This window comes from Labrus mixtus, chromosome 7, assembly GCF_963584025.1.
Source record: "Labrus mixtus chromosome 7, fLabMix1.1, whole genome shotgun sequence".
NCBI classification, from domain to species: domain Eukaryota; kingdom Metazoa; phylum Chordata; class Actinopteri; order Labriformes; family Labridae; genus Labrus; species Labrus mixtus.
In genome coordinates this window covers 22370928-22629163 of record NC_083618.1, presented here as the reverse complement: position 1 = coordinate 22629163, position 258236 = coordinate 22370928, and the positions used below count along the sequence as shown (strand labels likewise).

At 42.4% G+C, this 258236-nt stretch overlaps 11 protein-coding genes across 25 annotated transcripts; 5 read left to right on the top strand and 6 right to left on the bottom strand.

The window, feature by feature from the left end:
• Positions 1-12114: 12114 nt before the first annotated feature.
• On the bottom strand, positions 12115-24241 carry osgn1 (oxidative stress induced growth inhibitor 1). The gene is given in 9 exon segments (XM_061041328.1): positions 12115-12799; positions 12801-13300; positions 13742-14085; positions 14179-14378; positions 15270-15361; positions 15755-15946; positions 16524-16660; positions 17098-17160; positions 24038-24241. Coding segments are annotated over 8 exon segments (1629 nt in total). The 5' UTR covers positions 17156-17160; positions 24038-24241; the 3' UTR covers positions 12115-12693.
• A 37177-nt stretch (positions 24242-61418) lies between these two features.
• On the bottom strand, positions 61419-65278 carry ccdc51 (coiled-coil domain containing 51). 2 transcript variants are annotated; one of them, XM_061041326.1, is made up of 7 exons: positions 65148-65278; positions 64356-64450; positions 64077-64275; positions 63771-63908; positions 63437-63601; positions 63123-63329; positions 61419-62385 (listed from the first exon to the last, which is right to left on the bottom strand). In XM_061041326.1, the coding sequence occupies exons 2-7, from the start codon at positions 64358-64360 to the stop codon at positions 61795-61797; spliced, it is 1305 nt and encodes a 434-aa protein (XP_060897309.1). In that variant the 5' UTR covers positions 64361-64450; positions 65148-65278; the 3' UTR covers positions 61419-61794. The 2 variants fall into 2 exon arrangements, with proteins under 2 accessions (XP_060897309.1, XP_060897310.1); XM_061041327.1 differs by having other exon boundaries at positions 64971-65261.
• A 372-nt stretch (positions 65279-65650) lies between these two features.
• On the top strand, positions 65651-69549 carry tma7 (translation machinery associated 7 homolog). Its single transcript, XM_061041841.1, has 4 exons — positions 65651-65790; positions 66236-66291; positions 67747-67834; positions 69082-69549. Exons 1-4 carry the CDS (start codon positions 65775-65777, stop codon positions 69114-69116), a joined length of 195 nt encoding a protein of 64 aa, XP_060897824.1. The 5' UTR covers positions 65651-65774; the 3' UTR covers positions 69117-69549.
• Positions 69550-70428: 879 nt separating this feature from the next.
• On the bottom strand, positions 70429-122645 carry dnase1l4.1 (deoxyribonuclease 1 like 4, tandem duplicate 1). Of its 3 annotated transcripts, none has more exons than XM_061041816.1 (10): positions 122639-122645; positions 75785-75877; positions 75072-75160; positions 74894-74980; positions 73853-73965; positions 73518-73630; positions 73275-73432; positions 72970-73066; positions 72379-72454; positions 70429-71156 (listed from the first exon to the last, which is right to left on the bottom strand). In XM_061041816.1, the coding sequence occupies exons 2-10, from the start codon at positions 75863-75865 to the stop codon at positions 70996-70998; spliced, it is 975 nt and encodes a 324-aa protein (XP_060897799.1). In that variant the 5' UTR covers positions 75866-75877; positions 122639-122645; the 3' UTR covers positions 70429-70995. The 3 variants fall into 3 exon arrangements, with proteins under 3 accessions (XP_060897799.1, XP_060897801.1, XP_060897800.1); XM_061041818.1 differs by having other exon boundaries at positions 70429-71153; XM_061041817.1 differs by lacking the exon at positions 122639-122645 and adding an exon at positions 81659-81819 and having other exon boundaries at positions 75785-75870.
• Positions 85040-87188, top strand: LOC132977278 (nuclear factor 7, ovary-like). Its single transcript, XM_061041800.1, has one exon. The coding sequence runs from the start codon at positions 85330-85332 to the stop codon at positions 86722-86724; it is 1395 nt and encodes a 464-aa protein (XP_060897783.1). The 5' UTR covers positions 85040-85329; the 3' UTR covers positions 86725-87188.
• LOC132977294 (complement C1q subcomponent subunit C-like) lies at positions 88199-92760 on the top strand. The gene is made up of 7 exons (XM_061041831.1): positions 88199-88317; positions 89712-89889; positions 89966-90142; positions 90436-90512; positions 91334-91450; positions 91656-91736; positions 92372-92760. Exons 2-7 carry the CDS (start codon positions 89727-89729, stop codon positions 92522-92524), a joined length of 768 nt encoding a protein of 255 aa, XP_060897814.1. The 5' UTR covers positions 88199-88317; positions 89712-89726; the 3' UTR covers positions 92525-92760.
• LOC132977296 (complement C1q subcomponent subunit C-like) lies at positions 95009-98747 on the top strand. The gene is made up of 7 exons (XM_061041834.1): positions 95009-95147; positions 95818-95933; positions 96010-96072; positions 96454-96607; positions 96894-97034; positions 97958-98084; positions 98386-98747. The coding sequence occupies exons 2-7, from the start codon at positions 95828-95830 to the stop codon at positions 98518-98520; spliced, it is 726 nt and encodes a 241-aa protein (XP_060897817.1). The 5' UTR covers positions 95009-95147; positions 95818-95827; the 3' UTR covers positions 98521-98747.
• c1qb (complement component 1, q subcomponent, B chain) lies at positions 100891-104216 on the top strand. Its single transcript, XM_061041835.1, has 5 exons — positions 100891-101047; positions 101761-101923; positions 102775-103006; positions 103133-103250; positions 103920-104216. The coding sequence occupies exons 1-5, from the start codon at positions 101045-101047 to the stop codon at positions 104124-104126; spliced, it is 723 nt and encodes a 240-aa protein (XP_060897818.1). The 5' UTR covers positions 100891-101044; the 3' UTR covers positions 104127-104216.
• On the bottom strand, positions 105811-108307 carry LOC132977303 (protein SPMIP1). The gene is made up of 5 exons (XM_061041842.1): positions 108146-108307; positions 107600-107775; positions 106918-107077; positions 106535-106637; positions 105811-106110 (listed from the first exon to the last, which is right to left on the bottom strand). Exons 2-5 carry the CDS (start codon positions 107773-107775, stop codon positions 105992-105994), a joined length of 558 nt encoding a protein of 185 aa, XP_060897825.1. The 5' UTR covers positions 108146-108307; the 3' UTR covers positions 105811-105991.
• flnbl (filamin B, like) lies at positions 113384-187241 on the bottom strand. 2 transcript variants are annotated; one of them, XM_061041734.1, is made up of 49 exons: positions 186828-187241; positions 156426-156535; positions 156126-156261; positions 155620-155717; positions 154193-154340; positions 153299-153417; positions 153108-153182; positions 152480-152642; positions 150592-150792; positions 150367-150504; positions 149788-149914; positions 148386-148522; positions 148031-148224; positions 145948-146061; positions 145673-145816; positions 140176-140299; positions 138096-138256; positions 137869-137959; positions 137582-137736; positions 136684-136801; positions 136408-136487; positions 135980-136165; positions 135336-135650; positions 134953-135070; positions 134036-134236; positions 133746-133919; positions 133457-133619; positions 133178-133338; positions 131470-131761; positions 131027-131180; positions 130718-130907; positions 130369-130616; positions 129643-129726; positions 129008-129104; positions 128592-128732; positions 127536-127664; positions 126555-126728; positions 126049-126207; positions 125743-125946; positions 124003-124155; positions 123264-123386; positions 121846-122112; positions 120732-120869; positions 120534-120649; positions 117239-117371; positions 116926-117102; positions 116424-116642; positions 116112-116321; positions 113384-115101 (listed from the first exon to the last, which is right to left on the bottom strand). In XM_061041734.1, exons 1-49 carry the CDS (start codon positions 187117-187119, stop codon positions 114914-114916), a joined length of 7839 nt encoding a protein of 2612 aa, XP_060897717.1. In that variant the 5' UTR covers positions 187120-187241; the 3' UTR covers positions 113384-114913. The 2 variants fall into 2 exon arrangements, with proteins under 2 accessions (XP_060897717.1, XP_060897718.1); XM_061041735.1 differs by lacking the exon at positions 129643-129726.
• Positions 187242-189413: 2172 nt separating this feature from the next.
• slmapa (sarcolemma associated protein a) lies at positions 189414-255987 on the bottom strand. 11 transcript variants are annotated; one of them, XM_061041784.1, is made up of 26 exons: positions 254312-255986; positions 230933-231080; positions 228614-228686; positions 219147-219183; positions 215447-215509; positions 214236-214331; positions 214052-214123; positions 213766-213906; positions 213517-213654; positions 212955-213123; positions 212649-212699; positions 210601-210747; positions 208433-208498; positions 204590-204649; positions 204404-204490; positions 203746-203826; positions 203093-203152; positions 202759-202884; positions 202159-202233; positions 201664-201764; positions 201037-201232; positions 200788-200905; positions 199558-199729; positions 199246-199380; positions 196987-197074; positions 189414-192550 (listed from the first exon to the last, which is right to left on the bottom strand). In XM_061041784.1, exons 1-25 carry the CDS (start codon positions 254507-254509, stop codon positions 196991-196993), a joined length of 2694 nt encoding a protein of 897 aa, XP_060897767.1. In that variant the 5' UTR covers positions 254510-255986; the 3' UTR covers positions 189414-192550; positions 196987-196990. The 11 variants fall into 11 exon arrangements, with proteins under 11 accessions (XP_060897767.1, XP_060897765.1, XP_060897764.1 ...); XM_061041782.1 differs by lacking the exon at positions 196987-197074 and having other exon boundaries at positions 254312-254738; positions 255630-255986; XM_061041781.1 differs by lacking the exon at positions 196987-197074.
• Between the last annotated feature and the right edge of the window lie 2249 nt (positions 255988-258236).

Sequence of the window (258236 nt, the reverse complement as noted above, 5' to 3'; positions counted from 1 at the left end):
ACAGACAGGAGGAAAAGGTCCTGAGACCAAAGACTACAAGTCCCTGTATTCCTCTGACTGCTGAGGTCAGACAGGATGAATGTGTTGCCGTGGTATCGACTCAGGTATTAATATTGATTAGTTTTCACTGTTTGTATTAAAATGTAAATTTGTGTCATGACAATCACATTTTATACATTTTCCTTTAAGTCTTGTGTTAAAAATGTGATGAAATTAATCGGTTATAATAACCTTATTTCATCTTTTTTTTGTTGCTTGTCCTTTTTTATTTGATGTATTAAGCATTTTTATTATGTTTGAATTCCCTTTTTATTTAATGTGCCTTCTGAATAAACTCACGCTGCAGTTGCTGCCTCTGTTGTTTAAATGGAAATAGAGCAAGAAGCTATAATAAACTATTTGGGATCAGACTTCCTGACTTTTGTTTAAATTTCTCTTTCTGCTATTCTAAATAATGAAATATTAAAGATGTATAATGTATTTATTTAAAACACAATTACATTTGACTGAACTCAGCCATGTAGGCTACACATCAGGCTGCATTGTTTGTGGGAATGCAGAAAAACACAGCTGTTTTGAAAGGCTGTATGCACAAGTGTTAACACAGCAACAGGTCAGCTTGGTGCCAGGAAACCCACTTCTTTGTCTGCTTGGAAAGGTCACTGTATCTCTGAATAAAAACACGAGGATGAGATCCACTTTAGTGCTAGCAAGGAAAGGCATAATGATGAAGTGGATATAAGGGCCCTCCTTCTATGTATGTGTTGAAATCTCAGAGGTTGAGACTCTGGATAAACTCAGAAACTATGTCAATGGAAGGACTTGGCTTTTCCAACACAAAAGGAGGAAGCCACTGGAACCTTCTGGAGTTCACAACGATTATAATCTGGATTTAAATAGATGATATGATGGACAATTGTGACACTTTTGGATTGGGAGCAATGGGCCTAATATCATACTTACTTATGTTATATCATTCCCTAACACGTGTTACTAAGTGAAGTCCCTTCAACACAATCCAAGCACATCTCACCCATACCCACGTACACATTCATATCCGTAAACATGGTCTCCACTCGGAGGGGGGGAGGCGACCTCCAATAACTTCATGATTTGAATTAGGTTACGTGATTTTACTTAACAAACTCAAAGTAGTTCACACGGAAACAACACACTTTATGACGTCACCATATTTTCTAAATATGAGCATTCTAAGTTTAACATTGGGAGAGAAATCGCTAAACATTGTGGAATATTATTCTTTACAAGCTGTAAATTAAGGCAAAAAGATATTAAACAGTCCACAAATAAATCACATCATAGATCAATGTTATATGAAAACATAGAAAGATAATATGCTTATGTTACCCTTTATATATGATAACATGCAATATGATTATAGTCTAAATATATCTTTAAAAGTCTTATGTGTCTAAGACGATAAACTGGTTTTACTTAACTTTAGTTCTGAGCGTATGAAAACATAAATTAAATCAAACTGTCACTTTTAACCTCACGAACATATATATGTAAAAGAGAAATTGAATGGACTTTAATTTAATGCACAAAATGAGATCTTTCAATTTGAGAAAACCATAAAGTCTCTTGTCAGTTTTATGATGCTTGGACGATCCTCAGACCTCAGCACGAGGCTCCTTCCCAGGATGCGAGTTATCTGTGGAAGTGTTCGTTGCTTATTCGGAGACGAAATGTCTGAGAAGTCAATCATAATTCACAGTCTAACGTAAACACAAGAGTCAAAGGAGATGTCCTGGCTCCTGGTCAGTGTTAACCTACAGGATGTTGTTGAGCTCTTAGCAGTTCTTTGATCCAGGGGTTAACTAAAAAAGGGGGAGTTACAAAATGTTTATGCTGAATGTGACCAAATGGTGAGACTTTAATGTGTTATACTTGATCACAATCTCTTAAAGGGGACATATTATGAAAAATCCACTTGTACAGTGTTTTTGAACATATATTTGGGTAACCTGAGTGTCTACCGAACCCCAAATTGTGGAATAAACCCATCCAGTCCTTTGTTTGTGGTCTGCATAAGTCTTACAACACAGAGAAAAATGCTCCGTTTCAAATGTGCTCTAAAATAAATATCCTCCCCTCCCCTGGTATCTCCACCCATGGACTCCACCCCCAGCCTAGAGCAAAACTTTTGCGCAGGTCCACCATTTTTATTCTTGCTACAGAGGAGTGATGTCTACGGGTAAAACTCAGGGGGGGCTCATTACATTTAAAGAGACACACACACCAAAACGGAGCGTTCTGAGAGAGCTGGTTTATACAGGGTCACAAACCTCCTCTGGTGCTTGATTCATGTTATATTTTGACCAAAGCACAGCACAGATGTTTCATTTAGACCACAGGAGACTGTTTGAAAAGGTGGAGAAGGGGGATAATATGTCCTCTTTAAAATCAACATTTGTGTGATATTGAAGTTTTACATGAACTAAGTTTAATCATGAAAATGTTTTATGTGTGACCTGATATTAACGATATCACAGCTGTCACATCCTCAAAGTACCTCAGAGGACGGATATTGATGCTGGATGAGTGTGTAGATTCACTGAGTGGTGACAGTGAGGGGTAGTCGTGTAGAAACTGGTTGTGATCTTCTGTGTGTGACAGCTTTTTCATCTCAGCGTCTTTGCATTTCTGCATTTTTCCCAACTCAGAGCAGAACTTAAATATTCACACATAATAACAGTTTAACACGTTATCCTGGATTAAAAAACAATGCATCAACGAGAGACTGGTGGCTCATGGTTACCGTGGAGACGGCTGAGGTTCCCGGACATCATAGCTGTCACCACCCTCAGGCCTGACGTGGTCCATATCAGGTGAGTCTAAGCAAGTAGTATGATATCAGGACCCTCTCCTTTGGAATCATCCACCAGTCAGGGTCAGGGTCAGACACATTCAGAATCAGAATCACTTTACTAATCCCAGGGGGAAATATTGTTGGTATACAGTCGCTCTTAAAGGCAGCGGTCAGAGTGGGGCAGGCTGTATTTGAGAGCAGAAAGAAGAGGGAGGGGTTATCAAGCTCTGCTTCGTTCCAGGAAGAGGAGCTGTTTGAGAGAGAGAGACTAGTTTACAACAGAGAACATTTCTCTTTTAAAAAACACTCATTTCAGATTTTAGAAGATGAACTCTTCTTTGAACTGGAGGGTTTGGAGAAGGCTTTCTTGTTTCTGAAATAAGTTCTTCTGCAGTCCTTAAAGTTCAGTCTGGTTAAATTAGGATCATTTTAATACAGTCTAATAAGTCTTTTTGAACATCATTTAGAGTAACAACTCTTCAACAAATTCAACATGAGTGCATTGTCACAGCTCTGAATCCCCACAGGACTTGAATGCACCAGATGATCAGGCTCTGCAGCTAACTTATAGACTGTGATGAAGGAATGAATCTGTAAAAAAAGGACAACTTAATACATGCTCATTTAGTTTAGTCACAATCATCCTACTTTAAAACTCACATTATGCATTAATCTCATGCTGTTTGGTTCCCTCCTCCAAGAATCGCCACCTTAACGTGATGGAGGAGTTTGCGTTACTCACAAGCCCCCGGTTGAGCGCCGGGCAAAAAAACGCTCAGGAAAGTAACGGCCACCGTTGAAAACAGTGTAGAACTACAGCACAGGCTTTTAATTTAACATCTTCTATAAACGACACATGTTTACATCACCTGACAACCGTAGCAAAACAAAGATATTAAGATAAACTTTAAGTTTGGGGCACTTGCGATACTTTAACAACATACGGGAAACTATTTATCGCTAGAAACAGCAAAGTCTGTTACAGTGTTACGGCTAAAAGAGTTACCATGTTAACTGGTGACTGTCAGCTGATTTCATTAAAACATATCTCATAAGTAATTTTGACATTACTTATGAGGAACAAAGAGACATTTGTTAGGACGCTTTCAGTCGCGTTTGTCTGAAAGTCATAAGTTAACATGGTCATTCTTTTAACCGTAACACCAGAACGTCACTTCAGTGATTTTGCTGATATTAAGAGGATAATCCCTCTCCTTACTCCACTGTATGGATGAAAGTCTACAAACATACAGGCAGCTTTATGTATTATTGATTGGTCTGGGTCGATAATGCTGCTGTTTGAGAGGTGAAGGGCAAGAAATTCCTCATCATTCAGGCATCAGTGAGTGCTAATTAGCTAAAATGAGCTAGTTAGCGTTAGCTGGCGATAGTATCAGGATAGTATCTGCACCTTTCAGACATTTGAAGCATTATTTTACTTATTAACTTATAGTTAATGTTCTAAAGGCTTTTATTGTCCAAAGTGATCTTATTGGTTAGCTTATTGAATCAAAAATCGTCATTTTGCATCACTGGAAGCTGTTGCGGTTAGCAGGGTGAAACTACAACGCTGGTTCCTCATATTTTCGACCACTGAAGCTACAGACCAATAACAGATCAGTGGATGGGAACTCACTCCCATAATCGAAACTTAACGTCCGCCATATTGCTTGGAAGCTATGCTAACAGGCTCTATGGAGAAAGCTGATAATGGCGAAAAAATATAAATATAGCGGCGAGACAGCTGCTGCCGACAGGCCGGTCTTGTGTTTTGGCTGCTGCGGCCACTGGCCACCGGGGCTATATTGCTATATTGCTGGCCGCCTCTGCATCAGTTGAGGAAATGGCCTCATGTGTTGAAGTAAATATGTCTGTAAATGTTTTTATTACTATATTTCTTCTGCTATATTGTATATTTTGGAGAAACTGTAACAATCGAATTTCCCTCTGGGATTAATAAAGTATTTCTGATTCTGAACTAGAGGACCTTAGTGGGAGTGGCCTGCGGTGCTGTGCATTCTGGGATTTGGTGTCTTTCATCCACATGAGCCAAAAAGACACTTTCTGCCTTTTCTCGGCCAAGAAGGCACCAACTTCAAAATTTATACTACTACTATCTACTACATATATGACCCAATGTCAATACAGATTCATGTTTCAACCGTTGAAGTATCCCTTTAAAAGACTAAAAGAAACTAAAGCCTGCTCCCATGCTCCCAGAGTGATAGAAAAAAGTGTCCTTTCTATTGTATTTTCAACCAATTTTCCTCCTTTTTCCTCTCCTTTTTTCCCCTCCATTTTTTAAACTCTTACGCAGGGGTGCCCAACCTTTTTTGAACCAAGATCTACTTTTAAAGTTGCCAGTCTGCCGAGATCTACCAGTCCACATAGTGAGCCTTTCCCGACAGCCTACAAACGCATTTAATACGCACACAACAAACAGAAAATAATTTCAGATATAATAAATGACAGTTCTGTGAGTTGTAAAAAAAAATACAATATCGACATACTTTTTTTTAAGCTCTTATTTTAGGGTACATTTTAATATTACGTTTGTATTTATATCACATGTTTTTAACCTTAATTTAGTTTACAACAAACAGCTTTAATCTGTGTGGAGATGTTCACAGACTACAGCAGGCTGCTGTGAGATGATGTTGCTTTTCGCTCTCTCTCTCTCCCCCGCTCTCTCGCTCGCTCTCTCATGCACGCAGCAATTTCATGAATAAATGAAAAATTAAATACAAACAGGTCGGAAGTATACTTGGGCTCCCCACACAGGTATCGTCTACGTGTGGGAAACACTGCAATGAGATGAAATTGAAATCACGTTTCTATTTTACAATTGTATTTTATATTGACTAAACATCTACTGAGAATCAGTCAGCGATCTACCTGTCGATCGCGATCGACTGTTTGGGCACCCCGTACGTATCAAATAACAATGCAATAGATAAGTTTACTAAAGTGGTCTATCACGGCTCCACCTCTCTGCTGACTCACATGAGCCATAAATCCGGAAGTGAGAAATACAGTTAGTCAGTTTAAAGACAGAAACAGGAAGCAGACGATGAGATTCAGAGCCATCTAATCTCAAACTTCTACTAAAGGAGGACAGAGAGCCTTCAACCTGCTACTCCTCGACACACCGAATTTGAGCTGTGTTTTTATTTTTTCAAAATCAAAATGACTCAAAAGTGAAAGTAAAATTCAGTCAGTTTTCTCTGCAAGAGGAAGGGACTCTGTGACTGATTAACTTTTGTGCTTTTTCATCACGTTGTATTTATTGTTTCACCGGGACAGAAAATGGCGTCCCTGTTCGAGGAGGATCTCTGCTGCTCGATCTGCCAGGACATCTTCAGAGATCCTGTCGTTGTCTCGTGCAGCCACAGCTTCTGTAAAGACTGCCTGAAGAACTGGTGGGAGACAAAACAGGTACAAGAGTGTCCGATCTGTAAGAAACGGTCCCCAAAGAAGATAAAACCACAGGTTAGTTTGGTGTTGAAGAACCTGTGTGAGGCCTTCTTACTAGAGAGAAATCAGAGAGCTTCAGCGGAGTCTGAGGACGTCTGTCTGAACTCTGAGAAGCTCTTCTGTCTGGACCATCAGCTGCCTGTGTGTGTCGTCAGCAGGGACAAAAACATACAAGACAACAAGAGGTTTATCCCCATCGACGAAGCTGCCAAGCATCGCAGAGAGGAGCTGCAGAAGTATCTGAAGCCTCTACTGGAGAAGCTGAAGGTCTTTGAGCGAGTTCAAATACACTGTGATCAAACAGCAGAACACTTAAAAGTCCAGGCCAGAAACACAGAGAGGCAGATCAAGGAGCAGTTTAAGAAGCTTCACCAGTTCCTACAAGAAGAAGAGGAATTCAGGATCTTTTCTCTGAAGGCAGAGGAGGGGTTGAAGAGACAGCGAGTTAAGGAGACGATTGAGTCTCTGAAAGGAGAGATAGCAGCTCTGTCAGACACAATCAGAGTCACGGAGGACGAGCTGAGAGCTGATGACGTCTCATTCCTGCAGAACTACAAGGCTGCAGTGAAAAGAGTCCAGGACCGCCCCCTGCTGGAGGATCCACAGCAGGTCTCAGGAGCTCTGATAGACGAGGCCAAACACCTGGGCAACCTGACCCACAACATCTGGAACAAGATGAAGGAGATGGTCCGCTACACTCCTGTGGTCCTGGATCCAAACTCGGCTCATCCAGAACTCCTCCTGTCTAAAGATCTGACCAGAGTGAGACACGGAGACAGACAGGAGCTTCCAGATAATCCAGAGAGGTTTGACTGTTATCGCATCGTCCTCGGCTCTGAGGGGTTTGACTCAGGATGTCACAGCTGGGACGTTGAAGTTGGAGATAATACTCACTGGGTCCTGGGTGTGGCAGCAGAGTCCATTCAAAGGAAGGGGGACTCAGACTCACTCTGTGGAGTGTTGGGAATGAGGCTCTTTAAAGGTGAATACACAGCCTGCTCTCTGCCCGGCCCGCACACCCACCTGTCCGTGAGGAAGCTCCAGAGGGTCAGAGTTCATCTGGACTTTGACAGAGGAAAGCTGTCGTTCTCTGATCCTAACACCAACACACACTTACACACCTTCTCACACACTTTCACTAAGAAGCTGTATCCACTCATATGCACTGGGAACACACTCCCACTGGAGATATTTCCAGTGCTCTGTGATGGAAATCAAGACGATCAAGTTGTTTTTCTGGATAATGGAAGTTACATTGTTGATAATGTTTACACTTATCAGCCTTTCATAAATACTCAGTGGTATTAGAGGGAGCCCTAAATAATCAGTAATAAACAACAAACTTCAAATACAGTCCAGTCGGTCGTCTCTCAACCAGAAGGTCAGGGGTTCGATCCCCAGCTCCTGCAGCCACATGTCAGATGTTTCCTTCATCTGTCTCTACCATCAGTGTGTGAATGTGTAGGTGTGACCTGAGGTGTAAAAGTGCTTTGAGTAGAAGACTAGAAAAGAAATATACAAGCTCAAGTCTATTTACCTAGACGAGTGGTTCTCAGCCTTGTTAGACTGTAAGAGCCACAATCAAAAAACCTCTTTCTTTCCTAAAATATGTGGGAAACACAGTGACATGACTAGCGAAGAATAAATTCTGCTGACAAGGTTTCCCTTTTTTAAATAATTACTTTGGATTTTCTTTTTCCAAGCAGGACCTAAAAGAGCCACAACTAGTCCCAAATGTGGCTCGAGAGCCGCGGGTTGAGAATCACTGACCTAGACCGTATATTTAAACCTAAAGGAAGATGTCATAACTTACCAAATGTATGATTTGAAGAAAAAGTGGTTCCTTTGATGCCTTTTATGATGAAATCATTTGATCAGATAAAACATGAAGAATTGGGAGAACCTTTTTCTTAAGGGTTTATTTTTAGGGCTTTTTATTCCTTTTATTGTGGAGATAGGATAGAGTCAGAAATAGGGGTCTACAGCCTCCGTACATGGGGTGCGTTCACTAACCACTAGGCTACAGGCGCCCAAGGGAGAATGTTTTATAGTCATATGAAATGGCAGCACAAGCATACATATAATAAACACAGGGTGCATGTATAAAAACTAATGATAATGATCAATACAGTGCAAATCCTGAAAATCTCTAATAGGAAAATATAAATTTTTTAAAGATTAGACTTTTGAAAGGATTCATGAAGATACTTATGTACAGGTAAAGACATGTTATACAGATATAACGCAGGCTTTCACAACCTTGGGGTCCCATGGAATTCAAATGGGGTCGCCTGAAATTTCTATTTATGGATCAATAAAAAATACATTGTACATTAAAATATATTGATCACAGGCTGCTGCGGGCCGTAGCCAATGCCCAAACAAGAAACGTAGGAGCCAAAATGCTTGTTTTATTGACCCTTGCAAGAAACCCAACACACCACTGCAAATTTGTATTTGAGTGTAATTCCGACACTGAACACTAGGTGGAGTCTTGACTCATGCTGTACATAAAGCCAAGGCTCCAGGTAACCGGATTCAGGTGCGTGTTTGGAAGCATATACAGAAAGGCCATCGCAGCCTCTCCTCCTCTGTCCACAATAATAAACACCAAAACGACTAAATTCATTTTACTGTACAGGATGTGTGGGGTCGGCAGAGTTTTGTGAAGTCAAAGTGAGAACAACATGACGAGAAGTGTTCGCTGGAAAATCGTCTTTTAATAGAAACCCATGAAGAAACGTGGAAAAACAGAGATTTGACAGTAAATACAGATGGAACAGATGTTCATATATATAATTCAAACCCGGTGATACAAAGATAGTGAGGTTCAAACAAAGAGTGCACATGATTGTTTTTACAGAATAAGAAGACATTGAAACGTTTCCTGTCTGCAGTGAACAAATACAAAATGAACACGTCCATGAGTGAAGAGATTAAAGGCACCGCTGGCTCTCTTTATGTCACAGCTTTTTTTTAATTACATGCATTCAGGCCAATTGTGATGTTTTTAAAATCAGATGAAAAATAAAGGCTTAATAAAGGTTTTTTTTTTTAAAGTGTGTGATGTTGGTTTTTATTTATTTCTTGACTTGAAAGCCAAAACAGATTTTGGTCGAATGAAAGCAGAATATTTCACAGCTTGTCACATCTCACCGCAGGTTCATGGTCATATAAAGTGTTGTAGTACTCCAGACCGGTCTCGATACCACTTTTTAAAGGTCTCAGTCTTTTCAAGGAGTCTAAAGCACTCTTTATCTCGGTCTCAGACTAGGTGGACTCCAGATATTTTTCCAAGTCATAACTTTGGTTAGAAGGAAAACTTTCTAAAAGAACCAATAATTTCAATTTGTAGTTTCCTCCAGTTACACCCCCCCCCCCCCCCCCCCTCCTATTTATGGTTTTGGTCTTGACTTGGTCCCTAAATGTCTCGGTCTTGCCTTGCCTTGGTCTAGGAGGACTCTGGTCTCAGGTAAGTCTTGGTCTTGGTCTCTTGCCCTGCCTTGGTCTTGGTCTTGTCTTGGACTTTGAGCACTCTGGTCTCAGGTAACTCTTGGTCTTGACTCTTTCTAGATTATAAATGTCTTGGTCTTGTCTCAGCCTTAGAGGACTCTGGTCTCAGGCATGTCTTGGTCTCAGTCTCCATCCCTACATGTCTCGGCCTCTGAGCACTCTGATCTCGGGTAACTCTTGGTCTTGACTCTTTCTAGATTATAAATGTCTTGGTCTTGTCTCAGCCTTAGAGGACTCTGGTCTCAGGCATGTCTTGGTCTCAGTCTCCATCCCTACATGTCTCGGCCTCTGAGCACTCTGATCTCGGGTAACTCTTGGTCTTGACTCTTTCTAGATCCCTAAATGTCTCAGTCTTGACTCAGTCTTGGAGAACTCTGGTCTCGGGTAACTCTTGGTCTTGACTCGGTCTCGATCCCTAAATGTCTCAGTCTTGACTCAGTCTTGGAGGTCTCGGGTAACTCTTGGTCTTGACTACTTCTAGATCCCTACATGACTTGGTCTTGACTCGGCCTTGGAGGACTCTGGTCTCAGTCATGTCTCGGTCTCTGTTTGTCTGGTCTCGACTACAACACTTTATAATCATGCATGGAGATTAAATGGAGACAAACTGTAAAATTTAACTGAATTTAACTGCAGAATAAATCTTGTGTGACTTCTCATCATAAACCAAAGTAAAAGAGATATTTCCTTGTTCTCCTGACTCATTAACAGAAGAGGAGATCACCGCCACTGGTTCATTGAGATGCAAGCAAAGGTTCATGTTGCCAACTTCATACATTACAAAGCCTTCTAATCCAACACGTTTAATCAGAGGAATTATAGAAAAAATATATGTCTCTCTGCTTCTTTCCTGTCAAGTATAAAACCATCATGTTGTGATCAAACATTTACAGATTGAAGGTAGGTACAGTTGCCAGTTACATGACTAAAAAAAAAAAAAATCATCTCTACATTAAAAGATAAAGCACCTTAGATTCACACAGAAGCAAACCACGGTATATACAAACGCAAACAGAGAACACAGGGACAAGAATCCCCTTGAAACACGAGCAGGAAGTGAGTAGTGTTGCAGTTTCACTGAGACAGTAGAATCAAGTTCGATCTACAGAAACCTGATCATGAAGTCCATCGTGTATCGAGTGAGACTGAGGCAATGTGTGACCTTTTGGCAGATTATTAAGAGCTAAAAGCAGGAAGTTATTGCCGTAACCTCGGCGCTCTGAGGGATAGAAAAACCGAACCAGAAGTACTCGCTTTACCAGGATCCATTTCTCATCCTTTACTTTCTCTTTACCTCCTTTTTAGTCCCACCTTCCTGTGTTTCTCTGCCTTCTCTTTAACGCTTCGTCCCACCCTTTTCAGATTCCTTTTCCTCTTATGCTGATTATGTTGTTCCTCATCCATAATAAATAGTTATGTAATCAGGTCATATTTATTTACAGCTTATTATTGTTTACTTTAGGATGTAAATAATACAAAGCGAGCTTCAGTTCAGCTGGTTGATTGTGTATGTGTGTGATACATTTTAAAATACTCTTGATACAGTATTTTTTAAATAAATCTTTTACTTGCTAGCCGTCCATCCTAATCTTAGGACAAACCAGTATCATCAGTAAATATTAGTGTAACAATGGCATCATAGACTGTATATACGAGAAGTAGAAGCGTCTTCATAATCTGCAAAGGGAAGCCAATGAAGGAGTTCTGAAAAGCTGCATTCTTTCAAATGGCCAGTAGGGGGAGTCTGGGTGAAAAATCAGTCCATGGTAAAATATCGACATATCGGATTAATTACCACGGTAAATGTTTTTGTAACGAGTTTATGGTTTGTGATAATTTTACCATTTAGAGTAAAACAGATGAGACTCTTGGGTAGGATCAAGAGCGTGGTTACCCTGTGACTGACTAGGCGCAACCATAGCAACCCAAAAATGTCTTTTCAAAAGTTTTTTTGGTGAGTGCATTTAGCAAGCCACATCTAGCAAGCCACATCTAGCATCCCTGATAATATCACAGCTAACTTGAATTACAAAATCGCTTAGCTTACCAAGCTAATACTAGCAAACGCTAAGAACGCGACGTTTGCTAACTACTTTCTCCCACCAAGCTCCAACCTTTCGTCCAAATATGGTAATTTCTGGCTCCAAGAAACCAGCACAGTAACGGCGAAAATGAACATTTGATGATGAACATTTGTATCACTAATGAGCGATTGCTTTGCAGAATGACAAATATGTTTACGGTCATAGTGAAAGATTATTGTCATTGCATTGTTTGACCACCAGAGGGCACTGTTTTTTTTGGGTTTTTTTTTTTACTGCATTTGTTCTCTTCAGTAAATGTTACGTGAATAGTTATTTAAGAGACTGGCATTGAAAGTTCTACATTACATGTTCAAGTTCAACACATATTCTGACCAATTTATCGATAGTTTCAAGTTCTGAAATAACTGATGTGGATATCGGTATCATTCAATGTCGACACTTAACTTTGATGTGGCCGGCCCAAACACACTAAATTGTTTCTCCATAGTGTCTTTAACTTCAGTGTATTGAAATCCCTCAAATGTACATTTATTTGAAGGACCTGTAAGTCTTTAGGATTTGAGCAGCACGACGGCCGGTCTACAGCAGCTCTTGCAAGTTATCAGATCCTTCCAAACCAGTGCAAGTCCAGTCGTCGTTTGTTGCCTGTTTCACTCATGAAACAACTTAGCAGCGCATTTTATTTTCCTACTCTGGGATTTCTGGAAACATGACCCGGGTCTCTTTTGTTTGCATCAGTTCCTGTTCTGTCTCGACCCGTTAGCTTGGATCCGATCAGTAAGGTCGCGTTGCTTCAGTCCATTCAACACTCATATTTCAGACGACCTGCTATGAGTCCAGAACACAAACCTCCGACTCTGTATGTGTGGTGACTCGTCTGTCCAACCATCTGTCTATCAACCTCTCTGTGGTCAAATCCCGGTCCTCTCTCTCGTCTCTCCCTTTGTCTCTTGGTGAGGTCGCTAGCGATAGCCAGCGCCCCTCCTTTCAGGAACCTGACAAAGTTCTCGCCAACCAATGGCCCCATTGCGTACATGCCCGGTCCGTCTGCTGCCACCACGCTGTTTGTGAACGGGTCAACCTCAATTGGGTTTCTCCGGCATGTGATCGTTTCCTCTGGGTAAATACCAAGAGGACGCCCATTGTCACCCAGAAAGGAAAGGTTGGGGTGGGCGCCAATCAGAACCAACGCCTTGGAGACTTGGACCACGGTTCGATGGCCAGAATCTGACTCCAGAACACACTTCTTATCAGGTCGGAACGCTACGACTTTGTAGCGCGGGAAGCTCAAATAACCCGGGTAAGAGGAAGGGGATGAGGACGAGGCGGGGGAGGTTGGAGGTGAGGAAGGGGTTGATGAGTTATGAAGGTTCTGGGCGTGGTTCTGAGGTGGCGTGCTCGGCTGGTACTGCTGCTGAGTCATCATCTGGTGAACCTGGAGGCCGAAGAACAGAAAGGGAGGTTAGTTTGAGTGTTCTACTTTTTCCACATCTGCACTCCTGAAAATATCTAGATCATTTCAGGAGGACTGCTCCGGATATTCTCCTGACCTGGCTGTTCACATATGCTCCTCACAGTGGGAGACTATCCCTGTCAGATTGGAGGGGGGGGGTGGGGGTGTGTCTCCTGAGGTGAGACGTGACGTAAAAAAAAAAACGTTCAAGTGGCGGGCGAAGCAACAGAGTCCGCTATACAACGCTATAATGGCAATATTTGCCTTTTTATCAATGCTATGTGTAGTTCAATTGAACAACGATATCAAGAAGAAGAAGAACATTTGTGAGATTTGTCTGATATTCTTTGAACATTTTAACTCAATGAAGCTCCAAACGACGGGGACCTGGTCTTCTATCAGGTCATCAAACGCCTCTCTCACCTTGTGGTACTCTGGGTAGAGGAGTTTTGGGAGCTGGTTGAAGATGAGGCCGGGGTCGTTGACCGAGCGTCTGAAGGCGTGGTAGACGGGCGTGTTGAGATGGTGTGCTGCCAAGACTGCATCAGCTGCTGTTAGCCCCGCCCCCACAACTAGCACCGGGTCTGAGGATTGGTCGAGCTCCCCGCGAGAGATGGTCGCCTCCAGCTCCCAGAACGAGTGGCAGACGTAGGGCAGGGACTCGCCCTCGACGCCGAGCCTGGCCGGGATGTCGTGGGTCCCCGTCGCCAACACCACATTGTGGGCCAACAGCGAGAAAGGCACTTCCTCTGACACGGAGGAGCCGTCTAACGGGAGGTGAAGAGAATGCAGATTTAAGTCACTTCCGCATTGGCAAAGAGGCCATATCATGTTATCAGGAGTGTATGTGTTAACCCTACCTCCCAGCTCTTCCCCCTCTCTGCGCTGAAGGCCTGTCACCCTCCAGCAGGGCGGCGACCCGTCATGGCTGCCCGGCTGCCTGGTTACCGAGGTGACCGTGGTTCCACAGGCAAAGCTCTGCTCCAGGGACATCTGGGAAACGTAGTGTTGGTAGTAGGAGGCGATCTCTGCTGGTGTGGCACGGTCATTACGTACATTTCTGTAATTAAAATAAACAGCAAATTAACTTTTAATACAAAATACATAAAAAGACATGATGACATTGAAGGATATATTAGAGACATTATCAGGGCTAACAAATCATTGAACAGATTTTGTACAGTAAACATGGTATTGTTTTTGTACATTTCAATATTTTGAAGAAGTCCTGAATAGGAAGTATTAAAGGCGTGTTAAACAATCTGAGAGGAGAGTAAAGCATGATCGCACATCCTCCTCTGCGTCTCCTTTTTCTTTATGTAGTAATTAAAGGAAGATGTGTAACTTTTAGATCCAGTAGATGTCGCCCTTGATCACCAGCATGAAACCAAAACAAACTTCTGTTTGGCCACACCTCCTCCATACTGAAGCCTCCCGCTCTCCTCCACAGACACACCTCCAACCCCTCTCCACTCGCATTTGCACAAAAGGAGTTTAGCGCAAAGGGTGGATAATATCGACCTAGGCTCGAGCTGCAATCACCTGTGTCCTGCATTGTTGCTAGCATGCTAATGTTAGCGCTCTTTAGTTAGCTTGTAGCTTCAGATTACTTTTAAATTGACACAGAATGAGAGTGATCTAAAAACTCTTACTAACATCCAAATAATCAGTGAGTATGTTCTTCTCTCTAGTCCTTGACTAAAACAGCTTTTATACACAAGGGGAGGAGCCGGCCGTCCCGTCCATGTAAACACGGCTCTGACAACAACACAGCCAGTGGGACTCAAGCTTCTCCCTCATTGTAGACAGTCAGGACTCAGAGAGACATTAAACAGGATAGACTGGATTTCTGATTTAGTTATGTGGAAAATGTTGCACACTTTTCCTTTAAATAACTCCTACTGTGTCAAATATAACATCTACTCAGTTTTCATGTGTTTCAATAACAAACCTGCGTTTCTCTCTCATCCAGTCCTTCAGTCCGAGTCCAGGAAGCTCCATCCAGTTAGCCAGGCTCAGAGTTAGCATCGAGCCCTCCATAGCCTGAGAACAACAACATACACAAATCACTCAGCTGTATTTATCAGTCATGTGCATTTATCTTCTACAGAGAGCAACGTTTCAGAGTTTTCCCATGGATTAATCTCTTCTGTTTATTCAAATATTGAGCTGCGGTCACGTCCGCCTCGTCGAGTCATGTGCACATCACATTGTCCTCGTGTGCAAACAAGCAGGTGACGAGGAGACACAAAGCCTGTTTGCACACATTATCAAAACGTCTGCATATTCAAGGTCCAAAACAAACGCTCTGTTGTTTGTGAGGTTTAAGCGTGTCAGGAGGCTTTATTATGCAAACACACCAAGCTGCGACTTCCCTGTACCGTTACACGCCTGCATCTCAACAATCAAAGTATCATTCATTGGCTGGTTTCTTACATGCCAGGCTCCTCCGGGTGGACCCTTCCCCAGCACCAGGTGAGGGATGGCTCGCTGCGGCTCGTATCGCCAGTCCAGCGGAGACGTGTGGTCCAATCCGAAGTCGCTGTCGGGAAGCAGCAGCGAGTCAAAAAGCACCGCCACGGGATTGGACGACCTGCCCTCTAATCCCTCGCACAGGTACTCCAGATCCTTCAAGGAGAGAGAGCAGACACTTCTAGACACTGACTTGAAAACACAGAAACATCCTGTGTGTGTGTGTGTGTATTTAAGTGTGTGTGTGTGTGTATTTAAGTGTGTGTGTGTGTGTGTATTTAAGTGTGTGTGTGTGTGTATTTAAGTGTGTGTGTGTCTGCGTGTTTGTTTGTGTTTGAGTGTGTGTGTGTGTATGTGTGTGTGTGTGTCTGTGTGCATGTGTGTTTGTGTGTGTGCGTTTGTGTTTGAGTGTGTGTTTGTGTGTGTGTGTGTGTGTGTGTATTTAAGTGTGTGTGTGTCTGCGTGTTTGTTTGTGTTTGTGTGTGTGTGTGTGTGTGTGTGCATGCGTGTTTGTGTGTGTGTGTGTGCGTTTGTGTTTGAGTGTGTGTGTGTGTGTGTGTGTGTATTTAAGTGTGTGTGTGTCTGCGTGTTTGTTTGTGTTTGAGTGTGTGTGTGTGTGTGTGTGTGCATGTGTGTTTGTGTGTGTGTGTGTGTGTGCATGTGTGTTTGTGTGTGTGTGTGTGTCTGCGTTTGTGTTTGAGTGTGTGTGTGTGTGTGTGTGTGTCTGTGTTACCTGCTCCAGCAGTGACAGGTGAGGCTGCTCTCCCAGCTTGCTGTTCAGCAGGGGGTTGGGATGTGTTGCCTCAGGTGACAGGTAGGGGGTGTAGCCCGACAACAGGTACGACAGACAGATCCCTGAAGGGCCGTTACCTTGGAAACAGGGGGGGGGGAGAGAGAGGGGGGAGGTGAGTGATCTCATCGCCTTGTTTGAGCCCACATCAAGTGGTTGCTATGGTTACATCTGCACAAAAAGGGGGTGACTTAAAATAAGGAATTAAGGAATAGGTAAGAAAGAGAACGCGATGAGCATGCATTACAAATATACATCAGCACATGAAGGATTTATAAAATCAATGGGACTGCAGCATGACTCAGCAGGTTTAAGGGCCTCCCAATGACTCGGCACACCTTCAGAGGCCGTGTGAGGAGCAGTCAAAGTGTTTTAGTCTGATCACGGTGACTCATGGAAATCACACGTTCTCTTTTTAGGAAACCAGCCGAGAGTTGAACGGCAAAAATAATAACTTCATTGATGAAAACGATTTATAATCATCATGACAATGCATGTGTGTGTGTTTGTGTCTTACCGATGATGACCACAGGTAGAGTCTCTCCAGGGAGAATTTCTTTATTGTGAAGATCCATTTTAACTGAGGAGAAAAACAAAATACCGGAACAATTATTATTAAAACTTTTATCAATAATTCTGCCACCTCACTGCTGTCGATGTTTTCACCACCGTGCTGTCAGAAGAGAAAGTGGAGTGAGGGTGAATCAGATCTGCACAGTCACTTTATAAGCACCAATTAAAGTCATTACAATTAAAGAGTAAGCTACACATAAACCTAGAAGACGGTGACTCATCAAAAAACAAATACACAGACGCCACATGAAGGGAGATTTATTGTTTTTATAGTGTGTTGTTGTGTCATTAATGTTATCATCATTATGTAGAGGAGAGGAAAGTAGAGGAAGGGGGAGTCAGTTAATCATTTAAACCGTCATGAGTCAGTACATTTCCACTGACCTCTGACACACACACACACACACACACACACACACACACATACACAGACACACAAAAGACACGAACACACTTCCCCTGTCTGTCTGACCTCATGGTAACCTCATTTAACATAGCAACATGACCGCGAGCAAACAAAGACACAAAGAGACCAAGATATGACGGTTAATACAAGGCACAAAGTGAATGTGTGTGTGTGTGTGTGTGTGTGTGTGTGTGTGTTTTGTGACCACAGGGGAGTAAATCCAAGCCAGCAGAGATGAAAGAAGGAGATCTGATGTGCTTTAAAATATCAGAAAACAAAAAAAAAAATCAATGAGTCTATAAATCTGGATAATTAACGACGTAAGTGTTTGGATTATCAACCCCCTATACGATGTATATATCACAAAACGATCTTTTAACGATTCTTTTGTTTTTTTTAAAAAGACGTGAAATTGAAGATAATTTATTCATAATTATGATTATTTAATTTCCATTCTTTGACAATGATTTTGTATAACATCCATTTTCTTTATAACAATAAGTACTACTCTTTGAATACAAGGTTGTAAAGGTGCTAAAGACGTCAAACAAGTGAGGACAAAAAGCAGAGCGCTCCCTCTGTTGGTCAAAAAGAGTATTGCAAATATATATTTTTTTCAAATCAATTTAAATTGTCCATATTTGTGAGGCATTGTTACATCTGTACTGAAAATCACTTTTAAAACGTCTAATAAATCACTTAAAATGTAGAAATGCGTCCAATAGAAACCATTAGAGGCGCCATGTAGAAAGGTCCTTGAGCGAGACACTTCACTGAAAGTTGGTCCTGCTGCTTTGGGATCGAACCGACTCTACCACTGAACCACAGCCGCCCCAATCCAAACAACTAGATCTCAAAACTGGGTCACTTTACCAATACCAATGGTCAGGGGCGCCCATGTACAGAGGCAATAGTACTCGTCGCAGAGGTCTTGGGTTCGAATCCCAAAGACCCAACCTCCTGTAATAAAATCTGTTAATGGTGGGTTTGAGATTGCATTGAAAAATAATTAACCTTAAGTTGATTCACAGCAATTAAGAAAGCAATGTAGTGCTTTGATAACGATTGATAAGTATGGGGCGGCTGTGGCTCAGTGGTAGAATCAGTTGTCTTTCAACTGGAAACCTTTTAATAAGACAGTTTTTTCTTACCACTGTAACTTTTGCTGCTTTGCTAAAGTGCTCATGATGGATAGGCCGGATCTTTGTAACATAACAATAAGTAAGGTCTTTTAAAGGTATTTTACCTGCTTTTTGTAAAGTGTCTCGAGATAACACTTGTTATGAGTTGACGCTATACAAATAAAAATTGATTGATTGATTGACATCAGGAGGATTTTCAAACGAGTTTTGTTGCCGCAATATTTCTTCGACATGCCATGAAAGCCAAAAAAAGAATCAAGTTTAGATTCTCGGTTTAGTCTAAATTTGTAAAGACTTCTTATGAAAAGCCCTTTTAACCCACACAGAATAAATTCGAGTAATAAATCATGTATGTGTCACATGATAACAGGCATAAACTCGGCCAAACAACACGACACGTTCAGTGAGCCGATCATATGATGCACAAAGCCTGAGGAGTCGGCCTGCAGCGTTCAGGTCGTGTTCCATCACAAGGTGCTCAAACAAACGGACAGACGGACGGACGGACCGGAGCGGAGCGCCTCCTCTCCTAAAGGTAAATCTGAATACAACACAAAAGGTGTCAGGGCTTTAAAAAAAACATGAGAGAGCCGCCTGAGAAACAGGATCCTGTGTAAACATTTAATCTGACCCTCTAAAGGTGACGCCAACGTCTGGATCAAGTTTCATGAAAAAACACAAAACACTGTCTGGATAAATTCATAAACTGTCACAAAGATTTTACAAGAACGCAGTCTTCAGTTCTGCTTTAAACTAGATTATTTCTTGTTACTGTGTGTGTGTGTGTGTGTGTGTGTGTGTGTGTGTGTGAGCATGTAAACAGTCCTGAATGCAACACGGTATAAGAGGCGTCTGGCGTTGGCAGGAGGACATGAAACGGTGAAACATAATACAGACCATGATGTCAGTTCTGATCTAGGGGGGGGGGGGGGGGGGAGTGGCTGCAGAGCGAGACGGCGGTTAAACAAACTGCAGAGTCATGCTTACACAGGCAGATGGAGAGACAGAGTTACAGCGAAGAGCGAAAAGAGAGGTGGACAGCGATAAAGAAAATGAGATGGAGAGAGATAGAGAGAGAGAGGGGGGGGAGGAAGAGAAAAAAAATGCAGAAAGAGGAAGGAATGAAGCCACGAAATTCTTGTCGGGAAGATAAAGGAGGTTACATAAGGGCAGTGCAGAGGTTGGCGCGGCGCCCAGATAAGGGTCTGCTTCACTGCCAAAGGGTTTACTGTAGAGCGCACACACACTGTACACACACACACACACACACTGTACACACACACAGACTGTACATGACTTCGTGCAGCCCCACTAGCCCAGTTTCCTTCAGGGCTCGGCTTGACAGGATCATTTGGTTTTACTTCATTCTTTGGCAGAAAACGTCGAGTTTGTCTGCCAGGAGTTGACCAACGCCTGACTTACAGTAAAAAGCCTCAAAGCCCGACAGCCAATGAAAGTCTTTGTCTTCTCCCTTCATTCGTTTAGTCTTATTTAGACACACCTGTTTTATTTCAAGTGTATTTTTATACCTTTGGCTCTTTTGCATCTGATTTGTTTATTTGCCGTTCTCTCGTGGAAAGGTGTGGAAGATGAATTTCTTCTGCAGCTTCAATGCTATTTCTATTTCTACGCACACGTCAATCCAACTCATGTAAAGTCAGCCTTTAGGGGTGGGATGGGGTTGCCAGCAAATTCCCTGCAATTTTCAACCCAAAATTGGGTGGGTGGGTGACAGTGATAAACTCGAGAGAGAGAGAGAGAGAGAGAGAGAGAGAGAGAGAGAGAGAGAGAGAGAGAGAGAGACATTCACCAGCTTCAAACCCCGGGCCGCCCACTTCAAGGACCACAGTCTTTGTACATGGAGCGCTCACTCCTGCACACTGCCTGCCCAACTCGTGACTGAAAACCAGCATGGAAACTGGACGAGGTGTTTTGATTATTATCTTTCTCCACCCGAGATGAACTCTAAGGTCGTTCAGATCACGTTTTTTAAGTCGCTCACAGACCGACCGTCTTCTCAGCAGGCGGCCAATCACAGCATGACAACAAATGAATGAGACATTTTACAGGAAACCCCAAACTTGATTTTTTTTCTTCTGACTTTGCCCTGGGAACGTTTACATTTTTAAAACTTTATTCTTTCATTTTTGAGTCTGTCTGTGAGTCTTCACAATAAAGAATGAATAACATGTTAACACCAGTTTGAATGAGACTTTTGAAAATAAAGGAAATCCATCGATATCGTCCAAAACGTGGTGAAAAATATCGGATATTGGAAGAATAATGGTGATAAAACGTGCACATTCAGCTGAGCTTTTCCTGCAACAGAAGTTTGTCAGGAGGCTGGACTCTTCAAAATGTGTCTAGATTGATCCAAAGTTGGAGACATTGTTTCCAACATGGCAATCGCCATCGTTGAGCTTCAAAAACCAATGGGTGACATCACTGAGATGAGGTTGATGTTATAAACAGTCTGGTTTGTCTGGTATGTGAACGCTGCTCCCAATCAGCGGCCCATCGAGGGATTCAGAAAACAGTCTGAATTAAATTGAATGTTAAGTGGAGGATGACTCGTTTGTTTTTTAAGAATTATTTTTGGGGCTTGTTTACGTCTTTATTTGAGATGACGGTGGACGGAGAATGATATCTGAGACATGAACGCCATCTCAGCTGATCAAAAAGGAGTTCAAACATTCATTCACCTGATCAACCTTTATAACAGCGCCTCCAGCGATGACACAGCACGCCCTTGGCACGTGTGCATGCATGACTGCCAACGCGTTTCTGTGTGTGGCGGCGTTCACAATCATTCTTTGTGATGCACACCTCAACCATTACAAACAATAGTTCACTTCCTCCTCCGATGATGATGTTGATGATGATGATGCAAGGTGTGTTTTTAAATCCGCCACTCGCTCTCACAAATCATCACACGAGCTGCACGTTACCTCAAAGCCAGGTTCACAAAGTAAAGCACGACTTTAAACGCACAAAAGCTGTTCACAGTCGCCCCTTTTTTTAAAAATCAAAATGAACCCTCGCTGCCTTCTTCGACATCTCTACTGATGAATTTCACCACTTTCAACTTCTCTTTTTTTTTTCTCTGTAAAAACAAAAAGCAGGTTGCTCCAGCTGGTCGTCTTTCCCATTACATAACGCCGCTCTGACTCTGCCTGTAACCCACACCCACACCCACACCCACACCCACCCACCCACACACACTCTCTCTCTCTCTCTCTCTGAGACGCTCCATATGTCACCTGCACAGACGTCGTCCTGAAATCATCCTCGGGCAGGCCGCCCCACCCATCTGCCAAGACCAGACGGCTAATGAGATTTTAATCACTGGCACGCTGGACTCTGCTGGACTCTGCGGAGGCCACCGAGAGGTCCAGAGAGGACGCCTGATTGTTCCTAATAAACATAAGGAACCGCTTTTTCTACGAAGGTTACACGTTCACAAGCGAGGATTTGCCGTTTTTTTTCCTCTGATTGTAAACTGAACTGTTTGAGGTTTTGAACTCTCACTCTCCATTTTTCACCTTACTTTTTACACCTTAACATTTTCTAATTTAATATCGTAGACTTTTCAGATCTTCATGTCTGTTAGAATATCTCTAAATAAAGCGACTAGAGGAGGGAAACGACCCCGCTCCGCTCACTCATGTCACAAGGTACGATGAGAGTGTTTTGTGCGAGTGCCCCATGTATGGAGGCTATGGTCCTCAAAGCGGGCGGCCCAGGTTCAAGTCCAGCCTGTGGCTCCTTTCCCTCTCTCTCCACTGTCCTATCTCTCAAAAATAAATCTTTAAAAAAAAAAAAAAAAAAAGAGTTCCTGCTTCCTTATTCCAGTTTAACGGAGGTGAACCATTCAAATAAAAGCTCCTTCTCTTGTTTCATCCTCTAAAGGCGGCTGACGTACCTGACTCTACACGTCTAAAGGGATGTAAATCACGTGCATAAACACACAGCAGGAGCCAAGAAAATGACCATTAAATTCAGCTGAACAAAGTTAGGTTTTATTCCCGATAAGGCTGTCAAACTGTTAGATTTTTTTATCAAGTGTCATCGCTAGATTTCCATAATTAATCTCCATTAATTGCATCTTTGAAACTCCATTATTTGAGGCAGCAATGTCGTTCTTTTCCATCACTGCGTCTACAGGGAGACACTGAGGAGGCGGACCTGCGGTGCACCCAAAGGGACAAAATGCATTTATTTTAGCCCCTCATTAATCACCATTAACTAGTTTATGCTTGCAGCCCTAATTCTTGAATTCGCGCACGGGAGATAGATTTAACTTCCCCGTCTTTCATAAAGTCTTTGTAGCGCGAGGTTGTCAAAATGTTTTCGATAACATGTGTTTAAAATGATTTAATATCGGTCGTTTTTAATAGACGAGAGTACAAAATACAGAACCTCAGTCTTATTTCTAATTCCAGAGAAAACGTCTAAAATTAACTCGATATCACAGGAACAGCACTGTTATCTTGAGATAAGAAAGTCGACATCAAGTGAAGTCAAATGTGTCCGTGCATGTCCTCTTCAGGCCTCTGTAGAAACATATAAAGTTTTAAAAAAAAGACATTGTTTATTCATGCAGACACATCATCTGCATCCCTCTTTCACAGTCCCTGCATCAGTAAAGATATGGAACCGATTTAAGAACAAGAATAATGAATAATTTGCCGGTAATCTGTTTAAGAAAATGTTAACAAACTCTTATGTAACAGCATCGTATCGTTCTTCCAGATATTCACACCATGACATTCAAACCATGCCAAGGGTGCAAACAAAGTGTCAACTGAGCTCCAGATTTAAAGTGATAAACACACTAATGCATGGATTGGTTTGAATGCATAATGACTGTTTAACTGTGTTGGATCTACTTTAAGTGTATTTTTAGTGCAGGGCTTTCACCTGTAATAAACGATCTTTGAACCATTTCTATACGTTTAGAGACATATGGGACTCTTTTTTTTTTTTTTTTTCGAGTTTTAGAATAAACAAGGATTGTCTGAATATGTAACTTGTGTGTGTGTGCAGCCTGGACCCTCCCACCGGCCGTGAACTGAATGACTCACATCGCGTCAGTTTGAGCAGAGACCTGCACGCACTGAGCTTCACACACACACACACACACACACACACACACACACACACACACACACACACACACACACACACACACACACACACACACACACACACACACACACACACACACACACACACACACACACACACACACACACACACACACACACACACACACTCCATTTCCCGCATGCGCACGCACCTTTTCATTATATGAACCCAAGATGAAGGTTACTCACTTTAATTCCTGGCGATGAGGCTTTCTGTGTCCTCTTCCAGCTACCAGAACCTTCTAGCAGAATACAGATTAACCAGTGTGTGTCTTCTTTCCTTCCCCTGCAGCCTCTCACTCCCTCATTCCGCAGACTTGCTCGCGCTTTTTGTCCGCTTTCTTCGGTACATGTGCTACGCAAACCTCCATCTGCGGCTCAGAGCTGCACATTCAGGATTATATACCGCTACAGCAGCCGGGCCATCCGACCAATCACAAACCACCTCGCAGCCGGTGCCCTCCTCGACACCCCCGCTAAGCCCCGCCCACACCCGGCGCATGCGAAGATCGTCTGTGAGCGCGAGATGCTGGAGCAACGAGAATGACGAGGGTGACGTAATAGTGAATGTTACAGTTTGGTAACAGGGAGAGGGGACCAATCAGAGCCTGTAAAGAGCTAAAATTATTATTATGCCAACAAAGATCAGTGAATGCTATTAATAGTTTGACTTGACTAATGAAAGGCCTACTTTTCAACTATATTTACATTTTTCTTCATTACATCACAGAGGAAAACTACTCCTTTTCAGCTGTTTTTCATCCCTCTCTGTTAACGAAGAACAATTTATCAACAAATCTGTTGATTATAAAGATGTCTGATATACTAAATACTTCAAACTTTTCTCTAATCATAAATTAAATTAAATCTATTGAGTGTATAAACTTGGAACATTAATGTTTAAAAATGTGGTTTATTCATGAAAATGTGGTTTTTGTGTTTCACCATTTCATTTTGTTATTTTAAAAGTGACTGTATCTGTTTACCCCTGTGACCCGAACGGGATGAGTGGGATAAATAATGGATGGATGGATTTATTTTACCACTTCATTTTTTTTATAATTTATGTCAAATATCGATCTATTGAAAATGATTTCAAAGCCATGATAGATTGATAAATTGTACATAGGTTATTTATTTGTATTCCTGCACAGGTTATGTACATTTTCTTTCTTTAAATCTTCGTTTGGGTTAAAATGGGATGGGGGACAGCGGGTATTGTTTAGATGTAAGAAATGTTTCAAGTCAGAATTTCCCTCAGGATCAATAAAGTATCCATCTATCTATTTAGAAAAGACTGATACGAACCAATTAGTATCAAATATAAGATAAAGTCTTCACAGAATATCAGAGAATACTCGTTTAAAAACGTATACCATGCATGATATAAAATACAATCATACTGAACATCTAAACGGTTTAGCTTCTACACAGATGGAAAAGTTTGGGGTGAAGTTCAGCCACACATGACTCAGCAGAAACAGACACACCTCTCATGAGAGTGATCATATTGTAATCCTGTCTGGACATTTAAAGTAACCTTTATGACCCGATAACGAATACTCACATGATGTGCATGCACGGGTCAAACATATCTGAACATTGGGTGTGCTCAGATAAGGTCTTGGGTCATCAGGAAGGTTCAGTTTAGTGACTCTATGAGACATTCAAGCAGATTCATTCTTTAAACATGGCGACCTGAGGTGTTACATAATATGACAATTAATACATAACTCAATAACCGTCAGTTTTTATTTATGGATGTGAAGCAACACTTTCATATTTTATAAAGTTGTTGTTAACATGTGTAAGTAAAGTTGTTTTTACCAGTTTTAAAAATATTTTCCTTTACTTTTACTTTATATATCTTTTTTTGGGAGGGCAGGGGGTTTCTGGAAATATGAAAAGAGTGGGTGCTCTTCTTTTTTTTCCCCTCTCAGATGGTCAGATTGTGTCTCAGGCAGAGCCTTGTATAATCAGGGTTTGGTCAATCTTTCCAACATCCTCTTTACGTAACCTCGGTTGACTAATATTCCGGTTTTAGTTTGAGAGTTTTCTGTGTTTTTCTGTTGCTTAGGGATAAACTATAAGCTCAAAGATCCACTTTTTGATCATTTTTCTGCAGGAACCAAGCGGCAACCTTCTGGGGTTGAAAAGTGAAGCAAGTGCAAAGTAACTTCAGTTCTTTGAGTGTCCACTTGAGGCTGGCTACAGGAGCCCGGAAGTCACATACACACCCCATTCAAAAAAGCAACTTTGTACAGTATAAATAAACATGTTTACAGCATGGTACAAAAAAAACAAATAGGTCTGATTAGTTATTGTCGTCATGGGCACACACTGTACAGAGAGTGAATTTTTTTACAACTCGTCCTTTTTAGTTTTATGAACTATACGTGTTATCCATAATTAGGCGCCATGCTGACTTGATGAGTTTATAGTGTGAGTTTGTTGTTGGTCGTTGTTAGCAGTAAAATAGTCAATTTTTTTTTTACATGTATTATGATAAGTTTAGAGTGTACTTACCGCTGAATGAGACATGAGACGACGTAGTTTCTACACAATGCTGGTGATGAGCTGAGGTCCACTTCTGGAGCAACGGCGCTCATGCATGTAAGTGAGGGCTGTGAGGGCTTTAGAGGGAGCGCAGAGGGGAGGGGTCGGATGTAGACAAAGCACTGAGGGAATGCTAATTTCAAAATCATGTTATTTTTTGAAAATGACACAACCCTGCCTTTAACAGTTTTTTATTTATTTATTTATTTATTCATTTATTTTTTTATTTTTTTATCTTTTTATTTATTTTTATTTTATTTTACAGGGACATTGCATATTAATAAACATTTCAGTAAATATGCCAGAGTTAGCCAAAAGGCTAATTTTCATCTGTTGTCCCTGGCCAGATTTGATAAAAGGCTCCCTAAAAAAACAAAACAAATTCAAACATTGCTAAAAGCTACAAAAACAAGTATTAGTAAAAGCACGTATCCAATAACCTACTAAAGTAACTGTAACATGCACACAACAAGACAACATGTAACACTATATACAATGAACACGTACAAATTACAAATTACACAAGGCCACATAAAAAACATTGAGTGAGCTATACCTGAAGCTCACCTCAACAGACAATTAACACGCAGGCCACATTCATTTAAAAAACAGGACACATTCATCAACAACCAGACACAAGGGGGCAGCAGCGAGCGGAACAGGTTTAGTGCTAGCAGATGTGGTTATCAATTAGCCACTGTTTCAGATTTGAACCAAATTAACGATATGTGTTGCTCTCTCTGATAACTGTTGGGATGTTGTTCCATTCCTCTTCAGACACTCCTTGTGAAGTGATGTGTGTTTGTTCGTATGCTTACAAACTCTCTGAGTGGGGGAGGGGCCAAACCATATGTGATTTTATAAAGGAGGCATGCATTTTTGTGTTTAATCATGTTCTCCCAGCTCAGGAGGTTGTATTTTTTGAGGATTGAACAGTGGTGGAATTGCTTTGGTTTTTTGTCTAAAACTTTTATTGTCTGTTTATACAAAGACTGTAGTGGTTTTAATGTGGTGTGACTTGCCTAAGACCAGCTTGTCAAACAGTAGGTCATATATGAGAAAATCATTGAATGCATGTACATCTTGGCTGCTTCAGTGGACATGGAGTTTCTGATAAATCTGAAGTTGGTGCTTAAAACCGCCTACCTTCTCTGGTTCATACTCATACAGAGCATTCAGGACCAGAATCTAAAGTTAGAAGGAGGACATACTGGCTGCTGCATTGTTGTCAGAGAAGCCAGCACTTCAACATAGCATGTTTCCTTAATGTCTGATCATATAGTAAGCTCACTTTATCATTTCACTCACTACACATCTTAATGATTGGACCTTTAACTGAAAACAAGCAGAGCACCTTAAAATAAGCAGCAGTTCAGCTTCAAGCCCCTTCTGACATGTCTTTGTCATGCAAAGAATGATGCAGATTTTTGAAATAGTTTCTCTGCAGATGATTACTGATTAGAAAAAAAAATGTGAGAAATGTAAACTGAAGGGAGAACAACTTCTTCCAGACGCCTTCTTTGAGCATGATTTTTTTTTTTTTAGTGGCCCAAAAGGAAGTTACCACAACCCAAAGGAAGATAAGCATGACCAAGCTGGTTTTGGGACCCAGATCCAGAAAAAAGAGGGACCGCTGTTTTGCATTAGAAGGAGTCAGTTAAGGTGAAATCTTGCATTGGTGACTCATGTTTTTGGCAGGAAAAAGTGATGGAAAGACTGAGCCTTTATGTAAATGTTCTCATCATGAAGTATTCACAAAAGTGTAGACCGCAAGATGAACCGTTACAAGATCTTAAGCCATCCTCTGAGGCAGGGGCGTGTCCAGACTTTTTGGACCGGATTGGCCCAACTGGTGCACTGACCTGTGCAGGGGTGGCTTGAACTTTGTGTGCACACATATGAATGAAGGGCATTTATTTACCCCTTCTGTCTGCACTAATCACATTAAGTAACACATGATAATGGTCACATACTGTATACATCTACAATCGTAATTCTTCAAGGATTTAAAGAATATTTAAATTTACAAAAAAACATCTGCACACTGAAAAGACAGAGCCCGAATGGTGGATTTCAACTTAAGTACCGCCTCTGGCAAGGCAAATAGCCAACAAGGATTTTTGGCACATGGGGTGGCCAACAAGATTTCAAGGGGGGCCCATGCCACCCCTCCTGACACACCCCTGCTCTGAGCTCCATAAATATCTGCTTTTATGGTAATCCATCAAACAATAATGGGATGATTCATTCTGGACACAAGTTTCGATCTCTATGACCGGCGTTGTCATCCATGTGTGGCCGAAATACGACAGTGGGTGTAGAGTGAAATAATGGAACCATTATGAGAAGCGTCGGCAGTGTCTATCGGCCTCCGAGGGAAATGAAGACAAAAAAAATGCATCTACAGCAGAACATATGATATGCAGATGTGTTTTGGCATGCAGCAGGGCTGTACAGTAACAGACGCTGCATATTATATTTAAATGTACAGAATGTGCCGTTCTGCGGTCCTCAGGCACAGTCTGTCCTCTTTTTAGGCAGAAAAAAACAGCTCTGCAGGCTGACTGTCACTGAGTCCTGATTCATATTTAATTGTTTGATATTTGCTCTCTTCACTTTAAACACACTTTACATTTCATCTTTGAAGCATCACCGACATTTTTTAAATCTCTCCTCGAGATGTTTGTTCTCAAACTCAACTTCATTCTAGGCCTATTGCCAACATGTTTCAGCGTGTTTTTCAGAAGTGTATTTTGTGTATTTTTGTATTTTTTATCACAGAGACAAGTCAATGGATGGAGTCAGAAATCAGAGAGAGAGAGAGTGAGGAATGACATGAGAGAGGGAGCCCCAGGTCGGATTCAAACCTGGGAGTACGCATGGACGCAATGCAGCTACATTCAAACTGGGCCCCTCCTCCTGGGCTTATCGCCCCCATAAGCGCACACTCACTGCAGAACGTATAGTGTGTACGTTTACTGCTGGTACCAACACTGTAAGCTACCGCACCCTAGCACAACTCTGCATCTGTTGGTAAAAGCCAACACAAGGTTCACCCTCGCTTTAGAACGAGCTTTATCCGCTCAGCGTTTTGCCTCACAGTGAATATATTTTCTATTCTTTGCCATTAAGTCCACATACGTCATATTTGCCGGTTTGAATCGCTTCCAATCACGGAATTGTATCCTCTCCTGAAATCACCTGCTGTGCTGTCATTGGCTGGAGGAAACAGACCAGCTTCCCACACAGAAACGCATCGAGTCAACCAGAACAAACCAGAACAGTAAAATCCAGTCAGAGGACAGAGTCTCTGCAGACACAGTCACCACCACACATGTATGGAGGCCCAGAAGGGATGATTAATTGATATCAGTTTGTAAAAGTCTGAGTTTGAACTCCTAGTTCTTCTTAGTTTATGGTGGTATAATGGAGGTTCAATATACTGAAATACTTTCTGGGTGAGGCTGCAGGTCTATAGACTCTTTGTACATGTCAGCTCTTCTTCTATGGATACCCTCAGGTGAGAAACGCCATCAGTCAATCAAGTTGACATGAAAATATTCCAAATGACCTCATTTACTCTGCCTTTGGCAAGTTCTCCAAAAACTCTAACTAGTGAAGCTGAGAATGTCTGCAAGTCTGTGTGTCTGTGTGTCTGTTTTGTAATTAACCATAACAACAAAAATCAATAATCAATTCTAATTCAGGTGTTCAAAGGTTCATCAGTATTTACAGACATTTAAAAAAATAAATAAAGCTGCAGGAGTTTTGCAGCAGCTCTTTTACAAATAAGCGTTTGTTAACTTTTGAGATTTAGTCAACATGAGGGTTTGAGAAATGTTTTTACAAAGAAGTTTAAGGCCATCAGAGATTATTTAATGAGAAAAAGCTTTCACTTACTGATCCCTTGTGTGATAAACATCCAATTTGCAATTCCAAGCTAGTATCTGTTTACAGACGATGACTCAATGCAAAATGTACACAACAGATTCCTGTTATTATTGATGCAAATTAATCTTCAAACCTTTAAAGGAACATTTAAAATGGGTAGTCCAAATTCAAAACATTGTAGAGAGCTGTCTCCCCCCGCCCCCTCCTCTCTAGAGTCGATGCTCATGCAGGTTGCCATGTGGTGGACACTGAAGCTTCAGTGTTTAGCCAGCTCTGCATCGGTCTGTAAACCTTTCTGTGTTCTAACCTCTCTCCATTTTTCAAAAGCATCTCCAATATTGATCCTAGTTTGAGAAGGTTTCTGCTCGTGGAGCTTATTAGAAACATGCAGAGGCTTTGGAACTGATCGTAAATGTTGAGCTTTTGTAGATTTAAAAACACACTAAAGACCTAATTTACAGTTTCTCAACTCTGCAAGTGTGATGAAATGCAGAGCTGGGCATTCATTTGGAAAACAATTATCCAAACCTTTAACTTCCAGCAAACCAGCTAACAAACCAACCAACAAAACAGCAATCTAAATGAAACTTAAATATACCACAAAATAGATTGGAGTTCTTAAGAGGCCATGCTGACTTAGAAAAGTCAAACTTCACATGTGTCTGTTTTGTCTGAAAAGCTACAAATAATACAAACTTTTTTGATATATCACCTCTGTCTTCACTCTAGCAGCACTGAAGTGAAGTACCATCATGGTGGTCAAGCAGCATTTCACAATTAAAGCACCTCGGGCAAAGACAGGTATTTTGTCTCTTTATTCAATAAGCTTTCTAAAATACAGTAGGTGCAATGCTCTTGCTCAGGTGGTCCATGATCTATCTTACCATGTAAGAGCGGGATTTTGAGATTAACATTGTTGGTTAGCTGGTTGCTTGGTTGGTCGTTGGTTGCTTGGTTGGTTGGTTGGTTAGCTGGTTTGTTGGTCTGTAGGTAAGTTGGTTGATTAGCTGGTTGGTTGGTTGGTTGCTCGATAGGTAAGTTGGTTGGTTAGCTGGTTTCTTGGTTTGTTAGATGTTTGGTTGGTTGGTTGGTTAGATGGTTGGTTGGTTGGTTGGTTGGTTGTTTGGTTGGTTGGTTGGTTGCTCGATAGGTAAGTTGCTTGGTTAGCTGGTTGGTTGGTTTGTTGGTTGATTAGATGGTTAGTTGGTTGGTCATCTGGTTGGTTGGTTGGTTGATTGGTTAGATGGTTGGTTAGATGGTTAGATGTTTGGTTGGTTAGATGTTTGGTTGGTTGGTTGGTTGGTTGGTTGGTTAGACGGTTGTTTGGTTGATTAGATGGTTGGTTGGTTGGTTTGTTGGTTAGTTGGTTGCTCGATAGGTAAGTTGGTTGGTTACCTGGTTTGTTGTTCCTGCTTCCTGCTTTCTTACAGTGCAGACACTTTTCTTCTTGCTCTCTGCTTTGCTTACATTCTTTTGTTGATATCTTCTTTTTTCTAAACGTAATTTAATCGACAGCTGGTCCTGGACATTTCGAATCCTCAGGACTGTATTTTTTGATAGATACAGGAGGTCTTTAGCCATATGTTTAACATTTTTTGACCTCTGCATCGCTACACGACTGTGGCCTGACAAGAGCACAAGCCTGTGCCGTAGTACTTTGAAACGCTGTACACAGCTAAAGCTAATCAGCAACAAGATGCCTCCCTTCTCCAAGGACGATTACCACAAACTTCTTCAGAAAATTGCAGTGCTGGAGACAAAGATGAATCGTCTAGAAGTGAATGTGGAAGTAAACGGACTGTGCGGGAATGACACCACATTACCACTAACTCAGAATAGTGGACAAGAGCAAGCTAACACACGGCTAAGGAGCACAGAGACCTCTACAAAGACAAAGGTGGGCTCTGTATTGTCTAATAAGTCTACGAATGGTAGTCCTCCTTGGAACTGTCTTGGTGTTAAGCCAAAGAAGAAATAATTTATCTGGGAAATGGGAGGACGGATAACAGGCAGAGCACAGGGAGCTGAGAAATGTGATGAGACCGGCTGGCCTGCACTACCTCCCCTGCAAAGTGCCTCCTCAACCCGTATCTAGAGTGACACAGCTGCGGACAGCTGCGAAAGGGAGGGTTAGGAACAAACCTCCCCCACAAACGAATGTGGAACTACAGAACAGATATTACCCTCTGTTGCAGAGCCCTGGATCTTCATCTGGTTCTCCATCCTCAGACACCAGGGTAAGGACTGAAAGCATATCAAAAAGTAAAAGGCTACAGGGAAAGCTAAAGCCTGGGCTTGAAATTTTGATTGTGGGTGACTGCTGTTAAAGATGTACAAAGGATGTGCGGTAAAAACACAGAAGTACTGTGTTTTCCCAGAGATATGGTCTCTGATTTAGCATAAAGGATCCTGCATATTGTGGCTGAACACCCGACTGTGAAGCATGTCATACTGCACATTGGGTCAAATGATGTCAACAAAACAACAATCAGAAGACTTGAAGCAGGACTTCACTGGTCTGCTGAAGATGGTCAGCCCCTTGGATGTGGATGTGTTTATCAGCGGCCCAATACCACCAGTTAGAAGAGCAGAGGAGAGATTCAGCAGGTTGTTGGTACTGAATAACTGGCTTACAACTGCATGTAATGCCCATTCAGTGAATTTTATTAACAATTTTAACATTTTCTGGGAACGCACACATCTTTTTAAGGCAGATGGATTTTGCCTGAACATGTCAGGGGTGAAACTGTTCACCTCTAACCTATTTTACTCCCTGCCTCAACCATCAGTTCTCTCTGCCAAGGACATGAGACAAAAGAAAACAGCTTTCAAGAAAGACAAAACACAGCGGGATGAAAACCTTCGTCAAGAATCACGTCTGCCAGTATCTGAGGAGAGACCTAAAGAGGCGAGACATCGGAACCAAGAGGAGGGGTCTCCACCCACCTTCAACCCCCTCACCAACACCAACACCTGTGAAGTCTCACCGCCCTTGCCCCCTCAAACCCCGATCAGATCATCATCTTCCTCCCTAATCACCCTATCTCCCTCCTCCCCCCACCTGGAGTTCACTGACCAGATGGGACTAAAGAACTGATTCACACTCTTGATAGCTTTGGGCTGACTCAGCACGTGACAGAGCCCACACACAACAGAGGGCACACTCTGGACTTAATCATCTCCAAGGGCTTGGACATCTCCAAGGTTGTTGTTTCAGATGTTGCCCTCTCTTATCACTCCTGTTTTATTTGAGAGTATTATGTCAGTGTACAAAAGTATTCAAACAAAAGTGATCCCAAACCGGGCATCACTGAAAACACCAGTGAAATATTTAACCAGGTTTTCTCATCCACAGTTGCCCTGTCCTGGGGCTCAGTCAGTGAGATGGTAGATAACTTCAATTCTAAAAAAACATTGAAATTCAATTCAATGTTATTGATTCCATTGCTCCCACTAAGGTAAAGGTTGTCTCTGGTAAGAAAAAATCTCCATGGAGAAATTTGACACTGGTAAGAAACGGAAAAAGAGATTGTCGAAAAACTGAACGCAGGTGGCGTAAAACTAATCTTCAGATTCATTATGACATCTACAAAGAGAGACTTCACATTTATAATTCACAACTGAGGAATGCAAGGAAAGATTTCTTCTCTGACATCATCACCAGAACCAATAATAATGCTTGTGCCCTGTTTGCTACTGTCGACAGGCTAACAAACCCTCCTGTGTCAATAGCATCTGAATTTCATTCTACCAGGGCCTGTAATACAATTTCCACCTTCTTTACTGAAAAAATCCAGGTAATTAGACAAACTGTCAGTAACTCATCATCAGGATCAGGATATTTGCTGTGTCCATTTAAAACCAACTTAAGCACCATGACACAATTGAATCAAATCAACCTTAAAAACCTGGAGGACATTATATAACAATCAAATTCTTCCTCCTGCTGTCTTGATATTCTGCAAACAGGTTTTTTCAAAAAAAAAGTTTCCCAAGTCATGGCTCCAGATCTGTTACAAATAACAGTAAAACTGTAAACCTGTCTCTTCTCTCAGGTGTCTTCCCACAGGCCCTGAAAACAGCAGTCATCAAGCCACTATTAAGAAAAAAGAAAATCTAGACAAGTCAATAATGAACAATTATAGACCTATATCAAATCTTCCTTTTTTAAGTAAAATAATCGAAAAAGCTGTTTTTCAACAGTTAAATAACTTCTTGACATTGAGCGACTGTTTCGATGTCTTCCAGTCAGGTTTTAGACAAAATCACAGCACTGAGACAGCTCTTGTTAAAGTGTTTAATGACATCCATTTAAACACAGACAGTGGCAGAACCTCAGTCTTAGTTTTACTTGATCTCAGTGCTGCGTTCGACACAGTTGACCACAATATATTACTCGACCGACTGGAAAACTTGGTGGGAGTTTCTGGCACAGCACTAAACTGGTTTGAATCCTACTTAAAGGACAGGGACTTCTTCGTGTCTATAGGTAACTTCAAATCTGAGCAAACAAAAATGACTTTTGGAGTTCCCCAAGGTTCCATCCTGGGGCCTCTTCTGTTTAACGTCTACATGCTCCCACTAGCTCAGATTATAAAAAACAATAAAATAAGTTATTATAACTACGCAGACGACACACAAATATATGTTACAATGTCGCCAGGCAACCATGGTCCCATAAAAGCACTGGGTAAATGCATAGAGCAAATCAATGAGTGGATGTGCAAAAATTTTCTCCAGCTAAATAAAGACAAAACTGAGATTGTTGTTTTTGGAGTAAAGGAAGAGCGACTAAGAGTCAGCAATCAGCTTTAGTCAGTAAGACTGAAAACCACAGACCAGGCAAGAAATCTGGGCGTAGTGATGGACTCAGACCTCAATTTTAAAAGCCACATTAAGACAATTACAAAATCAGCCTACTATCACCTGAAGAACATATCAAGAATTAGAGGACTTATGTCCCATTAGGACCTGGAAAAACCTGTCCATGCTTTTAACTTCAGTCGTCTTGATTACTGTAACAGTGTCTCTACAGGTCTGCCTAAAAAATCAGTCAGACAACTGCAGCTAATCCAGAACGCTGCTGCTAGAGTCCTCACCAAAACCAAGAAAATGGATCACATCAGTCCAGTTCTGAGGTCTTTACACTGGCTCTCAGTCTGTCAGAGAATAGACTTTAAAATCCTGCTGCTGGTTTATAAAGCGCTTAAAGGTTTAGGGCCAAAATACATTAGTGACCTCCTGATTAATTACGAACCATCCAGACCGCTCAGGTTGTCTGGGACAGGTCTGCTCTCTGTCCCCAGAGTCAGAACCAAACATGGAGAAGCGACGTTCAGTTTCTATGCTCCTTATATCTGGAACAAACTCCCAGAAAACTGCAGGTCTGCTGAAGCTCTTAAATCGAGGTTGAAGACACACCTGTTTACAGCTGCCTTTCATTAAACAATCTTTTAATTTTAACTCTGCACTGTAACTTTTAACTCTTTTTATATTTTTACTTTATTTATTTTAATTAATTTCATTTGAATTATTTTTATTTGAACATATTTTCAGATTTAATAATTTCAGTGATTTTAAAATTTTCTATTTTAATGTTTCTTTTCTTTCCTCTGTCATGATGCTTTTGATGTCTTGTGTGAATAACTTTGAATTGCCTTGTTGTTGAAATGTGCTTTATAAATAAACTTGCCTTGCCTTGCCTTTGTTCTTATTTCATATTTGAGCTTCACTGTCTCCACACATTTTTAAGGTTATTGACCTGGCGGTAGAATTTTTTTTATTTTATTTTTTTAAAGTTTGAGCTCATGAACAACATGACCTATTCCTGGAGTCTCGTCATGGGGGACCAAAACATTCTCCCGTCAACTTATCAAATATGGCTGTTTGGTCAGGAGGCATAAGTTTCAACCCTCTTGTGTTATTTTTGCACGTGTAGGGCTTCACAGTAAGTACATCCTGTCAGACATTCAAAGTAAATATTTGCTGGTATTCATTTCAGTTTTGTTTTGGACGTGCAGGACAATCAGGCACCCTTCTTAGTTAGGCTGACCTTTGTCATTGTCTTAACAATAATAAACAAAATATAAATCATGTTTTGGTTTAAAACTGGTATGATAAGAAAGAAGCAACTCTACAGAGGCCCTCTCTATCTTTTATCCTCTTTTTACTCCATGAACTGGCTTCAATGGCACATCAACACTATAGAAGTGCTCACATATCTACAATGACTTCATTTGAAACCATAGCACTGCAACATTTTTAACAACTTGGAAGTGGGAATAGTTGTGAAGGAAAGCTGGAAATACAAGGACATCAAATAAAGAATAAATGCATTTTAAAGCTGGGAATCATCTAGTAGTCCAATAGATGTAGCCCAATAACATGGATGCTTCTGGACAACAGTTAAGTCAAAAGTTGGCTCAACATTGGTTGCACATTCCTGCTTGTCATGACCAAGAAAATCACAACACATCAACACTATGACTTTCACCAGAGGGGAACTCTGACAGTGTTGGAAGCCAATAGTCTAGACTTCTTTGATATGTTAGGGTCAGTCAGATCTGCAATTATTTAGGAAATGATGCCACAGCTTATCAAAGGGATACTTCACCCATTTGCATTAAGCTTTGTATCATTAGAAACCTGGTAGTATTTTTGAATGGTCGTGCATCCCGCCCTCATTTTCCCCTGAGATGGGAAATCTTTGTATTTCTAAGTCTGAAAAGGAGCTTCCAGTGACACAAAATAACGATTTTTGCGTCACTGGAAGGACGAGGAGCCGGGGCCGGCTCGAGTTGGGGCGGACTGGTAGTGTTGGTGTTCTCACTGTTTGCCTATGGACGCAGACATAGAGTCTGTTTTCTGCCAGGAATTTCCAAGATCAATTCTGGAAGAAATTTCGGAATCAGTTGAGGAAATGGCCTCATGTGTTGAAGTAAATATGTCTGTAAATGTTTTTATTACTATATTTCTACTGCTGTATTGTATATTTTGGAGAAACTGTAACGATCGAATTTCCCTCTGGGATTAATAAAGTATTTCTGATTCTGAACTAGAGGACCTTAGTGGGAGTGGTCTGCTGTGCTGTGTATTCTGGGATTTGGTGTCTTTCATCCACATGAGCCAAAAAGACACTTTCTGCCTTTTCTCGGCCAAGAAGCCACCAACATCAAAATTTATTTCACATTTCTACTACATATATGACCCAATGTCAATACAGATTCATGTTTCAACCGGTGAAGTATCCCTTTAAATATTGTGGCTTGTTTGTGAGCTGGATCAGCTTAAAAATTGAAAGGTATTTTCATTGGCTCATGCAACAACCTTGCACCAAATTTAATTAAATTTAGTCCTGGCATTTTAGTCAAACTACCCTGAAAACATGTCTTCCTTGACACATTTGGGCTGGCCTGCGTGTCCTTCAAATGGAGGACGGTTGAACATCAAATGTTGAGCTGATATGAACTTCAAAAGGGAAACTGTAACCTCTACCATGACTGGTAACTTTGGAATCTTTAGGTTTTATCTTCCTGACTTGTAATAGAGCCATAATGGGCAAGCTAGGAAGGAGCCTCAACATGTTGCCAAGGATGGGAACAATGCAAGTTATTCATTGGGGCTTTACGACCCACAGTAGACGAAGAAGATCAAGCAGGCTATTCAAATAAGTACCACAAACGTTGTTGTTGCAGACACAATACAAAAAACACATAAATCATACTTCTGTTGCTAGGAGGGGAATAAGGAAGTTGTTAAGTATAAATGTTTTTCAGACCCTTAGTACAACTTCATGGTTAGTTACTACTTCAGTTGGTCACATCCTCTGTCTTTGCTAATACCACAAGGCTGCGTTAAGGTTTTGTGTAAGTTAAACACCAAAAAATAAAAATGTTTTTTCCAAAAAATATATATATAAATAGACTAATACAAAAGTAATGCTGCTTGATAATCACTTCTGAGCCTCCATACCTGTGTGGTGATGTCTGTGTTAGCAGAGACCCTGTCCTCTGACTGGATTTTGACATTATATCTTGTATTGGTTGACTTGTGAGAATATGACAGACGCAGACATTTCAGCAAAGAATAGAAAATACATTCATAGTGAGGTGAAATGCCAAGCAGATAAAGCTGGTTCCAACATGAGGATGAACCTTGAGTTGGTTTTCGCCTGCGGACGAGATCCACCCAGGAGGCTGTGACTTCACACACTTAACACACATGGGCCACTGGTCTGATTGATAAGCCCCACCCACTACCTGCCAGCCAAACTAAGAAAAGCAAGACATGCTTACTAAGAGACTGTAGAACATCTTTTGTACAGTCAGGTGCCATCTTTTGGAAGTTCGCTTGTGCTAGCATGACGTAGCTTGCAGTGTAGGCACAAGCAGCAGACATACAAACTACGTCCTGCAGTGAGTGTGCGCTTCAATCCCTGACCTGCTTCATGGAAATGTTTGCTGAAAAAGGCCTCCATTGTCTTAAAACATGATGAAACTTTAAGGAACGGTTTTAGGTTTCAAACAAACTGCTCCGACAGCTTTTGGTGTGAAAGCAGAGTCTAAAGATGCCTTTGGGAAACTCAACGCCGGTCTGTGAGTCACTGTGTAATCCGGTCCAGGAAGCTTTCTTTTGTCTATGTGTTAGCGCTCGAGTGCCGACGTCACAGGGATCTGCTTTTACCAGCAGAGATCACAGGCAGAGGATGAACAGATCAGAGCCAAACAAAAGGGCCTGTGAAGGGTTAAAAGAACACAAAGCATTCCTCCTCTGGCTTTTTTTCCAGGAACAGAGAGCAAATTTGAACAGGACAGAGACACAGTGAGGTACAGTGGTGGTCAGACATAGGGCTTCACACAGCCCAAAGAAAACATCAGCCACGAGATGTGCCATGTAAGACATTTTACGTGGATGAGGCTCTCCAACTTCTCATGAGAAGGACACGCACAGAGTAAGACATCAGAACGAGTTCGCCAAGAAATATGAAATGTTAGAATTGGTTTTATCCATTACAAAGTTCAGAAGTTAAGCACAAAAGTTGCAGAGATGCAGATTGATTTATGTGTCAGAGCAGAGAAGTTCCAGGGGACTCATTTATCAACGGTGCGTAAAAAGTGTTCTAAAGTCTGTCTTACGAATGAAATTTAGATTGTTTCTAAGTACAAAAAAATCTGTATTTATCGAACATGCGGACAGCGATCGTACGCACATTGGTAGGTAATCAGTGTTGATAAATCCCACATGTTCTTAACCATCAGGCTCGTGCATGTTCGGGGACATTTGCATTCAGAAATGCCTCCACCAAACCATTTATGGTAACAGCACACCTCTTTAAAAACCACGTGAACATATTTACCTCGGCGGAATAATACGAGAACAAAGAAAAGAAGCTTTATAACAGAAATGGAAGTGGATGAGGTTGAATAAAAAACGGTAATAAATAAATAGATAAATTAATAAAATAAGGTTAGTAACTCTCACGCTGTGATCCAATTAAATTATTGGTCCTTTCACTTAGTCGAAGTTACTAACAAAAGAACAAATGATGCATGAGAGAAGGTGACAGGTCAGAGGAGAAAAGACTGAGATGAAGTTTGATCATGGAGCTCAGTGCAAAAAATAAAACGCATCGTGGCACAAAAGCGAGAGGTGCACCTGGAGCATAACAGAATAATGCACAATTTCACCCAAGAACGGTGCATTTACAGCGTCATCGGGGGCACAGCTCTCTCTGGGAATAAAAATCAAACAGTGACACTCTCACAAGAGGACAAGCTGGACCAAACGGATCAGTGCGCTCTTTTGAAAAGCCCTTACTGCGGAGCGCACCGTTCGCCAAATCATCTAATAAGGCAAAACGAGCCATAATGTTACATTTCAAATGCCTGTCACGTCAGTCTTTTTAATGTTTTGGAAAATACTGGCAACACGTCTGTTTCAAACTAGACAAATCACTTATTTGGGGTTTTTAATTAAAGAAAACTCGGAACATGCATCGACATTGAGATTGATTCTGGCGTGCTGTGACACTCGTAGTGCTTTTTAATTGTAGTTTCAATGTTCTACCGCTAGATTCTGTGCATAAGCACGGTCAGAGCTGTGCTTATATTTACACACATTTCTAAGTAAAAGTACAAGTTGATAAATCCCACTATTTGCGTGGGAATGTTTTTACGCACACATTACGCACAGAACCGTGCTTATGCACTGTTGATAAATGAGCCCCCAGAACTTTTGTCAAAGTAGACAAGAACAGGACAAAACCAAAGTAGACTGTATTTAGAGTTTCCATGTTAGCATTCCACTTTTATTCTGCCACATTTTCTTAAACTTCCAGCCTGGCGATAGTATCAGCAGGCTATGTGAGCAGGTCATTTCTAGGAGGAACTACTCTGGACAAACTGAGATGATCCTAGGCCAAGTGAGAAATTAGAAATACTTGCAGGGGGAAATTTGGTAATCCTTTTTGTCCCTAGCCAATGTATGGGGGTTCTCATGCAGACACTAAAGAGCCAATGGACACCTTTTCTCCCCCAACTTTGCCCAGAAATTTTCCATGGGTTGAGACGATGTGTGAACACAGCAGGTTATAGTCAGGAAAATTCTCCAAAAGCGAGCAGGAGGGGGTTAAGAACTTTATATCACCAGACCAGTGCGATCTTCATGCACACACTGAAACTTCAATATGCTAGCCATGATGGCTAAACCTGTGTAAGTCCTTGTTACTTGAGACTGTGAATAGGAAGAACTGCATGTAGAATTGATAAAAAGCCAAAACTTTCATTACACCACTTCCACATGGCTCTTTTTTATGTCATGTCCTTTACCTCCTAAGACCCCCCCAGGGCCCGTCTGACAGGGAGGTGACAAAGCAAACATGCATATCAGGAAGATCAGGGCAGCATGCCACTAAATGTACAGCCCTGAATGTGAGATAATGTCTTTAGTGAGTTTCAGAGGAGATGGTAGGTGTTTTTTCACTTTGGCGAGAGCCAGGCTAGCTGTTTCCCTGCTTTTAATCTTTATTGGCTCTGTATCACAAACCCTTACATTAAAGTTATATTAATGTTCATATCTCACACTCGCAAATAAAGGTGTTTCTTGATATGTCAAACTGTCCCCTTAAGATTCCTTTAACCCAGTTTAACTTCAGTTATCCGTGATGTTTTGTTTTGCTTTCCTAGTTTACACATTCCCCTTCCTCCCTCTCTCTCTAAAGTTGAGTCCCCTCCTTCCTATGGACTGTGCAGATTGTTGACAGCTGGATTAAAACATTACATAAATCAGATTATGTAACACTGTCTCTTTGTGCAGGGAGGCTGACTGATTGGTGGTGATGCAACATCTTTCTTTCAAGGCTGACAGCTGGAATTATCGGACACACCCCAATAATGCCTTGCTCATCAGAACTCCAAACACTAAAGATGACTCAGGCACCGGGGATTTCTAAAGCCCAAACCTACAGAAGGTGAACGGTGGAAATTATAACAGCAGGGAAAAGTTAGTTTGTATGGATTGCAGTAGCATATTGAGTCAAGTAAACATTTTTTTCCTGTTTTATAGAGGTACAGATGATCAAAGCATACAAATTAAGCCAAAAGTGGGGAATGACATGCAGGAAAGAGGCAGAGGATTGGTGTCGAACCCAGGACACCATGGCTTCGAGGACGCCTCTGCACATGGGGTGTGAAACCTTAGGCCCCTTGTCCACCTAGCGTTTTTTTCTGGCTGCCTGGAGAAAAAACTCAGCGCCCAGCTCTGCATTCTTTGTGCGGCCGACTCAACTTGAAAATCTTTCAACTTTTCAGAAAGGAGCTGTTGACGTCACCGACGCTCTTTTCCACATGTATGATAGTCGCACAGCCAGCGCTTTTCTGCCCGGAAAAGAGACAGATATTAAGCTTATATATCAAATCATTTTCATTGAGATTTTAAACAAATGTTTCTGTCCTATTGCTGAGTAATATAAAGAGGTCATTTCTTTAAACATAGGGCAAAGAGATCCTATAATGTGTCGATGAGGTCTGAATCGGCGGCCACATCTCTGATTTTGTCAAGCAGACGGGCTGGAACGAGGTGAAACCAGAAACAGTCTGATAATAAAGATACTTATGGTATGACTAAAAAGGGTTTGTTAACTCTGGACAAACTGTAACTTCCCTATTGTGGATTTTGTCGTGTTGATCTGTGATTTTTTTGTGCCAGTTTTACAGTTTTGCCCGTTATAGGACATCAAGTGTTTTTTTTTTATTGCAGCTCTAAGACGAAAAGAAGGATTTTCAACAAAAAAATTGACACAAAGAAAAAAAGGTACGTTCAAGTAGTGTTGTAGTCGAGACCAAGAGTGCTCCAGGACCGAGACGAGACCAAGACATTTAGGGATCAAGACCGAGTCAAGATAGCCTGGATATGCACGGCATATTTCTTTGAGCTGTTTTTCTGATAAAACAAGCTTCAACAACACCGAGTGCAGATAGGAACGTAGCAAGTGGCCTGCATTTTCACATGGAGGAATGTTAAACCTCTCAGAGGTCGCGGCTGTTTGTCGCGGCTGTAAACCTTCAAGCACCACTTAACTTCTGAACACCATTTTGTTGAAGACAATCTTCATCGTAGTCAAACAAAGAGAGAGAGAGGTGAAAAGATGGACATTCATCTCAACAATCTCAGCCTGTTGTATCATGTTTGTTTCTGGTTTATTTAATCTGTACTCAAACAGAGATGCAGGCAGGTGTTAAGTAACTCTTTAGACGTTGCGTGCAGATTTCTCGTCTTCAAACTGACAAAGGTAATCACGCTACAGCTTCAAGACAAACGGCGATTCAAAGATATTGTTCTCCTTTTTTCGGCTGGATTGTTCTTTCAAACAGATTCAACAAGCTGTCAGTTCAAAATCCTTCATTGTATTATTTTTCTTCACACTGACTTTGTGCAGCTGTCTTGTCGTCACATTGAGGTTGCCAGGTTTGGTATCTATAATAGAGAACAAAATTGTGCTGGCAACCCTCCACCTGCTAAATCTTTATACTAAGCTAGGCTACCAACGTATTGAAACCTTTGACTAAATGTATTTATTGTGAGTTAGCAGATTAATTTGGTGCGACTCTACCAAAACATTGGGCTGTGATGTCTTCTGAAAAAATATTAGTTGTATATGTACTTAAGGAGATCTAATCTGCTGATCCATAAATATATAAGAGATATAGAGAGGTTTATAGGCATGATGATATTTAAACTTGTTGAAAAAAAGTATAGTATGTGAACTTTAAAGTGTTTGCAGTCCTCCTCCACAGGTCTGTATCTGTCATGTGTCGGAGACAGAAGAAGGTTGTCGTCTTTTCTTTCACCTCCCAATAAAGTTTAACTGACAGACTCCAAAACAAACACACCTGACGTCAATGTTTGTGTGTGTGTGTGTGTGTGTGTGTGTGTGTGTGTCTAAATCACCAATCATGCTTGTCATGCTTTGTTTGTCATGCTTCACTTGCCAGTTAAAGTTTGTTTTTACTTAAGATGCACAGTCGCAATCAACACACCTGGAATTAATTAAAAAAGTAATTCACAAAACCTGTAAGTCAAGTTAAATCCCCGCCTGATAATTGTTCAAGGATTACAGGAAACATCAAACAGAAAACGATCAGTGACTCTTCAACTAGAACCAATAGAGGTGACTGAGAGGTTCCCCTCGGACGAACAGTGTTTGGTGTAACTGTTTTGTCGTTCAAAGGGGGCACGTTAGAGAACAGCTTACCGCTCTCAGTCAGCGAAGGCTCCAGCTTCCAGGGTCGTCTGAAGCCGCGGCTCAGAACAAACCAGGCTGTAGAGTCCACGTCCCCAGGGGCCCAGTATCTCATATACATCTATGATACTCCAGCACTTGTGACTTTACATCCCGTAGCAGCCTGTTAGACACTGTAACTCGGAAGGTCACTTTATCCTGTTTTGTTTTGAACGTTCTCTCATGTATAAATGTGTCTCTGTCAAATAACTTACAGTTCATGTTGTTTGGTTTTTGCTCGTCATTGTGGTTTTATGTACATTTTGTCTACAAGTGAACCTCTGACCTGCCGAGGGACTACAGATGGAAATTAGCCATTTACTAGATTCTGACATGTTTACTTTTTTTTATTTTCATTAATGTTCAATGTCCCTGCAATTAATATCAAATAAACCAAAACCTGCAGATATTGTGTTGAACGCTCAGGTTCGTTTTTCTCGTCCTGCATATCCACTGGTTTTTTTACTGAACATAAAAACGTGCTGCGTTGTAGAAAAGAGAATATTTACTTATCTGACCCATTTGTCTTTTACTAACGTATTTTGTAGCAGCTTAACCTCATCTTTAACCTGTCCCATTTCTTCTTATCTTTACAGTAAATTCACCCGTCCTAAAGTCTAAAGTTCACTCTTTACAATCCTTTCTATGTGGTTCAGCATGGACCCTGAAGGGTTCAGTAAAAAAGGCAGAGCTTAATAAACTAACAGGTCGTTACACCAGGGGCTTGTACTACGAAGCAGGGTTTGGGGTTAGAGAGGTAACTTCAGGGTTAACCCTGGGTCTTCAGTCCTATGAAGGTCGTTCACTTGTTATCTGGGTATATCGCCACGGTACCCAGAGATACCCTGGGTATGTTGAACTCACTTCGTACTACAGCCCCTGGTCAGTCATCAGTTTTGAAACACAACACACAGGGGTTAAATCCACAGACACTCAGTGGATAAAAAGAGACAGGTGAGTACAATCAGGACGGGAAATATGAGTCTTCCTCTTATAATGTTTCCCACAATTCAAAGCACCAGGTCAGAGATCGCGATGACGGACGTCAGCGCAAATATTCTCAATAACAAAAGTTACCCAAAATGTTGCTTCAATCAAAACACTTCTTGCACTGAAAAATATTGATTTGTCTTGTACTGATACATGATACCATGTATCGCCTTTTTTCCACAGTTACCCCTAACATCCATTTCTGTACGGGCTTTTCCTTGCATACATGTTTTTATTTATGTATCTTTGCAGAATTTCAGCTTGCAGGTTGAAACTCAGAAGTTGCAGTCATCGGTCCCTCAATCCACCACATGGATTCAGGTGATTTCAAAAAGCAGGAAATCTGCTCTCCAGTAAAACAAGCAGGAGAAGGAGATATGTGTGCAGGAAGCCATCGCTCTCATTGTGCTCTTAATTTAGAGAATTTTGACCTTTACCAAACACAAACGTCTAGGTTAGGACTGAATCTGAATCAAAAATAAAATGAATAACGACCGAGAACAGACAATAATTCCATGTTTTTTTTGTTCTCTTTAAACCGTCTGTCTGAAGAACATTTTGTCCTGCGTCTCATAATGTCATAATGAGAAAAGCAAACATACACCAGACAGAAGCAGGTGGAGTGACTTCTTTTTTCTTCCTCAGGTGACGGATGAAGGCAGATTAAGAAGGTGAATGTATGTATCCTCATCTAAACATGATGTACATCTGTCAGTGCGCATATATATTTCAGCCCCGTCTGGTTACCTGTCAGTCTGCTCCTTTGTCTCCTCTTTGTCAGACCTTTGCTCTTAATCCAGGAAAAAATGTCACAACAGGGGCTGTTAGTGTTGCTAAGGGACAGATAAACACTGCTGTGGTTTGTGCTCAGAGGAAAACTAACCTGACTATAAGTGCATGTCGATATGCGCAACTTATACTTGCAGAAATCTCCTGAAAAACTCGGAGGAGCTGTATGTGTGAACGCAAACAGCCGAATCTTTCGCTCGGACTTCACCGGGAGTTTCTCCTGCCAGACTCCTAGTAATTTTTTTTGCAGCAAGTCCAAGTGAGCTGATGTGAGAACATAGCAGGATATTCTCTGGAGAATTCACCTCGAGCCAATAGGAGGGGGGAGTGACGTTTCTATACAGTGACTGCTGCATGGTGCATAGAGTCTGCATGCGATTGCAAATATTCTCATAATGGCATGGGATAGCAGACTGTGTTGCTTCGTCCACTACTTCTGCGTTGTTTTTTTACATCACCTCTTACCTCAGGAAACCCCCCCCGCCCCCTCTCGTCTGACAGGGATACTCTCCCGCTGTGAGGAGCATATGTGAACAGCCAAGTCAGGAGAATATCCGGAGCAGTCCTGCTGAAATTATCTAGATATTATCCGGAGTTAAATAGCTTCAACTATTTCCAGGGACAGTGGGGGTCTCTGGTCTCTGGACACACCCTTATTTTAGGCGTTGCAGGCTAGAAAGTTTGTGAACCCTTAGCCTAGTCCACAGACAGGATTCAATAAAGCAGAAAACGTCTTTATCTTTAAAAAATTAGCTGAGATCAAAAGTAAAAGTACAGCATTCATGTTACGGAGAAATCTGAAATCTGACAGAAGTGCGCACATACACACACACAATGCCCTGTCTAGACACACTCACTGCCATGTTTGACCTCTTGACCCTGTCTCAATGAGCAGACCCCAGAGAACACACACACGCACACACACACACACACACCAATCCTCTAATCCCTCAGATCGCTGAACTTGCTGACCCCATTGCTCCAGCAGAGCTTGAATTTAAAACTCTTTCTTTCTTTTTCTTTAATTTAATTGTGTAAAAATGTGTGATGACACTACAAAACATTGTCTTGGATGACAGACTGGATGCAGTAATCACTGTTAAAAATTAATGTAAAACGGGCACCAGTAGAGTAATGATTAGAGCGAGCAACTCATGTATGGAGTGTGTAGGTCTCCAAGTGGGCGGTCCAGCGTGTCATTCCCCACTCTCTCTCTCTCTCTCTCTCTCTCTCTCTCTCTCTGATTTCCGACTCTATCCACTGTCCTATCTCTGCGACAAAGGAACAAAAACGCCCCCAAATAATAAACCTTAAATAATGCAAAACAATCAGGATGGAGTGGTGCTGCAGAATCCTCAGCACCACTCCATCGTCCTTGTTCGTCCGCCATCCTGGATATGTTGTTAACATTACACTTTGACTTCAGCTGTGCCCTTTAACGTCCTCCCATCCTCCTGATGTCTGTGCCGTCATGAGTGAGAAGAAGAAAGAGGAATTCAAACTGACTTGAATAGAATCGAGAAATGTAGATTTATCATTACCTGTTTTTATTCCTGGCTTGTTGTCGTCTTTAATTTACTTTCCCTGATCTTCAGCTGCTTCTTTTCTTTTCATGGATTCTTTTTGGTATCAAGTTGGTATCAAGCTGGAAGGTTAGACTGTCTGCAGCGGGACGATTCATGAACAAAATCGTACATACATGTACTTTGACAGAAAACTTCTTCTGAGGTTTAACTTTCTTCCCTCGTCATGTAGGTCAGTTTGCCTCGATATAATCCTCTTTGCAGCAGTCACAGATTTACACCCTAATGAGAAAAGTTCCTGCAGAAATAGTTTGTTTGTTTGTCTCTGCTCTGAATTATGTCAGGAGCAGCAGACACAACAACACAAATCTGAACAGAATTAGTGGTCTGTCATGCGTTTTAAATGTGCAATATGCAGAATTTTTACACAAAAAAAAACTAAACCAAACCTATGTTGTGTTTCTGCTGTTGAGTACTTACATTACCTCATCAAAACCAGAGAAATCCTTCATTTTATAGTTGTAACGGGACGGGTCTTACGTGGCAACTGTCATGACAGAGCTGCCATGTGTATTGTTACCATGGAAACACAGTATGTTACGTTAAAGTCCGCTGCATCAGTAAGCGTGAGCTGCTACTGAAAGCTGCCGTACTGTTGCTGTATGTGCTGCTGTGATAAAAACCTCATGTAAATTATACTCGGAGACATTAGCTCATCTGTAAACATATTCTCTTCCTCGGGTCCGTTTTGCCCGGTCGTCATGACTACGGTCAGCTCGAAGTTTTCATCAGGGTTGTGGGGTGGAGTAGCATAGAGAATCATTCCCATGATTCCCCGCTAGGCTCAACGTCATCTTTTGTTATTGTTTTGACTGAGAGCCCCCTGGTGGAGAAATTAACATACTGTGCCTTTAATCAGCTTTTTTTTTTTACTCAGATGTGTACAAACTAAATGAGCTGACGAAACATTTTGTGTTCTTTTCTTTAAGTTCTGACCCTTATCCTACCTTAACAATGACTGCACATTTCTCATTTAAAACTTGTGAATAAAAGTGTTACGTATATAGTCAGAACTGAGAATTAGTCCCAGAAATAATGGCAGGGTTTGTCTTTATTGTCAATGCAACACTCTGTTACAGAGTGTCACTTTTGTTTTTAAGATATTTTGGAGGCATTGCCTTTATTAGGGCAGCTGAAGACAGACAGGAAACGGCCAGATTTCAACCCAACAATGGCTTCTCCACACTGCTGGGCTACCCAGCGCCCATGTGCTGTTTTAGCTGCAGTGAGCACCAGGAGGAAGGTTTATCTGCTTTCACTTCACTCTTTGTAATAACACAACAGCAATAAAATAATTCAGCTACCAGAGGATGAGACTGTCTTCGATAAATGAGTCATCTCTTGATCGAGTCTCACAAGACCTTTCAACGAGTTTACAGCTAGGAGGCTACGACTGACACGCTGCTACTGTGTAGTAAAGATATCAACAACAACAACAACAACAACAACAACAACAACAACAACAACAGGACCTGCTACAACAACTACAGTTTACTACTACGAATACTGGAGTTCAGTTTCATGAAGACTAATTTTACCTCTTCAAGTTTTCTTTGTGTTCATTTGATCACTGTAAATTCACCAACTGCCCAGAAAAAATATATTTTAATTTCAGGGTGTCCCACTTTCTTTACTTGCAAATTGAAAGTGGAATAGAGGAGGGTAGGATCCTCACATTGAGCAACATGCTTGCAACAGGAGGATATGGAGCGAGAAAGCCCGAGCCATCCAGGCCCTTCCAGAGAGGGGGCGTGGTCAGACACCGCTCATTTACATATTTAAAGGTACAGACACAGAAACAGCCTGTTCTGAGCAGGGCTGAAATAGAGGGGTTTATAGGCATGATCAAATACAGGATCAGAGTGGATTTAAAACAAGAAACTTCAGGCATGTTTTGAGGAGCTCTGAGACTTATTTAAACTGGATGAAGAGGAGGATATGTGACCTTTAAATGCATGGGTAAAATGCAAATTCAATCACAGTTTGTTTTATTCTTTTTCAAGAAAACTGCCACCAACTCCGATCTTATCAGAGCTATGACACTGCTGAAATTTGCCTGGGAGACCTGAGTTTGTGTTGGCTATGATTGAAAGGAAAACTTCATTCAATAAAGGCTTTTAAACTGTGAGTCTCAAACTCTGAGCAGCTCCTTTGAAAATGTACCCGCTCGTTATAAACTCTGCAGCTTGCTTCGGCATGACTGAGTCTTATCTTGTAGTAAAGCTGGAGTGTGTGTGTAAATAATGTGGTTGCGTAACACAGTTGTGAGTCAGGTCCATTTATTGTCATCTGAAAGTCACTACACATCACATGGGAAGACGACACGGACACATCGTGGGTCAAAGTTGTAGTCATCAATCATTTGAGCATGTGTTGGATCATTTTCGAGGATGTGAATCTGTGAAATACGGTTGTTGCGGCAGCCTTGAAATCAAAATGTCAGCAGGTCAAACCTCCAAACAAACATTTATTTTTTTTAATTGGGACGAGTTCCTAATGAACAAGATCTGATTTAGATTTACAGCCTGAGGTTCTTAAAAGTTTCCACAGTGAGTTATCACGAGTTCTTTTCATCGACAGAGGCAAAGGGTCAAAGGTCAAACGTTTCTCAATCAATGGCTGTAAAACTTTTCCACTATGGTCATGTGGATGTAATAAAAACACATTCAACAAACAACATTTTACAACCCCTGATAAAATTTAGGAAGTTAGTGTTGTTGTTTATGTTTTCGCTGAGTCATGTCATTGTCAAGTGAAAATGACCAATGGAGACTTTCTGGATTCGTCGCTCAGCTGCAGAAATCATTTGAAAAGTTAATATAAAACCTTTCATGTTGTTGACCCAATTCCATTCAAATCCCCCTTTACACATTGACAGATTTTGCCGCATGTTCCTGTTAATCATGTGAGGGCTTGAGGACCGTCCAACTGTCAGATCAGCAGGTGACTCGGAGCTCGGCTGTTCACCTTTCGGCACACTTTCTGCAACTTTGCAACTCAGCGCACTTTGCCTAACGACACAAATATTTCCCAAAGTGTTGACCCGTTTCAGAGACTCACTTTTAAAGTCTATGATTGCACTCTGGCTCTCACATACTGAGGATCTGGTTTTGCATAATCAGAAATAGTTTTTGCAATGTGTTTTTCTTTTCCAACCTGAGATGAAATAGGCTGTAAGAGTTGTTTCAATCACATTTAACGGCAGGGTGACATTCAGAGTCATACAGAGGAGGGAGTTTCACTTTTGTCCAAGATAATGGTGCACAGTGTCTCCTGGAGGACTTTCATTGGGTTCACTGGGTTGTTCACATGAAAAGAAATGAAAAGTGTGTGAACATTTTCCCCGTGATAAGTCGTGCTGGAAGACTGCACTGAAGCTGCTTTGATCTGCTTTGTGTCAAGAAGGAGCAACATGAAGGGAACAATGTGCTTTTCTGTGCATTTATTTTTGGGCTTTTTGTGCCTTTAATGGAGAGACAGGACAATGGATAGAGCTGGAGATCAGGGAGAGAGAGAGTGCGGAATGACTTGCAGGAGAGGAGCCACAGGCCGGATTCGAGCCTGGGCCGCCCGCTTGGAGGACTACAGCCTCCATACATGGGGCGCGCGCACTAACCACTGCACCAGCAGCGCCCCCTGTGCATTTCATATTTTTAATGTGTGATAAGAAAATGTGTTTTACTTTTGATTAATGTACATTTTCTGGATTGAGTATTATTTTTCAGCACAATTTAACAATCGATTCCTGCTCCACAGTCCATCGCTTGCATACAGACTGCCATTTAACTTGAGTTCCTGTACGTGTGGCTTGTATCGAACGGTTGCACAATGTTGGGATGAAGTCAGTCCACCCTGATCCACCATTCAAGATAGTGACAAAGGCGTAATGGGGGGAATGAGCTGGTGATATGTAATGGCGGAACAGCATTGTGTGTGTGTGTGTGTGCGCGTGTGTGTGCATGACTGAGTGTGTGTGTATGTGAAGCTCCTGCTGTGTGCTCACACACCGGGACATGTTACCCAAGAGCAAAGGCATAATAATGGCAGAACTTTGTAATGGCACTGTTGTGGAACCACAGCCTGTAAGAGGCTTTTGAGAGTGTGTGTGTGTGTGTGTGTGTGTGTGTGTGTGTGTGTGTGTGTGTGTGTGTGTGTGTGTGTGTGTGTGTGTGTGTGTGTGTGTCAGTCATTCATTAAGTCAGTTCACTTAACTTACCTCAATGGAAATTTTATGGGCCGTGGTGCCAATTATTTTATAGGCCCTAATCAGCTTTGGACAGTTGTACACACTCACCACAAACACTCACGCACACACACACACGCGCACACACACACACACACACACACACACACACACACACACACACACACACACACACACACACACACACACACTCTCTACATAGCACAGTGCAGTGAAGAGGGGTGACCTGGATACCGCTGTCATGTGAGGAGAAGTGTTAATGACTCTTTCTTCCTCTCGCTCTTTGTCCTGTCTCCTCACATGTCTGTCTCTCTCCTTTCCTCTTTCTGTTCCTCTCCTCCGCCTGATGCTCCTTTCTGCCTCCTTTCACTTTTATTTCCTTTTTTTTTGGTCAACTCTCATCTTAATCTTCCAGGAGTTTTTCAGGAGTTTTCTGCAAGTGTGAAAGCCCTATAAGAGTCGGCTGCACTGACTGTATGTAAAGATGGACAAGACATCGCCACCTCTAGTTGCACAAAGGTGAAGGCAAAATGCTGTGCCATCTTGAGCTGGTGACGTCATTTGGAGCCCGACCAGTTTTGTTGCATTTGACAAATGGACAGACAAGGAAGAAAAATTAGGAAGGTCACCATTTAATGTGAGATTTACAGCATGTTCAGATCATATTTTGACATTTTTAATAGGATATTTTGACATGAACTAAATATTGAGACTGGTAGGGTTCCGTTTGTTGACGAGTTTTATCAACAGTTAGCATTTCAGTTAGCTTTAGCTTTATGCAGGAAAACGGTCCATGTGGAAAAATACATCAGCAGAAATCCTCGGCGGTGATGCAACCTGGAACCCGTCCGGCGAGATACAGTGTATCTGCAGGCATGTGCTACTAAAAAACATCCGGCATTGCTTCTCACATCCTCTCTTCTCAATTAGCTCGTCGTAAACTATGGGACCACACAGGAAGTTTTATTCTTCAACAATAATTGCTGGCTTTACTGGAAGCCCCTAAAATTAGCCGTCGCTCTCAGTGGATGAATCACCATGAGGCAACAGCTGATGTGTTTGACTGGATGTCGGTATAAGCCTGCAAAAGGTCTGACTTTAAATAGTGACTGGTATTGTGAGCTGGTCTCCTGCATGGTCAAACCTCGGCACTGATACTGTTTGTGATTTTCATTTATAAAGGGCTCAAGATGCAGCCAGAGGGAGGTTTCAAGATTAGTTTTTTGACTTTTGCCCGAGAGTTCAGACCCGGGCCGCCCACTTGGAGGACTATAGTCTCTGTATATGAGCCAGGGCTTAACCACTATAAGCCATTAGCGCCAACTCATTAAAGGCGTTTTCAGACTGAGACCTGCAGCAGGCACTCGAGCGGTTTGCATCCTAGTGTGAAGCGGTCTGGATGAGGCTTAGCTCCTCCCTGTCTGAGGCCATGGTTCTCTGCTGGAAAACGTTGATGTCTTTGCCCCAAGTGTAGGAGTTTAAGTATCTTGAGGTTCATGCTCATGTTTGAGGGTAAGATGGATCGTGTGATTTATAGACTGATTGGTGCAGCATTAGCAGTAATGCGGGCGTTGTATGGGACCGTCATGGCAAAGAGGGAGCTGAGTCTGACCCGTTAGATCTTCGTTCCAACCCTCACCTACTGAATGGTCATAAGCTTTACTGTAGTGATCTAAACAATAAGGTCTTGAATACAAGTGTCCAAAATGAGTTTCCTCCAGAGGGTGTCTGGATTCCTTAGAGAGAGGGTGAGGATCTCGGACCTCCGGAGGGAGCTTCGAGTACAACCGCTAAACTTTCATATCGATCTTGTGCTTTGCCTCTTGTCACTTCCTGTCAGCACATGTGTGTCCAGTCGGACTCAAAGCTGACCCTTTGCACTTACTGACATTGTTTCCTCTATTCTAGATCCTCGCTTGTGTTGTTCTTACTCTCTGGTGTATGTCGCTCTGGCTAAATAGTGTCTGCTAATTGTAGAATTGTAGAATTGTAGCAAAGAGCCAGCTGAGGTGGTTCAGCATCTGATTAGGATGCCTCCTGGTCACCTGCCTTTGGAGGTTTACGGGCATGGCCAACTGGGAAGAGACCCTTGGGATCGCCTTGAATCCCTGGTGAGAAGGATGTCTGAGGGGACTTGCTTAGCCTGCTGCTACTGAACCACGACCCAACCTCGGATAAGCAGAAGAAAATGGATGGATGGAAGTACTGAGCGATTTTCATACCAGCCAAAGTAATTTGATAAGTTGTGACGTGAACCAGTGGTGTTCACAGACACTTCAGGGAGTCTGTGGTTCAAGCCTAAATAAAGGGGCCCTCATCCCATCAACAAATTCTTTAACCCCTTTGCCAAACCATCACCTATAATGGCAAAATATTTAAAACAAGCCTGAAAGGAGTCATCTAGATGGTTTCTTGAAATATATACATTAGCTGTTAAACTGCCTTAGGTAACAGGTTTCTTACAGGAAGGAAAGTTAGTATTGTCACCAATTAATATAATCAAAACAGATTCATGTGCATATAATATTTATATATAATATTATATATCCCATTCTTAATGGAATATATACTTCTTTTGTTTTTGTCCAGAGTCTTTCCGTGAATCAGGCGAGCAGTGTAACGGTCGGGAAGGTGTCAGTGTGTGCCTGTTGTTTGTTTTGTTTAAGAGAGTCCTATGCCAACATCAAATGCCCATGAACTGCTGCTGGCAAAAGGGAGAGTAAAGGCCGGGGCACTGCCAAAACTATAAAACAATATGACGCCTGCAGCTGAGACACACCTGACACCTGTAAGTTCTGTTTAAACTGCACAAATCTAAAACCAGCAGGATGCCCCGAAGCTTCATATAAAACAAGCGTCAAAATCCACAGGACTGTAATCACTCGTGGTTTCAAACGTGATGCGTAGTTCTACCTGTTTTGTCTTCTGATGGTCCAGAAAAGAAGTTGATGCATTCCGTCAGTAAACATTTTCCTGATTATTTTTTGGTTTCAACCAATTTGGAGAAGACGACACAGTTACATCACAGCAGTTTCGGCACATTGAGGTGGCAGAACAATGACATCAAGTGGAGAGAAACAAAGGAGAAGACTGCTTAAAGTGATAAACATTGGTCAAAAATTAAATAATTCATAAAAAAAGAAAATCAAGGATGGGGGTGCTGTAAGTGTAGTAGTTAGTGTGCACACCCTATGTGTGGAGGCTGTAGTCCTCCAAGCGGGCGGTAGGGTACACCAGTTCAAGGATTAATTGAAACTCAATGGTTTATCCCTAAGGACAAAGAAGCACAGATATGTAGTTCCAGTCCAAACTTTCATTTTCTATATGAAGTCTCAACGGGTTTAGTTCAAACACTCAGTTCAAACTAATGAAGAGATGAGGCACCCACATGCTGCAGCCAGCTTCATTGTTCAGTTCAGTACATCACACATTTTCTGGGGCCCCAATCAGCTGCCAGCCTTGTCTGTTGACTAGCAGCGTCTCCGATGGTACAAAGAAACTGAACACATTCACTATCACACTTGCAAAGGTTTATTTAAACAGACCGTTACAGATCTATATGACTGGAACTGGATTCTTCTGAGTATTCAAGTCTTTATTATCGACACATATATGTAAGCCCTGTGATTGGACCGCTGGATATTTGTATTTCTGGCATTTGCAACATTTCCAGTATCGCTGCCTTTTTCTAAATTCTGCTGAAGGAAGAACGCTACACGCCCGGTATAATCAACTGCTGCTCAATATTTATCAGCTCTAACTGCAACATGATACGCTTGGTTTTAGTCGCCGTGGTCTCCTGTGCATTGATAAACCAAATCAGAAAATGGAAGGGCCCAACTTTTCCTTTGGGCGGGCCTGGCTCCACCTTGTTTCCCTCTCTGCTGCCATGTGCACAGCTCTGACTGATGTGAACTGATTTCTGAACGCTCCTGATTAAAATACCTAAAACGCATGTTGTTTTGGAGCGTCGTATGCTGAGTGCAGCCGTCAAGAGATGCCAGAACAAATTAAAAATACAAGCCAACATCAAATTCCCATGAACTGCTGCTGGCAAAAGGAGGAGTAAAGACCGGAGCGCTGCCAAAACTACGTGATAAAACACCTGCAACTGAGACACACCTGACACCGGTAAGTTTCACCTTGTGATTAAAGTTTTGATGGAGAACCTTTCAAGACAGGACAGCATTTCTTTTGTTGCCCTAAGTTGCACTAATAAAACTTGACAGAAGTATTTGTTTGAAGAGTAAAAATAAAGGTGGGCTGAAGCATCCTGCTGTCATACTGCCACACCTGAGAAAACACTGTGTGGAGCGTTTATTAAAGCGGACTGCAGGATTCAGGCTGCAAATGAGCGTTCTGCTAGAAAACAACAGTGGGAGTCTGAATTCCCATTCAAGTGAAGAATCTGCTAATACTGAAGCCCTCTTAGAGACAGAACCTAATTTCTCATATTTTTTTATATTAGCTAAACCAGGATGTTGAGCACATTTGGGTCAGACACTTTGTTCTTTCAAAACCCCTGGAATGACTTTCATGACGGCTGCAGACAACAAGAGACACAAACAGAAGAAAGCATTCCTTCTCATAAAACTTGGCATCTCGTCAGCTTACCCTAATAACTGTACACAAAGGTAACCTGCTTGTTAAAGTTGACAAGTGCACACCATAAATATATGAAATACTTGTTCAACCCACATCAGCTTTGTCCAAATGGGCAAGAAATGGGTCCCAGATTGCCAAGAATTTTTTTATCGAACTTGTCCTCAGGAACCTGAGTTTTTCCATTCGTATGGCTGACATCATTTCAGAGATCCATTTTTGAAAAGAAGGTGGGGAAGACGACTTCCAGTCTGTCAGAATGAGTCTCTTAGCGATAATCATCCCCAGTGCTAGGGAGCATTGCAGGCGTGTGGGAAGACTTTCAGTTAACTGTGAGCAGCCAAAGATTGCAACTTCAGCATCTGGATAAAAGAGTTTGTTATAGGCCTTAGAGTACCAGTCAAATATTTTGGACCAAAATCCAGTGAGCAAAGGACAGGACCAGAAGGCATGAGTCAATGTGTCCTCTGAAACTTTGCACCTGTCACACAACGGGGAAACAGAAGAATAGAATCGATGCAACCTGTGTTTAGAATAGTGAAGTCGGTGGACCACCTTAAATTGAATCAGCTGGTGTCTACTGTTCACAGAGCAAGAATGTATCATAGACAGACTCTTATCCCACAAAACATCTGACAGAGCAATGCCCAATTCCTCTGTCCAAGCCTCCCGGATCTTTACAGTATGGGCTGAGATACAACTGTCAAACAAACACACAAACTTAGAGATGAGATGTCTGGAGTTAGGAGGGTTTTTCAGGACACCAAAAAATGTGTTTTCTGCTGGGAGGGTCTCAAAATCATGAATTTTGGATCGAACATAGTGTCTCATTTGCAGATAGCGAAAAAAGTGTGACTGGGGCAGATTACATTTCTCTCTCAGGTGATTGAATGAAGCAAAATGTCCGTCTATGTAGAGGTCTGCGACGTTTACCAAACCCCTCTCCCTCCAGACATGATAGGTTTTATCTAACTGTGGAGGCAAAAAAGAGTGGTTAAAACAGATTGGTGTCTGCACAGAGGTCTCCGGTAGATTTAAAAAGCTCCTGATCTGGTTTAAGATTCTGATAGAGTGCTTAATAACAAAGCTTAGAGCCTTTAAGGACTCTGGCTTCTCTAGCTTGGAAAATAGCATGGCTGGTAAGGAAGAGCCGCCAACCAAGGCAGCCTCCATGTCAAGCCACAAGGGGGCATCGGTGGCCAAACCGCCCGGCTTACTGTGCCAAAACATCAAGGCTTTGGCATTAGCAGCCCAGTAGTAGTGCCTGAATACCGGTAGGCCCAGCCCGCCCACAGACCTGGGTTTTTGCAGGTGCGCCTTTGAGATTCTGTGATTTTTGTAGTTCCAAGTGTAAGACAAAATTACAGAGTCTAACTCTTTAAAAAAAAAGCTGATGTGAGAAAAATTGGGAGGTTCTGGCAAAGGTAAAGGAATCTGGGAAGGGAAATCATTTTAATTGCATTTCTACGCCCCAACATAGATAATAGTAAGGTTTTCCATTTTTCAATGTTTTTTTTAAGTTTAGAGACAAATTCAGAATAGTTTAGTTTAAAAATTAATTTGGGGTTTTTAGGTATTATCAAGCCGAGATATGAGAGGTGAACGGGACATTTTCAAGGAACCCAGGGGAGTACACATCTGAGAGAGGCATAAAATCACTTTTTGTTTAGTTGATTGTGTAACCGGAAAGCCTGCCAAAGGAAGTGATCACGTCCAAAAGTAAGGGAACAGATTTTTCAGAGTGTTGCAAGCACAATATTACGTCATCAGCATACAGGCTGATGAGGGATTCTACACCTCCCACCTCCAGTCCCTCAATGCCTGGGTGACCTCTTAATATTTAGAGCAAGAGGCTCCAACGCGACGGCAAAGAGAGCCTGGCGAAAGGGGGCAGCCTTGCTGAACAGATCGATGTAAAGGGAAAGTGACAGACTTATCTCCATTAGTTAAAATGGAGCACGTTGGACTGGCATAAATCAACTTTACCCAAGATATAAACGTTTCACCAAACCCAAACCTAGACAATGATTCAAACATGTAAGGCCACTCGACCTGGTCAAAGCCCTTGTGCGCGTCAAGGGACAGGATGGCCGCTCCACCAACCCCGCTGTGGTCAGCGTACATGGTATTAAGGAGGCGCCTGACATTAGAGAAGGAGAACCTGCCTGGGGTGAATCCTGTTTGATCAGGATGGATGATGGAGGACAGGTGCTTGTTTAGGCCGGTTTGCTAGCATTTTGGTGATTACCTTCCTGTCGAAGTTCTGAAGTGCGATATATATGAAATACTTTTAGATGCATGAGCCTCTTCATCCAAATAATCAGTGAGTATGTTCTTCTTCTTCTCTCTAGTCCTTGACTAAAACAGCTTTTATACACAAGGGGAGGAGCCAGCCGTCCCGTCCATGTAAACACGGCTCTGACAACAACACAGCCAGCTGGACTCGAGCTTCTCACTCATTGTAGACAGTCATGACTCAGAGACACATTTACACAGGAAAGGCTTGATTTATGATTTATTTATGTGTAGCATGTTGCACATGCTTCCTTTACGGTAATGACTGTCATTAGTAAAGGAGAACTCTGGGATATGTGAGGGTTATAAAGTAATCAGATAAGATAAGATAGTAGTAATCCTTTTCTGCTCATCGTGGTTATTCAAAGGAGTTTTTTATTTCCAGATCAGCATCACACTCAGCTGATAGTTCAGAATGTGGAGCATGCGTGTGTGTGTATGTGTGTGTCTGTGTGTGTGTTACACTGTCTGTGTGCACGTATTTGTTGTGGTTTCCTCGCCGTCATTGTGCTAAGTAAAGACCGAACACCTGCTGCCCAGGATTTACCAAAAGGCTACAGAGACGAGATACTGTTCATACACTCTATGGCCGAAAGTGTGTGGACACTAGTGTTGTAGTCAAGACCACAGTAACCGAGACCAATACATAGACCAGAGTGCTCAGAGATGGAGTCAAGACCAAGACCATAAATATCACTGAAAAATCATCATCTTATGTGCAGTGGTTGTCTTGATCAGTCTTGATTTTAAAATCCGGAGTCCGCCCAGTCTGAGACCGAGACAAGACCGAGTAAAAATGCTTTTCGATTCCGAGACGAGACCTGCAAAAAGTGGTCTTGAGACTAAGTGTCAAATACTACAACACTAGTGGACATCTGAACAGAAAAAAACTAAAGAACAAGGGTTTGAAAACGTCATAATCTTTAATCTATTCTCTGACTAAACCTTCACACTTCTGGTTTGAGGTTTTCCACAGAGTGGTGTTTTATTTTTGGATTTTTTTGGTGCCATTATTGTAGAGATAGGACAGTGGATAGAGTCCAAAGGTTGGATTTGAACCCTGGCCGCCGGCTTGGAGGACTCTGCACTCTGCGGCATGTGGACTCTCATCCAGCCTACCGGGATCCCGACTTACAGTATGATGTGTTTTATGCAGATTGTTTGCAATATGGGTTAATGTGCATGTTGTGTTTTATTGGTATGTGCCTTAGTGTTTTCATGTGGATTTTGTTTGTTTCTATTTATAGATTCTGCTGTAGAGACGGTCTGCAGCACTTTGAGTCCAAGACAAATCTCCTCAAGCGGACATTAAAGTGTAACATGTTGTATAGTATATCAGTAAAAGATACAGAGATACAAAGTCTTGTCCGGACCTCTGCTGAAACAGACGGTCACAAATAAAAATGCAGCAGAGTGATGACGACTGTGAAGTTGTGAGAAAATGAAGACAGGTTTCACCTTGTATTGCATATTGAGCTGCTGCCCCCTGCTGGTGACTGGTAGAACTCACAATCTGTTCTTAAACTTTCAAGACAGATTAAAGGTATACCTTTAATTAATACCTTTAATACCTTTAATAATAACCAATTAATCCACTAAGCCATAAATTAAATAATCATCAGCAACATCAGAGGACACTTGCACTGAGAAGGGGATACAGTAAAAGCTGGCCACACATGAGGATGATGATTTTATAAACGTGGGAGATCAGAGCATAGACATAAGGACAGACACAAGATCTCACAGAAATCAGAAGAAAATCAAATAAGGACAATAGATATTGTCAGCTGTTCTCCTGCTGCGTGTTGTGAAGCGAAAAACAGAAAATGAGAATATGGATGAAATCCCCGACTGAGACGACGGGTTATGTGCAGTTTTATTTAATTTGCAGCCCGAGCTGATGGTTAGTTTTCAGACGCTTGGTTGATGTCTCCTTGCTCTCAATGGCTGCTTCGGGTATTCCGTTGGAGGCGATCCGACCAGGAATATTTATGATTGGAGATCGGGGAGGCTCTGACACGATGGGGAGCAGTAAAATAATCGTAGTGACACCAGACACTTGAGGATTCTTTGGAGGGGGCAAATCTGGCATTAAATCGTCTAGTGTGTTTAACAAAGAAACAACCTTACAGTCTATGGATACAACACTTCATAGGCTACAACAATACAATTACTCAATTACTGAATAATTGTTAAAGACAATCCACTTCTACAGTGTTTTTGAACATATATTTGGGTAACCTGAGTGTCTACTGACCCACAAAATGTGAAATAAATCCATCCAGTCCTTTGTTTGTGGTCTGCTTATGTCATACAACACAGAGAAAAATGCTCCGTTTTTAATGTGTTCTCCTTGTGACATCACAGTGGGATTCTGGTAAAAAAAAAAAAAAAAAAACTCCCCTCCCCTGGTATCTCCACCCATGGACTCCACCTCCAGACTAGAACAAAACTTTTGAGCAGGTCTAACATTTCTATTCTCGCCACAGAGGAGTGATGTCTACGGGGAAAACTCAGGGGGGCTCATTGCATTTAAAGAGACACACACACCAAAACGGAGCGTTCTGAGAGAGCTGGTTTATACAGGGTCACAAACCTCCTCTGGTGCTTGATTCATGTTATATTTTGACCAAAGCACAGCACAGATGTTTCATTTAGACCACAGGGGACTGTTTGAAAAGGTGGAGAAGGGGGGATCATATGTCCTCTTAAGAGTTTGACATTTATTTTTTATTTATTTTCCACCTGGCTTATGCTGCTTTCAAATTACACAAACTCTGCTCCTTGCTCACCTTACCCTAGGGGGTCGATCAAAACTCCGCCTGCGGCACAGGTATGCGCCATGAAAACTCTAGAAAAACATACAATTTCTTCCAGACAACAACAGTTTGCAATCACAGCCGTATTTAATAAAAGCAGCAGGAATATTTCCTAACAGCACCCGACAATAAATCAACATAAGTACCCAAACTGTAGTCCAGTGTTTCATTGTGGAATTAATTAGACAACAAATCTTATCATGTTTGCTTCAAGTTCATTCTAAAAACTGCTCAGACTGCTCGTGGTTAAAATAAAATGCAGCACGGTTGGAATACGAACCAAAGTCCTTCTAACAGTTCCGATGAGCTCAAATCAACACAAGTAACCAGTTAATTACAGAAACTGAGTCACTCTGATCTAATGTATTTACATTATTATTATTATTAGTTGCTGACAGTGAATCAGTGCATGTGAACATATTCATAATAGAGGTCTCGGTCTAACCGGCTCCTCTGAGCAGCACGTAAACAGCACTGATGGTGATGGCGGTGGCCGTGTATGTAAACACGGCGCTATAAAGCGTGTTGGTCCTGATCCGTTCTCCCAGCGTCCTCTCGGTCTCCCCCAGACTCCTGATCACCGCCTCGGACTCCAGCTGGTCCCGTCTCTCTGCGGTCTGTGGTGCTGCTACCTGCAGCTGAACAGCCTTCGGTTCATCCTGTATTTCAGACTTTGTTTCAGCCTGTGGTTTGGTCTCCAGCAGCCTCCTCACCAACGATATATCGGTCTCCACTCTCCCCAGTCCCTGCTCCAGTTGTCCCAGTTGTGGCGACAGGGACTCCAGGAGGGACTCTGTCTTCTTGCTGTTTGTGTGGAGGTCTTTGAAGGCAGAAAGTGGCACGGCGGGCGCTTCCGAGGTCTGACCTCCGATGTCTCTCTGTGTGTAGGCGTCGTTCAGAGCGACCCTCAGACTGTCGATGAGTCCGCCGAGCTCGTCCTGCTGGGAGCGATGGTTTCCAGCCTGGACTTTGAGGGCTTCCTGTAGACTCTCCGGACCTTTCTGGGCCTCCAGCAGCAAAGTCTTCAGCTCCTACAGATGAACAACGTGTCCAGGTTATGTAGCGAAACAGAAGCATCTTCAAAATGTCAGCCCTGTGATTGACAGGTGAACAGTCCAGGGTGTGACCCCGCCGCCTCTCGCCCAATGACAGCTGGGATCGGCTCCAGCCCCCCCCCCCCCCCCCCCCCCCCCCCCCCCCACGACCCGGAATTGAAAAAAGCGGTATAGATAATGGATGGATGTAAGTGTGGACTTCTGGCTTACTGTTGTGGTCATTTATTGCACGCTTTTGGAGTTTTACTTTACATTTGTTCACACATCGATTGTCTGGCATTATACTTTTCTAAATAGATTTGCCCGTTTCCAGGAGATGTGATGTCACAGTGGTATGTCCTATTCCTCCTTTTTATTCCATTTCAAGCCCTCATTACCACACACACACACTCAACCAGAGGCCACCTGATGTCAGTTAAGTTCATGAGGCACTATGACAAAGACCAAGATGAGGTTTGATTACGTGAAGCTAATGATTAACTATTCGTTTTTTATAGCATGCCAGCATTTCCCTTTAAGCTTTTACTCAAGGTTCAGCTGAGGCTGACAGGAATGAGTTTGTGGTCTGGCCACTACGGAGAAACAAACCTAAGTATTTGACGACCAAACATGTTAAAGTGATAACCATTCAGACTGTGGGAAACAGCGAGAAGCAGATGGACCGATGAGCACGCAATAATCTGGCAGCTCTCATCACGCCCCCCCCCCCTCACCTGAAGGCGGACCCGGTTGATGTATGTTGATCCCATGACTCCGATCAGAGCTCCGAGCACCGAGCCGATGATGGACCAGTTCTTGGTGCGTTCTGCCCTCGTCCTCTCCTTCTCGTGGCTCTCTCTGACGCCCGCTGAGAACAACGCGAACTTCTCCCTCTCCGCGCCCTCTGCGTTCTCGTAGGCTGTCCGCAGACGGCGCTCCTCCTGCGGGACGGACGGAGCACCAGGTGTGTCGCATTACAGATCACGCCTGATCTCAGACAAGGTTAATATCTACGTAACAGAGTTGAGAGACGGTAGCCTCAGCTAACCTGCAGCAGTTTGTGCTCCTGTGTGGCCAGCTCCAGGTAGTGAGCCTCCTCCCTGGAGACTCGGTCCAGTCGGTCTCTGACCTCCTTCAGCCTGACCTGCAGGGCCTCCAGACTGATGTGAGCCTCACGTACCATCCCTCTGGCCACCATGAACGCCGCTTCAGCCTGCAAGAAACAACACGACTGAAATTCAGGCGCTTTTGTCCTCCGTGACTTCTTCTTGTCATGTACAAGAGGAAGAATGGGAAGCTCGGAGTTTTCAGTCTACTGGCTTTATTTTCCACTGACTATCCACATGCATTCAAAGCATCCCGGATCTCCACTATCTGCTGACCTCTGTGACCTTGGTCTGGGCCACACGGACCTCGTTGAGCCCGACAAACTCCTCATATCTCTCCCACCAGTAGTTGACTGTAACGGTGGCCGTCTCAGCCGACTTTTGACCCCACTGCCGTCCAGCCTCGCCTGCATACTGAAGGGAAACGAGAGGGGAAGAAAGAGGGCAGTTTTTTTTTGTTTTTTTTTAAAACACTTTGTTCTTTTTGTAGAATCAGACAATAATTGTGTTTTATCACAACAGTATTGATACGATAACATGTTGGAAGTGATGTCTATAAGTCTGAACGAGGGATTGTTGTACCTGTAAAGCAGCCAGAGCACGCTCCTTCACCACTTCAGATCCGCCCTTCCCGTCGGGGGGGTTAGAGTCAGCTGGCCGAGGGGGGCCCGGCTGATGGTGAGCACTGTAGGTTCGGACCAGAATGACTCTGCCAGACCAGGTGTGTCGAGACGCACAGCACGAACCACGAGCCCAGAGACAGATCCGTGCTCCTCTGTACCTGACACAAGATACTGTTAATCATCTGCTTCAACGCGTCAAGACGAAAAAAGGCTCGGGGACAGGAGGAGACAGGCTTACCTCATTTTGAGGTCAGACGTCTGAAGTGCAGCTTTTTAAAAACCGTCAGAGATTCACTTCCACAGTAGCTACCGATCCGACGCTGGAGCAGACATCTGTGACAACAGCAAGCAATCCTTTCACTGCTATTTTTAAACAAAAGTGGACATCTGTGGAAACTTAAATTATACCGTTTCGAGAGATTCTCAGCAAAACGAGTAATGCATTTCAAAGGATTGTTTTGTACTGTATTGCAACTTCTTGAAATATTTCGTACACAGTTTCAGCAGTCCAACAGGAATACATTTTGAAACACGTTCGTTTAATTCAAAAAAGTAAAAATGATAAAGACATTTATGCTCCATACACTGCCTTACAAAGACAACTTTCAATAAAATTAAAAACATGTTCCTGCATTTGTTCCAAAATTCACAAAAAATAAATGTATACCACTGATGTCTCGGCAAAGAAATGTAAATAAAAAGGTTACACACAGATAACTAATATGCACTTTGTACACACACCGTGGTGAAGGATTACCTAAAGCCACATGGTGTCATAAGGAAACAACTAACAAACCCTGATCATTTAAACATCACATAACCAGTTCAACTCGATGACGTCATTATAACTTACCTGTCAATTTCCTACAAGGTTAACCAGCTAACTGTTGTGTCCTTATAACAGCTTCATTCACTAATATCTCCACAATGCTAAGAGTAACCAGTTCACTTCCTTTTCAACAGGAACACATGTTTTGTCATATCGTTTGACTCTTTCAATCATAAAATACAACATCAAAACTAAATATACCCGTTTTCTTCAGTGATGTCGGTGCACACTTGTCACACATTTCCTTTGGCTAAAGTGTTAGCATCCTAATGTCAAATGAAACAGCCACAAGAGTTTGATTTAATTCCGTTCAGGCGCATCGCGGTAGTACTATAACCGGTGTTATGTCGAGAACTGCATCCCTGCCAAAAAAATAAAAATTGCATGCACACCGGGGAAGTGTTAAGAAAACGATATAAATCTTATTTGTGGGGGCATATCTTTAATGACAAAGTATTCGAAGTTTACACTTGATAAATGTTGTGTCCTTATTATTCTGTAGACTAGATAGAAGACTAATTTCCAATAGCATGCGTAAATACGACCTGCAAACAGTATTTCACTCAGAAGTGTGTCTAGAGTAAATTTAAGGGTTGATGCAAATTACGGGAGCATAGTATTTTAAGGATGGCAGTGTGGAAATGTGTGTTTTTGCATAATCCTGCGATGCGCATGCATTTCTCGACAGGCATGCATTTCTCTGCATAACACCGGTGCGGACGTTTTTGGGGGTCCTTCCAGCGCGGATCAAGAAAGCTCACCGGCAGCCATCGCATCATAAACACGTTTTATTTCTCTCTTTAGAGCTTCTTGTGACGAGTTTTAAACATGTCTGGAAGAGAAGGTGAGACCCGCTTTCGTGTCACGTTCATCTGAAAGTCCAGCTCGGCGTTAAAATACGAGCTGACAGAAATATAACTCGTGAAGTTTCTGCTGCGTGGAGAAGCTAGCTCACGGCTGCTTCAGGGAGCAAACTTCATCATAAATCTCTCATATTTAGTCTTATTTGTTTTGTATGCATAGAAAAAGACACATTTTCCGCGTCATTTCGTATCACTGTGATGATATTTTATCTTCCATCAGTAGATATTTTAAACATAAATCAGTGATTTAATGTGATTCACTGGATTCTGGTTTAATTAAGGCCATGTTGTTCCAGTCTGATGAAATACAAAAACATGTTTATAGATTTATTAAATGTAGGAAAGGGTGGTGTTGTTCTGCTTACGCTGAAATACAAACATTTCCGGGGGCACTGATCTAACACATGATGTATTTATTGTCCTCAGGAGGCAAAAAGAAACCACTGAAGGCCCCGAAGAAAGCGTCAAAGGAAATGGATGACGTGAGTGTTCCCTTTAGTCCTTTAAAACTATTATATGACTGATTAGTTCATGTAACCAGGGCTGTCTACGTTTCAAAAATGAGACAATATTCAGCTTTCTTCCTGTCACAGATACGCTGTGTCATGCAAATCATACAATATCAACATGACACACTGGGCATCAAGTTCAAAGTGTTGCTGAGCTTCTAGTTAGACCAAAAAACTAGGACAATCTTACCAAGCTTTTCTCCTCGTGATATAAAAAAAAAGACATGGGGGTTCCCCTGCAGTTTGGTCACGTTATCAAGTATTAATAATAATCATAGGCAAATGGTTGTCCTTTTCTTTTGAAAGCAATCTCATGTGGCTGTTCATGGCCTATCAGCGCTGTAGGCACCATGAATTTACTGCACACCTTTGCGAATGAACTTAATCATCTACAACATTTACAAGTGTAAAACAGTGGGTGAAACATGTTGTGGCAGATAACAGCAAAAACAAAAAACAACAGCAGACCTACAACTTGTTTTCAGAGTCTCTTTACTCTCGCGGTTCGCTTCAAAAAAATGAAGTGTTCTATTTTCTAGAATGACATCAGCAGCGGTGCGAGCTCTTGCGGAAATGAGAGCGGTAAAAAAATTGTTTTGATGTGATTCCTTTATTTTGGTTTGAACCGATGTCGTACAGATGCTGCAGCTAGTCGTGGCTGGCTGAATTAAGACCTCAAAATAATATTTTACAAAGCTCTCGAAATGCCTTTAAAAAAAACACACAAAACGAATAAGAAAACGTTTCTTAAAGTTTAAGGACATAAACACTTAAAACATACATACCTGAAAAGGAGGAAATCGACGTCTCTCTGCCACCTCAGTCGAGAAAGTTGTGACTCTGTTGTGACAATGTAACAGCGGTCTCTGGTTCTGGTTCCGACGGCGCGAGATCCGAGCTCCACCCCCTCGCTGGCTTTGAAAGCTTAACTTATCGATCCCGGGTGGCGTTTGTCACTCTAAGCCAAAGATCACTGCTACTGCTCCTCCTTGCTCCCTCTACGCTCTGAGTCCGTCAGCTACGCTCTGTTGAGCCCACACTGTTAGACCCCACGTGGGCCAAGTCTGCTCTGATTGGTCTGCTGATCCGCTCTGTCGTTATTGGTCAGTTGCTCAGCACGTGTCTCTGAAATTTCAACATGAGCTGCAGGGCTTGCCACAACGACCCAACGGGCTTAGATCAGTGATCTCACACTGACAATGACGCCGCACTGACAAATTTTTATCAAGGGGGGCTAGAACCGAGCGTTACATGCGGCTAATGCTACAGCTAACAGGAGGACGTAGGAGAAGCCGCGTTTCTGCAGACTTTGAATTTTTGCACATAGATGTGCCTAAACATGCACAGGACACATGGAAAACACACTAAAGAGCATATAAAACCAGAAAAAGCATAATATGGGACCGTAAAATGTCTGTGTGCCTGCAGGATGAAGTCGCCTTCAAGCAGAAACAGAAGGAAGACCAGAAAGCGTTGGAGGCGTTGAAGACCAAAGCTTCTGGAAAAGGACCTCTAGGTATGACCAGAACTTTTATATCGTCCTGTGTGGAAAGATCTTCTTGATGCATTAATGATGTTCTTTCTTGTGCCATTAATGATGTGGAAAGTGTCAAACAGGGTTCATTCTTATTGTTGATACAAGGTGTAAGTACTGCTGTAGATATGAGGATTCACAACCCTCGGACCACCACTTCAAACAAGCTTTGGATGTAAGGGGGGGCCCGACCGATATGGAATTTTTCTAGGCCGATACATATCCATATATCTTATCCGATATCTTTCTTAGATCTATGAAATCTGTAGAGATAGATATACACATTTGTTGCGGTGATCTCTCTAATTCAGTTATCAAACACTTGAGGAAAAGATTTATAATGAAGACAAGATGGTCACTCAACTGGGAGGAAACTGCGCATGTACGTGCATTAGTGCTGTCACTTTTTGGAGAGAAAAAAATCAACTTCTAACAAATGTAGAATATGACGTGTAACGTTCAAACCCCGCCAGCCACCGCATGCTGCTCAGACACAAAACATTTCACTTAATTTTAATTTTACCGTTGCAATAATGAGCCTTTAAAGCAACAGCCTGTTTCTTTCTAATATTTGCCAAAAAAACACAGATTGGGATCGAGTCCAGCTCTCTCTATATTCACAATATTACCTTCTGGCGAGATCTGATTTTTAGAGCGTACAGAGGTTTGGGTACACACAAATATGTGTGGGTTTGTAGCGAGCCTGTGTCTCTTCACCAAAGCAGTGTGCTGCTGTCTGCAGAGAGTCTCCCTCATGTAAGTTTGCATCTCCTGAAGAGCGCCCCGGCCCGTTGCCTTTTGCCACAACATTACTGTCTTCTTTTACCAATGGTCAAGTTACTCTGTGGGCGCTCTCTGCTTGACACTCTGGAGAGTAATGATGTTTGTTGTAATCCTTACAGCGCCCTCTGCTGGTGAAATAACTTCTAGTGTAATACAATCATACTGAAATTAAATGATTTTTGATTGGTCAATAAATCTAGAAATATCGGTGCATATCTGCGATAAAACAGCCGATACCTGGATGTGCTAACATCGGCTGATATTATGGGCTGGCAGATTAATGGTAGGGCTCTAGATGTAGAGCCCTATGAAGGATTTATTCAAATGTTCTGTGTGAAATTTGATCTGATAACAAATACTGTGTCCCCTTAAATTTCTCTGACAAATTGTGGTTTTCTTAACTCACTTAAATTAAACCGTTTCTTGTCTTTTCCCTTTTCCTCTAGCGAGCGGCGGCATCAAGAAATCAGGCAAAAAGTAAATTCTGAATCCAGAAACGGTTGTGTATTTGCTCCCCGGTTTTGTTTTCTTTGTCTGTGATGTGTGTATGCGCACTGAGGAGACTCCAGTTTGTTTTGTTAAAAAATGAAACCCCATGCAAACTGTAAAACCAGCCCTGGTGTCTTCACTGTTGGAAAAAGAACGGGAAATGAATTTAAGGACGTTACACACATCTAAACTCATGACATGTCATCAGAGGTTATATTTTGTTTTTCTTTTCTTCTGTTCTTTCTGTTATTGAGACCGACTGTGTCACTCAGAGATACATCTACAAATCCCGCTCAGAAATGTTCTGCACATTTAGAAATGTAAACTGTGGATATCCACATTTTCTTCTGTGTCCTAAACACAAAACTAATTTTTAATTTTGTTGTATTGTAAACAGGGAGATACTAATAAAGTTTTTGTAATGACTGCTTGTTATTGTCATGCTTTGTAAGTCAAGAGTTTCATCCACCATCAAACTGTTGAAAGTCACGATGACGTTCTGATTCAAATCATCAAGCTATGAACGGCCCTTATCTGCCTTTTTTCGGCCAATTCTACATGTTGAATCGGCGGTCAGTGAGAGGAATCTCTCTGATTGGCTGTTTGGAGGTTTAATTTCTCTCCAGCTCACTCAGGTTCAGTAAAGCCCCTTGAGCATGCCGCTGTAGTATCCATGCTTTCACCCATTAGTGAGGTTTCTCCTTATTTGTCTCCTCCGCCTCTTCTTTTCTTTTTCCACTAAAAGACAACGCCAGCGCCATTTTCAACTTTTTATCAGACATTATTCTCCATTAGTAGACTACCTATAATACGAGTGGTGAGCGACAGCCGTGTGAAAATGGTCTTCTCTATCATAACAACGGACTACCGCCCCCTGCTGGCATGGAGAGTTATTTCCTCTCACACGAGCAGAACGTACGTGGTGGTTGGCCGTCGGCTGTAGTCTTTGCGGTGTGTTCTAGTGCAACTTTTAGGCCAAGACAAAAGGCTACAGGGCCTTTATGTAGCCCCGCCCACTTTACCCACTTCTGCTCTTATCTCAATTGAGTGATCACAACCTTTGGACGAGAGAGTCTATATTTAGTGTTCAAATGTTGCCCCACTTGTTAATAACTTCAAAGCAAAACTGCTGTTTTCAACCTTTTATTGTGAGCATGTTTAGCTCTCTGAACAATAAGTGTTAAAGCTCGCTGAGAGCAGAGACACATGAAAAAAAAGTGCAAAAAATATGCAACATATTGATTTCAGCCTCTGAAGAGAAATGATTACAGAAATATGACAGGTTTGATAGCTCTGAATCTGTGTTTAAAAAAAAAAAAGATGCTGAAATAAAATCAAACCCAAACCTGTCTGTTCACATTTTGTTTGTGTTTAGAATCAAATCAGTATTTCATTAGTTCTCAACAAGAGCCAAGACAGACAGGTTATAAGATAATTCAGTCAAAACGCAAACTTTAAGTTCATATCAGGGAGGGTGAGATGCAGTCATTCAGGAAATAAAACTATGTACGCAGGGCGGGTTGGTGAAGCTCACGTTCCAGGTACATAGACTGTTGGTCTCACTGCAGTGACCCCAGGTTTGACCCCAACCCCACGGGCCCTTTCACCCCTCTTTCCTTCCAATGTTTTCTGTCTATCTTTAGTTGTCTTATCACATTTAAGGCAAGATGGTCTAAACAATTAAATATGGCGTCCCAGTTGTCGCCTAAGGTAAAGTTGTATCAGTCCAGAAGCTGCTGTGTCTGCGGTAATATGTCAGGTTCAAGGTGTGAAAAAATATAGCTGTCAAGTTGACCATTTGTGGTTCTGTGCATCATGATGTCAGTTTAATGTCCTTTTGGAAGTTCACTACAGATCTGAACTGGTCCAGTTTAATATTCGTGGTTGTGGTCCATCTTCGCCATCTTCGCCCGGAGGATCTGGATCTCCAGGCCGAGCTTTTCTCTCTCCAGCATCAGGTTTCCTCTCTTCAGCTCCAGCAGATCTTTGTCAACGACCCCAAGCCAAGGCTGAAGCGGTGGCACAGGATCTGCTGAGGAAAAGAAGCATAATCCACTGAGACCTGCAGCTACATCAACACAGTTATGGAAGGCTAGTCTTTTAAAGAGGACATATTATCTCCCTCTTCCACCTTTTCAAACAGCCCCCTGTGGTCTAAATGAAACATCTGTGCTGTGCTTTGGTCAAAATATAACATGAATCAAGCACCAGAGGAGGTTTGTGACCCTGTATACACCAGCTCTCTCTGAACACTCCATTTTGGTGTGTGTGTCTCTTTAAATGCAATGAGCCCCCCCTGAGTTTTCCCCGTAGACATCACTCCTTCACTAGCAAGAATAAAAAAGGCAGACCTGTGCAAAAGTTTTGTTCTAGGCTGGGGGTGGAGTCAGGGGATATCAGGGGAGGGGAGGGGAGGTTTTTTGGGGGGGTTTTTTTAACCAGAATCCCACTGTGACATCACAAGGAGAACAAATTTGAAACTGAGCATTTTTCTGTGTGTTGTAAGACTTATGCAGACCACAAACAAAGGACTGGATGGGTTTATTTCACATTTTGTGGGTCAGTAGACACTCAGGTTACCCAAATATATGTTCAAAAACACTGACAAGTGGATTTTTTATAATATGTCCCCTTTAGAGGTTAGCCTAGCCTAGCATATACCGGTACTCTGGACACATGGGAAAAGCGTGCCTCAGTCCAGTGGGAACAAAATCCACCTTTTGACACCTTTTAGCTGGAGGAGGATCTGAAGTTTAAGGGGTTTGTGTGAGTGACTGTTTATCGACCTGGAACAGTTACAGCAACTCTGTCTGATAAAAAATAAACTGAATGTAGCCTGAGTGATGTCATCTGTCTGCTCCTGCAGGGGGCTTTGGAGGAACTCCTTGCTGGAAATGCTGTCTCACCCTAACTTTCAGTTGACCTAATGACAGGCTGAGAGCTGGAGCTGAGGCGGGTTTTAAATTTCCTAACAAACAGTAACACCGCGCCCGCCTGTCAATCAGGTCAGCGACACGCCTAAAATCAAAACAGATGAGTTATCAAAAAATTCACACAGCGTTTGTTCAGTCTTTATTTATTCACAGTCTTTAAATCAGTCTTCCGCAGACACCTGAACATTTCAGTGAAACGAAGAAGATGCCTCAAGATTGTCAGCTAACCTCTCACTCTTCAAAAATTTAACAATATTTTCAGGATTATTAAGAACAGCAGTCCTGGTAGAAGTAATTTTAAGAATGAGATGAGCTGTTTACCATCCTCTTCAGGTGCCGTCTTTGTCACAGACTTCATCTCCACCTCCACGGGGTAATGGTCGCTCACATCCAGAGCCTAGAAAATTCAAAATCATGAATTCATGACAAGCTGTTTGTAACTGATCTTTAATGTAAGTCTGAAATTTTGTATCAGATCACAAATTATGACGCCAATAACGGTTGGCTTCATGACTGAATACGCCAGTTAGGTTTCAACAGGTGTGCAAATTTCCCTACGTATGCAGAAATATTCCAAACAAAGTCGAACGGCTGTAACTTTAGTTTTGCTGCAACATCGACGGAAGGTTTCCATGGCTCTGAATGGGACAGTCAAACTTGGTTAAACTTCAAACAAAGAGATTGTAGCGCTTAAAGGCAGGGTTGGTCATTTTCAAAAAACTAGCATGGTTTTTGAAAGTAGCATTCCCTCAGTGCTCCGTCTGCACCCACCCCCTCCCCTCTGTGCTCCCTCAAAAGCCACGCCCCCTCACTTACAACGAAAAAGTGGATCTGGAGAAAATTACCAACCCTGCCTTTAACTCTTTAAATTCCATCCCTGTGAATAATGATAGCATGGACTCAATAACACACCTGCTCCTGGCTCAGTTTATATGCTTGCTGGAAGTTGAAGGGTTTTGCAGAGTTTGGCACCACAGCCTGAAGCATGTCGTCTCCATAAACAACTATCCTGAAAACACAAAGGTTTAGTTTATATTTTACTTTTTGAACCACAGTCGTCACTACAAGTACTCTCTCTTTGAAGAGAAACTAGCCATCAACTTAAAAACCAATAAATAATATCTCTGTTCCTCTTAGGGCTGTCAGCATTAACCAGTTAAATGCGATTAATTAAGGTCTGCACGCTATTTTGTTTATAACAGTTTAATGTGTTCTACCTGTCGTATGTGTGGTTGTTTTTGTTGCTGGCTGTGGTGTCGACATCGTCTGCGATCAGCCAGTGGAAGTTTTTGTCACTGCGGATACGGATGTCTTTCATCTCCTTCTTGGAGACGTACAGACCGTCTGCATTGAAGTCGCCCAGAATCATCACGTTCTGGAGGTGGAAGAGCATCAACACAACGTGTGAGAACAGGGTCCAAAGTGTATTTGTCTGTGTTCTGATGATGTCATGTCCTTACATCAGTCCTCCACTTCCGCTTGACGTGCTGGAAGAGGTCGTAGAGCTCGTCCAGCTCCTTCTCCGAGTCCTCTGGTTTAGTGTGAACGGGGATCAACACCAGGTCCTTCAGGACTGTGGTGAGAACACACACACACACACACACACACACACACACACACACACACACACACACACACCGATACCTTATTATTCAGACAGCTGCAGCAGAAAACAAGCCCACTGCCGTTGGTGCCATGTTTCTTCATTAATTACACCCAACCTTAACTAAAGTAGTAAGACCCTGTTTTTGCAGATCATACTATAAAGCCCCTCTTTATTGAACACGTCTCTCACCTGTGTTGAGGCATCTGAATCGCAGGATGTAGGGATCTCTGGCGAAAACGTCTCCTCCCTCAGTCGCGATGTCATCAAACTGATACGAGCCGACCAAGTCAACCAGGTCATCCCTAGGTTTGCAGAAACATTAACATATAATGCGTCAAAGTGAAAACTTCTAAAATAATTTGGCTCATAACATTATACTCATAAAGTGAAAAACGAGATGTTTTGCACAAAAGAAACACTACAGTCCACTATACGATCCTTCAATGGGAATATTTGTCTTTATATCAATGCTACGTGTAGTTCAACAGAGTCCCTATCTGAACAAAAGAGCGGAGAAGAACATACTGGAGTACAGAAAACATTACGCAGCAGTTTAATTATGTGCCGTGACGATTCTGGACTCTGTTGGGGCCCAAGGTAGAGACTCACACGGGGCCCCACTAAACAGCGATTATTCCCATTATGTTATAAATAATCACCAACAAAAATATTTAGCAGAAGTTATGGTATTAAAATGTCTCCCATCCATATTTAGGACTAGACAAGCATCATTCAGTCATTCACTATTATTTGAGTGAGTGCTGTCAGATGGGGACCCCTTAGGGATGTTTCCTACTGTCATTGCAAACTTTGCACATTTTGAGCCACTGGTTTAAAGTTTGTCATCCCTTGGGGGCCCCCTACTGGCCTAAGGTTCAAAGCAGTTGCCTGCCTTGCCTGTTGACAAGCAACGCCTCTGATTATGTGCACAGAGATGGTAGCGGTCATGTGCAACACCACCCCACTCCCCCTCACTCGAGATGAATTCTCCTGATTAAATGCTGCCGCGTTCTCAAATCAGCTCATGCAGACTTTTCGCAGAAAAACTCTGGTTCAAGTCAGGGTGACAAATGTGTCTGTTTGCATGCATGTGAACGTAAAAAAGCAATAATATGTATAAATCCTCTCCCTAATCGAGCCAAATCAGTCATCCATCAATAAAGAACAAACATTTCTTCACTGACAAGTTTTACAGACAAACTGCTGCGTCTGCTGCAGGTGAACTCTCACCTGTACAGGAACATGAACTGCTCCTTGTAGCGCGTTCGGCCCAGACGACTGCTGATCTTCAGAGTGTAGTGATGTTCCCTGTTGGATCTGGACAGACAGAAAAACAGACAGACATATACAAATTACATTTTAATTAATTTGATCTTTCATGACAGAGAATTTATATTACAAAACTCACGTGTTGAGTGTGTCCATGAGGGTTTTTATAGACTCTCCACTGGCGTCCACAACCTCCAGAATCACAATGATGTCATACCGAGAAATTATCTGAGGGAAAGACATTAAATTAAATCAGTGTACCATATTTGGCCCGCCCTTTTTTCCGTCTCTGGTTGTCTTTTGTCAAAACTTCTAGATGTATTCAGTAAAATGGAAAACACTTTTCAGTCCTTAGTGGTTCAATGAACTTTACATTTCTTCAGTTGACTGACATGTCCAGTTTTATGAGGAGGGCTTATTGAATGACTCAACAAAGGACATCAGATTTAAAACCTCTCAGGTTGTAGATGAAGTTTGTGTCTGACTCCTGACGCTTTATGTAACAGAGATCCAGGTTAATAATGAGTTTACATTATTTTAATTCTTTCTATTCTTTCCTTACTTACTTCCTATTAAATCACTAAACTTGATCATTTTCACTTTGTTGATTTAAAACATTGATTAAAAATTGGACTGTGTTTATTGTAATAGTGTAACCAAAAAAACAGACTCCATTGTAGCTTTGTGTAGTGGATCAAGAAATGACTTTAAATTATCATCTGCTGCACGACTGAAGCCCAACTGAACATCTACAGTATGTTCACTGGGTAAAGTTTACGCGTGTTTCTGTGATTGTGTGTGTGTGTGTGTGTGCGTGTGTGTGTGTGTGTGTGTGTGTGTGTTTGTTGTTACCTTAACCAGGATGTTGAGCACCTTTGGGTCGGACACTTTGTTCCTTCCAAACTTTTGGATGTTAAAAGCAGCGACTTTCATGATGGCTGTAGAGTAAACAAAAACACAGACGGCAGGAAGCTTTAAAATATTATGAGGATTTTACAGAGCATGTGTGCGTGTTTGTGTGTGTGCAGACCGGTATGGAAGGCCAGACTGTTCAAATAGACGTGACTTTCATCACGTTGACAACAAGTTAACAACACATTGTCTACACATTAAAATGTGACGCGTCAACAACACGTACTGCACTGTACATTGTTATCTCTCACCTTCACACCTACGGGCCATTTTAAAGTCACCAGTGAACCTAACGAGCATGTCTTTGGACTGTGGGAGGAAGCCGGAGTACCCAGAGAGAACCCACACATGCACGGGGAGAACATTCAAACTCCACACAGAGAGGCTCCTGTCAGACGGGGATTCAAACCAGGAACCTCCTCGCTGTGAGGAAACAGCGCCCCCATACATAAATAATCTATTTTCTAACTTCCTCCTGAACTACTTAGTGAAAAAAACATGTAGGACTCGTTCAAACAGGTTTAATCTGTGTTATTATGTCGCCCCTTCCTGAATCCCCTCTCTGTCCCCCTGCAGCTGTCTGCCTCACATCATCACAGGACACTGTACATATAATCCACTGTAAATGTAGCTCCAAGCACACATCTGTCAGTTCACCCTAAAGACAGAAGCCCCCGGACATTTACCCGTCGCCTCTTATAGACACGTCTTTGTTGGAGAAAAATGCAAAGAGATTTCCAGGTAATCGGTCTGAACACGTCATTTACGTTTCAGGACTGTAAAAGACTGAAAAAACTAAATACTGTATATCTCCTACTGGCTCGAGGTGAATTCTCCTGATTATATCCTGCTGCATTCTCCATCGGACTTGTTTCAGAAAAAATACTAGGGGCGCGGTCACACTGGCCATCTGTACCGTGCTGTAACCAATCACGATTGCCCCCCCGCTGCGCCATTCCCACACTGGCCGGCACGGCCCGCGGTCACACTGGCCAGGACTAACCGCGCTTAAGCACGATTACCTCTTGTACATAACGTGGTAATACAACACATGCACGCTTTATGTTATTATGAAGCGTGCTCAGTTTACAAACAGGCGGACGAGAGAGAGAGAGAAAAAGAGACGCACAGTCGAATCCACGTCTGCACATCAGAGAAAAACACAGAGAGCATGACAGCTGAATTTGCAGCTTATTTTAAGCCATTTTAATCAGACACAGCAATAAATAGATTAAAAAATAAAATAGACGTGGAGAACAACACAGAGCATGACAGCTACTTTGTGTCTTATATTGTGTCATTTTAGTCAAATACAGACATGAAACTCTGGATTTCTCCAGAATGAAGGCTGATATATCCATTATCTGTATAAGTTTTCTTTTGCATCATAAGTGAAGCATCAACATGTGCTGAAATGCATCTTTTATGTTCAGCAACGAGCGGCCTCAGGACAAAGTGTGAGTCACTGTAGTTTAACATCTCGCCACAGGAATGTTATTGACATGTAATCGCTTCTGTCATTCAGGAACAGGCTTCTTTTTATGTCTTCAGATCACACACACACACAGCTGGAGGCGTGCAAACAGCTGTATCTGCTATGTCTGTGGCGTTTATTTTTACTGCTACGTGTGTTGCATGAACATGTCATTAAAACAGTCTTTTAGCTATAGATGTTTGGTATTAAAACACTTTAATGACTTTGTATGAATCTGGTGCCAACACAGAATATTAAGTGGTTCACACTGGTGTTTAAACTAAGAGCAGACACAAGACGAAGAGGAGAGAGGGATCAACAAAGAGGCTTTACAGATCGCTGTCCTCTAACTTAAGTGAGTTATCCTGATGTCAATTCACAGATAAGATCCATTATATTTATTTATTCAGGATGTACTTCAGAGCATTTACTGCCTTGGTGTTATTTTGTAGAGATTAACATCGAAGCCCATTTTGTTTCTTCACTGTGCTGCTGCAGTTTTGGTTGTACTTTGTTTCTGTGAAAAAGGGAGAAGTACGGTGGCTGGGAATTGCAAAACAAAATTACAAAGTGTGAAACACTTTTACAAAACTTGAGACACATTTACATTTTGAAAAAGATTTTTACATTTTATAAAACAAAATCACAAAACCCAAAACACTTTTACCAGTCCCCAAACAAATTTACAAACGTCAGAATCTTGACGGGACGTGAACGTACCAAATGCCAGAAGTATAGTCCTAGAAGTGGGTGGCCCGGGTTCAAATCCGACCTGTGGCTCCTTTCCTGCATGTCATTCCCCACTCTCTCTCTCTCCCTGATTTCCGATTCTATACACTGTCCTATCTCTTCATAAAAAGCCCAAAAATAAATCTTAAAAAGATGTGGAGACGTACAAGCAGAGATCTCTTATCTCTTTCTGGTCCAGTTCATACACCTGGATCAGCCTACAGTGAACTTCCCTCTTATGTTAATTATTAATAATAAGAAGCCCACAGCAGATAGCTCAGGTAGCAATCAGCCAATAAGCATATTATATCACAAGCCAGTTGTTTTACACTCTGACTTAAGAGGAAGTAACTCACAATGTCTGTCATAAACAAAACACTAAACCGACCTGTGTAAGAGGGCGACAGCTCCAACGTGCTCTTATCTCTGGCTGCTCTGCTTCTCTTTTTGGCTCTTTGCGGCTCCTTTCCTGCACATGCATGTCTATTTCTTAACCGTCTTACTCACTGTGAAATGTCCAGGAAAAATATAAACACATGCCGTGAATGTCTTTGTCATAAACTTGCCTTCAGACAGCGATGACAGGCGTTAAAGATCAGAATAAAGAAAGCCGATTATCTCACTGATGGTCTGGTTTGCCTTAAGTCAGTGGTTCTCAACTGGTGGGTCGGGACCCAAAAGTCGTTCGCAGAGCTGATTTCAGTGGGTCGCGAATTTGGGAAAAAAAATTGTCGATAAGTGTATGAAGTGCTTTGTGTTCCATTTCTTTGTTCTGTCTTTTGTGAATCGTCGGAGGCCGATACTACACAATTTTTTATTGAATTAATCTGATTGGTTGACAAATATTAGAAGATTTGGGTCGCGATTTTCAAGGAAGGAGTTGGTGGTGGGTGCTGAAGCTAGACCAGTTGAGAACCAATGCTTTAAGTCACATGGGAGATTCAGAATGAATTAAAAAGTAAGGTATGGGGGGTTGTAGTATAATACTCTGGGTATTCATTGCACCCCAACATATTAGTCGAGCTCACCCCTCAGCACCGGGAGAAAAAAAATCCTGGCGCCGTCCCTGCTTGGCCCCTTTACTTCCTGTCTTCCCCCGACTCCCGACTCTCTATATTTCCTGTCTCTCTTCAGCTTTCCTATCCAATAAAGGCCCCAATATATATATGTTTTTAAGGTATAGGGAGTTACTGTACTTTAGGTCAATGCACAAAATAAGTGATGATTAACTAAACCGTTACAGGGCAGGATTAACATTATAACCGTTCATAAAACAATAAAACCCTTTGTGTGTGTCTGTGTGTTTGCATGAAGCTGTCCAGCTAGTTTGTAAATGTGTCAGCAGCAAAAAGACAGTTAAACGTATCAGTTTGTGTACAAAGATCACGTTTAAGATCCCGCCTCCTCCCAAAAATTACTTCAGGTTTCAGCCAGGACCTGTTGACGTGAAGTTAGCAGCCTAAGTCAGGTATAAGCCTCCAGACTCGCGTTAGCATTCTTTCAGACGGTAAACAAAGACTGGTTGGATCAGTATTAACATGATGCACAGAGAAGGAGGTGAAGTTTCAGTGAATTTCTTTCTTCACTTCTGAGCATCGTCATTTTTTCTTCACTTTGGACCTGTTAGTGACCATGATGGGCCAGTTGAAACAGGGTTTGGGTTTTTGAAGGTGCTGTGTTTTCTAATCATAACATTTTGCATGCTGCCAGTGTGACCTGAGCTCTGGAGAGTCTCTGACTACTGTTGTATTTAAGACCACACTAACCAAAACAAAGACACACCCGAGACCAGAGTGCTCCGAGACTGAGACAAGACCAAGACATTTAGGGATTGAGACCGAGTTAAGACCAAGGCCTCAAATATCACTGAGAAATCATCATCTTGTAGGGGCCAGTCACTCATTCAGAAAGTAACAATTGGACCTGGGGTTAAAAATCAAACTACAAACCAAATGAAGTCATTTGTTATTTTAGAAAGAATCCCTTTCTTTCTAATCACAGTAATGACAAGGACAAATAACCTCTCAGTAGTAGTCTCGACCGGTCTTTATTTAAAATCCGGAGTCCGCCCAGTCTGAGAATGTGTCACCTGTCTGGACGTGTGGCTATTTAGCCTCAGTGTTCTTTTACGTCTCTGGCATTTCATTTGTTTTTCCACCTGTAGGTCAGTTGGATTTTTGTCTGGACTCTGAAAAAGTATGCTCTTGCTTTTGCCTTTTTGTTAAAAAAAACCCTTCCTTTAGTTCTCTTTTTGGATCCTCCTTGTTGTTTTCTACATCCACGTCGGGGACAGGCTGTCATGAAGTATTCTAAGACAATTTGCAAACTTTTCACATTTTAACTGAAGCTGACTTATCAGACCTGAGATGTTCTAATATGACCACGAGACACTTTGGGAAGGTGGTTATTATTTGGTCTCTAATCCAAAGTCGACTTGTTGACACATTAGTGCAGAAGAGTTTTAAAAGTGGACATGTTGCCCCTCACTTTATAATCCTTCCAGTAGTTTCCCATTCTGACATTCTGACGCTTTGGGACAGTTAACTTCATCCCGTCGTCAGCAGTGGAACAAAGAGTGTGAAGTACAGTAAGTGAAATGCTGTACACGTCCAGGTGAGGCTTCAGGTTTCACTGTAATTTTAACTCTTTGTTCATCTGAAGAATTTACAGCTCAGAGTGAGGGGGCTGCACACAGTGAGTGCTCCCGAGCTGCTGGAGGGGGGGGGGGGGGGTTTGGTGCCTTGCCTAAGGGCACCTCAGCAGGGATCAGGAAGTGAACTGGCACCTCTCCAGCTACCAGGGCAATTTCTAGATGTGGTCCCCCACTGGGACTAAAACCAGCGACCCTCCAGTTCCAAACCCAAGTCCATGCAGACTGAGTTTCTGCCACTATATGTCATCATGTGCTCCTTGCAAATACAATACAGATGTTACAGAATCACTAATTGACCTATGATGCAGTTCATAATAACACTTTAGCCAGAGCTCTGGGATTAAAATATGTGTTTCTAAGATTTCTGAGGAGCTGAATCGAAGTGTTTGAAGTTGTAGCATCCTTAATATGCCTCAGCTGTTATTCTCAACGATAAATTGTGAATTCTGTGTAGGACGTGTTGTATCGGGGGGTTGTGGGAAATACCCAGCCCTTACTGCTGCCCCCCTTACACTGAACATTAAAAAAAAACAATGACAGATGTTGTTTGATGCCATTTTAAAAAATCCTCAAATGTCCAAAAAAAATCACAAATTAAATTTATTTTTCAATCAATCTGCAGCCAGAAGAAAAATCCAAAAATATTTTAAATGTTGAAACCAATTTCTCCAACGCAGCGGCACATAAAACATCCACTTCAATAATTAATCTTCCAAAGATGACCTTTGTCTTATTGCATGTTAAGACGGTTTAATTTTCACTCTGCTTCTTTGTTGAGCGTAAAATGAAGGATTCAGATGACTGAGATCTGCATTTAAACGACTTGTCTGTTTTACTCTGAGTGGTTTAATCCTACACATGGAAGAAGGCTCGTTTCATTGTTAAGAAATATGCAAGGCCTCTCAGGTATTTAGCTCAGCTTGATGAAAAACAGACCTACAGTCGAGTTATTTCTCACCTGCAGGAGGAGGAGAAGGAGAATCCGCTGCTGCTGACGGGACCTTAGATCAGGTTTGAATAATCCCAATAGTGAAAAGATTCAGTGAAGACAGAGAAGAACTTAAAACCTTGTCAGTGAGCTCTTAAGTCTGCACTGTGACTGCCGAGGGGAAAGCATTCTGTAGTGTTTGACCACATGCAAGGTGATTGGTCCAGAGCCAACCAATGGCAGGAGAGAGAAGGGGAGAAAAAAACTCAACATATAACTCCCACCCTTCTTAGTGTTTCCCTGATGCATGTTAGAGAAAGTATCTGAAGAACACAAACTGAGGCTGACTTGTGGTCAAAACATGCAGTTGGCAGACACATTGTCTGTCATTGTTTCTTCATTTGCTCAAAAAAAAAAAAATATCTCAAGAAGAAGCAATAAAGAAAATGTGTGCGTGGGAAAGAGGATGTTTGTGGGCTTTGAGTTTCACAGCAGCAGAGATCGGAAACATATGACCTCATGATGAGGCGGAGTCACAGGAAGCACCCACAGGAGATAACCTAAAATATAGAAATACATGATCTTGTTTCTGACTGATAGCTGTGACATAAACCTGCAGACTAACAGTTTAAAACAAACTCTCCACAGTCCTGCAGCCGTGCAGAGTTTTAGAGGGTGATAATGTGTAAATGACTGTTTAAAATAATTTTGTTGTACAATTGTATAATGACAATAAAGACGTTCTATTATATTCTATTATAAGGTAGCTGCTCTTAAATGGATAATTATGTCCCAGTTGGGTGTTTAGTGAGCAGACTCAAAGTATGCTCATGCTCATTTAAAGGGGGCGGCATGTCCAGAAACAGCGGCACAAATTGTCTTGACCTCTGCTGTGCCGCCTCCTCATGTCGAGTGTTTCTGTAGCCCCTTTCTGAAAAGCCGCAGTTCAGTATGTGGTGCAGACTTTTCAGTAGACTGAGCCCTCGTGGACTCTGATAACCCTGTAGAGCACTGGTTCTCAACTGGTCTAGCCTTAGGACCCACCACCAACTCCTCCATGGCCAATTGGGACCCAAAATTCTGATATTTCTTATTTTATTTATAAAAAAAAAATCAGATTTATTTAGTTAAAATTGTGCAGTTTGGAGGGTACAAAACATGTGACATAGGCGAGAAACTGGGAAAAATAACAAACAACATTTTTTTAAAACACATACTGTAGAGAGACCAACTGAAAACAGCGACCCACTTTTGGGTCCCGACAAACCACTTGAGAACCACTGCTGTAGAGGTTGTACTCCTTCTGTGAAGGAGGGTTTTTTCCTGAAGGACTTGGTGCTCATTGTTTATCTTTATTGTTAGGCTTCTCTTTAGTTGTGTTTTCTAAAAGAAACTTGTTTTCCTTGTTAAGTTTTTCTGATTTTGTAAATAATTTATTTTTAAAAGTGCTCATACGTAGTTCCTCCTTCTTTTCCCTGGGGGTTTTATTTTATTAGGTGTTTTTGGACTGAACAGTTCTGGGGACTTTTTGAAAAAGAAACTATCCACTTGGGAGTTCCCTGAGAGCTACACACCATGGGGAGTTTTTCTGTACCTACTGTGAAGCAGGAGCTAAAAAAGGTTCCTCTAAACTGGGTTCACAGTTCCTGCGGTGCGGAATCAATAAAAAACAGGGAGGGTACCAACAGTTCTTAGAACTATAAAAAAGTTCCTGCTATCCGAAAAACACATATTGTCCCTCCCCTCATCCCCTAAAGCCATCTCGGGGAACGTAACAAGTGACAGGAAACTGATCAATCCTCGAGTTTAAAAAGACAAAGACAGCTGAAGTGATCAGTTCAGTGGGCGATGAAGGAATCAACATTCATGAATTCAATATTTGATCAAAGGAGCGTTACAGACGGCCTTTAATCAGTCAGAACAGGAAATGAGAAAGTAAAAGGTGATTAGTTGAGGTTCAGGGTCTTTATCAGTTTGTTGTTTCATTTGCATCATCAAAGTCTTTTTCTCTATTAGAATTTATTAGGGCCCGAGCCCGAACCGTGCGGGGACCCTCTTGAAACCCGAATGATTATTTCACTTTGTTTTCAGTGAGAATATCAGGACGCATTCTTACTTCCCCCCCTCGTTTTTATTTGGAAATATCCTCAGATTTTAGTGCAGTGGTTCCCAATCTTTTCTCCTTGGAGCCCCCCCACCCTTCTTGTATCTGTAGCTCAGAAAGAGTTCGACAGGGACCCCAGACCCAGACTCTCAAACACCTTCTGAGGCTTTGTGACCGCTCAGAAACCCTGTGTCACTGTGTAAACACAACCACATGTGTTTTAAAAACCGTCACAGGGAATTCTAACGAAATGATCTCCCTCAATTTTTCCTGTTGTGACCTGTTTCTCAATGTGATGTGAAGCGAAAAGTCTCTTTTTTTTTGCGGAGGACAAGACTGAACTCATCGTGTTTCTCTTGGCATTCCTCCAATGAGAGGTTTGTATTCATGTCTGGTAGAGCTCGGCTTAAAGGCCCAGTGTACCTAATCTCCTGTAGAGTCTGAGTGAATCACCGGTGGCCTTTGAAGGTTTTTAGAAACGATGGATTTTAATGTTGACCCAGATCCAGCATGATAGAAGCCCGGGAGGCCTTGCCCCCCAACAGCAGAGGCCGCAGACTCTCGAGTAGACGGAGCTCCCCCAACCTCCAGCGGGTACTACCTGACGTCCCAGACGCCCAGCCATCACCACCGGACTGTGTCGTCCCCTCAAACACCGCCGTCCTCGTTCATGGATGACCTGCTCTGACCTCCACCTCAGCGGCGAGGAAGTGTGGACAACGGGAACAAGACGAATACAAAGGAGAAATCCTTCCTGTATCTTATCCCACCAAGACTGTGAAACTTCTCTCCCCTTCCTGCAGCACCATCTTCATTTAATCAATCAATCAATCTTTATTTGTATAGCGTCAAGTCATGACAAGTGTTATCTCCAGACACTTTACAAAAAGCAGGTAAAAGACCTTACTTGTTGCTATATTACAAAGTTAATACATCATGAGCACTTTAGTAAACATTTAACAAAAGTTAAAGTGGCAAGAAAAAACTTCCTTTTAAGAGGAAGAAATCTTGGGAAATCCAGCCTCATGACAAATCTACGATCTACTGGAACTGTTGCGGGTTTGAAAACGGGATAAGATGCAGGAAGAGGGATAGGGAACGGGGGTGGGTGGGGGTGGGGGGTTGGGTGTTCAGTCAGACCGTCCTCTAAAGATCCAGAGAAACCTAAGAGAGCTCAGGAGCTAGTAGTGACATGTATCACAGATAGTGACATTCAGGAATATGATGTGAATGCACAGAGAGAGAGAGAGCGAGAGAGAGAGAGAGAGAGAGAGAGAGAGAGAGCGAGAGAGAGAACATGCAGGTTAAATGTTTGACTCTGACTGTCTGTCAAAGCTCCACCTACAACTCATCAGACACCAACCAGAAAACACACGGTCGCTCCTCCTCTAGGAAGTGAAACACACTGAGAGAGGGAAAACTTAGAACAAAACTTCTCCTGAGGGAGGAAAGCGACAGCAGGACATATAACTGCAACTTTAACCTGGCTGCTGGTGCGTTCAAGGACCAGGAAGTACGGAGAGGCACTAACAGGAGGAGCTGAGACTTCCTGGTTAGCATTCTGCCCGGGCTGTTTTTAGCCTCACTCTGAGACAAAATGTCTTTCAGATCCGAGGAGGATCTCACCTGTCCGGTCTGTCAGGACGTCTTCAGAGATCCCGTCGTTGTGTCCTGCAGTCACAGCTTCTGTAAAGACTGTCTGCAGAACTGGTGGAGAGAGAAACTGACACAGGAATGTCCAGTTTGTAAGAGAAGGTCATCGAGGACTGAACCGCCCTGTAATCTGGCGTTGAAAAACCTGTGCGAGTGCTTTTTACTGGAGAGAGAACAAAGAGCTTCAGAGGGGTCAGAGGCCCTGTGCAGTCTGCACTCTGAGAAACTCAAACTCTTCTGTCTGGACCACCAGCAGCCCGTGTGTCTGATCTGTCGAGATTCAAAAACACACACGGACCACAGATTTAGACCAATACATGAACTGGCTTTAGATCACAAAAAAGAGATGCAGAAATCTTTAAAACCTTTACAGGATGAACTGAAAATCTTTGAAAAAGTTAAAGGAAACTGTGACCAAACAGCAGATCATATTAAAGTCCAGGCCAGAAACACAGAGAGGCGGATCAAGGAGCAGTTTAAGAAGCTTCACCAGTTTCTAAAAGAAGAAGAGGAGGTCAGGATCTCTGCTCTGAGGGAGGAAGAGAAACAGAAGAGTCAGAGGATGAAGGAGAAGATCGAGGCTCTGAACAGAGAGATAGCAGCTCTGTCAGACACAATCAGAGCCACAGAGGACGAGCTCAGAGCTGATGACGTCTCATTCCTGAAAAACTACAAGGCTGCAGTGAACAGAGTCCAGCAGCGCCCCCTGCCGGATGATCCACAGCAGGTCTCAGGAGCTTTAATAGACGAGGCCAAACACCTGGGCAACCTGAGCTTCAACATCTGGAACAAGATGAAGGAGATGGTCTCTTACAGTTCTGTGATTCTGGATCCAAACACAGCAAACCCAGAGTTCATCCTGTCTGAAGATCTGACCAGCGTGAGTCACGGAGAGAGACAGAAGCTTCCAGATAATCCAGAGAGGAATGATTACCATCGCTCCGTCTGGGGCTCTGAGGGCTTCACCTCGGGGACTCACAGCTGGGACTTTGAGGTTGGAGATAGTGCAGCGTGGTTCGTTGGTTTGGCAGCGGAGTCTGTCCAATACAAGGGACGATTAAAATCGGGATTCTGGCAAATAGAGTTCTTCGGCGGTAAATACAGCGCGCGCTCGCTCGGAGCTCCGACCACCGTACTCAGAGTGAAGAAGAAACTGCAGAAAATCAGAGTTCACCTGGACTGGAACAGAGGCAAAGTGATTTTCTTTGATCCTGATGCAAACACACTCATACACACGTTCACACAAACCTTCACTGACAGACTGTTTCCGTGCATCGGCACCTTAGACGAGCTCCCGTTAAAGATATCACAACGCAGGATCTCCATAACAGCAGAATAGCTCCGATATATGATGATTATGAGGATACTGCAGGGGTGTGTTCTCTCTGTGGTTTAAAGCATTTAAAGATGTCAGCTTGCAATATTTTCTACTGAGCATTATATTTGTGTCGTCAGCTATTTGGTGCTAAACTGTATTGTATTGTTTTTAAAGCACTTCAACATTACATTTCAATCAGTAGAGACTTAATTAAGAGTGAACAATTATTTATTTAACCTCAACAATAGCCTCTTAAAGTGCAGAACTTGAGTCTTTAACAGATTGCACAGAATGTCAGTCAGTTGTTGCTGCACCATTTGACCACATGGTGGCGCAACAAGCCGCCTTGTGTCATTCCTAAAAGCCTTCAACGTTGACACCTCAGGGATCATCAAGATGCACTGTATCATCTTGCAGAGTGTATCATAGTAATCTTTTGTGTTTTTTGTGACTTTATGACGTTATAAACAGAATTTTACTTTGTCCTTTTTGCCTACATTTCTTGCTTTGTTTCTTTTTTCATGCAAAATAATGAAATACAAATATCTTCAACATGACACACAGTGAGTATTTTTTTAAATTAACTTTTAGCCTTTATTTTGATAGGACAGCGGGTTGAGTAGGAAATCGAGGAGAGTGAGAGAGTGGGGAATAACATGCGGGAAAAGAGTTGAAGACTTGAACCCAGAACGGAGGACTATAGCCTCCTAACCTCCTAACCTAATCTTCAGTGTTGAAAAATGAAAGTGCAAAATTCTGAAGTTCTTTGAGTGTCCACTAGAGGCTCGTTTTTACAGCATAAATTAACATGTTTACAGCCTGGTACAAAAAACTAAAGAGCTCTGATTAGTTATTGTCATCACTGGCACACACTGTACGGGGGGGGTGAGACAGCATTTCCAACATGGTGGCTATGAGCCTCCGGACCCCCCTGCAGGAACAGATGGCTGACGTCACCCAGGCTTCGTGCTTTAATATTTACAGCCTATGCTCCTAACATGGGGCGCCCTAACCACTAGGCCATCTACGCCCCGTAGTGTTTTTATCCTGATGTGAAAATATACAATACTAACGAGTACTTTATTTATTAATTTACTCAAACTCATTATCTAATTCTTAAAAATAATATCATTTTTGCATGCTGTCGAGTTGTTACACTGCGTTGTGTCTTTGCTGCAGACATACAGACTGCTTAAGTTAATGTTTCCATATCTGCAGGTATGGTGCAGTTAATGTTTACTTTTCTGCATCCAGTCCTAATAATAAAAACCTTCTGTTTACCTAATGAACCAACTTCTATACTCTCATGATAGCAGTGGATAAAAACATGCAGAAGTCTGATTTTGACAATTGTCAAAAATGATTGTTGGTAAAAAACATTACGACCCGAAACCTGAACCAGATCTGACAAATCTACCATTTTCTGCCTGATCACAAGTTTCATTTCCTTCTGATTAAGTACACTGTATGTTTGTGTGTGTGTGTGTGTGTGTGTGTGTGTGTGTGTGTGTGTGTGTGTGTGTGTGTGTGTGTGTGTCAGAGGAAAAAAAGAGGAATACTCGTCCTTCCTATTACAGCTCGAGATCTCGTCAGTTGAGACAGAAAACTTGAACGGTAAGTGAAAGATTTTGTCTGATATCATAAATAAGTTATTTTGGAGGATTTTTGTTTATTTGTATAAATGCTGTGTGTCTATATTGGATGTTTTTTTTATTTTGCAAACGAGCTCACACAAGAACTGCTTTAAGGAACAAATAGTAAAATAAATCAGTTCTGAAACAATTCTCAGTGTTTGCCTGAGTCTTCCCCCTGCTGATAAAAATGTATTTCTGATTATTTATATGTGAATACAACCTGCAGAGATTTAGATCTTGCTGCTTAACGACTTTGAACTCTCTCAGTTTAGATACATCCTTATTTATCTTTAAATTAAGTATTGGGGGACTTGTGTTTCACTGCCCTGCATTTAAAAACTGAAAACTGAAATTCAGCATCGACCCTCAGAATCCTTTTCATGTGCACATTTTTGAAAGACTTCATCACGTGTGAATCAAAGACATGGCCAGCATCTGGTTGAAAGTAATTCACTTTTCACATGGTTGCATGGGACGGGCACCGAGATGTCAAACGTCAAGGGAAACTGACAAGAGTAGCGAAACCCCAGAGGTCAAGACATTTACTGCACACTAAAAAGAAAGCACCCGACATCACAAGCTGAATCATCCATTGCACTGTCAAGACTGCCACAGATCACAAAAGATTTATAAAAATGTATTTGTCCTTATCGTTTATCCATCAGAAGTAACTCATCTATTCATACACATTCACACACTGATGGTAGAGGCTGCTGAGTAAAGAGTCCATCAGAAGTAACTCATCTATTCATACCCCGACGAAGCAGCGGGAGCAATTCGGGGGTTAAGTGTTGCACAAAGACACATCGGATAAGTGGCTGCAGGAGCTGGGAATCAAACCCCTGACCTTCTGGTTAAGAAACAACTGACTCTACCACTGAGCCACAGCAGAGCCAAGTGTGATGATGTCAAGGACTCAAAGTGCTCTTCTGCTCTCTTGCTGAACTGCAATGTGTCTTGTTTGTCATCACATTTTGGACAAATAAAGTTCTATTTTGTTTAATACATTAAAAGCCAATATGGCCTCCAACTTTCTAAAACTGACACCCAAGCTAATAATTTTTTTCTTTTCTTTCTTGTTGCCTGTTTAGTCGTCAGTGAACTTTTCGACCTAAAATTAAGATCTGAAAGATATTTAAGTGCCATTTTCACATTGCCAGGAATTTAAAATCTATAAAGAGAAATACCATTGGCCTAAAATAACTCGCTCTTTAAGGTCGGCATCAACCTGGGAAATAAAATAATTTTGACTTTTTTGTTTTAAACTGGTGACTTAAAGCCCCAAATTGACAGAACAAATAATCATGTGCTTAGTCTCAATACTTTTCTCTTTTTGTGTTTTGACTTTTATCATCTGTTTCTCCTCTAAATCAGTGATTGTTTCCAACCATGGGAGGTTATTATGGGATGTTGGTTCTGGTGGGTGTGACCTTGAGTCTGAAATCCATCCAATGTGACGTGAGCTGTGGAGGAACTAACGGACAACCAGGAGTTAACGGAGACCCGGGTAGAGATGGATTACCTGGAGTGAAGGGAGAGAAAGGAGAGCCAGGTATAAACGTATATTTTGTTGTTTGCGATGCCCCCTAGTGGCCAGAAATATTAATGTTTAATGTTTTTCCTTCCAGCTTTGATGGCGGCCGGTCCGGTGGATGCAGACGTCCTCCTGAGGCTGAGGGGGGAGGTTGGGAGTCGCGGTTCTCAAGGGGATATGGGTCCTAAAGGTTACAGTGGAAATCTGGGAGCTGCTGGTTACCCTGGAACCGCTGGTCGCCCCGGGCCCAACGGAAGGAGCGTCGGCCAAGGTAATGGCTCGTCCTCCAGCCTTACAGTCTAGAGTTTATATCATGTAAAAGTCACATGACATCGAAATAAAGTGAATAAAACTGTGTGCTTTAGCTCCATAAGACAGGTGTTAGCTTAGCATTTTCAGGATCAAAGTTATCACAACCCTATTTAAAGGTTTACAGATGTTTCATTAAGACCAAAGAGTACTGTTTGAAAAGGTGGAAAAGGGGGACAATATGTCCTCTTTAACGTTAAAATTGCATTAAAAAAATTAAAATTGTTATTATATGTGTGTGTTTCCCGTCTATAGGACAACACTCCCATCAGCAGACCCAGTCAGCGTTTTCAGTGATGAGGACTGAAACCAGCTACCCTGCATACAACCAGGTTCAGTCTGTCGTTCACCTCTCTCTCGCTCTCTCTCTCTCTCTCTCTCTCTCTCTACTAGTTTCTAAAATGTCTTCAGAGGTGTTACACCATTCAGATGTTTTTACTTTCTCTGCAAGGATTTGTGATTTCTGTCCCTCATTTGAAGTCAGTTTCTCGGCCTTCAGTTTGCATAAAGCCAGTAGGGCGTGTCCAGACCTGGGGCACTGACTTATGGAGGGGTGGCATGAAGCATTTGGATTTTTAATTTTTTTTTTTTTTTTTACCCCTTTTATCCCCAGTAACAATATATAACACAATTTGGCAACATATAAATCTTCTTATCTTAATACTACAGGGACTCAAAAACAAAGATGTCTGTGCAAAGTCACAACTTAATGTCACAAAGAAAAGTGCATGCAAACTTTTGTATGCTGTCTAACTTGCACAAAAAAACAATTGGCAAGTAAGTCCATCAGATGTTTGACATTGTGTGTTTGACAGAAAAATTAAAACATAACATTGTTTGAAAGAGTATGTAAAGAATTTATTCACAACTAAAAGTGCCAACAAAAAAGTGAATATATTTACACGTAAATAAAACTACCAGCAGAGTAGACTGTTGAAAACATCCTGAATAGTTGAGTTTAACTTAAGTCCCGCCTCTGATAAGGCAAATGGCCAATCATAGATTCCGATTTTTGGGGTGGCCAATCAGATGTTCAAGCGGGGGGCCATGCCACCCCTGACCAACCCTCTGAATCTTAAACCTCCTTTCTTTAATTGCACCAACTTATAACTCTTATTGACCCTCTCTTCATTTGCTTACGTGTGTGTTTTAGATAGTAACCTATCAGATGACTGTGGTCAACAATCCAGGTCACTTTAACCCAGCCATGGGTGTGTTCACCTGCAGGATAGCTGGAGTTTACTACTTCAACTTCCACTCTGCTGCAAAGGTAACACACAGCTATCTGTTAATGCTGCTGCACTCCTTTGTGTGATCATAAATGGTGATAATTATATGGGATGTGTTTTACTTCAGATATGTCCTATTTGAGATATATGTTACTTTTATTGTGATTTGGAGTTTTACAAATGAATACTGATTGACTGATTGATGTCCGAGGGTAATGGTGTTCTTGTCTTTTGTGCGTTTTTCAGGTCAGCATCTGTCTGAATATCGCCAGTGACGCTCTGACAAACAAGCTCGGTTTCTGTGATTACAACAAGAACTACGATCAGGTCAGTGCTGCTGAGTATGACGGAGCTCGAGACATCAGATTCATTCACTCAAATAGTCACACACTATACTCCCTAGAAAAATTAGATGTGAAAGCGAGCTCTCCAAATGGATTGTGCAGCTTGTGCAGCTGTTAAACCTGCACGGTTGAATAGCCTAGAGGCCTATTCAACCGGCGGCCCAGGGGCCAACTCCGGCCGGCGGATGACATCAGACTGGCCAGTGGATCAGTTCTATTTACAATTAATAAATAAATAAATCATAAACGGGGGGAAACTTGTGAATGACTGTCATTGTTGCAACAGTAAAGTGTTAAAGACAGCTGAGCACTCCCGTTTAATAGAACATCTTTGGTCCTGTGCTCGCAGCCTATCACAAGCTTGGGTTTTTGATGGAAAAAAACGGCTTTCGCGCAGTCTACTGCTGTGGTGGGCTTACATCCGGCCCCCAGTTCCTTAGCTTTCTGAAAATGGTGTTCCTCTCTCGCTCTTTGTTCACAGTCTTTATGTTCCCTAAACCAATCGTGTCGTTGGGTCACATTTTTTGTATTTATCAGATTAACTGAAGCCAAATGAGAGTTCTTTGTGACGGACTGTTTTCTCTCCTCACGTCTTTGATCGTCCGCTTCGTGTTTCAGGTTCTGTCGGGCGGTGTGGTCTTGGAGCTGACGGTCGGTCAGAAGGTTTGGCTCGAGTCGTTCAGGGACCAGCAGACTGCTACCGACTCGCAAGATAACCGAGAAAAACAGATCATCTTCAACGGCTTCCTGCTCTTCTCAAACACAGAATAAAGTTCAGATGTACCCTCTGTAATGTCACTGAGTCGGAGCTGAAACCTGAGACTTTATCTGTTCATGATTTCTGTTTTAGAGACGTATTTTCATCACAACGCACCATCACAGTAAAATCATATTTTAGAATCATTGCTTCTAACTCTGTTTTTTTTCACCTGCTTCCTTTTTATTGACTAGTGGAAATTTGTTTTACTTTATCTGTGAAGGCCTTTAAATAAAAAAAATAGTACTTATAGGTGTGTTTGTGTTGTTTTAAAGGTCACATATTATGCAAAATACGCTAATATGTGTCCCTAGTCTGTCTACAAACCCCCAATGATGAGAAAAGTCCATCCTCTCCGTCTTTTGCCTGCTCCACTTTTCAGAAAATGTGTGCTCAAACAGGCCGTTTGGAGATTTTCCCTTCATGACATCACAAAGGGCAGTAGCCCCTCCCCCAGGTGGGTGACACTCCCACAGCTAGGTGATTGTTCTGCCCTCTGAGTCTGCCTTCTCACCGTAAACAATAGGACATGGAGCGAAAAAGCCCGAGACACCCAAGCCCTTCCAGAGAGGGGGCGTGGTCAAACACAGCTGATTTACATATTTAAAGGTACAGACACAGAAACAGCCTGTTCTGAAATAGAGGGGTTTATAGACATGATCAAATACAGGATCAGAGTGGATTTAGAACAAGAGACTTCACACACATGTTTTATTGAGCTCTGAGACTTATTTAAACTGGTTGAAGAGGAGGACAATATGTGACCTTTAAATCCTCATTCCTAACATTTCATGTCATGCTGATTTTTTGGGACAATCATTAATTTGTTATAGCTCCCTAAATACCAATTGTCTTCCGCCTGCTTCTCTGTTCAAGTTCAAACTGTTGAAACATCATAATTTTCCCATATGGAATGAGGATGAAATTTGGGAACATATGATCCAGGATGGAAGTCACACATTCAGTTACAACTTGCACTGAAACTTTAGATACTATTTTTCTATTTTGGATTTTCTGTTTCCTGGTGAAGTCAGCATCCAACAACAAAAATACATATTAAAGCCAATGCCGGATGTCATGTGTTTTATCAGTTTGAATTTGCTGAAGTTTTCAGACCAACAGACCGGTTTTACAACAATGCTAAGCTAGCAGTTTCCCTCTGCTTCCAGTCTCTGTGCTAAGCTAGGCTAACTCCTGGTCCTATTTCTGTACTATATGAAAAAAGCACATACATTAATTAACTCATCTGATTTGAACATCATGAAAACATGTTCATGACCTCCTCTCACCTCACAAATGTAGAGAGTACACAGTTAATGTTTCTATAATAAACGTTAAAGTCCTGCATAAAGATTCGGTAAATATTGAGTTCATATAATGATTCTGTATTTTCACATAAAATGTCGTTTGACCCGTCGATAGTTATGGAAGTGAAACTTATTGTTTTTTTTGCACTTCTTCTTTCTGGTAAACTTTTGCTTCTTTCTTCACATCCTCAGCTGAACTCTTCGCTCTGTTTTTCTGGATCTTTTTGTGTGAAGAAGCTTTTATTGTTTGTGTTTAAATTGGGAAATCTCGCCCAAAAAGAACACACACTACGAGGAGTCAGAAGTTGAAAGGGTCAGAGCACAGGGGGGACGTTTCCAAGGCAGAAAGTGCTCGGCTGCTAAAATCCCTGTTTCCTTATTTGTCTTCCCTCCTTGTCTTGCCTCCTTTTCAGTTCCTGTTTCATCTCTTTTCTCCCCATCTTCTTGACCCTTACCTTTTCCTCTTCTTTCCCAAACTTCATGATCGTGATGATAATGTGTTGTCTGACGGCATGAAGCCCAGCGTAGACTAAACGATTGTGTATAAGTCGTTGTGGAATACTGTACGACTGAATTTTTTATAATGCATGTACTAAGAGGTCATGCTGCTCGAGTTAAATCAGGACGGAGCACAAGCAATTGCCAATAGAAAAACTCCCAAAGATGGAGGTTGAAGTTGTTTATAAATGCACACACTGCCTCTCTCTCTCTCACTCTCAATCTGCATCACACACAAAAAAATTAAAAATCTACAAGCAGCTAAATCATAGCTATATAAGTCCCTATATCAGGGAATCAGCTCGTCCATAGCGGCAGGCCGTCCTCACCAACACTACAGAGGAACCTACAAGACTGTACATTTCAGTATTTTGTTTTGCATAAATAAAAAAAACAATGAAATAAAAAAGCAACCTCTTGTCACATGCAGTTGTGTAAAAAACAATGTAATTATTTAAAAAGGATTGTAATGAACTTTCTCTCTTTTTATCACAATTATGATTCAACAAGCTTTTTTGTCGTGAATAAAGCGAGGACAATATTGCCAAAGCATAGGGTTAGGAATGCGCAAATAAAAACTATATTAAATAAAAACCAACAGAAAAAAGGTGTAACTCGTTCTCTCTCTCTCTCTCTCTCTCTCTCTCTCTTGTTCTCTCTCTCTCTCTCTTTCGGCTCGAGCTCCAAAAAAAAAAAAAAAAAACTTGAATCCTTGACTGAAGCTGCTGAATCTCTGGTTTTGTGTCGACTTCCTCGTCTGTGTCAGCCGCTGCACGACTCACTTCAGGCTGCACTTCAGTTTGATTCGAGTTTAACTCCAGGTTCCTTTCAGGTGAGTTTTATACATTTGATTTTTATCTTTAACATGTATGACATATTTTATATTATTCATTTTTTTAAAGCCAATGAATTTGAATTATATGTTCTGCATTTGTCAACAATTGTATCTCTGTCTCTTTACATTTTAAGAGCTTTTGATTAAGGTCACATTTTCCACCATTAAATAGTTGCTTATTAGCAGCATACTGGCTGTTTATTAGTCATTACTAAGCGCTTATTAGTACTGTATTCTACATGACCACAGACCATAGGCCAATAACTAAGAGTTTGCCCTCCTAATAACTTCTTATTGATGGTAAGTTAGGAGGTTGTTGAACATGAATTATGATCTTAATATGCCTTATTAGCAGCCAGTATGCTATTAATTAGCATGCTAATTAGTAACTAGTTAATGGTGATTATTGTGAGTCTTACCCTGAAGGATAATTACAACTTTTTTACAAGCTCAACATCTTGCTGACTGTTAATTGACTTCATAATATTGTTGCTCAACTTAACCAGCAAACTGCTGAAGCAGTCACCTCCTCTCAGCCTTGTCTCCTTGTCTCCTCATTTCCTGCTCTCTCTCTCCCTTTCATCCTATTCTTCTTTTCTGTTCCCTTCTCTCCTTCTCATCACTTCGTCCCTCTTGATCTTTCATCGTCTCCTCTTCTCCCTGTCAGGTCATCCATCATGCTACGTCCTTGTTGTCTCCTTATCTGTGCCCTCCTCTCCCTGGCCCTACCTATGCTGGTTGCCATAGAGACCTGCCCAGCAACAGGTATTCCAGGGATGCCAGGTATGTGTATTTATATTTGTATGTGTGTTTACTTTATATCATATACATATTTATTTACCTGTCTGTAAATCCTCAGGTATTCCAGGGACGCCAGGCAGAGACGGTCGAGACGGAGAGAACGGACAGAAAGGACAGCATGGTATTACACGCACACAAACACACACACACACACACACACACACACACACACACACACACACGCACATAGAACAGTCTGATGCCCAGAGCTAGATTAATAAAGTCAGAAACATCAAATGAGGTGTGCAGGTAGGACACCGTTTCCTCAAAGCTGCTCAGCAGAATTTTTGTTTTGTGGCCATTTTGGCGTCCGGGCAGCCCCATATACAGAGGACTACAGCCTCTGCACGGACTAACCGCTAGGCCACCGCTGCCCCCTCCCCATCCTTTTAATAAAACAGGCTAGCTGGGCTTATGTCGCAGCATCAGCTCCATACTCAACGCACACACATCAAGGGAAGAAAATTAAACTGACATTGACTGTTGTTGTTGGTTTTTGTAGGGGCGGCCTGGCATGGCGGTCTCAGTCCACAGAAAGGAGAGAAGGGAGAGCCGGGGCTGACGGGATTTCCTGGTAAACGCGGTCAGAGCGGGGAACCAGGGTTAGCGGGGATCCCAGGTATACCCGGACCTCCAGGAGAACCGGGAGAAGCAGGGTAACTTCATTGACCCTGAATTCAATATGGCCACTGTTCACTTAATAAGACCTTAAAATCTAATAACCTTGAAAAATCCTGGTGGATGGTTCATATTCAAAGTCCCAGAGAGGACAACCAATTACCCGGAAAGGGGGCTGTGTGTTCAAACAAGTCACAATACCTTTAAAATCACATTTGATATCATGCCTACATGAATACAGAGAAATGACTGCCCCTCTGTTCCTGTCAGCGTGTGAATCCAGGTGTGAGAGAATCACTTTGTGTTGTGTGTTTGTGGCTGCAGGATTCTTGGAGTCCAGCAGAAAGCGGCCTTCAGCGTGGCCAGAGCGACCAACGATTACCCCGACAGAGCGAGCGTCATTCGCTTCAAATCCGTCATCACCAACATCAACGATGATTACAACACCGAGACAGGAACCTTCAGGTGAGAAGTTTGATTTTAATAGGCGTCAGGAACCATCAAGCTTTTAACAACTTAAAATCACACTCATCTTCATCCAATCTCGAATCCCATTGGCCTTCATCATCCCATCAACGATACATGCATCTGGGAACGGATGTCATTATCTCAGTCACTCTGGCCAACGCTTAGCGTTAAACAAACTTTCATGCATCGGCATTTGTATTAAAGACATAACTCTATCTTCACATTTTCCATAACATCTGCCAGAGCAGCGCCTGTTCATCTATTTCTCGTGTGTCTCAATTTTACTGTAAATACTAAGTTAGACAAAGGAAAAAAAACAACCAAATTATTTTGCCACCTTAGGACTGCTAGCTTGCACAACAACAAATTAAATAATTTACAGATTGTTCTGCAAGACTTTAGGAAGTCCAGATTAAGTTAAAGGCAGTGTTGGTAATTTCTTCCAGATACATTTTTTAAGATTGTGGTTGAAATTGTCTTTAAGTCCTGACAGAAATTAATAACTCATGTGTTCTGAAAAAGGAACAAAGAAAATCCGTCATCTGTATCAGTTGTAAGACTGTAAAAACTTCGACCAATGTCTGCCACGAGGTACCAATCTGATGAACCAATCAGGCGCCTCCCTGTCTCCCTGCTCGTTCTCTACCTCATGTGCACTAGCCCACACTCAAAGCATGAGCTGAGGTCCGCTTCTGGACCAATGGCGCTGGCTTTTGGAAAGCACAGAGGGGAGGGGGTTGGTGTAGACGGAGAACAGAGGGAATGCTACTTTCAAAATCATGCTAGTTTTCCAGAATTACCATCCCTGCCTTTAACATAGAAATAGAGACAAAAAAAAAGGATGTGGTACAAATGTCGACTGTGATCAAGTTGCACAACCAGATAAAGATAAGAGATTAAATGTTGGTTTGATTTTCTAGATGTCGGGTCCCGGGGATATATTACTTTGTGTTCCACGCCTCTTTAGACGACCGGCTGTGTGTGGTGATGAAAGTGGACAACACACAGCTGACGGCGTTCTGCGATCATCGCCGCAACAGGAGACAGGTATGGACATTTAACACCACCTCAAGTTCAAGGGATTCATGGGATAGAAAACGATAGTTTACGATATGTACTTTTATGTCTAGGACTCAAGTGGCTGCACACCATTTACTACCTTCATATCATCACCAATGAATAAAAACAATTGTAAACAATCCACATTTAGAAATAGGCCCGATCCCATATCTCCTGGATGATCAGTGCTTTCACGTCACCAAGTTTGCAATGAACTCTGGGTAAGTCCCACAGGAAAGTCAGCTGACTTACTGATAGTGTGTAATTTGCCTTCCGGTCCTGATTTCAGGTGACCTCAGGGGGCATGGCGGTCTACCTGTCCAGGGATCAGGAGGTTTGGCTGGAAACCCGAGACTACAGAGGAATGAGAGGAAAACCGAGTGGTTACAGCATCTTCTCCGGCTTCCTGCTGCAACCTCACTGACCATAAAACGTCACCTTTTACTTCACATACTCACAGTTACATGCCAAGGCTATAAAACAAATTAAAAAAAATATTGTGCTCCCCTTCCTTAAAAACATTCTTTAAAAATGTTTTAAGACTACATGCATATCACTTTCATGTATTTGCAGGTAACGTCTGAATGTGATCAGTTTGTGTAATCTCTGTAAAATGAAGATAAAACAATAAAATAAGATAAATTTGACAAAGTGCTGTGTTTCATTTTCTGTCACCAACTCATGATACATCACTTATATTCACACAAACTGTTTACTTAAAGCAGAAACCTGCAGTGTTGAAAAGTGAAGCCAATGTGGAAGTTCATAAAACTGTAATTCCTTAAAGCTGTCTCCAAAAACCTGTCCCATTGCAGCAGGAATAAACATGTTTACATCGCTGGTCAAACATGGTTTTGGTCATTTCTTTTATGGTCGAAACAATAAAATTTCTACTTAACTTATCTGTTTAGATTGAATTAAGCCTAAGAGTTATTAAAACATTTAATAACTCTTGTAGTTCTCATTTGATCTTGTAGTTCTCCTGTGATGTGTGAACAGCTAATCATGGCTGCGCTCACGTTCCAGAAATGGACCAAGTAGGGCAGGGTGTGCGCCGTACAACGGAGCAAAATCGTGGCACTGATGGACCGCGGCGCGCATACTAGTGTATCTGGGAATTGGGGGTTAAGGCCGTTCCAGCTCTACCTCTTTGGATTTTGGATTTGGAAAATCTTTATTGTCCCCGAGGGGCAATTTGGTTTGCAACAGGCAACACATCCATAAAAAAAACAGCACAATTACATAAATACATGAAACATAACTCTCATGGAAATCCTGGGCTCCATAATGCCTGTTAAGAAACCAATGGGTGATGTCACTGAGGCTACATTTATGTTCTATACAGTCTGTGGTTTTCCAAGTGAACAACACATACATGGACTCCAAACAGAAAGCTGAACACTTAAAGAAATATATAAACCCTGTCACCTGACTATTGATTCTGTGATTCTTTTTATTTAGTTATTTGGTGTTAAAAAGTCCAGCTTACTTTACAAAAACAATGTGCATTTTATGTCATGATCACATATTTATAATTTACATGAACTGTACATGAACAGGCTGAATCTCAAAGATACACAAAACGAGGATAAAATGCAAACACTGAAAGAGGATCTGACAAACACAGAAACCAACAGACTGACATATTTCACAGGACATTGTATTAAAATAATACTTCAGCTCTTTACAGTTGGATGAATTAAATATTTTGTGGAACAGATACTGAAATGTAACCTCGGTTTGGAGCCACAGAAACACCCTGTCAGGAAACCAGCCTGGCGATGTAGAGGAAGTTCAGAGAAAAACAGAACAAAATGTTAATTTAAAAGAAAAAATCTGATACATTTAATGATGCTTCATCATCAGTTTTTCTTCAGGTGGAATTTTTCTTGACTTCTTGTTTAAATGTTTCACTTCCTCCAATGAGGGATTCGCTGTGTCAGATACATTTTATATAATTATTATTACAGGGAAAAGACATCAACGCAGCGGTCTTTGACATAACATCCACAGCAACGATAAACATGTTCATGTTTTTGTCTTGGCGGCTCTATCATGGCGGCCGCCGAGAAAAGACATGTCCTGTTACAAATGTAAAATGATTGAATGATGATATTTGAGGTAATGTAAGTAATCAACAAAAAAACAACATAGGTGAAGTCAATTTTAATTAATTTAGACATTTTAATGTAAATATTGTCATAAAAATCTACATATTGTACATTTAAGGTATGTAGCACCTCTATTTTTCTACTTCACAATATTTTATTTTTATACTTTATAACAGTTGCTCCATTTACAGTATGTGATTATTTCCAACGAAAATGTTTTCAACACAAAATTGGGAATGAAAAGAATAAGAAAACTACCAACAAAGCAGCATCAACATTAAAAACAACGAGGCGCCGAGAAAAAAACGCTATTGCCAATTCAAAGTGGAGGTTTCCACATTTCTAAATTAGATTAATCTTCATATTTTACATTTGTAAGTATTCATTCACAAACGTCATATCGCAATATTTCTTATAAAATGTGTTACTGGCTCAACTGAACAGATGTTTTCCCCAATAAATAAAACTGTAAAAAATAACACAAAATCAAGATGAATGTATTTCTCTGAAAAAAATACATTTGCCTTGACTAATATGGAAAGGAATAAGTATAAAAAAAACATGAAATTCATTTGCTGTTGTATCTCAAAGTTGCCCTTTAAACTCTGAGTATCTTTATAAACTTTGGAACTTCCTGCAGCCATTCTTCTGAGTCCATCTGTATCCTACTTGATTTCTATGAGCACCAATAGAGGAGCGATCGTAATCTCTTGAAGCATGGCACTTCCTGTTTTTTGTTTTTTTACACGACTGAGCTGCTGTTGTCGCTGAGGAGCAGAACGTCTCTTCATCGGCTTATCATTTTCACCACAGCACGAGTGACTGCTTTACCTGCAAATGGTGAGACTTTTAAGTGCTACTAAACTGAAACTTGAGTGGGAGAGAGAATAAGTGTGTGTTTAGACAGAAGAATTGTTGCTACAGAAGTGAGTGGTCTTACAAGAAAATCTTGCCATATGTGTCTCAATTTTTTTTAAGTCTTGATTTCTTTGGTTTTGTGTTTCACCTTCAAACTTAGGAAAATATTATTTGTCAGACTAGAAAATTTTGAGCTGTATTCGGGCTTTGTCCTCTGCATGTTATTAAAAAGCTAAAAATTTAAATTTACATGCAAAAAAGAACGAGTACTTAGTAATCAAATTGTGTTAAGTGTGAATTATTATATCTTTATTTCATTTGTTTTATTTAATGGCGGCTGGGATCAGCTCCATCCCCGCAACCCAGAACGGGGAAAAGCAGTATAGCTAATGAATGGATGGATAATCAGATGTCTTTCTTTAATTTGTGTTTTAGTGCTCGATTTTCTACTCATGGCAAATAAAAGAAGAATAAGCAAATGTACACTCCATGCTATTAAGTCAGCTATGGAAAACCTTACATTTAGGACAAAGAAAAGACCAGGTCCCGATAAAGCAAAACATTACATTCAAAGAGGCAGACTTGATTTAAAATTATAGTCATGGTAAAGATTTTATTGTCCTGGTTAAAGTTGAAGGTAGGTCTGGTTAAAGTTGAAGTAGTGCATGTCCTTCTATCACTGTGTGTTGACTCAGGCCCCCTGGTGGCTGACCTGCAGTACTGCAGCTTGCCTGCTCCTGGTTCACGTTGGCCCAGTCGTCACTCAGTCCTGCGGTGGTTTTCCAGGGATTCCTGGGATACCGGGCACCCATGGCCCCAACGGCTTAGACGGCACCAAGGGAGAGAAGGGAGACCCCGGTGAGCTCAAACATGGAGACGGACATCTTTGTGTTTTTATAGTATTTTTTAAAACGTTAATCACATATGGATGTAATTTGTATTTCCTACTGAGTAGCTGTTAAACTTAACATGTTGAGTTTAGTGTTTATTAAATCAAAACATTTTGTGGGGATGTTGCTCTTGTGTACAGTAAGTATTTGTTTTGTTTTTTTACTCTACAAACTCGACCAATCACTCGATGGATCACTTGTCTGTGGACTGTCGTATTGAAGCTCTACATTGAGAATCAACCACTTTGATGTATTTGATCCAGTGTACGGACAAGAGGGTGGAAACAATTAGCTCTGACCTTATCTGAACATAAGGTCATTTTTTTCCTCATAAACTAAAAAAAAAAGAAAAGAAATAGGCTCAACAATTTACTTCTTTTGCAATCAGTGGAATCGCCCCCTGCTGGGCATTTTGAAAAAAAATATTTTCACTCTTGCAGAAGAAATCTACCACTATTTAAACTGAAAAATCTTGCACGTATATATCCTATGTCTCTCTGTAATTAATGATCCCTCAGAGCCAAAGACACGACATCTCAAATAAACACGAAATAAGTAGGCAAATAAGTGGAAGTGTATTATTTTAATAAAAGCGTGGTCCTTTCTATATTTGCAGCAAGTTTTGTTTAACTATATGTGTGGTGTCAAACTGTAAGTGAATAAAGTTGTTAAGTAATATTCATGATGGTTTTTCTTTTTTTCTCTCATAGTAGTACAGAGTTACCTTTACTTTTTGAAGATAAAACGTATTTTTCATTTCAGTTTCAGTTGACATAAACAACCCTGTGACATGTAATAACTGTGTGACTGTCTGCGCAGGTGAGGCAGGTCAGCCTGTCAGGGGACAGAAAGGGTCACCAGGTATGCGGGGCCCACCTGGACGGCCTGGGCTGAAGGGGGACTTGGGTCTCCCAGGACCTCCAGGTAATTTAGGCCATCAAGGCGCTAAAGGAAGACCCTTCAACTCGGCCAGCGAGCAGAAATCCTTCTTCTCCTACAAACGGGTTTCAACAGATCCACCAGAGACCGACATAGCCATGGACTTCAACAAGTCAGTGCTTTGAGCTACTGATGAACTTAAAACTATGAGTGTTTTGATGATAGAGAGGAAAACCAACAACCATGTAATGGTGATTCAAAAACTGTTTCATGTTTAATGTGTTTAACTTTCCTACAGAGTGATTTTGCCAGATCTGGGTCCACAGTTTCAAGGAGAATCCTTGACAAATGGGACGTACACCAGCATCATCAAAGGCATTTATTTCTTCAGTTACCACGTTTCAGCTAAAAGCAGAGTGAGTCCGAAGAGTGAAACTGGTCTGAGTATCTGATTCTTTACTTTAGACTTTCTGTCTCCTTTACCTTTTCACCAAACTCTCAATTTACTTTAAAGTCCTGAAGGCCGATTTAGTTTTATGTTAGATATAAATCTGCCCAAGGACATTTTAGAGACAGATGTTTTAATTACTACGACAGCAGTAACTTTAACTAACTAAAGGTGGAGTCTCTATTTCTTTATATTTTTAGGGTCTAAAATTTAGACTTTGCTTTTGGGACCAATTGTTCATTTAGACTCAAAATGAACAATTGGTCCCAAAAGCTTTTGAACTGATGTAGTGCAACAGTATAATGACTGAAACAGAAGACATGAGGTCAAATGAGCTCCATAGAAATGTACAAACTAAAAATACAGTTTTTTGCCACAGACAGCTTTGTGCAAAATCAATGTTCACAAATGGATGATGCTTGTTTTTGCTGCAGACAGTGCTGACAGAAAAGATCCCTACAGAGAGGTCCTTTTATTTAGAGTGAAGTACTTTTTAGAAACCTAAAATGTCTGCTTTGCTGTTTTCAAAAAACCAGACTCCATTAACAAAAATGTTGATTTTACCTCACAATGCGCAGGATTAAACGGTCATGTCACAGCACGACTTTATGACTGCTATATGTGTGATCTCATCCAGGTGTGTCTGAAGCTGATGAAGGGCAGTGATGTTCACACGACGCTGTGCGACGCGGCCGATGGGTTTCTGGTCACCTCCGGCTCGGCGATGCTGGAGCTTGAGGTCGGAGACACGGTGTCTCTGGAGTCCACCAGGTACAACAACATCGTGACGAGCCCGAGCACCAGCCACACCTTCACCGGCTTCCTCATCTTCCCAACCGCCTAGACCCCCACCCTGAAAACGTTTTAATTAACATCACAGACTTTGTGACATCACAGCACCTGAATCAATAAAGACTGGCATTGAAGTACAACATTTTACTTGTTAATTTCATTTTCAAACTCACAAACTTGTTTTTCCGATGTGTCCGACACCAAATGAATGCAGGGTAACTCCACACAATCAAACACAGGCGAGGCTGAAGCCCTGAATAAACTTGTTTTTAATTACGCCTGTGTAAACCCAGGACATCTGCCTCGGTACCCTGCGGTGGTTTGGAGCGTTGATTGTGCACGTCCTCAGAAATTAACGCTACACGTCCGCGAGATGCAGTATGCACATTACCGCTAGGAGCAGTGTAGGGTTGTAACATCCGAGACGCCAGAGGGCCGCTACAACAAGGGCGGAAAGTTTTAAAGAAATGTTAATAGATCATGTCCCGCATTATGATGTGTCATTGTCGTTGCATAGCAACAAACATGCGTGCCAAAATAGCTGGTGACAGATCCTCTCTTTTTCGGTGTTTTACGCAGTCTGATTTGAGTGGCGCTCCCTCTTGAGGAATCCTCCAGTAACACACGTTGTACATAGTCAAGTATGTGAACAATGGCGTTAACGAAGCAGCAGGTCATCTACACGTAAACGTGGTTCAAAAGTAAGTATATTTGAGTCTTAAAGGAAGAATATGCGACTTTATGATGCAGTAGATGTCGCCCTTGAGCACCAGCATGAAACCAGAACAACTCGCGCTGCATAGTTGTGTTAGCATGCTAATGCTAGCGATCTTTATAATGCTCGTAGCTTCACACTGCATGTAAATTTACACAAAATGACCGTGATCCGAAAACGCTTACGTGACATTCAAATAAGAAGTGAGTAGGCCTACAGTATGTTATTCTTCTTTTCTCTAGTCCCTCAATTAAACAGCTTTTATATGCCAGGGGAGGAGCCGGCCAGCCGTCCCGTCCATGTAAACACGCTGTAGATACGGCTCAGACAACATCACAGACAGTGGGACTCGGGTGTCACACTCATTGTAGACAGTCATGACTCACAGAGTTATTTTCAGAGGATGTATTGGATTTCTGCTGTACTTCTGTGTAAAATGTCGCACATTCAGCCTTTAACAAGACACAGGTGAGGACAATGAGTGCAATCAGAAAGGGAGGGAAACGCATAGAGGGAGGATGTAACCATAGACCAGAAACACTGGCGGCAAAAACTACAAAATGAAACAGGAAACACTAAAGCTTAAACTCAGGAACATGAGCAACATACAAGCAACATGAGGGAACAATTCACAATAAAACAGGAAATGAATTCTAAACACTGAAATGAACAAAATATAACACTTAACAAGAACCAATCATGACAATAAGTAATGATTAATAAATATATGGATGTTCAACATGAACACAGGATATTTTAAGAGAAAGCATAATGGAATTGTGAAATTAGACATTTAATAATTAACATTGTGGTGTGTAACATTTCCTGCACTAGCTGACTCTATAAAAACACAGAGGTGTCAGGTGTACAACTCTCTGAATGACACCAAACCAGAAGTTCATTAAAAATGAATCCAACAGTATCGGGTTGTCCAACACTTAACCTTACACCTGTGTGTGTGTGTGTGTGCTTGTGTGTGTTGTGGATGGACAGTTAAACAGGAAGTATAGGATTCATACTGAGGCCACTTTTTTCGTGTAGGAGGAAGATGGCGTCAAAATCATTCAAACATGAAATGATGAAAGGAAATGAGAATAATCTAAACTACCAACATTGTGCACATACAGTTTTCATAAAATCACCTAAATCCCCAAACGTGAACTGCTCGGACATCTTGGTAATTCATGTCTGAAGTATGAACTTCAGCCGAGGGTGTCGGTGGCTGACTTGTTGTTGAACACACCGTTCCTGGCGTAAAAGGTGTTCTTCACCACTGACGACTTGGCCCGGGACGGAGTTGTGTAATCCAGAGTGTAGTCACCTGAGGAAGCAGGCAGAACATGTTAACCTGGAGGGGAATAAGTAGAGCATAGATCTGTCACCAGCACTGATGATAGTCAAGGACGGAAACAACGCTTTTAATCACCTTATTGCACTGTGAGGATGTCTTTAGTTGGACAGACAGGTGCCAAATTAGCTTGTGCTAGCTTGCTCAATTATTGACTTTTCTTATGTAATATTCTCAGGTAGCTTGCAGCGTCGGTGCAAGCAGTTAACATACACGCTTATCACTTTGGGCCCAGGAGGAGGGGCCAAAATGTTATGCTGCAACAAACATGGCTACTGACTCTACTTTAAAAGAGACTATTCATGCATTTATCTCAGCATGTGGACTTTTTTTGTGGCATAGTAAGAAGGTAAACATGGTAACCCGTTTGATAAAGGTTTCGTAGTCAGTGTCCTACCGAGCCTCCAGCCGTACTCCCAGGACGAGAGCACGGGAAAGTCAAACCTCTCCTCAGGTCTGATCCGCCCACGTCTCTGCAGGTACAGACTGCGCCCTTTCCCCTGTAGAGGACATTTAGTTTAGGGTCAACATCATGCAGAAATATTGGAATACTGACCGATAGCTGTATGCATGTGGAGGTGTATTAGTCCGAGTTTTTCTGTTTTATGCATAATCTTCTGTATGGTGATTTAGGTTCTAAGGAGACAATCTGAAATATTTAGAGCACTCTCCTGCAAACAACCTTAGATTGATGCTTCTACTGGAGCGTTTGTCTTGTAAAAAACTAAAATAAATATGATGTTTAAGGGAACGAAAATAAAGTGTTGCAGTGAGCCGTACATGATGAGAGGATTCCTGATAGAGAGCGCTTCTTGTCTGTGGAGAAACAGGTCTCATGAGGGGGGCGACACTGAGCCGCCGCTCCTCGTCCAAAGAGACCACAGGAGGAGGAGGAGGAGGGGGAGGTTTTGGTTTCATAGTTACAGTAGGAAGAACAGTCCTGTTGGGTGGGACAGTAATACAGGATTACTAAATATTTGTAATTATTAAAGAAATACATTTACACAAAACAGTCAAAAGCTAAAACTTTAGGAAGAATTACAGAAACAGTTCAATCAATCGATCAATTATGTGCCGATGGAGACATGAGCTAATCAGAACCAGGCTGTACACATGTTCATCTCTGCTGACAAAACCTTTTTTGAATGTGGTGTGTATGTGACTTCGGGCGCTTCTGCAGCCAGCCTCTAGTGGACACTCGATGAACTGCAGGATTTTGCACTTCCACATCGGCTTCATTTTTCAACACCAGAGGTTGCCGCTTGGTAAAACATGGTGTTTGCTACAGGACTCTCGTTTGTTGCGTTTAAGAATCGACTTTTATATAGCTCGGAGACAAAAACAATTAGAAACAGCTAACACCTGATCAAGCTGCGTGGGTCACACTTTAGTATTCAGACATGGCTGCTATCAGAGCTGAAGATTTACAGGAAAGTCCATTACAGTATATAAATCAGCTCACCTGTGGTCTGCAGGTAGATGGGGCAGCTGTGTGGTTTCTGCGCTAGTGTTTCCAGGATTATAGCAGGAAGGGTAATGCTCGGCATAGCGTCTCTTCCACGCCAAACGGGTCATCATCTCCTTCTGGATCTGCTCTCTGTAGCAGTTCTGGCTCTGAGTCGTCAGCAGGTAACGCATCTCCAAAAATTAAAATAAAACTAGATTATCTCTCCAGTCACATTTATTGTCTTTGTACCTTAGATGGACACTGAACGGTCCATCACAAAAAAGATTATGAAATAAAGGATCTTTCAACCGGACAGTCAACCCTTTAATGCCAAGTTGCAGAAGTACTTGAACTCCCTCAAAGTTGAATTCATAACAACAAGGTATAAAACAAGAAAAAACTTTAAATACAATTGTATAAAAGCACTGAAGCCGTTCTATATGTTAAGCTAAAAAGTCAGCTCTCTTTTCAAGCTGCATGCCTTTATGTACAGATAAAACTCCTGCAACGATGAAGACGCATTAATTAAATGAAAATATATATAATAATATCTTAATTTACCTTGGTGTGCTGGTTGCAGAGCTGTGCAGGATCAGCTTCTCTGTGGAAATGGGATGTGGATCAGATAACGCTCTGCAACACACAGAAACATGAGACACACACACACACACACACACACACACACACACACACTTTTCTTTTCTCACACACCGGAAACCCTCCTACATGAACCTAAACATGATCTTTTGTTTAACATATCCCCACAGAGATAGAAATGTGGCCATCGATAATGACCCCACAGGACGGAGGGGTCGTTGGGTGCTGGAGCTGGACCCTTTCAACTGGACCATTATGCACAAGTACGGCCCTAGCCCTAAAAATGCGGACGCTCTTTCCCACAGGCCCGTTTCCCCTGGCTCTGTTGGGGCGACAACAGACCACGTTGTGGGCTCAGTGGACTGCTCTGCGGTCTCACCAGGAACACGATCTGACCTACAGACTGCTTATTCTCTCTGCTGCACTAACTCCAAACTGCAGGTCGCACAGCACAAAGACCTTGACATTAGTGTGGTGCTGGCCTGCCTAGAGCATAACGCAGCACGACCACCTTGCAGGCGCCTGGGGGGGAGCCTCAGGTTGCCTTAAAAGGCTTTGGACTGAATTTGGCCGCTTGTCGGTCATTGATGGACTGTTGTGTAGGACTGTACTCTCATCATCCACTGGAAGTTCAGGTTGTAATCCCCACATCTGTGGTGCCCGAACTGCTTCAGTGTCTGCATGGGGGGCCAGCCGCTGCGCACTTTTCAGCAGACCGTGTGTGGGAGAAGGCCAGACAATCCTGCTACTGGCCTTTCATGCTGAGAGACATTAGGGTGTGGTGTGAGCAGTGCAAAGCCTGTCAGACTTGCAAGTCCCCGGTCCCCAAGCAGAAGGCTCCCATGGGGGGATCTCTGGTTGACCGCCCTCTGCAACGGGTGGCCGCAGATATTCTGGAACTGCCTGTGACATCTCGGGGGAATAGGTACGTGTTGGTTGTGGAGGATTATTTTTACTAAGTTTGTTAATGTGTACGCCCTTCCAAACCAGACTGCTCACACGGTTGCTCGCTGTCTTTTTGAGGATTATGTTCTGAGGTCCTGCACACCGACCAGGGCCGCCAGTTTGAGGCGGACGTGATTCAGGGTCTCTGTCAGATGTTGGGGATCAAGAAAACGTGCACCACGGCATACAATCTGAAGTCGGACGGAATGGTGAAACGTCATAATCGTACTCTGATTGACCAGCGTGCTAAGATGTTGCTCTCTCATGGGGGGCGAATGGGACAGTTATGTCAAACAGGTCGCTTTTGCATACAACACCTCTAGACACGTCAGCACCTGGTTCACCCCCTTTTACCTCATGCATGGTCGGGAGGCGCGTGTCCCTGCTGATGTGCTTGTGCCTGGTGTTGTTTCAGACTCTCGGGGGGGGGCTGGATCTCTGCCATGGTATGTGTCATCCATGGTGGATGGACTGGAGGCTGCTTTTTTCAGCCGCCAGGCTCAATGCTGCAGAGGCTCATGAGAGACAAAAACTGTATTATGACGCTGATGTTTGCCACCGTGCCTATGAGGCGGGAGAGATGGTGTGGTTGAATAATTCCACTGAGAGCCACACGAAGGTGGCGCCACATTGGAAGGGCCCATACCGGGTCATGGAGGCGTTGGCGTCTGGAGGTGAGGCTGCACTGACTTACCGCATAACTCTCTGGACTCTCTGGAGAGGATCACCATGACAGACTGAAACGTTATACTTTGCCAGTGCCGTCAGGGACTGTTGGTGGCTCCCCTCCTACCCTTCAAGTATCTCCTCTTTTGGGGGTTTCGCCACTCCCGTTGTCACCGCAAATGGTTGAGCAACAACTGACTGGGGGTGTGGACATGAGTCTGTATGGGGAGTTTTCGAGGCCGAACTAGTGCAGTCACGAAGGGGGCGTGTCCTGAGACCACCTTCACGTCTTCGGGATTTTGTGAGGTTCAGAGTTTGATGCTTTGTGTTTGTTTCCCTCTTTCTGGGATGTTTTTTCATGTGTTTTTGCTGTTCATGTTAAGCACATTTGGGTGACAACAGTGATACACAGGTTTTCTTTTCATGCTCAGGTTAAATTCTGCTAGGGGACTGTTTTGAGAGGTCTCCTGTTGTCTCATGGGTGCCTGTGCCAATGTTTTATGTGAAACGGGGACGTTTCAAGTTGAGGGGGGGGGGACGTATGTAACAGATTGTTGTGTTTGTTATATGTATTGTATATCTCATTCGCTTTTAGAGTGAGGTGTCCCTAGAGAGTTACCGTAGCTGCCGTAAAGCAGTTGTTGTTGTTATCCTGTTCGCGGTACACAGGTGTGTGTGTAATAAAGTGGAAGCCGTGGATAAAGAAGCTCCCCGCCTATGTGCCGTTTATTGTTTTCTTAGTAAGTGTATCCGGTCCGACAAACCCAGAAATCTTGGTTACAGTATGATTTGATGCTACCCAGTGTTGCAGTGCAGGGTATACGAAATATCCTCTGATTGACATCATTAGTTGATTGACCATATTCAGTTGGATGCTACAATTCCTAGGATGGTGAAGGGGTGACCCTCACTAATCTGTCTCTAATTCACTAGCAGGACCGCTAACTAAATATGCAAGAGGAGTCTTATGTCAGTGTTAGTAACAGAAACCGTTTATCCTCCGCTGGACGGGACACTTAAAAAAATAATTTGGGAAAAATTAAGAGTATACCCACTCTTTTAGGCACCACTACACCACTGTTCTTACCCAAAAGGGACGCCCTTTCTATGGAGTATTCAAACAAGCAATGTGCAATTTTGCTAAATTCAATTCTCATATAACCCGTTCCTCAGAACAGTGCCTGACGGGAGGGTGGTGAACAGGATGGGATGCGTCCCTCATGATGTTTGAGGCTCGGCACGGTCAAAATAAAGTAAACAGAACTTTGTATCATTTTTTCTGTTTGTGTCATGATTTGGTTTTGTGTTTGAGTTTCCCTGTTTTATCCCAGTGTTGGTTGTTTCCCTTGTGTGTTAATGTTTCCTAGTGTTCATGGTTTCCTAGTTTTGTCTTCAGTGTTTTCTGTTTTATTTTATCATTTATTATCCTCGTGTGTCTCTGTGTTTTGTTAGACTCTTGAGTTCTGTGTGTCTTTAGTGTTTCAAGATTTATTTTGTTTTGTCCTCAGTGTTTCTGGTCTTGTGTTTCTCCCTGCCTTGATTGCCCTGATTGTCTTCACCTGTGTCATTAGTCTCACCTGTGTCTGATTACCCCATGTCTATTTAGTCTCTGTGTTTCTTTGCGTTTCTTTGTCAGTTCATTGTATGTGTTTGTCGGTTGTCATATGTCAGTATACCTGTGGCTCCTTGTTTTCTCCTGTTTGGATTTTTGGCAGTAAGTATTTGTTTGCCTTTTTGTTTAATTAAATATTTTTGTTAATTCTGCATTTGGGTCCTCCTTGGTTTTCTCGATCCGTGACAGTTTGTGTGTTTTCCCTCTTTTTAAACACTCAATAATTCATACAGAGATGTTCGTTGAACACAAACTGGAGTTCATGTTTTTTTGAAGTGGCCGTTTTTAAAACCGTTCTGACGTTTCAGAACTTGATTTTTGGCTCTAATTGCCTTCCCCACATTTACATACTGCTGCTGCTTTTCTTTTTTACAGACTTTTTATTAACTGACCACTAACATAACGGTGTGCTTCAGTTTCATCCTCACAGAGCGAACAGTACTTTAGTTTCACTTCTTTTTTTTTTTTACGTTATGGCTTCTTTTCAGACTCAAAGATTGTAGAGAGTTTCCCATCAATCATATCCACTCCGACGCTGTCAAACTTCCGACTCTAAATGATTGGATCTACCCCCTGTGACTGTTTTTTACACTTCTCAGGGTGAGATTCAGAGACTCTCTAACAGCTCGCAGTGGTCAGAAAAGAGTGGGAGGCAAGCAAGGGGGAGATGAACGACTTCCAACCCTCGTCCTCGACTTAAAAACTGAAAACTGGCGTTCAGGTGGAGGGTTATAAAGGACGAGAATCATTACTATAAAAAAGTGGATTAAAGCACCAGCAGGAAAACAAAGTCGGGGTTTAGTTTAGGAGACACAAACGGGGATCAAGATCCGTGGGAACATGATGCAACCTGTCACGATTTTTTCGCCCTTAAAAGAAGCTTCTGATTGGCTCCTGATTGTTTGGCACGTTTCTGCTCGTGGAGCTTATTAGAAACATGCAGAGGCTTTTTAGGTCGGGTACAATCACTTCTATCTGAACCAGTTCTCTTGCCCGCTTCCATCGCTGCAACACCTGTTGGTTTGACCTGATAACTGCTCTCATATCTGGAAAACTGAGGGGCGTCCAAAACGGCCGCGTGGGGGTCGCCTTAAAAGCGCCTACCTTCTCTGGTCCAAACAAATCCAGAGCATTCAGGACCAGAATCTAAAGTTAGAAGGAGGACATACTGGCTGCTGCATTGTTGTCAGAGAAGCTAGCACTTCAACATAGCATGTTTCCTTAAAGAGGTCATATTATGCTCTTTTGGGGGTTCATATATTTAATCTATGTATCTACTGAAGTATGTTCACAATAGCTAAAGTTTTCATGTACTGCCGCTCCATGCACCGGCTCACTTCTGACTCTCTAAGGCTCTGAAGTTCCCACCAAGTCTGATCTGATTGGTCGGCCTGTCGGCTCTGCCGTAATTGGTCAGTCGCTCAGCACAGTTCTCGGAAATGTCCCGCCCCTTTTACCATATTGGGAATGCAGCCACTGGCTCCGTCCGAGGGGAGCAAAAACATTAGCACCTTAGCACTACTGTGCTACCGCAGGCTGCGGCATATCGTGGGCGTGCTACAGAAGTTAACGGGCGTGCAACATGAGCTGCTGGGCTTAGATCAGTGATATCACACTGACAAGACGTCACACTGGCGAACAATTTTCGAGGGGGGCTAGAACCGAGCGTTACATGCAGCTAATACTACAGCTAACAGGAGGACGTAGAAGCTGCGTTTCCGCAGACTTTGAATTTTTGCTCATAGATGTGCCTTATTTTTACAGTCTATGGCCTAAACATGGACAGGACACTTGGAAAACACACTGAAGAAGCATAATATGACCCCTTTAATATCTGATCATATGGTAAGCTCACTTTATCATTTCAGTCAGTTTAATTACAGATTGGACCTTTAACTCATCCCTGAATGAAACTGGATGTAAAAAAAAAAAAAAAAGTTGCTTGAGGAAAAATTAAACAAATAAGTCTAAGACGGATCTTCATTCCAGTTGTTTTTAATTATCAAATGTACATCAGCTCATGTTTTAGTTTCACATTAAAACACCCATTCCCACATACAAAATGAGACGTTTATTCATTATCCCCCGTACAAAAATCCTCTCATCCCTTAAGTATCAAAAGGAGCAGTGATTAGGAAACAACTTGGGACAAACAGATTAATCCAGATTTGCACACAAACCAGTAATCTGACCTCTTCTCAGCTCAGATCTGATACTTATTGGTATTTTTCATGGTGTTATGCAGTGGTAGACGGGGCTTGTGTTTGTTGGTACTTTCAGGTGAATGTTCTCAGACAAATCAAGAAATAATGGATGATAGACTTTGGTCGCATTGATGATTTTATCCCACCAGAGGACGGGATTTCTACTCTATTTAGGCCGATGTGACACAGTTCAGAAATGAGCCACAGAGTTCAAAGTCAGATCTGTTTGTGTGTGAACATACAGCTGGAGGGACAACAGAGAACAACATGGAACCCACGACTCTACTTTGTAATGGAGTAGCGTCTCGAACAGTGCTGGATTCAGTAGTGAGAAGGCAGCTTTAACAGTCATCGACTTGTTTTGGCAACATTACAAACTCTAACAGGATTCTGGGAGTCAAGGTTGAAGAGCATAAAAAACAAAAACATCAGTAGTCGTGTGCAGTTAGGCGTTTTCCTGTCTGAGCGGTCACTGCTCTGAAGAAACATCTTACATACCATCAGATCACAAAGACTTCCAGTTTGACCAGATGTTTCTTTCACAGCACTTTGAAATTTTTAAGCGAAAAGTTCTGCACATATTGTCTTTTATTTTGGCGGGGAACTCAGCTGGTTGTTTGGCCCTCTAGTCCACAATCATGCAGCTTACACATCTCAAAGAAGTCCAAGAGAAACGTGTCCCTGATTTAAAGTCTGCTCCTCAAAGTGCTGTGTAATTCCAGTTATTTACTTTAATGTGAGCACTTTAAAGTTCAGATCCACTCGGCCCAAACCTTTTCTTAATCTTGTTAAATATTTTGGAGAAAGTTACAAATCAGGACGTTTTCATCCACTAACTCCTCGTGTTAAACCAGCATTCTTTAATATACCAATCGCCTTTTAAAATGAGCCAAAACCAGTGCAAAATTTGTCAATGTAGAATAGCGGTTCAGTCAGAATCTATTGCATCCAATCAGGTAATTTCTTTTTTAGAACAAGTCGTTTTCAGCACCGCTCTGTAAGATTTCGCCTTCCAGATTCACTGCACAAATTGTCCAGCTCATGTTATACATTCACAGCTGTGTTTAGTTTATCTTTTCTTTTTTTTCCAAGGACAGCTCGACAGGCTAAGAAACGTTACCACGTGTTAATTATTGGGGCAGAAAGTCAGAACATGTGATTTGAACTGAAGACAACATTAGTACATAAAGCATTATAAAGCAGCAGTTAATTGGACAGTCATTCGCAGTGCCACTAAGTTGTCCACTCAAACAGGGATGCAAAAAATGGCACATGAGGAGTGTCGGCAGGTCTTATTGTGGTGCATCATGGGACAGTGACTTGGAAAGGGGAGCCTGGGATGTGGTCCTCGCCCCACTTAACCACCAGGATGTAGTTTCCCCGCTCCTTCAGCACGTAGCTCACGTTGTACTGCAGGTTACCCATGTGTTTGACCAGAACCTCCTCACAGGGGACCTGAGGACCGTGCACGCCCACCAGGAGCATGTTCTTACCTGGGGAGATAAGTGGGAGAAAATCAGGATCAGAATCCAAACACTGATGTTCTTAAAGTTTGAGGAAGTCCATCTGGTTCTCAAACGTAGATTCCCGAAGTCAAAACAGATTTACAAGAACTTTGAATGAATTAAATGATCCAAAACTTAATTTTGTAATAATAGAAATCGGAAAAGAAAAACAGAAGATTAAAACTGTGACAACAATTTGAATTCTAACTTGGAGTATGTGATAGTTTATGACAAATGAGATTTGTAGTCTGAAGGCCTGTGTTCATGGGGGGCGTGCACTAACCACTAAGCTTCTTCTTCTTCTAAGTGAATCTTAAATTCAACATCTTCAGGGACCGACCTCAGCTTTGTTTGTGCTGGCAGCATAAATTTTCAATAAAAAAAAACTATGTAGATCAGGGTCAGCATCAGTTGTTTTTTGTCGCTATGCTCAGCGCTCAGAGTTGAAAAATGTTCAAGTTTTTGTAACAGCACTACACTCGTCATATTTCACTTCTCCCTAATCGACCAATCAAAATCAAGGAGGGGCGGGACTTCTGATATCAGTTTCGTAGAAAACAATGGCAGAGAAGAAACTAATCTGAGTTTCCAGGTGCAGAGCTGCTGCTGCTAATGGCAGGACAGGATTCCCTTCACATTACTTCCATGTGGAGGTTTTCGAGGGAAGTGGAGGTTAGCTTGCGTAACCTAGCAACAATGAGCATTGGTGAGAAGTGCTCTGAAACTGGGGTCACATTTGCTGCCAGGACCCCTTATGCAGGTCTACAGTTACACTCAGTGAGGCTGTTAATGTTGAATGAAAAAAAACTGGATGGTGGATAAAAATGGATAAATTCAAAATTCAAAATTCATTCGTTGCAACATGATGATCACCTGCCCTTCATGAATTCATGTATTTGTAAACTTCAGCGTGAATAAAGTATGAAATAAGTCGTTAATAATCTAAAATCTCAGGCTGCATGAGATAGAGATCATGCAGAGTCTGGAGTCTTCCTTACCGGCCTTGCTGCAGTCGACAGAGAAGCTGCTCCTCTGGCCCATAAAGGCCTTACTGAGACCGGACCCTCGGCTCAGAACCTTGCTGGCGTCTGACTCGCCCGGCCGAGGCATGGCGCTATAGGTGAAGCTGCTGCTGGACCCCCTTATTGCCGGATCCACCATCAGTGACGAAGTCTCGCTGGCGTTGGTCACATTTACCAGACGAGGTCCTGAGATAGGTAACAAAAAATGTTGAAATGCTTCACTTTTTTTGGGGAAGTCTACAGAGTCACAGTACAGTGAGTTCAGCAGAGTGACCTTCACCACTTTACCTGTGACTGAGGCCTTAAAGGGGCTGCCACTGATGTGGTTCGGCCCTCCATATTTGACGCTGATCAGGTAGTTTCCAGGTGCCATGGGGGTGTACTGCACCTTGTAACCCTCTGGGACTTCCTGACAGTCCATCTTGACTTTGGAGGGACCTTCGATGGTTACGCCCAGGGCCCCGGGGCCCGCCTTAGTGTTGTTAATGATGAACTCGGACTGAGTCCCTGTGAGATTCAAACACTTTGCTTTATAACAGGAAGTGGTTAAAATGTTGGGCTCCTTTTTAATAAATGTACAGAAACGTTCATGAAACTTTATGGAAGGGTTCAGTGTCTGATGTTAGTCGGGTGCCTTTAAGATCAAGGTGCCTAATTTACGATTTGGACGTTTTTACCCCCGGTGTAAAGCACACTGAGCGAACCTGTAATCAAATCTGCTTTATGAAAAATGCTATTGGCCGAAGTCCTGAGAGAGTTCAGGAGACAGGTGAACAGAGAGATAACATACCTGTTGTGCCTCTCTCCAGCCCAGCACCGTAGGCCGAAACAAGACCAGGCTCTCCTGTCTGTCCCGGTTCCCCGACTCTGACTTGGAAAGGACTTCCTGGTATATGGGAACCGTTGAACTTGACGTCGATGGTGTGGATACCGTTCTCCCTGGGGATGAACCGCACTGCGTACTTATCTGGAGGACAGCACAGAAGGATGTGATAACCAGTGGTACCAGTGCATGAGGATCAGCAGGACCACGAGCAGCCACTCTGGCTTCTTGGGATCTTTAGAATTCAAACACGCGTCGCATCAAAAACACACACACAAACCTTTTTCGAGCTCGGTGACGACACACTCCTCCAGGGCTCCAGAGGGACTGTGCACTTTGGCCGTCATCTTTCCCTGTGCTCCGTTCAGACGCACTGCAAAGGATGCTGGGTGATTCACCTTGAGACCAGACTCCTACCGAGGTCAGACACACAGTTAAGTGTATGTGGGGAATAAAAAATTAGCCAACCACAGCTGGATCCATTATTCAACGAGTTGTTGATTGGTTAGAGCATGTCTTCAAGAAAAGTATTTTCTGGTTCATCTATTTGAGAATGTGTTGTTGAAAATGAAGCACAGGGATTGGACGGATTTGTCAAACTACTCTAAGGACGGGATTATCTTGTGATTGATTACTTTATTAAAATGACAAGAACTTTCATTTGGGCTTTTGAAAACACTGATTAACATTTTCATTATTTTATAGACAATTCCTCAAATCTAATCACAGGGAAACTGATATATTGACTAAATAATGAGTAATAACCAGGGGCGTGTCCAGAGGGGTGGCCAAGGATGGCATTTTCCCCCCCTTGAAATCTGATTGGCCACCCAAACTATCACCTCAAAATCCAAATCTATGATTGAATATTTAACTTACCAGAGGTGGGACTTAAATTGAAAACTATTCTGTTTTTTTTCCTAGTCTGCTGATTTTTCAATTTCAGACTTCTCACAAGAGTTTGCATGTAGCCTACTTTTCTAAGTACTTTCAATTGTGACTTTGCACATAAATCTGTTTTGGAGTCCTTAAAGAATCCATCTAAAAAGATGAATATGTTGCTAAATTGTGTTACTTACAACTCCATATTGGAAGTGGGGAAAGAAAGGGTAAATTTGGCCACAAACTTCAGGCCCCCCCTACATAAGTCAGTGCCTCAGGTGGGCCACCCCAGTCCAAAAAGCCTGGACACGCCCCTGGTAATAACTGCTAATTATTAATGAAAATAATTGTTAGGTAACATTTAAAAAAACAGTCTTATTAAAAGCCTACTCACCTCTGTGAAGGAGAATAATGTGCTAAAACAAAAAAAAAACTCTGGTCCTGTGTACAGCATCTAATCTCTCTATGATTTCTATGATTTGTCTCCATAGTTTTGTACCGACTTGTCTTCTACTCTTACCTGCGCTCCTGTCGGTGCAGCTGCAGCAGACAGAGGCAGACGGCCACAGTGTTAGAAAGCAGAGTTAGACACGTTGATGCACTAAAGAGTTTTAAAGTACAGTCTTTGTGTGAGACATTTTTAAGTGCAAAAATTAACTCAGTTCGACAAACTATGTTACCATAAAGCTATAATTAAAATCCCAGGCTTTTATGTACTACACTATATGAAATTAGGAGGCGATCTTTATGGGACCTTTCAGTTATTTGGGTATTATTGGTGTGCTACCTGTTTAGCAGCCTCACTCTGACATCTCTCCTTTAATGCATGTCCATAGGATCCTGTTTGTGTATGTGTGTGCATTTCAGCATCTTCTGTGTGTAGCATGTTCTTGGATTTCCCCTCATGGGATTAATTAAGTATAGTATCTTATAGTATTGTATAGTAAGTATATTTTATTATTTTAAAGAGAGCAGCACTTCACCTGTCGACTGTACTGTAAGACTCTGCTTCACCAAACGCTGAACAGAGAAAAAGTTTTGGCCTATAGCTACAGACGATTAAAAAAAACTACAGTCTCTAAAAGACAGCGGGAGGTCAGCTGTGCCCCCGCCTGCATCTGCTGTAGCTAGGCAACCAGGAGCTGACGATTCCTGCTGCTGACGATGATGAAGATGAGGAAGATGAAGGTTCTGTTAAAAGCCTTTAAATGAAACACAAGAGAAACACCAGCAGTTCCACACCACACAGAAGAGGGATGACCAGAGCCAGGCAAAAACAGTGAAAAACTCTAGTAACCATGGTAACCAGAGGATGGACCTTGTTAGGGGTCCCCTCTTTAGCTTCCCTGGAGTACAGCCATCATTACTAATTTAATTAAAAGTCTTCTTGAAGCTGTGCATTTTCAGGAAGGGTCAAAAAAAGATGACGGTTTTTGTTGTCGTTGTTTTTTCCTGAGGCTAATGAACGAGTCATCGAGGCTCCAAAATGGAAAGTTTAGAGTCAAACAATTAGCTGATTTATCAGCATAACAGGATGAAAGATGAATCATTTCCAGCTTAGACTCCCGATGACGTTTCCTTTAGCCCCTCCTCCTGGCCAAAATGTAAACTGCACTCACTCACCAACATGTTTGCCTGGCTGTGGTCACATCCAAGAGGCCAGTTGCATAAAAAGAAGGTTCAAAAACTGTAACCTGAATTTAAGTACAACAGAGAGGGTTCGACTGAAACGGGATGTTTGAGCCTGTTGGGACGCCTGATGGTTACATTTGTAACAAGTCAAAGCGGTTTCTGTCTCTGAGTCCACCTGGCCAATTTCTTAGTGCAGAAGAGTGCTGGCTGTGCGCTCGGGAGCACTTGGATTTAGCTCTTAAAAATGAAAATAAAACATGCGTCTTGTCTCCATGGCAACAGTCTCTTTACAACGGCCACTGAATGAACAACACTACTCCGATGGTATACTGTATGTTTTGTATTTTAAAAAAAAAATTTGGCTTCAATATCAGCGTCAAACGGAGGATGCTTGCACTCCTACTTTGATGGTGAGATTAAAAACAATGACGGCCCCTCTATCACAGCTCCGATCAGATGAAGAGCGAGGAGGATGAGGGTAAACGACTCAATCCGTAGGAGACAAAAATACGAGGAACATCAAATATTTTGAAAAGAGCACCAGAGATGTCAATAACACCCTTCTGAAAAGTTGATTTGAAAGGACGCTGGGCGCTCTGGAAAACTCTGGAACAGATTGTATACCAGATCATTAATGTACAAAATTAACTTCTTCTCAGCTAAATGAAATATCGTGTTGAAGGCTGTTGAGTTTTTAGATTTTACAAGCTCTAGTTTGGGCTCTAAAACGAGCTCAATGGATCTTTGAAGTGGACTTCAGTGCTGTTTTTCTTTCTAACATAAAGTTTGTTCGTGCTACAAAGATTGCTCAACGTATATTTGACCTCAGAGTTAAAAACAAAGATCCCAAACAAACAGAATCTTAACTGAATCCTGACATTTAACTGAATATCTGTACTTGAGTTAAAACCCAGATCCAGTCGAACCCTCTCGCTCAGTTCTTCCTCTCCGAACAGGATTTTATCTTTTCTCCTGACGTCATCAATTTTATGCAACTGTGCCCCGGAGCCCTTTAGCAAGGCAGGGCGGGCTGGGTGTGGAAGTGTCTCCTCATGCCTCACCTGAAGGCCGGCAACAGTGAGACGGCGGGCATCGTTCGCCGGAGCGACCACGGGAACCAGGTAGGGGCTGTCAGGGATGTGCTGGTCGTTGAACTTCACCGCAATCTCGTAGTCACCTGGAGAGACGAGGTGGAGAACGTGTAAGAGAGATGTTTTAACGGATAAATCCTCATGGTTAAACGTGTGTGTTTCCTCTACCAGGCTCCTGCGCGATGTAAGAGACCCCACAGGATCCGTCTTTGCGGTCGTCGAAGGAGATTTCCGCCCTGCTGGGTCCTTCTACAGCGATGGCCAAACCGCCGGCACCCGCCTCCCTCGTCCAGATACTGAACTCAGCTGGAACAGAGAAACATAAGAAATGTTTGAATGTTGAATCATGTCAGAGAGCAAATGGGGACAGTTTCAACGTTTTTTTTTAACATGATAATCCACCACCTCACACACTACATGATTCAGTCAGACCTGCTGTTTGTAGTAACAAAGTGGTGATTCTACAGACCCAAGATCTCACAGAGACCCCCGTGATCAAACATGACTTTACAAGACAAAAAATATGGAGAATATTCAACGTCAGCTGGCTGTCTTGGTGTACAAAAAAATGAGGAAAAAGAATAAGGTGAAATCCTGGCTGAGAAGACGGTATAAGCGCGGCTTGGACACTTTGCAGTGCGGGGCTCAGTTGTGTTTATGTTCCCCGTGATGTTTGTGAGTTGTAAAGGTAAGCTGCGTCCCGTGGGTGAAGCTTCCCGGTTTGCTCGCCCTCATCCATCGGAGGCAGCCCCAACATCACGTTTGATATTTATGATACGAGATCAGGGAACGCCCCGACTTGATACCACACACTTTAGGATTCTTTGGACAAATAATTGGTTGTGTCAAGCCGCCAACGATCAGGCCACGCCCCCCTGATCGTTGGGGGAGGGGGGTAAAACAGGCCCAACATCTGGCCTTAAATTGTCTAGCGTGTTTCCAGCTTAAGACAAAAATAGCTAAAATAATAAGACTTTATTTATAATCATTTTTGCCAAAGAAGAAAAAACTTTGTCTGTAATTCTTTGTATGAATAAAAGACAACTTAGCATTAGAGTACATGGATAAAAAAGGGGAATGTTACAAATTAAAGTATCTATTGCAGCATCAAAAACAAAAGTTCATTCAAAAACAAAAGATGATCGAGTGAAGCAAAAAGAAGCATGTCACTAAAAGAAATGAAGCACAGGTCTGTATTCTATTCAGCTCAGCATGGTCCCCTCAGGCAGGAATGATTGTTGTAAAGTTTCTGTACGGAATATGTGCATTTCTGTGTGTTTACCTGGCTCTCCAGCCAGTGCTCCCTCCAGTCCCGGTCCTCCGGCTCTCACCTTGGCGGCCCCGCCCTCTCCCAGCGGCCCCACGGTGAACTGGAAGGGGCTGCCGGGCACGTGCACGCCCCTGTACCTCACACTCACACTGTGCACGCCCATCTCCGTGGGCACAAAGCGCACGCAGTAGGTGTCGTTACCCGCGGAGACCAGCTCGGCAGGCTGTCTGGCTCCAGAGGGCGATGTGACCTCTGCGGTGACGTCGTGCATGTCGATCGCTGCAAAGAGAGTTTTATTAGGTGTGTTTGTGGACTTCACTGGATAATCTCCATGGTAACCTGTCGTTTCTCTTATTTTTGTCACTTAACTGTGTGTGCAGATTTGAATTAATGTGATGTAATAGTTTCATATATTTGAGATTAAACCCATCCCTAAAAACACTTGAAATCGATTGTTTCATGTTGTCCAACATACACAAACTCAAGTTGCCAATTAACAAAAGTTAATTGGCATGTTATGTTTGCAAACCTACAACGCACCCTCCACCCTGGCCCCGCCCACAGAGCAGCGGGCATCAACGACCCAAATGCCCTTCGCTGCTCTTTCCCTGCCTGCCAACACCAGACCAGAGAGGCCGGAGATGAGGCGCACACGGCCAGGAGAGAGGCTCTGATCCCGGGCAACATCAGAGGAATGTGTCCCCCGACCTTTGGATCTTCTAGACCACCAGAGGGAGCAATAGGAGCGAGAGGGAGAGAGGAGCTGACGAGACAAGACCAGGAGGAACCAGCTCACTGGAGGAAGAGGAGGAGGAAAAGTGGGAGGATGACACAGGGAAGGAAGGAGGATGAGGAAGAAGTGGAAGGACAAAAGGTGGAGAAGGAAAGAAAGGGAAAGCTATAAAGGAAAAGAGGAAAAGAAAACGACAAAGACAGAACAAGGGAAGGAAAAATATTACAGAAGGAAATTGAGAAAAAGCAGAACACAACACAAGAGAAGCAAAAGAAGAAAAGGACAAAGATGTGTAAAAAGATGAAGGAGAAGGAGGCAGGTCGGGACCAAGAGAATAGAAGAGAGAAAGACAGAAAAAAAAGAGATTAAGACACAAGGACAAAAGATCGATCCAGCACACGGAGCAAAGTATGAAACAACAGAACCAGAGAGATGTCAGAGGTTCAGGTAGAAACCAGTTTAAGAAAAGGAGGAGAAGAAGGTCAGATGCAGGATCATTCTTAAGTCCAGAATTAAGCCGAGTCAAATCCATGACTTGCTCATCAAGTTTTTCTTTAAAAGTCGAAAAAACAAAACCTCACTTCTCATGCAGGTGTGTGTGGACACTGAACGCCACTGCAGACCTACAGTCAGAAACCATGAGGCTAGAAAGGCTTGTTGTGTGTGTGTGTGTGTGTGTGTGTGTGTGTGTGTGTACCTGGTATCTTCAGACTGAGGTCACACACACTCCCCACACTGGCCACAGAAGCGGCCTTTTGTCGTCGGGTAATGCTCTCTCGAATGCGACCCTCTCCCGTCACCCGCACGGTGAACGGACTCCCTGTTGACATTAAACACATCACAAATTAAACTGTGTAACTACATGCTTCATTATGGTTCATAAAAGCTTCCAACTTGTAAAAACACACAATACATGAATATGCAAGTGACCCACAGTCAAGGTTTCTTTGCTGGATGTAAGAGCGTTTCATCCTTCACTGACGGTCTGTTCGATTTGTCCTTTTAGTTTTAGTCACAGTCAAAGGGGTCGGTTTGAAAATGAATTCATGTACAGATGATACGACTGATTCTGATGAGTTTATATAACTTCTTCTTCACCACACAGAGCAGAAATATAAGTTGCTCTTTTAAAGATTTATTTTGGGGCTTTTTATGCCTTTATTTAGAGAGGACAAAGGACAGAAATTCAGGGAAAGAGAGAGAGGGGAACGACATGCAGGAAGAGGAGCCACAGGTGGGATTTGAACCCGGGCGGCCGGCTAGGAGGACTGCATCCTCCGCGCATGGGGTGCATCAACAACCACTAGGCTACCGGCACCTTGAAATATCAATTTTTTAAACAGTAACTATTGTTTTCTGGAGAGAAAAAACCCTGCATTTAAAATAAATAGTTGACATTTCCGACATTAACAGTCGATAATTAACTTGGTTCGTACCCGGGACGTGTTCCTCTGCAAAGCGGATCGAGACGATGTAGTTTCCCGGTTCAGTCGGGCAGTATGTGACTCCACACGTCCCGTCCTCTATGTCCTCAGTCTGGATGTCCACCTTACTGGGACCTTCGATGGACAGAGCCAGGCCGCCATAACCTGCAAACAGATTTTTTTACATTAAAATGAAGCAGAACACAGATGGCTGTTTGACCTCTGAGTCTGGTTGTGTTCACTATTCTCTGTAGGACAGAGTAAAGGCTGCAAACTTTGATTTAAGTTGACATCAAACAAAAGTCATGACATATCAGTTACGTCTGTGACAGATTTCACAACTTTTTAAGATTTAAACATTTCATTCTTAAAGGGGCTGCATGTAACTTTCAAAAATACTGCGTTTGTAGCGATACCGCGTGGCTGTTAGGCGAAGTGCACCAGTAACCTGTTGTTCGCTCTCCCTCGCGTTCTCGTACGTACACAAACGAGCCTCATCATCGTGAAACACTGGATATTTACTGGCATGTTTACAGAGGAGGTAAGTGGTCATACACATGTGAAAGTCTGTGAAGGAGTCTGTGTGTCTGTATTCAGTCTCTGCAGGCTGAGAGCGCGAGTGTGTGATGAGTTTGTACTGTTGATCTCTGTAAGCGGAGCGGAGTGAGGAGGACGTTGAGAACGTGCATAAAATGTCACTTCCTGGAGCTTTCGAGGAAAATACGATCCGGGAAACGTTTTATACAGGCAACACAGATAGACAGTGAACATCTACTTTTTCACATCAGTTAATTGTCCGCTTATTAAGGGGCGATAAAAAACTTGTAAAAAGTTACATATAGAACCTTTAACAATGAGAGAAAACCTCTTGATGGTGTTACAAGACAATCTCTCAGAATTAAAAAGAGAGTCGGGATTAAAGTTTATTATATTCACATCAACCAATCAGAAAACTGTTGATTTACTTCAGTCTGGACTAAGGTTGTCGAAATGTTCAATACTCTACTGAAATGTTTTGAGAGGGTCTGACCGATATTGGAGTTTTGGGGCCGATAGTGATATTAGGAGAGAGAGAATCTGATGCTTGTTGAAATCCATACAGCACCCTCTGCTGGTGTTATCGGATGGTTCTACTTTTTGACACCGTGTGTCTCAAAACAATACAAACTTTAAAAAGTTCAATAGTAGTTCAGTCATTTTTTTTGGGTACAAAAGTGGGTTATTAAATTCAAGAAAGTACCCAATTTTTGTTGCCTAGGAATTATATATTTGTTGCCGTGGTAACGATATGGGTGGCAGTAGCTCAGTCTGTAGGGACTTGGGTTGGGAATCGGAAGGTCGCCGGTTCAAGTCCCGGCACGGACCAAGTCTGGAAATTGGTCTGGTAGCTGGAGAGGTGCCAGTCCACTTCCTGAGCACTGCCGAGGTGCCCTTGAGCAAGGCACCCAACCCTCCCCCCCCCCCCCCCAGCTCAGGAGCGCCCACTGTGGGCAGCCCCCTCACTCTGAGACCTCTCCATTAGTGCATGTCCATAGGATCTTGTTTGTGCATGTTTGTGTAGCATGTTAACTAGACAGAGTGTAAAAACGAATTTCCCCGTGCAGGATCAATAAATTATTATAATTATATAGTTTTAATTTTAATAGCATCACATTAAAGTAAAAAATTCTTTAGCCTTTAAAAAAAAAAAAAGACCTTTAAACCGTTAAATAATCAAAACAGCGACGACGAGTAGGAGTTATTCATACTGACCGGCATCCCGCGTGTCGACCACGAAGCTGGCGTCGGTGAAGGTTGTTCCCTGGACGAGGCCGTCTCCGTGGGCTCTGACCTGGCTGGCGTCTCCGATCTCGGACTGGACGACCATGATGGTGATGGGACTGTTGGGGACGTGACGGCCGTTTTTCATGATGCTGACCTTGTGTTCTCCCACCTCGCGGGGGATGAAGGAGATACCTGAGAGGAAGAGGCGGAGAGATGGACAAAATAAATTAACTTTAAAAGAGTGTGCACCGTCTTATAAATGTGTGTGTTTGTGTGTACGGGTTTGTGTGTTACCGATGTGGTTGTTCGCCATCCTCTTCAGCAGACAGGGCTCGTCGCGGCCGGACGGCGCCTTGATGGTGGCGCTCAGCAGGCTCAGGTCGGTCTCGTTGATGTCCAGAGAGAAATCTGCAGCCGAGCCCAGTTTGACCTGAGAGCGCCGCTGGTTGTCCTCTGAAACACAAACACACCAGGCGTGGACTTAGGGGAAGACTCATTTTATAATTTAATTTAATTAAATTGTTAAATTGTCACACCTGATCTGTTATTAAATATGGAGTTCTGGTAGTTTAGTTTTTTCTGTATGGATCTTGGAATTTGGATTTCTCCGGTTTTAAAATGATGTCATAAATCATACCGTATTTCAACGTACAACATAAGAAATAAAGTTTTATTCAAATATCTGCTTATGTAGTGGCGTGTTGGTGTGTGTGTGTTTGTGTGTTTGTGTGTATTGGCATGTGTTTGTGTTGTGTGTGTGTTTGTGTGTGTGTGTGTGTGTGTGTGTGTGTGTGTCTCACGTGTGATCCTGGCGGTGAACGGGCTGCCTGCGATGTGTTCGTCGTTGTATTTGACCAGGATGTTGTAGTCTCCGGGCAGAGTGGGCAGGTAGCTGACGCTGCACGTCCCGTCTTTGTTGTCCACACAGCTGATGTCCGCTTTGGACGGACCCTCGATCGCCAAGTCCAGACCGCCTGGACAGACGGACGTTCAGACAGACAGACACACTGAATGGATTTCATACTCCAAACATAACATGGTCACACTGGAACAATTATCAATATCAGTAATGAGAGTAATACTTCTGCTGCTGCTGCTAAACATACTGACAGCTCAAGTTTCCAATCTATGCTGTGCTAAAGACCCCCATATAGCATCAACCTCTGGTGTGGACCCCTCTTGCAAAAGCTCCTAAATTCCTTGGACGTTGCGATTTGAATATATAAAAAATTAAAGGTCCAATCAGTGAGATGTGTAGTAAGTGAAATGATAAAGTGACCTTACTATATGATCAGACATTAAGGAAACATGCTATGTTGAAGTGCTGGCTTCTCTGACAACAATGCAGCAGCCAGTATGTCCTCCTTCTAACTTTAGATTCTGGTCCTGAATGCTCTGGATTTGTTTGGACCAGAGAAGGTAGGCGGTTTTAAGGCGACCCCCCACACGGCCGTTTTGGACGCCCCTTCCTTCATTCGCATAAATTCATACACTGCAGATGAAGCTGCAGGAGTAACTTGGGGTTAAGTGTCCTGTCCAAGGTCACATCGGACATGTGGCTGCAGGAGCTGGGAATCCAACCCCCGACCTTCAGGTTGAGAGAGACGACCCACTCTACCCCCCACACTGATGAAGAGGTTCCATCCTTACTTATGTTAAGATTTCATATTTTTTCTTGGTCACTTTAGGCTGCAGGAGTTTGTTTCTTTGTAATAAATTGTACAAACACACAGCCTGAAGCTCGTACAGCGGTCACATGTCGTTATTCACAGCTAACCCACCTTCAGAGGCGTCGTCTGTGAAGACGGTGAACGAGGCCGTCTTCATGGCGACGCCGTAGCTCAGGCCAGGACCGTAGGCGGTGACATTGGCACTACTGGAGTGATTGACGTAGAACTGGAGGGGAGACTCTGCAACAAGCACACAGAAACACAACATCAGCACTGGAAAAAAAAAAGTACAAGAAACGAGAGGTAGGGCCGTTTTTATTCAGAAGGCCATATTCTTTGGGGTGTTTCTTCTTAGGGTCGTAGAATTGTTTAACTTGGATATGTCACCAATAAAATCAAACAATATCAGAGCCTGTGTAAATACTGCAGGAACAGAAATAGAAGTCCTAGACTCACAATATTCGGTTAGAAAAAATGCACAAATAGAAGGCTTGAACAGTATTTGTGCAATTTAACCCGTGCTCTCTGGCGGTTTTCTCGCTGCAGTTTTGGTTAAAAATATGTCTGAAAATATGCAGCTTGTTTAAAGCTCTAGTACTTTACGACACCATTGATTATTAAAATAGCAGACTGCATGATTTTAAGACATGTTAATAAAAAGTATGGATCATTTTGACATCCATCCTCTCGAGGGTTTTTAATCTCCTAGTTTGGTGTGCATTGACTCATGTGAAGGGTGATCTTAATGCTGCTGTAAACAATGATGCTCTTAACAACGCTGTTCTCCAGCTTTGCTTCAACAGTTTGAAGAAGGTCAAATGACAGGGCCTCCAGATATAAAGTCAGGTGTCTAATGAAGTCGTTATTCCGAGTTTAGATTTGAAACGAGTAAAATCCTGCAACCAGGGTCCAAGAGTGGAGGATGTTGTAGCTATAGATCGATATAAATAATAAATAATAAGTAACTTTTTAAAACAACGTGCTTTGCCCAATCGTGTTCCAATAAATGGACAAACATCCAGTGAAGAACCCCCCCGTCCAAACCAAACCCCCATGCCCCCACTGATAAGTTACATGACCTAACACACGGCTTCTAGCTGCCACTGTAACTCCTTTGACGCGAGCACAGGTTTCTGTGTGTGGGTTTATCTGTGCGTGTGTTCTGACCTGGGATGTGTGTGCCGTTGTATTTGATGTGCATCTCGTGCAGGCCGGCCTCAGTGGGCGAGTACTGCACTGTGACCGTCCCGTCCAGGTTGTCTGAGATCACCGGCTGAGCGGATTTACCCGAAGGCATCAGCACCTCACCTGAGAGATAGAGAGAGAGAGAGAGAGAGAACGAGGGAGGGAGAGAGAGAGAGGGAGAGAGAGAGAACGAGGGAGAGAGAGCGAGCGAGCGAGAGAGAGAATGAGAGGGAGAGAGAGAGAGAGAGAGAGAGGGAGAGAGTAAAGCAAAGTTTATTATTAATCGTTATGAACTGTAACACCTCTCATGAATTTAAAGGAACAGAGACTACTCATCACTTTGTGAAAGTTATTACTGTTATAACAGGTTAAACAGGGTTCATTCATCCTTCTCTCACCTGTGATTTCTCCCTTCCTGAAGGAGAAAGGTATCACCATGTCGAATGGTCTGAAGCCGCTTCCATTAACGCTGCTCCCGATTGGCTCTGATGTCACCTGGACGAGACACACAACGACCGATTTCAGCGCATTTCTCCATCACTTTAAAACAACTTCCTGTCCGCCTCTCAGCCACCTGCGTTAGAAACATGCTGCTGATGCTGCTGCAAAAAAAATAAGCCCCGCCAGCCCGGCACAGGGGCATCCTGGGAAATGAAGTGCGTTGAAACAGGGGAGAGTAGAGGAGATATAACGTCATGTTCTCTGTGATGCAGCCAGAGCGATGAAGAGTGCAAAGAGGAAGAGGAGAGAAAGAGACAAGAGAGGAGGACCACTGCAGCAAATACTCGCACACCCGTTACCATAGCAACTTCTTTTCCAAAGTTGTTAGACGTTTTTTTCTGCGATCCCCATTGGCTGAGAGGAAAAGGAGAAGGGATGACATGAAGGGGGCAAAGCGGTCGAGCAAGGACACTTTATAATGCAGAGGCGGGGAGAGAGAGATGGGTCGAGTTTGATTCAGCAGCCATTCACCTGCAAGAGAGAGGAGCAGTGCGTGTGTGTGTGTGTGTGTGTGTGTGTGTGTTGGAGGTACCCAGGGCTGGAAGCCAGCTCCGGGTGGGCCGGCCTTTTGTTGTAGAGATGTCTGCTCTTGAATAATGGGTACCTCATCAGTCGCCTGAGGACACGACAGGTAGGGTTAACATCTGACCTCACACACATGAACACACACACACATACATGAACACACACACACACACACACACACGTACACACTTACCTTACTAGGAGGGGACTATGTGTCTATACTGCAAAAGTGTGGCCTTGACTGTCTGGTTCATTTTAAAAATATAAAAAAGTAATACCACATTTACTTGTGATGTCATTAACCATAATATTACTTCAAATGAGGTTTCCAAGTGTGGACTTGTAGGCTTGAGAGATGTCTAAATACATAAGAGGGGCCGTTCATTAACTGTGGGTGGGGGGGGGGGGGGAGCTTTCAACTCATGAATGCTTGTTAACTGCAAATCCTTTTTCATTTTTTCTAGATAATGGATGAAACACACAAACGCACAAACACACACAGAGACCCCGATCCTTCCTTCTTTGTCTGCTTGGAGGTTTTTGGGATGTATGGTACCACACCACATTTTAAACACTAGGTGTCAGAGTTACATATTGCTCCTTTAAAAATCTGAACTGCTTTCAGATTTTAAGTCGTCCAGATGCGATGCATGACGTTTCAGCTCCCGTTTTGCATCCCTAAAAAGAGAGAAATGAACCCACGCGTAAACGGCATCGGGCCTCCCTCTCTCACCATGACTTTGAAGGGACTGCGTGGGATGTTTTCCCCTCCGAAGCGCACGTAGATGACGTAGTTTCCAGGCGCCAGCGCGGTGTAGAAGATGTCGAAGGTGCCGTCCTCGTTCTCCAGCACCTCGGCCTCCACCTCGCTGCCATCGGGCTGAACGACCACGCAGCTCACCTTCCCTTTCCCAGCACCCTTAGTGTTCACCACCAGGCCCACCTCCTCGCCGATGGCAACCGTGGGACCAACTCCTGGACCTGAGGGAAGGGGGCGGAGGATTTTTTTTTTAAAGATACTTTCTCCCTAAACGATTCCGATGTTGTGTGTTTCTGTCTGAATGTAAGCGGTGTTCTCGTACCGGTGACGGTGCACTTGCTGGCGTCTCCGGAAGCCGTGGCGCGGACTCTGTAGGGCGATGCAGGGATGTCATCACCGCCGTACTTTATTACAATGGTGTATCTGCCTGTGCGGTCGGGGATGTAAGACACCCGATATGTACCGTCTCCGTTGTCATGGATACTGGCCTGCTTCAGTTTACCGTCTGGATCCTGCAGAAGAAAAAAGAGAACGAGAAAAAAAAAGAAGAGAGGACAGACAGTTTACGTTCGATTTCTGCTTTTGTTGTTAGTTTTTTTAAATGTATGAATTGGGGGGGTGTTTTACTGACGGTGATTAGCACGCTCAGTTGGCCCTGGCCGGCGTCCTTAGCGTCGATGTTGAACTCGACGGGGAAGCTGGCGGGGACGCCGGTTGTTAGGCCAGGACCGCTTGCTCGCACTTTGCTGGCATCGTGAGTCGGCAGAACCCGAAACTTGAAGGGACTGAAGAATAAACAGACACACTGAGGGCTCATCCAAGACGGCAAATATCATAAGACAAAAGATTTAGAGCTCCCCCTGGCGTCTGGCTGCAGTATAGGCCTTAAGCCCCGCCTCCTACATGCTAACAAATGGGACATGGGTCAAACTATAATATCATAATACTCATCAAATACCAGTGCCAGTCCACCAATCGACCTCTGAACAGACTCCAAATTACATACATCTGTCACAGGGGCTTCACTTTCATACAGCAGGAGAAGGTTGTCATAGCGACAGTACTTCTCTGTACCTGCGGGGGACGTCCTCCTCTGCGTACTTGACGGCCACAGAGTACGGCCCCTCCACAGACGGCGTGTAGGACACAGAGTGGGTCCCGTCCCCGTTGTCCTTCACCTCAGCGGGCTCTGCGAGGCCTTTAGGAGCGGTGACGGCGACGGCAAGCGGAGCCACGCCCGCCTTCCTGCAGTCCACAGTAAAGGATTGTGGGATATTAGCCCTGACACCTGAACCCACTCCTGGACCGGACACCTTGACCTTACTGGGGTCAACCACGTCTGTCACTGGGACCTTGAATGGACTTCCTGAAGAGGAAACAGGAAGAGGGAAACACAGACATTAAAATTAAAGACGTTTACGACGGCCTGTCACAAGTACCGAGTCTGAAGTCCTCCCAGGGGGGTTAGGGTTAAAGGTTTAAGTCCGACCTGGGGATCCTTTCCTGCATTCCTCCCCCCTGATTTAAGCATCTCAATAAAGTTTTCTTTAAATTTTATAGTTAGACAACGAAAGGAGCCAGTTGGGGAAGATCGGGCATTGGATCAGGTTGCCTCCTGGTCGCCTCCCCTTGGAGGTTTTCCAGGCACCCCCAACTTTGAGGAGATCCCGGGGTAGACCCAGAGCTCGCTGGAGGGATGACATATCTCATCCGGCCTGGGAATGCTTCAGGTTTCCCTAGGAGGAGCTGAAAAACATTGTGGGGGAGAGGGACGTCTGGGGCAACTAGTTTCACTGACGGCTTATTTTAAAGTGTGAAAGGGTTTATGGGTAATGTGTTTTTTTTGTACCTCCAGCCGACCAATAAACAAACATCTGTGTGTTTTAAAGGTGTTAAACACGACGAGTGTTTCCTGAACCAAGTCAATAAAACAAAGCTGCGGCTTTTAAAAGCTGAACCACATCTTTAAAAACAATCACACTGACACACTCTGCACGCCTTAAATCGACCAATAACTCCAACATCTTTTAAGCTCTGACTTGTAAACATCCTCCTAGTCTTTTTGCATCAGTGGTGGTGTAACAAGAGCACAAGATGTTAAAAGGATATCAACGTTAAAGAACGGAAATGAAAAACTGTTGAATGGGTGCAGGGAACAAATGTCCCCTCACTTCAACAAAACAAAGACAGTTTGAGTTTGAGAGTTAAAATTATACCATCCCATAATTGAAACGGACAACTTTAATGTTTCAAGGTTCCCACTCTTTTCTAGAGTTCATATTCCAGGACATTTTCAGTGACTATTTAGACGATATGACTGTAAATATTATTGGACGAGGCCTGAGTGATGTCACCCGTCTGTTCCTGCAGGGGGGCTTTGGAGGCTCATCGATGGCGGTCTCCATGCTGGAAATGCTGCCTCAGACTAACTTCTAAAGTTTTCACCACTACAGTTGTAACGTTACTTTAATGTAACCCAGCCTTACATTTCTGCATATTAAATAAATCTGCGAGGAGTGATGAGTTCGGAGCCTGGATGCCGAACTTTGTTCTGCTGCTGAAAAAAACTGAACATTTCGACATGTGTGTGGATCAAAATTTAGAAAAAAGGAGGCTGACTCTGAACTGATTGGTGGTTAAAAACAATGTTTCAACACATCATGAGAATAATGCGAGGGAGGTCTCAGTATGGAAACACTGTTCTTAAAGTCACAATAAAAAAAAAAGTCAGCTGGAAATCTTTGTTCTTAAAGTGAATGAAAGTTAAAAAAAAGAATCTCACCGGGGATGTGCTCTCCTCCGTAAGTGATGTTGACGTCATAAAGGCCAGGTGTGAAGGGGACGTACTCCACACTGCAGCTGCCATCTTTGTTGTCTTTGCAGGACATCTTCGACTCTGACGGACCCTCCACGGTGATGCCCAGACCCCCGATACCTGCCCCTCTGGTGAAGGGCGACGAGAACACAAGTATCAGCTAAAGTTTGTCCTCAGGCTCAACTCTGTCAAAATAGGACTCAAAACGTGGCTTCACAGTCTGAGTTCCTTTTTGTTCAGCGGTACCTGGTGATGATGTTGAATTTGTTTGGTTTATCAGTCAGGGCTTGTTGGAGTCCCGGGCCGGTAGCCACCACCCTGCTGGGGTCGCACCCCTCGGTCACGGACACCCTGAACGGGCTCTTTGGAACCGGAGTGTCGTCATACAGAACCTGGACGCTGTGGGCTCCTGAAATAAACACCAAGAGAGGCAGCGGGCGGATTTAAGCCGACATCACAGCAGCGGACTTTAGTAGTGAGTGCAGATTTGTGAGTAACAGTTTGAGTCCATGCTTAGGTGCAGCAGGTGTGGTACCGTTCTCAAAAGGCGTATACTCGACGCCGTAGGTCCCATCGCCGTTGTCAGCGACCTCACAGTCTGTCAGAGATCCAGACGGGTTCTTGACCTCCGCCCTCACATGGTCTCCTCCTCGCTTGGACAGAGGACGGGCGTCCACTGTGAACGCTGTGGTGGCTTCTCTGAAAATGGCTGGAGGAGAGAAAACACAAAGGAATGTTTAAGGACTTCCCGTTGACGAAGAAGCTTCATGAAGTCTGTGAAAATAACCTGGATGACCTTCTTGTAAAGTTGAGTCATACTTCTACCTTTTCCCTCCACGCCGGGTCCAAACACTTTGACCTTGGAGGTGTCCACGGCGGGATCAGCCGTGACTTTAGCGGGGAAACCAGGAACTGCCTTTCCTCCATACTTGAGCAGCAGCGTGTACATGCCCGAGGTCAGGGGGACGTAGGTCACAGTGTAGGTCCCGTCTTTGTTGTCCACCACCTCTGTCTTCGCTTTAACACCTGGAAGAAACAGACCCAGGTTAACATTTCCTCAGAGGTGAAGTCTGAATATCTCAAACACAGGAGTTCTTTTCTGCACGTTCAAACAAGTGACACCTGTAAAAGTTACATTTACCCATCAGACAGTTAAAGGACTATGCTCGTGATGTTTCTCCTTTATCACAACCGTTTGTTTCCATAAGTAAAATCAGATAATATCAACAACTAAAAGGACAATCTTTTGATATTTTGTTGTCGTTAAGAAGTACAATGCAGAGTATATTCTGTTCATGTTGGCCTTTACAAAGGACGAAAAGGTGCAGGATGAAGAAAACTTATAAAGCTGTCCTTTGTACAAGGAAAAAATAAATAAAGAAGATTTTTTATTTTTTTTTACAATAAAGTCATGCACTGTGGCCACTCTGTACTTTGTAGTTATCCTTCAAATGTTTCAAATAAAAAGCCTCGAAAAGAACTCAAACACTCCAAGGCTTCTCTTGATTTGATTAGTTTTGATCTTAATTTGAATGGAATATGTGCTTTGGGTTTATATCAACATGATGAAGTAACTTTAAGAGAGCTAACAGGAGAGGAGCAGAGAAAGACGAGGCTCCGAAGTGACCCATAATACTTTACATTAACATCTGATACTTCCTGCCGTCAGTTGGCATACGTTCAATTCAGTATATGATGAAATACTGATCAGAAAACTGGATCTGGGAGGATGCTCATGTTACCTGAGCGTGGTGCAGAACCAGTGGGACTGCTCGGGGGCGTGTCTAGTGCCGCCTCCAGGCTGAGTTCTCCTGGTCCGGCCTGGGAGCAGTCCACATTCACCACACTGGTCTCTCCAACCTGCAGAAACAACACAAGGTGGATCAGACAGGGAATGGAATAGGTCTTCATTGATCCCTTTTTTTTTTAAATAAAATCTGAGAACTGGAGGGAGCATGAAGTAGTTTCTTTATTTCAGAGTTTTCTTTTGATGTTTTCCTCGATGTTCTTCAACAAACAAATAAATAAAATAAAACAAAAACCAGAACTTTCTGCAACTTCATTCGACTCATTTCCACCACTGAATTTTTTATCAGGTGCTATATTGTCCTCCCCTGAGCCTCACCTTCGCTCTCTTCAGGCCCGACCCTGATGCCACCACCTTAGAGGGATCAAACGGCATCTGGATGTCAGATTTGAACGGAGAGCCCGGGATGTGGACCTCCTCAAACAGGATGTTAACCAGGTAGTCTCCGGGCTCGGTGGGCAGGTAGGAGACAGAGCACGTCCCGTCTCCGTTGTCAGAACACTCGATCTTTGCCTCGGTCGGACCCTCCACCGTTAGACCCAGACCTCCGGTGCCAGCACCCTTTGTGTCGATGGTGAACTCTGCAGGGTTTCCCACAAGACCTCCCTTCAGACCGGGACCAAAAGCCTTTACCTGGAGAGAGACGGACAGGAAGATGAAGAAGCCGTGAAGAAACTTTGAATGCATTTTTAGAAGTTACACAAAAAGTTTTATTTGATAGTTTTCCGTAAGTGCTCAGGTATAATTTAACGACACCCTCGTTTCCTATAATTTTTTTTTTTTTTTTAAAGCTGTAAGAATTTCTAAACTCACAACAATCAAATTGAGAAAAATATCTGAGCTACGTTGTCCCAGTCTTTTTTCTACATTTTATAGAGTTAGGGTTTGTATATTTTCCAGGTCGGTCTCCTCTTGATGACAGAGAACGCAGAATAAACTGGAAATGTTGGTTTTGATTTTACCTTGCTCGGGTCTGGAGGCAGCTGGGCCTCCACAGGGAAGGGGCTCCCTGGGATGGGGTGTCCGTCATAGGACACGTTGACAGCGTGGACCCCCTCCTCTGTGGGTGTGTACTGGACCCGACTGACTCCGGCTTTACCGGGTTGAGGCTCCGTCTTACAGGGGACGGCCTTCTGGCTGGGACTCAGCTGGTTACACACACAGGAACACACAACAACACAACAACACAGTGAGAAATGTCAGTTTCTTATATTTGACTCAATCATTCATTCATTTTAACTTTTATGCCGGCCTTCCACATCTACAATGATCTCTAAACACATCAAAAACAGAATTAAAACAATTCTAAACTGATGGCTGATCCAGAGTAAAATCAAATCAAAATCCTAGTGACATATTGGACATAAATTTTGCATTCAGCGTCACTCACCACTGCCACCTCCAGCTGACCTTGACCTCCTGCAGCCTTTGTGTCCACCATGAACTGCTGCTCCTGATTCACCTCCACTCCTGAAAGACATTCATCAGTTTATCATTAAAGTGCTAATTCATCTTCTCCAGGTTGTCAAGAAGCTTTAATCACTAAAAACTTGTTTTGCAGAGAGTGTAAAGAATGTGACTTCCTCTGGTGCGTCGTTGCTGTTCTGGACATTTTAAAAAGTTTTATTTTTACATTTAAATGTGAAGAGAATAGATGATGTCTTACTTCCTTCCATGTTGTCCACGGTGACCTTGTTCAGATCCAGCGGGGCAGCGATGTCGACCTTGAAGGGACTCTTTGCTATGGGATCTCCTCCAAACTTCACCAAGATCGTCATCTCTCCCTGAGGACAAAATGTTTCATGACTTAAGGTGAGCGATTTTGCTCCCCTTCAGTTTTGCTCCTTGGCTTGAGACGCCCTTTAGAGTGACTCCTGACAGGTGAACGCATGACGCCTCTGCATGTATTCACTGAGGCTAACGTACCTGTTGTGCAGGTGTGTGTGTGTGTGTTCCAAACATCATGTACCTGTTGTGCAGGTGTGTGTGTGTGTGTTCCAAACATCATGTACCTGTTGTGCAGGTGTGTGTGTGTTCCAAACATCATGTACCTGTTGTGCAGGTGTGTGTGTGTTGCAAACATCATGTACCTGTTGTGCAGGTGTGTGTGTGTTCCAAACATCATGTACCTGTTGTGCAGGTGTGTGTGTGTTCCAAACATCATGTACCTGTTGTGCAGGTGTGTGTGTGTTGCAAACATCATGTACCTGTTGTGCAGGTGTGTGTGTGTGTGTTGCAAACATCATGTACCTGTTGTGCAGGTGTGTGTGTGTTGCAAACATCATGTACCTGTTGTGCAGGTGTGTGTGTGTTGCAAACATCATGTACCTGTTGTGCAGGTGTGTGTGTGTTGCAAACATCATGTACCTGTTGTGCAGGTGTGTGTGTGTGTTGCAAACATCATGTACCTGTTGTGCAGGTGTGTATTTGTTGCAAACATCATGTACCTGTTGTGCAGGTGTGTGTGTGTTGCAAACATCATGTACCTGTTGTGCAGGTGTGTATTTGTTGCAAACATCATGTACCTGTTGTGCAGGTGTGTATTTGTTGCAAACATCATGTACCTGTTGTGCAGGTGTGTATTTGACGGTCTGGGAGTAGTCGTAGTTGTCGATGATGTCGAAGTCTTTGACCGGTGAGGAGAAGGAAACATCCAGTGGGGCTTTTCCTGCTCCTTTAGTCAGCACTGTGAAATGAGTCGGCTTACCGCTCTCTATACCTGCACAGGTGGAGAACGAGAAACCACACAGACACATCAGGAATTAGAAAAACATCAAACTGAATAAAGTTGCACGTGTGTGTGCGTGTGTGTGTGTGTGTGTGTGTGTGTGTGTGTGTGTGTGTGTCTCACCGGTGCGAGCCAGTCCAGGACCCTCTGCTTTGACTTTTGATGCATCGTGAGACGGCTCGACTTTGACGCTAAAGGGGCTCTGTGGGACTTCCTGTGTGGAGAAATTCATCAGAACAAACCGCCAACATCTTCACAAATTCATCCAAAGATTAAAGAAAGAGCTGTGTGTGTGTGTGTGTGTGTGTGTGTGTGTGTGTGTGTGTGTGTGTGTGTGTGTGTGTGTGTACCTTGTCAGTGAACAGGACTTTAACTGTGAGTCTTCCAGCTGCAGGAGGAATGTATTTGACCGTGAATGTGTCGTTCGCGTTCGGGATGATGTCAAACTCCACGTCAGCCTCTTGGTCACTGACCATGTTGGCCTCACACTTAATGCCCACGCTGACATCACCTGAATAAACACACACACAGACACACATTATATAAACTGAAAGGACAACATTAGGAGGATGCACAGTAGTTCTCCCCGTGCATGTGCGGGTTCTCTAGGCTCCTCCCACAGTCCCACGAGTCATACTAGTTACTCAGTTAATTAGCGACTCTAAAATTGCCCTTAGGTGTGAATGTAAGTGTGCCTTTCCTAATCCCTGATGTGCAGCTTCTTTCTTTCAGACACAGCGTCCACAAGGAGGTGCAAGAGCATCTTCGTCTTCTTCTGGTCATTCCTTTTATAATTCATGTCAGAAAACTTTGTGCAACAGTGATGCTTTTCTGTCTAGTGTAAACATCGAGCTGTAAGTCGTCAATCACAGCAGAGGAATTCAAAACATGAGAGAGATGAAGCGAGAAAAGGTGTCACCCAACAGAAACAGGTCAAATTCTTCAACCGCCTTCCCTCTGTACACTCCTCTCTCTCCTTACTTTATCTACAGACTCCCTTTGTTTCCTCAGAACGCAACACACACGAGTGTGGAAAAAACGGAAATCTAGGTTGTTAAAACTTCAGTCATTACTTTGACCTCGCAAACATTAAAAACATGTTAGCATGTTCCTTCTTAAGTTCTACTCACATTATATTTTCTCTTTATCTGTGTTACATACATTAAAATGTATAGCATACTTAATATGGAATTCAGCCTGTTTTACAGAATGATGAACAAAAATAAATCAAACACAGATTTAAAATTACAAAGAGTAGGACTGGACTGACACTATGCCGAGTTAGGTCGAGCAACAACAGAGCTCTTGATAGTCTAATGTGAAAATCCCTCCAAAAATCTTGAAATGTAAATGTCACATATTCAGCAAAATCCACTTCACCATCTTTTGGAACACAAATATGTGTCTCTTCTGTCTACAAACCCCCCAATGATGAGAAAAGTCCATCCTCTCCGTCTTTTGCCTGCTCCACTTTTCAGAAAATGTGTGCTCAAACAGGCCGTATGGCGAGTTTCCCTTCATGACATCACAAAGGGTAGTAACCCCTCCCCAAGGTGGGTGACACTCCCACAGCTAGGTGTTTCTTTTGCCCTCCAAGTCTGCCCTCTCCCCATAAACATTAGGACATGGTGAAAGAAAACCCAAACCACTCAAGACCTAAATATGAACGCATATTATAAACGTTTTGATATCAAAGCATTGCAAACAAATGTTTTAAATTACAGTTTGCACTGCAGGAGAGGGCTAGAAGTTTTTGATGTTTCAACACCAAGACATTGGGTGTCTTTAGAATTGAAACAGGTGTTTCTATATCATCTGATATTTATTAGATGTGTACTTAAGTTAAAAATTCTGGTATTGTGATAACCCTTGAAAGCTCTATTTAAAAATGAAGCTTGGACTTAAAGGTAGTCAGAGTCTGGGCTCGTGTTACATCACCTGGGAGATAATTTCCAGGTCTGTGCTGCATTATAACAAATATATACATAGCTAAATATTTGTGCAGGATTTTATGCGTTACTTTAACATGATGGTGGAAAGTTTGAAAAGTTGCAATAGTATCTGTTTGTGTTCGTCATCGGTGCAGGTGGATGAAAAGTACGATCAGTCGTGTGTGCTTCTCTGCTCTGGAAGGTCAGAGTGATGAATTTCCTGTCAGGATGTTTCTGGCTTGAGATCATCACCAGGACATACCAGGCAATGGAATGTGTGTGTGTGTGTAAACATCTTCCAAAGGCAGTTTAAAAAGAGTTTGCTGGTACATTGCAGAGTGTGTAAACTTTTAAGTGTGAGGCTCCTTTTGTGTGGTGTTTGCACACAAATGGAAACAGCTTTCACACCCAATAAAACTGTCTGCGGTGATTTCCTGTCTTAACTATTGCCGTGTGTTAGCGTGCACGTGTTTGTGTGTGTGTGTGGTGTGTGTGTTACCGTCTCCAGCTCCAGAACAGTCCACGGTGAAGTGTGTGGGCTCGTTGGCCTTCAGTCCCGTTTTCTCCACTCCAGGACCAGACACCTTCACCTTGTTGGGGTGGCTGCCTTTACCCACATTCACCTGAAAGAGCCAACAAGAAATGACATCACTAAATTTGATTTAGAAAAGGCTATTAAATACAATTTTCCCTTTTAGATCCTGAAATGTTTAAAATGAACCTTTGACACAGCATTTTAGTTTTTGGAACTCTTGCAATTAAGAATAATTAAATTGGAGTTCCACAGGGCTCCATCCTGGATCCCCTACTATTTTTTAGACTTTTTAAACTCACTCCACACATTATGTTACATGCTGTCATATGGTTTAGTTTTACTTAAATTAATGAATTATAAATTGACAAATCTTTTAAGTTTACACTTTAATTAAATTGAATCCAAAAACAACAGCTGAACAATTATAACACCCAAATGTTCACATCGGCCTTGAACCATGTATGTACTTTTTTATATGAATAATTCAGGGAGGATATATTTACATTTCAGTATAAAACTGCAACAATTTGAAAGATTACATCACTAGGAGTCCCATAAAGTAGTACCAAGTTTGTGTAATTTTTAGTTTTTAACCATGTAGGTGTCAGAAACAAAATTGTGAAGTTAGATAATGAGAGTTTTGACAACGGTTTAGAGGAATAGGAGTCTCTTCTTTTATCTGTTACTAATTTCTCTTTCGTGTCAACTCCAGCAAGGATAATGTTGTTAACTGCTACTCACGGGTTTTAAAAACAGTTCAGTAGTCAATATATCGAGGCAGATAAAACCTTCAATCTACAATCTACCACATATATGGACTAATGGACGTGAACTTGTACTGTATAGCACTTTCTAGGCTTCCAACTTCTCAAAAAGCTTTTTACACCGCACGTCACATCTACACATTCACACACTGATGGTAGAGTCTGCTATGTAAAGTGGCCATCAGTATAAACTAATCCCATTCATACGCTGACGAGCGGGAGCAATTTGGGGTTAAGTGTCTTGCCCAAGGACATATCGGACATGTGGCTGCAGAAGCTGGGGATCAAACCTGGGCCGTCCGCACTCGAGGATGTTAAGCCTCAATGCACTAACCACTTAAAAGCTAGAAAATGTTTATTTACACATTGCGTACAACCCTGTGGGGTTTTTATCTGTGTTTAAGGGAAACAAAGTCGCTGGTTTCCAATTATGCCGCCTTCTGCATTTTAATCGTTGCTAAATTTAAATTGTCTATTTTTAAAACAACAGGTTTATTATCATAAATTATATTTTCAAGTTCAATGAAATGCGTCTTTCTTGTCGTTCCTGTGTCCTTAAATAAAATGAGAAAGGGTCCCGCACACCGTCTCAACAGATCATCTGTCAAAATGTTCTATGATCAAATAAATGCCAGCGTAAAACGAGTCAGTCTGCGGGGCTCTTTAAATTCGACCTCCTCCGATGCACCGTCAAACATTCAGGTGTGCAGAGACTTTTTTCATCCCATGAGGCTGAAATCTAAAGCATGCTGAATCAATCAGCACAATCAGCGTCGAAATGATAAATGATAACACTTAAAGAAAGCTTCTAAAGAAATGAAACATGGAGGAAATGAATCTCAGAACACAGAAAAATATTTAAATGAAATGTCAGAATTTATTTGGAAACCAACCCATGAATAGATCGGAGACTGAAGTGAAAATAAATGACCTTGAAGGTGAGTACAGTTGATGATGAAGGTTAGTGTCAGTCAACATTTGTGTTACACATTCACTCTCATTAGACAAAGAAATCATACACAAATGAGCTCAGCGGGTTTCTCTCGTACATCAGGAGAAGAAGTCGTTCTGGGTCGTGCACAGAAAAGCTTGAAGCATCCTTCTTTACATTTAACTTTGTTTATCAGCCGTCTTCCATGTTTGTTTTTAGAGCTTTAAAGTGAAGGCTCCCAGCACTGAAAGTTTCATTTTTCAACGACTTATTCCAACAAAAAAACCTCAAACAAAAACTGCAGAGATTTAAATCGTCCGTGCACAAATCAGGGAGGATTTGGATTTCACATCACTTTGGGCTTACAGGCAGCGTCGATTCTAGAGTCTGTTGGGGCCTTAGGCAAAAATTAATTGGGGGGCCCTTTAACCTACGTTCATTAACATCCTGTCTGCCAGTGTCCCCACGCTTACTCCTCTTCCTTTTTTCTCTTTCTCGTTTCTAATTTTTCTTTGTTTACTTTCAATGCCAAACTTTGGGAACCGAGAGTGAGCGCTGTCAGATGAGGTTTCCTACTGTCATTGCAAAATTTGTACACGTCCTCTACAAGCTGACGAAAGTCAAGCTTTAGTTTTTGGTAGTAGGGGTCAGAACCCTCAGCACTGCAGCTCACATCAGGAAACTATCTCGGCCGGACGGAAGGGGGGGCGGGGTCAAAGCGTGCCAGGGCCGAGGAAGTGTACCATGCTTAAGACTTGTGGTGGTGAAGCATGCTTAGGAACAGTACAGAGACTTGCTTCAGGGATATAAGTATAACCCCTCGGTTAGCTCTAGATGTTCATCAAACATAGAACTTACATCCAATCAGAAGAGAATGTAAACACACACGTGTAACAGCCGTGGATGTTAGCAGCAAGGTCACATCAGGTAACATTTCTGTCAGCCATTATCTCTCCTCCATGCTGCATACCTCCCTACTTGTAATGAAAAGGAGTCACTGCTGTGTTTTTTTTTTTTTTTAGACGCTCTGAGAGCAGGGTGTGACTGTTTACTCTTCATCCATCACCTGGATCAACATAAAAGCTGCAGAAAGGTTCAGTGTGTGCCAGGCGACCTGCAGGCTGCTGCAGCTCACAACAAGCCTGCTGATTCATCACAGTGACATCAGCTTAGAAAGCTGAAATCAGACCTCTACAGACAAGTGTAGACACACCTGTGGAGGTCGAAATGATTTGTGGACCATAAAAAAAAAATCTATCATCCATCAGAGACACGAGAAGGAACGATACCCTGATCAATTTGTTCAAATGTACTCGTCATGACACGTAAAACTCTGCACTTAGCCGCTTTGTTCTCCTATCTTGTAAACTTCAGACTTTGTACCTGTGTCTCAACACAAAGGCAACATTGTCTCTGCCCAGCTTTTTGAAGCCTGTTGGCATTGTCATAAATTCCTGAAGCGAACACAAACGCAGATCCAGACGTATCTGAGGCCCGTTGGAATTGTCTCATAAACGTATTCGCCCTGCGGGTGAGTCCATGAAACATGAGCAGACGGCTGATAAACAACGTTAAGAGTGATACAGACAGATCTCTGAAAATGTGATTGAAAGACTAAATGAAAGGTGCAAAGAAGACAAGATGGTGCATACTTCATCTGTGGAGTGAAAACCTTTTCACTGAGTCGGCTTTATGGTCATTTTATCGCCTACATCTCATTACTGACCAATTTGTTCGGATGAAAATGTTTATCTTTAGTTCATGTTTGACGTTGATGCTTTTAATGGTTTTAAAGGCGTACTGTGTGACTTTTCAGAGCAGATTTTCAGATCAAAACAAATTGAGCTCCCGCCTCCCCTCCCGACGCCAGACTTCCCCCATGCCTCCCGTCCTTCTCCACCAGCAGGGTCAGGGATTCTGCGATCCATTTCAAGTAACAATATGAATCTCAAGGATGATTCTGTTGTAGCATTTGTCTTTTTTAGGCTGTAGAAAGTTTTTTCTTGTGTTCTGAAAGTCTGTTGGCTCTTCTTCAGATGTACTCTTGCGACGACACTCCCGTTTTAAAGCACCTTGTCACGGCTTCCCTGAGTGGGCGGGGCCGCCGCTCTTCCCCCCCACGTGGTGGCAGGGCTAACGGTTGGACAGGGAGGGGTTCACTGCAACATGTTTCAAACATGTTTGTTTTTTTCTGTAAGTGAAACGTCTATGTGAACACAGACGAGATCAGCAAATCCAGAGGGAGTTTGACTACACTCTTCTCGCTCTCTTTAAGAACCTTTCACGCCACGATTTGTTTACAGAGAGCGTATTTGATTTTCACAATATTAGTATTCAGAATGTCGCACATTATGCCTTTAAAAGATGCTGCTTTAAAGTAAAGTTATAAAAAATGAAAAGGTTTTCATTCAACAGGAACAAATTAGACTTCATAACAGATAAGAATCACATGCAGTAAAGACGACAGCACTCTTCACTTATCTGAACCTCTCAGGATCCAAATATTTTGTGTTCACACAATCCTTCTAACCAGCGTTACTTTTTCCAAAACACTTCACAGATCACTCTCGTGTCACAGGCATACATTGAGGACCCACTGAAAACAGCTCTGCGACCCGCTTTTGGTTCCCGACCCACCAGGTAAATGGTAAATGGACTTGAGCTTGTATGTTTCTTTTCTGGTCTTCTGACTTCTCAAAAGAGCTTTTACACCGCAGGTCACACCTACACATTCACACACTGATGGTAGAGGCTGCTGAGTAAAGTAACTAATCACATTCATACACAATCACACACGCTGCCAACGAAGCAGCAGGAGCAACTTGGGGTTAAGTGTCTTGCCCAAGGACACATCCTCATAAGGCTGCAGGAGATGAGGATTGAAGCCCCGACCCTCCAGTTGAGAGACGACAGACTCTACCAATTGAGCCACAGCCGCCCCCAGTTGAGAACCAATGGTTTTAGTTATGAATTATTTTTATTCATATTTCATGTTTGTTGCATGGACAGCGTGCTTGTAGCCTCTCTACTCTGTATCACAGATTTAAAGCACCAGATCTGAGCCCCAAAAAGTGCAATCGGTCAAAGTAGAATCAGTCCCTCCTCAGATGTTTTTTTATTACTTGATAAGTTTCAAATCTTTGGATCAGAGAGGGTCAGATAAGTGAAGCTCAAACAACAAAAAGTGTCACAAATTACAAAAAAGGAAAAGTGAGTTACAGTGCAGATCAGACTGGTTAGTGCACAAGGTAATTTTTAAAATGACATTAAAACAACATCAGCTCCAAATAAAAAGAAAGAAAGTGAGTGAGTGAGTGAGTGAGTGAGTGAGTGAGTGAGTGAGTGCTGATCTCAAACACAAAGGGAGGTGGTTACAGAGCACAGACGGGTTACAGAGTGATGAGGAAGGTTGATAAATGAACACTGTGAAATGTGAAATTTGATTTCCTTCTTTAACGCCGTCTTTAAAGCGTGTGCTCTGATTGGTCTGCGTGCAGCCAATCTAAGAGCCATACCTCTCCTCGGTATACGTAGTGATGATAATCAGAGGTTTCTTACTTTTACTGCTCGCACCTTTACGTTTGGACTGCACCGCCTCTAAACGTCCCTCCAGAACACTTTGCTCTGATTGGACGACGCTGATGCTCTCTGCCTTAACTAAAGATTCTGATTGGACGATCTTAACGCTCTCTGCCTCGAAAGCGTCCTTGGATTTGAGCAGGATATCGCTTCTTGTGGCGACAGGGCGCTGTGATTGGCTGCTTACCCTGAAGGGGCTGTTCAGGATGCCGACTCCTCCCCAGGCGACGGACACGGTGTGTTTGAGCGAGGAGGCCGGCGTGTAGGAGCAGGAGTACAGCCCGTCACCTTTGCTCCTCACCTTGACCTCCACAGGGAGACCCTCGGCGTCCTGCCAGAGAGACAAAAGAGGTCAAAGCTTCCGGAAAAACAAACTGAAGTCTTAACATGTAGCTTAAAAAAAAAAACAGAAAGGTGTGCATGTCTGTACTCACTGAGAGAGAAAAGGTTTCAGTGTCTCACCTGAGCTGAGATCTTCAGAGGTCCCTTCCCAGCATCCTTAGCGCTGACAGTGAACTCAGCAGGTTGGTTGACCAAGCAGCCGGTTTTCTCGAGCCCCGGACCGTAAGCTTTGACCTGCAAATCAGAAAACCAGCACGTGTTAAGAGGACCAGAATTCATTCAGAGGTTTCCAACAACTTGCAAGGCCAAAATCATGCCGATCGACACATCACCCTTTCTTCTCATTTTTCAAAGTCAACCTGCAGGAGTTGCAGCGCTGCGGTTTGTAACTTATCTGTGACAAGAAGATTTTCTTCCCCGCAGCTAGAGCGAGTACAAACAGCAGCTGACCCAGGAGTAAAGACACAGGACTCATACACAAAGTCACACCTAAAATTTGGCTGAATTTTTCACGCCCAACTTTTTCAGGACTTTTTTTTCCCCTGTCAGCCTCCTGAACTTCAGAACTGAAGTGTGAGCACAGGTAAATTCACAGTGAGCAGGCGGGCATGGAGGCTAACATTTACATCCTGTGACCACTGCAGGAGAGGAGTTTTAAATCCGATCTCAAGAAATGGCTGTTAAAATAATTTGTAGATCTATACATTGTTTTGTTTTTTATATATTTTTCATTTATTTTTATGTGTAAGTCTGATGTCACTCTTGCCTGAAAACAGGCGTAGTCGCAGACTGTAAGTGAAGTGTTTTTATTTTCTGCCGGCCTCCCAAAGTGCAGTGATAGCTATTTACAAACATGAAAAAATGCAAAAACAGAAAACCAAACAAAAAACAAACAAACGGTACTTCCAAAAAAAAATGAACTCTCGCTGTAACATGTTACCTTCCCTGTAACCATCCTCGACTGCCTGAAAGCAGTAAGCAGCCATCTTTTAAAAGCAAGAAGCCCCTCCCACTGGGCGTTATGAATTGCATAACATTTTACACAAAACACACTTTCTCATGAATGAGCAATTTATAACCGGTTAAATTCATATGGTCTACTCATCACTAAATTACCCATTTTCATCCATATTTTATTAACACCTCGCTAATGTATCTGTGGCGATACATTGCAAACAAACATTTAATTACCCAATCAATCACGTGATTACCAATGTGCGCCCCATCCGCCTATTTAGAATGCGGAACTGGGCCCACTCTGTTTGGCACCCAAACGGGACACAGCGGCGCGCATGAAACGCACCAACGGTAATACCGCTATGACTATATATATATATATATATGTATGAAACCAAAAATAGAGCTCTCAAGTGTGCACCCTTAAACGCGCTATGAAACTGAGAGGGAAAGGAGGATGATGGTGTGATTTACTGTATGATTATAGGCGCACTGGCAGAGGGAAAAGTTTGGCGGATGTGTGTGTGTCAGCGTGTGTCAGCGTGTGTCAGTGTGTGTCAGCGTGTGTGCGCTGACTGCAGTCAGTGACGGAGCCGCTCCGTCACACACCTTATTATTCAGTTGTTCATGACATAAATATTGACATTTCAAATGCTGTGGAGGTATGATCAGTGAAAGAAAATGAGTACTGTAATGTTCTGCTCATCATCATTGTTCAGTGATCATGCTTCAAACTCTTTGTAATACAAAAAGATATGTGTAAAAGAAAAGATCAAGCAGAGCAAAACAGGCATTTTCATGAACTTATTATTACCCGCCATCTTGTACTTTGATAGAGGACCACAATGGAAAAATAAGACCTCTGGCTTTTTTGTGTATTTTAATCCTCGACGATTTATTTTTGGATGTGTAATTTTGTCTAATAAATCCGTATCTACAAAACCGCTGCAATCTTCACGCTCGTAATGAAAGCAGTTTTTTTCTGCTTGATGGACAAACTGCCATCATAGCGTCAGACTTTGTTGCTTCAGCTGAGCATCGAGGATATGTTGTCAATGTTAAACTGTGTTACTCTTCTACATCGTGTCCTGCCTCTGAGACCGCCTCAGTTCAACAGGGAAAACTTCACACTGGGAGCAACATGTGGGAAATACGACGGCAACTACGGAAGATCTATGTGGGAACCTGTCCTGATAGTTCCTAGACTTTTTTTGAGGAGTGCGTGTCTGAAAGGGGATTTCCTGACCTTGTCCGGGTCGCTGGCGTTGTTGTCGGGGACGATGTGAGCCATGAAGGGGCTGTGCTCGATGTCCTCCTCGTCACAGGTTACGTGGATAGCATATTCTCCGGCCTCTGTCGGCCAATAACGGACATCGCAGGAGCCGTCGTTCTGGTCCTCGCACTCGATTTTCGCCTGAGACGGTCCCTCAATGGCAAAACCTGCAGACCCAGCGGCTCGGGTTAGACTGAATGTGAAGTAGGTTTGAGGTTTGGCTGAACACTCAGATTGGATCTGAATCCTTTTCGGGCATCTTATCAAATTAAAAAAAAAAGTTACAAAGCACAAAATCAAGCTGCTGTGAAAGAAGAGGAAATCTCACCCAGCACGCCGACATCAGTGCCGGTGGACTCGACAACAAAGGCTGCGGGTTTACCCACGATGCCTCCCTCCAGACCCGGACCCCAGGCCCTGATCTGCTGAGGCCCCGCCTCCCGACCCACTGTCACTTCAAAGGGACTGAAAAACAGAAAAAAGAGGGAAAGACAAAAGTCTTAAAAAAATGTTTTAAACACATTTCTTCATATCACCTTAGACACCAACATAAGAGAAGCCAACTCGTCTGCTCTTTACCTTCACTAGACCTCTCTTCACACTCCTGAAAACTTGAACAACATTTTGGGGAATCTGCCCCTGAATTCTTCCTGAGTTGCCCCTGTACATGGCATGCCTCTGTACAGTGGATGCAACCTTACAACTAGACCATCTGCACCCCAATCTTTTACAGCTTCTGTCCTTTTGAATACTTTCAATCAATTAAAAAAAACAGAGATTCGATCATCTTAAGACGTGGTATTAAAAATAATCAAAGTATCCTATATATTGACTTAAAACTTCAAACAACAGTTGCTCAAACGCTCGTTTTCAGCCCGGTGTTTTTCTCTCTCTCTTCTTCCGTATCCAGCAGAACAAAGCCGGGAGACGTTACATTAGCCAGGTGAGCTAACAGTCACTTCTGGATGAAATAAAACAGAAGCCCTGAGAAGATTTAAAGACGTCTTCTTCACTGTGGGAACTCTCTGACCCGTTATGACCCGAGGGTATGCCTGCTCAGGATTCTGTTCTGGATTATAAGAGAAACTCGAAAACAGGCACGAAGGAGTGTGAAGTTATCACACACACCTTGTTCCTTCATGAAGTGTATGATATTTACATTTACAGCCTCAGATCCTCGTCTTTAAATCTGATATTAATGTTCATACTAAAACTTAAAGTCAACGACAAAACTCACAATTAACTCAACAAAGAGACAAAGACTAAAGCCCTGTTCAGACTGCCGTTTGAAGTTGTGATATTTACATCCCGGTGTCGTTTCCTCTTCAATCTGATTGTCGCAGAGCCGTAATGGCCGACGGTGACGGCCCCTCTGCATTGATGAGTTTACTGGTGCTTGCTTTCTGTCTCCAGGGCTTCAGATCACGATTCTTCAATTCTACAATTTTTGTAACTTTGATTATTTTCCTTGTAAATAAATTGCTTTACTAACTAATAAACCTATGTGTCCCAATCTTTGTCACAGTCTAAGAGCCGGGCTGTGATGGGATGAAGTGATCCCCCCCACACCACCCCTGTACCGTCTTCAGAGGTAGTAACAGAGGCTTCACAGAGGAGAGACGGTTTCAGAGCCAGCGATGGAGTCTTTATTTCCCAGAAGAGCCAACCATTCAGGTAACATGAGGTAAAGTGCTGAGGTGATTCTTTGAACACACACACACACAGCTCACCTCTTGGGGATGTGCTGACCCCCCCAGGTGATGGTCACGGTGTATTTGCCCGGACTGTTGGGATAATACTCGTAGGAGAACACGCCGTCCTGACTGCAGATCTGTTTCACCGGCTCCTCGATCCCCTCTGGACACACACAGACACACACATCAACCAGAGTCATCTGATATCAAATCAGAGTCAGAGATCCTTCAGGCATTTTGATAAATATTCAGATTTGCCTTCAAATACTGGAGACTGTGGATCTTATTTTAGAGAGGAGGATGTGAACAATCTGAGCAGCAGGATAAACTATCTCGATGTGGTGTGATGATCAAATTTATCATGAACGATAGGAACTAGAAAATGAGCTAATGTTGCTAAATGCAGCTCTGCTTTCTTCACTCGTTGTCATGATAGTTTTAAAACTTGCAACATTATTACATTAAAACAACAAAAATATGTACATTTTAAATTACTTGTGAAGATATTCCTTGCACTACTATCCAGAACTGGTCCAAGCCAGCTTTTTACCTGGAGTAAATAACCTTTCAATTCTCTAAAATCCCTAAAATCTCTCGAGTGAGATTGGTACTCACTGGGTCCTTTGACGAGAACCTTCAGGTCTCCACTGCCGGCATTTTTGGTGTCCACCTTTATGTCTCCGACCTGTTTGACCCTCAGTCCTGACGGCTGGAGACCTCGCCCGGTCGCCCTGCACGCACCCGGCATGCAGGCTGATAAAAACACACACGAAGGTGTTCGTTAAAGTCCTGCCTTGATCTCTATCTTCTATATTATTTAATAAAGCTGGAAAGACTCACCAGGCCCCACGTCCACGCTGAAGGGGCTCTTTGGGATCACGACCCCCCCGAAGGTGACGGTCACCGCGTGCGGCCCGGCCTGTGTGGGTTTGTAGGTGCAGCGGTACACGCTGTCGCCCTTGTCCTCCATCATCACCTCCACGCTGTTCTGACGGCCCGCTGGGTCTCTGATCATCGCCGTCACATCTCCTGTACCCGCTCCTGCAGAGTTTAAAATATTGCCAGAAAATAAGTTTGTGAGGGAAGAGAAGGCGCTGATCTGCAGGAAGTACACTTCTGATATTCTCTTTATTTCAGTAAGCAGTGACGTAAAGGGTTATAACTTGAAAATTGCCAATACCAAGTTTGCTGGAGGGCTGATACGAGATTTGTCCAGGGTTTATTAGTTTAGCATAAAGGCTGGAAGTCCATTTCAAAATGTCCACCTAGCGTTTTTTCCGGGTAGAAAAGCGCTGGCTGTGCGCAGAGAAACGCCTGCATGAAGCATTTATGCGCTGAGAAGAGAAGCTCTGTCCTGTCTCTATGACAACACTCTGCTGACAACAGCCGCTGTATGACTGCTCCGTTAAATCTGAGTGAATCTTCTGCAGCGGAGACGGAGCGAAAAGTTTGGGGGAGTACAACACACGATCAGTAAGAGACAAAAATATGTAGAAAATCTTATATTTGGAAAAAGAGCGCCGGTGACGTCAACAGCGCCGTGCTGAAAAGTCGAAAGATTTTTAACTTGAGCGCTCGGAGCAGCCGAAAAAAAAGAAAGTGTGTGTGTTTTTTGCAACCTCGCAGTGTTCATGTATAGCTCTCATGCACAGGAATGATTAGCGTCCTTTTTCCCACAAACACAGAGAAGACAGATAAATAAACGTAATCTTCATTAACACGTAACAGCTGGAGGGTGACATGCAGTGTTGCAGGTCAAATAAGGACACAAAGGAGATGAACACTGATGAATGCAAGATATTCAGCAGGATGTTCCCTCTGCTGGAAAGTCATGAATAAACACTGTAAGCACATTTCGTAATGAGTGAGACTCAGCTCTGATCCAGACGGGCTGATTCATGTCAACATACCTTTGTCGTCTCTGAGTACATATCAAACAAAGAGCGAGGGTGTGTAACGTTGAGTCAGAGATGATTTAAAGTGTGTGGTTGTGAAATCAGATCCCCCCCCCCCCCCCCTCAGGCCTTGTCCTTTTAACAGATGATAGATTGTTTATTTAAAGCATCAGAGCCACTGTGAGGTCGCCCCTTGTTTTGGCAGATTGGTCATCACATCTTCTTTGTTGGGAGTCAGGCGAGTCACAGCTAGTAATGATGTCCACCTAGCGTTTATTTCGGGCAGAAAAGCGCTGGCTGTACGCTCTGAAGTGCTTGCATGAAGCGTCCGTCCTGTCTCTATGACAACAGTCTGTTGACAACAGCCGCTGTATGACTGCTCCGTTACTTTTTACTGCATGTTTTTTTATTTGAGATCGTTTTTCCCCCCATCAGTCTCAAAGCGAGGAGGATGTCAGACACGACCTGTAGGAGGCTAAAATACAGGGAATATCAAACATTAGGAAAAGAGATCCCGTGACCGCAACAGGACCGTTCTGAAAAGTTGAACAAATTTCAATTCAAGCGCTCGGAGCAGCCGCACAATAAACGCTGGAGCTTGGAAAAAGGAAACAGGGCGCTAAGTTTTTTCTCCAGGTGGCCGCCTGCTGCTGATGCTAACGCTCTGTGCTCATTGAAAACAATTGAAAAAAAGATGCTGGCGCTCAGAAAAAAAAACGCTAGGTGGACACGGCGCCTTAAGCTTCTTAATCAGCGCGCCAACATATTTAACGGTCTCCCGTCTGCCCTGCGTACATTGTGTGAATCTCCTGTGCGTCTGTGAAGTCTCTGACCTGCGGTGTAGATGTCAAAGAATGTTGGTTTGTTGGCGACGTTTCCCACAGGTTCGATTCCCAGGCCTTTGGCGGTCACCTTTGAGGCGTCGCCGAGCGCTTTGTCCACGCTCACCTCAAACGGACTTTTGGGAATCTGCTGGCCTGCAAACATCACCGTCACCTGGTAAACAAAGACGACAATTATCCAGACTGTGCTGTAGTCAACAGTCAAGGCAGTTCACTGATTAAATAAAAATCCTAAAACCTTTAATCATCTTGTAAATATGAAGGATCTATTTTTCTTCCCTCTTCACTGGATTTTAAGGAACAGGATTTGAAGGTGTGGGGTGCAGGACTGTGTTGTGAAAGGATGCTTTAGATCACACAGAGACACTAAAGAATTTTTAAAAAATGTAGATACTCAGGATTGGGTGACGCTGCTCGCTGCATGCAGGACTTTGAGAGGGCCAAACAGGACCATGAACAGCTGCAGAGGGGAGGGCGGCGTCCTCTTCCGATCTTCGTATGTTTTTAAACATGGATCTCCTCGTGTTTATGAGCCTCCCTCCACCTTATCTCAATATTTCACCTTCTCGTTTAAGTTCTTATCTTCACTTTAAATGACCACGTGAGAGTTGAAGCTCACCTTGTGCGGTCCCATTACTTTGGGAACGTAGGTGACACCGAAAGTCTTCTTGCTCTCGTTTGGCTCGGCTTTCAGCTAAAACGCACAAACGGAAAGATGTTAAACAAAAAGACGAGAGCTTAAAGTGTAAGGTCAGTTATTGAAGAATCGAGAAGTGCAGTAGGAGTAAAGGGGGAGGAGTCGGTTCATGCCTCCTCTCTGGTGCCGTCTGGATGATCCAGGTAGATGGTGACCTGACCCTGACCGGCGCTGAACGTGTCCACGGTGAAGACAGCAGGACGCAACACTCTGTTCCCTGTCGGTTCAATACCTACAGAGAAAGACCATCAACAGAAAATAACCATTAAATAAATGGACTGTGAAGGAACACACGGTTCAGCTGAACAAGAACAATTCTGTAAAGCAGGAAAAACATTTCTAAGGCAAGACGTGACTTTTTCTTTTGGTTTAAAAATGACGCATTCTCAGAGTTTTGGTCATTAAAAAAAAGAAATTACAGAAAATCAGGTGCCAAGGACTTCTAATTTTTGTTGCCGTGGTAACAAAATGATAGTAGTATTGCATCAAAGTTTTGCATTTTGTGATAGTGAAGGATGACTTAAGATTTACACGTAAACGGTTGTCAAGTAATTCAGAGGGGGTGCACGCTTGCAGTGTGTGTGTGTGTGTGTGTGTGTGTGTGTGTGTGTGTGTGTGTCCTGCATCCTCTGTAGCCATTTCCAGGTATTTCCTTCCTCCTTCAGTAAAAGTCAGAGGATATTTGTTCAACTTCCCAACCTTTGTGTGTGTGTGTGTGTGTGTGTGTGTGTGTGTGTGTGTATTCATCAGATATAACCTTGTCCTTTGTTCACACTAATAGCTACTCACTTCCTGACATTGTCAGACACACCACTGTTTCCAGTGTTCCCATTAGACTGAACACACTGGCAGGAACGAGTCACAAACACAGAAGCTTTTAACCAACAGAGTGTGTGTGTGTGTGTGTGTGTGTGTGTGTGTGTGTGTGTGTGTGTGTGTGTGTGTGTGTGTGTGTGTGTGTGTGTGTGTGTGTGTGTGTGTGTGTGTGTGTGTGTGTGTGTGTGTACCTGGTCCGTACGCCCGGGCCTTCTTGGGGTTGAGTTTGGGTTTGAGTGGAGCTCCAGGCTTCAGTTTGCCTTTGGGGAACTGAGACAGGTAAGTCATCACCGACTGTTCGTCCACGCTGGGATCAATGATCTCCTCTGGAGCGATCACCTACACAAACACACACACACACACACACACACACACACACACACACAGTTCAGGTTTAAATTACAGCCATCTCATTCTTCAAACATGACTGTCTGAAATATTTGACATCTTGCACATAAAGATTTCATTTCATTCAGACGAAGTTGCCCAAACGATGAATAACAGTTTCCAGGGGCGCCGGATAGCCTAATGGTTATGTCATGCGCCGAATATATGGAGGCTATAGTCCTCATATCAGCAGCCGTGAGTACAAATCCGACCTCTGCCCTTTGCTGCATGTCATCCCTCACTCTCTCCTCCTGACGTTTTCCTGTCTCTGTCCAGCTGTTCTGTCTAATGAAGGCAAAAAGGCCCAAAAAAAATCACTTTCATAATAAATAAAAAAGGGCACCAGTAGCCTAGCGTTCAGTGCATGCGCCCCATTTATGGAGGCATCGTCCTCCAAGCGGGTGGTACCGGGTTTGAATCCAGCCTGTGTCCTTTCCCGTATGTCATCCACCACTCTCTCTCATTTACACTGTCCTATCTCTAAAATTAAGGCAGAAAAACAAACAAAAAATAAACCTTAAAAAACTTATACAATTTAGATTTCCACATAGTACTGATCATACACTTCATTGTAAATCAATAAATCTTTATTTGTAAAGCTCTAATTCATAACAAATGATATCTAAAGACACTTTACATAAAAAAAGCTTCAGGGTTCAAATCATCTTCAGTGAATCTGCAAAGCGGCTGAAGTGATCTTGAGCTGACCTCACAGAAGAATAAAAAAAGGAAGAGGCGGGACGTTGAGGAAGATGATTTAAGGAGGAAGCTTGGCTGTGGATTAACTCAGTCCAGGACGCTGAACTCTGTGTCACACGAGTTTCAGTTACAGCCTTTTCCTCTTGCTCACGTCACATTTGACATTTTCCAAACTCAAGAATCCGCTCCTCCAGAAAACAAAGAGCTCTAAAGTAACGCTGTAGGTGTGACAGCTGAGTTTGAGAGCCGTGTTTTTTCTGGAGGAAACTTCCTGAGGGTGTACACTGCCTGACCGAGCAAAAAGTACTGCAGCAACAATCTGTTTTAGGCTTTTAAAATCTGCAGGATGCATCCTCTCAGCTTCAAATAAAAGCGTCTAATCAACAAAGCATGATTTGGTGAAATCTGTCTGCCGAGTTTGGACTTTGTTTAGATGCTTTATTGGGTCAAATTGTCCACCTTATGGTGCAGTGTGACAGTCAAAGTGAAGAAGCAGAGAGCAGCGTGGAACTGTGTCAGAGTGGATTCTTACCTGCGGGATGCCCAGCCAGTCGTCGGCCAGCTGCATGGCTTCAGTGGCATTTTGTACTGGTCTCACTGGATCCCAGGTCTCCCAGTCTGGACACAAACCTGCAAACAACATGAACACACAACGACAACATGGTCAGAAGCACAACAACCTACAGAGACACAGTGGGATGGGAGGATTGGATTCTTTATAAACAAAACACACAATATGCAATGAAGCAACTTTTGTTTACAATGAAACAGATAACTTACTTTTTTAATTAGTTCACCGGCAGTAAGAGAAAGAAAGTTATTGCTTCTGGCTCATTATGTCTTTTTCTGGTAAAGTTTTGTAATCATTTATGTTTTTGTGCATTTGACCAAACAGCTCAATTGACCCCTGCTATGTTTCCCCTTCAGGTCCCGGGAGTAGAAAGTGTACTTTACTCCTTTAAATGTTCCTACAGGAAACATAAAAATGAAAACAATCATATTCATCCCTTCAAATACAAACACACTCTCAGATCGTACCTGGCGCACAGCTGTCTACCAGTGCTCCCAGTGCCCTGCCGTTCCTCCAGTCCTGGCTGAAGTTATGGATCGGCAGATCGGGGACTTTGTTTTGAATCCATCCCAGCAGACGCTGTTTAGGGGTCTTTGACTCTGTCTGATGGGGGGAAAAAAAATAAAATATTTAGACAGCTTCCAAACAGTGACTCATACTTTTTAATTATAATTTAATAACTAAAAGACAGCTTTTATCCTTAATGCAGACTGAGTGATGAATGTGCTTTGAGAGGGACAGAAGTTAAAAAAAGGTTTAGTCATTACGTCTTCATCCTCGCCCTCCCACATCGGCATGGAGATGGAGTAGTGCAGAATTAGAGTCCAGATGAGACCCAGGATCAGCTTCAGGTTCCCATCAACGATGGCTTTAGAGTCTGAGGGGAGAAAAAGAAGCAGAGGTCAGATTCAAAGAACAGCTTTTAGACCGCTGGAAAAAACAACGTACTCGACTTTATTCAAAACAAACCAACAAATAAAACCACCAGAAGAGACCCAATCTGGCTTCATGTGATTAATATCTGATCGTGTACAGCAACAAACCTCATTATGACGGTCATTTTATACATTCAAAGTGTCGTTGAGATTTATTTCTTGGGATAAAAAAGGTAAAATGCTGGAAAAACACTTTTTAAACCAAAGTGTTTATCCATGTTATTGGATTAAAGGTCACATATTCACATATACACTTTTTAAGAAGTTTAAATTAGCCTCAGAGCTCCTCAAAACATGTGTGTGAAGTGTCTTGTTCTAAATCCACTCTGATCCTGTATTTGATCATGTCTATAAACCTCTCTATTTCAGCCCTGATCAGAACAGGCTGTTTCTGTGTCTGTACCTTTAAATATGTAAATGAGCTGTGTCTGACCACGCCCCCTCTCTGGAAGGGCTTGGGTGTCTCTGGCTTTCTCGCTCCATGTCCTATTGTTTACGGTGAGAAGGCAGACTCAGAGGGCAGAACAAACACCTAGCTGTGGGAGTGTCACCCACCTGGGGGAGGGGCTACTGCCCTTTGTGATGTCATGAAGGGAAAATCTCCAAACAGCCTGTTTGAGCACACAAGTGGAAAAGTGGAGCAGGCAAAAGACGGAGAGGATGGACTTTTCTCATCATGGGGGGATTTGTAGATTAGTGTTAGAGAAACACGGTGAAGTGGATTTTGTGACCTTTAAATCTAATTTATCTCCCAGAGATTATCTGGGGAGGAAAATAAAAACAACAGCTCTGTCGGTCTTAGTTAACTACTTATATTCTTAACACATACAGCTTCTACCTGCAGACAACCCAGCATGTCTGTTATTTTGCACGATGATAGAAAATATGACCACACTGAGACACACAGATCTACATACAGGACGAGGAGAATCTGTTCACAGCTAACAACTAACATTTTTTAGCAAAGGGAAAAAAAAGTGCTGCTGGGAATTTTTACTCATTAATAATAAGACCTCAGTGTACCAGCTGGTACCTCACACCAGCTACCCAGTACACACACACACACACACACACACACACACACAGGAGGCAATGTAAGATAATCTTTGGCTGCAGCACACAGAGTTCAGAGTGAAGCAGACAAAACATTCCTGACATTTTTAATCCTCTCTCCGTTTTTTATCCACAATTAGAATTTATTAATGAAAGGAAAACTCAAATATTTCTGATAAATCGTTCATTCATTCTCCTAAAGGGCAGAGAAGTGCTTCAAAGTTCAAAGAAACACACGTCGGGTCGCAATATGTCAAGGAAACAGATAAATAAATATTTATGTCTGAATCAGGAAATACTCTAACACGACATCATCCATCCTTTTCCTTTTTGTTATAGAATATGTTTGCACTCGTTCGGTTTCTCTTGGGGTTATTTTTGTGTGCGTGGTCTCTTTAAATGTCAGATTGAACACATCGACCTTCAGTGTAATTACAACCCCCGATTAAAGCCATCTGAGTGAGGAAATCTTTATGAATCTCTTAAAGAGGACATATTATGAAAAATCCACTTGTACAGTGTTTCTGAACATATATTTGGGTAACCTGAGTCTCTACCGACCCACAAAATGCGAAGCCCACACCGTTAGACCCCACGTGGGCCAAGTCTGCTCTGATTGGTCTGCCGATCCGCTCTGTTGTTATTGGTCAGTTGCTCAGCACGCTTCTTGGAAATTTCAACATGAGCTGCAGGGCTTGCCACAACGAGCCAATGGGCTTAGATCAGTGATCTCACACTGACAATGACGTCGGACTGACACATTTTTATCGAGGGGGGCTAGAACCGAGCGTTACATGCGGCTAATAGTACAGCTAACAGGAGGAGGTAGGAGAAGCTGCGTTTCCGCAGACTTTGAATTTTTGCACATAGATGTGTCTAAACATGCACAGGACACTTGGAAAACACACTAAAGAGCATATAAAACCAGAAAAAGCATAATATGGGACCTTTAATATAGCCGTTTTATATTTACGACACAGGCCTGGAATTATTTTTGACTTACAACCAACACCTATGACTTGGATTGTAGGTAAGCAGGATAGTCATTGATTAATATGCTTACCTATTTTTTTCTCTTATTTTTGACTTTTTATTTCAATCTCAACACCACAGTTGTTTATGCAGAGTGCAGCCCTCCTTCGTTCTTTCTTCAAGCCTCTTACATTTGATCTAAATGTTTTCTGATATTAACAATAAGCTGCTTGTTAGATCGCCAGTTTTCGGTTCGGCCACAAATCTCGCTTGTTTGTGCACAGGAAACTGTGGCGACTGAAGCCGAGCGCATCATGTCGAAGTTGGAGATGATAAATCTTGAGCAGCAGGTCATTAAACTAGCTTGTAGCGTTCTTCTGCTGAATTTTAGAAACAGTGACAGTGCCCAAAATGTTGTCCGTAGGGACTTGGGTTGGGAACCGAAGGGTCTGCACCCGGTTCAAGTCCGGGTGCAGACCAAAGTATGTAAGTTGCTCTGGTAGCTGGAGAGGTGCCAGGTACCTTTAAGAGTACTGCTGTGGTGCCCTCGAGTAAAGGCACCAAACCCCAGCTGCTCTGGTGGGCTGACTGTCCACACCCTGCTGCAGCGAGCAGACTGATGACACCCTGTATCGGTGTGAACGTGTGAATCTGCGGCTCTGTCAGCAGAGCAGCTGTGATCCAAAGATGTTTCAGCAGCTCAGGTTTAGGTGGAGCTGTGGGAGACACTGCTGCCTCACCCACAGGTCACACACACACACACGAGGAGGTTGTGACATCCTGCTTTCTACATTCCTAATCTCTCTCCCTCTCTTTAAACACAACACTCTTTCTTCTGTTTGTCCTCCTCCTTTAACTCCTTCACCTTTTTACGTCTCATTTCTCTCCTCCTTCCTGTTCGTCCATTTTTCTTCCCTTCTGTCTTTTTCCCTCTACGGCTGATCAGCCACACCTGTGTACGTGTGTGGGTGTCACCGCCAGCCGCCTCTCCACAAACATCCTGTCAGTGAGCAGCTGAAGTCAGCGGCTTTTAGCCTACACACACACACGCACGCACGCACGCACGCACGCACGCACGCACACACTCTCACACTCACACACACACACACTCACACACACCTCCACCCAGACCTAAGCTCACTGTTAAACTAACTACATGGTTGTTTGGTTCATTCTTGACAACAGGATTCAAGTTAAACCTTTAAACAGGTAGTTTTCTTATCTTAAACTGTTGGTTAAACATAATCATTGCAGAGGTATCGACCCTTTAAATCAGAGTAATGTCACGTTTTATCCCAGTTGTTACCTTTTCAGTTAGTCTATCGTATGTGATCAGATCTAGAAATCACAGTTTCATAAATAATGACGGAAACAAAATCAAGATTTTGAGCCCTCGTCCAACCTCAGGTCTACAGATGTCCCAAGAAAGAATCGAGTCACTTCTTTAAAGCTACTGTTAGGTTGTCTATTTTAGCTCCACACTAAGGACAAACATGGACGATTTCTCGCTGATCCTGTACATGCAGAAGTCGTGTTTTCTGACAAATATAGTCGCGCGTGTAACTCTTTGGCGTAGAAAACTTTTAATAAGGCTGTTTCGGCAGGGTGCGGTTACTCGCCTTGTGTTATGTGCAAACTTGACATTGTTTTTGTTTTCTTTGAGGCACTACCTGACCGCCATACATTCTTCAACCTATGATCTGCTACATCTGTGGGCTGACTACAGAAGCCTGAGTCAAGCTCCTCCCCCTTCTCTCTCAATCTGAAATCTCTTCACAGGCGCTTTAGGATCTGAAGATCGAGATCGGGGAATCTTTTGTAGGATTTTTTTTGCTGAAAATTAAGTTTCAATCATGTGTTGCTTCCTCCATTTCGGAATTCCATTTCCGAATCGATAGCAAAGAGTGTATCGGTGATGTAGTTCAAAAGTAAAAACAACAACACCTGCAGTACCCACTTATCACTGTAGATGGCACCAAAGAGAGCAAAGCTGAGCTCCAGATCGCTACTTTAAGTTAATTCTTTGTAAAGCAACCCATGCAGCATAATCACAAATCTGTGTTGTAAAGATGTGCTGCATTCCTATCCCGTTTAATTTTGGTGGGTGTTGAAGAATTGTTTTAGGACCCTTCAAAGGGGCCGACACCTGGGAGGGTGACCACAGCTTTAGTTTATGAATCCAGGTCAGAGATGGACCTAGTTTGGTTGTTTAACCTTAAATGATTTCTCGTCTTTTAACTTGATTTCATTAAACTGTTCAGAACATCACACAGAGAACTTAACTGTGTGTGTGTGTGTGTGTGTGATGGTATCCTTGCCGACACAGTTTTGTGAGTAACGAGGCTATCGCCATGGCAGCCTATTGTTCAGATAAGAGATGAGAGTAAGAATGAAACAAAAGGAGGGGGGGAGGGAGAGAGAGAGAGAGAGACAGAGAGAGAGAGAAAAAAAAGTTTAATGTGACTATTTAAAACAACAAAAGAAAAACAAAATAACAACAATACGAGAGTATTTGTGGAATCCAGGTTCAAGTGGGGGCATGTGTGTGTCAGTGAGTGTGTGTGTGTGTGTGTGTGTGTGTGTGTGTGTGTGTGTGTGTTTCCTGCTGCTCTACGTCTGATCCCTTTCTCTCTCTCTCTCTCTCTACCAAATTAACAGTCAGTCCTAACGTAGATATTATGACCTGGATTTGGTTTATAGAGCACATCCATAAAAAAACTTAACAACACACACCTGGACAGGTAAGGCCTCTCACTATCTGTCCTATCATTTGTGACCTACTTGACCCCGCCCGGCTCAGATAAACATCCAAACTTTCAACAGACATTCGATCAAATCAGCTGATCTGAATGAATCCTTTAAGCTTTAATGAACAGACACACTCTGTGTCCCTGTTAATTAAATAAAAATGTATAACAATTAAAAATGCTCCTTAAATAGAATAGTTTCTTAAGTTTAACTCACAGAGAGAGGCGGGGGAGGAAGAAGAGGGAGAAATAGTCAAACTGGCGGCTCTACAGAAGAAACGTATAAAGTTATCAAAGGAAGAATGTAAATAAAGCAGAAATCCAGTCTCTTTTCTCTCTGAGTCATGACTGTCTACAATGAGGGAGAAGCTCGAGTCCCGCTGGCTGTGTTGTTGTCAGAGCCGTGTTTACATGGACAGGATGGCCGGCTCCTCCCCTTGTGTATAAAAGCTGTTTTAGTCAAGGACTAGAGAGAAGAAGAACATACTCACTGATTATTTGGATGTTAGTAAGAGTTTTTAGATCACGCTCATTCTGTGTAAATGTACATGCAGTGTGAAGCTACGAGCTAACTAAAGAGCGCTAACATTAGCATGCTAACACCACAATGCAGGACACTAAGGACAATTTTGTGCGCCACTTGTGCTGAACTAATTTGTGTCAACGTAAGTGGAGGGGGGTTGGAGGTGTGTCTCTGGAGGAGGACGGAGGCTTTAGAAAAGAGGAAGCGTGGCCAAACAGCAGTTTGTTTTGGTTTCATGCTGGTGCTCAAGGGCGACATCTACTGGGTCAAAAAGTCGCACGAACGATAATGTGTTCTTCTATATGTCGTTTGAAAATACATCGATATATCTTAAAAACTGGACATATTGTGCAGCCTTTCTCCGTTTATGGTCCGGGTGATAACTGAACCAGAGCCCTCTTTTCTGCTGACATATACTGACCCTTTATTGACATGTTTACATATGGGTCATTGTGTGGTAATAAACCGCTGGTTACAGGTTGGTTCATTTCAGCAGATCGTACATTTGACTGTTTGGATCAGTGAGCAGGTATTTGTGTGCTCTGCTGTTTGCCCATTATGTAACTTCCTGCACCGGAACCAGGGTGTGCCCTGCTGATAAGAGAGGCATTTAGCACAAACTTGACTCACCTTTACACACACACACACACACACACACACACACACACACACTCGCTCTCGCTCTCCCTCACTTTCCCTCCGTTCTTTCTCCCTCTTAAATACAAACTTAAACCCTCCTAGCCCCCACCTCTTCATCAGCGTCCTTGTTGCTCTTTGTGTTGAGGCGTCTCCATAGCAACGGACGTACAAATCAGCAGGTATCGGGCCGCTCAAGAGGCACAGGCCCTGTTTATCTGATGCCGATCCAGGACATTGAATTAAACGGAGACCGTTTGTGAATGGATTTAAGCTCTGATAAATCTCTGAATGAATGAGGAGGGGAATGAGTGTTCAGAGAGGAAGGGGGAGACCGCCGGTCGATGTTTAACTGTACTGAAATAAAACGTTCAGTCTCGTGCTGGTTGTTCCCACTCATTAAGAATCTTTACTGTTTATGCAGTCTAAAGAGTTGTTAACAGTTACCAGTGGACTCACAGCGTAATCAAATACTAGTCGACTGAGATCCTTCTTTTATTCATGGGCAGCCTTACAGAATGAAGGGTAATGTTTCCCAACCTTTTTACTTCTCTCAGAAAAGCTGGGACCCCCCCCCCCCCAAAAAAAAAATGTGGCCTAACTTTTTTTCATTGATAAAATCCACACAGAACAAGTCTACACACAGCTTAGTTTGTATAAACTGTCCAATGAGCGTGTTATGATTTTACTTTATACAAATCTGATTTTGACAACAACCTCCCTCGCACCATCAAAATGGAGATGCACTCTGCTCATCAATCAATCTTTGTCGGTCATCAAAGTGACTAAATATTCAGAGTATGACTAACTGCTGTAAAACCTTTTCTTCCACATATGCACTCTGAGACACGCTGCGACTGAAATCCTCCTGACGTCTGTTCAGTGTTTACACAAACGACTCACAGCGGGACACTGGCGCAGGATCAACAAATGAGTGAAGAGGAACATACGGGTGACAGAATAAAAAGAGTATGAAGCAGCTTCTCTTTCAAGCACGGCTACCGGACTGGTTGCAGGATTGCTCAATGTAATCAACGGCGCCTGTTCAGACGAGTTCATGCGATCAGAGGGCTGGCAGGAAGAAGACAAAAAAAGAGGAGGTGAATAAACTTCCCGTCTGTGTTCACAAAAGCAGCTCATTTCAGGACATTTTTTGGAGTTTTGTTTTTATTTTTTACATGCATCTTAATTCAGAATTGTTTTGTGTATAATTAGGAAAATTTGAAATAAAAACTGTTTTTTTTACTGCAAGAAATGACATCACATTGTGGTCAAAAATATCACTGGAGGCCGTCTGCTGCTAATGTAGACCTTTTCTGTCTGAAGCTGTAAAGGTGGTGCAGTGGTTAGTGCTGTTAGCCTCACAGCGAGGAGGTTCCTGGTTTGAATCCCCGTCTGACAGGAGCCTCTCTGTGTGGAGTTTGCATGTTCTCCTCGTGCATGTGTGGGTTCTCTCCAGATACTCCGGCTTCCTCCCACAGTCCAAAGACATGCTCGTTAGGTTAACTGGTGACTCTGAAATTGCCCGTAGGTGTGAAAGTGATTGTCTGTCTCGATATGTCAGCCCTGAGATTGGGTGTAACCCCGCCTCTCGCCTAATGACAGCTGGGATCCGATCCATCGACCCAGAACGGGACAAGCGCTAAAGATAATGGATTAACGGATGGAAGCTGTAATGGCTGGACTTTCTTCAGATTGTGAGAAATTGTGTTTTCTCCATTGTAGTCAATCAGGTAACAGTTTGCTCTGCGTCAACATCCTCTCACCTCATGATTCTGATTCTGTTATTCACATACAGGTGTGAAGCTGCCTTCTTCAAGAATGTTAACCCCCCCTCCTCCCTCGGTGTATTCGAGATAAAGATCTGTCTCAATGTAAACACATTCATCTGTAAAACCAGTCATACCTTGCCTACAGGTGAGATACCTAGAACACTCTCTCTCTCTCTCCCTCAGAGGCAACAACGTCTGCCGTTCCCATTTTTACAACAGCTGTTCCTGCACTCACTGATGACTACATCACCACCTCACGAACACACATGTTCAGCTTCCTAACCTGCAATTTACTGCAGAACAGAACAGAACGGTCCACGCCTGAGGCCGATCGTCACGCTGATGTCAGCCGACCGCCATCCTGACAAACATTTACCATCAGCACTCCAGCAGCAGCACGCCATCGGTTCCTAATCCGCTTTTCGAAATGAAAGAGAAGGCGGGACTCTTCGGGGCTTCACTGAAAAGTGCTTTACAAATAATCTGTGACAAGAAAGGAAGTCTTAATGAATTAACACTTACTATACAGTTATGATGAGAAATGAATGACCTGGAGCTCTATATTTGATGAATTAAGAGGGTTGGGACAACACACTAACACCTCCTCCTGTTGGACAAAGGTGAAACCAAAATCCCCTCCATGACAGGCGTCATGACAGGAGCCATGGTATTGACTTCCTGCCTCTTCCTCCAACAAAAACACACATTTAACTTACTAATAAAACTTCAAAGACTCCGATTGCTAATCCGACCTCGGCCCTTTTCTGCATGTCATCCCCTACTCTCTCTACCCCAAAAAAAATGTTCTGTCTCTCTTCAGCTGTTCTGACTAATAAATGGCCAAAAGGCCCCAAAAATGTCAAATCTCTCAGGTGGTTCATTCCACAGCAGAGCAGGTTCTTCAGAGAGAAGCAGACACTCGGTTACAGAACTGACTCTTGTGTTAGTGTTTGTTATGTTTTCTCTCAGCGATCCTCGTCAACTCTGATAACTTGTTGACTACTCGTTAAGCCACGGCCGTACATGGGGTGGACCAAACCGCTAGGCCATGTGCGCCCCAGACTTCTTGCTCCTGTAGGTAAGAAAGAGGCCTCAGTAACTCTCATGCAACTTAGTTTTGGAGGTGATTTTCATGTACGGGGTTTAAAAGAAGAGAACGAGCGCTGCTGAGGGTCAGTGCCAAACGAGCACAAATATCGGGGGGCCGGGGAAAGCAGGACATGAAAGCAAACTCAGCAGCCTCGCAGTGAACACGACCGGAAGAGGTGTCAAAACTAATTAACCTTAAAATAAAGTGTGGTGGGGAAAAGTGAAATGAAGGAAGGAAAGCCTTTGAAAAGGAGGACAGGAGGTACCTGCAGTGGTAAACAGGATGTGAAGGTACCGTGTGTGTGTGTGTGTGTGTGTGTGTGTGTGTGTGTGTGTACATAGGGCTTGACCCATGCTACACACACACACACACACACATTCCTGGATGGTGAGATCATAACCCCACCCACAAACCCCCCATTTCACCACACACACACACCATTTATCACCCGCCTCCCCTCGGAGCACCCACTGCATGGTGGCAATGGAACAAAAGCGACACAAACACACACACATCTCCCTCCCATAACCTTTAACCATCGCTCAACAAACACTTAATTTAAACCCAACCATAAACACACACACCCTCAGCTACTGACGAAAACTTCACTCAACACACCGAGGAAAGTAACAACTACTCAAACACACACACACTCACAATGCTGTGCTTTTAGCCTGATTACATCATAACTTTCCACCAATTAAGACCACCATCACATGAATTATTTTATACATAGGTATGTGGATTCACAATATCAGATTTCAAAATTTAGATATTATAATAAAAATGTATTGATGTCAAGGCCTGTTCATTACCACGGTAACAAAAATAGAAGTCCTAGGAACCAAATATTTGGCCATTTCTTGCTTTTTTTAAATGACCAAACACTGCATACCAACTTCTGTTTCTGTCCTGAAAGTGGCCAACTTGTTCGGTAAATGGGTTTCAAATGTGAATCAATATCTTTCGCTTTTTTGGGCTTTGTGACGTTCTGCCTCAATTTTAGAAATAAAAAATGACATCATTTCACACCACGTCGTATCAAAAAAGTGTCAAAGTGCTCATTTTCATAACCTTGTTCCAAATAGTAGTAGGCAACTCATTTTGGGTAATTTCTTGCTTTTAAATTTAAAAAAAAATTGGAGGTAAACTCCTGCGAGCAGCAAGTAATGTTCTGAAAAATTCACCATGAGTGAGCGTGTGTTGATGTTTATATCGTGGAACTGCCGCGTGAACTTTTCGATCTTTGTGGATGTAATGAAGCTGGTTCATATGAGTGCGTTCCATTTGAGCTCTGGAGTGGGGTATTCTGAGTTGCCGGTCTGATACGTCATCAGGAACGCTCGACCCTAAAGTCTGAATTCCCACTCAGAAACTCTGAGCACCTTCAGTAACCCGAGTTCAAATCCAACATGGCTGCTACGTGCATCAACAAGTAACGTTGAAGCTGTAACTTTTATCTTTATGAGCAGCTTCGTCCTCTTTGTGTAACTAAATCAATCACACAGATAGACATGTTGTCGTGTTATTTTCCTGTGCAAACTCTCACATAGTGTGTCGTTATCGTCTGGTATTAGCTAACAAAAACAAAAGGTACTCCTGGAGGCGTCCATGTTGCTTTTCCGCCTTGTTGCCAACTCACAGCAGGAACGTGGTTAACTTGGGTGCGATGTCATTCCCAGCTCCGACATCCGAGGTAAATGGAACGCACCATTACTCTCTGCTGCTTGCCAGTTTGTAATTTTCTATTCTTTGGTTTATAACCTGTGTGCGTCAAGACTCTTTTGCTTTGTCGGCCATCTTGGACATGTTGTAAAGATTGGCGTCTTTTTATCATCAGGTCCTGCCTGCTGAGGCCCCTCCCCCCTCCTCTCCGACGGGGAACTCTCTCCACTCTCAGCCTGTCCTGAAACCTGAAACTTTTCAGGAGTTCATGTGTGAAAGGTGCTACACTGTTTCACCAACACAGGTCAAACTTGAACTGAGAAGTCATGTGACTAGCTTTATCTGACGTTTTAGCTCCTGTTATTCCACCTTAAAACATAAACCGATACAATTGCAGAAATTGTGCCTATCGACATATTTGACATCATGCTCTTTGAATGATTCAGAGTAATGTGGAAATACTGTATCTGTCATCCAAAATTCCACCACCCCTGTATTAGGGTGGGGGCAGAGATTTCATCACTAATGCTCAGTATGACTAGAGGTTAGTAAAGTATGTTTCTAATCATTTGGGTGTACTGCCCCTTTAGGTCTCCTCAGTTGTTTTGAATTCAGCGATCACTGAAAATCTTCTCTAAAAGGTCGACCATGTGACCCCTGTTCCAGAGTCCACAGTCTTCGCCCATAGCATCATGTCACCACTCCCAAACTGTGGCACCCACTGATGACATCACCGCATGATGCATCGCTGTAATAACGGTGCAGCCTAATAAGAGTCACATGAGTCATGCAGCAGCGGCTCCGGGGGAGAGCCCACCAAAAAAGAACCAGATTACAGAGAGCGAGAAGGAAGGAGGCTTTGGTTTGGTTAATGAGGGGCGAACGAGATAGTATGTCATTCAGACTCTCTCTCTCTCTCTTTAATCTGGTTGCTGGTGGGATTCAAACAGCTGCAGAGATGAAGAGAGAAAGATCAAAGAAGAAGAAACAAGCTGCTCTCTTGTCTTTCAGCCTCGTGCAGAAAGAATCAAAGAAGTGAATGAACCAAGAACAAAACTAAACACAAAAAGGTCAATGAAGGTGTCCAGTTAATCCAGGACTCAGGATCTATTTTTACCAGAATCCCACTGTGACATCACAAGGAGAGCAAATTTGAAACTGAGCATTTTTCTCTGTGTTGTAAGACTTATGCAGACCACAGACAAAAGGACTGGATGGGTTTATTTAACATTTTGTGGGTCAGTAGACACTCAGGAGTGGATTTTTCATGATATGTCTCCTTTAAAAGATGGGATTCAACTCCAGATATAAGGTTACGTTACAGGACTCACAAGACTCGATAGCAGTGTAGATAAGCTCTACTGTAATGGATGTTTGGGTTTTGAAAAAGGTGGAACAAGGTCTTTACAGAAACGAAACCAGAACCAGGTGTAATTAAACTTTTACCAGATGCCACTAAGTCACTGCTTTCACAAGGGTGGGGGCATTACCCCTTCCCAGTGGCCTTTAACTCCCAGTGACCTTTACCTCCCAGCGTCATATCTGACCACTGAAATCTAGTCAGTTCATTCTGAAGGTCGAGTCGATGTTTGTGCCAAATTTTGATAAATAACTTCATTGGTGTTCCAGAGATATCGTGTTCACAAGAATGGGAACGAGACACCAAAAGACCATAATGCCACTGAGGTGGTATTTTAATGTCAGTTTCAGGCACTCCTGTACAACTCAGCAGTCCTCTGCTGGATTTATGATGTCAGCTCAATAAAAATGCAAAACAAAACCAGGAAGCCCCCTCTGGAAGAATGAGTTATGTATTTACAACTATTTACATGCAAGTATGTGAAGGCCAAACCAAACTTTAAATCTACTACCAAGTCATACAGACAGTTTGTGTCTGAGCATGACAAATTATTTAACTCATTTACTGCCCCCCCCCCCCCCCCCCCCCCCCCCCTTGGAGAGTTGATCAAACCAGAGACAAAACAAGAGTTGCACAAACTAAAACCAGATTTCAGCCTCACAGATTTCTGTGACGACTCCAGACGAGTGACACAACTTCCTCCTCTCCTCCGACCTCTATAGAAAGTATCCATAACTTACACTGCGCTGCAAAAACACTATCTTTGGAAGTGAATTTGTCTAATTTTTTGTAAGATATCTAATTACATTTCTTATAAGACACCTGACAAGTTGGTCTAGTTTTGCCGAAGATTTCTGCCTCTTAAAGGACGTTTTTTCTTGCCACTGTAAATCTGATAAATGTTGCTTCATGCTCATGATGGATTAACGTTGGGTCTTTGTAAAATAACAATGAGTAAGGTATTTTACCTGCTCTTTGTAAAGTGTCTTGAAACAACATTTGTTATGAATTGCTGCATTACAAATAAAGACTGATTGATTGAAGTCCAGATAAAAATCTTATTTCAACTTTTAAAAGCAAACATGAGGTCTGAATTGCTTGTGAAAGTTTTAAAAAAAGAAAAGAAAAGTTTGCCAATCGGGAAGGGAATATACTTGTCGACTTTCTTGAAATGAGATTTACTGTCTCAAATTTAGTTGAAAAAATCCACAAGTACAATGTACTTGACTTATTGGCAGATATAGTCGTACTTGAATCTCTTGAAAATAAGGTTTTTATCTGGACTTGTTGGGTGAAAGTGGCTTAAAAAAAGTGTAATGAGATTTTTTTTATATAATTAGGCAAATACATTTGCCTAGATTTGAGTTATTGCAGTGTTTTTAGGATTGCATTTAAAAACAAAGGACATCATGGGATTACTTGAAACTGAATTAGAGATTTATGGAATAATTAGAGAAGTTTTGACATTGAAAAGGTTTGCCGTAGCAACTTAATAGAGAACAACAGGGACACTGGTGGCGCAATGGTTAGTGCGCGCACCCCATGTATGGAGGCTGTGGTCCTCCGAGCGGGCAGCCCAGGTTCAAATCCTACCTGTGGCTCCTTTCCTGCACGTCATTCCCACTCTCTTTCCCTGATTTCAGACTCTATCCACTGTCCTGTCTCTACAATAAAGGCATGAAAAGCCAAGAAATAAATTATTTATTACTTTAATAGAGAACAACAGTGGGCCTAATCTTGAGCTCTGTGGAACGCCACAAGATGAGCAAAGAGGTCACAGTTTTCCATAAAGCAAGAGGCGGTTTTCATGAGGTAGATTTAATTAAGGTCTTATTAGAGATGTTAAACGCTCCATGAGCATCAAGACGGGCTCGTCAGTTCTCTTTGTGGCATCTTAAGCAAATGAGACAAAATATTTACATGTACAAATCTACACGTGGGGTCAACAAGCTTTCAATAGGAACATATTCGAGTTAAAAAAGCTGCTCATGAACAGCTGAAGAAAAATTTAAAAAACATGTGAACCACAGAAGAGCTGAGTAACCAGAGCACTGCTTCCCTTTCATTAACACATACAGATCACACACACACACACATCTGGCATTACGTCTTCATGCATAAACAGGACACACACTGACAAACACACCGCAGCGTTTAGCCTCTGATGACCTCACCCTGCTGGTTCCCAGGCTATGATGTCATCAGAACCAGACGGGCCATGTGGGTAGGGCGAGGCGGAGGAACATGAGACAAGAGATAACAATAGAAAAGAATAGGAGCAGAACTTAAGAAAAGGAAGAGAGGTCGGGAAAAAGAATCGAATGAAATTAACCAAAATAGACATTTAAAAAAAAAGGAGACACAAATAAAGAAGATGCAGATTCAGATGAATGTGTGTTCAAGAAAGTTTTTGAGGCAGGAAAAGGAGTTTGGAAAGTTAGGAAAAGGCAGGTCCAAAGCACACGGGATGAAGCTACATTGTTTTGGCAACTTAAGTCTGTTTCAACTGACGCATAAAATTATTCAGAAGTTTAGTTGACTTCATTTCCTGACGGCGCAGAAACAACACATAGAGGAGGTGAAAGTGGAGAAAAAGCAAGACTCAAAAATAAAGAAGAAAGCTGCTCAGACATGAGGATTTCAAAAAGCAACAAGTTGATTGCATCAACAAGAAGTGAAGAAATCGATTAAATCAGTCCTGTACTGTATGAGCTGCTCTTACTGGAAAGTTAACAATCCTGTGACTAGATACCACTGTAGGTATACAGTAGAGGACTTCATGGAGGAAACAGGGGCGTGTCCAGACTTTTTTAGACTGGGGTCTCCCACCTGAGGCACTGACTTTTACCCTTCCTATGCCCACTAATGATATGTAAGGAACACAATTTGTCAACATATAAATCTTCTTATCTTTGATTCTTTCGGGACTCAAAATCAAAGATGTCTGTGCAGCCACAACTTTAAGTACTAAGAAAATTGCATAAACTCTTGCTGTCAAACTTGCAAAAATATATTTATTGACGACCAGGTCCATTACAAGTAAACCATTCCATTTTAGTTTTTTTATATTTATTCACAACTGAAAGTAATTTCATTAGCCTGTGAACAGCCAGAATAGTAGTTTTGTTCTTCAGTTCCGCCCCTAATTAAGGAAATGGCCAATCATAAATTTGGATTTTAGGATGACATGTGGGATGGCCATCATATTTAAAGGGGGGCCCATTCCACCCTTTTGGACACGGCCCTGGGAGGAAGGCAACACATGTGCAGAATGCAACAACAGATGTCGTGTTTGAAAGAGCTGAAAGAATAATTAATCTGTCTTTGCTTAATAATTCTTTCTTCTTCAACAACCACAGAATCTCACCTTCTTTTTGAAGTAGAATAATTTAAAATCATCAGTTAATGTGTGAGTATCTGCAATGAGAAGATGATGGTTTTCAGTAATCGCTTAAAAAATGAAAGATCTTAAATCCCTGCGCTGCACTTGGGGTTTTGGGAATTCTGAAACAAAACTATGAAACTGAACTAAGACCAATTCAGTAAAGAGGATTTAATGTGAATCAGACATTTGGTTTCTGGGTAAAACAAAGATAATCTGTGTGCCAAAAAAAGTGATCGAAGTTAAAGAAAGAAAAGCAGAGTAAGAGTTAAAAACAAAACGAGGCAGAAATAGTACAAGAGTGAGTAATAAAAGAAAAGTCTGAGATGTTTTCAGTCGAGCCAGGCTGCAGGAGGTTCACCACGATGATTATCACCACACAACAATCTGCTATAAACGAGGGCGACCACACACACCAACACACAGATCACCACTGTGGTGTGTGTGTGTGCGTGTGTGTGTGTGTGTGTGTGCTGAGACGTAGCAGTGTGGTTTTGTTTAAATGTAGAGGTTTTGATATATGTTTGTGTGTGTGCGTGCACGTGCGTGTGTGTGTGTATGTGTGAAAGAAAGAGAAGACTACATTAGTGTTCTCTGTCATCTTGTGTATCCTGATCATCGTCATTAACTAGAGATTTAGTTCTCAGCCTGTCTCTGACTCAGCGCCATGTCTGCTTTAACTCCACTCAGACAACAGAGGTGTAGGTGTGTGTGTGTGTGTGTGTGTGTGTGTGTGTTTGATTATAGCCTCCACATCAAAGACAATCCAGCCAGAGAACACACAATGACTGTAGCGACGTGATAACAGCTCGGCTTCAGTGAGACACCAGGTAGTAACAGGAGGTGAAGGCTAGTCGATGAAAAGAGTCTGTTGTGTTTCCGACTGTAGTGTAGCCTTCTTCCCTTTAACGAGGTTGGCCTTGTGCGTGAGTTGTGTATTCGTTGTGCAAATTTGAAGTGAGTCTATCCTGTGTGCGAGGATGGAGGAGGAGGATGTATAAAAGGGACAAAGTGAAGTTTTCCACTTGTTGTTCCATGTGTCAGATAAACTCAGGTTAATGTACATCAGCTGTTAAAATGTCGGTATCACAATAGGGCTCAACAGTGTAGCTGATTTGACGATTAGCCTTAATGTCATAACCATCACAGGTCGACAGACCACGAGCTACCTGAGTGTGAAACGATGGTTAATGCTCCTGTAGGAGACACAGGTTCGTCTGACTTCAACCTGGTTTAAAAAAAATTTATTTGCGATATCGGGGGAAGAGAACTACACTACCCACGATCATAGAGTGTTACAGTGACGACTCTGATTGGTGGAGCTTGCTGTTGCCATGGCAATGTTTCCCACCCCTCCACGCCTAATGTGAATGAATAATTTCGCAAGCATGCTACCTAGCTAGTTAACTCAAACGAAAAGTACTAATACACGCATTTGATAACGACAAAAGTTAAGTTTAAGATGAAGCAGTATCATTCGCAATGGATTGTGGGATGTGTAGTTCCTTGGCTCAGGATGAAAATGATTTACACAGTCTTGTACCTTTTGCTTTTTTTGTCCGCTTTTTTTTTGCCGTTTTGGCGCCGAATCAAATGTACGATAGCCACGAGTATAGGGGTAGCTGATCGTCTTGGTTTCAGGCGCCAAATAGTGAAAAAGTGAAATGTGAAGGGAGGCACTGAATGGGGAAATTTACTTCTGGAACCAGAGCCCCCGAAAAAGTGGCCAATCACTGTTGAGCTCTATGTGCCAAATTTTTAAAAACATGACTGTGTGTGTTTTTACATTTATATTAGAGATTTGAGTCGACTAAACAGTTAAACGTGATCACCCTCACTAGACCTCACATAGTTACTTGTCAGTCAATCGATCTATTATTAGTATATGTGGGCCCTTGATGTCGGTCAAATGTTGTGCTCAAACTGCAACACAATCACCCGCCACTAGTCGGAGCTGTAGCTCTGGTTAATCGGCCCACTCTCTGCGCTCTACAACCCAGGATGTAAACAAGCACAGTGAACGGATAGCATGTTGTAGGAGCAGCGCTGTTCGGCAGAAGATTGAGATACAAATGTAGGAAGGCTGTGTCAGGTTAAGATGGCACAACGACGAGCGCAATGTAAAACTAACTACATAAAGTAAGGGCATGTGGATGATAAGCTGCAAGAAGGATCGAAGGCTGTTAGCCAGGTTAGCAACAATCTGCAAACCAAGTTACATCGTTCACCTGCTGACTGTTTTGAAAATAAATTGAGCTGCATTCTGACTGTTTAATCAGTGTTTTCATACATTTAGACTCGCCGTTTGGTCATTGCAAAACATGTAAACGTTGTAAAATCTGACTTCCTGTAATAACGCCTTAAAATGTTTCTTAAAGTGGATTTCAGTGAGATTTGTTCCTTTAAGCTTCAAAACGACGGAACACAAAAGCTGCGAGATTTAGACCTGAAACCAACAAAGGAGCTTTCTCTGCAGAGTCGAGGTGTGTGTGTGTGTGTGTGTGTGTGTGTGTGTGTAAGACTATATCCAAGCTAATCTCATGTTTCCTTTTCTGCAGTGACACAGAGGCTCTGTGTGTTGTGTCTCTCAGTCACTCACAAAAACTTCAGCCTTGAATTGGAGGACAGGAGCTGAACAAACTTCTACTTCTGTTCAGAACGTTTAACAGCTTCAAGCATCAAACCAAACAAGTAAAATCCAGTCAGGCAGTCCACTTCATGATTCATAGCTTTAAAAAAAACAAAAAAAAACAGTCCCTCCAGAGTGTGTGAGCTGCCCTCTAAAGCTGATAAAGTATGTGTGTCACCTCTTTTAAATCCTCAGACTGAGCTCTCTTTTATGGTTTAGTCACACCTGAATGAGGCTTTTGGCAGAGTCACCTCATGTCTTTTTTCAGCGTGTCACAGGTCGTTACTTTCAGGGTAAAATGTGCTCCTCAGGCGCAGCACCAAATAACATGTGAGTGGTGTGAAACGTGTTCTGGTCACGTCCCAGAATCTGCAGCGATTTCAGATGAATGAACTCATCGCTCAGAAGCTGTCAGGTAAGAAGACGGGACGTGGACACTGAAGCGTCAGTGTTTAGCCAGCTCTGCATCGGTCTGTAAACCTTTCTGCGTTCTAACCTCTCTCCATTTTTCAAAAAGCATCTCCAATATTGATCCTAGTTTGAGCACGTTTCTGCTCGTGGAGCTTATTAGAAACATGCAGAGGCTTTTTAGGTCGGGTACAATCACTTCTATCTGAACCAGTTCTCTTGCCCGCTTCCATCGCTGCAACACCTGTTGGTTTGACCTGATAACTGCTCTCATATCTGGCAAACTGACGAGCGTCCAAAACGGCCGTGTGGGGGTCGCCTTAAAAGCGCCTACCTTCTCTGGTCCAAACAAATCCAGAGCATTCAGGACCAGAATCCAAAGTTAGAAGGAGGACATACTGGCTGCTGCACTGTTGTCAGAGAAGCCAGTACTTTAACATAGCATGTTCCCCTAACAGCTGATCATATAGTAAGGTCATTTCCCTCTCTACACATCTTACTGATTGGTCCTTTAACCCACAATAACTTTAGTTCATGGGATTTCACATCCAATCAGCTCCACACATTAAAAACAGTTGGGGGAAATTTGTCTAAAAACACTTTAAGACTTTAAAAGGTCTCGACTCAAACTCTTTTTTTTTTTACAGTGTACATTTTATCCTGAAAGAAGTTTTGTTCTCCGACCAAAAATGTGTTGTTTTTTTTGGTTCCAAGACCACAAGTCACGCTTCCTTCAAAACCAACTTTAATGGTGGATTCACGCCTGTTCATCAAGTTACACCTTCTCCAGTTGTGACCTTGTGTCCATTTGAACCCTGATGTGGTCGTTGATTTTGATCTGGCAGCAACTACAACCGAGGACCTGCTGGATCTTTCTCAAACTAGACCTCTTGTTTCTGTTCTTTTAACCACTTACAGTTTCGTTTTAGCCTCAGCACCAACGCAGTGAAAAAGATTAGAACAAAGGCCGGAGCCATAAATATGACCACAGCCCAGACGTCTGTGCTCCGAGAAAAGATGAGAATTCACAAATCACAGAGGATGCAGGTTTGCAGAGAAAGAGAGAGAGAGCTGTGGAGCTGTGAGGTTTGTGGGTCAGTGAGTGAGAACATGGCCAATGAAAACACTCGAGCCAGCTCTGACTTATGGGAGAACTTAGCATGTAACAGCACATTAGAGTCTTCATGGCTTCAATTTCCAAAAGGGAAAGAAAACTCTTCATGAACTCCCTCCTGTCTTCATTTACTACACTATACTGTTCAGTTTCAGTTTGGTCACACTGGAAACATCTCCCAACATTGGACACAAAACCTAAACAGACCAACGCGCTCTTAAAGGGACAGTCAGTTTGAGTCATGTGGGTCGTCTGAGGAACTTTTCGAAGGTCAGCGTATTTCCTGCAGTAGATAAAAGGTCAGCTCGGCCTCTGTTTGAAGAAGGTAGAATAAATACAGACTCAGAAGATAAGCCGTGTTGCATTGTGGACGGGCTTAGGAGGACGACATGTTTTGGCCACCTTGAGAAAATAAGCCTTACATATGGTTCATGTTGTAAAGCTGTGTCGAGATAAACCGGTCTGAATCTGTCACCGGTCTTAAGGTTAAAGGTCAGAGAACCTTGAACCAGTCAATGGCCCAGTTTAGAGATATGAACTGGTTCCCTGAGGCGTTTGCTCCCCATCACTGCGGTTAGTGTCTCTATGGTGCGTTCCATTCGATCAGGTACGCCCAGATCGAGTGAGAACCCAGAATCATAAACTGGGGAACATTATAGTGTTTTTTTAATAACTTATCCTGTTTATGTTTGATTAAATCAATCATACAGATCACACTGATAGTATCAGATTGTTAGCCAATAAAACAAGGATACACCTGGAGGCGTCCATATTGCTTTTCCGACTTGTTACCAACCCGTGACTGGAACATGGCCAACTCCAGTCGACGCCCTGACATCCTATTTCAGATTAATGGAAAACACCGGTAATCTCGCGGGACTCTGAGTTTGACCTTTCCTCCTTTCCCACCTGTAAGAGGATGCTCACCAGTTAGCTCACAAGAAGAAGAGAACAAAGTCCAAAATCTCTGCAGCGGGATCATACTAAATCAAATTGAACTATTCTATATTTTAATGAGTCGTCTCTGAATCAGATTGAATCCCTAAAGAGAATTTAGCCTAAAGACCTGGCGCTTTCACACCTAGCTTCAACGCTGTTTACTTGTAATAAAATCTCATGGATGTTCATGCAAGGTTTAATCAGCGCCAAAGATTCACAACCTCAAGCAGCTCGTTTAGACACTGGGTAGATTACGGTGCTACATATATTACTTGAACAGGATATATAAGAACTTTGTTACTGTAAAATACGCAGATCTACTCCAGGAGGGAAAAAATATTAAAATCTGGAGCTGGAAAGGAGAATTTTAGGCCCCTTTAAAAAATGCCTTAAACAGCAGATGAACCTAAAACAAGCTTTTAGTAGATTACAGTAGATTTCCCCTCCATCTCAGACTCTCTCTCTCGCTCTCTCTCTGATCTGAACCTGAACGCAGCTCCTCACCACTGGAGCTATGTGACACTTCCTCTTCAAAGCCCCGCCCCCCCTCCTGTCGACTCAAGCCAATCACTGAATATGTTTACAAAGGTTGCCGGGACAACAGAAACTGTTTCTCCCCCCGCCCTGTAATCAATCACTCCGTCTGTGTCTTTGTCTCGATACATTTTTTTTACCGTGATGAGAGAAAGAGAGACTGTCATCGAAACAGTTTCAGCTGAACATGATTCCTCTGAAGGTTTCAGCGTCCTCATGTCGAGAACATCTCTGTTTATTCAATAAGAGCAGAAACATTAAGGACTTTTTAATCACAGTCTCTTTTTTTTTAAATGCTTTTTACTTGAGCATTTTATTAATATATTCACGTTAAGAACAGATTCCATAAAAACAATGATAAACAGTTTAGCAGCTATTGTCAGTGGCAGCACAGACGCACAATAAAAGCACATCATGAATACAATAGTTAAACGTTTTTTTTTGTTTTGTTGATCCTCGTTTTAAAGTTCATATATTATTCTCACTTTCACCTTTACTTATGTCGGTCTGGGACTCCTATCGAGCAGCGTTGTGAGATGTGTAGTTAAAAAAACTCCTTATTTATCTGATACTGGCGTCAGTAAAATCCCTCATTTCAGCCTCGGCCTGAAACGCTTCATTTCAGCTGCTGTCTCTTTAAGGCCGCCCGGGAAAAGCGAGAAAGGAGCTACAGGTCGGATTTGAACCCACTCTGTACACAAGGTGCTCGCACTAACCACAAGGCTACCAGCGCCACGTCCTACGATTTTGCTCCATGCTTTGCTCAAATACGTCGGAAGAACCTGACATCAATAGAAATGTTAAAAAAAAAAAAAAAAAGGTCAATTTTCTGAACCAGAATTTTTTTAAACTTGGATGGCTAAAGAGTAAACTAAAACTGAATGAATTCCTGAAAGAGCCACACAGGAGCACTAACAAAGACATCAGAGACGTCTCTGTTTAAAGATGAGTGTGTGAATGCTGCTATAATAACATTAAATGTCCTAATAAAAGTTAAACGTGAACAGCAGCAGCCTGTCAGTGATGTCAGAGTGAGAAAACCCCCAAATGAAAACAGCACGTCGGTTACACAACAAACGACAGAAGAATCCATCATGACACAAAAAGAAAAACAGAAACAGAAAGATGAGTTTCAGGAAAAAGCAGCGAGGCATGAAATCACACACACACACACACACACACACACACACACACACACACACACACACACACACACGTTCCTGCTAGACTGAAACCAAACATCTATCAGCTGTCAGAGTCCAAACAGCCGAGTGGACCAGAGACTGTTGTTGACACACAGCACCATGGCAACCAAGAGAGAAAGAAAGAGAGTGAGTCTAAAGGAGTGTGTGTGTGTGTGTGTGTGTGTGTGTGTGTGTGTGTGTGTGTGTGTGTGTGTGTGTGTGTGTGTGTGGTTTGCGGCCCAGAGCAGGAATAGACTGTTAGTTAATATGTCACAGACTGACACAGAGAGACTTTCAAACCCTCCTCAGAGAAAACAGCACAAACACAGATCTATCACGAGAGCATGTTTTTGTTTCAAACTAAATATTTTGGTCAAATCTTCTCGTTTACTACATTCATTCTGCTGTTTGTTTGGGACTTCTTGCTTTGGCAACACGCTCGATGTGAGACGTCTCGCCAACAAGGACGATCTATTGTAATCTGTAGTTGAGGCTACAAAAAGGAACCGATTATTTTGTCTGTGTGTGCATGTTATTCCTCTACTGAGCATGATGGAGCCTTGGAGATTTGGTGCTGTGCATAAAGCAGAGGCTCCAGGTCATAGGGCTGTGCTAAAAAAAAAAAAAAAAAAATCGATATATCGTCATGTGCAACTTTTTAAATTCATGTATGGATGCAGATGTTACAGAATCGATATGGTTGCAAACAGTTCTGATAGACAATTGACCTATAATGCAATTCACAATATAGCTATAGCTGTGGGATTAAAATGTATTCACAGGATCTCTGAGGACCTGAACTGAAGTGTTTGAAGTTGTAGAAGCTTCTACATTCATTGATCAAGTGAACCTTTTGGGTTTGTTTAAATCGTTCACTACAGGCTTTTTTATCTGCAGGATATAGTTTAGAGGGAAACAAGATAAGAGTTGAAAAATATACCCGTAAAAGCCCAAAGTTTGCCGTCACTCTATCCTATATATTATATTATAAACTGATGTTTATTATTACATATTTTAGTGAGTTTTCTGACCTAAAAATTCAGCCCTTGCGTCCTTTAGCTCATTCAGTAGCCACCTAGTTTGTAAACAGATGACTATCAGGGCAGCTGTGGCTCAGTGGTAGAGTCGGTCGCATCTCATCTGTTCCTGCAGCCACATGTCCGATGTGTCCTTGGGCAAGACACTTAACCCAGAGTTGCTCCCGCTGCTTTGTCAGCAGCATATGAATGTGTTGAATTGATTAGTTACTTCTGATGGACTCTTTACTCAGCAGCCTCTACCATCAGTGTGTGAATGTTTAGGTGTGACCTGCAGTGTAAAAGCACTTTGAGCAAAAGACTAGAAAAGAAATATACAAGCTCAAGTCCATTTAGAAACATTTCCCTCTCCTCAGTGGAGTAGACGCTTTCTAGTAAATTCTTAAAATACTAAATGTATGTCCTAATTATTTCTCTAAGTCTGTTTCTATTGCACACTCTGGTTCAATAAAGTCCCGGTCAGCTAGCGTGCGCGCACTTCAGTGTGTGTTTCAGTATGTCTTCATTCTGACGTTTATCTTATCACTGCATTGAGCTGCAGGTGAACATTACGTTTCTGTTTGTTTGACCTTTGAAGGTTTTCACAAAATGCTGATGTCAGTCTGAACTCCGACTTAGCCGCATGTAACGGGCACCCAGAGAGAGAGAGAGAGAGATAAACTTCACTCACACGACTCAAAAACACCGCCTACAGGGTTTGTGTGTGTGTGTGTGTGTGTGTGTGTGTGTGTGTGTGTGTGTGTGTGTGTGTGTGTGTGTGTGTGTGTGTGTGTGTGAGAATGAGGTCACACCGTCTGACTGAGGTCACAACTGAAAGCTACAGATCCTGTCCGGCCTGTTCTCACCTGGCTCTTCACACAACTAGCAGCAACAAATTGTCAGTCAGGCGCCTTTAAATTTTGCACTTCAGAGAAGAATTAAAGTTACATGATGACAAATCAATTAGGCCCCACTGCGTGTGTGTGTCCACCTAGCCTTTTTTTTTTTTTTTCTCAGCGCCAGCATCTTTTTTTTTTTCAATTATTTTCAATGAGTAGAGAGCATTCACAGCAGAAAGCGACCGCCTGGATAAAAAGCACCGTGCCCACTGTCTTTTTTTTTTTTTTACAAGCACTCTGTTGTTATTGTGTGGCGGCTCCGACCGCTCGAGTTGAAAATCTTTCAACTTTTCAGAAAGGCGCTGTTGACGTCACGGGCGCTCTTTGTGTTTTTGTTTTTTTTGCCGTACCGTCATCACCAGTTAAAACACACGCGTGACGTTTGGTTGCACTACACACAAGTCAACACCGATTACTCAACCTAACAGCTCAGTGCAGAGTCGGTACATCAACACAATGCAACAGAGTGATTCAGACGGCTTGCTGGAATGGCTCGACTCTGCGTCTCTTGAGCCCAGCGCAGCCCGGATTAGCGTCTCCAATCACATCGGGTCTACTGTACCCGCTGAAGGCGTGTTAAAACCCATGACTGGTTTGTCTCAAGTCCCAGATGATAGCATGCATTTATTTTACATGTTAAATGGAACCACTGCAGTTATGTTTGTGCACAAAAACTAGGTTTATGAAGAAGATATATCCCGCCTCCGTCCACTACTCATTTTCTGCTGCTGAAACACTAATCCATGCATTCATCACATCCAGACTCGACTATTGCAACAGCATCCTTTACGGCACATCATCCAAAGTCCTTAATAAACTTCAATACACCCAAAACTCCGCTGCACGCCTCCTCACCCACACCCGAATACGTGAACACATCACCCCTGTCCTGCATAATCTCCACTGGCTCCCTGTCCTTTACCGTATCCAATTCAAAATCCTTCTCCTCACACATAAAGCCCTTAACCACCAGACCCCCCTCCTACCTCACGGCTCTCCTGCACGAAGCCTCCGCTCTTCAAAAGCCCACCTACTATCTCCCCCACAGAGCCTTCTCCATAGCTGCCCCCTCCCTCTGGAACTCACTTACTTACTCCTACTTTCAAATCACTTATCAACACTCACCTCTTTAAACAAGCTTTTAATGTATGATTGTGATGTATTTTCTGTTTTCTGTAGTTTACCTTTATTGTTGTTATCTTTATGATTTGTGTGTAATGCTGCAATGTCTGTTAGTCTGTCCTTACTGTGCTGTTCTTTATGTTTTAACTATTGTAAAGTGTCTTATTAAAAGCGCTTATAAATAAAATGTATTATTATTATTATTATAAGATTTATGGGTCAACATTAGAACTTAAATAACCCTAAAGAGCCCTTACTAACCCGAACCAGTTTGTTAGAAGAGCTAGCGCTGTCTATGACATTAATAACATTCTTGTAACTTAAAAATGAGTCAACTTTTTGTCCTATTTATAAAAAAACAAGCTCTTCAAAAACAGGTCAGGCTCCGAAGCTAACCCGTCTAGAGTCGACAAACTCTTCAGAAAGTGACCAAAATAAGTTGATCTGTTGATGGTCTGATTGTACAACTGAAAAGTTCACAAACAAAATGGATTTTCTTCTTGCACTTCACCCATGAGGTAACACACCTGTCTGCACAGAAGGAGGGCCAACACCCTTTTTATACCACACACACACACACGCACAATGTCCAAACAGGCAGGTAGACACAGACGTGCACTAGGACACAAGGAAGGTTTTCCAATCCTAGAGTGAGACATTTTGAGTCTTTACATGTTTACATCCTGGTACAAAATGTGAAATAGGTCTCATTAGTTTTTGTCCTCACTGGCACACACTGTACGGGGGGTAATGTATTCTCAATGTCTCTGTTTTTTATTTTATGAACGATACGTGTTATCCATAGTTAGGCGTGTAGCTGACATGATTGACAGGTGGGCGCGGTGTAACGGTTTGTCAGGAGGCTTAAAACCCGCCTCCAGCTCTCAGCCTGTTAGGTTGACTGAAAGTTAGGCTGAGACAGGATTTCCAACATGGCGGCTGCTGCCAATGAGCCTCCTGCAGGAACAGACGGCTGACGTCACTCAGGCTTCACTGATTCATATTCACAGTCTGTGATCGTGTCAGACTTCTTGTCTCTCCGTTGAAGACGTTGTAATATGGAATCATGATACTGTTTGAGTTGCTACAGACTTTAGACTGACTCTTCAGTGAATGTTGTGGACTAGTTTTTTCCAAGACGACACATCAGGTGAAGCGACAGCTACATTTTAATCAGGTGTAAACCACAGCTGGCGGGTATGACACAGGGTGGACACACACAGACCGTCTGACAGCAGCACACACCTCCTTCCCACGCTCTCTCTCTCTCTCTCTCTCTCTCTCTGGTCGTCTGGTTCACTCCTCCCGTCATGGAGGTGAGATATGTGACACACAAACGTCACCTGTGTAATCCCACTGGATCTTTTCCACAGCTTCCAGACTGCAGCTGCACACACACTCCGGTTACAGTGTGTGTATGATTCTGTGAACCGTTTCCTGTTTTAAGTTACGGGAAATGTCAATGAAATGTTTCAATAAAAGGAGTTCAGTTGTCATGTTTTTAGCAATGAGCACTCAGCTGTTCTTACCTGCAGTTTTTTTTTTTTTTTTTTTATCAGGACGTTTCATTGATGACAGAATATTCACACGTCAGTAAATGTCCCTCCGTCTTAATCATGAGACATTTCTGATTAATGCAAACGATCACTCTTAAAACGCTCAACACAGAGACTTCTCGACATCTAACGATTGTGTTTACACAAGCTAATCTGGTAACCATGGAAACACATCACTTGAGAGTGAGGCTTTTTTTCTCTAATCTACTGGAGACTGAAAAAAAAACATGTTGAAACCGGCCGTGTGTCGAGCTGGTTACACAATACAATTTATCAACATCCTAATTTCAAAAAAAAAAAAAAAAAAAAAAAATCCAAAATCCTGCAGTTCTTCGAGTGTCCACTAGAGGCCGGCTGCAGAAGCACAGGAAGTCACATACACACCACATTAAGATAATTTTTACAGCAGAAACGTCGACCGGGATGAGAGCGTTTAGGAAAGGAGGAGACGTTTTTGTCGATGTTTTGTAAGCGAGCAGCAGAGGTTTAATATTTGATGCGAGCAGTAACTGGGAGCCATCGATGGGACTCCAAAGCTCCCTTCAGTTTTTCTGATCGGACTGACTGGACGGTTCATCTCTGATCTGTGTGGAGAGGGCCAACGCCACCTCACCTGTGTGTGTCGCTCTCACACTCGAGGGTCTGAGCTCGTTCTGAGATTTTCAGAATCATTTGATTTGAGGGAAAATATCTGTTGGGTCTAGAAAATCAGTTTTGGTCGATCTCCAGACAACGTGGTCTCTGGATTTGAAGTGAACTCTGGTGTGGTTTGAAGGTCTGGCGCTGAAACACAGAAACTATTTTCAGACTAATTTAGACTCAGAGAGCAGATTCCTGTGGTTTTCTTTCAGTCTGACTTTGGATTCAAATGTTTGAATATGAGGATGAGCTCGAGGATGAGTCAAGAGTGCAAACAGATCCTGTGAAAAGAGCAGGAAACAAGAATCCTGAACTCTGACGTCTTCATCACACCTGGCCCCGCACACATCACATGAAGGTCGCACCACTGACGATGTCACTAATAAAGCAAAGAGACGTTTCTCTGAGCATGTACGAGGGAGGGAATCTCTCCATCGAACCGCTGACGGAGGCAGAACTGAAAAAAACACAGACTGAGGCTGCGTTCAGAGGCGGTCAGGTCCCCTTGGAGGACTTCAGCCTCCGTACATGGAGCGCACAAACTAACCGCTAAGCTACCAGCGTCCAAAAATGCACTTCTTGATCAACTTCATTGTTTTTAATCTAAAGAGAAGGTCAGGCGCTAACCTTGTAATGAAAAATGTGCTGAGTACATCAACTCTTTTTTTACAAGCATGACTAAGCAAAGCACGCTCCAAGGATGTATGGAGGCTATCGTCATCTAAGCGAACGGCCCAGGTTCGAATCCGAGCTGTGGTTCCTTTCCCGCATGTCTCACTCTCTCTCCACTCTCGCTCTCTCTCGCCCTGATTTCTGACTCTATCCACTGTCCTGTCTCTACATAAAAGGCATAAAACGACCAAAATAAACCTTTAAAAACAACAAATATTAAAATGACGATGCTGATGTAACACACTGAATGTGTTCTTTAACTAAACCTTCAACTTTTTATGTGACAACCCACCACTATTCAGTCATTTAGAGCCTGAGAGAAACGACATATTCTCACATTTTAAAGACAAAAAACACAGAATTTTAACTCTCATTCTGTGAAATTGTTTCTACAAACATTTTCTGATACATGTAACAGAAAACAAACGGTCAGAAAATCGTGCAAGCTCGAGCAAATAGTTTGAAACGAGGAAGAACAGATCAGTAATGAATTTCCTCTTTGCTCAAAACTTTATCTAAATCAATAAAATCAATCTGTGAGAGAGGACACAGAGGACAGATGGAAGACCAATAAAAATCAGAGATTATGTTTGTGTCTCAACAACAAGCCGCTTGTTAAAGACAAACATTAAGCAGTGGGTTCCTTCTCAAACAGCTGACGAACCTCATTAACAAAAAATAAAATGGAGTTTATGAGTTTTTGAGGACAGTGTGAAATATTTCCACACAACAAACTTCACCTCTCCACATGAAGCCATGCTCATTAACACAGGTGTGTTTCCTCTCTGCAGGAGTCTGCTCATTAAAACACTCTTCTGTTGTCATGTTGAGACTCTCACACCCAAAACATGCCAAACTCCATTTAGAAATATGTCACTTTAAGCTTTCTGTCGACAACATGACACATTTCATCAGCAATGAATGTGGGTCGACTTTTCACCAGTAACCAAAACTACGACGAAACTGAAATGTTTGTAGGTGTTTTAGTTCCAGTTTTTACATTTTTTCAACTCATGTTAATTCTGTATAAACAACTTCATATTTTTCAATTGATCTATTATCGCGAACAGAGCGGGGCGATGTTAAAATGCAGGATTCTCAAATGAGGTTTGGCGTGGAGTCACCGGCGCTGCATGTATGCGAGCTAAAGAGGACCATGAATTCATTTAAAATGGGATTCATCTTATTAAAACGTGTATTTTACGTAATTCCACGTCTTCCTCTTCGCGGGAACATTTAATTAATTTGCGTTAATGTTGTTAAGACCCGGAAATCCCGGGAAACGCCACACAAAATGAAAGGACAAAGGGTATGGATTGAACTTTGGACTCCTACATTACAAACGCTGATAACCACACATTTGGAGACACATCACGCTTTCATGCCTCGTGTGACACTTTTTACTTCCAAAAACATGTAAATACTTTCAGTGAAATATAAACTTTACAAACTTCAATCCTCTACACTGACAGTCCCGCCTGTCACCTATATGTCACCTGAGTACATGCAACCATGCAGATGTGAATGGCACAAAGATCTATAAAACATACATTTGATAATGAATGAACATTACTTTATAAGTAGGCTAATATGTATGGCGAATTGAAAAGTGTCCCCACTATTTCCACATACACTATTTACAATGATATTTAACATGAGTAATTATATGGAAAAATTAAATTAAACTTTAAAATGCTAATTCTTTTACCGCAATTCGTGCGTTCCGCGACGCAAAACGATGTGTTTGGGATACTATTTGAGAAAAGCATAGACTGTGAATGTTACATAGGAATCTATGGGGAAAACTTAACTTCAGAAAAGTATAAATTGCAGATAAAAATCATGAACTCAAGCTTTAAAAAAGGTTTCCTTTTGTCTCTCATTGCCCTCTAAAACCATGCTCTCAATTCATCCAGGTGGGCGGTAGCAAAAGGCGTGAACCCCTTATAAAAAAAATGTATATTTGATATATTAAAGTTGTTATTTTTTGTATCAAATGCATGCCGAATTGAAGAGGTGGTCCAGATGATTAAAGAGATGTCAGATATATTGATTGACGATATACGTTTTAGTGTAAAATAGCTAAAACGTTTTAAACTAATGTATTAATAATGGGGTTTGCACGTTGCACGAGAAAAAGCTGCATGATTGGGTTATAAACTGGGAGAACTGGGAGTAAAACTTCACTTGGACGAACTATAAAAGTAGTGCAAACTTCTCCTTCATGTGTAGAAACTACACGGAGCATTAGAGTGGGTTTGGGTGTGTTTGAAGCATCAGAGAGACTTCCACATATGAATGAATGGACCGACTTTTACGCACCTATGGAGACGAGCTTTATGTTCTCCTTTTCAATGAACTCCAGAGCCAGCGACACGTTCTCCAGCTTCATCTGCCCGAAGTTCGGCCTCGAGTGGTACTTTCTGCACATCTTCTTCTGGCTGAGGACCTCCAGCAGCGCGATGAGCTTCAGGCCGTCGCCGAGGTCCACTTGTAGGTCCGCGATATGCTTGTTGACGCACTTCAGGTGCTCGTTGGTCCATCGTGTGAAGGTGTTCTGCTGGATCTTCTTCCACGGAGCGTCCGAGGCCAGGTCCTTCTCTGTGGCCGGCATCTTTAAGGGGGGTTTATTCTTCCTGTTTAAACTTGTGCACAGTGTGACAGAAAGGTGGTCTGGTTTACCGTGTCTCGTGTCCTCGCGGTGCTTCCTCGGAGCCGCCTGGAGTTGGTTTAAGTGTTTTTTCCCTGAACCTCACTGGGAAAAGGCTGGCTCCTTCTGCTGCGTTCAAGTGCCGCTCTGAAAAACTCGGAATTCTCAGGGTTTCTTTCTTAACGTTGCAGTACTGCCTCCTTCTGGATTTAATCTTCCTCAATGTCCAACCACTTTGAGAACCAGCTGTTTAGCCTGTGTCAGGAAGATTGATTGATTGATAAATGGTAAATAGACTTGAGCTTGTATATTTATTTTCTAGTTTTCTGACTACTCAAAGCACTTTTACACCGCAGGTCAAACCTACACATTCACACACTGATGGTTGAGGCTGCTGTGTAAAGTGACCATCAGAATGAACTAAAAACACATTCATACGCTGTCGTCGAGGCAGAGGGAGCAACTAGGGTCCTTAAGTGTCTTCCCCAAGGACACATCGGACATGTGGCTGCAGGAGCTGGGGATCGAACCCCTGACCTTACGGTTGAGAGATGACCAACTCTACCACTGAGCCAAAATAATAATGTTCCCTTCAGTTTAATAATGTTTTATGTGACAGGCGCCTGAGTACTCGTACTTTAGCCAAATCAGTAAAATATTTAATTTTATCAGCCGCTCTATCCGCTTCTAAAATCAGAGCGTTGTGTGCCAACATGTAAACCGACTTGTCACCACGTCTCATAAAGATGAAATCATGCTTCTGCTGCAAGATTGATGTGTGTTTGTCGTGTGAACATATCCAGCTAATACCAGAATACACACACACACAGGCAGGTCCAGGCCTGTTTAATGATGCACTCTTTGCTGCTCCCTCTCCATTACATCACTCCTCGTATCTCACTGTTGTTAAATCAGAGATGAAAAATAAAGTACTTTTCTAAATTACAGGTCTTAAGTGTAATTTAAAAACATTTCAGAGGCTTTTAATTCTGCTGTTCAGCTTGTCTGAGAGTTGGACTCTTTAACTCCAACAAACCTGTTTTTTTCCAACCAGTGTTGTAGTACTTGAAATCGGCCTTGGTCACAAGATTGGTCTCCAGACCACTTTTTGAAGGTCTAGTCTCAAAATCAAAGGTACTCTCACTCGGTCTTGTCTCTGTCTCAGACAGGGTGGACTCCAGATTTTAAATCAAGACCACAACTGACAGGCTATTTTTCCACGTCCGGATTAGTTCATCCCAGGTAGGAGATCCAGATCCCTGATATGTGAAGTAAACATGAATCAAGCACCAGAGGAGGTTTGTGACCCTGTATAAACCAGCTCTCTCAGAACGCTCCATTTTGGTGTGTGTGTCTCTTTAAATGCAATGTGTCCCCCCTGAGTGTTCTCAGTAGACATCACTCCTTTGCTAGCGAGAATAAAAATGGCGGACCTGCGTTAAAGTTTTGTTCTAGGCTGGAGGTGGAGTCCATGGGTGGAGATACCAGGGGAGGGGAGGGGATTTTTTTTTACCAGAATCCCACTGTGACATCACAAGGAGAGCACATTTGAAACGGAGCATTTTTCTCTGTGTTGTAAGACTTATGCAGACCACAAACAAAGGACTGGATGGATTTATTTCATGTTGTGAGTCAGTAGACACTCAGGTTACCCAAATAAATGTTAAAAAACAATGTAAAGTGGATTTTTCATAATATGTCTCCTTTAATGGGAGAAAAATACCTGAGGCGGAGTAACGTTTAATTTTCATGATCAGCATAGAATGAAGTCCAGCTGAGTGGACAGCTGATCAATTATGATTTTCTCCTAAACTAAAATCAATATTTGGAAGTTTTCACAATAACATTTGAGTTACATCAGCCATCTTGAACTTACAGCTGCTGACCAGTGGATGACAGTGGATGAGCTGACTTCCACTGGAGTGTCTGATGTGAAACAATCCCATTAAAAACCAGTGCATTTAGGGCCGGTGGTGACGCAGTGCGGGCGCCCCATGTATGGAGGCTGTGTAGTCCTTCAAGCGGGCGGCCCTTTCTCCTTTCCTGCATATCATTCCCCACTCTCTCTCTCCCTGATGTCAGACTCTATCCACTGTCATATCTCTCCAATAAAGACCCAAAACGCCCCCCAAAAGATAAATCTTAAAACCAGTTGCATTTAGTAGAAAACAGCTTTTGAATGGATGTCCACTGCAGTGCCCAGTATGAGTGAAAGGGTTAATGAACACATGAATGAATGAAGGAGCAGGAGGCAGGTCTGGTGGGTCAGCTTGCTACAACTTTAATCCAAACATTTCTCTGCATATTCAATACATCATCATCGTCATCCTCTACGTAGCTCACTCTCATATCTCTAAACAATTTTAACAAAATAAGTCTAGTAGCACGTCATTCGATAACATTTTATTTTACAATTCTCTCTCTGTACTGTAGTGTTTATTTCTCTTTAAACATCAGGAATATTTGTTCGTATTTATTTTAATGTTTTTTTAATTTTTTTTTTAAACACAAGGAGACAAGACAGAGTACACGAACGATGACAAGCACTGCTGCTCGAGAGTCCAGCGTGTGAGCCGACACATACTTCCCCCGCTCACACACACACAGGAACCTTTACATGATGTATAAACATTTCTGCAGAGGCATGACGTGATCGGAGTTTGATCTGATGAGGGCGCCAGAGGTCACTCCATTAGAGAAAAAATGGATGCCTTTTATCAGCTGGATGACAAAAGTCTGACTTCTTACATCTTCCTGAGATTCTGTCCTGGTTTTGTAAGCGCCTTCACCCTAAACGTACGGCGAGAAGAAATCTGCAAACAAGCCGACATCGAGGTTAAAAATGAAGGATTTCAAAAAATAAATAAATAAATCAGAACTTTTTCATGTCATGAGATTTAGCATGCTTGCTAACATTGACCTCCTAGTACGGCCTGAGCAATGCTAACGTTAGCATAGCCTCTCTCAGACATGAGGCCCTTAAGATATTTCTAGCGCAGATGTAACTGTACACTCAACTCCTGATTTATTCAATTACTTTTTAATTGACTTCTAAAGAGTTTGAATTCAATTTGTGAATAAATGTGATTCTTTTTACTTCAATTCTCAGTCACTAAATTTCATTTTTTCTTATTTTTGAAAAGCAGATAGCTCCCTCTGGTGGTTAAATGAGAGTATTGCGCCATAATTTTTTGTCTCATCGATTTAAATTGTTTGAATTTGTGCGCTATCATTGCATCCTATCCTATCCTATCATTGTTTATAGCCAGAAGTTCTTCAGATATTTTGGTCCGACTCTAAACAACAATTAACAGACTTGCCTGCCACAAAACAAGAAAAACTGTAGGGTCAAACTTTAAATTTAAGAATCATACAATATAGCTCAACTCTAGGTCCACTCACTCGATATTTTCAGAGCTTTTTACCTCGGTCTCTTAGGCCTTGTTAGCAGGTATCGTTAGCTTAGCTCTTAAATAGCTCTAAAAAGCTCCAGGCGTCCAGTTGTTGTTCTCTCAAACTCCAGACACTTGCAGGCCTCTAACAGTGTGTGTGTGTGTGTAACAGAGAAAGTGTGTGCGGTTGTGCGTGTCTGCCCACACACGTACACAAACTGTGGTGTTAGTTACATCAGAGGCACTTTGACCCCCTTTTTTTCTGTGCCCCAAAATTTACAAAAAAAAAAAAAATTAACAGAAAATAAAATACATTTTAATTTTAATTCTTTTAATAATTTGGCTTCAAGTTTCAACCCCGACCTTCAAAATCTCCCCTGAAAAACAAAAACAAGGTAACAGAGAAAACGCCATGTCAGACCTTCAACATGGCCGACTTAAACCAGAACAGAACAGAGCAGGACTTCCTGAAAACCCGCCTCAGTGTGAACACCTCCCAACAAGACCCGGGTCCGGATTTAAACAGAACACTGATCCAGATCATCGGAGGCACAGTTTGTGCTTCATAAGTGCTCAAACACTCCAGATTTACATCGACTGTGAAGGCGGCATCATTAAGAGTTCATGTTTGAATGTCGATAAGACTTTGTTTCAACGGCAAACCAAGAAAAAGTGTCGAGAGTCTTATATTGTTCCTATCGCGCCTAGTTTAAGGTCAACAGGGTCACAGGGACCAAACACAGGGGGAGATGAGAAGTGGACCCCTTAAAAACCCTCAAAAGTCCCAGAAAAACCAACGCTGAAGGGTTACCTCAGAGGTCACTTTGAGAAAACAATCTACTATGAATCAATTTGACCTAACATGTACCGACAAATCAAGTGTATAGGACGCATTTTTAATACATTTTTTTAATCTAAAAAGGTGACAACATTCTACACACCAGTGCGACTTATTTCACGTATATAACAGTATCACAATCGAGCGACTTGTAAATGTTTTTCTTGCTGGGACTTTTGTTTTTGTTGCCGTGGTATCCAAACAGATGATGCAGATATTCGTTGTATTGGGACAACCGACAGGACGCTTTCAGAGGCGTTACTGTTGCAGTCTTTCCTCTGCTTCAGTGGTGCAGATTTCTAAACAAATTAGTGAATTACGTCAAAGTCATCGTCACACTGATGGACGTATACCGTCTGGAAGAGTCGGCATATCTATCAAATTGGTAAGAGATCATTTTACAGATGATTAATAAATTTGATTTGAAGAATATTCTGAGTAAAATGAAAGCTGAGAAGAAGAAAAAGAAGAGAAAACGTTGTGGGTCTTTGCCTGTTGAAGTTGAAACAGACTGATGAAGCCCAGTGAAACCAGTTTAAACCAGTTCTGACTGAGTGTCAGGTGTGTATCAGAAAGAGTGCAGACCTGAACGTTTTCAGGGATTAATCTGGATCATGTTGGTGACCGGTCTGAGGCTGCTGGGAGGTGTTGCATTCACTTACATCCCGTTCGTTTGACGATCAGGACGAGTGTAAACGTCACCTCTGGCTGTTTTTTTCTTTTTTCATGTGGAAGCTCGGCCTGCTGCTTCATCACCCAGAATTCAGCAAGAGAGACGAAAAAACAAAAAAACAAACAAAAAAAAAAGCCCCCACCACAGCTGAGAGAGAGAGCCGAGGATAAAAACGACAACAAAACATCCCTCACACACAGAAAAAAACAAAATAAACCAAGAAGTATCTGATCCTCTGTAGAAACCACAACCTTTATATTCCCTCTACAATTATGTACAATTAGACTTTATACAAGTAAAGCAGTGACGCTCTCCGCACAGCACTCTGTATGTGCGTGTGTGTGTGAGTGTGTGTGTGTGTTAGAGAGTGTGTGTGTGTGTGTGAGAGTGTGTGTCTTAAGTGGAGCTGCTCTTGGAGAGGTTGGGGTAGAGGACGGCTGCCGTCACGGCGACCATCACTGCGATGACCGGCATCCAGGAACTCCAGCCGCTCTGTGGAGATAGAGAGAGAGAGAGAGAGAGAGGGGGAGAGAGAGGGAGTGAGAGAGAGAGAGAGATAGAGATAGAGAGAGATAGAGAGAGAGACAGAGAGAGGGAGAGAGAGTGAGAGAGAGAGAGATAGAGAGAGACAGAGAGAGATAGTGAGATAGAGAGAGAGAAAGTGAGATAGAGAGAGAGAAAGTGAGAGAGAGAGAGAGGGACGACAGCGACGAGGAAAGAGAAAAAAGTTATTCTGAAAGTCATGTCTGAATTTTTAACTCGACGAGTCCTGAAGACTGAAATCAGGAGAGAGTAAGAGAGAGAAAAGGAATAAGAGGAAGAAGAGCGAGGGACAGACGGCAGAAAATAAAATCATAAAAAAGACCCTGAAGTCAGAAAGATTCCGTTTTTAATCCGTAAGGGAGACGATGTTGTTTTATATAAAGGGTGAAGGCACATGAACACTTACATCTGCAGGTTAGGATTGTTATGAATTTTAAGGTCACATATTATACAGCAAGGTGTAAAGTCTGTGAAGGCTAATGCTGCATTCATGTGATGTCAAACTAATTGGAAAAAAGGGTTTCCAGGTTGGACAATGCAGGAGAAAGCATTGCTTGAGTCAGAACTAGAGGTGATTTCTAAACGTTTAAACGCTAAACAGCGGTGCATTTACAAGAGGGATGTACGGACAGTGGACCTTATCGCTCCCTCTCTCTCTGCTGACTCTGGATTTTGCTGTCTTATCTCTCCGCAGGAGTCGAGAGGGAAGTTTTCTTTAAACGGGAGTTTTGTTATCTTGCACGGAGCCGTGAGGTTTCTCTCTCTCCGCAGCAATTTTATGAATAAATGAAAAATTAAATAAAAACAGGTCGGAAATATACTTGGGCGGGTATCGTCTATGTGCGGGCAACACTGCATTTATTTAACAAGCTGGCCGCTGCCGTGCACCCCCCCTTAACGTTTAAATGTTTTAAGGCCCACCGTGATAACGTTTAGCAATTTGGTCAGTTTTGCACACACCTAGTCGGAACACCTTGAAGTTGGAAACTCTGGAAAGAATTTGGGGCTCTACTTGCCGACCTGATGTCAAATTTGTCATCAACATGGCGGGCGATGTAAGAAACTTTTTTTTAAATCATGATTCAACTTTTTGAGTTTAAACTCTCTAACTGTGACGTTCCACACATCTTTCTCTGAGCATCCATGTTGTTGTTTGTTAGCAATCTGACTTTTAGAACTAGATGCACATGATCACACTCAAGTCAGAAGAACGACTTCCCCACTCGGAAACCGGGACCATCCAAGGAGCCCCTGAATGCAGCATTTTATCAGATAGTTCTGCTGAGACACTAAGTATTTTCTGCTGCAGGAGTTTCATGTTCAGGAAGTCTATCTAACGGAGAATCTTAATTTTACGGCAGCAGTATGATTCAAAAATTTAGTTTAACGGTGGAGAAGAATACAGGTTGATAATCCCCAAAACAACATAAAAAGGAAAACGACTTCAAAGCTGAATCAAACTAAAATCTTTTTAGACTTCAGGAGAAGGAGAGGAGGAAATAAAGAAAACAAAGGTCAAAAAAAAAAAAAAACATAAGTAGAAGCAGCAAAGTAAAGGAGGCAGCAGAGCCTACCTGAGTAGAAAAGCAGAATAAAGTTACAGACCAGTTTCCCTTCACAGCAAACGACTGGGAACACTGGTCACATCATTCTCAAATCAACGGACGAGCAGCAAACACAACAAACACAACACAGGACAAACATGATGGACACAAAGATGAGTGATTTTTTAAAAAAAAACAGAAGAAGAAGAAATCAGGTTGAGTGTCTGAAAGGAAACGATCAAAAACCTGAGGTGAGAAAAAAGCTGATGAAAACAAAAACAGAAAATAACTCCGATTAAGCTGCGGACGAGATGCAAAAGATGGAAAGAAAAAGTTTAAAGAAACCACAAACCTTTCCTCATGAGATGATTAAATCAATAATATGTAAATAAATAAGAGGGTAAAATACGATGAAAAAGAAGCGTCAACACCCTGCGAGTGAGAGGAAGCTGTGAAGAGACAAAGATGAATGAAGGACGAAGAGTTAGAGACTTTAGGATGTGAAGATGAGTGCTCGCTTGACCTTTTAAAGGAATACCTTTACGTTTCAGATTTATGTCAGAGAGAAACATATCTGCATGTTTTTCTGTGCACAAAGACGGCTGGTGTTAACTTTAATGTTGTTCATTAGATGTTTAAATCCTTCATATAGAGGCAGTGTCTCTACACGGCACGCATATTATCTTAGCATAAGGCAGAGTGCTCAGAACAGGCTGTTTCTGTAGCTTTAAATATGTAAATGAGCTGTGTCTGACCACGCCCCCTCCCTGGAAGGGCGTGGGTGTCTCGGGCTTTCTCGCTCCGTGTCCTATTGTTTACGGTGACAAGGCAGACTCAGAGGGCAGAACAAACACCTAGGTGTGGGAGTGTCACCCACCTGGGGGAGGGGCTACTGCCCTTTGTGATGTCATGAAGGGAAACTCACCATACGGCCTGTTTGAGCACACATTTTCTGAAAAGTGGAGCAGGCAAAAGACGGAGAGGATGGACTTTTATCATCATTGGGGGGTTTGTAGACAAACTAGGGACACATATTAGAGTTAGAGGAACATGGTGAAGTGGATTTTACAGAATATGTGACCTTTAAATTGTATGTATTTTTACAGCTTATGTAGGGGCGGGCATTACAAATTAGATAAGGCTATATATACTCAACTGTGTGGCAGTGGTTTACCAGTCCACACCTACAAAAATAAACATTAAAAAAATAAATAAGGGCTTAATCTGAGCCAGGCCAATATATCTATACATGTTCTATTGGAAGCTGTTCCTATATCTGATTCTTTGGTTGATGATATGTAAGCAGTACGGACTCTCACTTTGAGGTTCAGAATTAGTTTCAGGAAGAAAAACAAAACAATATGTGAACAACATACGAGAGAAATAAGCCTCTTATGTGCATTTCAGCTCAGAAATAGAACCAAAAAACATGTGTAGTTTGTGTCTTTCTTCAGTTCATAGTAACACAGAACTTTTAGCGCGTGTGCCACCTTCATGTTTCCATGACGATGTAAAAAAAAAAAAAAAAGTGTTGTTGAAATGAGGTATCCCTTTAAATGGACGTTGAGTTGCTGAGGAGGAGCCCGTCCCTTCAAAGAGTGAGTTAAGAGTTAACCGCAGCAGAGCAGACGCAGGAGACATGTGACTGACGAACAAACGACAGACACTCATGCAGTTAGAGCTGAACGCTGACACAGAGCACCTCGATGAAGACGATGATGAGGATGATGAAGATACTCAGTCGAGGAGGAGAGAGCAGGAGGTGAAGAAAGTGTGGAGCTGATCAGAATTCAGGGTTCATTAACTTTCAACGCTTCACCTTTACATCAGAGCAGTTTATACTAAACTTTTAAAATGAACTCTAATGACCCCACACTGATCCTCCTCTCATATCTGTTATTGTTCTTTCAAAGGACTCAAATACATGTTGTCTATTTCATACACACTACAACATAAATCCACCTTCCCTTACTGACTTGTATGAACACTTTTTCCTTTTTATGTCCTGGTGGTTTTACATTTGTCTGTGTTTCATAGTTTTTAAATTAATATTAAGTTTGATTGTAGGTCATTTTGGTCAACTTGTTGTTAAATGTGTTTTCTAAATAAATTGAAAATACATCAAGTTCTCTTAGCCTAACCCCTAATTTCCAGTTGTGTGTTCGGTCCATCTCCGCTATCCAATGCGTGTGCTTCCACTGGCTCTGCTGCGCTGCATCTCAGCCCCGGCAGCAGATCTATTTTTGCTGGATGCCGGGGCACAACTCATCAATTTACCAAAGAGCAGATCGAGCCAAATGACAAATTTATGTTTGAAATACGGAATTGTTCTCAGACTAGTATACGCACCTCGGTTATTGATCACACAGGGGCTTTAGTTCTCAGCTTTGACTGAAGCCTCAAAGATAAAATAAACAAGGTTGACATCTTTGTTTTGATGCTGGCTGTGACTGAGGTTTCTCATGAGGATGAGGAAACGTGAGGCTTATGACCGAAACAACATAAAACACTCCGTTTTGAAGGTTGAGAACAATGACTTATGTGTGTATTTGTATGATATTATAACTACTTTTATGAGGAGTGCTGGAGGTTAATGGTCGTACTATTGGTTCAGATTTGGTAAAAGAAGACAGCGTGGGGTCAAACTCTCCATTTTTTAACTTAATTCTGATTCCAGCAAACGGGTCCTTTTCTATGCTGACGCCCTGAATTCTTCAAAGATCAGCACCACGTTTTCACCTCCGTTATCTTTCCTTCCACAGATGAAGCAAAAATGGAGACAACAGAGACGAGGCAAAAAAGAGAAAGAAAGAGGCAGACTGATGTCATGTCGGTGTGTACCTTTCTACCACAACTGGCCGAAACACCAGTAGAGCAGAGCCAGGACAAGGCCAATGAATATGGCTTGGACAGGCTGCAATATGGATGGCTAGAGGGGAGGAAGGGGGGAGGGGAGGGAGAAGAGGGATAAGAAGAAATCAGCCGGCAAATCAACGAAAAAACCAACATGGAGGATGGAGCAGCTACAGCGAGGGGAGGGGGAGGAGGGAGGGGGGAGAGCCACAGAGAGAGAGAAAGAGAGAAAGAGAGAGAGAGAGGGGGGGGGGATTATAGGACGGCAGGTTTGTATAAAGTCAGCCCTTTCTACAAAGCAACACCGCCATCCCTACACGATCGAAAGCAACATTCACCAAACACCACAGAAGAAGAACGACCCGTCAGCCGGCTTGTTCCTGTTGGGTAGAAACTCATTAACTTTTTCTGCACCAGGACGTCTCATCAGCGTGTTTTATACCCGCTGCTGCCTGAAGACGATGACAGTTGGGTGTTGAAATCTGAATCTAAAACCAAAATAAATCAACTATTCCTTCAAGCAGCATGGTGCCGCTACATGACGAGCTGTTCCTGGTGTAGATAAATAATCGACTCAATGGATCGGTCGTGAGGTTTTTAGAATTTGTGAAGTATTTTCATAGTTTGGTCCGTCATTATAATATAGAAAAGCCGCCCCCTCCCCGCAACAAAAGCATCGGCACATACAAAAGATACATTTGTCAATAAGCAACTTTATTCATAAAAAGTAGCAGAGATAATCACTCCCATGATTCCCCGCCAGCCTTGACGTCATCTTTTGTTATTGTTTTGATTGAGAGCCCCCTGGCGGCGGATTTTACAAACTGTGCGTGTAAGTCCAAACTAGTTTTAGTCCATGTAAGTGTGGTGCAACCAATTGTAGTCTCCATTTTAAACTCTTAACCCTGACTTTCACACAAACGGTATACCACCCGTGCTGGTCACCACATTCTGGCGTCTGACGTCTTTTCATTCAAGTCCCGAGACCCCAGTTTTAGACTCAAGTAATGACGGACCAAACTATGAAAATAAGCCCAAAGTTGTAAGAAAATCTTAACACCCTTATCAAACTGTGACTCTGGATCAGGGGTATCAAATCTGTAAAGCTCTGTAGAAACAAAACCCTCAAATCAAGACCAAAACCCACCAAAACCCGTAGAAGAAGAAGAGCTGGAGACAGACAGAGAAAAGAGGAGAAGAAGAGAAGAGGGATAACAGAGGAGAAGGAGGCTGCTCCGCCTCGCTGGTTGTGTTTCCTGTAGTTCTCACAGCGACAGAAACAAACTAACAGACGTTATTCATCAGCTGAGGAGAAAGAGGCAGGTGAGACGATGATGTCACAGGAGGTCACCTGAGCTGGAAGTGCTCGGAGGAAGTTCATCATTATTGACCTCCAGTGTAGTAAAAATAAAACAGCGTCTGTGTAAATCGATCTCCTGTCATCAGAACGATCTTCACTGATGAGGCTGCTCGATTAGTGCAAAAATCATTATCATGGAGAAGTTGATTGATTTGGATTTTCAAAATCAAGCAATAAATAAAAATATACAAGTGACAAATCTATAAATATATACAGGGGCGCCAGTAGCAAAGTGGTTAGTGCACGCACCCCATGTACGGAGGCTGTGGTCCTCCAAGCGGGCGACCTGGGTTCGAATCCGACCCGTGATTCCCGAGTCATTCCACTCTCACTCTCCGATTTCTGACTCAGCGTAAAAAGCCCGGGGTGCAGAAAACAGGTCGGTATCGAACCGGGGCCGCCCGCTAGGAGAACCAGAGCCTCTGTACATGTGGCGCACATATTAACCACTACGCTAAGGGTGCCCCTTCACTATATTTCCGAGGTAGGTGTGATGTGTCCTGTTGTAGCAAAAATATAACAAACACTTGTCGAACCAACAGGAGTGTAAAGTTCTTGATTTCTGAGATCCGTTAAAATAACAAAGCTTTGGTTTCTAGAGTTACATTAGCAAGTTATCAGGGGGGATGGTGTCAGTGAAGTGAAGTGTTGAGTGGGTTAGAAAATCCCAGACCACCTCAGTGTCCTGAGGACGACCTGCTGCGTCCCTGCTTCAATCTTTAGAATCAATAAATTAGTAAATAACGTCAAGAAATCAAAAACATTTAAAGCTGAGGGAACACAAAAGTACAGATTACAGCACAAATATTCCATTAAGTCTTTGGGCTGATTGTGTGTGTGTGTGTGTGTGTATGTGTGTGTGTGTGTGTGTGTGTGTGTACACTCACAGAGCTGGTCTTGTCCTGCAGCAGCTTCAGGTTGCTCCTGCACTGCTCCAGCTCCTGGTGGATGTTCAGCTTCTCCTTCTCTGTCCTCTCGTAGCGCTGACGGAGGTCCAACAGCTGGGACTGTGTGTCTTCATACTGCGCACACACAAACACAAACACACACACACGCAAAAACACCATTAAGTAAGTAAGTTCTATACATTTTCAGGTCATGGGAATAAATAAAGTAGTTACCTAGTTCAATGAATCGTGTAAATGTACATGTAAAGTATGAGTTCCTGTGTCTATGTGTGTGTGTGTGTGTGTACGTACCTCTCTCTGCAGTGTGTGTGTGTGGGCCTGGGCCTGGTCCAGCTGGCTCTTCAGCCGGCCTGCGTCCTGCAGGTGTTGGTTCTCCAGAGAACCCAGTTTGTCCTGCAGAACCCCCTCCCGCTTCTCCAGAGACTCCAGACTGCTGCTGAGGACCTGACTCTGCTCCCTGGTGCTGCAACACACACACACACACACACACACACACACACACACACACAAACATGTCAGTGAAATATAGCCAACTCTAAAGGCCTTTGCACACTGAGTCCAATTATTATTATTTATTGCGTTGTTTTTATTTGGTTTTATATTTTGCTGTGTTGACTGATTTTTTTAAATTCGTTTTGGTTCATGTTCTATGGTGATGTTGTCCTTGTGTTTCTTGTCTTCTGTGTGCTCCTGTTGCAATGCAACTTGTCCCTTATGGGACAATTAAGAATCTGAATCAGTTTGGGTCTCCAGACCTCGTCTTCTCCTTTACTTTATCTTTTGTTCTGATTGCTGACTGGTGGTGCAACAGATCACAGCAGTGAATAGTGAGCTGCTGCTGACATCTGCAAGTTTTACTGGATTCTTGTGAAACACAGATTTATAGGAGGTGCTGCCAGTGGTGCTCGCACTTCATTGGAACTAGTAAAAAACAAACAAAGCTGAAGCTCAGATAAAACTTGCTGAGCCTTCAGTTCCGACGAGAACATTCATGGATGTTTCTCTCGGTGGAGAACAGACGGAGCAGAGCGCTGCGGTCAGAGAACCTGCTGACGCCTCGGTCTGCTTCAGACAGCTGTCAGTCAGCTGTCGCCCCCTCATCCTGTTCCGACTCAATCAGCTGGACGCCACATTTCCTCAGGCCCTTCTTATCCTCCATCCGTCCTTCCTTCCTTCCTTTTAATGCTGAACTTCAAACTCTGAGCCCGACAAGACGCAAGGAGTCAGCGATCCTGTCAGGCATCTGGAGCCAGAATTAATCATCCTCATCACAGCTTTCACAAAGACTTCTAGCCAAAGTGTCCACTGATTCTCAATTTGACATTTATTCCTAATAATTTAGATGCAATTAATGCCTTATCTTTTTCTTTTTTTCACTTAGTTTTGTGACTCAAATATAGAGTGAAAGCGATCCCTGAAAAATCTTCATGACTGTTTCCCATGCAGATGACGTCACCTCCCAAAAGTGACTTTATGCTGGCTGGATAAAAGAACAAACTGTGTGTGTTTGCATGTGTGTACCTGCTGAGCTCAGTCTCCAGGCGTTGCAGTTTTTCGTTGAGAGCTTTCCGTTCAGATCTCAGGCCATCACAGTCCTCCTGCAGAGTCGTGCACCGCTGTTGCAACGTGACACACTCCACTGACAGACAGAAAGGAGGAGAAAAAAAAAAGAGTCATGACTTTAATAAACGAGGAATTAAAAGACTTTTACCTTGATTCAGCAACAAAAAAAGAAACACAAGAACCCTCAAGAACCCTCTCTGTGCTCACCCTGCAGCTGGCTGGCCGAGCTCTGCTGCTGTTGAGAGATGGCCTCCTCCTGCATCAGCCTGACCTCATCCTCGTACTTGCTCCACCTCCAGTGCTCCAGCTCAGACCGAACGATGCCCAGGTCGGCCTGCAGGACGGCGATCTCTCGCTCCCTCTCTGCCGCGGTGGCCTCCATAGTGTGCCGCAGGACAAGAATCTAACACAGAAAAGCACAACTCATGAAGTAAGACAGTGATGTCATGCGACTCATATTTACTGTTAACAGTCAGAAAGTTTCAGTCTGTGAGAGGAGGACGTCTGGTTTATTTGTGAGCAGGGAGGAGTCAGTTTATTCAGAGATACAAGGAGCTGGACAGGCAGTAGTGTAGGGAGGAATCAATGGAGAGAAGAGAGAATTAGAGGGGAATCATGAACGGGACAAGAGACTATCAGAATGAGTTATGGGGCTATGACGGGGAGGTGGGAGAGGAGGAGTCGGGGGGAGTGAGAGCACTCTCAGAAGGAATCAAATTGGAGTTAGATTGGGTCCAAAAGTCTGAGAGGGAGTAACTAAGGATGTCAGGAGGAGTTTGTAGAAATAAAAAAAATTGTTTTCAGGAGTCAGAAGGTAAGAATCAGGAGTTTCACCTCCTCCTGTGCGGAGTAGAGCTCCTCTCTTGTGGTGCAGATGGTGCTCTCCCTCTGCTCCCTCAGTGCCTCCATGTCGGCCTGCAGCTTCCCAAGCTGAGCTGAAACACAAACAGAGACAAAAAAACATGATGAGAAGTGAGGTGAGAGCAAGGTGTATCGATCTGTCCTGCATTGTTGTGTTAGCATGCTAATGTTAGCGCTCTTAAGTTAGCTCGTAGCTTCACATCGCATGAACATTTTCACAGAATGAGCGTGATCTAAAAACTCTTACATGACATCCAAATAATCAGTGAGTATGTTCTTCTTCTTCTTCTCTCTAGTCCTTGACTAAAACAGCTTTTATACACAAGGGGAGGAGCCGGCCGTCCCGTCCATGTAAACACGACTCTGACAACAACACAGCCAGCGGGACTCGAGCTTCTCACTCATTGTAGACAGTCATGACTCAGAGACACATTTACAGATGTTTTTTTTAAACGTGTGTGTACATACTCTGCAGGTACTGGATCTGTTTGGTTGACTCTTCGGTCTGTTGAGTGTTACTCCTCCTCTCGTCCTCCAGCAGGGCTGCAGACGCACACAAAGACAGTCACATACATTAAATCAGAATTTACTGCATTAAATCCTGAGGCAATGGGGTCACATAAAAGCTACTCATGCTCCCCCAAGGTGCATGGAGAGTGAAATGCTTGAAGAGGTCTAAAAGCTCCAGCAACACTTGTAGTATGAAGATCAACTTTATTAACTTTAATAGACCGACGTGTTTCGGCTTGTGGCCTTCATCGGGGTCATGACCCTCAGTTGCTGGGAGTATTTTTTGTAGCTTAAAAAAAGGAAATTTCTCAATATTGGAAGCCTGGGACTTCTATTTTCTTCTTGTTGCTGCGACATGGAAACAGGTATTGATAATATGTCATTTCTAAGTTTAAACTTCTTGTATCGGGACGACCCTGTGACACGGGTCTAAAGTTAGGCGTGTTGATAATCTTACTGATAAAGATGCACATTGAGATTATTATTTTAATAACATTTTCTCAAAAAATTCAGAAATAATTTTAGAGAGGGAGGGGATTCTGTGAAACCGATTGTTACCTTGTAGCTCCAGACATCTCTGCTTGCCGGTGTTGGCTAAGTCCTGGGCCTCTAGCAGCTCTCTGTGGAGATGGTGGATGACCTGCTCCGTGTCTCCAGGCTCCAGACCGGCCCGATGCAGCTCGGCTACACACACGCACACGCACACACCACACAGAGAGTACAGTCGTTTTTTCTTTAGTGAATAAAACTCTTAAGACTGAATGAAAAAGGCATTTTGAAGCACATGTAGCCAATAACAGACTCTCACAGCTCCCCCTACTGGACAGTTAGATGTATTTCTGAATCTGATAAATACCACGACTACAAAGCAGAGACGAGCAGCCTTTGTTACCTTTGAGCAGAGCGACTCTGTTCTGGGGTTCATTCAGCTCCTGGTCGTCCATGTTACCGTCTGAAACACAAACACACGTTTAAAATTAATTTAGGAATAAAGTCACAAGTGCTTTTAATTGCAAGAAAACTTTGTTAACAGACAACATTAATTATTTCACTCAGTGTTTCAAGCTCCCACAGATTATTTATGCATGTGTCTGATCTTAAAAACTGAAGTTATTAAATCTAAATATGATGTTCAGTTCTACTTTTCATGATTACAGAGTTTATGATCTTCATTTAACAAATTCTGACTTCAACTCTTTTCAAAGGGAAGTTACTAAAATTTAAAGGCAGTTGAATTGAAAATGAAAAACCGAGATATGAAAAAAGTTACAGACTGAATCACTTAAAGAGAAGCTAAAACATTCTGATTAAAACGTGTGTTGGGGGGCTGATGGCGCAGTGGTTGGTGCACGCGCCCCATGTGCTCCTGGCGGTCGGCTCAGGTTCAAATCCGACTTGTGGCTCCTTTCCTTTCCTGCATGACATTCCCCACTCTCTCTCTCTCCCTGATTTCTGCCTCTATCCACTGTCCTATTGCTCCAATAAAGGCACAAAAAGCCCAAATCTTAAAAAACAGTGTGTGTGTGCCTGTGTGTGTGGACTGACCTGACGTGTCGTCACTGCTGCGGTCTTTGCTGGGACTCAGAGTGTCTGACATGTCGGACTCTTTGGCATCCATCTGATTCCCTGTGGACACAAACACACACACACGTTAGTGAAATGGGACAAAAACGGAAAATCGTGTGTGCACACTAACACACACACACACACACACACCATTGTGTGATGGACTGATTGGATTTTTTCGGTGCGTGAGGCACAGCAGGGATCAGGAGGTGAAACAGAAACAACAAAAACAGCAGTTTGAAACTGTTTTGTTCCATTAATGTGATGTTACTGTTTTTATGCATGTTCTCTTTAATCTATCTCTCTGTGAGCAGGAGCAGGAAAAATGATACAAAAAATACAAAAAACAATCTGAGCCCGAGCATATTGTGTGTCCACAAAGAATCCAAAGGATGACAAACATTCAGACCTCTAATGACAAAAAAAGCAGAGGTCAAAGGTCAGAGAATACTACAGGGTCTCCATGTCAGCAGTTCTGCTCTTTGTCACAACTTCTTAACAAAAAGTCGGTAAGCGTAACTCAAGCATCAAACAGCTTTGGTACAAAATATGATTATCAAGGAGTAATCAGATGTTTAATTTAACCACTGCAATGCCTTTACGTTTAAAAACATGTGAGGGTTTGTGTGTCCTCTACCTTTGAGCCGATCAGGGCTGGCCAGGATGTCATCGTCTTCTTCTTCTTCAGCCGTCTGGTTGTTCTGTAGGTGAGCGTCCATCACTTCTATAAACACACAAACATACACAAACATGAGGACTTCTATTTTAGTTTATAAGACTCAGATGAGAAGTGTTTTTGCTTGTAGCTATGTTGAGCTCTTACCATCAAAGTTGGCCAGTTTGTGGATTGAAGAACTGACCGTCTCCTTCAACTGTTTGACAGCTGCAGCGAGAAAAAGGAAACACACGTCGAATCAGTGAGTCTCAACAGCTTGTTTGAACTTATAAAAAAAAACAGAAATGTGAAAATCTGTCCTGAACTCTGCAACATAATCCCGTCTCAATGCAACAACCAGAAGTCAGACAGCCAACGGCTCGTTTGGAGTTATTATCATGCCTGGTTAGTGTTTCATCTCGTTCATCAGACGAGGTCTGGAGACCCACTCAATTCTGAGTAGCCGGTCTGAAACGCCATTGCTCCTAGCTACCATACTGTATGTGCATATTGCACCTCGCTGACGCCGAGCCCTAATTTCTGAGGACGTGCACAACCAAGACTCCAAACCACCGCAGGATACTCCAGGCTGATGTTGTGCCAATTTCACCACCCACAAAGAATAACCACACAACGGCGCAACGCAGCCTCATGAACTGTGATAAGTGGAGCGACACAAACACATATCAGTGATCATGAGAAAGTACTCACAACAGAGTGGGCCAATAACCTAACATAAGTATTAATGAGGCTTTTATTGTTGATATCAGCGGCTCCTGCAATCATCCTAAAACATGCACAAACCCAAACCAAACTCATTTCAATTCAAAGCTTTTAAAAAAAACATCTAAAGCCGAACAGTCGACACAAACGTACATCTCCAAGCTGCAAAGAAGAGATGTCTACTGTTCCATGTTTTACTGTTTTGAGATGTCCAGTTATCAATGTGTATCTCAAACTGCAGTAACTTCAATAATACCAGCTTTTAAGATGTCTGCACCCACTGGAGACAGACGGAACAGAAGACTTCTACAAGCTACAAATATAAACGAGTGGTGTCGTCTGAGTGGTGCAGAAACTACTAGAAAGACCTCTAGATATAACTGGCATCGCATAGCTTGTATCACTGCAGGAAACAAACAAAGACGGAGAAGCCAATACAACCAGCTCGTGTTTGGCTGGTGTCGGAAAACTCAAATGCTTCAAGTATGAAAACAAATTCTCCAGATGCGAGGAGCCAGAGGAAAAGAACGGAGCAAAAGAGAGGGAGGAAAGCAGAAACAGAAAATGAGAAATAGGTTGGTTAGTAAACTCTTCTTATGGAGAGCAACAAAGCAGCAAGCAGAGACAAAAAGGTACAGGAAGCATGTCAGGGGGTTTAGGAGAAACGGTGAACCAATTAGTGAGCCAGAGATAAAGTCAGAACCATCAGGTACTTCTTAAATTACAGAAGCTCCAGCAACACCCGTTACAGCGACTTTCACCAGGGACATTGAGTAAAACAAAGTGTTGTAGTACTCGAAATCAGTCTTGGTCTTAAGACCTCTTTTTGAAGGTCTCGGGTGCGTTCAAATTGTCCCTCCTATCTCCTTTCGCTATCCACTTCACCTTAACCCCGCGAAAACGTCATGAGGTTAAGGAAAGATGTTAGGAGAATTCATAAAGGATTTAGAGAAAGGCGATCTCGTTGCTCTGACAATCCGACCACATTTCCACTAGGCGACGTAATTAAATGTGACGGGCCGGCAGAGGTTAATGACGTGGGTCCGCCGTGTGGTGAAACTACAATGTTCCGAAAATGGACTACTAAAAGATCATCTAAAAAACTTTCCCCTGTGCCTTCTTACCAGTGAAATAATCCTAATTACCACAAGTAACAAAAGTGAAACCATCAGCTTCCTGTCCACTCAGAAATCAACATCAAAATAAACATGATTGTATGAAATTAACTGTAAAATTTATGCAAAATATACAAAATGTTTTAAGCATACGAATATACAACTGCACAAAGCATTCTTAAGTGAATGCAATATGTTGAATAAAACATAATCTGGCTAAATTGTCTCTTATCCCTTCATCCCTTACATGATCGGCGCCCCTTTACGGTCATTTCACTTTTCGTGAACGGTCGGATGCGCGACTCGCTTTAAATGTTGCGGCCGCAAGGCATTGTGGGGCGGCATATCTCATCTCCTTTCGTAAAGGATGATCCAGTGTATCCTATGCTAAAGGAGGTTATAAAGGAAGCATTGACCCACCTTTCCTTAGCTTTTAGAGGATTCGAACGGCTCTTATCATGGCCTTATTAGGAACCTTCCTAAGCAAAAATGACAATTAGAACGCACCCACAGTCTTAGAATCTAAAGCATTTCTACTCGGTCTTGTCTTGTTCTCAGACTGGGCTGACCAGTGAAGACCAAATCCCGGTCAGGACCATCACTGATCGTCTATTTTTCCACAACATTTTTAGAGATTAGAAGGAAAACGCCTCTTTCTAAAAGAATGAATGACTTGACTTCATAAATTTATTTTTATCCCCCGGGAATCATCCCTACTTTTAAAGTCTAAGTGAGTAACATCCCCCTGGAGGATGATTTTTCAGTGATATTTATGGTCTTTTTTCTCAACTCGGTCTCCATCCCTAAACGTCTCGGTCTTGACTCTGGTCTTGATCCCTAGATGTCTTGGTCTGCTCTCGGTCTTGCCCTGCCTCCCTCTTGGTCTTGTCTTGGTCTCAGGTATGTCTTGGTCTCAGTTAGTGTGGTCTTGACTACAACAGTAGTAAGACAGTATTCAAAACCATCTGCTTTTACAAAGTACACATTAGAGCATTGAAGTCTGTTGATTATTATTAAGACGTGTTTTTTGAGCTATTATTCCCTCAAGACGGTGGAGCAACATTATTTATGAATTTGGCCCCATCAAAGACTTGCAGCCACACTGCCGTAAAACAAAATGCTGACATGGCTCCCCATCACAGACAGCGTGCGTTTATTGACAAGATGAGGGGCGATGTCAGACACCAAAGACCCGTGTTGACTGACAAGGTTCAGTAATAATACCGGCTTTTGCACAGACTCTGCTGGCACCTACAGCCCGTTGTCAAAACAACTTTTGGAGTAAAATGGATTAATTTTTTTATTTTATCAAAACTGAGACATAACACGGGTTAGACAACTTTCTGCACCCGGTAAACTAAAGTCTTTAAAAAAAAAAAGGGGGAAACTGGTGACACCAATAACGATACAGCCTAACATTACGTCTCAATCTGTTCTGAATACCTGCAGGATGTACACTCTGCTTCTTACTCAGTCTTTTCTTCTATTTCTTTTCTTAGCTTCATCGACCTCTTATGTCTCTTCACCTCAGCCGTTGTGTCAAACAGTATGAAGACGGGCTAACTGTACAGGAACTTGAAGAATCTAAACAAGGTTTCTAACGCACTTTCCAAAATGAGTTGCCATCCTGTGCAAAACGTAAAAAGAAAGAGAATGTGATTTCCACATCAGTGAAACTCTACAATACAAACTCAACTCAAAAAGCTTTGCACGCTGAAACAGACAACATTTTTTCCCCTTCCAGTCACACCTGGCAGCAATCACCTGAAGCATTGGCTTTATGCGTACCATACACCAATGCTCCATCCAGTGTTCAGTATCAGAAGAACTACACGCAAAGACCTAACGTTGTGTTTGGCTCGTGTCTCATGCAACGATAAAATCAAAACAAGAAGCACGCCTTTGCAACATTCATTGTTTTCTGCACAATGCAAAGAATGTGTAGAGATTTTTGGGAACAGAGTTGTGTTATTAAAAAGTTGATCGTATAGTTTTGACTGAGATGTCAGTCCAGTCCAGTCCAAAAGTTGTGAATCTTGTGTTAAAACTTCAACACCTTTTTCTTCCCTTTTCCAGCAAAGGATTGGCGTCTGTTTGCGTGTGTGTGTTTGTGTGTGTTTGTGTGTGTTTGTGTGTGCAGCAGCAGACAGCAGGATCAAGTGTGTGTACTCACGCGGACACTCAATCAACTGTTGAATTCTAGTCGAGGCTCCTCCGCTGTTGTTTACATGACAGTTGTCTGACGGAAACACAGAGCACTGACGTTACTAAGAGGTATGTCAGAGTGAAGGCTTTATGATTCTGCTCATTGATGGTATAAGACTTAATTATTTTAAAGAATGGAAACAAAAAAAGGATGGAAGCAAACATCTTAACACTAAAAGAGAATGAGGCTCCCACTAGTTATTCAGGATTATTTTGGAAAAACTAATTTCTGGTTGTTTGATTAATATTTATGATTTCAAAATCAGTTATGCATCTTAACAACAAAATTGCACGAATGCATGACTCTGAAATGGTTCTAGATGAACAACAGCCTGTTCTGAGCAGGGCTGAAATAGAAGGGTTTAGACTGAGACTTATTTACACTGGTTGAAGAGGAGGCGAATATGTGACCTTCAATGTGCAAGTGCACACATTTGTAAATTGATGCATAGCCAGCTTTGTACACTCAAAATTTCCCTTTTCTGGAATCAGTGAGCAGAATCAAACGTCTCCTTCATGAGCATCCAGTGCCTACATTTTTCCTTCGATCCAGAATCTGCTTTGAGTACCAAACCATGTATCAGAGCGGACGCCAAAGGAGCCAAAATCAGGCAGAAGAGACAAATATCATGACTGAGAAAGGACACACAGAAACAAGCAGGTAGAAAGCATGACAGGACTACTGAGTCTCAGAGGGGAAGATAACTACACAGACAAGTAGATGCTTGTTTAGCAAACAGGCAAGGCAGAAATCAGAGCCATACATGGCAGGTACGTTTTAGACAAATGTTGAAATAATACAGCAGCTCTGGACGGATACCGCGAGACTGTAACAGACAGGAAGTGGACAGGCAGACAGACAGCTGAAGTGTAGATTTTCTACAGACAAAAGGTGAAAGTAACCAGCCCAACAGTTCAATGGTTACTACTCTACAGCTACCTAAATATTTCCAGCCTTATTACTTCTGTCATCAGAGCACTGACTCACCACTCTAAAGCAAGATTTTGCTTTTTTTCACACCTGTACAAAACGCATGAAAATGTCTTGAAATATCTGAGGTTATGTGAACGCAAACAGCAGAAATTTTCACCCCGACTCAAGTAATTTTTTTCCTGCTAGCCCTGTTAAGTCCCTGACACACCAAGCAGGCGGCAAAGAACTAGTGGCGACGAAGGCCGCCTGTGGCGTCCCCTCACGTCTTGGCCAAAAAGTTGAACTTGAACACACTGCAAAGACTACAGCCGACGACCAACCACCACGTACGTTCTGCGCATGAGGAGAGGAAATAACTCTCCATGCCAGCAGGCGGCGGTAGTCCGTTGTTATGATACGAGAAGACCATTTTCACACGGCTGTCGCTCACCACTCGTATTACAGGTAGACTACTAATGGAGAATAATGTCTGATAAAAAGTTTAAAAAGGCGCTGGCGTTGTCAGCCCTTGGTCTTTTAGTGGAAAAAGAAAAGAAGAGTCGGAGGAGAGAAATAAGGAGAAACCGCACTAATGGGTGAAAGCATGGATACTACAGCAACATGCTCAAGGGGCTTTACTGAACCTGAGTCGAGAGCTGGAGATAAATGAAACCTCCTAACAGCCAATCAGAGAGATTCCTCTCACCAACTGCCGATTCAACAAGTGGAATTGGCCAAAAAAAGGCAGACGGCTAGCGACGGAGCCGGACACACCGCAAAAAAGCAGGGCGACTACCGCTCACCGACGGTCAAACTAGGACCGACAGCAGACGATCTCCTTGGTGTGTCAGGGCCTTTCAGATTTCCGCATTAACTAGGGGCGAGCCCGTTTGTGAACATAGCAGGTAACAGTGAAGAGATTTCACCGCGAGCGACTAGGAAGGTGCGATGTCATTTATATCCTACTGCAGGTTCAATCTTTGTGCACCTGATGACATGGCTTCATTATTTTTCTGCTTGCCCGCTGCTCTCTCCCACTCATCTGTCATCTGTCCTCTTATGTATGTTGTAAACATTAAGAATATACTTGTATGTGTTTGATTATTCTCTCTGATATATAGATACCTTGTTTTATTCTCTAAAGCGCTATGCAAACCTGCCATAAACAAACAGTCCTAAATCTAAATCAAAGGGACTTTAATTTAAATAATGAGACTAACTACCATCGTTTTCTTCCTCTGGACCAACTGCACCATCATCGGTGTCTGTGTCCTCCTCATCCTCGTCTTCCTCCTGGCTCTCAGGTGTCTGCGGGCTCTGTTTGTCCTCGACAGGCTCCTCTACCGCTCCGTCCAAGATAATGTCCTCATCTGTCATGTGACCAGATCAGATATACGTATATACACACACACCATTTTGTGGAGACGTAAGCAGCCAAACACACGTTCCTTCACAGTGTGTGTACGTGTGGCTCAGTGAGCAGTGAGACAGTCACCTCCAGCATTCATGTTCAGTGTTTTTTCATTCAAATCACCAGAAGTCAATCAGTGACCAAAAGCTCCCCCCCCCCCACACCAGAAGAAGAAAAACAAAGAAGTGGACAGTTTGGCAACCATGGAAACAACCCAGATTACCCAGAAACCCCAACAAGCCTCGATCAGGCTCAACGGACATGTCGCCTCTGAAACAGCCGCACCAACATCCAGGTGACCTGGTCACATATCGTTAATATATAAAACCTGTCCTTCTGAAATGTTTGTTTATGCTACATGTGGATGTTAGAGATTCTCTGAGGGACTTTCATTCAGTTTAATCGGAGCTGTACCAGAGCGGAGCTGACATGCAATGCACACGTATCTGGTGGAAGTTCTGGGTTAGACTTCCAGGTCAAAGCCTGGCACGGGAACTGTGGAGATCATTTAGATGGTCTGGGCCAGTTTGTAGATCAGTGAGGCGTACAGTACGCACGCTACAGTTCATCGACCACCGACCACATTATCTCGTTGTGTAAGTCTGACTTCAAGAAATCTGATTTCAGTCAGACTAACGAGTTTAGCTGTATTTTATAAGTCTAGTTTAAGTCGGAGTAACTCAATAAATCAACTTTTTTTTCAACATCATGAAAACGTACTGATTTGGCGTTACCTCTGATGTCTTTGTTGATCTCGTCCTAAACATTTGGATAAAGTTTTATCTACTAAATAATCTAATTTTACCTCTGATTTACTGGTTTACGCAACACGCAGAGCAAAACATCACCACGGAAAATGTAAATAAAGATAATTTCAGCACTTTTTGTGTTATAAATCTCTTCATTTAACAACAAATTGAAGGTGACAGATATTCAAATTTAACAAAGTAGAAATATTAAATAATCTTCCCGATGGTGTGGTTTACCTTTTCTGCTCAAATAGATGCATCGTGATTTATTTCAATCACAGGATGTTTAAATATGGGACACCTTTTTGTCATTAAATCATTTTCTACATGTATATCAGCCCGTTCATACCTTTGTTTTTAGACTTTTATATTCATGCAGTTTTTTCCTTTTAAGTGACCTACACAAGATGCATTAATTTACTGTGCAGTATCAGTGTTTGATTTTGAAAAGAATGCTTGTTTTATTTGTTTCTGTGAACACCTGAACATTGTGCACTTTAGATGAAGCGTTCCTTAGTTTTGTATAACAACAATAAGTCTTTCTATTCATCTATCTCTCCTCCTTTGATTGTGCTGTATCTGGCTCCTGAGCAAATTCTTCAATGTCTGCAGATTAAGTTTGCATTTTAAAGGTTATTCTCATTTCAGTACATCAGTTTATAGGACTGCTGCTCATTGGTGTAGGTCGAGTGTAGATCAGGGAATAATGATCGATTCTCTCTGCAGGATTCGACTCTCGACAGATACGAACTGAGGGGCGACCTGACGGAGGGGGGGTTTTAGATTCTGCATTCTGAAAAATATCTCGACTGATTCAACATCGCGCGTCTTCCTGAAAACTACGGGAGGACGCCTGAGGGCTGAAAATCAAGCTACCATAAAAGAGAGACCAGAACAGAAGAAGAGCCAGACTTTCACTGTGACAGACAAAGAGAGGCAGATGGAAACACGAGAGCAGCGGGCAAACAGTAGATAAAGTGGACATCATGCAAGAGGTTGTCATGCATCATTAGTGCAGGATGAGGAGGTGAAGTTAGCGCCAACAGAAGAGACAAACGGCGGCGGTGGAGAGGACAAGCGTCCCAGAGCGGAGCAGAGAGGTTAGACTCACCCAGGCTGTTGTTCTCTTTTATGCTTTTCTCTTGTAGCTGTTCTAACCGCACTGTAAACAACAACAACAACAACAACAGCAGAGAAGCGTTGACTCACAGGAAGTCCCAGCAAAGCCACCCGACAGGTCACTGGTTGCGTTATAGTTACTTTTGTGATGAGCAGGGAGTTAAAGTGGTTTGCATGCAGGGTGTCGTGTAATGAGCTTATTAAAAGTTAGAGTAGGACTCTGAGTGCGTGTGTGTGTGTGTGTGTCTCTGTGTGTGTGTGCGTGTGCGTGTGTGCGTCTCTGTGTGTGTGTGCGTACCCTGCAGGGCGGAGAGCCTCTCGTTGGTGAAGTCGTTGTCGGCTTGCAGAGCTTCGATGCGAGCCTGGAGAACCTGCTCCTTCTCCTCCATCTCCTCGATCCGCAGCTCCAACTCCCTCTTCTCCGTCGCCCCCCGCTGGGTCAGCTCCTCCTGCCTGCCCTCCGCCGCCTGGAGGGGAAGGAGAAAGACGGTTGCCATGGTGATGAAGGAGAAAAATACAGAAAATTGGAAAACACAAAAGGCAAAATGAGGAGCAAGTGAACACAATATAAAAATAAGAAGGAGAAGAGGGAGAAATTGGAGGAAATTGAGGAGAGATAAAGAGGAAGAATTCAGATTTAGGAGGAATGAGAGGGAAAGGAAGACAGGAGAGGAGGAAGATAAAAAACTTAGCAAAGGTACACAAAGTCACACTTGCAGAAATCTTATTTCCAGGAGGAGCTGTGTGTGCGATCGCAAACAGTCATACTCATAGTCATAAAATATCCTTAAACCAAATATGACTGCAGCTACTTTGAGTAACATAACAGAATATATTCCAGCGTCTGAGTCGGTACCTACCTTTATTTTGTCAGTGAGCTCTTTGATCTCGTTGACGGCGGCGTTGTACTTGTTGGCGAGCTCCCTCAGCTCCTCCTGGCCTCGCTCTGACATCTCCTTCAGGTGTGTGCACTCGTCCTCTGTGTTACTGAGAGAGCGCTGCAGGACAGATTTAACAATTAAATACCCAGCTGTTAGGTCTCACAAGCACGAGAGCCCGGTGTCTCAGAAATACTTGAGTTAATTGTGTTAAGTAAACGTGTGTCTTACCTCCACCTCTGACAGCTTCCTGACCACCTCGATCTTCTCCTGCATGACTCTCCTCAGGGACTCCTTTGCCGTCGTCTCGTAGTTGTGTTTGTCCTCCTGAAGAGACAGAAGCTCCTTACGGATCCCTTCCTCCGTTTGATTCTGCAGCAGAGGAGGAGAGACGTGTAGAATGAAGAAGAAGACACAGTAGACTTAGTTTAATCTATTTGATGCAGGAGAATTTAAATCGACTTCTAACATGACAGAATCTGACAGAACATATTTTCAGTGTTGTAGTGTGTGTTACCTTAGAGTACGCCTGCAGCTGACTGCCCATCACCTCCAGTCTGGAGAGTAGACGGTCTTCATCGATCAGGGCCTGGTGATAAAAAAAAAAACTCAGTTTAAAGAAGGTGTTTTCATGACAGCTGTGTCCCTCTGCGTCTCTCAGTTCAGGGTTTAAAGCACGACAAGATGACGGTGTTTCCTACCTGCCAGCTGCTCTCCGAGGCCTCCTGTGTGGTGGCTAACAGACGCTGCAGGGTGGCTAACTTCTGCTCCAACATCTGCTCTCTGTGTAAGGCCTCCTGACGGCGAGAGAGAGGAAGGGAAGGATGGAAACAAGAAATTTAGTGACGGGTATAAAAGAAAATAAAGAATCAGTAAGAGACCCGCTGTCCAGCACCCTGCTGGAGTACCATACAGTATAATATTGAATTGTGCTACATGCAGGAGTCAGGACAGATTTCTTTTATATACCATAAAATCCAGGATACAAGTCGCATTCATTTTTGAAGGTCAACAACGTGCAAATTCTGTGCAGCTGCGTCGCTCTTTTGGTTCTGTTTGTTTTGACTTTTGGAAGTTTGCACTCCTACTAGCTACAGTACGGTAGTTGAGCTGCAGTGAAAGTTGTGAAGCACAGACTCCTAGCTTGCGAGCTCTCTGCCCGACTCCGCTGGTCACTCTCTAACTTTAATATAGGACTATTTCAATCAAAAGAGCACTCTGCAAGGTTTATTTACGGAAAAAATATACAACCTTTTTCTGTAATTCATGTTTATGACCTCCTGAGGAAGACAAAGTTGCACAGCAATACTGGTCTGTGTCACCTTCTTTCCCAGCACAGCGTGCAATCAATCTTTCAATAGACAATGAATGGGGGTGTAGTTTTTCTTTTTTTTTAAGGTTTATTTTGTGCCTTTAATGGAGGGATAGGACAGTGGATAGAGTTGGAAATCCGGGAGACAGAGAGTGGGGAATGACACACGGGAAAGGAGCCACAGGCGGGATTTGAACCTGGGCCACCCGCTTGGAGGACTATGGCCTCCATACATGGGGCGTGCACACTAACCAATGCGCCACCAGCGCCCCTGGGGGTATATTTTCAATCGTGTCAGGTCGCGTGTAATGTGTGATGGTGGCTGCTGCACCCGTGCGTGTGTCAGCATTTCATTCTGCTATAGTGGTAGCACTATGTCGTATGAGACGCAGACAACTTTTAAGATGAAAAAAGTAGGTATTAAAGTGAATCTTATACAGCAGATTTTACGGTAATTATATCAGTTCACCTTCGATCACAACAACAAAAAACTCTCATTAAAAATGTGTCACGTCAGATGAATGAAACAAGTGGTATGTCTGCTGTCTTCATAATCTCAGTGTACTTCCACAGAATGACCAGTAGGTGTCAGTGTGTTACCTGTAGATACTGGGAGAGCTGGAACAGTTCCTGAGAATACATGCTGGGAGTGTTGGCTGCAACCTAGAAAACACAAACACACACACACACACACACACAATGTAAACACACATATTGACTGTTGTCTGGAGTTCATTCAGACTTCTGTTTGAGGTGAAGAAGAATAAATGTGTCAACTACAGAGGTCAAAATGTCAGGTCGTGATACACAAACAAGCACAGGAAAAAAAAAAAGAAGGGGCAGGGGCCAAGGAAGAGACGCAGTGAGAAAAACACAAATCGCACACACACACTCACTCTGTTCAAGTTTTCTGAGCCTTATACTGAAGCCCTACTCAGACTGCCAGTTCAAGACGCTATATTTTACGGCTTCAATATGAATATCAAGGAGGTGTTATGCTGGAGCCGGAGTGATCCCACCTATGTGCTGGCAGCAGAGGTAACAGAGGGGTTACAGGGGGGGACACGGGTTCACTGCTAGACGGCAGAGCCAGCAGGAGAGACGGGCGCTGTGTGTATGCACGTCAACATTACTCTGAAGCGGGAGGCTTTCCAACGAGGAAAACCAATTGCTCTGTGGCAGCTAATTGAAAGTCGGAGTATGGAGGAAGATAATGGTTTCTTAGCATGCTGCTAGCTCGTAATGCTAACCACGCTCACATTACAACTTCAATGACAGAAGACGACACAAGTCTGAAAACACAGTCTCTCAGTCCTCAACTATTCTGATCTACATTTTATATTTTGTATTTAACTGTGCAGTGTGCTCTTTTTCGGCTGCCCTCGCTCTTTGCTGCTGTAACACTACATTTCTCAGTTGTAGGATGAATAAAGGTTTATCTTTTTCTGTTTATCTATTAATGTTTCGTCTACTTGCACTGTTGTTAATTTACTGCTCTGTGTGCCTTTGAATTGCCCCCCAGGGACAAATAAAGTTTTTTTTAATTGAATTGAATCTCATCTTATCTAAGGGTCAGGGGTTATCGTAGGTCCTTGCACACAAATGGGCAGCTGTGCATCTGGATGTAGTTTTTGAACACAGCACCACACAGTCTTTACAAAATGTGGTGTGAAAGATGTGAGAAGGTGTAAAACTGTGTGAGTCATGACACAACAAGATCCGGTGTATCTCCGGACATTATCGAGCGTGCAGTGGAAACAAGCGATCAAATCTCTCATATCTCTCGGGGACTGGTTCTTGTTTAGAGGTTATTTAAATATTGTTGGGCTGTGTTCAGTTGAGTAGGTATTCCCTCTCAAACTGCCTTGTGCAACTGTTTCATTGCAAACTGACAAAGTATGATTTGACGATAAGATGTTGTTTGAAAATGCTTTGAATTTTTTTTTTTTTTTTACTGAGGATAAAACAGTGCTAATAAATCCCAATGCATCCAGTCTTAATGCTCAGCTTATTCCTGACTCTGGCCAATTTTTAAAAAATGCACAGATAAAGACGGACATCCATCTGGACTACTCGTAAACTATGCCTCATGTGACTGGATTTTAAAAAGCCTGCAGCAGGTGTTTCATGGCACATGTGGTGGCCACATTTTCACACGCAGGCTAAACACGCTGTGGTGACACCACAACTGAAACCACAGCAACGTGTGGACCCGTCTTAAGAAACCACACAGTCTGTCAGTCATTCAGTGGATTCTACTTTATATGTGGGTCTGCTAGCCTCAGTGTGTGTGTGTTTCATTAAATGTGTGTGTGTGTCTTCAGAGACCAGGGAGGTTTAAGTATCCTTCTATGGGACAGTTAATTATGTTCCAGAAATGGTACAAATTTAATCACAGCTACTCCGACACACACACGCACGCACGCACAGATCCAGCCTACATTCCTCACACAGGTTGCACTGAGGCTCTGTTGTTCTCACTGTCAGAGGGAGACACACGACAGGGTAAGGTGGCAGAGAAATACACGATGGAGTTTATTAGTCACTTTTGTACGGTTGCTAACGAGTTAAATCAAAATCCTTACCCTTCACCTTGGAACGCACTAATATTAAACAGTTATACCTGCGGTTTAGTATCTGCTTTATAAACATCTTTTATTAAGAGACAAAAATGTCTTTTTACTAGAATTTCACTAAATTCAATTTTAACTGATGTAACATAACACTTATAGAGGACGGATAGGTTTGCACGTCTCATGTACAGAGGAAATAGTCTTTGTCGCAGCGGCCTTGGGTTGGAAACCAAACATCAGAACTCGAGTTCATTGTGCTGTTGTCAAAGCTGTTAATCAAACCATGCTGCAAACTAAACAACTCAGAGACGCTCAGGAGTCCACTAGTCTTTGATTACTTCAGGCTTTTTACCGCAAAAAAATTCCAACCAATTAGATCATTTCCTCGTGCATCACACATTTTGTCCCGCTTGTAATGTCCTCAAGGTAATTATCTAACAGTGTAACTAATTGGTTCATGATTCAGACACAGTGCAAACAAACTGCAGGTGTGAAAACTTCCCGAGAATACTGTACTATAAATCTTTTTAAGTCCAAGCTCTCTGTGTGTAAATGTAACAGCTGGTAAATTTGTTATTATTAGAGGTGGGGGAAAAAATCGATTTATTTAGGAATCGAGATTCTTCTCTTCTAAGATTTAAAATTGATTCAAAACTTTATTTTTTAAATAAAAGAAAATAAAAATAAATTTGGGCTAATCAGTCACTCCCTGCTAAGTGCTAATGCTAGCTCTTTAACTCAGTAGAATGCCAAGTAAAGCAGCAAGAAATTCAGTCAGTCTCACAGATGACTGGAGTCGATCCTGAAGTATGTACTCATTCAAAAATATCCTTCTATTGGCTCGAGCTGAATTCTCTCAAGAATATCCTGCTGCGTTCTCACATCAGCTCACTCAGAATTGCTGAAGAAAAAATACTACCCTGCTTGCGTTCACGCGTACAGCTCCTCCTGGTAATATCAGGAGTTTTTCAGGAGTGTGAAAGCCCTACAAGTGTTTGCTTGTTAAATGTTGTACAATCCAGAGCAAAGAGCAAACCACCAATACAAGAATCTGACTGCTCTGCTGCTGAAACAACCCTGATGTTACTGCTTTAGTCAAGAGTTAATTTAGTGTACTGTGACTTATTCTCCATGAGACAGGTGGATGCTTAATGGTTTTAAATTGGATTAAATAAAAAACATGTCGACAACATTAGGAAAAAAAATGTATGAATTTGCATGTCTTCCTTTTGGTTGCTGCTTTTTCTAAAAGGAGAGCAACGGTCAGGAGATTTATTGAGAAGATATCGATGCTGCAGAGCCACAATTAAAATGTGATTTAACTCCAGTCGGACTTTAAACGGTTTAAAGACTCTTAACGAAACAAAGCACTCAGACACTGCAGTGGGAAAAACACTTTGCCCCCTGATCCACATGAAAGACTTCAGCAGAGCGGCGGCAGAAACTGGCAGCAACCCCTGCATTCCTCAATCAGCTGACTGACTACTACACTCTGTGTGTGTGTGTGTGTGTGTGTGTGCAGAGAATACTTAATAGAAAACTGGAACACACACACATAGCTCCATCACTAAAGAGCAGGCATCCATGTAAATCTGAGAAGCCGACGAAACAATCCACACACAGGACAGGACAACAACAACAACAACAACTCACACACACACACACACACACACACACACACACACACACACACACACACACACACACACACATCTTTGTGTTCTTACCTTGTCTACAGGTAGTGGTAACGGAGTCTGGATGACACTGAAAAGGAAGAGAGAAGAGATAACAGTTTGTCACCATGGAAACAGCTGGGAGGAAAAACAGGGGGGTAACCACGACGACAGAAACAGAAAGAAAAAAAAATGATTCTTGAAGGTCTTGTGATACTCTCTTGCAGCTCATTGTTTAACAAAAAAAAAATCTCAGCAAGTCGACATTGTTCCTGAAGAATCAACAGTATTGTGTCTTGAATCTCTTAATAAATAACAATATTACATTCTTATTCCCTGTATGAGAGAGGTGCTCAGTGTTGGTTGATATTTAGGGTTAAGTGTCTGGTAGGCCAACATGGTATCAAAAGATCTCGTCTTTGTCCACCACTTGTGTAATATGATGAAGAGATGCTGCCAAGCATGCACACAGTTTAACCTCTCACTGAAAAGGGCCTCAGGCAAAAATGCGGAGTTCAGCAGATAAACACTGCAGAGGCTGTTAAGTGTGTGAAATCAGTGTGCTGTGGTTGTCATGTAGATGTGACTGAACTTTAAACGCAGCCTGTTGATCATTCATTTCCTTACAGTACGATGAATGTCAGTAAAGGATGTGACGCTTCACTCACACTGAGGTTCATTTTCAGACTTGTAGAATAAACATGGTGTCAGCTTTAAAAGCGACAAGTTGTACTAAGTAAATTAGAACAATGCACCAAATGATAAACCTGTCAATCAAGAACCAAGAGGACATCAGAAGCTCTTTATGGATTATAAATCAAGTTGGAAAACATTAGAACAAGCTCTGCAGGGGCGCTGAACACAAACACGGTGGCACAGCCATAAGATGATCGGGATGGGGGGGACTGGAACAAAATGAATGCCGTAACTAAAAATCAAGACATTCATACTGGATATGGATTTATCAACAGCACATCATAGAGGTCGCACTCATATGAGGAACAAGTTCACTTTGCACTGAGCCACCAGTAAGAAAGGAAGATCTACAGCATTGGACCTTTGACCCCAAAACCCCGGCTGCAAACTCTCACCTTTAACAATACATTAATACACACATCAACATATTCAACAAATACCACACACACTTCTCAATCCTCATAAGTATTTTTGTTATCACTGGTGTAGCAATAAAAAGATTGAAGCCCATGTTAAGGTTCTTTAGCTTACAACAAACACTAGATCGGTGAACTGTGGGGGGACAATTACTGAAGCCACCTTCAGTTTCAGCCCTGCATGAACCTCCCCGTCGTTTTGAGGAGATATGTATCCACTGTACTGTATCTCGACAAACAGCGACACAAGGTCACAACAGGTTTGTTTGAGGGGGGTTTACGTTTATCTAGATTCGACTTGGGAACAGTCAGAGTTCAGGAATGAAGGTAAACTCGACTCGGTTAAAGTTTAACTTCGGAGCAGCAGGAGAGGCAGAGACACAACAACCCAGACAAGGCTAAAAAAAAAAAAGAGACGTTGCACTCCTGCAATCTTAAAACACTGTAATTGGGGCGGTGTTGGTAGCCTAGTGGTTAGTGCGTACCCCATGTACTGAGGTTATGGTCCTCCAAGCAAGGTGGCCCAGGTTCAATTTCAACCTGTTGCTACTTTCTTGCATGTCATCCCCCTCAACCTCTCTCCAAAAAGCCCCAAAATATAATCCTTAAAAAAAAACACTGTTACCACTATAATGCAGCAGCTGTTCTGTGTTTGTGTTTTTTCTTAACTGCAGTGCATGTTGTTTTGTAACACATTTATTAGGAAGTGTTTAAAGAGGAGTCAGGCGGAAAGAGTTTTTTTCATTACTGATAACCCCTCTGCACTTCCAGCCAAAGCAAGGTAAGGGAGGTGGATTTTGATAAAAGCCAATAATCTAAAAGGACTTTTGAACATTTTGTCCCCACGGTTCAGGCTTTCTGCAGAGATCAGAGTTTCTGCTGCAGCTGTTCCTCCTTCAGAGTGACAAACGACTACCCCGGAGAAACATCATCCATCAGAGTAAACACGGAGACGTTGTGGGATTTCACTTTTGCCGACTTTGCAGTTTTCAAATCAGAGCTGCGTCCCGATCCAGCTCTGCAACTCCTCATTTAAAAGTGACTGACGCTCAGAAAGCAGTTTGATTCCTCGGGGAAAGTTTCCTCTTAAACATCTCATCTCTGGAATATCACTTTTATGTTTCATCTTCAACAAGGGTCTGTGACATGTGAGGGTAGATCATATCAAGCAAAAAGTTTGGGTGCATTTGGCCTAGCGGTTAGGTCGCACCCCATGTATGGAGGCTTTAGTCCTCCAGGAGGGCGGCCCTGGTTCAAGACTGACCTTTGGCTCCTTCCCCACTCTCTCCTCCTGATTTCCTAATCTATTCATTGCCCTAAAGGCAAGAGGCCCCAAAAAGAAATGTAAAAAAATAATAATGTAACAAAAAGATACTGCAAAAATCTTAAAGTTTGCAAAGGGGTCGTCAGAAACACCTTTAAAACTTTGAAGAGGACATATTATCCCCCTTCTCCACCTTTTCAAACAGTCCCCCTGTGGTCTAAATGAAACATCTGTGCTGTGCTTTGGTCAAAATATAACATGAATCAAGCACCAGAGGAGGTTTGTGACCCTGTATAAACCAGCTCTCTCAGAATGCTCCGTTTTGGTGTGTGTGTCTCTTTAAATGTAATGAGGCCCCCCCTGAGTTTTCCCCGAAGACATCACTCCTCCTCTAGCAAGAATAAAAATGGCGGACCTGTGCAAAAGTTTTGCTCTAGACTGGGGGTGGAGTCCATGGGTGGAGATATCAGGGGAGGTGAGGAGATTTCTTTTCACCAGAATCCCACTGTGACATCACAAGGAGAGCACATTAGAAACTCAGCATTTTTCTCTGTGTTGTAAGACTTATGCAGACATTTTGTGGGTCAGTAGACACTCAGGTTACCCAAATATATGTTCAAAAACACTGTAGAAGGGAATTTGTCATAAGGTGTCCCCTTTAACTTCTTTCATGCAAACTCCCTTTCAGCTATCTCGATCCTATATTTAGGGTCTTTTTGCATTGTATTCAAACCCATCTCTTTTTTCTGGACAATGTTGATGGGATTTCTTCTCGTTCTTCATGAGTCCATCTCACTGTGTGGTTTCTGTTGTACTTTCATTTTCATCACCGCTGTAATCACTGTGCATAACGTTGTCTTATTTATAGTCTCAGCCAGCAGCCGCTCTGTCACTCAAACAGCATCATCACAGCAGGTTCACGAGTTCATACATTAAATAGTCCTTCCCTAAAGCAGAAATATAACAACCTGTAATCCGGGGCTTTATATTATCTTAACGCATGGACATGAGGCGCTTCCTTTAGAGAACATTAGTGGTCACCTAGGACGCAAACACAACTCAGCGGTTATTTTTCATTAAAAACACAAACATTAAAGGGTAAAAATATACAAATATGTAATGCTCAAACTATGAATACAGCAATATATCATCGTCCTGACTCGTGTGATACGATTATCAAATCACTGGTGCCAATTATTGATATTTTGATTTTTTTTTTTTTTAAATATGGCGCTCCGAACATATTTTCCTGCCAATTTGACTCGACGCATCACTATTTCATGACTCCTCACGGCACGGGGTTATAACATGAAGGAGGGTAATGTGAACAGAAGTGAACCGGCCCAATAGAAGTTGACAGCGAGATAAAAGAGGAAGACGAAGAAGAAGGAGACGAAGGACACAAATGAGGAGACAAAGAAGGAGATGAAGAAGGAGAAGGAGACAGAAACAGAGAAGGAGGAGAAGGGGACAGCGGAATAAAAGAGGAAAAAGAAGAAGAAGAGTGAGAAAGAGATAAAAAAGATGAAGAAGGAAAAGGAGACAAAGAAGAAAACGGAGACAAAGATGGAGGAGAAGGACACAGCGGGATAATGTGGTACATCTAAGAAAAGAAGTTTAGAGATGCAGCATTATAAAAGGTGAAAACGACACTAAGGTGCAGCGATTCCCTACTCGTGGTCATTCGGTAAAAGAGGAATCACATCTTAACTTAAAAACTGAAAACCATCTGATTCAGAAAAATAAAAACAACGTCTCAAAAGTAGAATGTGTGACATAAACTAAACATAACAGGGCCGTCAGTTTAAAGACTTATGAATTTAAAATGATAGACCAAGATCTGAATTTTTTCAAATGTCTCCGCTGCCTTTCCTGGAGAGTCGGCAAGCAGGTCACAAAGTCCCCTGTTTGAAATCTATCACTTAAAATCTGAACTTTAGAGCTCTGCAGCAGGTGTCACACAGCACGATCCTTCTGCGTCACACAAACCGCTCATTATCAGTCATCAACGCACCGCTGACACAAAGACCAGACCAGCTCCAGAATCACAACTTAATAAAGACGGAAAAATCCACACAGCGCAACATGACCTCAATTCACAGCTCTTCAACTACAGCTCGGAGTCTGCTCTACAGTACCCACACCAACACACACACACACACACACACACACACACACTCACAGAGACACAAAGTGCAGCGGGTCCACAGGATTCAGTCATCCACATCTGATCTATCCGAGTGTGTTTGTATGCGGTCCAGCAGACACTGACGATGGAAAACACTGGCGGTAGTTTCCAATGATTCCCTGCTCAGATATTTCTACATGTGAACGATTTCACAATGACAACTCAACTCAGAACCGTCGTCCTGGACTCATGAAGCTGCTGTCTGAAAACACTTGTGACTGCTCCAACAAAAAGCTTTAACAGCGTCTTGTATTTGGCCATTTTGTAATTTAATAATAAACAAGTTTGTATGAGAAATATTCATGTTTATATTTCTCAAGAAAGCAAGTGGAAATCAATGAAAGTGAAGCAACTATTGGTGGATAAATTGAGAATATTACTGAACCTCGTCAGTCAATATGGGTCTTTGGCTTCTCACAGCAACGCTCCTAGTCTTGTCAACAAATGCACGTTGTCTGTGAGGGGGGAGTAGTGGGGGGAGGCAGAACAGCACAGCACTGTTTGCTTTAACAACAGCCCAGTTGCATTCAGTTGCGCCAAAGGGCAACAAACTGAATTCTTATTGTCGCTTTAATGCACCAAAAGGTTATCAATATTCCCTCTTTTTCCAAGCCATCGTGCAAACTAACCTCTTGTCATGAAATTGAAACAAAAATAATCAGAGGTCGGGGGAATTTAGAGTTAAAGGACACACTGAGTTGATTTTAACTATAAAAAGAAATATTGACAAAATCATATGAGTGTAGCTGACAGTCAGTTTGGGTCTACTGTAGCTGGTCAAATTATTTGAATGTATCTCCCACGTATGCATGCATCTGATTGGTCAAAGGTTTGCAGGCTGCATGTAAATGTGAATGCATGGCACATGTTGTAAAAGGTTTGTGCACAATTTTGTTTACTGCTTTTTTGTCTTGTAAGATATCTTAATATGGGATAAACATTTAAAAACATGCTGGATGCTTCCCTCATATTTGTACAGAGAAGCTTGTTTTTGAAGTCTTAGCTTTAGTCAACAAAGAAACCACAATAAAGTAACAGTTCTGACCTGCAGGCAGCTTAAATATCAAACTAACAGTCGTACTAACATGCAACGGAAAACTCTCCCTGTGTTGAATCTTCTCCAGCACCTGTCAACGACTTCAGACCTCCAGTTGTATTTTATGACCACGTTGAGATCATCAAGTGATCCTTCAACCGATACAACAAACAGTCAAGCTACAAATCGACAGTTTTTGGATTTAAAAAGTGTTCAACAACCAGCAGCATGTCGTGCAGGTGGCCTGAGGATATGAGGCTAAATCCGGACTAACACGCTGGAGGAGCAGAGGCGTTACCTGTCAGGTCGCCTTCGTCAAGTGATCTGTCACAGCTCAAAGTTCACTGCTGGTTCTTCTTTGTCTCAGCTTCTCCTCGGAGAAAATGGACCCCTCCTTGTTGCTTCATATTCTCCCTGAGTTTCACACCGAGCAGCTGATTTCTCTCTACTTTTCCATAACACAAACTTTCTTTCTTTCTGCTGTTCGCTCCTCCTCCTCTCCTTTGAAGAAAAACAGCTGATTTTCTTCCTCTTACTTGTGCAAGTTATTAGAGCTCCACCCCTCCTGGCACTTTGTAAAGAAACATACTCCCGTCTAGGCTGCACTTTTAGTCTTTCCACATTCACTTTATGATCTGTGGGAGGCTAAAGGTGTGCTGGATAAGTAACCTGCTGTTTCACAGGAGGGCGGAGTTATCATGAATTTACATTCAAAAGCTCCACTCACCTGAGAGAGAGAGAGAGAGAGAGAGAGCGAGCAAGAGTGATGTAAATGAAACATCCTCTTTACACACTTGACCATGATGAGTGTGTCGATGTGTTTGTGGGCGTTGAAGGAAATGTGGCAGGTGATAACAGGCTGATAAGAGGAGCCATTGTCATGCGGGAAACAGCAGATAAAACATGGTGGTTAAACCTGAAAAACTTTGGAGGTGAAAAATCTACAAGAAGTCGCTCCTTTACTGGTGGAAATATTTCTTGTCAGATAAACTAAAACCTTTGTGACAAGTTCAACAGAGTCGGAGCTCAAGCTTTTAATTACTCATTAAAACTTGTGAGATGGGTGTTTTTGTTTTGTTCAGTAGATTCTTCTCTCTATGTATCATCACATTCATAATGATGTGAAGAATGACTCCACGCTGAATCACACAGGCAGAAAGCTGCTGCAGGCCACGCCCTAATCAGTGATGTCACAACAGGCGTTTTGCATTAAGTAGGAAATAAGATGAAGGCGAACTTCACTTGGGTTTTTGTGTAGATTTAAACAAAACATTGAAACCTTTACACATATGGATACACATATGGATACTCAAACAGCCTGAAGATATCTTAAAGGAGGAATTATCTGAGACCATTCAAGTTACAACAACTGAACACTGATGTATCGTCCTAGCTCTGGATTTGATTTTAAATGATATATTTTAAGAGATATTGTTATTTTCATAAGCCGTTTTCACATCTGCACTCCTAAATATATCTCGATAATTTCAGTTGAAGTCCGACTGAAAAATGTTTCTGTTTGCGTTCACACGTACAACTCCTCCTGGAAAATCCAGGAGTTTTTCAGAAGATTTCTAAAAGTGTGAAAGCACTAATAGATTACATTAATTATGAGCACTTTTCTGCAATGCTTGTTTGTCTACAAAACTATAACATAGTTTAAAAAGATATATATCGAAGCAGTATGGTTGTGGGGTTTCTTTTTACATACACACTAATAGGAATGGCTGCAGGAAGCGTTCCCAGGTTCTCCTTTGTGGTGAAGAAATGTGTTCAAAAGATTAAAGGTTTAAATTCTTCTGGGAACATTTTCTTTGTTTTTTTAGCTGCAGAGTTCAGAGGTGAATTAATAAACTGTTCTACGTTTAGTTTTCAGTGTTACAGTGAAACTAGAGGATAGAGATTTTCCTCACTTATAAATACAGGTGCTTTGTTCTCACACAGAGAGCGACTGTTGGCAGACTTCCACGTGTCCGGTGCTTAAACCGAGGGGCAGAAACATTCTTCAGCTATTAATAAATCTGTCTGAATTAGCTTCACATCACTCACTGTGTATAGAGACAAAGCTGCACAGAGTTAGATGTATTAGAGTCTACATGCCGACTGTCATCATGTGAAAAAAGTGTTTTCAGTAAATAACAGGAGTTACGGATATTAAAGCTGCACATGCACCAATGCCTCACATGCAGGTGTTTTTCCATTTTTCACAGCGAGACACCGGTGTGAGAATTAGAAGGTGCCATGTGTTGGACATTTCTGAGTTAATCTTTGCTGAAGTTAATCTGTTCACTGCTGCAACATTCACCAATCTGTCTGTTGAACACTGAACCCCCTGATAAATGTGTCTGCCAGTTTTTAATTAAAAACTATTTTTGTACAACTTGGCCATGACCTCATCACATTACAAAATGCTTCTTTTTTTTTTTTTTACATCCACATACACACATATTTTAAACCCTTTTCACTAGAGCCTGACCGATGAATCGGCCGATATTACCTTATCAAGTGACTATCGGTGTGGGCTCATTTTATTGCAAATATGCGACAACATTTCTAGATTTATTCACCATTCAAATGGCGTATCATGTGAGAATCATCGTATTACACTAGCAGGTCTCTTTCACCAGCAGAGGGTGCTAGATGGATTACAACAAGCATCATCACTCTCGGTGTGTTAAGCAGTGATGCACGGTTACTTTCCAGTTTAGTGACCATCTTTTGCGATCTCAAGTGATTGCTAACTGCATTTGAAGGGATCAAAGCAATAAATGTGAATAAATCACAAATCTTAACAGATCCATCATAGATCTAAGCTTAGAGAGATATCAGACAATATATGGGTATCAGATTTTTTTCCTCCCCATATCAATATCGGCCCCAAAGAGCCATATCAGTCGGGCCGGGACACTAACACATGTCCCTCATGGTTTGTAAGAGAAAATTTCAGAACATGTAAGGAACACAAAACACCCTGAAATCATCGATAAAGTGTGTATGTGGCTCATGTGTATAAGGGGCTCTAGATATTAGCTGGAGAGCGTTAAGCAGCATTAGAGCCAAACTCTTCCTTCGGGAGATGTTAGAGGCCAAAACCAGTAGATGTAGATTTTGAATAAGTTTGGGAATTAACTCGTTGTTTGCCAACGTTGTCCTCGGGGGGGGGGGGGGGGGGGGGGGGGAGAAGACCCACTACCCTTTACGTCAGCCTCTTTTCTTTGCATGTCAGGAAGCTCGTCTGTGTTTTTCCAGACTCATTTTTCAGGACAAGAGCCGGACAGCAGGGCAGCAGATGGCACTGCCCACCATGGTGGCACACACCCACACCCACACACACACACACCCACACAGGTGGAACTCCCAGTACAGTAGGAAGTTCCATGCTGGGTCAGCTGGTGGTCTGCTACGCCTCATTTAAATGAACTGACTTGGATTTTTCAGTTACTATAATTTGTGAACTGATAGCCCTTCACCGCCAACCACTCAGTATGCATTAACACAAACTCGTAGTGACCATCTGACCAACAGCAGCCGTCATATGATGCATCGCAAAGATTTTCCTCGCAGCTAAACAAATGGCCATCCTCCTCGTCCACAACTAGACTGACACTAATTACATCACTACGCAAGGAGAAGCTTGGTGTGTGTGCGCGTGTGTGCGTGTGTGTGTGTGTGTGTGTGTGTGTGTGTGTGTGTGTGTGTGTGTGTGTGTGTGTGTGAGCTTCCAGACAGGCAGTAACAGCATTATTTACAGTAATCAGTGAACTATTAATACCAGCAGAAACTGATTCACTCCGTCCAATGAGGATGTCGCGTTCATGAGCAGCGACCAATCACAGTTCTTAATTCAAGTCGTGTAACCGTGGAGATATCACTACACTGTGACAGATTCATGGATTAGTGTTGACCAATGAGAGTACTTACTCGCTTCGTCGGCGGGCCTCCATCCCATCGGGTAGGAAGAGTTTAATGGTTGACACGATGCAGCCATGAGTGACTGGAAATACAAAGAGATAATGTCAAAGTTAAACTCTGAGCCAACATCTTACTGGGATTATAAACGATAGGACTGAAAATGAAGAGTTAATTTTAATTTAATTTCCTATCCTCCTTTCTTGTTTCTTCCTCTTTCGCAGTTTTGTTGACGCCTTTTCTGATGTACTGATTACAATACGGCGCCGCCACAATATTGGTGCAACGCTGTAAATGTCACAAAGTTCTGTCCTTGGAAAACAGCATTCGTCATGAAATAACCTGCGAGACTTTGACGAGGGTCGGGGACGTTATGAAAAAGGACGGAGGAAAGCCTCGTAATTGTAGACATTATCACATGTGGTGCTTTTATTTTGAAGGTGAAGAAACGGAAATGTGGTGCTTTTATTTTGAAGGTGGAGAAACTGAATTGTGGTGCTTTGTATTAAGGAGCTGTTGACCCGATTCAAAACTTTGATTCTCCTCAATTAACAGGTCGTGGTGAGCCGAATAAAAATGTTTCTCCACTGTAGACACAAGTCACAGCACAATATTTAAAATTACTGATGTGGATATTAATAGTGAACCACTATCTCTACTTTGTCAAACACGCTAACAACAAGAAGCTCTGATGAGTGAGAAAAGCGAAAGAAGATTTTCCTGTTTTCCTGCACTGCGTCTCCCAACACTTGAGTTAGAACACTCACATAGGAAACAGGATTTTGTCCATGGCGCTCACTAGTGTGTCACTGTCAATACTGTAAGGGCACGCTGAAGAAATTTTAGAAAAATGACAAACTCTCAGGGTTGATATTGAGCTGTTCACACAAAAACATTTTTTTTAAAGGCAGGTTGTTTTGGTGCAAAAACTACACGGCTGATCTCTGGATTTCAAATATTATTCAGTGTTATTCAACAGAGACACAAAAGGGCAGACTGTGGATGTGAGTGTGTGTGTGTGTGTTTGTGTGTGTGTCTCTGCAACACTCGCCAAGTCTTTTCCCTTTTTCCTGCACTCCTACAATAACCGGCGACCTGATTAACCACCTGAGCCACATCTGCCCTCCATCCTCCTTCTCAAGCTATTCTCCTCCTTGGTGCCCTGAATACAAGAAATTCCTGTTTCTAGCCTGAGATCTAACCAGGACAGAATGTGGGAAGATAAAATTGTGCATATTTGAGGACTGTTTTGATTGAGATGTAGCAGACATTCAAACTGGAAAAACAACAGCACAATTTGAAGAATCCTCACTGACGCTTTGGTCTGTTCTTAAATCTGAGAAATCTACAGGAAATGTTGTTAATAACCTGCAACACGCTTAAATGAATAACTGTGTAACTCTCAATTACATTAAAATGAAAAGGTATACACTTTGTGTTTGTTGTGCTGTGCAAGCTGTTTGCCCACTGATGCGTTTTTACACAACTGAAGGTCCCATCAGATTTATAAAGTTGTTTGAATTTAAATTCTCCAAACTGTTAAACATTGATGTTCACACTTAAACCTTCCACAGTAGTCTGAAGTGTCTACGGTCTACTGCAGGCTGAATGCTCATTTGGTCCATCTTATTAAAAAAGGATTTCAGTGAAGCTGAAAATCTGACCTTAATATCTGCTCAGTACAGCAGGTTTTCTGTGACCTAAGAAGCCCTGAGGTACCCCACAGGGTGCAGGTCGTTTGTGATTATTTCAGGTCGTTTGTGTGAGGGAGGAGAAAGAGGAAACCCCTCTCTGTTCCCTGTCTATGTAACCAGCGCTGATTCTTAAGCCCTGTGTCCACTTAGCGTTTTTTTTTCTGAGCGCTAGCGTCTTTTTTCCAATTGTTTCAATGAGTAGAGAACATTCTCAGCAGCAAGCGGCTGTCTGAAGGAAAAGAGCAGCGCCCAGCATATATTTTCCAGAGCACTCCGCTTTTTTTTGTGCAACCTCGGAGCGCTCAAGTTGAAAATCGTTCAACTTTTCACAAAGTCGCTGATGACATCACCAGTGCTCTTTTCAAAATGTATGATATTAAGATATTCCCAGTAGTCCTCTTTGCTCCGTTCCATTGTCGACAGACTGTTGCCATAGAGACAGGATGAACGTGCAACGCTTTCATGCAAGCGCTCCGAGTATACAGCCAGCGCTTTCCTGCCCGGAAAAAAACGCTAGGTGGACACGAGGCATTACTCTTCTGCATCTCATAAAACTACTCAAAATATGTTATTGGACTACTGGAAATATTATTATTTGTCACTGTGCCAGAAATAAATATTGTAAATGTGCAAGTACCTTTGCGTGTGTTCTCTGTGACGTCAACACCGAACTGAATGATGTCGCCGGAGAGTACCTCGCAGGGTGGACTCTCCTCTGAGCCTCGACTCAACCTCTGGCTGTTGATGAACGTCCCGTTGCTGCTTTTAGTGTCCTGCAGGTAGAACTGAAACACAGAAGAAAAAAAAACACACACCAGGTAAGAACCTCAAATAGATTTGTTTTTTAAAAGTCAAATGTTTAGACATGTTCATACTTTTTCACTTGTTGACATCAGGCATGTTGTGATTAACTGGTTACACTATTAACCCCGGTTTAAAACGCCACAGTTAATTAATCGTTATTGCACTGCTACACCAAGTTTTCTTGCTCTCATGCTCAGAAAGAGGGGGCAGAACTGTTTTTTTTTGTTTTTTTTTGCCACAACCTGCACTAAAAGAAAACAAAGTGACACCTGTAGTGCACCAGCCTCATGTGTCCGGCTGCATTATCTTTACTTTCAGAGAGCGACACCGCAGCAAAGCTTTGTATCCCCAGAAGAACCGAGTGAGTCGGCAGTGTGGGGACATTTCAGGCACACTAAGAACGACGAGGAAGTTATTAACAATGCTGGAGCCCCCGTTTGCAAAACCTGTCAGAAAAATGCTGCAGCTAAAGTACCAAATTTGATGCAGCATCGGAGAGATCAGATCCCCGCAGCACTACACACCAAAGTAAAGGAAATACATCATAATGGAGTGATATTACTTTAGTGGAAAGTTACTTGATGAAGCATTGAGTTGGTCGGGCATTAAATGTTAAAACTTAAACTCAACGGCATAGCTGTGCTCAAACGTTTCACTTTTGTTAGCGTTCCTTTTAGGAGTCATTGCTATGATCTTGGACTGTTCTTCGTGCACTGATAACATTTGATGAAAAGAAAAATCAGTAAAATCTTGCTGACAGGTAGCCAACCTGAGCGCCCCTAACTCCTAACATGGTTAGTCTACGGCCTTAAGCTGTCCGTGCAACGGTTAGAGCAGTGGTTCTCAATTGGCCTGGAAACAAACCTGGTCTAAAACAGTCTGTCAAGCGCTTTTTTGAACGCGTTAGTTTTGTTCAGTTTCTTGCCTGTTCTGCAGCATCTGAGGTACAAAACAGTTGATGGAAGCTGCAAAAACAGCACAACTTTTCATTAAATCAATCTGATTGATTAAAATATATCGTAATTCGCGATCAGGGAGGAGTTGGTGGTTGGTCCTGAGGCTGGACGAGAACCACCGGGTTAAAATGATGTAAATAAAACGTTTAAACTTTGAGAGTAGACCAAGCTTTGTTAGCGTTGTGTGTGAGGACCACAGACTTTGCCACTTGTTGTCTTATGTTACCTCAGTGGAGCATGTGAGTGGGCGAGCAAGAGTGAGGGAGCAGTAAGTACTGTGGCTGCTCATAAGACAGAGAGGAGCGCTGATTGGTGCCGTTTTCCTTTTTGTGTTTCGAGCTTGAATCATAAACTTTACAAGACTCAGGAGAGGCTTTTCTAGGCTCTCCTTAAAAGTACTTAAAAAACCTTTGAAATCAAATCGACAATAACTGAGATTTTCGGACTGCATGAGTTAATCTGCACTTGACAACCAGGAGAAACCAGCAGTGATCCTTATCGACTCTGTTCATATTGAAACTGATAAAACTGAGATAAAGCAGTGAAATGTTTGAATGTTTTTATCCTCCATTCACATCAATTCAAAACACTTTAATCACGTCGTCAGTACTTAAAGCTATTTCATTCATAACATGGTTAGACTGTATCCATAACAACCCCGAGACACACAGCTCGAGTCCTCGATAACGACCAAAAATGCACAACAGTCAAATAAAGCGAACAGCACGAATCACATCAGCTCTGTTTTCCTCACAGCATCATTCAGAAAACACACAAATGCTCGAATCGGGAAACACACTCAAAGACATAAAAAAAATGAAGTGAAGACACACAAATTGCACAAGCACAGACAAGACAAAGACGAAAGGCTGATGTTCGAAAACAAACCCACACATCCACGATAAGGTATGAATTACACTCACTCACACACACACACACACCAACACACAGTGCGATCTGATCTGGATGCCTGAAGCCTGTCTGTCTCTCTGTCTGTCTGTCGTTCCCGGAGTTTCATTCATCAGCTCTCAGCTCTCCGTCATGACTGAAAACCACTGACGATCTACCCCAGAGAGAGAGCGAGAGAGAGAGAGCGAGAGAGAGAGAGAGAGAGAGAGAGAGAGAGAGAGAGAGAGGAAGACAGAGAGAGAGAGACAGAGAGAGAGAGACAGAGAGAGAGAGACAGAGAGAGGAAGACAGAGAGAGGAAGACAGAGAGAGAGAGAGAGAGAGAGAGAGAGAGAGAGACAGAGACTCATTGACCTCACTGTCAATCTGACCGCAGTGAAATGCCACAGATTCACAGATCATGGTAGCTATAAACACACACACACACACCAAATGGACAATTACCTCCTGTCCCCATGGTAACCTGTAGACAGGGAGGGAGGGACCTAACTACAGAGCTTTCCCCCAGCAACAACACACACACACACACAATGCGTCATATACATCGCATATGGTTCTCACACACCAAGTGCAGTTCACACACAAACACACACACACACACACACAAAGCATGACATCATTGTCCTGTGAGCAGCAGGGCGAAGCCCAGACAAAATGCCTTTTGTCTTCAACACAGGTCAACATTTTTGCAGCTATTTGAATTTTGAAATTGTTAAAAATCACATGTATGAAACATAAACTTAATAGGAAATAGGTAAATCTGTGCATCCCTCATTCCCTCCAAGGAACAAGATCGGCTGTTTTTGCCTGACACCACTTGAAAAATAACAGGTGAGATCTCCTGTGATGTAATGCTTTACGGCTGATAACGTTTAACCAGAGGCAGCATGCCGCTGCAGGGACATAAATAAGAGAGACGACAGGGAGTGCAGTACTCTGTTTACCTGAGGATGGAGGACAGCAAAATGGACTGCAAGATTTTTTTGTGAAGTAAACGTGTAGAGGATTTGTCCAAAGCTGCACATCAATGAAGAAAACAGGAACCCTTGTTCTATTAAGTCAGGTTAGATTTAAATATTGGAGAGAGAAATGTAAAGAAATATGTCATAATAAGCTGATGCACCTGAGTCAGTGCATTTACTGGAGGGACATAGCTGCAGACTTTTATCTCTAACTCTCTCTCTCTCTTGCACATGTGTGCTTGAGCTTGTGCAATAGAAAATGGATAAAAGAGAAGTTAGGAAATAAACTTGGGGGGCTGTAATCAAACGTGGGCGACCCGTCCGAGTATCGTTTATGTGTGGGAAACACTGCGATTCATCATTCTATCCGATTAACTGAAAAAGAAAAGAATAATTCTTAACAAGTTAAGTTCAGGATTTCATGTTTTAGCTTCATCCTTCAAAATGTTTTAATGTCTTCTTTTTATTTTTTATCCTGTTTTCAATTTATGCTTGACCAATTAACCTCAGTTCCAATTACCGTCTTTTATGTCTTAAACGCCACCATTTTGATGATGGTTTTATGGACGTTTTTATACATTCTCAGTCTCCTGTTTTTACCTGATGAACTCCTGTATTTACGTATTTAATGTCGCTCACGGTGTTTGTTGTTTCTATTGTCTGATTCTATGTGCCTGTGTTCTATGTGGTTGTTGTTTTTTTCTCATAGTTTTTCTCACCTGGCTGCGAAACTAATTTCCCCTCGGAGACAATAAAGTAAAGTTGAAAGTTGATGAGGAGTCATGAAGAAGTGAAGCAGTGAGTCAAATTAGCAGAAAAATCTGACCACAGTGACGGCCATTTTTTCTTTCAATTTTGATATTTGGCCCCAGCAAAGTGATCAGTGCATCACAGTCAGGACGATATATATTGCCCTACTGATATTTAGATTTACGCCTACATGTAGACATTTTTTTATGAGGGTAACAATATTTCTCATTAACAGAGCAGGGTCAACTTTTCACAGCGACGTCGGCGAGATGGTGAGTTGGCAATTCAAACAAACGCACTTACATGAAATGAACCATTAAGTGCAAAACTGAAGAAAAAAAGACAGCTGTCCTTTAAGTAGCTGGTACACTGTTGCATGTACTGTCCAATAAAACCTGGCTGTGGTTATGAGATTATGAAACAGACCTTCTACAGACACAGCATGTCCATACCTCACACTCAGCCGACAGGAAAACATCTGAGGAGTTTCCCCGAGTCTTTCTGTTGCTTCGGATCTCAGTCTGCGTAAGATCTCCCAGAACCACCTGAACCTGACAGATCAAACAGGAAGTCCCCTTTAAATTCTAAAAACGCACACCGTGTGCTGTTTATGCCGCCGCATCACAGTTGCTTCATCATTTCCTCATTTCACAGAGTTACAGTGACGGCTGAAAATGATCTCTGAGGCGACGGCGTCCTCCAGTCATTCTCTCACTTAGCAGTCATCCCAGCTGACTATCTATGAAGCGCCATAACACTTAGAGTCCACCAGAAGAACAGACAGTGCTGAGAAAACGCCAAAGAATAAATGAATAAATCTTCATTAGCTAATGTCAAGCCCCAGACTGATGTTGTTAACACTGAGAACAGTGAGACATAAGACAACACGATATTGTTAATAACGAAAATGTGGGAATTCATTGTACTAAAAAGAATACCCAATGAACAAACCAAGGTTTTAAGAACTAGGCCGGTAACAAAGGTTGAATAAATATAACTATTGAATATGGCAATGAAATGAATGTGTGAACTGAACAATCAGACTTTACATAATGAGAAATTCAGGCTGAATTTCAGACTGAATTTCTGGATTCTTATTCAGACTGCCATTTCAAGCCTTCAATCTGACTATGGTGGAGGTGTAGGACAAAGTGACCCCCCCTCTGTACCGTCTTCAGAGGTAGTAACAGGCGAGACAGTTTCAGCTGAGACAGTGGTGGAAGCACAGCGCTGTGTGTGTGTGTGTATGTGGAGCTGCAGCTGAACCCCTTAACGCCATGTAAATCCACAGACTGGGACACCAATATTCCACCATAGCAGAACATGACTTTACAAAGACGTGATGACGATTGAGCTTCATTACGGTGTGTTGAGGAATCACAATCCAAAGCATAAAAAAACAAAAACTACAGATCTTGAGTCATGTTTTTAACCCAAAGCTGCTGCAAGTGATCCCACTGATCAAGATTCATAACATTTTCTGAAACCAAAAATTATTTCTTAAAGCACACAATATCACACAAACGCCAACTTATTAAAACAATCTGCATATGTTGCCTGATTTTCACTGCCACAAAACATTCCTGCAACATTTCCACCCACCAACAGACCCAGTTAAACACTGCCTCCCTTTATCCCTCCCTCTCCTCCATTTCTCTCACTCTCTCTCCTCCCTCGTTACTATCAGCTTAACGAATACCATGTAATTGTGTTTGGACTTTAATTTCTCCCCCCCAAACAGTGAAAACCACCAGCTGGCAGCCAACACGACAACACTTAACAAGTCAGCAGGCCGGCACATGATACCAGTTTGGATGGACAGGACACAGACATCCACACACATGATAATAGACAGATAGTAGATGATGTCGTCAGGTGACTGATAAACTCTAGGCATGTATTCATCAAGTCTCAAGTCTCATATTTAAAGTTTGACAACACAAAATATTTTAAACTCCAGAGAGTAAAACGAGTTTAATAACCTAATGTTGCTGCACTGAAACTAAATTGAAAGGATGAAAAGGAGTTAATGGATCCATCCAGTGTGTTTTCCAAGTGTCCTGTGCATGTTTAGGCACATCTATGTGCAAAAATTCAAAGTCCGCGGAAATGCGGCTTCTCCTACCTCCTCCTGTTAGCTGCATGTAACGCTCGGTTCTAGCCCCCCTCGATAAAAATTTGTCAGTGCGGCGTCATTGTCAGTGTGAGATCACTGATCTAAGCCCATTGGCTCGTTGTGGCAAGCCCTGCAGCTCATGTTGAAATTTCAGAGACACGTGCTGAGCAACTGACCAATAACGACAGAGCGGATCGGCAGACCAATCAGAGCAGACTTGGCCCACGTGGGGTCTAACAGTGGGGGCTCAGCAGAGCGTAGCTGACGGACTCAGAGAGTAGAGGGAGCAAGGAGGAGCAGTACATGAAAACAGACACTTTTTTCGAACTTTAGCTATTGTGAACGTACAAAAGTAGGTACATAGATTAAATATACGAACCCCAAAAAGGGCATAATATGGGCTCTTTAAAGAGACAGCAGCTGAATCGTTTCCTGCAGATTCTGAAGTGAGGGTTTTTACCGGCACCAGTGTGAGATAAATGAGGTGGTTTATGAGCTACACATCTTACAGCTCGACTCAACAGGCGTCCCAGACTGATGTAAATAATGATAAGAGTGATAAAAGATCTCCTTTCAACTTGAGAGATTTTAAAACCAAGATGTTTGAGACTTAGCTGAGCTTGTATAACAGCTTGGGCTCAGTGGTAAAGCGGGTTTTCTTTAAATGGTTTGACCCCCAGCTCCTCCAGGACACATGTTGTAAAGTCTTTAGGCAAGAACTCCAAATTTTTCCCCTAGACAAAATGATATTTACAGGATTCTGTCAAAAAAATGTTTATTTGTTTACATTTTCCAAATTAAAGTTTCTCAATGAGCTATAAGTTTGACCACAGGAGGATTTTTTCTTTTTTTTACACAAAAGACTTTTTAAGCCTTCACAGCACAGACTCAGCAAAGAGCTTAAACACTTCACCTATCATCCATATTTCATCATTTGACTAAAATGTTGTCTCAAGTTTTCCTTAAATCACTCGCTCCCTTCTGGGAAGTTTAACAGGTCACAACAGCAGCTCTACTATATTTAGAAAATTCCAGCCAGGCGATCATAATATATTTAAACCAAACATCTGCCAGACTGAGAATGGTAGGCCGGTCAGGACAGATTTCATACTCCATTTCACAACTTACTCCTGAACTACCAGGGCCAATCAGAAAAATGAAAACACAGAGAATAACATTCACTAATCTCGCACAAAATCTATCTCATTCATGGTTGTTGTTATTGTTGCTGCTGTGTTTGTCTCTATCCGTCTTCCTGCATCCCCCTCTATCCCACTTTCCAAGCCCGGTGCAGTTTCTGCAGACTGTTGTTCATCATGAGTCTAGTTCTGCCTCTTAAAGGAAGTTTGTTCTTTCCACTGTAACTTTCCTAAGTGTTGCTCAGTGCTCATGATGGATTAACGTTGGGTATTTGTAATATAACAAAGACTAAGGTTTTAACCTGTTCGTTTTGTAAAGTGTCTTGAGATAACATTTGTTATGAAATGGCACTCTACAAATAAAGATTGACTGATTGATATAACGACAAATTTAACCGAAAAAAATCAAAAATGTTTTCTGTTCATGGAGTAACATTACTTTGCATTGATTGATTTTGCAAAAAAGATAAAACCACAGCAACACATGCACTGTACACGTTTCTCTACAGAATTTTAAAACTTTTTTTAACACTAAAATATCTATAAATCAATAAAAATGGAGTTAACCTTTGTTATATATTTATTGTTGTTGAGTACTTATATCACCTCAAATATTTCCAACAGTCATCAAAGCCAGAGAAGTCCTTCATTTTATAGTTGAAATGGCCCAAGTCTTTCATGGAGGTCGCCATGACAGACATGTCATATTTATGGTTGCCAAGGAAACACCGTTGTAACGTCAAAGACTGCTACATAAGTAAGCGTGAGCTGCTACGGAAGCTGCCGTACTGTTTAAGTCAGCTCGGAGCTTGTTTTCATCTGGAATGGGGGGAGAAGCAGAGAGAATCACTCCCATGATTCCCCGCCAGCCTTGACGTCACCTTTTGTTATCGTTTTGATTGTGTGTGGAATTAACATACTGTTACATTTAAAATTGCCTGATGAATTATAGACATTTTACATTTTGATCATACAATCAGAGTAAATCATCTTGGTTAACATGTTGCTTAATAAAAATATCAAGCCATCCAAACCATGGAAGCATAAAGCGACGCAAACGAAGGATGTGAAAAATGATTGATACCTCATTGTTTTTTCAACGATTGATAGCATCAGAAAGTATTTAAACTTTTAAAAAGCAACTAAAGTTCTTCACTTGGCCGTTGGCTGTAGTCTTCGCGGTGTGTTCAAGTGCAACTTTTTAGCCAAGACAAAAGGCGTCCTGAGGCGTCCTGAGGCGTTGTGAGGCGACTCCACACTCAGCCTTTGTCGCCACTAGTTCTTGGCTGTGTGCTTGGTGTGTCAGGGCCTTAAGCCTCAGCAGACAAGTGGAAGGTCAAATGTTTGACAAAAAGGACGTGTGTTACTAAATGTATTAAGAGGCTCTTTTGTGTTGCTTTGTGTCAAAGCATCGCCACAGGACTGGAACGGAGGCGTGAGATTTTCCCCACACTTTCTTAATGAATGAATCAGTCATGCTGAAGGCGGCGAGTCATGACTGGTACAATAAACCTGTTACATTACCAGCGTGATGAGCAGAGAGACGAGGGGCAGACTGAGACTTTAGAGCAGGCATGGGCAAACTACGGCCCGCGGGCCATATACGGCCCGCGGGCCATATACGGCCCGTTGGGCTTTTTAATCCGGCCCGCCGAACTTGTCCAAATTATATTATTATTAAATAACATTTTATTATAATTAAACCTCGTTCGTTTTCCCCTGTAATGCCCTCGTTTCCCCAATAGATGGCGCACTTCAGAGTGTGGTGTATTACTCCCTTCTTCACTTTGCCCTATGAACCCGTATGAGCCCTTCTGTAAAAATGAGCGGACCAAAGAAAAGAAAAGTGGACAGTGAATGCCGAGTGTTTAATACAGAGTGGACAACTAAATATTTTTTCACTGAAGTCCGATCAAAGGCTGTATGCCTGATATGCCAAGAAACTGTCGCAGTTTTTAAAGAGTACAATATCAGCCGTCACTTTGCTACGAAGCATGCTAACTACGCTAGCAAGCAGTCCCCGCAAGAACGGGCGGCTACGGCTCAGAGGTTGAAGGATATTTTACAGACTCAGCAACATTTTTTTCACCAACAAACTGCGATTCAAGAGTCAACTACCAAGGCAGGTTTTTTACTGGCATTCAAAGTAAAGGCAAAGGCTAGCAAGCCTTTCTCCGAAGGCGAGTTTTTAAAAGAATGCATGATAGAGACAGCAGGTCTCTTGTGTCCGGAGAGCCAAGGCCAGTTTGAAAAAATCAGTTTATCACGCAGGACTGTGACTCGCCGTGTGGAACTGATTGACGAAGATATAGCCAGCGAATTAAACAAAAAGGCTGAGTCCTTTAAGTTATATTCACTAGCGCTGGATGAAAGTAATGATGTAAAAGACACTGCTCAGCTCCTCATTTTTATCCGAGGGATTAATGACAGTTTTGAGATAACGGAGGAGTTTTTGACCATGGAGTCCCTGAAAGGAAAAACGTGAGGAGAGGACTTATTGTATAACCAGGTGTCTGCTGTCATCGAGAGAATGAAGCTACCTTGGAGTAAACTTGCCAATGTCACAACGGATGGATCGCCAAATTTAACTGGAAAACATGTTGGGCTGCTGAAAAGAATCCAGAATAAAGTGGAAGAGGAAAACCCTGACCAGGATGTTATTTTCCTTCACTGCATCATCCATCAGGAATCTCTGTGTAAGTCTGTATTGCAGCTTAATCATGTCGTGAATCCAGTTGTAAAACTTGTTAACTTTATACGAGCAAGGGGACTTCAGCATCGTCAGTTTATTACGTTCCTGGAGGAAACTGATGTGGATCATCAGGACTTACTGTACCACTCTCGTGTCCGCTGGTTAAGTTTGGGCAAAGTGTTTCAACGAGTGTGGGAGCTGAAAGAGGAGATCAGCGCATTTTTGGAGTTAATGGGGAAATCCGACGAATTCCCTGAGCTAAGCGACAAGAACTGGCTTTGTGACTTTGCATTTGCTGTGGACATATTTTCACACGAGTGTAATTAAATGAATGCATTTGGAAATCAATTTGTACAATGAGCCTTGCATATTCATGCTTTGCTACCTGTTAAAGGCCAAATCCTTTCATGTAATGGCTTTTACATGTCATTTATATTAGTTCACACAAACACTCCATCCATCTGTTCCTGGCCCGGCCCCTCTGTCAAATTTTAGAACCCATTGTGGCCCGCGAGTCAAAAAGTTTGCCCACCCCTGCTTTAGAGGCTAGAGAGTGAAACGGAGAAAAGAAAAAAGACGTCAGCGGTGAATGGGTGTTGAATTTCACACATGCGATCTCTCACATTGTCTGTAAATATAATACATAATCTGAAGTCACACGATAGATCTCCGTCCTGAAAGAGATCACAAGTTTGCTGTTAAAACTAGGTTTTTAAAGCCATCTTGCATTTTTTCTAACTCTGCTTTTCCCACACGTAGTTCCCCACTCTCTGATCCAATGAATTACTTATTCTATCCAATCTGGCCTATGTAAATAAAGGAAATAAGGCCCAAAAATAATACATTTAACTAGTGACCGATGCAATAACCTATAACATCATTTTTTGTCATCATAACCAAACCGATTACTAGCACTAGTTCAAGATGAGTAGCTGGCTGCTACCTAACTGTATTGTACTTTGATCCGGACACAAGTTCAAATTAGAGCCCGACCGATTAATCGGGCAACCGATAATATCAGCCGATGATAGCGTATCGATATCGGCTTATTTTATCTCTGATATGTACTGATATATTACTGGATTTATTCACCTGTAAAATAACATTTCTATTTGAGTTGCATTGTGTTACACTGGCAGTTCTCTTTCTGGCTGTCACCAGCAGAGGGCGCTACATGGATCACAACAACCATAATCATCACTCTCCAGAGTGTCGAGCTGTGATGCACGTACATGCGCCGTTACTTTCCAGTAGGGTGACCATCTCTTCTTCATTATGAATCTAACTGCATTTGAGGGATCAATGAGATAAATGTGTATATCTATATCTATCTCTAAAAATCGAATATACATCAAAGAAATATATCGGCTGATTTATCGATATCTGATTTTTCTCTTCCTAATATTGATATCGCATCGGCCCAAAAAATCCCACATCGGCCGGGCCCTAGCAGTGCTCACGGGATATTCCACAATGTCCACTTGGGCCGAGCTAGAGCAAAACGTTCTGTGTCGCATGCAGAGAAGGATCACCTGGTATGTCATCCTGTTAAGCTCCGCATGTAGTGAGAGCAAATTTCTGAAGTCCTCAAAGTTTACTTGGAGGCTTTTAAATAAAGTGCCGGTGTATAAAACTGGCTGAGCATTTAAAAGTGTTTGTAAGAGGCAATGGATGATGCGTGTGTGTACTGTCCTGGTGTGTGTCAGTGCAGAGAGCCAGACGTCTGAAGCCTGGACTCCTGCCACCATTTCCAAAAGAGGCTGTTTGCTGCTGCTGGTGAACAGAAAGATTGTTTCATCAGTCAGCATGTGAGCATATTCCTGCAGCCCAGTGTGTGTGTGTGATTCCCTGAAAGGTGAGTGTTGGTGTGCGTGAGTTCGGGCTGCAGATTTCAGCCTATTTTCAGCAGCCTATTTTCAGCTCGCTCACTTTAGTGGTCCAAATGAAGACAGGAGGGAAGAGAGAGAGAGAGAGTGCATGGCAGAATCTCCAGACATCTATTATCATGTCAGACGACAAATCCCAAAAACACCATTCAAATAAGCAGCACATTTTTGAGTGTTGGAGCTGAAATTTAAGATTTAAATTGGCTGAAATTAATCTCGAAGCCAAAATGGCCATTTGATTAATTGGTTGAAATCCAATGGGGGGGGGGGCAACATGCAGGAAAGGAGCCACATGTCTGATTTAAACCTTGACCGCCCACATTCAAGGACTTCATCCTCTGTACATGTCACATACACCAACCACCAGCGCTCCAAAATAGTATTATTTTTATGTGACATTTTGAAGCTTCAGCTGGTTAAGGGCCTGAGTCCACAGACAGCTCATTTTGCACCAACAGCGCCCACAACCTTTTCTCTCCGGGGCTTATTGTTGCTAGGTTACGAAAGTTAACTTCTGCTCCCCTGAGTAATGTCTGTTAGGTGTGTTTCAGATTAGATAGCTCCGTGTGCTTAATAGTTGCTTTAAGTCAAGGAAATATATCCAAGTAAACATGGAGACCAAGTAAAGGAGTCGTGTCCTGACATCAGCAGCAGCTCTACACCTTTGAAAAGAGGAGTCAGACTAGTGTCTCCTCTGCCATTGTTGTTGACAAAGCTGACATCAGAAGTCCTGCCACTTCTTGATTTTGATTAGTCGATGAGGGAGAAGTGATGCTGATGACAATGCGCTGTTCCAAAAGTTGAACTATTTTCAGCTGAGAGCACATAATTCATCTTCTTGCTGATGGTGTTGTTTTCTTTTGTAGGTCATGTCGAGGCACCGACATTTAAGACTGTTTCATAATCAACTAAAAACTCCTTACACAAGCTTTAAGAAAATTCATTAATATCTATTTATGAGTTGAAGTACCAAGGAGCTTACATTCAGCATTTTCTATTTGGTGTGGTTTTATTTAAAATTATTCTCAAACATGAGACTGTGGTCATGAAGCATCCCGTCCAGTTCTCATGTTGAGCTGCTTAGGAAGCAAATCTTTGATCCACATGAACTTGAAGAACTCTTTATACCATTATAGACATTTAATAGAAACAATCCTGATGCCAACAAGATCAATCAATTACTAAGTACAGCGCAGCGTCATTTCAGACGTAAACACTTCATAATTATTAAATGGCACGTATGACTGTAAGTGCTCTTACAGTTTAATACTTGTGCTTTACTCTCTGTCGTTCAAAGAAAGGAGGAAATGTAAACAAAAGATGTAATTAAGGTGTAACTATTTGCACCATATGGAGGTGTTATTGGCTCTAATTTAATCCCTCAGCCTGAATGTATGAGCCATGTGTCTGGGTTTAGCATCATGTGTTCTGGTGTTTTTTACAGCGAGCTCATGGAGGTCGTTGGTGTAAACAGCATCCTCGCTCTCCTCTAAGGAAGTGTTGAAAATCTGAAGACTCAGGACGAGTTGCTTCACCAGACAGTAGGACGAACAGGTTCACCTGCCGACTGGAGTTTATTCTCGCTAACGCAAACTGCTAATACTTTGCTTTCCTTGCATTGTTTCAGGATTAGAAACTGTGTCAGCTGTGGTTGGTATTTTAATCTTCCCGGAGGATCACAGCATGCTTTGCCTGTTTAAGCTGCCAACAAGGTATATGTAGAAAACAGAGCTCCAAATAATGTCTGGTGTACAATCGAGTGATGTAACGGACATGTGAAGAGTAGGCAGACTTTAACACCCCTGCATACTCTGAAAATAAACCCTTCCAACATCATTTATAAAGAAGTTATGAAGCATGCCGCTGGCTCAGGATATTGTAGTATCAACTTCTAGATAGTAACAGGAAACAGAAACTACAGGTAAAACGTTTCATCTGAAAGTAACCACCAAGTAGGAATTCTGCACTTTAATACACATTGCGTAAAAAAAAAATCCAGGTTTGTTCCTCTTCTAATTCTTTCTCTTTGTACCTAGTTGAGCACTAAAGCTCTATCCTGAATATTAGCCTCGTCCTGCTCCGATCTCGAGACAGGTATTGAGGTCAATTAAGGAAATGTTTAATTGATTAATATCAGCTTATTGAGCTGTATTTAGCCCAGTCTTATACTTCGTTTAATCTCAGCAGTCGGGTAAGCTTAGTGCAGCAATCGCCCTCCGAATAACAGCCCCTTCAGTCTGACAGGGAGAGTCTCTCGCTGCAAAACCAAGAATCAGAATCAGAGACAGTCTGATATTTTCCACTGTCTCTTCTTTAGCTCCATCATGGTGTCCTGCTCTGGATCCTCTCACTGAGCCCACGCATGCACAACGCCAGAGGAGAGTTTGCCAGGGTGTCTTTCCTGCCAACAGCGTCTCATTCCCACTCACTCTCATTCACACTCAGATTTTTAGAGAGTCACAGAGCTGAGCGTGTGCATCAGCGTTCCTGTGCTGTGTTGGTATTCAGATTGAAGCCATGCATTAACGTGCCGTGATACTGATACCAAAACAACAGCTCTGCTCTGATGTCAACAGTGCTCTTCACCTAATGCTGGGTGTACTTACTAATCTCTAGTTGTGTTTACCCAAAACCAACTGCTGTACCAGCACATGCCAAGACAAGGTGAGAGGATGCTGAATGCTGCAGTACAGAAAGCCTGTCCTGACGGACTAATCCCCTATCACAGATCAGGCATTAAAAGTCAGACTTTAAAGTCAAAATGTGATACTTTGATCCATCCATCCATTCATTAACTTCCGCTTCTCCGAGCTCAGGTCGCCGTGGTAGCAGGCGCAGTAAGTAAACCCAAAAATTGGGACTGAATAAATTACAAAAATACATAAACAGCCATGTTACACAGATTGCCATGTAGTCCTGCAGCTCTGAAGTCCATTAATTAATTCTCAGTGAGTGACAGTGAGCGCTGACTTTCTGTTAGGGGGCGCCTGAAGTCACACAGTAACACTAAAAGGTTTGGGGAGCGGAGAGTCTGTTCCCTTTTCATAGTAAGTCTGACTCCACCTGAGGCCTACAGCAAGCCAATGACTCACCTACAGCAGGGTGTGTGTGTGTGCGTGCGCATGTGTGTGTGTGTGTGTGTGTGTTTATTATCATTATAACTCAACAACTAGACTGGCAATAATTTAATCTTTCACCCAGCACAAACAACAACTGATGTGCACTTGTGTGATTAAAAATATTCTGGAAAATTAACATTTGTTGTTCCGAGATTGTAAAACAGAGGTCTGACAGCTGCACAAATCGTCGTTCGAGTTCCCAAATCTCCTAAATCAACAGCAGCCGATTATAGCCATGCAACTAGATAAACACGGCTGTAAGGTTCAGGATTGCACGCCGCGAAAAGAAATCGCTGGGGAGGATTTTTTTTTTTTTTAAAAGCCAACATTAGTCTGATTCTGTTAAAAGATAGGAAGCACTAAATGTTTTTGCATTTTTCAACAACATTTAACCCAATCTAATTTATCCTGATGAAACTGTAATAGGATATTACTGGGCTGACATGCATTCCTAATTTCACTCATCTCCTTAAAAGTGGAATTTAAACGTTTGTGGTTTCGATTTGATTTGATTGAACTTTATTGTGAGACATGGTCTTAAGTTTTTCTTGCATCACAGCAACTCCATTTGCAACATAAAAAATAAAGACAATATACAAAGATAGTCTGAGCTTGTTAAAACTTGGGATCCTGTATATCCTGTTTGATGGTAACAGTTCATATTCTGAGTGTTCACAGCGTGGTTAGGATCAGAGGCGATGCTGTCAGCCAGCCTTAACATGCTTTTATCGTAAGCTGAAACATTTCAAAGCAGACGGTAGCCGATGTTCTTAACAACATTTTTTGACAATGAACAACATTAGACCTGTTTAACAAAAACACTACATTTATAAAATGAGCAGGTTTGTTTTCACCTGGTAGCAGAGATTCCTTCTGTGGACTCGAGGACAAGCTCCTACTTGCTGACTGGTATTTACACCTGTTTAAACTGTGAGGCATCGAGTTGATAAGACTATAAACCATCCATTCATACTTTAATTCAAGTCTGGGTTTCCCCCCCCGCATTCCTTTCACATCTCAACTACAAATCCTCCGCAGAGGGCTGACCAGACACGACCATGGCCTGCAGAGAGGCGTTGCAGATCCTGATGTGAGGTATTGCATCGGGCATCCAAGCCTCCAGCGGGAAACAAGCAGAACAAGAGGAGACAAATTTAACTCACACATTATATCACACATAGCTGCAGCACTGATGCACCAGTATGTACACCCGCTAGTAGACGATGCAGGTATGAGGAAGCCACCAGACAATCAGGCATTTTAACCTCATCAGAATCAGATGCTAAAATGCTAGCATCTCTTCAAACACATACGAGAAATCTTCATTTTCTTGTAACATTAAAGCCTAGCTGTAGCTTGGATACCTTAAAAAATACTTGTTATAAAATAGTGTCCCATTTCTGCTAATTTCCTATTCAGTTAAACAGAAATTTAAATTTACGTTAAACCTACTCATCGAAAGATAAGAAAGCACTCAGAAAGAGGCCAAAGTTAGCACAGTTTATTCAAAATGGTCTGCAGGTAAAATGTGTAATTTGGTTTGCCGAATGTGGCTACTGTTAGCAGCGTCCTCCCTGCAGCTTAACGTCCACATTGCTCCGGTCGATATGCCAGTTAAAGCTGACAAAACCTACAAATAATTATACCTTAATTTTCTGGATCAAAATACTGCCGAACGGCGCTACAGCCCCTGCTAGTGGCGGGCAGTTGGGTTGCAGTTTGAGCATAACATTTGACCGGCATTGAAAGCCAAAACATAAATAATTTGTTTTACCAACTAGTCATTCTTGTATCAATTAGTGAGGGGGATGACGATTAACTGTTAAGTGCACTTCACACACACATTCCTAGTGTCTGTATTAACCCCAGTGTTTGCCTTACCATTATATTGGGGGGTGTGTCTGCATGTCGGCTTCTCCCTACCCCCCCAACGCTGTAAACCTAGGGGAAACACTGAACCCAATGAAGTTCTGGGTGTTTTCACACATACAAAAAAAACCTCAAAAGTCTACACATTTTTTCGGTGAGCTGCATGTGTGAACAAAACAGATTTTTTTCACTCCAACTTTACCCAGAATTTTTTCTGTGCTGATGTGAGAACGCAGCAGGATAGATATAGATTTTTTTAGATCAGTGGAGCAACAAGTTGGGGTGATGACATTGATATCAGACGACCAGCTAGAGAACGGTGCAAGTTGTCTCGCAAGTGGTGAAGCTGCTACATACTCTTCCGCCTGCAAGTATGTTCTTTACAACTCATTTGTTAATACTGTGAAGACACACGTAAAGGCAAAAAACTGTCATTTAGTTTCATTTCTAGGAGTGCATAAGTGAAAAAGATTAGATTGAGATATGTCACAGCAATGTCCTCCAGAGGGATGAACCCGGTCTGATCCTGTCAGCTGGCACATGTTAAAGTTCAGAGCATACACTAAATGGATTAATCAAAGATGAGGTAGATCTAAATGATGCAGCTGGTTTACGGATATCTCCACTGAGCCTAAATCTGGTTTGATTTGTTACGTATCTTGGGGAACACAGGAGACTGATTAGATAACCGACCGGCTGGTTAAAGTTTCTGATTGGATTACCAGTTAGTTCAATAACAGTTACTGAAAGCTACTTACCGGTATATAGCTGCCCTGTCTCAAATATAAAGAGTTAAAGTTGTTTTCACAACAGACATTTCATTAAGGTCCCAGTGAAGCAATATGCAAAACACTGTAGCCTTGAATCGGATAAACCTACACTTTATCTGCCTTCTAAAATACACCTGTTGGTTTCCTCAATATTAGGACTAAAGCATTTTTTCCCAGTCCAGCATATTTATTTTGAAATGCATTGCATTGGAAAAGCTGACTGTTTACTCACTGCACTGTATGCATGTCTTTCTGCTCAACAAAAAAAAACACTCATCACTGCCTCTCCCTGATCTCAGAGGGAAAAGTGCAGGAAAAATATCTCAGCCTTCATGAGTGCTAAACAACATAAACAATGATGGGGATGTTAATACTGCTGTGTCCAGATTCTCCAATTAAGGCCGAGTCTATCCTCTATAGGCATTTTATTATAAACAAAGAAAAGGTCCAGAGTACGCAGGTTACCTTGTTCAAACATTTTCACATCTGTGCATATTTCATCCCTTAGCAACCAAACACACCAAAAGCATTTCAGAAAGGGTTTCCCTGGTTAACAAAACTCACACACTGTCTTCAGCAGATCTAACAAATCATCAGAGCTGAGCAGATGCTGGTCTTGAACAGAGGTGGTTGATAGTGAAAAGTAAGGTTAGATATAGTTTAATGAAGATATTTGTGTAGGAAAGCAGCCTTCTGGGAACCTTTAGTCACGCTAGTGCAAAGTATAACCCTTTTCACACATACAGAAATCTCCTGAAAAACTCCGGAGATATGGCTACCCAGAGGGGCTTTAGGCTATGTGTGAACGCAAACAGCTGCATTTTTCGCGTGGTGTTTACCCTGAGTTTCTCCGGCCGGACCCCTAGTATTTTTCCCGCAGAAAATCCGAGTGAGCTGATGTCTGAACGCGGCAGCATATACACCGGAGATTTCAACTTGAGCCAATAGAAAGAGAATGACGTTTATATACAGTGACTGCCCGCGACCACTACGATCTCCGTGCACGTAATTAAACGGCTCCATTATGTTTTCTGATCGTCAGTATGTTGTCATTCCATTGGATTACACATAGCTTTGATATAAAGGCAAATATTCTCATTATAGCTACTCATTATCAGTGTAGCGGACTCTGTTGCTCCGGCCGCTACTTCCGCATTGTTTATTTACGTCACGTCTTACCTCAGGAATTCCCCCGACTCATTTTCTTCCTACTGAAGCTTACAAAAAGCTGGTCACTGTATTTTTTAGCACATTAATATGGAGCACTGATCTTTTGGCACTTTTTTCCAGCGGAGCATCAACAAACATTTGGCAGCAGAACTTAAGGCAACTTCGGAAAGTTTTCTTCGGAAACAAGAGAGCTCCAAAATCTGCAGCATTTGAGCTCATTAGCCTGGTAATACAGTCGTTGTTTTGTTGTAGAACATGAACAAATGTCAGCGAGGTTTTCATGTGGTTGCTGTGGTATAAAATTTAGAAGAACTATAATGGGAAATATTTTTTTTACAGTGTAGTCTTTTAGACCAAAGCTTACACAAGAAGAGGTAAGCTACTTAAATTAACAAAGCACTAACACCTCCTCTGACCGTCTGAGAAGCTCTCAGATTAATCCTCTGAGTGGACCGAAGGCATTTGATTGGCTGGATCTCGGCTCCTTAAGCACACACGGTTCCCAAATTGTGGTCCCAGGACCTCCAGGGTTGAGAGAGGAGCAGCTGTGTCCGAGCAAACCTTCCCATGATGGATGCTTCTTAAATAAGAACACACTTTTTTTTTCTCTGAGAGCCCTTTAGATATTCATCCCACCAGCTGTGCTCATGTCGATTAGTTCATCCTTCCTTCACAGTAGCCATCGTCAAGGCAACAGCCCCAGCAGGATGCCGGGACACCAGCAAGCTACAGTACACACACACACAACATATCATCTCAGTGCTAAAGGTCTTCGGCCTTAATCACATTTCAGTCTGCCTGCAAAACAATCACACTGACCAAACATAGAAGACATTATGTCATGATCTTTCCAGGAGCTACAGCAGAGTCTAAGAAGTAACAAATGGACAAACTCTTGGTTGATGTAAAACAGCAGGTTTCACGTTCTGTCGCTCAGAAGTGAGAGAGGGGGGCTTACAGTAGGAGTAGAACTTGTTCTGATTTACACAATGATAAGCATCAATAATAAAGCAATCTACTGGATCACTGAGCTGGCTGATTGGTTCATCAATCACAGGATGCAACCAATCACACCTGCCCTTCTCCAGTGCACACAAATCAAAAACAGACAAGATGGAGGTCAAAACTGCTCGCAGTTGAACAAGTATCAATATCGGCAGTAAATTATATTTAACCTCCGAGTTCAACTTGTAAAGTGGTTCTCCAAATTCAGGTAGAAACAGAAAGCTTGCATCAGACTCTCTTTCAACATACTGCAGCAAAGTGAAACTGCCTGTAGTTTTTTTTTATCCTAACCTGCAGACTCGTGACCAACAGTCAGTGTTCATGCTGCCATTTAGAGGAACCTACAGTAATGAGGTGCTGGTTAGGCAAACAGGTCTGTGTGCTTAATTCCTCTCTGTGTGTCTGTGGGCGTGTATCTGCAACTAAGAGAAGTTGTCCTGTAACAGTTTCCATAACTATTCTATACCTACCGTTTCTATACCTAGAACTAATTCTGATAACTTGAATGCAGGGTGTTATGTTTCTGAGCATTGTTTTCTGTATCAGGGCTGCAAGATTTTGGACAAAAATAACATTGGAATATCTGTATTATGTGATATACAATTCAGTATAAAAAATAACACACATATCGTGTCGCGCATGATCGCACAGCAAATATATTATTCTGTGCTCTGTGAATTTCAGTTTCCCCTTGCAAACAGTGTGACTTCTGCTTTTGGACTGCAGGTGGACAAGCGGATGTGTGATGCATTGTACTGTATTGAGGAGCTGTTGACTTAAATCACAACACTCAGAGGCTCGTCAATAAACGTCTTGCGGTGTTGTTGACGCAGGTCAAAGCACAACATTTCAATCATGGATGTGGATAGTATTCATGCATCGTTATCTCCACTTTGTACAGAAAGCTAACAAGCTCTGTTGAGTGAGGAAAGAGAGTATCAGTGCCTTGAAGAGCCCCCGACTTCCTCGTTCTTCGTCCGTCTATACCAGCGATAGGGATAGAAACTGGGCGTCGGGGGGAAAAAAAACTGCACCACTCCAATAGGAAACAATACAATCAGGCTGATTTTGCCGCTTTATGTTCCGACAGTTAACCTAAAAAAAGATCACTAATTTGGGCTTTAAATGTTTGCCTTCTTCAAACTAATCTAAACCCACCTCCTACTTCAACTTCAACAGGGAACTCTGACACGGGGACGAACAGGTGCAGTGTCAAAGATTTGTTATTCATATGTAATCGACTTAGGTGTGTTAAGTGAAACTTTTAAAAATTAAAGCTTGGCCTCTTGTTCTGCCTTTGACTCACACGAGACATCATATGTACCGCCGACACTGATAACAGGAAGACACACGTTCAAAAGTTACCTTAAAAAACTGAACACCTGCCTCAATATTAGCTGTGCCAGTAGCCCTGTCACATGCATGTTGAGACGCAGGTGAAACACAGATTTTACTGACATAGCAACCAGTTCAGTAAGTGCCTCTATTTAAGGGTGATGTTTTTATCAGACAGGCTTTTCTTGTAGATTCGTCGAACCTTGTGAGTTTTCTTTTGAATCAAGCAATGGAAAAAGTTGTAGCATGACATGTTTGATTCATTTTTCTTACTTTATGAGGCACACGGGGAGCTTAATCATGCACCCAAAATAACAAAGGTGCAGGGCAATAAAAACAACCCAATCAAATCGAATTGCCCTCTGGGATAAGGAAAAGTTGTAAAAGTCTACGAGCCTCCATCATGCCAGAAAAATATTTGAACCATCACCACTTGGGTGTTGAGGGACTATTTTCGGTGTTTATCAAACTATTACAAATACATAAATCACAATGACGATGCTTAAAGTATTTCTTGTGCACCATAATCTCTACATCATTATTATCAGGGTATTTTCATGATATTAGCTGACAGTAGAGAGATGACAGGAGACGTCCAGTCAGACTTAAACCTGGTCTGTGAGGGGTTAAACCTACTGGGCACAGGGCACCTAGGTTAACCTAATCTTCATGTGAATGTGAGAATGAATTAATATGAGATGGTGATTACAAGACTTTGCAAAGTGTTTCAAGTTTACCAAAATTAAATTCTCTTATAAGGCTCAATAGAGTGACTATTAAACACAGGTGAGTTCTCATGTATAACTTTGTTAACTCAGAAATGCAGATTTTATGTTCATTTTATTGACAGCTGATTGACAGTGCTACACTGGCCTTTTCCTGATGCTCGGTGCTGTAAATAAAAAAACACAAATGCCCCTTTGTTTAAACAATTACAACAGAATAAATAGCTGAATCAAAAGTGTCAATAAATCAGTGCATGTTAGTGTGTGCATGTAAGCAAGTCCGTGTGTGTGCGCGCATTTATCCCTGGAGAGAGGAAAGGATGACGCGACCGGTGTCATTATAAATAGCTTATACTGTGGACACACACTCACTATCTCACACACACACACACACACACGCACGCACGCGCACACATACACACGCACACACGCACACACACGCACGCACAGTATTTCAAAGTCCCTGCATGCTACATAGCCGGGTAATCCCGTGGCTGTCTCAGCCTGTTCAACCTGTTCTACAGACACGTCGAAGCTGCACAACAACAGATCAGAACAGATTTGAGCCGTCCGCCTCAGGTCTTAGATTTGTGGATTTTTAAAGAAATTACAGGTTGTTTGCTCTGAGAGGGCTCAGGTCGGACTGCTCCTCGATTGAACTAGGGACACGACTCAATGAACGTGTGCTGTGATTTTTGTTTACTCCAGAACTAAGTTGAACAGCTCTCTGGAAAATTATCCCTCAAGCTAATGTTTGGGAGAGTTCTAGCTCTGTTTTAGTCTTTCAAATCTTCCTAAAAGTCAAACGAATAACAAAAAAGGAAATCAGGCAAAAGAAAACAAAAAGTAATCCTTGTTAGATAGCGTTAAAGGAACTGTAAAGAAAAACCTTCATTATCAATTGACTCAGAAATTAAACTGAAGCACATGGGTCAAACATTAGCTGATTTCAAACTCTAAACTGTATCCTGCTACTTTCTGTTCGATGATTTGATTTAGCCTGTTTAAACTGTCAAAAAAGCTGAACTTTTTAAATTTGGCTTTTAGTGTTCCCAAACATGAGAACTTGGTATTTTCAGTTTTCTAGTATTGGAAATGAAATGATGCAGATGAAGGAAGCATGATTTATGAATGAGAGCACATACCAAAATAGGACATGATGTGAAAAACGTTCTTAAAACAAAAAGGAACCAAAAGGAAGCAATACAAAAGCTCACTAGAGGTTTAAAGCCCATTTAAATTCTCAATTACAAGCAGGGTTTGCACTCAATTGGAAAATGGTTTTGTGACCATCTTCAGGCTATTTTTGACAAGTGTGGGACATACATCTATAATAAATACAGACTTTATTTTCTTCTGATTTTGTCTACTTTTCTAGCATGAGGGGCAGCATCCGTGTCTTCCATAATCCCCCGAGTTTTTGAGACATTTCCTGTGCTCATTTGGGATTACCCTCCATGTAACGAGACGTGCCTTGAGGAAGTAACACTCCACAGTTTTGCTTGATGTGAACGCAACCTTAAACAAACTGAATCTGTTCAGAGTCCACACTCAAGGGTTTTTCCCATGGGAGATAATAAAGTGCATGTGTGTTTGTGGCAGCGGTGCTAGTTTAGTTCACAACGTTTTTTTTCTGCTGGAGATATTCAGATCACGTTTTGCAACTCCTTAATATCGATTTATCATCAAAAAGGGAAAGATTTGTAGAAAGAAAGTTGGGACAACTCATGCCCAATGCATCTGAAGTCCAGAGGAAGGTGATCCTGAGGGGGAAAAAAACATTATAAATAATTATACCGTCTTCTCTTACCTTGCCGGTCTTGTGATCGAACCAGACCAAGGCATGATTCCTGGACAACACCTTGCAGTCAAAGGTGGCATTGTTCTGCGCCGGACGACACCGAGCCACCGACCTGCCGATCTTGACTGGCTCATCCAGGTATACATGTCGCTCCTGGAATGGGTGCGAGTTTGGTCGGCAGGCGAACACGGCCAGCGCTGAAGGCATTGATTTTGGCTTTAGAGTATTACTCCAACCGGACACGAGGGAGAGGTTTTCTTGATCCAGAGTGGCAGCTTTATGTTCCAATCCCCGAATGAATTGTCTAATATATCACTGGCCTACGTGCAGGCCGAAATGTTAGTCCTCAAAGCGTCTAGGCACTAACTGATAAACATTGTCCACTGTCCACAGCCCAGGCTGCACCTCGTCCCCACTTTGATTCAACAAGACTCTCCTGCGTTTGAAAATAAAAAAACAAACCAACAGGTATAAAAAAGACACAACATTCCCTTTACTTACTGTCCACCAAAGCTACATAACGACACTTAACTTCTGACAGCAGGCACTAATGTACAGACCAGGGTGCCATGTGTCAAGACATACATGACTGAGTATAGCACTGACAGTCTGGCAAACAGCCTCCCACGTCCATCAAACTACTCCAGCACTGAAGCAGGTGAGGGAAGCCAGTCAGGCAGATATTCAGTTTCCAAAGATAGCCAGAGCTCAAGACAATAATTGGTATTACTTATCGAATTAGTTAACCCTCCAGGAAACCATCTGATATCAACAGGGGGAGCAGATAATCAAATTATTGCGCCCTTTCCTGGTTCTCTGAGGTGTTGTCCTGCAGCAAGGGAACAACAAACACCCCGACAGGTTAACGCACCTTTAATACCTCTATTTGTGAAGTGTTTGTCATTTACATAATGTCATAGTCTGACTGACATTGCTGCCCTGATGCAGGGAACCTGAGCTAGCTGCTGCCCACCGTCACCACTCCCTCCACAGCTCACCTGCTAACGACACCTAGCACGCAAACACCCCCCTGAGTTATTTAACATAAACAGCCAATTAATATCTGACGACTAAAGCGATTCAGTTCCCTCTGTTTTTTTTCTGAATTAGAGGGCTCCAAAACATTCAGCAGCGGGATGAACGGGGGATTAGCAGGTCGTCTTGTGCAACTCAAATGCTAATTGGCTAGCTCGCTAAGGCGCTAACTCTCGGCCAACGTTGTCTGGCGTTGAACCAGCGATGCTAGGCTAGGCTAGTGAGTGTTGACAAACTTATCGCCCGGGTCTTCAAATGTTTTCTCCCCCACCCACTCAATCGGTTCGCTTACCCAGTGTAGGCGAAATGCCATCCCTGTCTCCTGGAGCAAATAAAAGCAGCAAGCGAGCCTGTTTTTTAGCTACAGCGGAGAGCCCTGCGAGAGGACGTTAGCATGCTAACCGGCTAACTGACAGTCAGGGCAGAGAAATCAGTTTCTGGACTGCGGGGTCCTCACGCATCACTCCAGCCCGATTATCTCCTGGGGGAAATCTCTCGGTAAAAAAAAAAAGACACAACTTGCGCAGTCGCCGTCTATCTCAGTTCAGGTGGTGTTTTGCCGTGACGGGTTAAGAGTTACAGCCGTCGCCTCCCCACAGTTTTGTGGAAGGAATCCAGAAGAAGTTGTCCTCCTCCGCAAGTCCCGGCCGCCATACTGTAACTAGAGAGCAGCAGACAGGCGTGGTGCGTTCACTGACCGACTCACATCGGCTCTAACACTTACCGCTGAACTCAGGAAATCCAAGCACTCTGAAAAAGGCGATAAGTTTCTTCTAACCTAAAATAACCATATGTTTTTTTGTTTTTTTTACATATATATATTTGTGTAAGTCATAACTGTGGTTAGGTAAGGTAAAATTTGTATAATAATAAAAATACTGAAAAAAGTATTGGTGATATTGATATTAAAATTGGCATAAAAAATAAATTGGTGTTATTAAATATCGGTAAAATTAGTAATACATTAGTTTTTTTTCCAAAATATTTTTATTGACAAAAAATACAAAACGATACTTCCAATCACAGAAATACAATTTACCTTTTTCCTTTTTTTTTTTTAAACATATATGCATATGTACACACAGTCACATATACACATATAAAAACGAAAATAACCAAAAAAAAAAAAAAAGCAAAACTAAAACACTCTGATAAGAATGTAGAAGAAAATAATTAAAATACATTAGTTTTTTTAAGTTTAATACAAAGTATTGGTAATATTGTTATTGAATGTGGTATCAAAATATTGTATAAAATTGGTATCAATATATTGTATAAGATCAATTTGAAATGAGATTGCTATGAAAATATTGGTAATATTGGTTATACATTTGGTATAAAAATATTGCATAAAATTGGTATTGAAATTGGTATTAAAAAATTTTATAAACTTGGTATGAATGTGTATAAAATTGGTATTATAGTATTGGTAGAATTGATAAAAAGGTAAACATGTATTTATAATAATTAGTATTATTATTGTATTCCTTGTTATTATGCTTTGGAAATATTATCACATTCATGCAGATAAAGCTCACTGAAAAAGATTGTAAAAACATATATATGTTTAAAAAAACTAAGAAGAACAAGTTTGATTCAACGTGTAGTAGAGTTTTCAGGGTGTATCACAAAGTTTAATTTATTATATGTCGTCACGACTACAGAACGTAAAACTTAGATACTGTTATAGTTTCAAATCCAACAATATTGATACATGATTTGATACCAAGGTGCCTAAACTTGATATTCCAAGCAGACACCAAAAATTTAGTTATTTACATGTTTGGGCGGCAGTAGCTCAGTCTGTAGGGACTTGGGTTGGGAACCAGAGGGTCACCGGTTCAAGTCCCAGTGCGGACCAAATATGGAAGTTGGTCTGGTAGCTGGAGAGGTGCCAGATCACTGAGCATTGCCGAGGTGCCCTTGAGCAAGGTACCAAAGCCCCTCCCCACCATCAGCTCAGGAGCGCCCACTGTGGGCAGCTCCGTCACTCTGACATCTCTCCATTAGTGCATGTCCATAGGATCCTGTTTGTGTGCATGTGTGTGTATATATACTTCCGCCTATGTGTGTGTTGCATGACTACAGAGTGTAAAAACTGAAATTTCCCCTTGCGGGGATCAATAAAGGTAAATCTTTATCTTTAATTATCAAAAAATTGCAACACCTGCATACAAGTTTAATGTCACAAATACGTCTTCAAATTAAATCTTAACAATATCATAGCAAGTTCATTTTATCGAGATCTGGAGAAGAAGGCCCAAATTAACTTGTAATCACTGGAAATCCAGCATTGTAGTCCCGTGATAACAAGAAAATAACCAAAATGTGGTCCAGTATGAATATATGTACCTTAAGGACTTAGGTAGATTTTATATCACGAGACTATCACTTTGTATTTTTATCCAATTTCCTAAACCTGTTTAAGACCAACAACTTTTAGATAGCCTTAACTACATAATAATAATGTTATTTGCATGTACGGTTTTGATCACATATAAAACATAGTTACATCATATGTGGTTTGATTTACAGACCTGGACAGCAGGATGGGGTGGAGACTGGTTGGGAGGAGATCAAATTCTGCTTGAGCCTCCAGAAAAGTCCCTGCTGTGTTGTGTTGAGCCGACAGCTGAGACCAAATCAATGCTGGATGAGACGGAAGAACAGGGGAGATAACACAATATATCACTGCTGCTCATTTGGGTTTACTTCAGTCAGCATTTAATAAATCACATTTATAATTCATAGTGAATGTGTCAAGTTACTTTCCTGAAAAACATGTCCTCTACCTTTTTTTTTTTTATAGCCATATAAAGTGAGTCCTGAAGCAAAGCTCATAAAGTCTGTGTCCCTTCTAAGAGAGAGGTTCTGCTTCAGCATTCTGTGTCAAAATAAG

Excerpts from the sequence above, each read along its gene's own strand:
- ccdc51 (XM_061041326.1), bottom strand. Across the intron at positions 63,602-63,770 it reads CCCAGACCAAGGTCACAGAG|GCTGAAGCGGCGTTCATGGT; the intron begins GTCAGCAGATAG and ends TGTTTCTTGCAG. Across the intron at positions 62,386-63,122 it reads TCAACCGGGTCCGCCTTCAG|GAGCTGAAGACTTTGCTGCT; the intron begins GTGAGGGGGGGG and ends GTTCATCTGTAG.
- tma7 (XM_061041841.1), top strand. Across the intron at positions 66,292-67,746 it reads CGTCAAAGGAAATGGATGAC|GATGAAGTCGCCTTCAAGCA; the intron begins GTGAGTGTTCCC and ends GTGTGCCTGCAG. Across the intron at positions 67,835-69,081 it reads TTCTGGAAAAGGACCTCTAG|CGAGCGGCGGCATCAAGAAA; the intron begins GTATGACCAGAA and ends CTTTTCCTCTAG.
- dnase1l4.1 (XM_061041816.1), bottom strand. The coding sequence starts at position 75,865 with ATGAAAGTCGCTGCTTTTAACATCCAAAAGTTTGGAAGGAACAAAGTG. Across the intron at positions 75,161-75,784 it reads TGCTCAACATCCTGGTTAAG|ATAATTTCTCGGTATGACAT; the intron begins GTAACAACAAAC and ends TCTTTCCCTCAG. Across the intron at positions 73,433-73,517 it reads AGCGGAAGTGGAGGACTGAT|AACGTGATGATTCTGGGCGA; the intron begins GTAAGGACATGA and ends TTCCACCTCCAG.
- LOC132977278 (XM_061041800.1), top strand. The coding sequence starts at position 85,330 with ATGTCTTTCAGATCCGAGGAGGATCTCACCTGTCCGGTCTGTCAGGAC.
- LOC132977294 (XM_061041831.1), top strand. The coding sequence starts at position 89,727 with ATGGGAGGTTATTATGGGATGTTGGTTCTGGTGGGTGTGACCTTGAGT. Across the intron at positions 90,513-91,333 it reads GCTACCCTGCATACAACCAG|ATAGTAACCTATCAGATGAC; the intron begins GTTCAGTCTGTC and ends TGTGTGTTTTAG. Across the intron at positions 91,451-91,655 it reads ACTTCCACTCTGCTGCAAAG|GTCAGCATCTGTCTGAATAT; the intron begins GTAACACACAGC and ends TGCGTTTTTCAG.
- LOC132977296 (XM_061041834.1), top strand. The coding sequence starts at position 95,828 with ATGCTACGTCCTTGTTGTCTCCTTATCTGTGCCCTCCTCTCCCTGGCC. Across the intron at positions 96,073-96,453 it reads CGGACAGAAAGGACAGCATG|GGGCGGCCTGGCATGGCGGT; the intron begins GTATTACACGCA and ends TGGTTTTTGTAG. Across the intron at positions 97,035-97,957 it reads ACCGAGACAGGAACCTTCAG|ATGTCGGGTCCCGGGGATAT; the intron begins GTGAGAAGTTTG and ends TTGATTTTCTAG.
- c1qb (XM_061041835.1), top strand. Across the intron at positions 101,924-102,774 it reads GGGAGAGAAGGGAGACCCCG|GTGAGGCAGGTCAGCCTGTC; the intron begins GTGAGCTCAAAC and ends CTGTCTGCGCAG. Across the intron at positions 103,007-103,132 it reads ATAGCCATGGACTTCAACAA|AGTGATTTTGCCAGATCTGG; the intron begins GTCAGTGCTTTG and ends ACTTTCCTACAG.
- LOC132977303 (XM_061041842.1), bottom strand. The coding sequence starts at position 107,775 with ATGCGTTACCTGCTGACGACTCAGAGCCAGAACTGCTACAGAGAGCAG. Across the intron at positions 107,078-107,599 it reads CATCTACCTGCAGACCACAG|GACTGTTCTTCCTACTGTAA; the intron begins GTGAGCTGATTT and ends CCCACCCAACAG. Across the intron at positions 106,638-106,917 it reads ATCAGGAATCCTCTCATCAT|GGGAAAGGGCGCAGTCTGTA; the intron begins GTACGGCTCACT and ends TGTCCTCTACAG.
- flnbl (XM_061041734.1), bottom strand. The coding sequence starts at position 187,119 with ATGCCGGCCACAGAGAAGGACCTGGCCTCGGACGCTCCGTGGAAGAAG. Across the intron at positions 127,665-128,591 it reads CAACGGCACACACATCCCAG|AGTCTCCCCTCCAGTTCTAC; the intron begins GTCAGAACACAC and ends TGCTTGTTGCAG. Across the intron at positions 117,103-117,238 it reads CGTCACCGAGCTCGAAAAAG|ATAAGTACGCAGTGCGGTTC; the intron begins GTTTGTGTGTGT and ends GCTGTCCTCCAG.
- slmapa (XM_061041781.1), bottom strand. The coding sequence starts at position 254,509 with ATGCCTTCAGCGCTGGCCGTGTTCGCCTGCCGACCAAACTCGCACCCA. Across the intron at positions 214,332-215,446 it reads AGCTCTCCCAGTATCTACAG|GAGGCCTTACACAGAGAGCA; the intron begins GTAACACACTGA and ends TCTCGCCGTCAG. Across the intron at positions 203,153-203,745 it reads CAGCAGTGACGACACGTCAG|ACGGTAACATGGACGACCAG; the intron begins GTCAGTCCACAC and ends TTTGTGTTTCAG.